This window comes from Typha angustifolia, chromosome 11, assembly GCF_048772165.1.
Source record: "Typha angustifolia cultivar Huaian chromosome 11, ASM4877216v1, whole genome shotgun sequence".
Lineage (NCBI taxonomy): Eukaryota > Viridiplantae > Streptophyta > Magnoliopsida > Poales > Typhaceae > Typha > Typha angustifolia.
The window spans coordinates 14,089,104-14,365,673 of NC_133249.1; the positions used below are offsets into that span (position 1 = coordinate 14,089,104).

Here is a 276,570-nt window from a genome sequence, read left to right on the forward strand (position 1 = left end):
ATATTCTAATACACCTAGCTTAAGAATTAGTTGCAGATTTATCCCCTAACTCTATTCACTCATCAATTCTAGCTAACTAACTCTCAACTCTCACCTACTCAAAAAGAAGAGTCTCTCACCTACCAATCTTCTTCACATAAGAAATTTCTTGTCTAGATCTTAAGTTTGATAGGTTGGTTGAGGGTTAGATCGATCGAGTGGAAAAAGTATCCAAGGAAATCCCAACGAACCCAAAGTATAATCTTGTACCAATTTATTTGCTTTAATTTGTTGGTGTTATCAATGGGAAGCTCAAATCTTAGCTATTTCGATTTAATTAAGGTGCCATTAAGCTTCAACACTTAGCAAGCCCAAGCCCAAAGTTTAGTCGAGTTATCTTTGGGCTTTTGATGATTAAAATATAGCCCAAAAGTATACCATTAAGTTCCACCTTCTTCTTCAACTTGAATTTGAATAGGAATAATGATTTATAAACTGGATTATTGGATATAATAATAAAATTCCCATCGACATAATGGTGATTAATTAGGGTTTAAAGAATAAATTTGGTCTAACTAACTACAACCATCCTCTAACTTATATCAAATTATATCTACCCGCCAATAAAAATAAATAACGTTTATATATTATATGTATATAAGAAATGATATTAGTTTGAACGAATCATGTCTTTCAATTCCTAATATTTTCATTTATACAAGAACAATAGAAATGTAGTAGTAGTTTAAACTTTAAACAGCAGAAGAAATTATATGATATATAATATTATTCTCACCAAACTTAGTACTCTTATCTATAGAGGAACGAGTGATTAGTGTACACATTTTATGCATGATGATTAGGGATGATGGTCCCATAATTAAGACAATTCAGGATTAGATTAGCAAGAAGTCTACGTCGATTTCATGGCGGTGATGAGTAATGCATTGACAAAGGCATTTTTTTAAAAAAATATTTTTTATTCCACTGTTGTCTCAGCTACTTTTCCAAAGTCAAAATATAGCTTCAATCTACAACAAGAATGCATGATTAAAATAAACATATTCATCAATAATTAGCTTAATTTAGTTGGGCTGTTAACAATCCTTTGACATCTATATATCTTTAGTATCTCAATCCCTTTCATACTCATACAATTACGTCGAAGGGTTGTATTAAGAAAGATCGATTAAACTTCTAGAGATTAGGGTTTTGATACGAGTAGATCGATTTAGATTCATCTAACAACTATATCGAATGTGCACCAATGCGTTGGTCATGCGCATCCAAATAATTATGATTCTGTCGATAAACTCTAACGATGTCCACGCTTACTTTTGCATGACATTTTAACTTCTTCTCTAAAATAAAGATGTTGACTCCTAAGAAATCTTACATTATTGTTGTATAGCTAAACTTTCTCATGGCCTACTATAACTGTTCATTAGCATGCTTAGTTGACTTGAAGAATAGCCCTCCCCGATGTAAACATTGGATCACTAAGTCAACCAATTTGATAGAGCCATTAGGAGTCAGCGTTCATACAGTACTAATTTGAACAACATGTGGAAGTCTCTTAGACTTTCTATCATAATGGTATGATACTTCCAAGTCCACATAATCCATCAAACAGAAGAAATGAAGAAAAGAATGCTAGCTTTTGCTAGATCTTAATATACATAAAATATATCATTCTTAATCCATGGTAGATGCCGTGAAGACTATAGTGTATGCATGCGTTATAGTCACTGTCTGATGACACCTTCATTTCACCTAAGTCATTGACTTGATAAGCGATTCAGTATGCATTGCTTGAGACTTATAAACATAATGAAGTGTTGACTTAATTTGCAGTTTATTTTATTGATGTTTTTTTAATGCATTTATCAAATTATAAATATTTTATCTAACATAGTACCCACATAAGTTAAAACTTACCTAATTAAAAATAATAATATTCAACCTCAACTACTTGGATATATATATATATATATATATATATATATATATATATAAATTAAAACTTATGAGTACATTATGTTTCTATGACATTATATGAAAGGTATGTGAAGCATATGTAATTATATTTAGAACTCTTTCCGTATGAGATTTAAATATAAATTTAGCACAAACCAATACAATAGATATATATATCTTTTACCCTTCAAAAAATACAAAAAGAAGAAGAAAAAATAAAAGTAAAAATAAAAATACAAATTAGTGGTCCGTGGCATTTAATTGCAAATGAACATGCGAATCTTTAATCCAACCCCCTCCTATCTACTTCAATCTACCCCCCTTTCCAACTTGTATGATTGCTCGCATCAATCTCTTTCTAACGTTAGATTGCGTTCCGGACAATCATTTCTCTACACGTGTCGGGGGCAATATAAGAAGATACTCTAAATTTTGGTCGTATTTTGGACTACTTGATCAAGTACTGGGTCAACTTCCTGGTGTCGAGGAAGTTCTTGTGCTTGGTCTCGTTCGAGGCCAAGTAGTCGAGGAATGCGGCGAAATCCGTGTCTTTGTAGAGCGGCGGCTGGTCGCCGGTGATGAGCTCCGGGGATGGGCTGACCACCTTCTCCGCGGGCAGGCTGTGGAACGACGCCACCGAGACTCGCGGCCGCGACGAGTTGACCACCACGCGGTGGAGCACACTCTTGTACCTACCGTTGCTAAATATCTGGGATTTAAAAAAAAAGAAAGAAAAATAATCTGAGTTCAAAAATGATCAAAATACCCGTATCTCATTTTATCTATAGGATGATTAGAAAAAAATTATTCTACATGGACGTACCTCAAAATGATCGCCGATATTCACGACGAGCGACTGGGGGAGGGGGTCGACGGTGATCCACTCGTCGCCGTGCTGCACTTGGAGTCCGGCGACCTCATCCTGGAGGAGAAGGGTAATAAATCCGTAGTCGGAGTGGGGCGGCATCCCAAGAGTCAGGTCGGGTTCGGGGCAGGCCGGGTAGCAATTCAGGACCATAAGATGCGTGCCATTGTTGAACTCCTCGAGGATGCCATTATCCACTCCCAGTGTCTCCAAAATGGCCCCCATGATCTCTAAGAACAAGTGCTTGGTCTCCTTGGCATATGATATAGCTCGTTCCCTGGATCATCACATAAAGATACATAACAAATAAAAAAAAAAGAGAGCATCTTAGTGCTTGTGGCCCTATATATATATATATATATATATACTTGTGATCCATATCATACATTGTTTTTTAAAGCTATCTTTCCGCATGTTATTTAGTCGATCACAAAGGACTACAAAAGGACAGAAAGTTTCAGGTTAAAAAAAGAAAAGAAAAGATTTGTAGCTTAGGTTAAAAATTAAAAAAGTTTGGAGCTTGTCCATAGTCTTGCAATAACTACATGGTCCCTTATGTCTCCACTGCTGCAGAGCTTATTGATAACATCTACACATTTATTAGTGGAAGGTATAAAATAATTAATTATTTATTTGGTTTGGGCTTTAAAATAAAAAAATAGGAATTATAGTCAATGGATGGTTAGGCATGCAGCATGACAAGAAGATATTATATGATTCCTTTTATGTGGTGATGGCATGACATGAAACTATTGGATCCATGATCTGTCATATAGCATATGTATGCGTATAATTAAAAAGAGATTAATTAACATTTCTGGTCGTAGTTAATTTAGGTAGTATTAATTTACCTCAAGTCCACTGGAGAAGAGGGCCAATAGGGAAGCACACCGGGTAAAGGCTGGCAGTTTAGCTTTAAGAAGTCTCTCCAGCAGAACACCCCATCATTCATCTGGTTGAAGCTCGTCCCGTACCTCACCGGAGATCGGATGTCGGCCGACATGTACTTCGCCCTCTCCTCGAACGGCATCGCGAAGAACCGTCTCCCGACATCCGTCATTCCCCGTAGGACATCTCTCGCGATGCCATGATTGACCACCTTAATATAATACCAAGCTGTTAGAGAACGATAGTTTATATATATCTATAATATATATATATATATATATTTTTTATATATATTTATACATATTGAGGGCGATGCGCACGCACCTGAAAGAAGCCGTAATCTTTGCAAGCCATGGCCAAGGATTCGAGCACTTGCGGCCGGTCGGAAGTACGCAGTCGGGAGAGGTCGACGACGGGGAGCTTGAGATTGCGGCGAGCGGCGGCGAGCCCCCGCGGGCGATCCGAGACGGGGAGGATGTACTTGGTCGGTACTCTCGTGACACCACTCTCGCATAAGTGCTTCACCCCTTTCATGTACTTCTTCTCGTCTCTCTCTCGTTCCACAATCAACTCCATTCCTTCCTTTTCCCCCCCTTTTTCCTCCCTTTTGTGAGGTCACAAACTAGACAGAGGAGAGAAGAAACAAAGAGAGTATAGACAAAGATAAAACTTTGGCCTTTGTGTGTATTAATGAGTTAGAGATAAGAGAGCGATATATATATATATATATATATATATAGTTATATAGTTATATAGTTATATAGTTATATGTATAAATATATATATATATATATGGGTGGGGGTGGGGGTGGGGGTAGGGGGAGGAGGATACTGTTTGAAAACCGCTACGGCTAATTTAATCCTAAACACGGGATTGGGGTATCCGGTGTTCGGTGTTTGGCTCGTTGTATCCGTTGACTTGTCACTTGGTCAGACCTTTTGGAATTAAGTGCTCGGTGACCGTGGAAATTGGTTAAGAATTGAGAAATTTGCATGCTAATCCCTCTCCGTCAAAGTAATCCGCAATTAGGACTTCACTTTTTATACAAATAGTGATGAATAATGAGAACACAGGGTTTGAAACGTAAAATTTGGCTTCTTCTTCTTCTTCTTCTTCGTCGTCGTCGTCGTCCCGCCATCTCCTTTGAATCCTGGATCTACGGCTCATGCGTATAATGGACGGAGCTGACTTTGATGTTAGTTAGAATTTTAAAATCCCAAGTCAAACATGCACGTTGGATTGGGATTTAAAAGAATTTAAAAAATAATTTTGGGTCTGGTCATAGCTGTGCGTCCAATTGGATGCAAGCAAAACCCTCGAAGAAATTAATATTTTCCCACAAGCCCTTGTGTCTCCAATTGTACCACGTAGCATTCGACTACCTTTTGGGAGTTAATTCGTCTTCCTAGGCAATTCATGGACAAAGCCAACTTGTCTTAATTTTTTTATTCCATTTCCAAACTAATCATCACTCCATCTTCTTGTACTACGATATTGGAATATATATATATATATATAGTTTGACATTAATTGTGATTCATCATATATTAAGAGTAACTGGCTCTTTGACATTTACGATGCAACTTAGAGATGACATTGGTAAAGAAAATTAGACTCAAAGATGCATGAGTTTGGACGAGTAGATTAGTACTAATTTAGACTTTGGAATAGTTTTCGAGACTGCAATTATAATTATTAATCACTAAACTGACGTAGCAACTTCTCCACTTTACAAAAGGGATGGATTGCTCACAATGCCTGAGAGCTATCAAACCCTAAAGTGGAATCCTAATTGGAATGATCCTCATGAGCTTGCTCATATTTTTGAAAGAAAAAAGAACCCAAAAAGGCCTCTTTTTTATGGTGCCTTCAGGTGTGAATGTGTGATGATTTCCCACCAACTTAAAAAGAGAAGAGAGGTGGTGTCAGAAAGCATTGGTATCTATCAAACTTTGATGTTAAGATTTGGTAGCATCTTCCACCTAAGAATCCAATTAGTGCCTCAAAGATTTTGGGCATCAAGGATCTGTTTCATATCACTGATCTTTTTAGTGGAACAAAGTTAGTAGATTTCCCATCATTAACCACTTCCTTTTAACAATATTCCTTTTGTCTTTTTTTCTCTTAAATATTATCTAATCTAAACAAAATTAAAGTGTTAATTAATAAACTCGTAAACGTATATTATGTCTTTTAAACTTTTCGGTAGATAAAGAAGTCATTTCTTCGATTCGTCTTCTGTCGACCGCTTGTGCATCGATGCTATCCCTATTGAAATAAATAAGGATGCTGTCCGGAAAAAAAAAGATTAGGTTAGATTAGATTAGATTAGATTCATTGGTATGCGATTAAAAGAGATTGGATTCGGCTGTCTGTGACGTGGATGGATTTGGTGTAGGGTTAATTATGTCCGGGCCCAACCCAATAGACAAATGATTGTGCCTCTCTCTGTCCACTGCCGGCAAACTACATAGTTGATGAGTTGGAACAAAAATATAATAATAATTGAAAAGAAGAAGATGAAGTAGTAGTAGAAGTAGTAGTACAAACACAAGATGGTTGGATCTCTTCCATGCTCAAAACTGCCAACCATGTTCCTTATCCCAAGGCAAACCTAGAGCTGGAGCATATCTGTCCATCTCTCCTATGTCTCTTGTCTCCTCTCCTTCTCTGTACATCAACTCTGATTCATAAATAGGCTCAATTATTACTTTGAAATCTTTTGGCAAAGGATTCAGAGTGGGGCAGTTCGAGCATGCTATCAAGTTGACTCTAATCGTATTCGCTCTAGTTTTATATGAGCCCTCTCCATTCACTCTTCCAACTTAATCGATGCGCTGACCCATATTTTCTAAGATTAAAGATTCTTAAATAATCATCTTTGATAATTTCTTTATCCAAAAAAGAAAAGAAAATAATGATTTGTCGGACAAAACTCTGAATGTTCAATTCTACTCTTTTTACTTTTCTTTTTCTCAAAAATAAAAAATAGAGAAGAACAATAATTATAGCAACTACATATAAAAATTGTCACCGTAGATCTATGCGTTATTCTAAAAGTCTAATTTAAGGCACTTAATACACTTCATTCGCTAACCAAATGCGCTCATAGATATCACGATACATCATCTCTTTAAAACCTAAAAAAATACCACTAATTACAAGTTCATTTTTCTCTAATTAATCACTCCTATTATATGCGTGACTCATTATTAATTATTATAATAAATTATTTTAGGAAAACTATGACTACTGGGTAGAAATCACCTAAGCACGTCTGAACTAGAAAATATTGTGGTTCATACTAGGTGAGGAAACCTACAAATAAATGCACATAGATTTAGACTTTCTAATTCTCCTTTCAACTCTAATTAATCAGCCAACTAAATTGGTATATATATATATATGTGTGTGTTTGTTCTTCAGCTTATATATTAGACTATTAGAATAAGGTTTTGACAGCTAATTATCTTGGCATATAAAATGTCCAGCAATATGTGTACATATATCCTCTAATCCACAGCCTTAGTTGATCTGGCAGTGATCTTGTTAGTTTGGTCTAATATTCTTGGTCAGCTTGGCATGATCTAATATTATTAGTTTGGTCTAATATTAACAAGCACACACAAAAATTAAAAAAAAGAAAACTGTATTTTAAACTTAAAACCTTTAGCCTCCTGTGGACATGGTATTTTTTTATCATTTAACTCTATTAATTGCTGCTCCGATCCTCCTCATAAGTTGGGCCACTGCCCACTGATGATAAAAAGTATTTGGTGTACTAGTTCTCAACCCACATCCCTAGATCTCTCCGGCCAAAAGTCGTCAACTCCGGGGAGTTTATAAGAAAAGTTACGTACAGAGAGAGAGAGAGAGAGAGAGCTTTGGTCCTCACTCCTCAGGGTAGGGCTGTCTAATTAAGCGGCTCGGGCTCGGCTCGGTTAGAGATGGGCCGAGCCCGAGCCGTCGAAACCGGCTCTAAATTTATATCGAGCCGAGCCTGAGCTGGAGCCGGCTCGCGCAGGCTCGGCTCGATAGGCTCGGTACAAAAGGGGTGAGAAAACCCTAATCCCTAAAGCCCACATCCGCATCCCCGCCTCCTCCTTCTCCTTCGGCAACGGCAAGCCGCCGCCGCCTCGTCCTCCTCTAAGCTGCCGCGTCGCCCTTCTCCATCGGCCAGCAAGAGGTATCCTCCATTGTCCACCTCCTCCATCGGTCCATGGAGAAGAAAGCATGAACTTTAATTTGTCATGTTTGTTAGAATAGTTATCTTTCTTATGATTTTGGTTTCTTTTTCCATCGAGATTCTCTATTATTTCGCATAAGCTAACATAAAAAGTATTCCATAGCCTCACGCCTTTGTCATTGCCTCCGTCGCCGCCTCCCTCTTGCTCAAGCCCTTCTTTTAGGAGATTGTGGTTTCCGCTTACAAGGCGGGAGGCCCAGTCCGTCGATTTCCGGAGAAAGGCGAGATTTTTCTGCAATTTTGCGTCTTGGTTTGCTAATTCCAGAGTAGGATCTTTCCGTTTAGTTCTAATTGGCGAAAACGACATTTAGCTTGTAGTATATGTGATTAGAAAGCACAGTTTCTTACTATTCTTAATAAGAAAACTGAAACTTTGCAAATTGGTGCTGATGCAATGACAAATTACTTGTTCTATTCTGTTTCTGCATCTGGTTCCTATGCATTCCTGGTTCCTAAATCAGATAACCATGTAATGCAGGGTTTCAAGCTAGAACCTGATAATTGCATCTTTTAATTTAAAGAATGTTGTTGTTGTAGTTTAGAATGAGTCTCCATTACATGGTAGAAAGTTACTATTTGTTGTGGATTGACTGATTTAATATCAATATCTTTTTAGAGTATATCATGTTTCTTTTATTTTGATGAATAACTAATTAATATCCAAATTCATTTAAGATTTGGTTCATATCTGATCTATATCCGTATCCATTTAAAATCCGGTTCATATTCAATCTGTATCCATATATGTTTAAATTGAATCCATATCCGATTTTAGATCTGTATCCGATTAGTATGATATGGTTTCAAAATTTTCTATCCATCTAATATCCGTATCCGGAGCAAATATATAGATCCGGATGTGGGTTGACCATTACCCGATCCATTTTCACCCTTAATTCCATATCTTATGTTTTCAGATATGGGACTGGTTAGATTGGGTATTATCCAACCGGTTTTCATGCCTAGTCTTACTAACTCCACTTAGGGTGTCACTATAGGGTCTCTTTGGCTATCCTCTGTAGTTCCCATGGTGCGCCGACCTCGCCGGAACCCTAATCCAGTCTGACACTATCTCACCGGGTGTGCCTTTGACGTTCTGCCTTCTCCAAATAACAATTACCCTTCTCCTTCTCCTGCCTCCTCACTTTTGTATGATTTTAGAATGTTTTTTTTCCTGATATTTATTTGTTCTAATTATGATATCTCATTGGTATATGATGTTTCCAGGGATTCTAAACTAAGGAAATGGCATCACGCAATGCCAACGGTGTGTTTCCCTTCATAATTGTATTTAATAACTGTGAGAAGTTTTCTTTATACCTAAAGGTGGCAACATATTTGCTTTTATGCAATTTTATCAGCAAAAAAAAAGGAAGTCAAGAAAGAAACTGGGCTTGGTTTGACCTACAAAAAAGATGAGAATTTTGGAGAATGGTATTCTGAGGTATGTAGGATAGGAAGTATGATACTTGATGAGAACTTTCACATATATTGTTATATCCTGCATTATGCAGGTGTTTCATTCTCAGTTTGTGCTTGTTGACCAACTATCTATAAAATATCACTGTGTGTCTTCAGGTTGTTGTTAGCGGTGAAATGATAGAGTATTATGACATTTCTGGCTGTTATATCCTGAGACCATGGACAATGACAATCTGGGAAACATTACAGGTAAATTTGTCATTTGATCTAAAGGGATGCACAGTTAACCTACTGGTTTAATCATGTCTTTGGTTTAATCATGTCTTTGTATTAGTAAATTTGCGCTCATTATTGCAAAGAGGTTTACGTTGTTAATTTTTTTCCTTGTCTTTTTTTAAGGATTGTTATTCTTTATCCTGATTTATTCCTCTTTTGTTTGATCTATCACATTATAAGTTGCAAAGATTTTACATATTGAATTCCTCCATGCCTTCTCAGATAGAGAGAGCTTTAACTAAAATGTTCCATTGACCATTGCAAACGACTATATGGAATAGCTTTCCAGCATAATTAGTATTGAAGAAGCAACTTCAGAAATGAAAGCAAGTACCTGCTTAACTTAGGTCCTTAGGCTATTGCTTGCTATGTTTTTAGTATGTATTGCTAATGTTTTTTACCTTTTCCATTTGTCCTTGTTGCCTTCTTGCTTAAGAGTGCAAAGTGATAAAATTACAAAACAATCATAGAAATTACCCAATCTGACGAAAGCCATATACTCATCTGAATCTTGTTGTGGCTTGGCAAACTTGGTCCTGATTTATGTGTAGGAGGATTATGGTGTTATGTCTACCAAGGAGGTTGTATCTGTATTGATAAAATAATAAGGAACTTTATGTACTACATTCACCAAAATTCTGTAGAATGAAAGATTTACAGAGACAATTATAGGAGGAAAAATGCAACACACACTTAATGATGTTTGAAAGTAATAAATAAAGTTTTGTTGTATAAAACTATAAAAGTACAAACAATTCATCATCACATTTCTGTGAATGATTTTTTTTTTTTTTGGCTTATTGATTTTTCCCTTTCACATGTATGGCATACTGCATACGTTCATGTATTAGGTTAATTTACTAAATGTTATCTGGTGCACCCCTTTAGGCAATTAGGTGCTCTATTTGCTGATGAGTGTTGTACAAGTACAGGCATTTTTTGATGCGGAAATAAAAAAGATGAATATCAAGAATGCCTATTTCCCCCTTTTCGTGACTGAGAATGTTCTACAAAAGGAGAAAGATCACATAGAGGGTTTTGCCCCTGAGGTAATTTGCTAATGCTTTCTTGGTTAATTTAATTTATGGAGACTATTGTTTTTAGAGATTTTCTATTGAATCTGCTGAACTCATTATTATCTTTTTACCCCTTCTTTTTCAATTGATCCATCAAATAATTATTACTACTAGTAACATGTGGTAATATTGTTTCTATCACTATCCAGATGTTGTGGATGATGTATTTCTGTACAAAGAGAAGATTATTGTTTATGTGTGCAAGAAGATACTTTTGTGGAGATTCGACATAGCTTTAGGAAGAAGACATAGAAACTCTGAGAGCAGAACCATATAAGTTTGAACATTAGCTAGGGTTGTTTTGAGCCACCCTAAAATTGGATGCTATGAAACAATGATACTTCAGTATGTTAGCTGTATGCTTCTATCCTTGAGAGAATATATACTGGACGTTGAACTCATTGGAGATGGCAGAAGTGCCTGTCAGTTCTTTATCCAAATTTTAAGTGGATAGTAATAGACATTAATATGCTTAGACACTTCTAGGAAACTTTCACATAAGAAGCTATAATGTTCAATAATGAATCCTAATCATCTTTGTTAACTAAAGAAGCTAATGCCAGGTATTGCTTTTAAAAAGTTACAACCATTTAATATTCACTATGATATTATCAGTTCCTTTTAGATTGAGTGGTTCATGCATCAAAATAATAGAAGTTCGTGAATTGATATACAATTATTTCATCATTTAATGAGGTCAACAATTCTTTCGGTAATATTTAACTCGGTAGTTTGATGTTGCATCATTCGGACTCTTTATGCTAAAGTTTCTTGTAGGAGTTACTTTTCTTAATGGCATTGCCCGTTGCCACATGAAGGATCTCTTTTGAATTTTTCCTTTCATTGGTGAGTAGTGACACTGCCATTTAACTTGGCGATTTCACTGATGGCCCAGGACCCTCCTTCTCTCTCTGGATTTTTTTCCATTTTAATTTCCTACATATTTTCCCCTAAGAAGTATGCTATAGCTTACATTGTGCCTGGTTATTATTTGCAGGTTGCTTGGGTTACAAAATCTGGACAGTCTGATTTGGAAGTTCCTATTGCTATTCGTCCCACAAGTGAAACAGTTATGTATCCTTATTTTTCTAAGTGGATAAGGGGCCACAGGGACTTGCCTTTGAGGCTTAATCAGTGGTGCAATGTCGTGAGATGGGAGTTCAGCCATCCTACTCCATTTATTAGGTAGTTTTTTCATTCATGTCAGACTACTTATATTTTAAATGTTTTTCTGCATGTCAGTATGCCAGTTCTGTATTTAATTTTGTAGATGATGCAGTGCATGATTTACATTCATTTGTTATGTGGGTGGTACATCCAAACAGGATCCTTTTATCAGTTGAATGTTAATCTTGAATTTTCCTTTTTTCAGGCATTTTGCAAAAAGTTGGACAAAGCTTATAGTTAATATTTCATATTCATGATTATTATTTGATTTCTTCAATTGCATATTATTTCTGAAAACACTGTCATGCTAAGTTATTAATGGTCAGCAACTGAGCATGACTTTGAAGTGTAGCTAGGGAGTAGTGACAAGGTAGAAGGTATTATATTGAACTACTTAGTTTATTGCTGATTTATCTCGTTCGATTATGGCATGGAATGTTATTGAGCCTATCCGTAACCTGTGTTGCCGATATTGTATTATTAATAATTTAATATCTTCTTGAGATATAGATTGTGCCTGTTTTTATTTTTCCTTACTGTTTTCAGGAGTCGGGAGTTTCTTTGGCAAGAGGGACATACAGCTTTTGCTACAAAAGCAGAAGCAGACCAAGAGGTATTTATCAATTTTTATTCTAATTTTTTTACCAACGACTTGCTTCTCTGTTGGTTTAAGGTTAAGTGCAATGGATGTAAACAAGTACGGGTGCTTCATTTATCTTGGAGCCTTGTATCTAGTTTTAATTTTAATTATATGCCTCGGGGAGGTCAACTACTATTCATTATGTAATTTCATAATTTGCCATGGATCTTAGTTAATTTTCAGTCGAATTGTTTATAACCATAATAAAAGATTGAATCCTTCTTTCTCCTTTTGCATGTACGAGATGCTTATTCTTTAAGTTGAACAATATTCACTAATAATAAAGTCACTGCAGAAATTCTGAAACAAATCAGTTAATATTTAAATCAACAATTTTAGACCATCTTAAATTTGGTAAACCATTAAAGACACAGGGGAATCAGTTTAGCTCATTGGAGTCTTCTTCAAGTTCTCATGGTGCACACCTGTAAGTTGTTGGGTTCATAATGTCAGTATTCTAAGTTGTTAAGACTATCTGCCAGGAAGAGAATCTTTCTGCTGTATTTAATGACTCATTAGCTAAAACATAGATGGAGTCACTACTTTCCCTTTCTCTTAAAAAGTCTAGAAGATATCTCCCCCCCCCCCCCCCCCCCCCCCCCCCCCCAAATTTTCATAGCTGTCATGTATATACTGTTCAAGTATGATCACCTTGTTTCTTTTTTAAACTGTCTTGTTTGTGTCGAATCTTGCCTGTTTTTAGGTTCTTGAGATACTGGAGTTATATCGAAGAATTTATGAAGAATTTCTGGCGATTCCTGTTGTCAAGGGCAGGAAAAGTGAGCTAGAAAAATTTGCTGGTGGGCTTTATACAACAAGTGTTGAGGTACTAAATTAAGTTCAAACAATTACAGTTGCTTCTCTTCTCTTTGTTTAATCGAGTTCTATATATATGATTCTCTCGTTCTCTAAATTTAATGGATAGATGTCTTCTTTTTTTGTGCTTGACTTCACTATTATTTTGGTAGGCTTTTATACCAAATACAGGTCGTGGAATACAAGGTGCCACCTCGCATTGTCTTGGTCAGAATTTTGCCAAGATGTTCCAGATAAATTTTGAGAATGAGAAGGGTGAAAGGGCCATGGTCTGGCAGAATTCTTGGGCTTACACTACTCGCACGGTAATCTTCTATCACTGTTTGAGAATTGTCGTTTGTTAGACATTTGTTCCTCTGCTTAATTGTCATATATTGCATGTTATTGAAATGTAGAAGACTTGTACCCAATTGAAGGAGAGCGACAATTGTATAGTCAAAGAAAGCAAGTTATATTTAGCTGTAGGACCAATATATTCTTGATTAATGAAGTCCTTGTTCTATGTAGTGTATGAAATGCATACAGTTAACAATGTTACTTTATATGAATAGCGAGTATTTGAATTGTTTTTTCAGATGTTGAAGAAGAGATCAAACTCTGTTGGAGAATTGTTACATAGTGTATATTCTTCTCAACTTCTCATCATCTCAACTGAGGGATAATGCCGCGTAACATTCGAACTAACTTAAACATGTATCTTTTTCATCATCAAGTCATTGCCATATTTATCATCCAGTCTTTCTCCATAACAGTATGGGCCAGCCAGAGGGCAACTCAACTATGAGAAGCCTCCGAGTGTCCAACATATTCAGCAAATTTTTATGATCGACTGCCAATCTGACATCAGCGCTCTAGGAATTGGTCCCACAATCCTCTGCAAAGTATAATTAGAAAATAGAAGACTTGATATTGAAGGTATAATTCCATTTAGTTAAGAGTATTCTACCATCTTGGTTGCGGTTTAGGATAATAAGTATACAACCAAGGAGCAACACCACTAGCAAGTTCGCTAGGCATGGGAATAGTGTCAAATTGAGGGACTAAGATGACACCTCTTAACATAGGGATACTTCTTTGTCTCCAAGCCAGCTAAAGTAAGCGTAACCAAGAATCTTGGAATCCCATTTTAACTTATATTGTTTCATTAAAGATAGGGACGAATGAAATGGGTCTTTGGGTTTTGTCTTTATGTGTGAAATGATGAAGTTTGGTGACGCCTTTCTTTTCAATGTTGTTCCTTCTACCTTTCAGCATATTAGTTCTTGTGGTTTGCAGTTGTTAATAGTCGGGCTATATAATGAAAGATTAAAATTTTATACCTCTCATTTAACTTTCCTGCAGATTGGTGTGATGGTGATGGTCCACGGGGATGATAAGGGCTTGGTGTTGCCACCCAGAGTAGCATCACTGCAAGTTATTGTTGTTCCTGTACCATATAAGGATGCCAATACAGATGCAATATTTGAAGCTTGCAGATCAACAGTTCAGAAATTGTCTGACGCAGGCTTCAGGACTGAAGCAGACCTAAGAGATAATTACTCACCTGGTTGGAAGTATTCCCACTGGGAAATGAAAGGTGTCCCTCTGAGAATTGAAATTGGGCCAAAAGATTTGGCCAATAATCAGGTAAAAGAGAGTCTAAACATATAGGGGTGTAATCATGCCGAGCTTGATCGAGCCTATCAAGCTCAAATTGAAAATAATTTCGAGCCTAGATTTGTGATCTAACTTGAATTGAAATTATTTCAATTTGAGCTAATTTCAGGCCAATTTCGAGTTTGAGCCTAAACGAGCTGATCAATAAGCAATTTCAAGCCTAATTTTGAGCTTGATCAAGATTAAATTGAATCAAATTTGATTTAGGCTTAATTAAACTTAAATAAGACCTAATTCAACTATAAAATATAAACATTACAAAAATATAAACCAATAAAAATCTCCATGTATTTGGAAAAGATATGATCAAAATTCATAACTAAACTCTACAATATTATAGTACATAATAATCCATTTAAGCAAATTTTAGAACATAACAAAAGTATAGTATAATATAGAAATTATTACTCACATTATATATACATAAAAATATTTTGAGTCTTGTCAAACCTACTTGATTGATCCAGCTCATGATCAAGCTTGGCTCAAAATTATTTTCAAGCTTATTTTGAAGATCAAGCTTGGCTCAAAATTATTTTCAAGCTTTGGCTTAGCTCATCTTCGAGCTGTTTCTCTTGATGATCTCATTTATTGAGTCATTCACAGAATCAAAGTACCATCAATATTTTAGCCTTTGTCATAAAGGGCACAAGAAAAAGAAGAGAAGAATATGTCGATCACTTGGTCATTTGTCTTCCTGATTTTTGATGTAGCCTTTTGCTATCAATATGACAAACCCTTCCTCATTATCTTATGGGCTTTGAATTTATAAGAATGTTACAATGTAATTTTATTATGAATCTTGTTATTCTCACATCAAGCATTCATTTACAGTTCTTGTACACCTTACAAGTATGAATCCTCGTATTTCTTACTTTTTAGGTTCGTGTTGTCCGTCGTGACAATGGTGTGAAAAAGGACATTCCCATGAGCAGTTTAGTTGAGCAGGTAAAAGAAATATTATCCAGTATTCAGGAGACCTTGTTTAATGCAGCAAAAGAGAAAAGAGATGCCTGTGTCAAAGTTATAAATACATGGGATGAATTCATAGCAGCACTCAATGATAAAAAATTGATATTGGCTCCTTGGTGTGATGAAGAGGTATGCCACAAGCCTACATCAATTTCATGGAAGTTCCTTGATGGCATTTACATGTTTCATGCTTTAGATGGATCGCATATTAGTCATATCAAAGTCTTAATTTTGATTGTATGAAAGGTTGACTAAGATGAAAAATAGGTTTCAACATGGAACTGCATTCACGTGGTAAATTCTTTATTTTGTCTTTTAAACATTATAGTTTTGACTCACCGAACATGCCAATAGGGAAAAATTGGTGGCTTTATATTATGTCATATTCATAACTTCATTTTGTTGACATTGTTTATCTTTATATAGTACAACATAGATAGCAAGAGTATGACTTGTAAAGCTTACAGTCTTCACAACACGTTATCAGATGTATGCGCCAAGTAGACTATCTTGGTATTTACCCATCCGAGTTTTGTTTTGAAGTTCATGAAACATGGGACAGGATATGCTTTTTTTTTTTTTTTTTGCCTAGGCAAAACTTTGAATTCTATTGCCAATCATTCTTACAAATATAGATTTCTAATACAAATTTTTTATATACAATCTTGGAGATAGAACTTGCAATATTATCAATATAACCAGCTAATTTGTTCCTTATTCAATTGTTGAAGTGCACATATGATTGTTCTAAATTTCAATGTGTTTTCTGGCCGTAAAATTCGACAAGCCATATGATTGCATAGGTGCACATTTATTACATATTGATATCGGCTATTTTATGCCATAGGAAGTTGAGAAAGATGTGAAAGCTCGCACAAAAGGTGAACTTGGAGCTGCTAAGACGTTATGCACTCCATTTGATCAGCCAAGACTTCCAGAAGGTATCTGCATATACGTTGTCTTAATTTGAAAATGCTCTCCTGAATACTTGTAATGAAATTTAGGGGGTGTAACAGCATGGCGGAAAGGCTTGCCACCTCTTGCCTTGGCATTTCTTGTTCAAGTTACAGTAAGGTCTATTCAGCAATAGGGTTAATACTGTGTATACCTAGACCTCCCTAGATTCTGCACTGCCTCTGTCCTTGCCTTGCCCTTTTTCACTTGTAATGAGATCTTTTGTTCATAATTGTTTCGTAATTTGGCTTTTCTGAGACTTTTCAAGAATTGAGCTCTGTCAAAACAATAGGATGAACTTATTATTAATAGGTTTTAGTTGTATGAGGTATTCATTTGTTAGAACTCACAACACTTTAAGAACAAGACTGGAGCCCTAAATTTCTTTTGGGTTGTCTATGAATCATCTCTAATTTAGCATTGAGATTTATCTTGGGTCATGTCCTTCGATTATCTAAAAGTTGTCACTCTTATTCTCTGATGTGTCTTTTGGTCTTGTTCCCCTAAGAAGTTGCCGCCATTTATGCCTCACTAATGCACCATGTGCATGTCTAATCATCTGACTGATGCTACTTATTTTATCCTCAACAAACTTATCCCAGATATAGTTGTTCTATTTCTTTTTTTTTCTATTGATTTCTCTTAAATAAATGGTCCAACCAAGGACTAGAATTTGATTTTTGTTCCAATAAGGGTTGCCTTCCTGAGTTGCGATATCTGAATTCCCATATTTAGCTCCAAATTTGATGATTTGAATAGAAAATCCAGAAGAATCTAAAATAACAGAATAAAAATGAACTAATTTAAGAGACCAGGAGAACTTTTGGAACATATTCAGTTGTAATATCTTTAGTTTGTTATTTATCTTAATGCTTTTTGTAGATTAATTGGATTTGTCATTATAATATAGCTACTACAATAGGTTAACTTGCTATATAAGATTATAAGTATATTCCAACATTCTTAAAGAGTAACCATGAAAATGGGCATATGGAAATTGACAAGAATGACATTTATCTATTCCATTTGACATGTTATCAAGTTAAAATCAATAATCACAGATCATAACGAGCAGTGGAAAAGTCATCAACATACCCAAATATAGGTTTCACTATTTAATCATATGGCATATTATGCTTACAAAATATATCTAGTATACCAGAATAAACTAGTGAAGTTAAATGAAAGCTGATGCTTTTCATGAATTTTCACTATTATTTTTTTGATGAATTTTATGTTAACACAACAAAAGCTATTTGAAATCTTTTCTTGACACATGCAACTCCATTTGTTATCTTAGTTTGAGTGATAATGATGGTTTATTACTTATGAATGTAAACATAGGGATTGTCTACAAGAAACTGAAGTTTGGTACTGGCTGAATGAACTAATTAACATCTCTTTTGAGCTATTAGATTATCATCATATATTAACTTAGGTGCTATGGTTAAGAAAGTGCATATTAGGTACAACTGTTCTTTTCTCCCTTCTTCGGACTAGTTTGATATCCAACTTCATCTCTTGTGGATTTTATTTCTTCCCTTCTTCAGACTAGTTTGATATCCAACTTCATCTCTTTTGGATTTTATTGCTTCCCGTACTAGTTGTATTCACATTCAATTTGTTCTTTCTGACTTTATATTCATATGACCTTTTGATAACGCACTTGCTTTGTTTGGGGAGGAACTTGCTTACAATCTTCTCTTCTGTGGACATTTCCACACATCCAGGGACTCTTTGCTTTGCCTCGGGAAAGCCTGCAAAGAAGTGGACGTACTGGGGCCGTAGCTATTAAACCATTTTTCCTGCAGAAAGTTGCTTACTAGAATGACTCATTTTAATTGGAAATTGCCATTTGTGGTTGGATGGGACCTTGCTGAAAGCATCTATATGATGTATTCGGGACAAAATTGTTTTTGTGCCTTTAGTTGCTGTTTGTTGAAGATTGGCTATACTCGCAACCCATTTGTTGTAACAGTTATTTATGCTTCAGTTTTGCTATCCCTACTCAAGTTCTAATATATGACTGGAAAGAAAAATGAGAAAGGAAATGAGTATATGTTTGAATTAGTTTGGATGATGGTAAAGAATTCTCAAATTACAAATTTACTTTTAAAATGATTTGAGTTTGTCTTTTGTGATTTTAATAATAGTATTTTAGTATTAACATTCTTATATTTTAGTCTCTTTACATGACATCCTCAACTAAGGGAAGAATTTCCTTTTAGGTCATTTCAGAGGTAGTAATGAATGATACTCTAATTTTAACTTTCTTTTATACATTTAAAATTTATTCGAAAAGTTATAATTGTTTTTTATTTTTATGTCGCATTAAAGATCATTGCTGCTTTAGAATTGTTTACTAAGACAGCATTGTATTATTAGAATAAAATGACATTTTATATAGATCTTTGTTTATAATCAAATTTAATAACAATATATTTATTGGCTAGGGCTGTTAAAATAAATGAGGGGCTCTAGCTCTTCGCTTTGAGATGAGGTTGAGCCTAAACCAAAATTAGGGTACATTTATTTAACGAGCTGACCTTAAGGTCGAGCTGGCTCTCACAGGCAGTCCCAAAAAAATATACATACATACATACATACATACATATATATGTATGTATCTACTTGGACCTCATGAATCATTACCGTCTTCTACGTATACTGAATTTCTTTTTACCACTCTTTGGAGCAAACTTTTTTCTGATTTAGGGATCCGTATAGTTTTTCTTCTTTTGTAGTTAAGAGGGTATTATTTGGACACTTTCTTTTGTTTAAGGAATGTATGTGGGTAATAAAAAAAATTTAGAAAATATATCTAAAAAACAATGATAGTTTAGGAAGGTATAAAAGAAATTTTCATTGACTCATTTAAGGCCTAGAATCAGTTTAAAGCTTGGGGTCGTTAAAAGGCTTTTTGGCTCATCTAGGGGTTGGATTTTTTTTCTTTTGAAAATAGGCTCAATTAAGGTTTGAGCTTGGTTCGGCTTGAGATGAGCCAAGTCTACGCCTAAAACTATGGCTCATTTATTAAACTAGCCAAGCTCAACCTCAACCTCAACCTCAACCTCGTCCAGTTTACACCTCAAACTTATTACATTTATTTTGTTCTCTAAAACCAACGTGACGCTAAATATTCTTCTCTCTTCTTCTGTTAAAAGCTAAATAGAGAGTAAGATGTAAAAGAGTTAAGATGTCTTTTAGGTTGATAGTTTTGGATTCTGACATGCATATCGAGTCAAGGTGCAATAAATGGATCTCAAGCACTGCATGATATACGAGAGGCTTAAAGATGGCATTCCTTTCACCTGATCATATTTTTATCCTTTTCAAGTATTATAGAATATATCAGAAAATTTCCATCCATTTAAGTACCTTAAGAGTGTAGGACTTCAAGGTAAGTAGGAATACAAATGACCTGCAAATTATCCAACATAAAGTGACAACTGACGAGAAAGATTGAATACGAAGATTCTGAATAGAATGGAAGAACATATATATATATATATATATATATATATATATATCATAATACGACCTTAAAAGGATTATGTCGAGTCGAGTACCAACACATTAAAATAAAATAAAATAAATAGACAACCAAAACTTCTATAGGTTCCTGTATACATATACATATATACATATGAAGAGCGAGAAAATGAATATTGACAAATATACAAACAACTCATGGAAGAAAATGAATATTGACAAATATACAAACAACTCATGGAAGAAAATGAATATTGACAAATATACAAACAACTCATGGAAGAAAATGAATATTGACAAATATACAAACAACTCATGGAACATGCCCTGACTTCACAGGCTCGAGGCAAATATAAAACTTAAAACTTTTCGATGGAAAAAGGTCGAAAACGAGCTATTCCTCAGGCATAGATATATACGAGCAAATTAATCACTCCGATACAGATTTCTCATTAAAAAAAAAGGAAAAAAAAAGAAGGCACTACAATACATTGATGAATGCAATACTAAGGATTTAACTCTCCCAGAAGACAAATAAGAATCATTGATGCTTTCATATAATTAAGTTTAATCGGATGAAGTACCATCCCAAGAAAACATGGCACTTCTTCAACACGTAATAACTCAATATTTCACAAATGGCAAAGAGAAAGAACACCACGTGCATGATGCATTTTGTAACTATGTAACCAATATTTAACTGGTATTATAAACTCCCAAAAGATAAGGGAGAATGAGTTAGATGACATACACCATGGAAGCAACATTCATAACTAGTTAGTTACACCTAAAGAATAAGATAGTTGCATCAAATAATATACATGGAGCGAAAAGCATAATTGCCAGGGCAATTAGATTGTGCACAAAAGTTTGCTGATCTCTTTTCCAATCCAAACATCACTTCCCTTACATGTGATAGTGGAATGGTCATCATGCAGAAGGATGGATAATAAGCACGTCAAATGAAGTGAAATGTAATTAGTCATGCGAGTCTCTGGTCCAGAAGCCTTCTAGAACACATGAATGCTGCTTCTAAAATCTCGTCCGCCAACAATCTAGGAACGATGAGATATTGATCATGAACGATGTTGATATCCATGATAAAAGTGAAATGGATTAGGCGGAGGTTGATATTGCAATCTGTGAACTAACTGAGGAGGTGGTGGAAACTGAGTGCGCTGTATTGAAGAACCTGGGTAAGCAGAAGGAACTATAGGTTGTGGATAGTACATAAATTGATAATTTGATTCGGGGGAGACAAATTGGGGCCTTGGAGGGTACACCACATTTCCAGGTTGGAATGGAAGAAGAGGGAGAGGTAGCACATTCGGAGTGGATAAAGGTTCCGAAGTCTCATAACAAGCATGGCGTTGATTGCTGGCACGCTTAGTATGCCTTGCTTTTTTTGTTGCAGATCGATCAATAGGAGCATTAGAAGGGTGGATGGGATATCTCCTCTTATGCTCCAGGCTTTCATGCTTAAGTTGATTTACCGGAACATCCATATGAAGGGATCCAAACAAATCGACTCTGAGAGTAGATGCTTCAATTTGACCGATCATGAAACATGACAAATGATCAAGAGATACACGGATGCATTTGCAAATCTTCTGCATCTCAATTTTCCCAATAGATCTTGCAAAATTCTGAGATCGGTCCAAGAAATCTTCAACCTGGACAAAAAATGAAGAAAATATGTTGACCAATCTAAAAATTCTACTACCAATAAATTGTCAAAATTTTGATAATAGGAAGATAAATTACGCTCATATTGCCGACCCCTGAATCCCACGTCTTAGAGATCCATGATGCTTCAAAAGTACTTGCACAGAGCCCATGCTGCCATAAACTTTCAACTGATGACAACTGCAGAGAGTGCAGAAGAACTCAGTCATACAATGCTGGTTATGTAATGCTTGCAGTACTTGTCATGCATAGCAATATCTCACAGAGCCTATGACCAAATTGAGAAAATTACCCGTGCTACCCATGTGAATTCATCCCAAAGTGCATAAGAAAGGCACTGAAGCAGCTCTAAGCATGTATTTGACAGGACTCTTGACAAACTTGTAAATCTACATATATATATATATATATATATATATATATATATATATATATATATATATTGAGTGAGAAAGATTTTATTCCCATCCATAGATATTATTCTGAGATGGTAAAGCATCACGTGTGACATTCAAAAAGATGATGTATGCTACAGGACAATAAGAAACAAAATTCTCGTTTTCTTTCTTCAGAACCTCAACCTCTGTTATATACTCTATACATTTAGAGAGAGGTTAGAGAACAAACTTTATGTTAAAGACTTTAAAAGAAGAGGTTCTATCCAGTGAGTTCATCCCAAGATCCAAAAAATCTCATGCAATTTGAAAAAACTTGAGTACGTATCCTTTCTCCAAATAGGGATTTGTTTTTTATGATCGAATAACTAATGGTTAGAGAAGTGTTGATGCTTTTCAAAAAGTTTTAACATGGACTTCTAACGAAATTATAGCCATTGGTTCTTGAAGCATTTTAAAAGGCGCTCAGGCAGTCGCTGTGGTGAGTCGCCACACCGGCCACCCCACAAGGATGGTTTACGGCCTGCTATAGGTGGGTGGGCCACAACTGTGTTCTGCAGCCACCTTGTTGCTTGGCGGTCCAAGCGACCTGCTTTGGTGTTGCAGCTGGTTGGGCTAACGGGCCGAATAATGGATGCCAATGAATAATTAACCACTTGTTTTTGGAAAAAAAAAATCACCCATCTCTCTCATCTCTCTCACGATCGATCCGAGCCCTAAGCCCCTAACCAGATCTCTCCTCTTCCTCTCTTGATCCTCCTCTCTCAAGCGGCAATAGCAAGCCATGATAAGTTTCTCTTTCTTCTCCTCTTTTTCACTCATGGGGGCAAGCGATAGTAAGTCTTCTCTTTCATCTTCTCTTCACTCTCGGCTCTCTTTCTTTTATTTCTTCCATGCTACAGTAGTACATGTTCTCCTCTAATTTCCCTGCTACAATAGACCGACAAGCATGCTTCCCTGCTCTCTCCTTCCCTTCCACTCTTGATGACAAGCATGCTTCCCTGCTTCGAATTAGTTTTCTTTCACTGTCCTAAATTTTTTTCTAATTATTTTGCTAATTACTGTTAATATGTTAAGCAGTATGCTAATGGAATTTAGAATTAGTTTGCAAAATGTAGTTTGTGAATTTACTTAGCTAGTTTGCGAATTGGCCAATAGCCCCAATTTTTTTCTTTTACTGTCTTGAAAAGTTTGCTAATAATTGTTAATCAATTATGCTAGAGAAATTAATTGCTAACCAGTTGTGAGATGTAGATTGTAAATTATTTGCCAATTAGTTTGTGAATTGCCTGGCGACCCCAATTTTGTATTCTTTCATTGTCTTGAATTCTGAAAATTTTGTTTTCTTTCGCTGTCTGAAAAATTTGCTAATTCTATAGAGATTGTCATGAAATGGAGAGTGATTTAAACTTAGATAGTATTATTAATTGTGTTGAGAATTTTGACTCATATCCATCCATTCAAATCTGCATTTCAAATGTGGAGATGAATATAAAGGGTCACTAAAAATTTCGGGAGACCATTAACAAGATTAACAAGAGAAAAGTTAATAATAATGAATTCAACCAAGATAATAATTCAACTCATTCAAATCCACATTCTTTTACTCTTTTGTATGTTACTAAGTTAGTTACTTTCTAATTTTTATAATTATTAGCTCATTAGTGAAGTGTATATAAAATCGGTGTCCACTACTTGAAAGACATGACGATTAAAATTCTTATTTGACATATAGCTCCTATGAATGTGAAAAAAATTGAAGCTCATTTGAATAGGTAATATATCATTGTTAATTCTTATTTATCATTCTCATTGTCATATTTATTTGGTGTCCTTAATTTCTAAATTAATCCAAAAAAGAAAAATAGATTGAAAGTGAAGAAGTTGAATGATCTAATTTATGTACAATTTGATGCGAGAATGAAGGGTTGAAAAATAGAAAAAGCGAAGGATCGTGTAACTTGAAAAGAAAGAAATAATACAAAGGATTGGTTGAATAATGAGCCTCTAGAGCAAGAGACCTTCCGAGGTGAAAAATTGACTTGGGAGTTGGGAGATAGTGATAAAAGCATTAGGAGCTAAAGAACATTTGGCATTAAGGAGGAGGCACCAGATCTATTCAAGTTACTACTAGTAACATCCCCTATTTCTCTAAATGAGCAATTAATCCAATTAGATAAAAAATCAGACAATGACGATGGTGTTGAGCTAGAGCTTGATGAAGATTCCGCTGATATTTTATTATTAAACAAAGTTTTTTTCCAAGACTATGAAGAAGATTAGAAGAGGACATTTAAGTTGTTATCATTGTGAGCTTGATAGTTTTGATCATGTTATTTGTTGTAATTGTGAACTTTTATGGTTGTCATAATTTCGAACCTTTGATCATATTATTTGTTATAGTTGTGAACTTGTTATAATGGTTATAATAATTTTGATCATGCTTACGGTGTGAACTTGTTATTATAGTTATGATAATTTTGATCATGCTATTTGTCATAATGTGAATCCAAAACTCGGTATCAGAATCAAAATCAACTGCTAGGAAAAACGATACATATTGGTCATATCAACTATATCGATTTTATCGGTCACCCACATAGAATCTGACTATTTACTAATGACATAAAATTTTAAATGTTAATTAAAAATGTATGAATTTTTTAAAAATTTAGAAAAACTAATAGAAAAATAAGAAAATAAAAATTACTCACATATGATGACTAAAAACTATAAAAAAAACTCACTCAAAACCAATTTTGAGCTGAATTTGATAAATTTATATGCTCGTAAATTACTGTTACAGAAGTGAGATGAAGAGAGATCTCTCTCTTCACTGGTGTTCTACAGCAATAGAAAATGAGAGTTAAATAGTGAGTGAGAAAGATAAGAGAAATGAGGAAAAATACTCAACCGAGTTCATCAAAGTGCGGAATAACCGAAGGGGCTCACCGGATGAGTTCGGTGAAGTTTGAAGGGTGGAAGGAAAGTGTGTAAGAGATATGATGAAAACTTGAAAAAAATGCAAGAGATATCAATTACTAATATTTCTTAAGTTAAATTCATTTTAGATTTGATCTAAATCTTTAAAAAAAATTAGTTTCGACCAATATGACGAAAACTACTCGATCCCAGACCGAAATTAGTCACTAGATTGGTTTTAGGTCAAGATCGGGTCGGCCAATTTTGAGAACCATGATTATATGGTTGACTTGTAAAGTGTGATCACGATATTTAGTATATTGGTGTAATGTACTATATAATTTTTTACACATATTCTATTAGTCTATATTATATATTATAGTATATATTATGTACTATACATGATTATGTTTTATTTTTAATACATTAATATGCTAGATACCTTGGCACCTGTCTTTCACGTAAGTACTTTGCGGTGGGGTGACTGTCTACCACTTGCAACTGCCTTTTAATACATTGGTGCCTTAGGGAGAGAGAGAGAGAGAGAGAGAGAGAGAGAGAGAGAGAGAGAGAGAGAGGATAACTAGATTTGGACAATGACAAACTTATAGCCAAACGATCAGTTTGGATAGTAAAACTTTTATCTTGTTCAAAGAATTGTTATTGAAATGCCTATTGAACACTTTATGTATAAGCCCTAATTTAGCTAACAAGAGAGCAATCAACCAAAATGTTGTTTCCTTAAGTTCCAACAAATTTCTGAAGTTCAAAGATATTCATCTTCCTCGACTAAATGTATTTGTATATCAGTCAAAAATCAGTGTCAAGACACTTTAAAAACATTCTGTTAACTCAACAATTTCGATTGGACAAATTTCATTAATGATGTCAACATGAAGCTTTGCCTTAACTAAATTCTAAATGGTCAATGTTTTGTCTCAGAAAGTCCTGATGGAAAAAGTTTACAGGAACACAAGAAAGAGAAACTCACTTTGTTCATTAAAGCCACAAATAATCCAGCTACAGACTCTTGATTTCCTCTACCAAAGCCTCTGTATCTTAGGATATTGTTCTGGATACTTGAGGCATCTGATCCATCTACAAAAGAAAGAAAAGAATTTCAACAAATTATCCAAAATAATCTCAGCCAACAAGTCAAGAATATTAACAGAAAATAAAGATGTGGCTAAAGACATAACAAAGAAAAACTCATACAGTGAGCAAAGAAGAATTTATCTTTCCATATTCCACAAATGTAACAATTGTACATAAGCTAGCAATATACTAAAGATGCAAATAGTGGCTCGAAAAAGTAATACTACTGTAGCATACATATGCCATATAAGGTGTAAAAATTGATAAAACTACAAAAGCTCTCGTGAAAGATCATGAATGACATTCTCATAGAACCATAAAACAACCCATAGAATATACATATATATATTTAATAACCACATCATTGTCAACAAATAACAGCATTCCTTTGTTACTCATTAATCATGATATTAGACAAAAATCACAAAAAATGTAATATGTTCCTCAATTAACTGGTGCTCAAAAGAAGCGCAATGACCAATTACTCAAATGTATAATCAATCATTATTCTATCTGTACAACAAATACCTTTACAAGTTACAGTTAATAGATTGCTTCTGTCAAGGGTTATCTGCCTATGGGATAAGTCTTTGTATGTCCTTGCCAAAATATTGGAGTTTCTGACCTCTTAACTCTCAAAGAAAAATGAAAGATACTAATTTTTATGGAAAAGTTCCTATTAACTAATATTCTATTTTTACCATTTGAGAACTTACAAAGTTCTCAAGGTAATCTTATCCTAATGCTTCAATTCTTTTAAAATCTATCTCTCTAACCTGACAGAGATCTAGTTGTCGTTAGATATAACAATGCAACATAAAACTGTCTCCAATTTGCTGACCACTTACAGAAAAATCAAACTATTTTTCAACCAAATGCATATGCCTAGTTTTTAACTATAACAATCACACTATTCCATACCATCCCAAACCCAACTGTTAGATTGCCCTGCATCTTGAGTTCATTATTTAAGGGATCAAAGAAAATTGCTAGCATTGTTCTCCCTGTACAACATGCTCAAACTGCTCTGTAAAGTGAACCAACTGCTAATATTTGGTTAAGATTTCTGGCTCATTAAAAATGGTCTTGGCTTGGGTCTAATTTATGGTCGAACATCATGATTCATGAATTGCAATATTAAAGAACTTATCTATTTCAATAGAAACATCACATATGAAATAGTTCTGGTCCTTCCAAGCAAATCTAGAAGAAGAGATTAACCAGAATCTTTATGGAAGAATGTTGCTTCAAACAAGAGGATTAACATAAGGTATGAAACTGATTATCCCAATTCTTAAGTATGATCTGAAAAAAAGAAAGAAAAGAACAGATGATAACTGCATTACAAGTTACCTACGATGAAACATTCACAATAAACTTATGAAGCACAGTGATAATTCAGAAGCAGAATCAGCAGAAATGGGCAAATTTTCCAAAACCAACAAATGACTCCTATATTTTCAAGACTGAATGTTTGTATAATGAACAACGTTCTCACAATCCATAAGAAATGCTAGAAAAGAAGCAATTCTAACATGTTTTAATTCAATTAATATTATATCAACCAAACTAGGAACTTTTCAAATTCATTCTTTGACTACACAAAAGAGATGGAGTAAACGGGCCTCTAATGATCGTCTTTAACAACTGAATTATTTCAGTTTATTATGAATTCATTTGCCAAAATAAAAGGTGAAAGTATTTATATGGCAAGTGAGAATTCTTCAAAGGATCTATATCCGAATATTATAATATTGATTGTACAAGAAAAGATCTTTTAAGAATACTAGAAGATCCTTTCTGCCAGCTATCCTTCTTTATCTTCAAGACTAATTACCTTTCAACAAGACAGAAAATGGAGGAAGTATTGGAGGATTCCGGGTCTGTGCTGCATAAAAATATAAGTGGAAATAAATTTATACATCATCAGAAAACTAGGTGAAGTAGATATTATATCAAGCAACTGAGAAGTTACGGCAACACTTAACACCTAGTGACATATAGTGAAGCTACCTGATCAAAACTTTACACTAGATTAAATAATTTTGACACATGAACATCGTCAATTGAACCACTCCTTATATTTGCGCTTTCTTGAGGTTTTAGTTCTTCCAAAGTTAAAAAGGCGAGAGATACAACTCTTATTTTTCTATTTATTTTCCTTTACTTTACATTTATCAATACTATGATAATGTATAAAATAGAATACAACACTTCCAAAGAGTCAAAGAAAGATATTTTAATTGCCACAGTCAGCTTAAAGTATCCCCTTCTAAACATACTACTTGACTACTGTAAATATCCATTCTTAAAAGGACCAAACGAAACCTCCTAGTCACACTAAGTTCAAATTGGTAAAGAAAGCATGCACACCATGAAAATATAAGCACTTGTTTCTAGAATCTATGAAATGTTATTAACTTTTTGTGCAGCTATTAGTCTACTAAAGGAGAACGACCCTAGCTACACTTCATCCTTCTAAAGTATCATAGCAAATCAACTAAGTTTTGGTTTAGAATCTTCTCACAAGATCGACATATCTAATGAAGAAAATGGTTGAGCTATTCATTCAAAAAACAGTAAAAAAGAAATTCTTGTACCTGCAAATGAAAAGCAACTAAGGTTATTATGGACATAGAGCTCATGGTACGATCTTTTGAGCTGTTAATGTTATGTGCCCTCGCCCAGCACTTCATCTGGAAAATAAAAGATGGAATTTACTAGATTAAGTCAACTTATTCTAAATTATCACAATATTCGTCTAATGAGTTCTGATATATGCATAAACAAAATAAGAACAGGAAGCTAATTTGCTAAAAAAGATAAGGAAAGAAAGACAACATGAAGTTCCAGATACAGCATATTGAAAGAAATGAAATTAAGATGAAGTCAAAAGGTATATACAAATATTACCAGATAACTTAGTATCCGAAATCTTTCATCAATTGATGAAACGAGAGTGACAACCATGGATCTTGTGATGCCATCCTTGTTTTCTACTGAGATATCACACTCAATTCCGGTGCCACAATCTATGACTTTCAGAACTGGCACTCTAGCTCTCATGATTGGTAAGACTCCAGATACTTGTCCTCTCCCTGCAACCAGAGAATGAATAAGATGCACACAGGACATGGAAGCAGAATAATAACAATGTTTAATAATAAAACAAATGAGTTTGAACAAAGTGTGATTTATGAAAATTTATCATATAGAAGTGTTGCAGATTGTGTGGAAACCAAACCAGAGAAAATATTGTTTAAGAATAAATAATCAGTAGATTCCTAAGTGGTGTTTAGCCATCTGCATGTTATACGAGAAGTCAAAATGAATTTTTTCTCCAAGTTAGCATCATGCAGTTTTACAAGAATTTCCAATCTTACTACATGCTCTAAAAATTTTACACACTCCAGTGTCATTTATCTGACAAAAGTATTTCTAAACATTCCTCTAGATCAGATCATGAAACTTAGTTGTTAAAAATTATATTCCTAAAGTTTTTATTGCTCCAATTTTATCAGAAGAGAAAAAAAGGAAGAAATTATAGAAAGTAAATTATATACATTGTTTACACTACACATATTAGAGCAAGAGGTGACAAAGAAAAGCTCATAATGATATTTAAGATAATAAGTAGCTATAAAATATAGAACATAAAGCACCACATTCCTTTCTCTAGGCTTACTGTTATCAAACCCATGTTTTTAAAAATGAGTACAGAAATTCATCAAATTAAGACATTACTTTCATGAGTATACAAAACTCTGGCAAACTTCCTAAGAACCGAAATCTTCTTATCACGAGGAAACTCAGTACTAGTGTTGCTGTCAAAGTTAACAGACAGGTCCAAATCACTTCTAGCAGTGAATAAGTCCATTGCAAAAGACCCAAAAGCCTCCACCATGGGGAAACCATCTTTATCACCTGAATGAAAATGCAAAACAAGCAAACTATAAAATTTACATTAACACTCACAAAGTGAAACATAAAGAAGTCATGGAGAATCATATGACTATTATGGGAGAATTAAATATACAGAAAGAAAATTAAAATGTCAAATGATATATCAAGACAACTGTATACAAGGACTTGTATAGATGCTTGGCGAAAAAAGCTGAACAAAAAAGAGCTACTTTTGAAGGATAATAACTGGGAGACCAGGAATTCAATGAGTTCCTTCCCTAGAACAATTGGTCATACTATTAGCAAGAAGTTTCATTATCTACAACAAATGCAAAATGGTGCATCCTAGTAGCTCTTTACAAAGATCAAACTTTCAGAAAAATAAATTGGGAAAGTTCAAAAGGTGAGGCTTGTTGGGTGTGTATGCATGTTCCTTACATGTGTGTTTTACAGTGGTGGACCACCCTGAAATGGAAATTTTTTAAACAATCATCTTATAGTTGAACTGCTGTATAGTCTATTTCTATGAACATTGTTGCGGGTGTCTATGTGTTTTTACATTTGGGCAATAAGCTTAACATCGAATTACTGCAGCCATCTCTATACACCAGTATTTCAGCAACAATTCATACATAATAATCCGATATCATCTGGAAAATGAAACAGCTCAGTATTGCATCAACAACTACCACAACAACAAGGACTGCCCCTTCCCGATATGTTATGACAAGAACAATCTAATGCAGAGCTCTCAACATTCTAATCCTACATCACAAACATGGTAGCTATTTCAATCTATTCTATCCTGGTAGCGGAGGCTAAAAATATTGAAAGGCGGTGTTATAAGATAAGCATATAATACATATTCATTGTTTTAAGTGCAGAGTTTAGATTTAAACATCCATACAAGATAAATCCAGCATGTCCAGATATGACCAAACATACAACTTATATATTGCAGTTGTGGAAATTGTATCTAGTAATTCGTCCATCTAGAAGCACCTTGTGATGGCATGGAATGTGATTATAATAGAAATAGGTCTGTTGTTTGATTTGAAATCTTGTAAGTCGCAAAAAACATTACTTAAAAAAAGTGATCCTAGAAAATTTCTGGAGGTCCCTTGAGGTTAACACAGATTATAGACCTCACTGGAAACCTCTAACATCTTTTATTTATTCCGAATTATACAAATAAACTCTAGAAGAACATGAGGTAAAATTCTATAGGGAAAAATGATACACAGTGAATAGAAATTTAATTGTCCTGAAAAGGTAAACAGATGTTGAATAATGCAGCCAATACTATATTGAGTCATAAAACTCTTTTATTTTTAAATCAAAAGAACGAGACCAAAACATACCCAAGCAAAAAATTCATGTTAGTAAGAAATATGTATATTACCAAAGATGTCAGTGGCCATCATATTAAAAACACGGAGTAGGTTTATCCTCTGCTCATAGTCAAGTGGCCGAGGACGCAGAATGTCATAAACATCAAGAAGTAACCCATTAAGAGTTGAAAGAGATAAAGAATCAAGCAAAATCTTTTTTGATTCCGTGTATTCTAGCTTCGATGCACGTTTGCATAGTGCTACAAGAAAAGAGAAGTTATTAGCAACAGAAAAAGAACAAACGTGTTGCTTTCTAAAGTTTTAAGATTAAAAAAAGAACAAAGAGTTCAAAATTTATTCACCTGACATGCCAAAAACATCAGCATAAATTACTAGATTTTGATAATTCTAATGGAACTTTGAACTCAGTTAAATGTTTCTCAGATATTCAACAAATTCTCATTCTAAGGGAAAGATGTTACATTTATTGGACATCATGAAAATAAAGGCATATAGTATTTCGTTCCAACACAGAGTTAACTTTTAGAACAGGGTAGCAAGGGCATTCTAGGGCACATTTTTGCTACCTACTCAGACCTATAAAAATAAGTGAAATAGTAGGAGCAGTAACAAGTACAAGACTAAATGGATATGAACCGCAGGCAGTGATACAGATCTAACAGCATGAGAATTAACATACCCTACTTCATGTTTCAGAATCCAGTAACAAAGTTCAGACTTGCTTAATGCAAATAAAGTTCCATCTAAAAAGAAAATGAACACAAGATTAGGAGAAATATATACACATCTTTTTAGGGGATAAACAAAGTTTTAGTCACTTCTAATTAAATATCTTCAACATGACCAAACCTTGACATCTGTAGGCTAATTTAAATTTTGTTGGCAAATAAAAAGTGTCTTTCAGATGTAACAAGACGGCACTCTTCTGACAGTATATGCATATCAGAACTTGTAAAGGTGACAGCTGAAAGTCATAAAATTAAGAGTGTCTCTAGTTCCATGTGATATATATGGCACTTCGTTCTCTAGAAAGATAGTTTTCACAATGTTCTTGTGTAGTTTGAATCCACACATAAGCAGAATCACAAAATATACCCTTCCAAAATTTGGGAATTTAGATTTACTTTTTCCAGAAAAAAATCATTGGAAAATGAAATTTCAATTAATCTTTTAGAATGTTTTCTTCTGTTCACAACTTCGCATGGACCCGAAACAGCTTGTAGATATGAAAAAGTACTTTCCAGAAGTTTACAAGGAGTTCAACAAAGAAATGGAAGACCTCTCACTTTCCTTTGTTTAGTTTTACAAAATTTTAAATGTAACCAATCATGACCTGAGTAACTGAAAACTTAAAAAAAAAACCTACTAATCCATCTGGTGGTTTCGTTATAAGGATTAAGGAAAGACAAGAAATAAAAAGTAGCTATAGTGGAGTTAAATTCTAGTTGTATCTGCAAAATTAAGATTGTCAATCGATTCGGTATAAATAATAGCTATCAAGATTCAAGAGAGCAGATTATAGTTCTTAAAGAAAGAATACGAAGGATAATTTGCAGGATCTTCAGTCGATTGTGGACACTCTACCTTTCTGATCTAACACCATCGTAGAGAGCCTGCGGCGAAGTAGAAGTAGCAACAAAGTCACAACCAAGAAAGAAAAATTTCTACGAAAAGTCATTAGCTTCAGAAAATTTCTTTCCATTAATCATAACATACCACCAAGGGAATCACATAACTATTCTCTTTGCAACGATAAAGAACAGGATAAGAAATGATCAACAAATAAATGGAACAAAAAGATCACAGATCCAAGAAACCGATGACATATCAGAATAAGATACAAAGAAACAGAATCCAACAAGAAGAACCAAAGATTAGTTCCACAGAAGGAAACCCTTTCATGAACCCGAAGAAACTACTATGAAGATCCAACAAAGAGGTAAAATTCAAAAAAGAAATGATGTGGAAAATAAACGGAAGACGAATTGGAGATCTACTGACCCGCTTCGCGAGATCCCAAGCAGGGTTAGGGTTCGCGAGGGATTCGATTCTTGGAGGTGAGCCGAAGGGGTTTCGATTCTGGGGGATGGAACAGGGGAAATCAGGAGGGAGAAGGGCAAAAATGGTACTAAAATGCTTGAGAAATTGGTTCTTATGATTATTAGTTCGGTGTCCACGCAGAGACAATATTAAAATATATGGAAAATTACATTTTACTCCCGATATTAATTATAAATCGTGTAGTTTTATTTATACGCCCTTGTAGTTATAGACGTACACCACCTTCTTCTTCTTATCCCTTCGTCTCCATTCCAAGAAATAACCACCGCTTTCCAAATAAAAGACAAACGTCTGAAATGGGACCCACATATTTTGCCTACTAAATAAGGCGGCTACTGCATCACATGCATCTTTTAGGCTTTAGCCTTTAGCTCACTCCCCCTTATGTTCTACTGCTACCACTACTCGAGTCGAGAGTCGAGACCTTCGCATGCACCCTACTAACAATAACCCCAATGAGGCTCCTCCTAAATAGTTCCCCCATAACTCCCCCGCCACGGCCCTACGACCCGGCCGAGTCGGTCCGGTTCAACCCCTCCTCGATGTTCATGACCGCCTTCGTCCTCCTCCTCGCCCTCTTCTTCCTCGCCTTCTTCTCCGTCTACGCCCGCCGCCTCCTCTCCGGCTTCCGCGGCCGCCCACCCCGTCATCCTCCGCCTTCACCCCCTCAACCGCAGGTGCGAATACCGAGGAGGCACGCCTTTGCGCCGGTGTACGGGCTCGACCCCTCGGCCGTCCGATCGCTCCCGGTGCTCTCCTACGTGGGAGGAGGCGGCGGGGGGAATTGCGTGGTGTGCTTGAGCGAGTTCGAGGAGAAGGAGAGGGTGAAGGTGATACCGAGGTGCGGGCACGTGTTCCACCCGCAGTGCATCGACGCGTGGCTGCTGGCGAAGGGGTCGTGCCCCGTCTGCCGCTGCTCCGATATGGTAACGGGTTCGGGTCTGGATGTTCGGAGAGAGCTCAGAGAGGCGGGAGAGGGAAGAGAGAGGAAAGTGGTGAGAGTGGGGAGAAGCGATAGCTGTAGGTGGAGGGTGGTGGAGGAAAGGGAGAGGGAGACGGAGAGGGTGGTGCGCGTGCGGCGGACGTTCAGCTTTTGAGAGGGAGAGAGAGAGAGAGAGGAGGGTTGACACGTGTATAGCCATGCAATGGAATGGAATCTTATCTATCTTTTAATCGTATCAGAATACCGTGGTCAGTTGTCACACCCTTTCACAATGTCAACTAAAAAATAACTATAAAAAATAAACTAGAGCTCGTTATTGTTGATTGGAGCTCAATAGAATTTGTGGTCAAAAGACGAAAAAATCGAAAAGAGGAGTTATAGCAGATGACAAGAAATACAAGTAGAGACAATTTTAATATCTTTTTAGAGTTAATCACACAATTTACCTCTACGATTTGGCTCAATTCCACAATAGGTTAAAATTTTAAGTTACAAGTACATGAACCACATGATCCAATTCCCTCTTTTTTTATAAGGAATTTAGTTGTCTTGATAAGTTTACCACTGTTCGTTTAAAAAAAAAAAAGGGTTTTACTACCGATTTGGCACCCAAATGGATGATATTACTACATTTAAAATATCTTCGCAACTAAATAAGGACACAGTACAAGCAACGGTAGATTTTTTAACATACCATCTGCATATATGTATAACGAAAGAGTTTATAACCGTTTCTTTACTTACAGTGAGGACCATCTAGAAGCAAACAACAAAAATGAGGACCATCAACAAGCAAACAACAAAATATATGACATTTGCCATTCCACTCTGGAATTTAATAATGCTCGAAAAAAATCAATAACATGGGGCAGATAAACATAGACATATATATACAGAAAAGAAATACTAAAAGAAACTAGCAGCCACGGATAAAACTTCACACGCAGCAGCAACTTATACCCTTTTCGATATATAATATCTTCTATTTTATTTTTTTTACTTTTCTTTCCTTTTCTATTCTTTTTTTTCATGTATGTGTGTGTGTGTGTGTGTGATATTTACATCATGGAATAAGCCCGGACCACCTCGACAATTGGTGCACGGCACAGCGGGCACTTCCCTCCACCTCGGACCAATTCATTAGCACATTTTGAACAAGTGCACATGTGCCCACATCTGATTAGGCAAAAATGAACAGCTCAGTTAGTATAAAGCTGTAACTCTCAAAAACTATAACTTCAATAGTATGACAAAAGAAAGTGTTTTTATCCTTACTAGTATGCCTAGTATAAAGCTGTAACTCTCAAAAACTATAACTTCAATAGTATGACAAAAGAAAGTGTTTTTATCCTTACTGTACATATGGAATAGTAGGCATACTACCTGTACAAAAGGGAATCAATTTGAGCATCACAGCATACACAACAGATCCCTTTCCTCACTTGACTCCATTTTGTTCCATCCTCAGATAAACTCTCGTTAATCCCTGGAACGTCAATCTTGTTAGTCTTAGAAGAGGATGAGATGACTAGCAAAGGAGATGCCCAAAAGAGTAGCAACCATACATTATCAACTATTAGCATGATCATAAAGAAAAAAAAATGTTGATGTGCTGCAAAAATCGAATGCCTGCCTTGAACCACAGCAGAAAAATACCCTATTCTACAAGGCTTAGGATTAACTCCTCCTTGGGTGGGGGCTGGGGGGGAGGAGCATCGCTTTGCATCTGACAGCCTTGAATGAATGTCAAAACCAGTGGTACAGTCATGAAACAAGCTGCCACAGCTCTTCTGGGCTTCTAATTCTTCCAGAAAGAGTGCTTATTAAGAAGCAACCCGCCCACAAAAAGGGTAAAAGATAAAAGCAATAGCATATAGAAGAGGAAGAAAACGGATAAAAGAAAATTCCAAACTAAAAACTGATGGCACATGTTACCTGAGCGAGCTACATGATGTTAGTACAACTTTAATTTTGCACTAGGACATATGCAATACAAAGAACATTTTCCATTGGTGGTGACAATGGGACAAGACTGGATGTAGAGGTGGCAATCAGATCGAGTCGAGTTAGGTCAGATCAAATTCAAGCCAACATGAACACGATCCATTTATTAATTAGGTTACACGTTATAAATGGGTTACCGGGTTACACAAATTATTTGTGTTTATATAAATTACTTAGGTTACCAACAGGTTTAATCAGGTTAAAAATAGGTTTATTCGGGTTATTCAAGTGATAAACAAGTTATTCGAGTCATAATCAGATTACCATGTCATAAATAAATTATTGTTTGGATCAGCGGGTCATAAACAAGTTAAACTTAAATGGGTCAAATGAGTTTAGTTAATAAACACATATATGACTCGTTTTTTGATTGAGTTTGATGGGTCAAAACCATTTACAATCTGAACCGAATTATATTAAAAATGTTTAAATCTTTTGGGTGTATCAGGTTATCAAGTCTGGATTACCATGTCATAAATAAATTAATTGTGTGGATCAGCGGATCATAAACAAGTTAAACTTAAATGGGTCAAATGAGTTTAGTCAATAAACACATATATGACTCGTTTTTTAATTGAGTTTGATGGGTCAAAACCATTTACAATCTGAGCCCAATTATATTAAAAATGTTTAAATCTTTTGGGTGTATCAGGTTATCGAGTCTGGTCAAAAATTGCCACCCCTAACTAAATGCAATGGCTCTAAAATTACATAGAATCTGTGAAATACAACTTGTACATAAAGATATAGTCTTAAAAACTACACTTAAAATACATAGGTGCAACTACTACTAATTGGTGTACATGACAAGTAAAGAGAAAAGGAAAATATGCTTATCTTTCCATTTTCTTTCACACTAAGCAAGGCCATTCAACTATGGAATGAAAAATTGTTGATGTTCTCACAAAGAGAAGATTAAGCAATATGGCAAAGGTACACACAATTTTGTTCTTTTCAGTTAACAAGTCTTATGCTTCTAGTAAAAAAGATGTGGATGATCTATGCATGTGTGAAATTATGCTTACCTTGTTCTCCTGCAAATCGATTCAAGGCTGCAGAAACTTCCTGTCTAATTGACCGCTGCAATTCTAGTTGCATATCCATGCAAGCTTCCAATGTTCTCTGTACATGACTCATCCCTTGCTGAAGTTTATTCATATCTGACCTCAGATCATTGATAGCATCCCATTCCTGCAGCAGTACAACATTCTATTAAGTTCGTATACCAATAGTATGGATCAGTGTATACGGCATGTTAGATAGGTTTCAGCAGCTTCAGCTTCACTGGACAAAAAGCTTACAAATCCATAACTTCTACTTTAGATGACAATGGTTACACATAGCAGAACCAGGGATAAGGGCAGATGACGCACAATTTCTGAACGACGCATGCTCCGTCTAGACCAGTTATTATGATGAAATTGTGAGTGCCATAGTGGTTGCCGAGGTGGAAGAGGTGGGGGTGGAATCACAAGACGAGGTCTGACAATGGAATCCTGAAGGTCCTGGTTTTCATCATCTCTTTGCAAGGCTTGATTTTCCTCAGGTAAATTTGGGGTAGGCAAGCTGCTTTCCAGATCCCAATTTATGGGCACATGACCTTGCCGTTGAACATAAGATCGTATTAATTGGTCTAAACTTTGACGAAAACCACTATGAAGAAGATTAGAAACACTTCTCCTGCAAGAAAGAAAAAAATGAACAAAGAAAAGGTTATAAACACAGTAAATAGCAATAAAATTATTAGCAAAATAATTTTCTTGTCAATGGGCAGTATCTACCGGCTTAGGAGTTCCCTAAGTTCCATGCTATACACATTGTCGTCGTCCGGTGGCATAAACGTGTTGATGCTTCTAGGACTGAACTGTTCACCGTTTGGAGGATCTAAATGGTTATCCTGCCAATTTTCATCAGTATTGTGAAACTCATCATCATGCCACTCCTCATGTACTTCTGGGAGATGACCATCTTCTCCTACATCTTCTGCTGTTTCATGGATCCACTCTTGCTCTGCATTCTCCTGCCAGTTCCCATCAGATTCCCCTCCGGTCACTTCATGCCACTGACCCATTCCACCATCAGAAGATTGTTGCCAGTCTCTTCTCTCATGTTCTGCATCTTCTTCCTGCCAACGCTCCACTTGAGTTAGAGGCTCATGCATGTCTACATTTCCTCTCCTAACTGCCATCTCAGCTTCTACAGCATCATTTATCCCTACCTCTTGCATGTCTGCACTTTCACTACGAGATTGGATTATTTCCTGGATCGCAGTGGAGGATGACACTACAGGGCTCGTTTGAGATTGATCATTTCTAGAGAGGTCGATGTTTTGCGCAGCTAAAGCATCAGATTGATTACTGGGTAGACCAGAAACACCATTCTCTAATCTGAAAAAAAATAATTCTCCAGTCACAAGAAATAGTAAGCATGATATCGAACTACTCCTGACTGTAGAATAAAAATGAAGAATATCAAGAAGTCTCATAATTGGAGAAAACCATAAACCTTACTGATAATTTTAACTACTATAACTCAATCTACTTTCTTCTAAAATACACAAACATACTTCAATGAAGCTCATAACAAAGCAAAGGGAGGACAAGGATGCATGAACAAGTGAATCACACATAAATTGGTGTCGGGTGTATAGTTCATTAGTTCATAAAAACATGCTGAGGTGTGAAGATGTGGATAGTTCAAAATATGAAGCTACCATAATTTTGAAGAGGAAAGTTGTAACAGATAGACCAGCAGCCTTTATATGTATGTCTTATCTTCAGCTGATGTATAGTAAATTCTAGACATGCCCTAGTTGTTTGCACAATCTTATTGGACAAATAATTTACATGAAAATAGAGTAAAAATCCAAGCCAACCATGCAACCAGCACAGCTCTGGGCAGTTGGTTCAGGGGTGTATCTTATGGCTAATAGCCCAAAAGCGAATAGGAATTAGTAGGCACAATCAAAGTGTGGTTGCACTGCCTTCTAACAGAGATGATTATTTGCATGGCATTTTAAAATAGATTGCTTTTGCAGTATATAAATTATTGCGAACATGGTTACTTGAGCGAGAGCTATATTTCACTTTGGCAATGCACGTAAGAAGAGAATGGTTAACCAATCACTGGACAATCAAAATTGTTATATACTGAAAGAAAATTATTTAAGCCTAAAGAACTATTGGCAATAGTCTTTAGTGAAGTAGGTAAGGAGTAAAACAAAAACTTACAGAGTGTCACCAAACATATATATAGTGAATGCATACCTCAAACCAGAGACATGGTGTTGTTGCCTTAGCTGACCCAATTCTCTTTCTGCCACTGATGTTGGCCTCTCCTCTTCAGATGAGCTCCCATTTCTCAAGAATCTACCTCTAAGTAGTACCTGAGATATCATTTCTAATGAGGTACAAGTCACACTACACAAGACTCAAACTATTTAAGCATGGTAAGCTAATAAATAGCATCAAAATATCTTGTGTCTCAGAAATTTCACAATCTATACTAATATAAACACAAAGTATACTCAGCAAGATCAGAGTCTCACCTGGATGCGATTCCGATGACCAAATCCAGAAACAGCTCGATGCTCTGACAAGCTCTGAAGCTCCCCCTCCCTCTCCCTCCCCATTCTAGTTATCACATCAAGCCTAGCCTGCCGTCCACGAATCCTCGGCAAATCCATCCTCGTGTGCTCCGGCAAGCCATCTACATGATCCGTGACCACACCATCCCTTGTACGGGCATCTCTTGGCTGGCTCGTCATCTGCACCCACTCTCTCACCAACCTCACTCTCTCCCTCTCAATCTCACCAAGCCACTCGACCCGCGGGCTCTCTTCCCTCGTCAAAACCCTAGATGCTGCGTCCGCCACCGCATTCTCCATCATCCAGCCGCGAACTATGCGCCGCACTCTTTCCCTCTCCCTCTCCCTCTCGCCGCCATCGCCAATCTCCGGAGACTCCTCTCTGCTGACACTGTTATCCCATTGGTTGTATCCACGGTACTGGCTCTCACTGGCCACGGAAGCAGCGACCCGCTCCCTCCATAACTGGAGGATTGACGACGACCTAGCCGCCACCGGCCGCTCCACCGCCGCCGACGGCGATCTCCGCGGTTCGTGAAGAAACGAGGAATCGAGCGTGGAAACAGTGTGGAGCCCCGCAAGCGCCATGAGTTCGGACTCTCGGGTGCGTTGCTCCATGGAAGTGATCATCTCCTCCGCCTGGCGTGCAACCCAGCGGCCAAGGATCCGGGACTGGCGGCGCGCGGCCGCGGAGGACTCGGCAAGGTCGTCGCTCTCGAGGTCCGATCTCCGGCGCCGTCGTGCGAGGAGGTCGGAGGCGTTATCCTCCTCCTCCTCCTCGTCCCCGCTGCATGATGAGGAGAAGGCGGCGCTCATGCAGCCATCGAGGTGGCCGCGGAATAGTTCCTCGAGGCCGCGCCGGAACTCGAGATCGGCGTCCTTGTGCCGGAAATCCTCCATTGCCGGCGGCAATCTCTTGATCTGAAGAAGAAGAAGAAGAAGAAAAAGCCTAGGAATTCATCGGAATATAAAGTTGGAGCTACCGAGCACGATTCCTTGGTCGCTCTCAAGAAAGGGGGAAGAAGAAACCCTAAAAAGTGGGATTAAAGAAAGGAACGGAATAAACGGATAAAGAATACAGAAGAGAATTTCATTATTATTCACATCCTACATTTCATTTTTATTATTATTTACATCCTTTTAAATGATATTTATCATTTAACCCTACTATTTTACCCTTTTAATGTTTCTAAAATCTAAATCACTCTGAGATAACTAACGGCAGGTGAGTAGGTGACATAATAGAGAATAATCTATTACTTTTATAAATAAAATATCTAAATACCTATAATATCTCTCATTTTATATTAATTTTAAAAAAAATTGCTGAAGAATATTAAGATTATTTTACATGGTAACTAATTGTTAAGAAAACTAAAACGCGGTTAGAGATATTAAAAATAAAATGAATAAATTATCATAAAATTAAAATATAAGAAATGAAAAGATCTTTAAATCAGTTTCATTAAGGATGATATTAAAACTCTAACACAAAATTATTAAAACTATAAAGTTAATCACACTTATAATAAAGTTGGGATAGGAGATATGATTGTACTTAGTGTCTTTTTAGCATCCAACTTTAAGCGTAACATCTTGTAAACATACTAAATTTCATTAATAATAATAATAAATAAATAAATAAAGAGTTCCAAGTTTATAAGATACTAGAATAGTAGGATTTGAACCATAATTTTTTTTTTCAAAATTAAAAAAAAAAAAAACTCTTCATAGTCATATATCGTAGGGTCGTTATATAACTGTCACTCAAAATTTTAAGATTGACAGCCACATACCCATTAAATTATTTAAAATCCCATACTTTAATCTTCTCGGTTTGGTGTTTGGTTTTAGTAACTTAACACCGAACAACTAGACAGAACTCTTTACGCCAAAGAGTTTGGGGGTTGGTTGAGATAGGTGTGTTTCAAAATATGGTGCAGGAGAAGCCGGAGGTGAAAAGATATTTTTTAATAATATTTTATAAATCACGTTTTATATTTTTTTTTATTTTTATGTTGTGATTCATATTTTGTTTACTATTATTTTTTTGACTAAAAATATTTTTACTATTATTTTTTTTTCCTCTCTACTCCTCCTCTAAAGAAGTCATAAATAATTTAAGTATTTATAAATTATTTTATATATTATAACAAAATATTTATTTGCTGATACTATTTAAATTAGCGGAGGATGTTAAATAAAAATTATAAGAAAAAACTAAGAGTCGAATTATAAGAACCTCAAAATGAGGTGTGGATTATAAAATAAATAAAATATTGGGTGTAATTTATAAATTATTTTAATTTTAATGATATGGATACTGTGAGGGAATAATTTTTAGGTGAGAATTAAGTGAGACAAATATGGTTTGGTTGTGAAGATCAACATCAAGTCAATGTGATTGATGTTTGATAGTGGAGGGATAGGTTGCATAATTGCATTGCAAGCACTCTAAGAAAACTCACAATTAATTGTTTAAAATCAAATAACTCTTTTAAAAATTAGGCATAACTATATTGAGTTGATTTGTAATTTAGATCTAGAGGATAATTATTTTAATTTTATTTCAGAATATTATATTAAAGTTGTTCTCCAATTTCAAAAAGGTATGAAAAGCACTTGGTCGGCAAGAAAGGAGAGTATAGATTAAATTATGATCATGTTTATCCTATCTTTTGGCTTAAACTTTTTTAATATATATCACTTACACACTTACACAAAGGCAAGACTTATCTCTATCTTAATAGACTAAAATTACAAATTAATTTTCACTATCCCTGGAGAATAAAATAAAATCATAATCACTTTTTAAACTAGCAATATATAGGGTTGATATAGTTTGATAGTAAATATTACTGATTTTCTTATAAATAATATATAGATTTTATTGAGTACACCAACTCTGTTTAGAATCACAACGAAGACAAATTATGCACGTATAACGTTCTGATGAAATATTTATCAAATATTAGCATACGGCTATTAGATTACTATATAGAGTGGTATTTTTTAAAGGGTTAATTATACTTAGTTTTCATAAATTTTTATTATTTTATATATATATATATATATATTCCGAACTTTTTTTATATCTAGTAAAGAATTTCTTAGTCTAAAAATTTTATGTGAAGAACAATGATAGTTTACGACGACTAACGGTAATTGATTATTAATTTTTAAAAAAATTGAATGCTTAACAGAGGAAAGAGTAGAATGTTTTCAGAAGCAGACAACCAACCACCTTCACCTCAGGTACTCAACTGACCTTAATAGGGCATTAGTTGTTAGCATACAAAGATGGAGATAAAAGGCCAAGGAGAACAAAAGAAGCAAGCCATAGAAGAAGCTACTGAGAGAACTTTATTAACAAAGTTGCATTTCTCAATCTACAAGCTTTGATGAAGAAGCATAGCACTGGAATACATAAAACTTAGTTGGGGGGAAATCCAAAAGACCACACATACAAAGATGGATAATAGCAAATGACAACATAATTAAGACTAAGATTTGGATCAAGGCCTGCTCTTGAATGGGATAGCCCTGATGACTATCTGGTGGTACATGGCAGCAAGAGCAGCTCCAATGAATGGTCCCACCCAGAAGATCCACTGGCAATAGGAAGGGAATTAAAACAAGTTTTAATATATTGTTTAATGAAAATTAAAAAAAAAAAGATTTTTATATAATCGTCTCTAAAAACTTTTAAAAATATCATAATTGTCATTATATTATTTAAAATATCATGAGTACCACTGAAATTATTACTACCAAAACTAAGCTCTGATTTCGGTGGTAATTATTATTTTTTAAAATTTTATAATGTTAATTATGAAAAAAATTCTCCAAAAAGGAAAAGATGAAGATTTCTTTTTAATATGTATAGTCTTATAAACTCCTTTATTTGCATGTATACTAGTGGAAATAGGGAAATTTTCAAAAGAGAAATATAGGTAAGCCACTGGATACTTACATGGTCATGCCAAGCATGGTCTTTGTTGTAGATTATGGCAGCACCCAGGCTTCTGGCAGGGTTGATGCCAGTGCCTGTGATGGGGATTGTGGCCAAGTGAACAAGGAAGACAGCAAAGCCAATAGGCAATGGTGCAAGGATCTGCAGGTTTTTCACAACCATTATTAGATTAAACCAATCAAAGATTTAAATAAAAGAAGTTTCAAAAATAAATTCTACATTAGTTAGTCCTCTGTGTCTACTAACAAGTAAAAGTCTCAAACAACCTCAACAACACTAGCACAAGTGATCTAGTATCTTTTTACCTAACAATTTAAGCTTTTATGTCAAATGATTATATTTAATAGGGTCAATCTAACTATCTATCTACCCTAAATGTGAATCTAAATGGAGAGGCTAGCCATACTGTCCAGCCTCTGAAATTTAAAAAAGAAGAAGGACTAGAGGCACTTACAGGGACATGAGAGTCCCTAGCATTCCTCTTGGCATCAGTAGCAGAGAAGACAGTGTAGACGAGGACAAAGGTGCCCACAATCTCAGCACCCAATCCAGAACCCTTGGTGTAGCCTTGGGCCACAGCATTGGCACCTCCACCTTTGCTCTCATAAAGGCCCTTCTGGAATCCCTTCACAACTCCAGCTCCACAGATTGCTCCCAGGCACTGCATCGCTATGTAGAACACTCCCCTGGTCAGGGACAATTTTCTTGCCAAGAATAGCCCAAAGGTCACTGCAGGGTTGATATGCCCACCTGAACCAATTTTTGTTGTTGTCAAGAAGGAAAAACAAAGATTAATTGTACTAAACGATTAAAGAAAAATGTAAGTTGTAATTGTACCTGAGATGCCAGCAGTGCAGTAGACCAAGGCAAAGATCATGCCACCAAAGGCCCAGGCAATCCCTTGGATGCCCACAGTGGAGCACTTGGTGGTAGATTTGCTAACCCCCATGACAGTGAGGATGGTGATGTAAAGGAAGAGGAAGGTGGCCATGAACTCTGCAATTCCTGCCCTATAGAAGGACCAGGAGCTTAGCTCCCCTGGCTCAAACAGGGGAGCTGGGGGGTCCTCATGGTAGTCCTTCTCCTCCTCGCTCTGGGCTGCTGTCCCAATTGGCTGCCTCTCTGAGAACCTATTTGCTCCAACCCTCACATCCTCCTCTTTCCATTCCATCTCTCTCTGTTTTAGAAAACCAAAGAGGTTTTGATGAGCGGAGTGGAAGGAAAGAAGTGGGAGGGGGGCTTTTTATAGCTGTGGGTATCAAATAAGAAAATGGGCGGTGTATTTGTAAATTACCCCCTGTTCTTTTTTAAAATTATCATTTTGTATAGATTTAAGTTTTAGAATTATTTAATATGATATTAGAGCAAGAGATTCTGTATCTTGCAATATTTTAGTATCATAGTGAAGAGTAAATTTACATACCAACCTAAAAGAAATTCTAATTTTCAAAAATACCACAATTAAAAGCTATTTTTTTCCCAACAAAAAAGGCCAAGATGTAGTACTAGTGTGCTGTAAAATCCCCAAAAATAAAATAAAATAATTGTTGGGTTAATTTTATATAATCTCTCACTTCCTCTCTATAAATATATCAAACCAAGGTCTTCTCTGCAATTTTGAAGAAAGAATTATAAAGAATTACAGCTTTCTTCTTCTTCTTCGACAGAAAACTATATAATATCATAATAATTTATTATTACACTAACCAAAATTTAGACATCTTTTCTCCTCTCTTTTTTTTTACACATAATAATTTTTTTAATTAAATAACTATACAAGATAATAATTTCAGAAGTAATCTAGATGATTATAGATATTAGCCTCCTAATTAAACTATCCGGCTCTAGCTCTGACGCAAGAATGAAAACAGCGTGCATCCATGTCGGTCTAACTTTGTCATTATTTTTCTTATTAATGGCCGAATTAATTCGATAAAGATATGATAGAAAAATGAGGCCATTAGTATATAGAGTTGGGGGGGGGGGGGGGGGCAAAGAAACTAACAGAGTATTCGTTTCTAATAGCCGACCGCCGCTACTTTATTGAAGACAAAACTTGAGCTAATAAGACGAGTACGTAAGAGAGGATCTAAGAAGGCCCCAAAAAAAAGAAAAAAGAAAAAGAAAAAAGAAATTGGACACGTCACTCGACCGCCAAAGATGCCGAATCCATCTACTCGTGTGACGTGGTGGAATGCTACGTCAGCAGACCGTCTAGCCAATGATGGGTTTACACGTTGCCTGAGCAACCTCCAAACTTAATATAGGAATTAATATATTTTTAGACGGTGGTTATATATATATATTTAAGTTAATGAAATAAAATGTTAATCTTATCAGCATTTTATATATATATATATAACACGGATCAAATTAATATTTTACATATAAGAAGAAGAAAGATATGTTAGTGTTTTCTCATCTTAAATAAAATGATGATAAGTTCGGCCATCAAACACTTTATTGATTGAAACATAGCTTTTTTAACATTAAAATTGAAGAATAATCTACTCGTACAAAAATGGCTATCAAAACCTCCATGATTTGGGATCAGATGCCAACTTAAACCTCTTTATGTTTTCGGTTTACTACTTGGCAAAATTAGCATGGCCTACTATAGTTTTCAAACTATCTATTTACTGTCACACAAACACCAGTTGCACCACAGCAGGCGATTCTATTGAATCCTAATAATTAATAGTAAGCCAGCTGATGAATCTTTTCCAAAAAAAAAATTAAAAAAATATTAAGTTGCTGCAAAAGAGAACAGCTGCTTGAAAGCAATCCACTTGGAATATATGTATATATACAATAAACGTAGTAATTTGGTAAACAAGTTTGAAAACTGCAACAAAACGACTATTAATTCATCGCAGGGCAAACAGATTCGTCAAAACCACATATTAACATATAGAATGCTAGTGAGTGTTCAATAGGACAAAAGTGTACTACTACATGAAAAGATAATGATAGGCTCTTAGATTATATTATCAATTACAACCTCTGTCATGCGAGAAATTCTACACATCAACAATATTCTAAAGTAAATTCTCGAGTACCTCAAGCATGTCTTTTTCCCTTTTCTCAATTTGATGAATGATGATCAAATCGACCTTCTTGAGGGCTTGAGCATAGTCACTTGTCTCCACCTAAGGAGGAACTGTTACATACTGGTACATTACAGTTATACATGTTACAATCTCTTAAGCCGCCGTTGATTATATACTGTCAGAATGTACATAGATAGACATAGTGTTCTATTCCGCAGCTTGCATATGTAAACATACTCTCTGTGGATCTCCTTTGGTCCAGAGATTTCTTAGCTCACCCCTTTTCCATCCGAGTGTCAAGAATGTGCCTGCAACAAGTAGGCAAGGAAATTAGCAGCCAGTGCTATTCACAATAATTTCAAGGGAATAGAGAGTATTTGAGAGTTTAATGAACAAATTTGGCTGTCTCCAGGATACTGCAAAAGTCAAAAGCAGTAGTAAAGAGATGGAATGGAACACCACCAGAGTCATTTGGCCTAACAGAATGAATCTCAGAAAAGACAGAACAAAGAAAGGGCCCTGAATGAAACCTAGGTACTTTCTCCGGGCCAAGAAAGATTCTTGTTTTATGACGGAATGGGGCAACTGCCGCCTCACCCTCAACTGTTGCTTAGGGGTGGCCATTGGCTGGGACAAGCCAGGTTCAGGCCAAAAATATCGAGCCAACTTAGGGCCCATATCAGGCCTGCTCAACTCAATAGCCCTTCGGGACAGATCAGGTTTAGGCCAGATTTTATTTCAGAGGTCTGGACATGACCCATCAGGCTAAGAGATTTCTAGTCTATGGGCCAGACCAGGTTTGAGCCCAAACTCAACTGGATACTAAATATGCTTCTAAGGCTTATAGAAACAGAAAGCCGTCATGATTCATGAGAGCTGTTAGTATATCTTGAAATAGTGATTGAAAGACACCAATTACTTGAGGATGGAAGGTAAAACAAAAAAGGTAAGGAAAATAATATATATGGACAGTCATTCTGTCTTGGAAAGGAATCATGATAGAGACATAAAAAGAAGCTTTTGGATAGGGCTACTAGTTCAGGTTACAGACCGGGCCTTAGGTTTCAGGTTTCAGGTTGAGCCGGAGAGGCTAAGCCTGATCCCCACTGAATTAGCCTCAAGTTGAGCCCAATTCAGGCTCGGGTAAGGTTAAGGCCTGAAAATTTTGAGCAGGACTCAGGTCAAGCTATTGGGCCAGATTAACAGTCTTAGTGTTGCTAGATCGATTCACTAAAATATTCCCTAGTAATCAGCGGTGAGGTGAAGCACCATATAGACAAGAGAGGATACTTAGGACTTGCTTGTATATGAATCTTCTTTTGCTAGATATGACTATGAGATTGCTTACATTTCTTGTTCACCAAACCACTATGTTTGGGGAGAGGTGCACGAGACACCCATTTCATGTCAAGATGATCAGGGCAATTTTGCCAGCCCAACCCTATTTACATGTGAGCAGCCAGAAAAAAAAGAAAAGGAAAACAACTGAGCAGTTGTAAAAGCACAGAATGCAAAAGGAGATCCAATCTGTCCATTACCATTTTGCTTTAAAAAATCTTCCTTTTTCTCAGCTTACCAAAGTATTACTTACCCAATGTGAAAGGCACTATGTAAAGAAGAGCTGGTTGACCGTGCCCATCCATAAGATTCAACGCGACATATGTAATGAGCAGACCTGCAAAAGAAGAAATAAAAGTATATTGATTAGCAAGGATGATCACAATAACAGGAAAAAGTTTTCGATGTATTACTATGTTCAGACTTCTAACTTGCATAGTCCATAATCCACCACCCCCACATCCGCAAGAGAAAGAAACACAAGAATACTGGTTGAACACATTTTCATAACAGTGTAAATATTATTTTGTTTCACACTCTTCAGTACTATCTTCTTATTGACCACCTCCTCAAACCTTGAGGGATTCAGTAAACCACAACATTATTGGTGGAATATATTCTGTATGATATGGCAGATCTTGGTGAAATTTATACAAATCAAAAAGACTATGTACTGTCCTGTTATTAAATCTTCCTCTTAACATGTATTCTATTAGTAGGGCTCCTACAGCATTATAAAAAGAAAAGTAAGGAAAATGATCTCTTACCAGAACCATAAGCCACCATTGACCACAGGAAATAACCAGCTCGCAAGTTTTTCTTTGCAGCCCAATCATATCTGAGAAAGGCATATGTAGAAGTTGGCTCATGAAACTAAAATAACAAGAAGAATGATAAAAGAATTCTAATAAATCAACCTTAATGCAAAGGCAATTAGCAGTCCTGGTAAAAGGATGTCTCCAAAACCTATGATGCTGTATCCACCCCATGGATCAAACATTCGGGGTATTTTAAGTAGCATTGGGACACCATCCTCATCAGTCTTGTCACCACGTGCAACCTATAAGGAGAGCATAACAAGAAAGGTAATATTTTCAGACTGTTGGGTTTGACCAAAAACATAGTCATGACAATACGTACCACAATCATCACACTTTCATGGAACCACCTCTTTGAAACGAAAACCCAAAAGATGTCATACAAGAAGGCACAACTGAGAAGCACAGTTCCCACCTGATCATGTCCGGTATGTTAAAGGCACCCAATTTCATGATATGATTGCAAGTAAACAACAAAAGATGATCTGCTCAAATATGGACACAGATATAGTTTGTCAAATATGCACTTATATGAATAACAAAAATCTTACCTTGAGATTAGGTACTCGGACAATTTGGAGAACCGTAATAATTAGTGCAATACCCTGGTCCAAAAGGAAGGGAAATAATTATGGTTAATAAACCATATGAAACCAACAGTAACAATCTAGAAAAATGTTTTTCAATTAAAGAAGACTGCAAAAAATTATTAAGAATGTGATTTGAGATAAAATTATCGTCAGGATAATAAGGAGTATGTTAATTACGTGAGAATAACGGTCACAATCAGTCAGCAAAATGTTACAAAATTGAATTGAAACAGAATAAACTCCAGCTATCTCTCATTTTGCTAAAGCAAGGGCAAAAGTTGCAAGACAAAGCAGCTTGAACTCTATTCATTAGATGCACAGAATCCATAACATGTCAACTAGACAGAATGTTGAAGATATCAACATTGACAGTATCACCCTGAAGGCAGAAAGCTTATCAAATTCCATAAATTAATAAGAAGCTTAGTTGGAATTTATCTTCTCACACAGAAGACACGCATCTGGATAATTTATAATCCCAGTACACATGGTTATCTCTAGTTGTTTATGTAATATACTGCAAAAGAAAGGTCGGCTACACAAAATCCCAATAGAGTTCAAGGGTCTATAATCATTGGAATGTTTCATGCGATGTGAACAAAAAAGAGAGAAGGTGAAAATTGGTATCATCATGCTAAATTAATCAGAACAGAGAAGTCAAAGAAGGACATATGCAAATTCTTGTCAAAATAAATGTTGGATATACCAATTGATGGAGGTCATTGATTATTATTTTTAATTAAAAAAAAGAAGAAGAGGCTATTTCGATGATTTAAATCCATGATCTTTTGGATGCAAAAGGCAAGCTTACTGTCACACCAAGTGGCATCTCCCATGTTACTGATTACTTTATGCTACTTATAACATAATAAAGAATGTACTTACCAGTATATCTTGCCCAATCCAAGCAAAGGATACACGGCGATAAACAGCCCATATGACAGCAAATGCGATGCAGAATGGAGAGACAGCCAATGTAAGATATGAAACAGCTCCAAAGAAGGGTACTTTCACAAAAGATTCTCCAGCATGCCGAAACCATCTGCAGAATTCATCCTAGTAATAATCAGTATTTAGAATCAAAACTTTAACGAGAACAGCAATGAACTATATCCCCCAAACTTGGGAAGTCACAAGCAAGAAGCACCAAGATATGAAATATTATTTCAAATGAATGAACCATGGGAAACATGGCAAAGTTTAATAACTTTAATTATTATGAGTCCAACAATACAATGCTACAAATTTAAGTATTAATACAAATAAGTCTTTATGCAAGTGGGATGCAGATGAAACAGAATATCAAAAGCTCAGCTGTCCCAACTTAAAAGCTACAGCAATCAAGAGAAGCTTTACTAAGTCAGTTTATTGATTTTTGAATAGAAATGTAAGTCAAGTCCTGTTAAGTGTGTTGGTTGATTAGAAGAATGTATGGTCCTAGGATAAAGGATGAAAATATGAAATGGCTGATGCTGATTTTCGCAGGTAAAAGTACTTCCTTGCAGTTACATAAGCCAGAAAGCCACCACCATTGCATTCAGCATTAAAAAGCAAGAGCAAACTGAGAAGCCAAGATCAAATTTCAAGATCCAAATATAAGTTCGAAGACATGTAACTTATAAAAAATGCAAAACATCTCAACAAAGAAACTTCTACTGCATGATCAATTCATCATACTTTTCAAACTTATATATCTTTCACTCTGACTTTCACTATTCATCTTAATTACTAAAACAAAATATTCCGAAGGAAGCATATGACATAACCAACATACCGTGATAATAAAGCCACCAAGCATGTTTGCAGACCCTGAAGGAACAGAGAAAGAAAGATAATCAATTAGACAAGTAACCAAAAAAAATGAAAGTTGTAAGGTGTGTTCGGGAGGGGGGAGGGGGTTATTGTCTATCATTGGCCTCTATGGTAGAATCATGGCCAGCTCAACTGGCTAGTAATAGTGCTTAAGATTAAATACTATGTGCACAGTGCATGTCTAACATATCATCCATCCAATCGAGAAATTTGTATAAGAGACAATAAGTTCATCCAATGATGATGTAGTTATATCAGAATATAAATCACCCAAGTGTGAGGAAGCAAAAGACTATGTGCAAGGTACACGTCTAACATATCATCCATCCAATAGAGAAATTTGTATAAGAGACAATAAGTTCATCCAATTATGATGTAGTTATATCAGAATATATATCATCAAAGTGCGAGGAAACAAAAGGAGCAGTTTACAACTACAAATTAACTAAATATCAGCCTTTAACTCAATTGAGTAGTTTACAACTATTTTTTTTTATCCATACTGCAGCACCCATCATAATCATCAACTAACAGAAAAATGAAACTATAAAGGAGCAGAAATGCACCTCTACTCCACCAATGCAAAACAGAACCACCAAAATCTCCACAAACCAGAAAGACATGAGCTTGTAAAGTAGGATCAAGAAGCATGAGGCAATCACAACAAATAATATTGCTGATGTTGTGTTGATGTCCACAATACCGCTGGTGCCCGTAGCCTCTATGGTCAATACATCATCAGGTCCGTCCTAAAACCATTAGTCCAATTGTCATAAATAAGGAAATTTATTGGATTCCATACTGCATAAGATGACGAAATACCCTCAAAGAAAAGTTGTAAAACCTTCAATAACTTTTCCTGCTCAATATATGCTTCTCTAGCAGTCCATGCGGACCAATATGATGCACAAAGGATGGTACCAACTGCCATAAGCCACAGAAACACCTCTGCTGTATCAACAACAGGACGATCTGGAGAATATAACTGCACAGCAACTGAATAAATTCAATGTTAATATAGTTGGACTACAATCCTTTGGACTCACAAGTATGTATCATCAAATTATAAAATTAAAAGTTGATGATAACTGACTGACAAAGCTTCTCCTGTTGATACATTATGATAGATGTTTTGAAGTTAAAATAGTTGGACTACAATCCTTTGGACTCACAAGCATGTATCATCAAATTATAAAATTAAAAGTTGATGATAACTGACTGACAAAGCTTCTCTTGTTGATACATTATGGTAGATGTTTTGATTTTGTACCGATGACAAATTGTCCCTAAAAAAGAATGAAAGTCTTAGCCTCTTAGGTCAACATGGATAAAGAAAAGTTCAACAGATTGAAAAAAGACAGCAGATACCCTTCATGAAAGAAAATGTGAAATATAAAGAAAGAAGCACGCATCCTGGGTTAACTCTTAAACTGTGATTCAAGAAATATCTTATGCATCCAAGTAAAACAGCACAATTTTTTGCAAAGACAACCAGCACTAAAGAAGTCGTGCTGAGTTGTTCGTGAACCTTGGGTTCCACAAGAACAAAATGAACAGGAGTGATCAATTGTTTCCAATGCTTCCCTAGGTAAGGATTAGCAACAAGTATAGAAACTGCAAATGACTTGGATAAATCAAAGACCCACCTGAGTCACCATGTGTAATAATTTTCTCTAAGCTGACACCTGCATCCTGAGGCAGCATAACTGCATGTATCTTTATATTTAAGTCTGTTTCGTTCTGATCACATACCATCTTGTATAGTTCTGTAGGATAAATGAAGGATAACATAAAAAAATGTGAGCATGATACACAAACAAATTAGTAAAAGAACTATAATGTGGAAAGATTATATCAAAGTCCTCCTGAATGGACATGCGTACACAAAAACAATATTTCTTAGATTAACTCGCCATGAGAGATTAGTCACATGTGACAAGGGAATGGCAATAAAAAAGAAGATGACAAGATAAAAGATGATCTGGAGTTTTCAACACTTCAATAAGTAATTCAAATTGCAAAACCTGTTAATCACAACGTTTAACCTGATTACTATTGCAAAGAACCTTTTTTTAAACCATATAGATTATATCAGAAATGCATGAAGTTATCCAACCTAGTGGGTTATGTAATAAAATAAAATTGCTTATTATGTTCAACTTAATAAATCCACTAGATTATTAGGCAACTTGTATAGTACTCAACTTCGACGGTGATGGAATCCAGCTAACAAATGGTTTTTTTTTCTTATGGAACTACATTTACAGCAGAAAGTGAGAAGGATGGCATACCTTTACGGTTGTTTATAATCAGTATGGCAGAAGCACCTGCAGCTTCTGCAACTCTTGCCTTTGTAGTAAACCTGCATTTCCCCCTGTGCACTAATAGAACATCCCCAGCAACCTAACAAAATGGATGTAACTTAAGTTTCACAAAGATATGAACTAACAGCAAAGTGGTTCTGAGAGACCACTTGCTAGACCTAGAAGAATAGAACCTTTTTCTTAGGCACAGTACAGCAATCAGGAGGGTCTGCTAAAGAAATTCTCGTTCGATTGGCGTACTTTTCTTTCGACACTATCATATGACCAAACCTAGCACCAACACCAACAAACTCATCATCCTCACTGTTATTTACCCAAGTTTGCACTTTTACCTGCTCAAAACAGAGATGAAAGGAAGAATAATGAAACAGCCGATAATAAGGAAGGGAAAAAAAGAGAAAGAAAATCATTACTACTCCAGGCAGAGCTGCGGTAAAGGACTCTTCGTCTAAGTTCATAGTGCACAAATAAAAACCAAGCTACATGTTGGCTGTTCAAATGGTTGTTACAGTTGTAGATATATTTAAGAAAAATGAATACATTAATAGGCAGAGGTAGTGGATCTAACCAACGTGAGTGCTAACTACTTATTATTTAACCAAGATTAGAGATGGAAAGCAAAACACACTTATAAACAATTTCATATCTTCTCCCAAACGGCATAATTGAATTTTTCTTTTTTCGGTTTAGTTCCGTTATTCTCCAACAGAAAAAATTCCTTAGGAATTAAAATCGACAAAATGATGTACCTATTTGGTCCCAAATTTGACACTGCTTTCGAGTCAAGCACCAGTAAATCACAACAGGCGTCGATAATTGAGACAAAAAAAAAAACACACTAGGAAATCATGCACAAGATATTTTTTTTAATTCCTCCCTCTCGAATCCAGGCACACCACAGCTCAAAGTCCCGAAATATCCCAAAACCACATCAGATTACCGAAGGACATGCCCAAAGATTCCCCAGCACAATCACCAAGTTCGGATAATAGGAACTTTAGCAATTCAAAGTTCCGGAAGTTGGAAATTAACTCACAAGGACGAAATTATTAGAGCAACCAGGTTGCTTCGGCGCCTCGTCGTCCTCGTGGACTATATCACCTCCGAGGACTACTCCTAGAAGAGCCAAAACTACCACGAACAGCAGCGTAGCCGACGATGAAGCTCGAAACCTCCCCAGACCCATCATTCCCAACTATAGAAGAAGCGCAAGTGGAAGTTAGGGTTTCCACTGAGAGGAAAGGGGAGAGTGGAGCCGAGAAATGGGTAGATCTGGGTATTGATTCTGGAGTCCTTTATCTACTTCTTCCCACCAAAGCCGCGTTTGTCCCGTTCCCCGTTATCCCCTCTCCGTTCTCCGTTCAGTTATACTGCGTTTTTTTATTGATTTAGGAAAGCCACTTTTTAAAAGGTTCCCCCATGTCTGAATTATGATATCATGATAGATTTTTACATAATTGCCACGTAGATAAAACTTTCAAAATATTATAATTATCACTATATAATGTTTAATATCATAATTACAGCTGAAATCATTTTCCTAAGAAACTAATTACATCAGTCAAACAAACAAGGATTTTATACAGACTATATTTACTTTGTATGAACAAAAATGCAACCCAAAAAAAAAAAAAAAAAAAAAAAGGAATGTTTAGAGGGACCGGTTACATCTGCTACACGGACAACGACAAACAATTTATGCATCCGTACATTAAAAATAACCAGTCACGTAAACTCTCTCTTCTGTGACCATTCTTTAATTGCAGAACGAAGGGCTTGATTTGGAATAAGATTACAAGTACTAAGCTTCAGGTTGGTCATGGGAGATGTGTCGTGGCCACTATGAATCCACTCTTTTATAGCCTTGGCTTCATATGTGAATCCATCTGCTGCTATGTGTGGGTCCGTCATGATCTCCTGCAAGCTCCATTCATAAACTTGTATGGAAAAAAAACTACAAGCTTAGATGATATAAAAGCTCAGTTAATAAGTAATACTAACCTGGAGAATCGGGCACAAGAAATATGAAGGTATGCATCTACTCTGATCTGAATCAGATCTGAATGACCAAGATGGCCCAACGGTTATGGCAGCAGCTCTCATGGATTCCAGCACTGTCCAAGCCTCTTTTCTAAGCTCTGGCCTACTCTTCCTTCTAATATCACAGCATCTCAAGCCTAAGTTTGCCAACTCTTTAGCTTGCTCAAATGGCCACTCTCCTGCAGAAGCATCTAATAACTCATGCAAGCATCTTTTGTCCATCGCCTCCTGCACCACCTTGTTAATTCTGAACGCAGGCTTTCCTGTGAGCAGGCGCAGTAGGGTGATACCAAAGGAGTAGACATCATACTGTGGTGTGAGCTCTCCAGTAGCAAGGTACTCAGGATCCATATAGGCAAATGTGCCCTTTGGACTATGAGTGCGGTGGACCAGAGTATTCATCGTGTTAGATTGGCTAAGATGGCGGCAAATGCCAAAGTCGCCAAGTTTGCTCACGCAGTTTGCGTCAAGAAGAATGTTTGCGGGCTTTAGATCGCCATGGACTATGCATTGTGGCTTAGAGGAATGTAGGAAGATTAATGCCGAGCAGACCTCAGCTGCAATGCGTATCCGCTCCCTCCATGTGAGAGGCTGTGATTGGTGCTTACATGTGAGGCGATCCTCCAAGCTTCCATTTGGAAGGAACTCGTAGACGAGAGCGCCGATCTCGGTGCATGCTCCAATAAGAGTCACAAGGTTTGGATGCCTCACCTTGCTGAGGATCTCCACCTACAAGTTTTAAAAATCAGGAGAGCATTCTATTGTTCTCCAAAGTAGTATAATTATGATGGTTGAAGACTTTCAGTTGTTGCAGGAATTACCTCTTGATTGAACTCCAAGTCTCCTTGGATTCCATCAGGATTCAGCACCTTTATGGCCACCACAGTGTGGCGGAGAAACCCCTTGTATACACTGCCATACCCACCTTCTCCAATCTTTAGTGATTCATCAAAGTCGTTAGTCGCTTGCTTCAGCTCTGAGTAGCTAAACTCTGAGAAGGTTACTTTATCATGAGAACTTGAACTTGGTTCCTCTTTGTTTCGACGAAGATTTTCTGCTTCTTTGACAGCGTCATCTCGTTCTCGCAGTAGCTCTTTTTGATCTTGTTGATATTTTTCTAGGAGAAGGTAGGCATCTGATATTTTGCCTTCCAAATCCTTGATGATAAGTTCAGAATCTCTTATTTGGAGTTCATATGTCGATGTCTGCTCCTGTGTCTTATTTAGTTCATCAAGTATCTGATTGAGCTGCTGCTTGTGCTGTTCTATTCTAGCATTTTCTCGTGCTAGTCTTTCCTCTATTTCCTTCCTTTGTTTTACCTCTTTAGTGTATAAAGCATCCGCTGCTTTTACCTACGTAAGATAATTTTCTTGAATCTTCCTTTTATCTTGATGTCCATATATTGGGTATAGTAATTACTCACTGGAATTGTTGATTAGAGGATAATGCAATATAAAAAATTAATAAAGAACTTACTTTTTGCGATGCTTGAACCAAATCTCTCTCAGCTTTTTGACGCCGGCGAGACTCTTCATATGCTTCACGCTTTAAGTTCTCAGCCTCCATGAAGGCATCCCTCAGTTTCTCATATAAAGCAATGTCCATCGACATATCCTCCTGCAGAACGTCATGAATTGCTTTATACCAACAGAAGTTTCTTCTTCTTTTCAGCAAAGGCTATATGACATATAAAACAATAATTTGGAGTTCTCTAATATAGAGAAAAGTGATAAAATTTACTAACCATTTCATCAGGTGGAGAAGAAATTTCGCAATCCTGTTCAGTCTCAGGCAGTGATGGTAAAACAATTGATCCCTCTCCAATCTCCTCATCCTTGTGCATTGATGAGGATGCAATATTGTTAAGCATTTCATGTCCTGAACTTTGTTGACGGTTTGAGCAAACAAAGTGCCCCGACACCTCATCCCAGTGTTCCGCAACATTGCGCTCACTGGACAATGTCGCTATTGCTGCTTCTGTGTTCGAAGTGAAACTTACTGATTTAGACTTCTGCTCGAGGAGTTCTTCCACATTGAATGATTCACTTGAGCATTGTGGTAAGGATATGGATTTGAAATTTTCAGACATACTGGATCTCGTACTCGGGCTCGTTGCAGATGACTCTGCTCTAACAGATGCTTCACCAACTTCCCTATAAGAGATGACACAACATCTAAAATGATACATGCTTCGTAAACAGATGATTAATAAATATCATGTGCAATTCTTATGGTTAAAGATTCCCGCAATTCGACTTGCATATTTTCAAATAGAAAAGAATTTCAGAATCATCAGCGAATAGAAACAAATTCAAAAGCATCTTCAGGTGACTACCAAGATAGGAATCCAAACACTAAAGTTCAAATGGAACTTAGAGATTCACAGAGATCATATGGTTCCTCATCTAATTTATTTACTCTAACTTCTTAAAAATTTGTACATAAGCTATAAATTGCGTATAATAGTTTATATTTTGACAATTGTTCCCTATCTAGATTAGCAAAAATAAACATAAGCAAGACAAGATAAAGGAGAGCTCCCCTCAGAGATATTGAGCATACCTGGTGCAAATCAGTTTTCCTTTGCAAACAAAGGATATCTTGCAGGACTGATCGGCTTGTTGCTGGACTGTTAGTGCCTTCTTGGACCTTGGTGCCTTCATTCTCCTGTAAAATAAAGCTTTGGAATTTTAATATGGAAGTTAACTGTGAGGGGAAAAAAAAAACTTGAAGTAAATGCACAGAATGTCTGAAAGTTTGAAGAAGGTCCTAACTATTGGATCTTTGCCTTGTCTTCTTTTCGTTATTTGACTAATAAAAAGTCCAACATCCATATTAGTCTACAAAATATCAAAATCTCTCTGATTTCATGTGTACAAGATGCATATATACCTTGAATAATGCTTGTCAGCTGCTGCTCCCATGACAAGATTGGTGATCCCATGTTGAGCAATGACCTCCACAAGGCCTTGAGCAATATCACTCTTCTCAATCACCACCTTATCAGCTCTCACCTGCAAAATCTCTAGAACTTGTTAAAATAGCCCAAAAGAGTATAACCTCATTCTCATACATACAGCCATACAGGGCTCAATCTTGAAAGGTTTTGGCCTCGTTCATAATATTTAATATATATATTAAAATTAGAGATTCATGCTAATGGAGGCCATGAAGGTCCAATAATCACAAAAACTAATAGGAATATTTGACTTTCAATGAGCAGCAAAAATCCACCTTTTGACTTGCGCAAATTTCCAAATATTCTTTCAATAACTTGCTCATCTTCTCTCTTTCTACACGCCTGTATGCCATCACCTCCTGCTCTTGCAGCTGGTTTACAGCAAAGTGTGCTCCCACTTCAACCAAGATAAAAAAAAGAAAAGAAAAAGGAAAAAAAATCCATAAATTATATAGATAAAAAGTTGTTCTCAAAGTAACAAGAACAAGAATCGCTTATTACTTATCGGGATCTTCGTCGCCGCGCGATGAACATGAACGACGACGATCTTCCTACCGCGCCCCGCGTTCTCCAACGCCCAGAGGAGATTACCTCTTCCTTCCTTCACCTCCTTGCCTAAAGCAACGTAAACTTTCTCCTCTGGTTCTTCTTGATCGATTTTAAGACGTGGGCGCTCTTCCTCTACCTCTCTAGGGCTCACGCTACTACTACGCATGCTCGTGGCCGCCGACCGAGCGCTCATCGTTCGCGAAAAGCCTCTACCCGTCTCTGGCTGCGGCAGTGGAACAACAGACGCAGAGCAACTCAGTAGAGCCATCCCTCGAATAAGAAGAGTTAATTATTCCTACGACTTATCGCCCCTTTCAGTACTCTCTATCTCATTCATGGAGGAGAAATACGTTGGTTGTCGTACACCTTTTAAAGCAAGATCTCTCCTTTTCGCCTTCTCCCTTTTTGGAGATTCCGAAAGGTCGAAGAAGAGGAAGGGTGGGGTTGGGACCTGGGAGACGTCCCTCATCAATCATCATATGCTAAATTAAGAATAAGTCGGGCGGATAGTTGGAACTTATTCAGCTTTGGAATATCCTTTATTCCGTTTGCGGATTCGCGGGCTCCGTGGGAAGTTGACTCGCAAAAGTTAGTTTTTTTTTCCCATTTCACACCCCATCTTATATATACGACGCTAAAACGTAATGCGAAACTTCTCGGTGATGGGAAGACTGGCATAACATTTAAAATTTCAGCTTTAAGATACAATTTATAGGTTAGAAATAGACCAAATAGTAATAAAAGTATAGTATGGAAGAAATGACAATAATTATAAACACTCTTCGATACGGTGAGGACCCTGTAAACACGCCTCCAACTTAATCATCATCGGCAGCATCACAGAAAGAGCATAGTAAGAGGCTAGGCTAACCTAAAAAATCTTCGACAGAGTAGGTCATGATAAAACAAAAGTGTAAACAGATTGAAAATATGTGTTTCTTTTTTTTCGGACCATGTGAAGGTCACCACAAATCCTATAGAAGATAATGAAGAAAAAAAATATATAAGGGAAAAATCCCAAATGAGTGAAAAGATTGCTTTCGACAGCACATCAACGGAGGAAAAAAAGGAGAAGCTATAAAAATCTTAATCTTCTACCCATTAAATTAGTCAACAACTTATCTAAACCATATAGAACGCTATGAACAGAGGAGCTTGTTCTCCTATCCAGCTCATAATCATCACACTCGTCGTTAGTGAAAGACAAGCTAAACGAGGGAATTGGGGTAAAAAAACAAACTCCATTGTTTCACACCTCAGAGTCTTATTGATTTAGTCTCTTCGAGAAATTAGACAAAGAATATCAAATAAAATGAAAGGGGCTCAGAAGACCATCACCGGAGAATGAGGAGAATACACTCGATCCCTCTCTAGCTAGGGTTGCAAAAATTGTACATAGGCATCCTTAGTCGGAGTTGCACTTGGAAAAAAAGAAGAAAAACAGAACCCTTTGAGTGAACAATCTAGGTTTGGAAACAAATTTCATTGACATGACTACATACTACAATATGATGACTTTTCATGCCCTATTACAGTGAATGATATCATCTATTGAAGGGAGTTTTTCTTCATCTACCTACTAATAGATTAATTATTGATGATTAATGATCTAGGGTTAGCATCCGACAAGTTATGACGCAACCACCGAGGAAGAGCGGAGCTAATTAATTGACGATGGATTATCTCTCGATAGAGGAGATTAACACAACCAAATCTTTTGATTAAAATTTAATTAGGAAAGGTGTCTACTGGATTTTAAAAAAAGAGTAAATTCTAGTGGGTTATAAATGGAGAGGAGATTTACTGACTCAAATATAAAACCATAAACTAGTAAGTAGCTCATTAATTAAAATATATATTAAATTGACTTCTTTTGTACTGGCTGTCAAGATGGTCTCTTTCCAAATAAAAAATGTATACTTTGTTTTATCCAACATGGAGAATGTGGGTCTATTACCACTATTATATAAGCAAGTTTGATTAACTCCAGTTTAGTTTAGTTTAGCTTGAGATTTTTACCAAAGTCAACTCAGCAGTTTAGTTTCTCTTTACTTCACATGATTTATATTTATCCTTTAATTAGATTAAAGAGAGATTTATCGTGTTAAAATTGAATAAACTAGAGCAAAAATATTATTAGATTCATATATGGTTAACCTCAGAACTTTTTAATGACATTACGGCTAATATTAGCTTTGGTGGGTGAATCAGAACAGTAAATAAATTTGTAGGGAGACCTATTTTGCCTAAAAGCTCCGGCTTGTCGTTTGGGGTCCGACGTCCGGCTCACCGTAACGACAAACACGTCGTCTTCCGGCCTTTGGTGTCAAATGAACACGTCACCATTCTAGAGATGATAATGACTGAATGATAAGAACCCTTTAGATGTGATTGGCCCGTTCACAGATTCTTTTTTGGTAACCGTGTAGTCGGTGAAATTATTTCATGTTGAAAGAGTATAAAAGAATAAGTGAAAAATGTTCATAGATCGCCGGCAACCGTAGTACTCTTTCAAAAGTCAATGCAATTTAAATTTAAACGGTTAACTGTTTTATTAGCTAATAATAAGAAATTCCTACGGCGGCACCAATTTTATACTATGCGTTTAAAATATTCTAATAGAAAATTCACTAAATAGCATCTCGAACACTCAAATCTTCTTTATTAAATTGGGAGAACCTGATCAATAAGCTATTGCAGAGACAACACCACATCATTTGCTTTCTTTAGAGCTCTACATTGAGGGAAAGACATGCTAAAGATAAAATAATTGCTACCTCACTCTATTGGCCAACAATTTGACTTTGAAGAGAATATCCACATCTGTTTGTGGATATGCTCTGACTTGCTAATAAAGAAACCTCTTGGTTTTTTTCTCCTTGCTTCTCAAGTTGTTGTTATTATTATTCTAATCAATCAAATACTTAGCAATTTTCCTGAAATCTGGACTCAAAGTAGTGAGCATTTTACCAATTCAATTGCTTTTAGTCCTCTCTCTTCCTGTGTCAGCATTGATCTGTTCAATATTGTTCCAGGCCAAAGTTGGCATCAAGATGCCACCTTATGAATCAACATCATTGGTGTGCAGCATGGAAATAACATTGGCAAATGAACATGTCTGTTTGTTTTTATTCTCCTCCCTTGGGGACCAACATCTGCATGAATCACAAAAAACATTAGTAAACACCTTTTTGTTTTCAGATAGTCTAGAATGTATCGCCTTAACTCGGTTGTCGTCGGATAACTTTTGATAGATGATGTCTTGGATTCTTTGTTCAGAGACAGACATGCCTACATGAATGGAGTTATCTGGCGTCTATTTTATATTGTGAGTCTGTTAGTTTGAACACCTAGTTATTTTTTCTGCCTGAAGGTTTAACACAAATCCGCGGTTGCTTCAAATGTGTGTAGCATGTAAAGTGTAATGCTCATCAGAGATGTTATGCTAAACTTTAAATTCTTAATTAGTTCTCAAGTTGTTGATAAGATTTTGAATGCTATAGTTAGAGAATGATGGAAATATGTCATAGAACAACTGCCCAAAGCTCCGTTTTCCTTTGACTTCTTCGTAAGGAATAAATAAACCAAGGATTTCTCCAGCAGAAGAAGGTGTTTCCTGGTTGAAATTGCTATTATTCACTTTGGCTGAAAGAACTATTAAGAAAGCCAAATAACCCAAACTGAAGTTATAGTTGTTATTATCCTATGTACTATTATTTGTTATTTCTTGCTTTGGTTGTAAGCAGAATAGAAGAGAGGACATTGACTTCTTTCCATCAAAAAGAATTTACGTCTTTGACTGTCTATGATCACATTTTCTCACGAAAAGAAAAGAGAAAGAAACTTCTCCAAACTTGGGAACCAGGTTTAATAGTTTTATTCATGAGAAGGCTTCCAAGTACTTTCTCTGCCATTACTGCAGGAAAACTACTGCATGTTTTGCTGCATCTTACCTTCAATGCTTTGAGATGGTCTGATTGCTGAGAATAGAAGAATCAGTGATTTCTTCTTTTCTTTTTATCCTTGCACAATACACCATAGGATTGAAGGGTGTTTGATCTATGGGGTCAACTTCACTGTGGCCAAAGTTGAAAAGAAATACTAGTTGTTCGTTTGAAGTAGTCATTTGTGGGCAAGACTATTGAGCGTTTGTGATTGTCAGATTAAAAAGCCTAGAGATAGGGCTGTCCATGGGTTGGGCCTAAAATTCAAAATAAATTTCCTGGAATGATTAAAATGGTTGTCATTTTTGACATTCTCTCTCTCAAACAGCCAAAGCAGGCTTCTTAGGAGATCAAAAGAATAGTTTTAAGAGTCCTTTATAATGGTTTTGTAATGATATAATGCTATAGATCAAGCTAGCTTAATATTCACATTAAACATAGACATAATAGCAGAATCAAAATGAGTCTCACTGATACAATTGTAAGCCAGCTTTAACATCCTTCTCTTTTCAAGTTTGAGGCAACGAACAGTGTACAGTGAATTTCAACAAATACAACGATAGATATATAGAAGATGTGGACAGAAGCTATAAATTTCTGGCAGAATACAATCACTTGTCTAGTGCAATTGAACTAATCTAGACAGTGATGTTAGTCCCCCCAGTTGATCAATCAGGCAATCTTCATCAAAGGTTCAAGTACATGCCATGCTTCGCTAGCAAGATCTGGCCGGTTTTTCCTTTTGATCTCGCAACATTTCAGACCCAGCTCTGCCAACTTCTTGGCCTGCTCATAAGGCCACCGTCCGGCAGAAGCATCCAGTATCACCTCTATGTGTCCTTCATCCAATGCATCATGCACTTCGTTAATAAGTCCCAGTGCTGGTTTTCCTGTCAGAAGGCGTAGGATTATGATGCCAAATGAGTAAACATCAGAGCACGGTCTTAGCTCCCCAGAGGCAAGGAATTCAGGGTCCATGTAGACAAATGTACCCATAGGATGCGTGCAGCGGAAGAGGATTGTGTTGGCATTTGATTCCAGGAGTCTACATATACCAAAATCACCTACTCTACTTACAAAGTTTGCATCAAGGAGAATGTTAGCGGGCTTGAGATCTCCATGAATCACTGTCAAGGGCTTGTTTGAATGCAGGAAGATCAATGCAGAGCAGATCTCAGCAGCAATACGGAATCGAGCCTGCCAGGTCAATGGTGGCGTATTATCTTTGCAAGCCAGGCGGTCTTCCAAGCTTCCATTGGGAAGAAACTCGTAAACAAGAGCCCAAGCTTCTGGGCATGCTCCGATGAGTGTCACAAGGTTTGGATGCCTCACCTTACTCAGCACATCCATCTGCAAAAGAGAACTATGTATAACTGTATAGCTTTCTAATATTGGAATTTCAGCTTCTGTTTAATTACCTCTTTGTGAAACTCAGTCTTTCCTTGCATTCCTTGAGGATTCAGTAGCTTTATAGCAACTGTTCTGTGACCAAGAAGTCCCTTGTATACGCTTCCATAACCACCTTCTCCTATTTTTAGTGACTCATTGAAGTTGTTAGTTGCTTCCTCCAACTCTGAGTAGGAGAACTCTGAAAAGTTGTCAGCTCCACAATGACTAATTTCTAACGCCTTTAGCTTCTGGCGTAGTTGGTTGGCTTTTTTGACTGCATTATCTCGCTCACTTCGCAACTCCTCTTGTTCCCGTTCAAGCGAGAAGAGTAGACAATGGGCTTCTGAGAGTTTCTCCTGAAGATCTTTTATAGTGCGATTCAAATTGATGACTTGGAGTTCCAAATGCACCCTCTGCTCATGTTCCTTTTGGAGTTCTTTGTATGTTTCATCTCTCTCTCGTCTAATATCTTCCATCTCCAAGGTTTCTCTCACCCACATTTCTCCAGCTTGTTTTCTCTGCATCATCTCTTTTCCATTGGAAGTATCAGTCACCTTGACCTGTAAAATGTAAGCGACAAGTATGAGGATTAAAAAATGTACACTTAAATAACAATTCACCATTTAGGATAGCCTATAACAGTGTCCTCCATATCAAATTCATGTTCATTAGTTCAATGAAATCTTATAGTGAATGGCCAAAGTCCTACTATGGTAGTATTCATAATAACTCTTACACTTTGAGAAGACTCGTATAAATCGTTTTCAGATTTTTGGTGACTATGAGGCTCCTGAAGAGCTTCATGTCTCAACTTTTCTGCCTCTGTAAGAATAGTCTGGAAGTCTTTGTACATCGCGTTATTTGCTCCAACATCTTTCTGCAAAAGATAGTGAAGTTGTTGAGGCTCCAAAATTTTATTTTCTGAAACCTCGAAAGGAAGGCACTGACTTATTTCTGAGTGGTAACTCAATAAAGCTATAGTCAGCAATAAACATTAAGATACATACTTGGTGGAACCTATGGACTGAAAATACCTGGTAAGTGCTATCTATCATAATATTTGGGGAGAGATATATAAGTATATAGGGCGACTGAACTGATAAGTGTGTACCCACCAAGTAATGATGCAGAGATGAAAATTGCTGGTCTGCATTAGAATCATGCATCAATGCTGCATTCGAAAAATTCCCTTTGTTTTCCACACATTTAAGTTCTGGTTCTATATCCATGCTGCTATCATCTTTCACACCCACTGAATGAAAGGAATGGTTTGAACCCTGATAAGTCTTCCTTGGAACCCTATCCAAGAGATCTATGACAAACTTTCCTGGAACTGTTGTTTTACCAAGCGCCTCGTCAGGTAAAGGTACAGCTGTTGGCTCTTCATGTGAATCAAAACTGGTCAATCTTGAACCGTGCATAAAAGCCTCATGTGGAGGTAAGGATCTGGAATTCAAGTTTTCATAGTGGTTGGATAAAGAATTCGAGCTGGCTGTGTGTGACCGCACTGTATCATATCCATTAGGAACAGCCTCCCTGTTGACAATATTAACATGGAAGGCTTCCATACTTAGCAAGTGATAAATTGTCTAATACTTCTTAAAGATCCCAAACTAAGAAAAAGGGAGAATGACCAACAAACTGCTATCTAGCTTAGCTCAGTTTTGAATGACTTGGGTGGTGTCCTTGGAATCAGTACCCATAGCTCAAGCATGATAAGTTTGGAGTAAATTGATCTACTAATCTATTTCTCTGAAAATGACGAAAAATTGAATATCCTACATTATTCAAAAAATCATTCCCTATGAAACTTTCTATTTATCAGTTAGTGTAAATAACGACTTTGAAAGAAAATACTTGTCAGTTCACATGGCAAGGAATAACCACCCAGTGATTGTTTGAGTTTTATCATTTATTTTGGAAAATTTGCACTACTTTAGTAGCTTTAAACATATATTTAATTTACATCTTGACTGTTACATAAAATCTGCCATCAAATAATGTTATTTGGTTCATAATTGATGATTGAATTTGACATCTCCATGTACAGACAGCCGTCATACAAGAAGAGATGTCAATATATGCTTCTGACATACCACTGACATCCTGTTATTTGCATATTCATAATCACATTAAAATTTGTTGTAATTTTTAGAATGCAAATAATAGTTCAGAGAAAAGCTTCCGGCATACAAGAGAAGAAATTAGGGGTGAAAACGGATCGGATACGGATCGGATAGTGCTCAACCCATATCCGGATCTGTATTTTTAGTTCGGATACGGATATTAGACGGATAGCAAAATTTAAAACCATATCCTGATTAAACGGATACGGATAATTTTCGAATAAAAGATCGGACCTTAAACAGATATTAATTAAATTTAAAATAATTATAATATTTTATTTAAATATAAATAATATATAACGCATTATTAGTAATAATATTAATACTTACTATTTAAATAAGCAAACTAAAAACTGTAAATCATTTAAAAAAATATGCGGATAAACGGATATCCGATATCCGTATCCGAATCCGAAAAATTTATCCGACCCGTATCCGAATCCGTATCCGAATTTTTTTCAAAAATTTTATCCGTATCCGAATCCGAATCCGAGTCGGATAGAATTTTTTTATCCGAATCCGATCTGAGTCGGGTCGGATAGCGGGTCGGGTCGGAGTTAATCCAACCCGTTTTCACCCCTAGAAGGAATGCATGGTCAAAAATCAAGAAACGCATAAGGCAAGGAAAGAAGACAAGTCCTTTTTGGGTCTTATCCACTAATTCATCTCTAATGTTTATTGTGAAGAACCAGAAAAATGAATCTCCACTGAAAGTATCTAACAGAAATCAACAGAGATGGAAAAGAGTAGTACATATTAAAAAAATAAACAAATCTGAATATGTTTTTTTTTTTTGGAATGTAGACCTTGAGCATACCTTGTGCAGATCAAATGGCCTTTGCAGACAAACTGTATCTTGCATGATGGATCAGCCTGCTCCTGCACAGCAAGTGCTGTCTTGGAGGTTGGTGCCTTCATTTTCCTTTGCACCAAAAATTAAATTATGAGGTATGGAGATTAGTTGGAGCTTATGTGTATCATGTCAATGTAGGAATTGGAGAATAGTTTCTTGCTTTTGCATAATTTGATTTGGTCATTACAATACATGACTTAAGTGTTAAGCACATTTTGCTGCCAAAATGGCAGCTTTATATCTACAATTTTCTGCGGCAATTTGCAAGATATTGAACATTAGCTTGATCCAAGTCCATTCTTCCTCAAAAGCAACTTCGGTAAGATATTTGATATAGGATGTGTGCTAGGTTGGGGGGAAAATGTAGTTTGCAATATGTAGTACAAAAGTAGGAAATGAATTGGCAAATATGTAGGGAGTTCTGTTGCTCATTGGTCATGAAGACATTAAGAATCTCTTTAACAACAGAAGGGAAATAATTGATCTTAAAAACATGTACATTCATAGTTTTTTTATTGTTAAGACTAGATCATGAAATATAGCCACAAATATTTGATTTTAAGAATACTACATATTTCCTTAGAAGTTCAAATCTCTTGAGGAAACTTAGAGAAAATCATTGGGATTAACCATGACTCTACTCATTCCAAGGTTATAATCATGACGTTATGAGATATCTGCTCCCTTGTTTCATTGAAAACAGTGATTAGTTAGTTACACGCAAGGCAAACAGTAACAGATATAGAAGAAGTAAATACAATGCAATAATATAAACAATTATAATTTATAAGGAACTTATATAGTGCTTACTTAGAATAATTTTTGTCTGCTGCTGCTCCTACAACAAGCTCGGTGATCCCATGCTGGGCAATGAGCATAACTATTCCTTCAGCAACATCACCCATCTCAGTTATCAATTTATCTGCTCGTACCTATGATTAGATTGTCAAAACATTGTCTAGCAAAAGTAGGATCCTTTCTGTTTCCTACATTAATCATGAAGTTTAAAAGTGTAGTCTCTGAAATATTTCTTCATGCAAATTTATAAGATTGATACACTTTCTTAGTGCTGAATATAGTAAAATAGTCAATCAGAAGCCTAAACGACTTGTTGGATATAGAATTTTGAAAAGGAAACATGGAAAGAGCTGAAGATGATACAAGGATGTAGATATACCTTTACATGTGAGCAAATTGTTAGATACTTTAGTATGGTTTTATTCATTGTCCGAAACTCAATCTGTCTGAAGGTTGCAACTTCATGCTCATCTAGTTGGTCGGCAGGAAAATAACCGCCCACTGAAATCCAAATCAAAAATCTTTAGTGAGATAAAATTTTAATTCTGGATGTGAATAGATTGCTAAATATAGAATAATTCAAATCAAAAGGATGCAGATATATTCTTTCTGCACTACAAACACAAAAAAGGAAAAGAAAAGTTCCCTTGAATTCACAATTTGTTGTGCTTGAAGATGAAAGAAGTCACCTTGACATGGATAGAAACTTAATCGAACCATGATATATCAAGATAATCTTGAGGAATATTTCAAACCCAAGATTCTGTCCCTCTTTCTTTCGTCTATCAGCAGAACTCAACTAAATTCGAGGATGGCAACATGAACTTTCTCCAGATGAACCAAAAACATCAAAAACCCAAAGAAAAATCCAACCTTTCCTCTAAATAGTCAACTAAAAGAGTAGAGACGTACTTAATGGAATAGTTTTCGCGGGGCGATGGATGTGAAGGATAACAATCTTCTTGTCCCGTGGGACATTCTGCAACACCCAGAGGAGATTCGCCTTCGAATCCTTCGCATTCTTCCCCACTGCCACGTACACCTTCTCCTCCTTCATCGCGACCTTCTCCTCCTCCTCGATCTGCGACTCCGCCTCCTCGTAGCCGCCGCTCATGTTCGACGTCCGGCTGCTCGTGCTGCGAGTCGAAGCCGACGTCGTGCTCCGCTCCATCGATGGCTGCGTCTGAGTCGCGGAAACCGTAGTGCGGAAAAAGTTCATGGATGCATCCACATCACAGAGCTAGAGAGAGAAGAAGAAGAAGAGAGAGAGAGAGAGAGAGGAATCGAAATGGACTTTTTTTTTTGCGTTCTTCCTCCACGGTCTTATAGGCTTTTGGTTTTTGGATTTGTTTTTTTCCAACTGTAAACGGTCTGAAGACTATGAGCGGAAACGGGTCGGATCGAGTATGCTCCGCATCCGATATTCCATTTTCAAATCCTTCGAATAGGTTAATTTACAACATTTTTTAGGGTGAAATGCAATTTTTTAAAAGGGAAATTCTCAAATAACACCCTATATTTTACTGATTTCCTGAGTAATACCTCGTTTGCGACCTATTTGTATTTTGTAACCGGACTTTTTCCTATCTATAATTATAAATAGCTCAAAGATGAGGTATTAGATCACAAAATCAGCAAAACGCGGAGTGTTGTTTGAAATTTCCCTTAAAAAAAAAAGATTTATCCATGTGGTGGTTCGCACGTGTGGTTGACCCGAGCACAACTAAGGTAGTTTGCCTATAAGGTGTTTGATAAATTATTCAAGATAACCAAACGTGGTGACCATGAAACTTGGTATATGATCTCAGTATATGCTGCTCTGTACTGGCGAATCCAACCCAAGAAATCACATAGATTAGAAAAAAGATAAGAAAAATTATTTGGTAGTTAGAATATAGTTGCCATTGTTCTAACAATTGACTTTGATTCTAAGAATAGAATATAGTTACCCTTTTTCTTAGAGCAAACAAGAGTATGGAGCAACTCTATAAGCTATTATGAATCAGAAAAGGTAGTCAGTTCTCTTTTGCTTCTTGAGGCCATTTTAGAGCTTGCACATATCCACAAGCATTGGAGGAAAGCTGTCAATATTATGAAGAATGGATCAGAGCTGAAGGTTTCAGCAAGCAACTTCTCTTTCATCTCAATGCCAACAATTCCAAGGTCTTAAAATAAGTGGCAGAAGAATGAGTTTCTCATCCTCTGGGGCTCATAATCACATACGGCCAGATGATAATAAAATGTAGATTAATCTGTTTGACTTTTCCGTTTTGGTTCATAGATCTTACTCACGTCTTAACGCTCAGACTGCGTAAAAATTCTTTAAGTTGCATTGGAATATGCCAATTATAATCGAAGAGAACATTGCACTCCACCCATTATTCTATCAAAGTTCTGCTCTTCCATTACTTTAACATCACGTTATTTTCTTGGTGAACTTCTTGATTGTTATCAAGACTTCAGGATGCATATATGATTGCACAACTGAAGAAATCATAAGAATTTTGTAGATTTATAATTGCAGCTAATGGTTGTTAGAGTTATCGACAACAGTGCAATAGAAACAAATACTGGCCTTCCAGAATCCAGAAAGAAATTGATGGCATGAAACCAAAGAACCAGGCAAGTTGAGGCCTTGTAGTTGGCATTCCACCAATTTTTTATCCTCTCTCAAGTGTTTGATGTTGCTTGCTATGCTCTATTGTTTTTTGTATATATTTTGACTTGAAAGAGTGTCAAGATGCTCTGCAATTCTTTTGTAATGATCCGAGAAAAGTAGTTTGTGAACAGAAAAGAATGCTGATGTAAACTCTTCCAATATTAGTCTTTACAAAGTTGTGAACTATGTTCTAGTTGCAATTTGTATATTATCTTTTTCTCCAGTCATAGGAAACATTGAAGATATCTCTAATTTTCCATTCTAAACCACTTGGTACTTCATAGAACTATTTAAGATCACCAACTAGTGAACAAATATCTTCTGTTATTCAAGCACCTTATTTATTGATGAATGGTATAGCAATGTCCAAAAGAGCTGAATCAAGACTGTGCTAAATTTGATTCAGTTTGGAGCTAAAGGTTTTTGAAGCTTATGACAATATCTCCAGTATTGTAATCCATAGAGAGACTATTATTTATTTCAGTGAATTTATAGTTTTCATCTGTTGAATGATGCATCATTACAAAAGTATAGGCAAAGGTTCATCAATAAATTGTTAGCAGCGTTACATATATCACCCAGTTCTCACAAATCTAGAAGATCTTTATATTACTGAGATCTTTTTTTTAATTGCCCTTTGCATCAACTCTAAAGAGCAGCATATAAGCTAAGTTGATTTTGGTCTCCACAACTGCAACAAGAACAGCATTAGATTAAAAGAACACATACCACATACAGGACATAGAGAGAGTGAGAGAGTTCAGTGCATAACCTGGCATTATACTCCTAGAATACTGAACCTTGCGACGGCGAGTTCAAATTTTTTGCTTCCTTATTCTTCTATAAACTAGCAAACTGTGCTTTCTTTTTCTCATAGAACAAGTAATTGTCATGAAAGGCTCATGAAGCCTTTATTTCATCTGTAGATATCCAACCAACTTTATCTTTTCTGATGAAGATTCAGTGTCTATCTGGTAACCTGCATTAGTATTATGACGTAAGCGCAGAATACGGCAGTCTACAAGACCAATGTTTATTAAGATAGAAAATAAAATGAAATTAGAGATGGGCAACAAAACAAAGAAATAATTTGTTTGCAGGAGGAAATTCATTATTGTCTATTCCTGCTTACTGCCAGGGAAATTCATTATTGTCTATTCCTGCTTGCCGCAATTCGTGCACATAATGCAGTGCTTCTCTGCATTCCAATCTGTCATCAAAGAATCTTTTGGTGTCACCTTCAATTTGATATGTTTCATGGCCCTTGCCTGCAATAATCTGTTGCATAATTCAGGTCACAGAGAGAGAATTATCAGCAAGTTGGAGAAAGACAATTGATCTCAAATTTTCCCAAGTAAATAATGCAGAGTTAAAGATGAATTCACTTAAGAAGTGGAAACTTTTTTGGAGATAGTCCATGGCATTGATAGCATATTATCAATAAGAATACTCATATTTACTCTCTTATGTTAACAATATGAAGTAAATAAGTATCGAAGAAAAACATTGGACTACATAGAGTTTATTTGTGAAATCAAATCAAGTGTCAGAAAAGTCTCATTGCCATAACTTTATATGAAAAATGAGAGTGATTAAGATAATGTAGCAAATTAATTAAATTACTATGATATCTCCTTCCTCTCCCATTGCAATGGCAGCTTGCAGAGCAACTCTTCTGATCTGTTCAACAAAAAGTTGATGACCATTTGGAAGCCGCACAAAGTTATTATAACCACCTTGTCGTAGATAGTCTCGCATATTCCATCCGACGCCAGCCAACATATCATCTAGGATGTCCACTGGAAAAGAAAATAAATTACAAAGAAACTATTAGAAATGCAATAGTCCTCTTCCCAGCAACCAAATCAGATATCAATTCTGAAATTCCAAACACTCCAATAAATTTATGTATATAGGGTGTCCTTGTATACATACATGGATCTTCTTTTCTTGGATTGTCGGATGTCAAAATAACAACGTCGCTTTTCTCACCGGCGATTTTTGTCATTAGAGGTCTTTTTCCACTATCTCGTTGGCCGCCACATCCAACCACTGAAAATAACAGATAAAATCTGATTAAGAACATTCATAAATAGAGTTATATGAAAAGGCTAATCAGTAGATGACTCACTCTAGGGGGAAAAACAAGAACAGAAAGAAACATACCAGTTATAATTCTCCTGGGCCCAAGTTCTCTCATGGCATCCAGGAGTCTTGACAATGCATCAGGAGTATGTGCATAGTCCACAACCACTGCAAAAGGCTGCCCTTCATCTATCAACTCACATCTCCCTGGTACCCCGGCCACCCCCTCAATTCCTCTCACAATGCTCTCCATTGGTGCACCCACTGCAATGCCAACTGCAACAGCTGCAAGAATGTTATATATGTTATACCTCCCAAGCATCCCAGAAGTGATCTCCATTGTTCCCTCTGGTGTACTGATCAAAACCTCAGTCTTAAACAGTGAAAGCTCAAACTTTAACGGGCGCACGTCGGCGTTCTCGTTCTCCATTCCAAAAGTAACAACAGGGACATCTGCATTCCCTTGTTCGAGAAAGTATGACGCATTTTTGTCGTCGATGTTTACAACTTTTCGATGCCTTTTAGGATCAACCATCTTTGCAAACAACTTGCTTTTGCTCTTTCTGTACTCCTCTTCGCTCCCGTGGAAGTCGAGGTGATCCCTTGTGAGGTTTGTGAACACTGCGACGTCGAAATCGATCTCATCACACCGCCCTAACTCCAAGCCATGAGAAGAAGCCTCCATGACCACAGCATTATTCCCATTCTGCACCATTGAAGCCATTAGCCTCTGTGTCATCAATGCGTCTGGAGTTGTGTTGACTGCTTCTATCTTCTTGTCTCCATCGATGTAGTACCCAAGTGTGCCTATCATTCCAGTGCTCAATTCCATTGACTCAAAGATAGAATACACTAAGTTGGTCGTCGTAGTTTTGCCATTAGTACCAGTGATTCCAATCACAGTGAGCCTTTTTGATGGGTGATTGAAGAAAACAGAGGCAAGAACAGGGAGAACAGAATTGGTATCCTCAACAACGACAAGGGGCAGACCAATGTCGACTTCCTTATCCGCCATTACTGCGACAGCTCCTCGGCTTATTGCATTAGATATATACAGATGGCCATCGGTTTCTGACCCAACACAGCAAACGAAGAGATCTCCAGGATTGACCTCTCTGGAATCGTTCTTGATTCCAGTGACCAGGACACCCATATCTCCAAGAACATCGACTGGAGCTACTCTGCCTAATTCCAAGAGATGGCCAAGAGTCATCTGGGTCTTGCGCTCAAAAGAGAGCTTTCTAGAGAGCAATTTGGTGGAATTGGCTTTGCGAATTTTGCTCTCCGAGGTGATGGTGAACTTTTGAGAGAGGAAAGATTGTCTTTTTGAAGAAGAAATGGGGTTAAAGTTGGAGTTTATCTTGGTGCGAAGTGGAGTTGGAACGAACTGGGATTTGGAGAAGGGGAAAAGGAGGAGAGGAGGAGAAGGAGAGAAGCATGGGAAGGAGAATGGAGAGGATAAAGCCATTAGAAAATATTAAGAGGTCTAAGAATCAAGAAGCTTGGTGTGTGATACGTAGCTTTGCAAATATATATATATATATATATATATATATATATATATATATGGAATGAACAAACGAGAACATTAATTGCATGATTGAGGAATTATTCATGATGATAATGAAGTACATGATTGAGATAAAGATGAGCTTGATGTGAATAATTATGTTAGCTTTATTGGGTTATAAACTTAAATTGTTGTACTCTCCTTGAATTAGGCAAGCCAAATTAGTTAATATTATTTTAACTTCTAGTTTTCTATCATTTTCATATATGAGCACAAAATGCAAACTTAATTCATATCTCTTTATCATTAGACATAACGTATTCTTTGGAATTAAATCAAACCAATATGAATTCCAAAGGCATAAAAATTATTTTCCCTTCAACTTGGATGGATGGGCCTTGCACAGTAGAATAATAGGATAATTGGTCAAGAGTCTTAAATCTTCTCGTAATTTTGATCTATATAAAACCATTAGTTTCTCTATTCAAAGATAAAGATAATAATTTTAGTCAAGTTCTTAATATTAACTCTGGTTGTTGTCACCTCCTCCTTGCTATGTCTTGGTTCCAATAAGAGACAGAGTCCCCTATCAATGGCATAATCTATTATTGACATTAATTAAAACCCTTTTATAAGAAATAATAGAAGGATAGGGAAAAGGTATTCTACTGATTGTGATATAATATTTAAAAGGCAAAGGTTATCATGTGCAGGATAATTACCATAAGGCTTAGTTTGATATGATTTATTTGAAAATATTAAGATAACAACTACTAATCTAACAAATTTCCAGACTAAAAAAGAAACCTTTGATTCAGGGCAAATACACTGTAGTTGTAGCAAGTTCCTACAACTATAATTGCAGTGCATCTTTTATCATCTATTGCTGTTTTGTTGGAGTCTGCACCATAAAACAACAGAATAAGAGACCGTTTGTATGTTACGATTACAACCAATGAGGACTAACGTTGGTCCTAACCGAAAAAACCAACCTAAGACCACAAAAGTTCTCTATAAAATTTCTCCTCTCCTCAATCTCACTAATTTCAGTAAGCATTTAATTCTCAGCCTCTTCTCCTCGGCCAAATGGCATGGCGCCTTCCGAGCGTTGCCCTTGTACTTATCGTAATTGCCCTCCCGGATGTAACCAAAGTTAGTCACAGCGCTACAATTGAAAACATCGATGCCGATATCAATATAAACAACAATAATGAGATTAATCCGACGAAAGAACTTACGACGATTCTAGGAGTTGTAAGGCCGTTCGGACAAACCGAAGAGGCTAAAGGTATTATGAGTGCGATGGAGACATTGATTACAAATGCTTCAAAGACTGCTTTGGCACCTGCAGCTACGACGGCCCAAGGTCTATTCACGAAGACCTTCAACAAAAATATCTCAATTGATGGCCCGACGGCAGCCCATGCGGCAATGATGGCAATAGATGGCCTCAAGCAAGCGTCCGCCAAAGAAAAAAGCGAAGCAAGCGACGGAGTCAACATTAGGGTTAGCTCCACCATGGTAGCAAGCTTCGTCCTCCTCCTCTTCTCCTAAGTTTAAGATTGTTAGATGAACTCTCTTCTCCTTTTATTTTATTAAATGTGGAATGGCTAAGAAACTTTTGAAGCTGAGATGAGGTATTGAGCATCCTTCTTTGTATCAAATTGAGAAGAAGCAAATCTTGTGTTATATAATATATATATATACTAACCCTCTATTTTTCTACCTCTATCTCAAAAATTTACTAGAGAAATTAATCATATATTTTCATGTAACCATGACTTCATTGCTCCATATATCTCGGTCACTTTTTAGACGAGTATGACCGATATACGCTGCCAAGTACCCCTGATGCAGCAGATTCGTGCAGCATTGGCTACACAGGATCAGATTTAGGAAAGATGGACGGCCACGATCATCTCGTCATCTCCTCCATAAACCCCTAAATCCCAAAAGACTAACCATAACTCCAACCGGAAAATGGCGCGGTCCTCCCCCTCTGCTGCCGCCGCCGGTGCCGGGAACCTAGTCCTTATCCTCGACTATGGCTCCCAGTACACCCACCTCATCACCCGCCGGATACGTCAACTCTCCGTACTCTCCCTCTGCCTCTCCGGCACGTGTCCCCTCTCGGCCATCGCGGACCTACGCCCACGCGTGGTCATCCTCTCCGGCGGGCCTCACTCCGTCCACGCCAGCAGCGCCCCCTCCTTCCCGGACGGCTTCCTCCGCTTCGCTGAGGAGAGCGGCGCGCACGTGCTCGGCATCTGCTATGGGATGCAGCTTCTCGTGCAGAAGCTTGGCGGCTCCGTCGCCATCGGCGAGAGGCAGGAGTACGGGAAGATGGAGATCGTGGTGGAGAAGAGTGAGTCGGGGCTCTTCGTGCCAGAGATGGCGGGAGGACATCAGACGGTATGGATGAGCCATGGGGACGAGGTGATGAAGCTGCCCGAGGGGTTTAGTGTGGTCGCAAGGAGCGTGCAAGGGTCCGTGGCGGCGATCGAGAACAAATTGAGAAGGATCTATGGGCTTCAGTACCATCCAGAGGTAAATTATTAGGTCTTTCTATTCGTGGGTAAATTAAAATTACCGCAATTTGGGGTTCTAATATTACTTAGGAAAACAAAAAGGTGTATTTTTTCCATGAGTAGAAAAAATCGATATTACTTGTTGCTGTCCGGTGAAGGATACAATCAAGTTATTTCTTTGATTTCTTAAATCATTACTAGTTTATTTGTGATGTCTCTCTCCACCTTGCGATTGCAGAGATGTTTACTTCCTTAGAAGAATAAGTTTTGATCTAGTTTAGCAATTCGAATAGAATGAAAATGTTTTTTTTTTTTTTTTTGTATGTCATGTTTGAAAAGTTTGAAGAATTATTAACTGTTCTCTTCCAGTGATTTTCATGGACAATTTTATTTAAAATCAAAAATATTTTTAGTTAATGCCTATTGATTATCCTATGATTTCCTTATGTCTTTTGACGAAGAAATCAAGAGTTGCACAACTATTTCCTTACCTTTCTTGGAGAGAGATTTGCTGGTAATATTCTTAGGTGTTTAAATGGTATCTGGAATTATAACTAGCGTCTTTCATTTCTTGGCTAGTTGAGTATTGCACCATCTCCAAAAAAATTTCCAATTTATGTGCTTCTTTTAAAATCCTGATAGGTCACACATTCACCAAAAGGAATGGAGACATTGCAGCACTTTCTTTTTAAAGTTTGTGGGATAAATCCTGATTGGAAGATGCAAGATTTACTTGAGGAAGAAATTAAAGACATCAAAGGCATGGTAGGACCTGATGAGCATGTCATTTGTGCTTTATCAGGAGGAGTTGATTCGACAGTAGCAGCAACTCTCGTTCACAAGGCGATTGGAGATAAGCTTCACTGTGTTTTTGTTGACAATGGTTTATTAAGGTCGCATTTTTATTTTAACTTGTTAACTATCATATTGACTTGTATCGATGCATATTGAACCAGTTGGCTAGATCATCTAATGAGGTTTCTCTTCCACAGGTATAAGGAGAGAGAACGAGTGATGTCAACCTTTGAAAGGGACATGCATCTACCTGTGACTTGTATTGATGCATCTGAACAATTTCTTAGTAAGCTTAAAGGTGTCAAGGACCCGGAGGTCAAAAGAAAGATTATTGGGAGAGAATTCATTGCAATTTTTGATGATTTTGCTCAGGAGTTAGAGGAGAAGCTAGGGAAACGACCCACATATTTGGAGGTCTTCCGAAAGACATGAAGTTAAAGCTCATTGAACCACTTAAGCTCCTTTTTAAGGATGAGGTTTGAATCTCAGTCCCCTTCTGCAAGATTTCTAGAGTGTCTCTTTATAAGCACAAATGCATGTAATATCTTATATATATATATATAGCACCAAAATCTGATTTCTTCATTGTATTCTTTTGAAAGTCCCACCTATTCTAAGCTGATATGTACTGTCTTTATTTCCAAGCCCCACCTATTCTAAGCTGATATTTATTCTGTGTCTTTATTTTTCTTTAAGGTACGCCAATTGGGAAGCATTTTAAATGTTCCTGAATCATTTTTGAAGAGACACCCATTCCCTGGACCTGGCCTTGCTGTTCGTGTCTTAGGCGATGCTACAGAAGGAAACGCATTGGAGATTCTCCGTCAGGTTTGCTGCTCTATATTACTTCTTCAAATATCAGAATAGTGATTGTTTGTGGTTGCAATATGATGTTAGCCTTTTTATGTTTTCTAGGTGGATGAGATATTTATTCAGTCAATCAGGGATGCTGGGCTTTATGATTCTATTTGGCAAGCTTTTGCCGTGTTCTTACCAGTACAATCTGTTGGAGTTCAGGGTGACCAAAGAACTCATTCTCATGTGGTAGTTCTTAGAGCAATTACTAGCGAGGATGGCATGACTGCAGACTGGTAACAATTTACTCCCTCCAAGATAATGTGCGGTACTCTTTGTTTATTTTCAAGTTGAGAAGCAGAATTTCATTTTGGATACTTGTAGAGATCTGTGTTTATAATTTTATATTATTAACTTTTTAATGATGCTTGGTAAAAAAGAATGACAATACACTTTACTTATATATTGCCATATGATAATAACATTCCAGGTTTAAATCATGCTAATTGCTTTTGTAAATTACCAGAAGCAAAAAGTATAGCATGTACACTCCTTGTTTATGGCAAGAGTTTCCTTGTCTTCTTGACAAATAATGTGGCATATAGCATGGTATGGATACAGGTATAGTTAGGGGCCCCTTATTTTCTTTCTTGTGATCTGCAGGTCTGAGTATTTTTCTTTTCTTGTTTTATCTTTTTACCGTTCTCCAAATTTGGAGATTATCCTCTTTCAATTATGAAGAGCTTAAGAACTCAGGATAGGTTCAATAGTGCTGAAACATATCTAGATAGTATCATCAGATATTCTCTAGCTTTCATTTTCTTTCCTTTATATGTTCTATTCTTAGAACTCTTGTATCCGAACTAGTATCTTTGACATTTAGATGTGATTCAGGATTTCTGTTTCTTTAAAAAAACCACAAGTTCTTATCCTCTGAAACTATCTATAGTACTCATCTTACTTAACATCTGAATCTCATTTAGGTACTATTTCAACCACAAGTTCCTTGTAGATGTGGTTCGCAAGATCTGCAATAACGTACGAGGTGTTAATCGTGTCTGCCAGGATATCACATCAAAACCACCAGCAACTGTTGAATGGGAATGAAGTATCTGCTGTCATTTGATTGAAGAGGTTGATACCAAGTTGCATCTGTACATTCAAACTGCTTGATTATTGAACCAATCTAATTATTTGTACAAGCCAATGTAATCTTTTGGCATCTGCTGAAGTGTGGGCCCAGCAATATGAAAGAAGAAATAATTTGGTTAAAGATGAATTCAGAAAATTAATAGTATGGAGTTCTTTTTTCTTTTGTAATGCTCTTGTGATGCAGATTATGTATATAAAATGCTAAAATCTTGAATTCTTTCAACTATTTTGCAATTTAATCAGCATTCATCAGCTTCTTTATGTTGCATCTGGTGCCTGGTGGCAGGAAGAACTCTAGTTTTGATCAGGATCCCCACCACATTTTTCTCGTTTTCTGGTCAATTGCACTCACTGCCTGATTTAAAGTTACAGCTCCAAGATTAACGTCAATATAAAGTTTATTCTCACTTCAATAACTAAACATCAGAATTAACTGCAACTTATTCCCTCTCTATCAATATCCAACAACTCCTCCACTTGTCTACAAGATTACTCTTAAACTTACCATCCAAATGCTTTAAATAAATTCTCGTAAAAGTAATCACATTATTCACCAAAGAAGAATCTGGGCAAAAGTTGAAGGATCTTGCCACCCTCAACTGCTTCTTTGAAAATACTTTCATCAAATATGTAGATGTTACTGTTGTTAAGATCTTATGCTTCACAACACTCGAGGATTTCTGTGATCTAGACTCTCTATCTGAGAGTTTGAAGGTAACCATGATTGACTAGGTTTTAATCTAGTTTGAATTGAATGGTATGACCAATATCACAAAGGGTGGAAGAGTATCAATTCATCTTGTGGAAGATGAACCAAACCTCTTCTGGGAAAAATCTTTTCAGCTTGCCATTTGATCGAACAGGTGTGTGCAATAACCGTGCGAACACCTCAAGAATCCAGAGTTTTGACCATATTGGATCTCCTTAGAAATTTTTATATTATCTCGGTCAATTCATCAAAGTTATTCAAAAGGAAACCTATTTTGACTGGCTAAACTATTAGGTCATAAGTCTAAAAAAGAATTATTAAATAATTTAGCAATATATACAGAAGATAAATTACTAAATAGTTCAGTTGTTTTATTATCACATAGTTGGACAGTTTTATGAGTGACATCTGACCTAGCAAAGTTAAGCCCCCTTTATGCCATTCCATAAAATAATCCCATTTTAGTTAAAAACTCAAAAGAATCCCACAAAAAGCTACATGAGAGTATTAATTAGGAGTGTAAACGACTAGAACTTGATTAAACCCGGCTTTGATCAAGTTTGAATTAAAATTATTTTTATTTGAGCATATTTCGAATTCAAGCTGAGCTCGAGCTATTCAATAAGTAATTTCAAGTCTTATCAATTCAAGTTATCTTTTAGTCTAAGCAAATTTGGATTGATTTATGCTTGAATCAAGCTTAAAATAAAATCTAATTCAACTATAAATAAGACTAATTCAAAGAAATTTAAAGTGCATCTATAAATTCAAAAATGAAACCTACAACTTATAACTACCACAAAATTTGGCAGACTAGCAAGCATTAGGAATTTCAAAATCTCAAAATAAGCATTAGTTCCTTCTCCCAACTACTAAAGAAAGAGGATAAACCAAAACTACCAAAATATCTATTAGGAAAGAGTCAACGAGGGCTCGAGGTTGAGTGATGTGCGGAGGTTGAGCGACGTGTCAATGTGCAAAGGTCGAGAGCGTGCCAAGATGCGGAGGTCTAGGGGCATGCGGAGGTGGAGCTGTGTGTTGATAAGGGGTATAAACGACTCGAGCTTGAGTAAGCTGGGCTAGCTCGGCCTGAAAATGAACAAAATCTAGCTCGACTCGAGTTCGAGACAAGCCTAATATAGGCTTTGCTCAGCTCGATAACATTATCGAGATGGCTTGACTTAGCTCGAGCTGGCTCGATTTCTTCTTTTTTTTATTGTATATTTAATTTTTAGTTATAATAATATAATTTTTTGAGGATTGTGTACTCATAAAGATGATTTCTCAACGTGGGACTAAATGTCATCCAACCAATTATAAAAAAAATTAGACTTTCACATGTAAAATCTAGTATTCAAACTCATCATCTTATTTGAGATTGAAGTACATTATCAACTTGCTATAAATTTTAAACAAACAATATATATTATAATATATTACACGGCTTATTCAAAGCTCGAGCTAAGCTTTAAATGAGTCAACCTCACGAGCCTCACGAGCTGGCTAGCTTTTTGATAACCCTAGCGTCAATGTGCGACTGGAGGTGGAGCGGCCCAAGATGGTTACTTGTGGGAAGTTGGTCTTGGAGAACAATGGCAGTGGAGGTCACTCTCACTCTAATAGTTGCATGGTAGATTTGAGGCTTTAACCCAGAGAGAGTGAAGCTAAGCCATTAGATCAAAAGATCTAATGGTTCATATTACTCATATTATACATACATATATATATATATATATCGAACCTTATCAAACAAGCTCGAGATAAAGCTCGACACGAATTTAATTTCAAGCTTAGTTTTAAGAGCAAGCTCAGTTCACTTCAACTTATTTTCAAGCCGAGCTTGATAAAAGCTTACCCTCGACCAGACTATTTTGACAGCCCTAGCATTAATTATTCTAAAATTGGTTGTCCTTTTCTTGTAACGTCTAAAGAAAGTTCCTGGTTTTCTTTATTTATAGTAAAATGTCGTTTCTCACGACCAAAATATTTGGGTCATTTATTATTTCCATTTAACTTCAAATTTGGGAAAAGAGACGGAGTCGTATGTTATTAGATTAAGCTTAAATTCCAATAAACCTACGTATCATTTCTCAAAAAGCATTTTTGCCTCAAACTTTGATCTAAAATTCCTTCTATATTCTCTTATTCTCCAAATAAATATATAACTACACCATGCAATGCAATAGGAAATGCATAATACATCTTTGATTACATTACTTTAAAATATAATACTTTTTATTAGAAAATCATAAATAACACCCCAATAGAGCCTCCATTTGCTATTAAAAAAAATACTTGCATCTTGCACAATAAATTTCTAGGATTAGGTGCAAGGTTTTTTACTTGCCGGTTATATACAAATGAGTGTATTTTTTCAGGTTGATTTTATTAGAAAATTTTAGAGTCTGTATACTATGTATCTTGTATAGTATATTTGTTATTGGCATATTGACTTTTTCACGTCAATTTTTGTGTTTTACTTTATTATTATTATTATTATATATCTTTTTTTTTATTTTGTAAGAACAAATCACAGATAAAGTATAAGAACACTTTCAAGAATTAGTGTTAGACTATGCACAACACTGATTTCTAACAAAATAGGATCAAATCAAGCATCTAAAATACTAAAACTATGAGATCAACGAAATAAAGTAATTATCGTGTAATTTGAAGGGTCGTACTATATGAGTAAAGTAAGGATAGTTTTAAAAATACAAAAAAATAGGTAAAATATTCTACTTTTTAATTAAAAATAGGATGTAGCTCAATATTTCTTTTAACAAACAAGAGGGGAGAAATCTTTATTTATAAGATAATGAAAATTAGGATGTTTGCTCAATATTTCTCGTCAATCCAACTACATGCAAAATTGTCAAATATGAGCATGATAACAAAAGACAAACACATTGATAAGTACTGGGTGAATGATGCATACAGTTATTAAAAGAATTCAACTCAGCACAATGCTAGATTCAGTTGATAATAAAGCAATATTTTGAATGCAAGAAGGAATAAGATGCCATTTGTTATTCCAATTTTCTTTCCTTTCTTTCTTTCTTTCTTTCTTTCTTTCTTTCTTTCTTTCTTTCTTTCCAGATTGTCCTTGTCTTGGTTAATCTTAATTTGAATTCATGTCATTATGATTATCTTGTGTGGTATAATTTTTCAGCATTTTTCCCTTCAGAAGTCAACCTTTAGGACTTTAAGAGTACTATCACCTCAGAAGATGCAAACAAATTTTGACTTTTGATGGTAAATTTTAGAGAAATCTTCAAATCGTACTCTATATATTACTAAGTTTGTAATTAGCATTTAATCTTGAGCTATATAAATCCTTTTATCTCTGAAGATTTTTCATAGATATGATGTTTTTACTTTGACTAATTAGCGAGGGTAACACTCATCCCACATAACATCGAATCCCATATTTATAATTTGCGAGCCAGTCCGCAAATTTGTTAGCCTTGCAATAGATATAGTAAACAAATAAAAAATGTTAAGCAATAACAACGGTCTACAATCATCGATGATGGAAGATATAGAACACGGTGCATCATGCACACTATTAATAATATTTACCAGGAGCTGAGAGTCCATCTTGATCCGTAAGTGAGTGATCCGGCGATTCTGAATACAAACCAAAGCCTCTCTAAAGCCGCAGCTTCAAGAACGAACGATTAAGAATAATCTCTATAACGACTCAATGACTGCGAGTTATAATTAGGGAGCCTAGTGGAGAAAGCAAGATGAAGCTCGCCTCATCAGACACGTTGGGGCCTGAATATGAACCAACACTGTTTAGTTTGAGGAAGCCCGGCAAGGGGGGCTCCCAACGAATAAAGCGGAGGCTATAGGGGTTTGTTTGCTTCGATGGTGCCAATTACTCAAAATACTCGTAGGCCAATGACATGTTTTTTTCCCATATGATCTCCGACTATTCTTTTATAGAGTTAAGGAGAATGTTATTTTTATAGTTCCATATTTTCAAAGTAAAACAATAATTGTCGTAAGAATAAGATGTCGATTTGGAGCGACAGCAAAGCTTTCTCGATGAGCTAGGACCTCTTAGCCCAATTGGGATCCGATAGTGCAATAGGCCAAAGGTCACCAAGACCACTCCAAAGGGTCTGAGCGAATGAGCACATGAAAAACAAGTGGTAGCTAGACTCAATCTCTCTCCTATAGATGGGGCTATCATTATAGAAACCCTATTCCAGCCGACTCAGAGTGAGTCTAGTTAGGAATCTATTCCAAAAGAATTTTCATAGGGACTCTTAGCTTCTAAAAAACTTTCTAACCCTTCCAAGGTGGTAGAGAGCGTTGCTATGCGCGTGAGTAATGGTCGTCACAATTTAGATCTAGAACAATGTTTTAGTCAAACTAAGTGACAATAAAATACTTCATTTTAATCTCCATCTCCTCTCTCTCTCTCTCTCTATATATATATATATATAAAAACTCTCTCTCTCTCTATATATATATATAAACTGAAGGGAGGGAGGGCAATCATTTGGTTGTCACGACATAAATATATATAATATATATATATATATAAACTGAAGGGAGGGAGGGCAATCATTTGGTTGTCATGACATAAATGAACTAATTTCCGTACGGCTACAATCTATTGGAATGGCGGCTGTCCTTCTCTGATTCCCCAATAAAAGATCCAAATAAATCCTATCACTAAAAAAAAAAAAAAGAGAGAGAAGGAAAAAAAAAAAAGAAGAAGAAGAGAAGAAACGAAAGAGAAAAATTAAAGCCGACCATAAGTGTGATGCACGAGTTGGGCGCATTAAATGGCCATGCCGTCCATATACACGTGTGCTCCAACTTCAGCAGTAGATGGGTGTTTAGTGCCCAATTTCCACTTTGCGAGCACTAAATGTGCTGTTGTTCTTTCTTGCCTAATCTTTTTGCTCTCATTTGATTTGATGTAACACATTAGATTTTCTTCAAAGCTATAACATGATTAGAGAGAAAATATTATAACTTTGTAGGTTTATTAGTGACAAAAGTTACACTTTATCCTCTATAATCTTCTTCCTCTTTATTTTCTTTCTTCTTTTTCGATCATGAGTTTGAGATTGATTTACTGTCTTATAACGAGTTCATATAATCTTTTTATTTTTTTCTCTTCTTCTTCGCTCGTAAGATTGAGATTGAGATTGATCCGCCGTTCTATAACTGAGTCCAAATTATACGAACGACAGTGATATACCATAACGGCGTGCTAACAATTTTACTTTCGCTACCGAACTCGAGAGCTATCATTGACATTAATGCCAGGGGCGGCACCAAGTTTGATATATCGTTATTTGGCAATGAAGACGACTTGCATTAATGAATAGTATTAAAGACAAGAATGTCTCTTTTATTTTAACAAGAATCACATCAGGTGCATTTGAATCTTATCTTGGGTGATGATTGCGAAGACCACTGGAAAGAGTATTGTAGACCTTTTGTGTAGGATATATATTTGTATAGGACTAACAACTTTTAATATTAAGTAAATGACTGATTTAAGATGGTAAACGTATTGATCCACAGATATTTGTTGAGTAAAGTCTTGAGAGAATTGACTCGAGATCCACAAATTTTATTTTTTATTTTTGTGCCTTTTTGTGTTTATTTAAAGGTGGAAAAGCATGGAAGATGTGAAAGGCTTAAGAGAGTGGAGGCTTAGATTCCCCATTACTTTTAGTGCTTTCGTCCTAAAGAATGCCTTTTGACTTTTATATTTTTTTTCTTAGAAAAAAAAGAGCCTATTGGCTGATCATTTATTTCATTCTAAATGAGAGATATTTAAAATAAATGTTCATTACTACATAAACAAATCATCTTACTCCAAATAGACTTGTTCAAATAGAGCCGAAGCAAAAGGAAATACAATAAAGGTGACGAGATTAATCATAACAAGGAGGGCGACGACGACCACGAGAGCAGCGTGGCGGGAACAATGTATATAATTCTCTAATAGACAAGAAAAAAGAAAATTTGTCGGTTCGTTAGTAGGAATGAAACTCTCTAAGATGGGGAGGGAAAAAGAAACGTCCATATTAGAAACATAGATCAATCGTGTATATAATTAGAGTTGCATAAAGAAATTCACCTAAAGTTAAGCTACCGATAACACTAATAACTTAATTGTCACAGTCCTAATCCTGTTAGATACTATTTAACATGCATACGTTATAATTTTAAGTCGTTAGCCTGATTCTATGGGAAGAGGTTGACTTAAATACAATAATAATAATAATAATAATAATAACAATAAACAGAATAAGGATAGGGTATATAATAAATGCGTGGGTGCAAACGTGGAGTCAAGTGAAATTTGAGAACAGACCCTAGATTTCCCATCTGCCGACACATAATTCTCTATAATAACTCGGGAAAAGTAGTACATTGGAAATGTTGAAATTCTTCCTATTTTTTGACGGAATATTATTCCTACTTGAAACATCTTGTTGTAGTTTCATATTAATAAGTTCTTTTCTTATTTTTTTTTTTTCAAGGCATGATAACGTAATAATATCATAATTAAAATCAATGCCGCTGAAATTTGAACTCGAAAACACACATAAAATAAACGTTCTTTAGCCCTATCCTGGCATGTTATAAGATTTCTAATTATGGTCAATATTGTATCAATATATAAGTTGACATGGAATATAAGGGTGACAACTTTTTTTACTTTCTGGGTATACAAATTTAAAGATTTTTAATTAAAGTTAATGTTCTTGTAAATCTGAGAGTACTTATTATAACTCATTTAATCCCTTTTATCCTGTTCATTCGACGAGTTAATTAAATGGTTAACTTGACTCAAATATTATTACTATTGATACAAAGATCGTTAAACCAATTAAACCGTTGACTTCCTGTGAGATAATATGGTGCCATAAGGTTGGATAAGGTCAACCTATTCCCACCTGATATCTCTTAGAAAGGAAAAGTAGTAGGTGTGCAACGGAAGAGTTCAAAAGGATTACTAGAACAATCAACACAAGCCTTATTTTTCCCCAGCTAAATTTAATTCAAGAGGCCAAATGGATCCGCGTAACTACGTACGTACAAGAATCAAATATATTGATCGAGCCATTTCAATTTTCAAGCCTTAAAATAATTTATCCTCTATGAACTAAATTCTACCGAAGGGCAAAATGGTAATTTTTGGCATGAGTATATCTATCTATCTATGTACGTATAATATATATTGCATGCCACGTACTTCTATTGGGGGTGGGATAAAACAGTAGGGCCACTAAGTTGGACCCACCTATGACTTTGGTCCTCGTCTCTTGACGTCATGGCTTTTGCCATAATAACAATATGTGACTATATTACTAATTAATGGTCGGAGACCATTCAAAGATGAATTATATGGCTAAGAGCCCAATACCAATTCCGGCTGGCTTCCATCTATCCCCATCTCCAATATTCCGGCTTCGAATATTATTTTTATTTTTCCACTACTTTCTTTGGTCAAATTGCGAATGGCCTATATCTTTGAACAAGACCAAACCACTGCTACATCACCTCCCTCTCTCTATATATAGACTAGCAATCCCTCACCCATTATATAATTAATCAAACCTCCCTCCTCCTCTTCCTTCATACCTTTCATCGTCTTCTCTCTCTCTCTCTCTCTCTCTCTCTCTCTCTTTCTCTCCATGCAAGGTTTGAGTTGGCTCATGGGGATCCTCCTCGCTCTCATCCCCCTCTTCCTCTACTTCTCCATCTCTATCCTTTGGCAATCTCCCGTTAGTTTGCGGCGGCGCCTTCGGGCGAATGGCTTCTATGGCCCCCCTCCTTCTTTTCCTTTAGGTAACCTGATTGAGATGAGCAGCTGTTACAAGCAAGATCAAGGAGCTGCTTCTTGTTCATCGGGCATTAGCCATGATATCCACTCCTCGGTGTTCCCCTACTTCGCTCGATGGCGGAAAAGTTTCGGTAAGTATCGTATGTTACGTTCGTCGACATGGCCAGATGTAAAGGAAGTAGTGTTGCATAACTTGTGCAATATATCTATGTCTATATATATGCAGGAAAGATCTTTGTCTACTGGCTGGGAACCGAGCCATTCTTGTACGTCGCCGACCCCGAGTTTCTGAAAATGATAAGTTCGTCGGTTACCGCCAAGAGATGGGGGAAGCCCGACGTGTTCAAGCGCGACCGCAAGCCGATGTTCGGTAAAGGGCTTGTGATGGTTGAAGGTGATGACTGGCATCACCATAGACACATCATTGCACCTGCATTCTCTATGACCAATTTGAACGTACGTAAGCCCCTCATTAATTAATTACCTAGTGATCAATGGGAAGACTAAGTTTAGATGCGTAACATGCATGCATGCAGGCCATGATATCCCTAATGGAGGAATCCACCACCAAGATGCTGGATGAGTGGAGCAAGAATGCAGCATTAGGGCAAAATGAAGTAGATGTGGAGAGGGACATCATCAAGAATGCAGCTGAGATCATCGCCAAGACTAGCTTTGGCATCAACGAGGAGAAGGGGAAGAAGGTGTATGAGAAGCTACAGGACATGCAAGCCATGCTCTTCAAGACCAATCGCTTGGTTGGAGTTCCTTTCAGCAAGTTTCTGTACGCTAAGCAAACCTACAGAGCGTGGAAGCTCGGCGAAGAGATCGACGGGCTTCTCCTCGCGATCATCGAGTCCAGGAAACAAGGAGATGGCAGCAGCATACAGCAGCAAGACCTCCTCGGCCTCCTCCTCGCCGGAAATCAAGAGAAGCTGACGACTCGCGAGCTCGTCGACGAGTGCAAGACCTTCTTCTTCGGCGGCCACGAGACCACCGGTCTCGCCCTGTCGTGGACGCTTCTCATGTTAGCCCTTCACCCAGAATGGCAAAGAGCTCTCAGGGAGGAGATCATTGAGATAACAAAAGATGAAGGAGCTCTCAACACCACCACCATGCTATCGAAACTTACTAAGGTAACGTAAGACACATATGATGTCAATTTAATTCAGTTACCAATCACTCTCACTCTCTCTCTCTCTCTCTCTCTCTCTCTCTCTCTCTCTCTCTCTCTCTCTCTCTCTCTCTCTCTCTCTCTCTCTCTCTCTATATATATATAATATCATTAATTTATGATAAAATTAATCAATCATCCAGATGGGGTGGGTGCTGAACGAAATGCTGCGATTGTACTCCCCTGCACCAAACGCACAACGGCAGGCAAGAGAAGAGATCAAGATCGGAGAAGACATAGTGATACCCAAGGGGACGAACATATGGGTCGACGTGGTCGGCATGCACCATGACCCGGAGTTATGGGGTGAGGACGCGAACGAGTTCAAGCCTGAGAGGTGGTTCAAAGAAGGGCTCTACGGAGGGTGCAAGCATAGGATGGGATTCTTGCCGTTTGGATTTGGAGGAAGGATGTGCGTGGGGAAAAACCTAACCTTGATCGAGTACAAGGTCGTGCTTAGCTTAATCCTTCGCCGCTTCTCCTTGTCGGTGTCGCCGCACTACAAGCATTCGCCCAGGATCATGTTGTCCCTTAGGCCTTCTAATGGAATTCGGCTTGTCCTTCATCCTATTGAAGGCTAGGGTTTAGGCTTTAAATGGTCCTCACATATATCTATCTATCTATCTATCTATCTATCTATCTATCTATCTATCTATATACTGATGGTCTATATATATATATAGAGAGAGAGAGAGAGAGAGAGAGAGAGAGAGAGGCTTGGTAAGATAATTAATGTGGCTGATATGGCTGACCCTGTATATATATAGATGGGTGTCTTGTGTATACGATCGACAGAGAGCAAATAATAATACATGCATGAGTTAGATAAATTAAACAAAAAGTTTGTATATTATTCGCTTAAAAGAATCGTCTATAACTTGTGATTATTTTGCCAATTCTACCTATCAACTTTACAATGGGATGGTTCAGTGAACAGAACGTGTCAAAATTCCAATTAAAGCAGTGACCCAGACCCGGGTGGCTAATCTAACATCATCTCAGACGTGATGATCCATTCGTTAAGCTAATATTACAATGCTCCGATCTTGTCAGATGTAAATCTATACCAACCTATTCTTGGCACATAATTATCACCCTCTTAAAATTATCAGATTGCAAATTAATATTAGGGTATATACAAATTGACGATTTTATAATCTGATCTATTATTTTTTTATAATTTTTATTTAACACACTGACATTATTTTAACTAATAAATATCGATCAAATAATTAAAATACTCTTATTATTAAAATATATACCAGCCTTTGTTCCTCGCTTGAAGAAGGCACGAATAATTTAGGTATTTATAAGTTATTTTATATTATTATAACGAAATATATTTTGTTGGTACACATTTAAATTAAAGGAAAGTATTAAATAAGAATTATAAAAAAAAAAAGAGTAGATATCTAGTTACAAAATCTCAAAGACGGAATATGAATTACAAAATAAATAAAATATATTGTGTTGTTATTGGTAAAATATTCAGTTGCCAAATATCAACCCTACTATTGTGACGTACTGTAGGCCAATAAAATAATGTGATGATACAATATATATTAATATACCCTAACGTAGATATATGGACGGCTGATCACGCCAACTTATTTCAAATTCTCTTAGCCTTAGTCTCATAGACTTCGTGGTCATACATATCTGGCGCGCGCGCGTGTGGGGGTGGGTAGTGGGCTGTGAAGCGTTTCGTCCTAATCTCTTTCTCGTGGTCAACGATTCATATCCGAGGGAATAAATTGGACCTGATTGTCATCTGGGGAAAGTCGAGAGGAAGAAGGAACGTTTCAGGACGCGTGCATCTTATGCTCATTAGTAGCGTTGATTATATACGCTCTATGGTTGTTCCCCAAGTTAAGTAGGATTGACGAGCAAAATTAAGTGAGGTAATCCAAGAAGATTGTTATATTATATTTATCCATTCACATTATTTCGTTGCCACTTTCCAATGGACCATGCCAATTTCCAAACTGTTGTTTCCTTCTCGCTTCCTTTGTTTGTCGGCTCTTCAATGCTTATCGCAAATATCCCCTATTCCAGCATCATCCTTCTTACATATATATATATATGACTTCAGTAGTACCTCCATTTTAAACTGTTTTTTTTTCCTTGTTTAGTTCAAAAGCAAGAAGATTAATCTTACCGGGCAAACAAATATATATATATATATATATCCGAGAAAAGGTATATATATATATAGTAAACTAGGAAATCCTCTAAAAATAGTAAACGACTAAACTCAGATAAAACCGGTTCGAGCCAATGAACTCCTGTGAGGCAATATGATCAGTAGCTTCCCTCCACCCGAACCGCTAATGATTGGTTTTTTGGGGTAATGGCACTGGCACACTATTCATCTAAATAAGTTCTCTTTCGTGTTACGATAGTGTACATAATTAGAGATTAATCTCCAACTCCTTCACCTTGAAAACTTCATCTTTTATAAGAGGATTTGATTCTGAGTCGAAGTTAAAGAGTCTCCTGAATCGTCTTTGCTGGATCTCAGAGTTTAGTGGCTTTCTCATCGTCCTCAGTCGCCTCCACTTCGATCGAGTTCATGCACAATGAGACTCACAGCTCCGAGCTCGATAAGCTCATGCACAACCTTAAGACCGTCGACCCCCTAACCTTCACTGAACTCATCTAAACCCCTAACCTTCACCGAACTCATCTGCAGTTAGGCCGCGATCGACGGCACTGTGTCATGCGTCAGATCTTGCTCCCTCGAGCCATCAACATTGCGACCAACATGGGCATCCCTTATCAGGTAACATGTACTCAAAAAAGGAGAGGAATGAAGAAATTTTATTTAGAAAAAGGGTTAGAGCATAGAGCAATAAAAACTTTATTAAAAAATAATAAAATATTTAATATTAGTTAAGCCACTTAATTGTCTATATTAATTGTCCCATCATTATAAGTGGAGATGATTCATTCAATTCATCAATTCCTCAACAGCGCCAGGAGGTGAAATATTTATAATTTAGAGGGTCAATGTGTACTAAAAAAAAATTTCATGGAGACATTGTAAAAATGGGTAATAATTCAAGAGGGTGAAAAAAAAATTATCCCTATTAAATAACCATATTTTAAGAAAAACAAGTATTAGTTGTCAAAACCAAGTTAGTATGCATTGTTTTATTAGAAAACTCAAACACAAGTCAAAGGTAAATTAAATAATATTATGTAGGTATACTTCATCTACTAAAATGTATTTTGGTTCATTGATATATTTTCTCGTAAGTTCCCAAAGCAATTTGTACTTTAAGAACCACTTCAATTTAAAATTCAACCTATCTAATCATAATATCACTAAACCGATTTACAACCAAACAACAGGTTTTTAACTCTATTCAAGTTTAAGAAATGAACATAGCTAACCAGATTTAAGAGTTATACCACATCCAAATGTCACCTAAAGAAAAATAAATGGAATACAAACACCAACACCTTTCAACTCAATGGCTTCACAAATCATTCATCAGACAGATACAGCTAGTCCATCTATACGTCCACAAGTCACGATCTTTAAGAATGAATGCTACAACCGTCAATTAAGAAAAATTCCAATAAAGATTAACAGATGAAACAGAAAACCACACCCATAAATTGAATCATTCAAATGCTGTACAAGCTTATGTCTATCAGCAAAGATGATGTATACCTCAGATGCCTGTGTAAAGGAAAACATCTTACAGGACAGAGGAAGAAGCTTTTTTCCAATTCTCTTGCCAGATAGACTTATTACGGTTGCTGCAACCGCCTCTTCAATATATACATCCATATGAAAGCTGTGATGGAGATTACAAAGCTGAGACATCCAACGCTTGAAGATTTAATGTCAGGTAATAAGGTAAACAAGAAAGATGAATTTCAAAAGATGACAAAAATAACTTATATGATGATTTTCAAACTTTCTGTTTTTTATCAGAGCAATCAATCACCTTGGTTTTACCCCAACCCGTAAGATGATTTCTCTGTTTTTATCGTCCCCCACTCTTTTTTGTTTCTAGGGCTGAACCATCTTTAAGTGCTTCTCGAGCTTCATTTTCTATTCCTTGGGCAAAAAGGGCAGCAGCCTGGAGATAAAATGCAGTAGGCCAAGTTGGAGAAATGACTAGTGCCTCCATGGCATCAGTAAGTGCTTGCTGTGGCATATCATTCATCAAGTAAGACAAGCAGCGGCGAGCTAAAATAGTTGGAGATACCATAGTTCCGACTTCAATGAACTGCCAGTCACAAAAACCATCAAACCACCAAATTAGAAAAATGTTTAAGATAACATGTCAAAGTGCAGATAATGCATAAGCACACAGATAAATAGCAAAAAGAACTAAACAGTCCATTGAGTCCAGTCAAGAACTATTAGTTCAGTGTCACAATTAATAATAAACCCAACAACTTGTTTGAAACAATATATGCATGAAAAAGTAAGAACATGATAATGTAGAGGCAAAAGCTTAAAATTGTTAGAAGTTAAAATTATCAAGTATAATAATTCACCAGGATGCCACAAAATAAGGTACTTCATGGCACTTCCCAAGTTGACAAGTCTGCAACATTACATAATGCAGGTACCATTTCCCATTTCAATAGTTGTTTCAAGTTTCTAGCAGCAACTCATCTCCAAGGAGAAAAAGAAGTTGTAATACAAGAGTCAAAATGCACCTCCTGTCTAATTTCAAACTAGGCGGGAAAATGGATTAACATACATGGACAAGTGGAAGGCACAAGATATAAATCTAACACTAGGTTCAACATATAACTTATAGTCAAAAGACTCAAAACTAGCTTCATTTTGACAATGACAACCTCAAGTCAACTGTTGAAAAACTACTTGTATGGTAAAGTTGACGACTTCCTAGTAGGGTATGTAATAGTTATTTATTAAAGGTATGATCCACGTAACAATCAATATAAGCAAAAATCACTGAACATAAGGTGACCTGGGAGTAGCACTCAATTGCAGTACTAAAATCTTTCTGCCTAAATGAAGTATCACCCTTCTTCTTTGAGTTCAATGTTTCTTGCATTTGACTGGTCCACATCTGAAAAGACAGCTGCAAAATGACAAAGGAAGTATCAATATATGAAGACAGGTGACCACTACTTAAATGCATTCGTTACATCCTAGCAGATGGTCAGAAAATCAATTGTACAAGTACAAAATGGCAATATGATTATGCTCCTTGAATGATTTGAAAAAGGTACTTAAATTTCCTGCATGAGTAGAACTTTGAAATGCGTCCCAATATTCTTAATTTTGTCTAATAACTCGGGAACCTTCTCATGTCACCTTGAAGCTTACAGTAGACCAAGCATCATTGTAGGCCATGTCAAATCACAATTTAAAGTGCAACATAATCCAAGTCAAGAAATAGAAAAGGAGGGGAATTTTTGGTTCCTTTTCTTGAAAGTCAGTAGAAACAGGGGGCGATAACACAGCTCAAAGAGAACATGAGAGGATAATGTATGTAGGATCTAAGAAGGGGCAGGTACAGATGCAACATGAATAAGAGAAACAACTGAAGCGAATTCTGGTCTTTATCACCAAATGATTCATAAAGGTTAAGTTCCTAATTCCTTGGAGATAAGTTCATAAGAAAATTCATGCATATACATGCAGAATTTTCAGCTTATATAGAAAGATATTGCATCTACAGAGGCCTCAAGATGGAAGATTATTCACAAACCTCATTTGCTGTCCCTTCATCATCTTTATAACCAACCTTCTCTAGAATCTCATGTATAGCTGTTAAATCCATTCTAGAACAAGCTTCACCAAGTGGAGAAAGAGAGAGCGACTCCAATGAGAGCGCATTGCCATGTGGCATATCCATCAAAACATAAGAAGGAACCTACAATCACACCAATTGCTTTTGAAGTTAACAAGCAGAAAGATGCAATTGTAAATAATTCATTGTCTCACTATTTCATTAAAAAAGGAAAGAGTCAAGTAGTGCTGGTAGCTTTATTATCATATAGAAATCTGATATAATGTGGAATTTAAAAAGAAATGTCATTAAAAAAAATCACTGGTGATGAATAATCCAATAACAGTGGGCTTTTCTGAAGGATACACTGTTGCCATGTTACAAGCTAAGGACATAGTGGTCATCTCACCACATAGGATAGGTAAATGAGGTAACTCCTGTTTAGAAGAGGGGTTCGAAAAGCAATACCAACAGTGATTTGCAAAGGGAACCCTCTAAACAAACAAGAATTGTATGGAAGCAGATGCGGAACCACATGGAACTTACATCAAAGTAATGGAGAAACCAGCTTGTAGTAGCTTTCTTCTCTTATTTAAAGCACAGACTAAATTTCCACTATTCTAAGGTTTCTATTTCCATCTACCCTTTTTTACTTTGTGACTTCTGAGCAATTTCTTCAAAATCTCCCAATATTCATATGATGAGAGAGACTCAGAGGTGATCTACAACGAGAGTTCTTGAAGATCATAACTTAATATGTCTCATATTTCTAGCCTCAGATTATCGACCACGAGAACAGCAAGTTAGTTGAAGATGAGAAGCTCAGTTCGATTTGTGGTTTTGATGTTGTCAGTTATAATAAATCTCATTCTATTTTTTGGTTCTAGATTTTTATCAACAGAGTGGATTCTCAAGTTATAGTTCAGATAGATTTCTGGATCCAATTTCCAACTATACTGATAGGATCTCTCTTTAGTTTGTTTCTGGATTTCTGCCTTCACAACTGTGTAGCATGATGACAGCATGCAATTCGCGTTTTAATATCAAAATGAGGTAAATGCACTGCAAAATTTTGTAATCAGATTATCCTTGATACAGGGGTGAGGACCACTATAATCTATGGATACTATATGGAGTCCAGAATCTGGTCATTTACTGCTAACTCTGGTGAGTGTGGAATATAAATAAAGCCGTTGGTGGCAAGAATCACATATTACATGGATCAGTGATAACTATTACATTGAAGTAAGACTGTCAACTACACAAGCCAGAACGACCAATCCTGATTCCAGTTTGGCGCATATTATGAGCCATATCTGCCTGAATCATCAATAGTTCTCCGTTATCAGTTCTTTGAGCTTCTGATCCTTGACTAACTGCCTCTATAAGTAATGTTCTATACACATGAAATTCTGATAATTAAATATTAGAATGGTTATATCATAGCTAAGGAGTAGGCAATTAATTAACAAGTTATCCACTCCAAAGAATGAATAGAACAAGTAAAAGAAGGTACAAGTGCATATAGCTACACATTTGAGGACTGTGTAGGCTGCCTACACTGTCAAGCTGAAAAGGGGAGGATAAACTCACCTCAAGCTCCTTCTGCAGGGAAGTCAAAGCAAGCACCAAAGACCTTACATTAGGCCGTTCTCTCTGCTCATACTGCAGGCACCTTGAAGCTAAGCGTACTAGTTCTGTTCCATCCTCATTTGAAAACTGCCCTTCCAAGCAGGAGTCTGTCAGCATATTGAAATTGCGATTTCTTATCAAGTCAAGGGCCTGCAAAGAAATAGTAAGTGCATTAGGTGCATGCATAATGCAGGCAGACAAAATATATTCCTGCCGGAAGTCCAAAACGAGAAAGTTCACAGTGGTAATTACCACAATGAATGCATTATTTCTCTTGGGAAGAGAGAGAATGTCTCAACAATAACCTGGACAATGACAGCATTTATATACTCCTAATTCAAATTGCAACCCTCGCCTGAATAGAATGATATGAAGCACTCCAAAGCACCCACCACCACAACTATGCACACTCACTAGTCACTCCATCCGTTATTGATTAACAAGACACAGACATCCTATACTTGGTTTGATCGAATCATGAGTAAAGAAAACCAAACAAACTTACATGACTAGGAGGAATATGCTTTCCACTAAGAACGTCAAGCAACAATGTACCAAAGCTGTATATGACGCTTTCAGGTGTAACCCTTCCTATAAGAGAATAAAAGAGCCAAAGACACCACAGTAGAAAGTAAGTAGTGTCCACCAATTTAAAGCAAATGCATATGCTTCCTCAATGCACAAGATCTTTCTTTTCAAAAGATACTTACCAGTCCTCATATATTCAGGTGGTGTAAATGCCAAGTTTGTGCTATAACTTTTTCCATCGCGACTGTTCTTCATTAAGCCAAAACACGAAAGCCTAGGATTACATTCCTGCAGAACATAACTCCCACTAAGACAAGGTAAAATGCAACAACAACAACAACAACAACAAAAAGATAAGATGATACTGATAACTGGCATCCAACTCACATCATCGAATAAAACTCTATAAGCATTAAGGTCGTGATAGAGGGCCCGCCCCTTGCTAGTGCAATATTCCAACGCCTCTGCCAGATAGAGCACCACCCTTAGTCTCATAGGCCATTTCATTGGTTGAGTTTCCCCTGCAAAATGAAGAATATCAATGCATAAAACAATGAAGTCATGCCTTAAGTGCATGTGTATGGTGAGGACTGAGGAACAAAAGGGATGCTACACATCAGATAGTCACACCAATATCTGAGAATAAGAAACATTGGCCAAAGAACAAAGCAGACATAGTGGTTTCAGGAGATGTGCATGTAAACAAACATACATACATACATACACGCATCCATAAGAGACTTGCTGTGCTTTTCCAAAGTCAAAAAACTTCACAATTATACAGTACCACATGGCTTCAAACCTTGAATATCAGTAAGTTTGAAGAACTCAACTATAATCATGTACTAAATAAGAAGAACAAAGGTATTCTTTTACGGACATTGGGTTTGACGTTATTAACTTATATTGATGGATTTGAGCAAACAATTAGGCTCTGAAAATAGTATTCATTCAAGTCTTGAAGCATGGCTTTATTTCCAGAAAAGCATGCCATTTCCAGATTAAAGGATGAAAAAGCACACTGGAATAGTTCATTTTTTTCAGAGCCAGTGCTCAGCTTGGTTTGAGTACAGCAGAGACCAACACTTGAGTTGGATTTTAAGACTCAGCTCCTAAATGAGCGAAACTTGAACAGGTGGTCTAGACCGTTTGCATAGGCTAGTTAAATTGGCTCGCTTTAACAAGACAAGCTAGTACTCTGATGTCCCAACCCAAGCTAGGGTGTTGAGCAAAGTTGAGTGAACTTCTATGTGCCAAGCAGATCTTGAGCAGCATAGTTTTTCAGTCGACTTTGCTCATTTGCATCCACATGAAAGATCTAACTTTTTTGAAGAAAGGATGGCATATTATTCGGCTTTTGGAATTTAGGATGATTGAAGTAGCATAAGAAGTATATCAGTTATATCAGCCTTTAACAGTTTAACTTACAGTGGAAAAGGTGCTTCGCAAGTGTGTCATTGGGCATATATTCTGCCACAAGCAACCTCTCTTCACCTTCACAGCAACAGCCAAGTAAGTTTGCCAATCTATAATTCCGAAGCTGACCCACAGATTTTGCTTCTTCCTACATTAAGAAAGCAAGCCAGTAGTGTTAGTTTTAACACATGTGAAAAACCAGTTTATGATCAAAACGATCCTCCATCTCCAATAAATTATGCAATGATTTTCAATAGGGAGCAAATATACCATTAATATGTGCACCCTTTGGTTTCAGAAGAAAGCCCTTTGCCATTTTGTGGCATGTCAGTAATTACACAAATCTCTTCTCACCCCAACAAGAAGAACATGTTAATTAAGTGAATGAGACCGACAAGGAAAAAAAATCAACACCAACTCAGGATAACTCAAATCCCCACTCAATCACAGCATCTTTCATATTCAGGCCAATTATTAAGAACTTACTGATAGTCAATATAGAAACTTACGTGGAAGTTGATCTTCTTTAATTCGAACTTCTAGTAGCAACATGAACACCAATTAATATTTTCTATTCTTTTCCTAATTTGTCTAAATTTGATTCCTACTTCCGTGCTGCACTGACATATACTAACATAGTTACACATACTACCCAAGCCAAAGGATTAAGAACTTACTGATAGTCAATAAAGAAACTTACGTGGAAGTTGATCTTTAATTCAAACTTCTAGTAGCAATATGACACCAATTAATATTTTCTATTCTTTTCCTAATTTGTCTAAATCTGAATCCTACTTCCATGCTGCACTGACATATACTAACATAAATACACATACTACCCAAGCCAAAGGATTAAGAACTTATTGATAGTCAATAAAGAAACTTATGTGGAAGTTGATCTTCTTTAATTCGAACTTCTAGTAGCAATTTGACACCAATTAATATTTTCTAATCTTTTCCTAATTTATCTAAATCTGATTCCTACTTCTATGCTACACATAATACCCAAGCCAAAGGTGTAGCAGTTTGGCATTTGATATGATGCCATCTCAAATTTAGCATTATTAACCTTTATTTCCAAATTAGAACGAAAGAACCTTTTGCCTACTCACTGCTAGAAAGCATGATTCACAATTAAAAATGACAAAATTTACCACAAAAAGCAGTTGTTATCTTTTCTCCGTACAGACTCATAGACAATAAGTGACAATACTAACTTCAAGCATTCATTGTTAGAACAAACCAATGCTACTTTCCAGTAAAGGGATTTCCAAAAATAATTTAACAAGTGATAAGCAAACATTATACCAAGAACTGGCGCGAATCAGGCCACGCCATCCTATTAAACCGCTTCACGGCTATCCTCCTCTGTGCGTCCAATTTCCCTTTGTAAACGACATTTGGGGCCTTCTCCCCGTGCTCCGACACTATATTCTCGACAGCAAAACCCGAAGTAGCCAATTTGAGTTGCTCAAGAGAGAATTCCTGGAAGGATGGCAAGTCGTACGTCTCACCCTTCTCCTCTATCTCTACAAAAAGATACCACCATCAACTCCCACGGATTTTTTTTTTTTTTACCTATTAATTCCCCATCAATAGTAACTCCCAAGTCCCAATTACTCACCAACATCAGGAGCTTCAAGAACTGACCCTTTGAACTGTGATCCCCAACAGCAAGAAGTAATTTTTGACACCCGAGAACCCATCCCGTCCAGATCCAAGCTCCGCTAGATCTCCAGCTCGGTAGATTGCTACCAAGGAAGGAAGCCAACGAGATTTACCTCGTCACGCTGCTCGATCGAATCGAAGAAGACGTTGTTTCAGGATCCGAAGGAACCCTAGAGTGACAGATCGGATCTGGCCTTGGGCATTCATCAGCGTTATTCTGGAAAAAGAGGGAAAAAGAAAAGAATTACTCGGTAGAGTTATTTTATACCGACATGCCGTCCTTTCGAGCCCTAGAATTATCATTAATCCATTATTCTACCCCGCCATTGGTTGTCATCTTTAGTTTAATCGATTTCGTATTCGCACCGCTGTAGGATAGTGGAGATCTTATTCAGGAACAGTGGAATGAGAGAGGTTTAAGAAATGCTTTGGACTGGAGCCTGGAGGACTCGGAGTCGTCCTCGCGCCGCCGTTGCGGTGACTCGGTGGAGTAGTTGGGGGATTTGGTGGTGTTCGACTCCGAGTCGTCGCAGCGAGTTTTACGGGGTTTATTCTGGTATAATTTATTGTTCTCGTTATTTATCCGTGGGGTTTATTCCCATTTTACCGACCCTATGCAATTAATAGTAGTTAATGATCGACGGGCCCATGCAAACAGCTGGCTGGATTTTTTTTTTTCCCTTATTCCACCGCTATATTTTGAGTTTAATCATAATAAACACTTCAGTTAAATTTAAAGCAGATATAATAGAGAATATTTCTTTATTCAAATAAAAATAAAAATAAAAAATCTAAATTATCTCTCCTTTCTCTTTCTCTGAGGATACTTGTCTACTCTCTCTTTGCTTGTCATTCTCCTCTTTATCTTACAAATGCCTCTCCTTCTCTTTGCAAGCATGCCATCCTCACCTTTTCCTTCTATTTCCTTTCATCATTTTTTTTTAACTTCCTTCTTCTTTCCTCTAATAGAGGAGGAAATATCTCTCTTATTTTGAGTGGTAATACAACACCACCGCGCTACTGCAATGATGCCATGCTTGTGGAGTACAAAGTTGGAGTGGGAGGGGAGGTCGATAAGAGGTTAGACAGCTCTATCGACTATGATTGATTTCTAAGTGTTTTAATCAGAGAATGATCGGAGAATGAGAGAGGCAGTAGGGGGCTGGCGACAATGGTGAGGTTCGCACCTATGGTTAGGGCACATGGTGCCCCATGACACCTAATTAAACCATGCCAGCTCTAATTTTTCTTTTGTTTGATAGTAAAGGCATTTTGATTTTTATATCTACAATTAACTTAGCTAAGGTCTATAATTAACTTCTGTTATAAGTACATATAAGGTAAAGTGTGAATGATGATAAAAGTAAAATACATAATGTTTTGATTAATTTTTTTAGATAATAAGTTGGTATGCTAAACATAACCTAAATAAAAAGCCCTAGTATTTTTAATAAAAAAATTGAATAACTCAATAATTATATAAGAATTCAAATCCACGAACTCAGTGATGAGCTAATCAAATCACCAGGTAATTCTCTACATTTTATTCAATAGAGTGTTACTGTCATGGAATAATTTTATTCAATAGAGAGTGTTAAATATAATAAGAGGACAACTCATACTTTTTCTTTTAATTCTTGCTGCATAGGAATCAGTTTAATATTTCTCACTCTCTCTCTCTCTCTCTCTCTCTCTCTTTATAAGTGAATAGACCAAATATAATTATATCATATTCTTTTCTGTATATCTATTTTATTAGATTAATGTGGATCTAAACATACCAACACTGATATGGCTATAATATTTTTCAGTCTATAAACTGAACAATCTTCTCACCTATTCTTAACTTTTCACGAGGCGTCCATTCTTCAATGAATTAATTATTATTTCAATAGATATATGGTTATTTGCAATAAATTTGTTAGTTAGTGATTAAAAAAATCTAAAAAGTCTAGAAAAAATAATATATATAGCTTAATTACTCTTTGTCTTGCCCTATATACTATAAAAGCGTAAAATATCTTTCTAGACTTTTAACAAGCTATAATCCTTTAGATATCATTAGCAGATGTTCTAAAATGATATTTATATTCCTCTATTATTAGAGAAAATATTATGATATATTAGTTGATAATATAAAATTACCTATCTACTCTTATTTTCTTCTTCGTATTTTCTTCCTTATCGTCCAACCTCCTACTTCCAATCTCATCTCATCTTCCTTTCTTACCCTACTTCCTCCCCTCTTTTTTTTTTATTTAATCCGCCACTCTATCATCTGAATAGAACTTTCCTCTTAATTTGAAGGATGTCAATGTATAACTCATGCATCAGAGAAGATAGAATGCTAGACATGTGGGATATTTGATATTACTGCTATATATGCTAGAAGTCATGGAGACGAAGGAAAAATTATCTTAAAAATATCTATTAATCTTTATAAGGATAAATTCATCTATCTAAAATAATATAATGTTCATGAGAGTATTTTCTATCATTTTATAGTACATAGGGTAAAATGTAATTAAACATTTATTTTTTTTATAAAAAAGGAATAGAATAATGTTTAGATAAACCAGACTAAAGCAGCACCAAGAAGTATTAAAAATGAACAAAGTCAACTTAGTTTGCCCATATTCTTAGCCGAGCTAGCAGCTACATTGTATACTTCACAAAAAGCATCTACATTCATATATGAATAAAGGAATGCTAGTAGAAAGTAAGGTTAATTAAAATAACCATGTCTATTGAATCAAGCTCTAGAATGACCTTTTGTCTTGTTGCCATCCTAAGCGGCTCCAAAGCTCGAACTGCACAAAGAGGGACTCCATCAGAAGATATCTCGCTCCACTTTGTTGGGCCAGTGGGTCAAAGGATCTATCAGCATTTGCCATTAGAAGATAAGTCAACGAAGTCTCGAATAAGTCGCCGAAAGGTCACCGACTTCACTAGCACGTGCGCTCATCACATTCACGTGCTCTTTCTATTAGCAGAGGTAAGAAAATATCCTTCGGTGATAAGTATTTTTCTCTCTACTTCTTCTTCCTCTTCTCCTTCTTCTTCTTCTTCTTCTTCTTCTTCTTCTTCTTCTTCTTCCCGGTTCCAAACCCTAATCAAGAACTCCTCTTTCAATGGGGAAATCCCTTCCTCGCGCCGTCGAGAAGGGCATCACGCCAAACCCCTCCTCCTCCTCGTCCTCCGTCGTCCCCCAAGCGCCAGTCTTCCACCCCACGGAAGCTGAATTCAGGGACCCCCTCCTCTACATCTCCCAGATCCGCCCTATAGCGGAGCCGTTCGGCCTCTGCCTCATCGTCCCCCCGGAATCTTGGTCCCCTCCCTTCTCCCTCGATCTCTCCTCCTTCTCCTTCCCCACGAAGTCCCAACCCATCCACCGCCTCCAGTCCCGGCCCCCCTCCTGCGACCCAGACACCTTCCGCCTCGACTATGCTCGCTTCCTTGGCCGGCGCGGAGACCTCAAGCGCCGCGGCAACGTCGTCTTCGACGGCGCCCCCCTCGATCTGTGCCGCCTCTTCCATGCTGTCAAGCGCTTCGGTGGTTATGATTCCGTCTCCAATGCCAAGCGGTGGGGCGACGTTGCCCTCCTCGTGCGCCCGGGGAAGAATAGAAAGATCTCCGAGTGCTCGAAACACGTTTTGTCCCAGCTCTATTGGGAGCATCTCTATGACTACGAGGCATATATCAAGAATATGCCTGCTAGGAAGAGGAGAAAGAAGAGATCTCATAGGCCGCATAAGGGAGTAGATGTAGTTAATGAAGAAGAATTGGATCAGATTTGTGAGCAGTGCAAGAGTGGATTGCATGGGGATGTCATGCTTCTTTGCGATAGGTGCGACAGGGGGTGGCATTTGTACTGTTTGTCACCGCCGTTGGACAGCGTGCCAGCAGGGAATTGGTACTGCTTAGAGTGTGTGAATTCTGACAAGGATAGCTTTGGCTTCGTGCCACGGAAGAGCTGCTCATTGGAGTTATTTAGGCGAATGGATGAGAGGGCAAGGAGGAAGTGGTTCGGGCAGAAGAGGGCGACACGGGTTCAGATTGAGAAGCAGTTTTGGGAGATTGTGGAAGGGAGGGCTGGCGAAGTGGAGGTTATGTATGGGAGCGATTTGGATACTTCGGTGTTTGGAAGTGGGTTTCCTCATTTGGATAAGTCAGTGCCATCCCCAGTTGATTCCAAGGTGTGGAGAGAGTATTGTGATAGCCCGTGGAATCTCAATAACCTGCCAAAATTACCAGGGTCAATGCTTAGGGCTGTTAAAGAGAATATTGCTGGTGTCATGGTTCCTTGGCTTTATGTTGGAATGCTGTTTTCATCCTTTTGTTGGCATGTCGAGGATCATTGTTTTTATTCAATGAATTATTTGCACTGGTACGCTGTCTACACTCATATGCTGTTTATTGTTCTATTTGCTCTTAACAATTGGCTACATTATAAACATTACCTTGCGATGACTAATTCCTTGAGGTCGTGAGAAACTGTTGTTTACAGAAGATAGTTCTATGCACTAAGAACTTTAAACCTTAATTTCTTTCTAGCACAATATTTGGTGAGGCCTTTGTATTATGCATTATTAATCGCCTACAAATTATATGGGTGGATGAAGACGTTTTGTTGGACAATTTTGCTACCATTGCTAACCACAAAATATTTCGGTCTTTGGAGCAATACCTGGGTTAGAAATTTCTTTTAGATTTTTTGCATACTCTATATGAACGAGTTTCCAATAACATCAATAGATTGCCGCAAGGATTGTGGATCAGAAGTTCTTGAGTCAGTAATTTTTCTTTGATGTTCAGTCATTGACCTCCACATATTTAAAAAAAAGGGAGGGAGGGAGGGAGGGAGGGACATACAATCTAAATAATATACTAATGCATTCTTGTTAAGAACTATAGTAAGCTATTGGAATCTACTAATTAATCAACATGTATAATATTTTTGAATTTCAGAGTCAATCTATACACTAAATTATAATACGAGATGCTAAGACAGTCACCTAAGCATTAAGGTGGTAGTTTTTAAAAATTAAGACAACGTGTTATAGATGATAATACTTATATTTCATCTTAGATATCTCAAGATGGTTGAAGAACTTACCTTTCCATTTCATATTTAATGTGTCATTTTTTGTTTCACTAAGATATTTCCTTAGGGATAGCTGATTCTAGGGTTGTATTTTGAAGTGATATGAAATATAGTGACAACAAGAAATTCTTTTTCTCTTTGAATTAAAAAAGTTCAGCCCTACTAGATAACTTAGCTAATAAATTCATTGAAATAAGCTAACTTGTGATTAAGACTGCTTCAAGTGTCAGGGATCCTCTTCTGGTGGCTTCTTGTGTACTTTTTTTTCCCCGAATATGAGAAGTAAGAGTACCTTTCTTGACACATTTAAGATTTTGATTGATATTTTGAAAGATGGTCGCGCATTGCGGGCGGTTACCTCACCGCATAGCGCCTAGGTGGAAGGTATCTTTAATTATAAATATTAAAATTAATCATAAATAGAATATATATTTAATTATTAATATAGTATATTTACAAGTTTTAATAGTGCACTACACGAATATAGTATACCAATATAGTATATAAAAATTACTAATATAATATATAATTTTTTAATATATACTAATATAGTATACAAAAAGTAAAAAATAATACCTTCACTACTTGCTCTTTCCTCCCCTCTACGTCTCAGCACTCTTTTCTTTCTACTAGTGATGAGACAAACCTATTTAGTCCATGGGACACTTTATCTCACATCCCCATTTTCCTTTCACTTATATGTCATACTCTTTCTCCCAACTCTTCCTCATGGCAAAAAATCACTATGAAAACTTTCATATATTTCCCCTCTTCCTTCTTTTCCACTTCACTTCCTCTCTTAAAACCAAAAATGCCTCCACCTCTACTGGTGAGAAATAGGCTCTTGACCTCACTGAAGGAGGTATAAAGAAAGACAAAGAAGAATGAGAGTGAAATATGAGAGAGAGAGAGAGAGAGAGAGAGAGAGAGAGAGAGAGAGAGAGAGAGAGAGAGAGAGTCAGAGGTGGTGATTGTCAGTTGGGGTGTAAAAAGAGAGTGAGATTATGTGTGTGAGAGAAATTGTACCTTCTTTATATTGTTGCTGCTTCGCTGCCGCTTGCCACCGATTGGGAGAGGAGGTTGGGTTAGGGTTCAAATCATAGGAAGAGGAACAGATGGGGGATTAGGATTTTTTTTCAAAGGTTAGTTATCTAACCTGCCACCCGTACTCGACTCGCTAGCCTGGTTAGATCCAAGTATCTAACTTGTTTATTCCATCAAAGCGAGCTGCTTAGCCTGCCAAGGATGCCAAGTCAACCCAAATGTCGTTACATCGCCTCATTGCCACTATGCAGTGCTATCGGTGCTCTCCGCCCCGCCAAGGCAGCTGCGATGGCCGCCTTTTAATATACTGATTTGATTATGCTTAATGTACTATGATATGGATATATCATTGATACAAAGTATTAAGTGTTATATGCTTCTTTCATTTTTCACTTATTTATATTAAAAAGTAAAATAATGCAGAGCTATTCCTTTTGTGGACAATTGGTGTAATATATATTGGCTATAGTTCCTAGTTCTTACTTACCTTGTATCCTCAAACCAATTTTAAAGTATGAATTGTTCTGAGAAAATTCATTTGTATTCAATGGATCACAAAAGCAGTGTTTTGAAAGGCGTCTAAGACGGGCAGCCGTCTCGGTGGGCGGTGCGCCGATCGCTCACAAACCTGGAATATGACTGGGAAATGGCGGATGGGCTTCCCACTAAAGATTCTGAGAGAGATTGAGGTGGGTGAGAGAGGAATAGGGAAGTAAAGGAGAAGAAGTGAGAGATTTGATGTAGTTGAAGAGAGAAAGGCACGAGAGGACGGGAGATGGAGTAAAGCACCAAAGTGAAAGAAATGGAGATTAGAGAGAGGGGTGGCAGGTGTGGAGAAAAGGAGTAGTATGGAGAAGAGGGTAGGTGGGGAGAAGATGTGTCATCTATCTTTATCACTAGTGAAAAGAAAAGAGTTTTGAGATATGATGGGACATAAGAGAGTAAGTGGGCAAGTTATCTTCTAAAAGGACATTTTTATTTTACACTCTTGTACTAATGTTCGATTTCACCTCACAACCTATCGTCTTTTTTATTTTTTTGATAATCATCTAGACATCTACTATTGTTCTAATATCCTTGATGAGCATATTAGTATATTATCATACTGTTACACATTATGGTTGTGAGTTTTATATAGTTGTAAATTGATCATATTATTTAGTATTTTGGTATAGTGTATTATTAAAAAAATTAAATATATTCTATATTAATATATATTATATATAATTATTTTTAACTTTTATATATTAAAAATATTAGACTATCTTGTATTATATTATATATTATATATAATTATTTTTAATTTTTTATTATTTAATATATTAGACCGTCTGCTCGTTTTTTGTGTGGTGGGGTGATTGCTTGCAATCCGCGGCCGCTTTTCAAAACATAGAACAAAAATATAACAATTAAGTTTTTTTTCTCCCATGGAAATCTAAAAAGATATCTTAGTAAACTTGAAGGTATGTAAACTCAAAATTTTCAAGTTAAAGCAATTACCCATATTGTAGGAATTTTCCTATTTCCATGTAAATTGGGACTGTGAATTAAGTGTTAGACCATAACGTGAACTTTTGTCATTATACAAGATGTAACTACTAACTTGTAACTGAATATGACTCAACCATCTTAGTTTCGAGTTTTCTTTAACCTAGATCCTATTGATTATCCTAATCTTTACCCCTATATTATTGATAGCAAGAAATAAGGAGAACAAGAAAACCCTAGTTTCATCATTTGATTCCGCTTTAATTATAAAAAAGTAGAGAATCTATCATTTTTGCATCATTTTTCCTGCTGAATTCGAAGTGTTCCAATTTTATTGCGTAGACTTTGTACTGGTAATTTCAGCATCAATCCAAAGATTTATTTCATTTTCCATGACTTTGCCTTCTTCTAATCTCGTTATTGCTATTGTATAGTTTTCAGACTACTTTGGTGCATTATTATTAGTTTTAATCATATTCCAGTTTTTTTAACAAGATGTCCGAATCTGTTATGAAAAGGTGTAACATGCTGGTGAATTTTAACTTTATCTGTGTGCCAGTGGTACTGTTATTTTTAAGATTCACTTAATTGGTTGACATCTACAAGAAAAGATATATTTGTTAGATTATTGTATACTATGTTTCTTGAAATATTTTATGAATTGGTTGGAACTTGTAGTAATGTACTAATCTTCTGAAAAAGCATCTTATAAATTTGTAAAAAATAGCATGATATTTCTTTCATTTCAATTTCCTGGGCATCTATTCATCTAGTAGTAAGAGTTCACATTGAAGGATGAATTCCGACCTTCCATTATTGTGATACAACTTGTAAAGGAATTGAAACCCTAGGGGTGTTTTTTCTTTGCAAGAACTGTAGTCTCTCTGATAATATTTTTTCTGCAGTATAACCTTTTGTTTTAATATTTGCAGCTAATATAGCATTCCTTTTGTTAACCTTGGTGTTCGTAGATTTGCTCTGGGTATTTGTGATAAGCTTGAATTATGTCTGTAGTGCTAGCTAGTAGTTTATGGTGGCATAGAGTGGATACCACATAATTTGTTGATCCACATGCATCGATCACTTGGCTCGTGAAGGTTCTCTTGTTATAAAAAGGAATAGACACACCAAATGATTTTTCCAAATGCTGAATCAATCACTGCTTTTCAAGCAACCTAATTGCCTTTGTCTTCTGTTCTCTAAGTAAACAAAAGCTATTTCTAGCTGTTAGTAACTGCTTTACGTAGTTACCACTCATGATGGCCGTACTGCTGAAGAAGCAAGGATATAGGTGGTGCTGATGCACCTTGCATTGGTGGTTTGTCGTGGCATCACATGAAGAATACTAGGCCATGCTGGTCTTCTTATTTCATGCCGATACCTTGCTGACGCAGTTTGTGCAAGGCGGAACATTTATCCATGGAGTACAGTACTCTAATATCTATAATAGTACAGCTTACCTGAGATGTGTCCATCTACAAGTGGCAGATCATCATATGTACTTAGAAAGGAAGCTGTTGTGCTCCCACAAATTGGTTTGATTTTGCTTTAATTTTTTATTTTTGGAAATGTTCAGAAATCGTAATTGAAGTTGATCATAATTATTTATGTCTTCTCCTCTTGATTCACGCCCTCTATTGTTGGTATTCTGGCTTGTAACTTTGTATTGCCTGATTGTTCTTGGAGTGGTTGATGTGATAGCTGCAACTTTTGTCAGTATCTTCTGGCCATGTTATGTGATTGTTCAGGGCTTGCAGATATGTATGTTGGAGGTTTTTTATGTAATGTGAATAGCCGAATGTTCATCTTCATTGTTCATTATGTAATTTCAGGGGTGAGCCAAAGTGTTGGTACGGGGTACCTGGTAGTGAAGCGAATGCTTTTGAGCAGGTATTTTGTTTATATATATTATTTTAATACTTTAATATCGATACTCTCCTTCATACATACATATATACACACATACATACATATATACACACACACACACACACATACATACATACATATATATATATATATATATATATATATACAGGCATTGAAGCCAATGCTTTTGGATGTGAGTGTAGAAAGTTATTAGATGATCAGTAGGTAGTATAGTTGCAGATCATCCGAATTTATGATTGAGGACTAATTCTGGCTTTGCTTTACTGTTGGCACTTTTGCTTGCTAGAACATGACTGAGAACTTCATTTGAATTTTTGTTTCATCTTTCTAGGTGATGCGAAATGCCCTTCCGGATCTATTTGATGCTCAACCGGATTTACTCTTTCAGCTTGTCACAATGCTTAATCCATCTGTTTTTCAAGAACATGGCGTTCCAGTTTATAACCTTCTGCAGGTTAATAGCAAGTTTGTAGTATTTTAAAGCATTTATGTTATATATATATGTATATATTTTTCAGTTGTGAGCTGTTTGTGAAATGATGAGTTCAATTGAAATTCTTTTGATCCCCCACTAAAAGAATTTAGTGGATATTGTTATGCAGTCTCTTACAGACTAATACAGAATCATTATCAAATCAGATGCAGTTATTCTATGCTTTACTTTTTGTGGGAGTATCTGAGTGGTTGATCCAGACTTAAAGTTTCAGATGTTGAGATACATTATCTGTTATGATTAATTAAGTGTCTTTCTTTCTCAGGAGGCTGGCAACTTTGTGATTACTTTTCCTAGATCCTTTCATTGCGGTTTCAATTTTGGTAGTTATTTTCTTTGAGCATACTTCCTTTAATATATACCTTCTACTTCATGCTGAGAAGGCTTAAGATCTCTTGCTGATTTTCAGGTTTAAATTGTGCTGAGGCTGTCAATTTTGCTCCTGCCGATTGGCTTCCTCATGGTGGAGTTGGAGCTGAATTATACCGTCAGTATCACAAGGCGCCTGTTTTGTCCCATGAAGAGCTTCTTCTTGTGGTTGCAAAGGTTCATAACTTACTATTATTGTTTGAATATCATTCTCCTTTTTGCCAGTATTGGTGAGTACTAAGACTTATTCTCTTGGGGGTATTTGGCGGCCCAAAAATTTACTAGAGTAACGGGTTAAAACTCTAGTAATTAGGTTTTCAGAGTTTGCAATTTTCAAGACCTGTTTGGGTGACAAAATAGAGTAACAGAAAACTCTGTTTTTACCCAAAAAAATGCTGAAATTTTAGGGTTAAAAAAATAATCTGTTATGATCTGTGCAATTCTTTGCAAAACTCATTGAGAAGAACTCTTCGCCGAATACTCCTTTCTGGCTCTCCCTGATACTCCACCGCGCTCCACCATAACTCCCACCCATCATCTACTTTGTCGGGCGTAGGTTGTGGTAAACTTCAGCTTTGAGATGATTGCTTTTATTATTTGCTTCATCGTCCTTGTTATCCCCTCTCCTCTCTCAATTTTCTCACAGGCATTGGGCCTTTGCTCTCGTCCTTTGCCACCCATAACTCTGCCTTCGATTCACTTGGGAAACCCACCACTTACCTCTTCTCTCACATTCCCAAATCCGATTAGCTCATCCACAACTTTGCTTTTCCATTGACATCCCCATCTCCGCAAGTCAGCAATCCTTATGGCCTCTAACTATGAGGGTAACTGAAAGCCCTCTCTTTTCCGTCCAATATTTTTTTTAACTGCTATGAGTTCTGAGAGATAGTCAATGCCAAGATCTAGGATGCCCCAACCATGAAGGTTGTTGCCTGGTGGAAAGCAATACAAAGGCACTAAAAGTTTCCGGTGCTCTAGAGCTGCTGGTTTAGATGGCAAATGGATGTGAAATTATCCAATAATTTATGAAAAACAGGTCCTCCGAATTGACCTTCTTCTTCCAACAATTTGAACTAAAGCAAAACTCCTTTTGATTTTTTTACAAGGCAGCCTCCAAGATTTGTAATATATTATTTAGTGGGCAATAAGGTGACATTAATTGCTGAGCTCTACCATGAGCTCGTCTGATAGAATTATTGGCCTACCTATCTTTTAAGAATCTTTAAAGATTTTAAAGAGTGCAAGTGGCCAAGTCTTAATGTCAGTTGTGATGGAGAACAAGGGCTTAGAAAGAATGGGGTGGGGTTGGGATGTGAGGCAAAGGTGAAGTGTTGAGGGGTGGAGACTCATTGGGTTCTCTGAAATTGCCAAACATCTATTAAAGTGATTACTTTATGAAATATTCCTAGTGTACTCACCTAGATGGACATTCAAATTCTGTAGTTTTTGGATACTCTGGACTCTAAATGCAGAGCATCCAAATAGGCCCTTGTTTGCTTTTGAGAGTAATTTCTTTGGTACTTCTATTAGTCAGATCTAAGTCACTTTAGTCCATCAGGCTAAAGTGCAGAAATATGTAGACTTAAGAGCACTCATGTCCTGTATAATTTTTATGCCTAAGATTGATAGAACAAGAAGAAAGAACATATAAATGAATATGTAAAAGAAATGTTTATGTATAATTACTGATTAGAAGTTATTAACCCTATATCGGCTCATGAGTTCTGAGATAGGCGACATATTGCCTAACTCTCTTGTCTGAGAATGTTGAAAAGAAGAAAATGATAGAGGTAGCTGTTCCTCCCAGATTCCTCTTTCCTAAAACAGTAGTTTACAAATATATTTTCCTAATACTAAAAGTGTTGCTCAATATTCTAGTCCCGAATCTTCATTGTTTGACTTATATATATAAAAGAACAAGTTTCCTTGTGTTGTCTGCCTCAAGTTATTAGTTGGATACTCAAATGTTCTTTTGTTGACTAGAACAACCTTAATATGATCATTGCATGCATTTAATAAAATGTACTATATAAGTGACATGATCACACACTATTACACTAAACCAAATAATCAAATAAGTAAATCCCATAACTTGACGCATGTTTTACACTAATTCACAAATAACTCCTATTCGTATTGATTCATACTAATTCCAATAATCAACTCAGTAAATTACAGTAACATAATCCAATTTCACACTAAATTCACACTAACCAAATTAATGTGCAAAGGAGGGTGCGGTAGACGAGAATGGTTGCACTGTGGCAGTGGTGTGGAGCAAGAGAGGCAGAGAAGAAGGTGGAGGTGGCGGTGAGTGAGGAGGGTGTGCAGAGAAAGAGAAAGTGAGTTGGTTTGATAGAGAAATAGGGGGAGAAAACGAGAAGATGAAGGTGGAGGTGGAAATGGCTGGGAGGGTGTGTAGACTGCAGAAAAAAAGAGGGTGAGGGTGAGGGGTTCTGGAAGATAAAGATAGGGAGAGAAGGTGGAGGTGACAGTGGGTAAGGTGGAGAGAGAGAGAGAGGCCAGTAACCATAGCTGTTGGGTCGATGACCGCACATCGGTGAGAGCAAGAGAGTCACCAAGTGGACGATGAGGTATTGGCATTAGGGATGCTGCTATTTGTGTGGGATCGGTGTGAGTTGGTTGTCCTTTTCCCCCTCTTAACTAATAGCTTATCCGACTGCCTCCGCTTTGGCGGACTGCCAAAACCTGATAATGCAGCCCAGCAGTCTTGTTGGGCTTCAGAAGGTCACTGCAGGGTCACCGCCTATGCGGCCGCAAAAAATGCTTTTTAATACACTGCTCAGCAACAACTTTACTACTAGCTACTGCTGGAACAGAGGATAACATGTTATCATTTCTTGATCTTCCCCACTGGTGTGAAATAGATATTACAGATTTCTAGCATAATCTGCTTAAATCATGTTCGGCAACCTTCATTGCCTCACAATATCTAGATACCATCGATATTACATATTTATGTACATTTGCAACCATTAACCTAAGCCTGGTTTTTGTTGCCGTAGTCTGTTGCTATGAGGATTTCTGCACCTTCAATTCTTCAATAAGGTCATTGGGTCAGTTCTTTAATTTTTTGTTAACATTTTCTCTTAACCAATGAAATGTTGCAACCTATTACTAAGAAGTATATATTTCAAATTCTGGTGCTTTTACTTATTTGAGTAATTTGGTTTCAAATTTAAGCGCTTGCATCAGAAAGTAAGGCTGTGATTCTTAGGTTTGTAATCCTTTTAGCTCTTCTTCCACTTTCTCTTCATAGAGAGTGTATTACTATGACATACATCCATTTTCCTTGCTACCAACAGTTGATTGCTGACTAATTAATAGATTACTTCAGCTCAAAAACCTTAGGTTATTTATGCTCCCGAATTGTATTAGGTCTGAAGATTTTCAATATGAAGATGCATAGACATTTACACGGAGGACACATCAACCATTTCCTGTATTCAGTTCAATTCAATTAGGTTTCATCCTGCTCTTCTGGAAATCCTTATCTGCTAACTGATCCTTGCTTTATTATTGTCTTATGATCTGCCCCTTGAAGTGAGAGAGGTGCATGGTTTCTCAAAAGCATTTGCCTACTTTCTGGATCTCAAGCTGCATAATGTTCTTTTGAGGATCTAAGTATTCTTGGATGGTGCTGCAATTTTTTTTAATATTATTCTTCTCCATATAAATAGCTCTTTGAATTTGCTCGGATATTATAGTTCCACCAGTATTATGTTTCTCTTTTGAAAGCAAATGTCTGTGTTTTTTATTATTATAAATCATACATGCTTGGCCATGGGTCATGCTGTCTTTTTGAAGATATATTAAGCCACTTCTTTCAAGTTTTGTAGGTTCTACATGATATCTATTTTATGAATTTCCGACACTGTTGTGTTGCTTTGTTTCTCAAAGCACTAAATCTTCTGATCAATTTGTCATTTTATCTGGGCAGAATGGTTGTGATGCTAAAGCATTGCCTTACCTTAAGGGAGAAATGCACAGAATATTTACAAGGGAGGAAAGGTGTAGAGAGGAACTATGGCTTAATGGCATTGTTAGATCAAGCTTGATGTCTCCAAAGAAACATCCAGATGATGTTGGCAGTGAAGAGGTAGCCTTTTCGTTTTCTCGTCCTTTGATCTTAATTCGTGGTTGATTACTGATGTGGTTCAAAACGATATTTTGTAGGATCCAACGTGTATTATTTGCCTGCAATATTTGTATCTTTCAGCTATTACGTGTTGCTGTAGACCATCTGCTTACGTTTGTCTTGAGGTTTGTTTTGTGGAACTTTGCTCATTATGTGCATAATAATTAATAAGTGCTTCCTTTTGTTCTTTTGTTTTGTTTAATTAGTGCCCCTCATTTTATTGCAATCTTTACTCATATTAATCTACCATTCATTTTACAAGCATCTAGAATGCAACTCAAAATTTTGAACAAATGCTGGAGAACATATGATTAAATGTAGGTTAAATGAATTCATCAATACATATAACTAAAGCAGTATTTGATCATAAAGGTCTTCTATTAAGATATAAGCAAGATTAAATCCTGTTCAACTTAAATTTAACAAACCAGCAAGTCTAAAAATTTATAACAAAAGATGACCAAAGGGAACAATTGGTCGATTATTGGACTTAGGTTAATCAAGAGCGGTCTAATGATAGGTTGGATCTCACCCAATGTCAAGGATAGTGTGTAGCATGGAACCCAATTTTTGCTAATCTCGATCTAGGGCTGAAACTAGTCTATTGACGAGCTTTGGCCGGTCCTGCTCGATATCGGAACTGATGGTCAAATACGGGTCGAATTCGACCCATATTCGACTCGGGGACATCAATAATTGATGTCCCTGGCCCACCTGTTCCCCCCCCTCTCTCTCTCTCTCTCTCTCTCTCTCTCATCTCTCTCTTTTTTCTCTCATTCTCTACTCTCCTATTGAATCCATCGGCACCCAAATAGATCCTCCACAACTTCGACGTCCAACGATGTCCTCCAACCAAGATTTGACGATCTTGACCTCCGACGACTTTGGGTGAGTATTATTTTGTTTTTGTTTCTTTTTTCTTTTTTCTCTCTTTCTTCCGGCGACCGCCTCCTTACTCTCTATTCCTCTCTCTCTCTCACTGTTATTGCAGCAGAAAAATCTTCTGTCACTGTTGCTGCAGTAGAAAAATCTGCAGCAGTAACAGTTAGGGAGGGAAAAAGATAAGAGAAAGAGAGGATGAGAGAGCATGTAGATTTGTGAGTTGCGACAATAAGAGGGGGAGGTAAGGAGAGAGAAAGAGAGTGGAAGAGAATGGGGAGAGAAGAAATGGAGAAAAAGAAATATGCTTAGGGTTGTGGCAGTAAGAGGGAAAGGGAAGGAGAAAGAGGGAAAGAGAAGGAAGAGAGAAAAAATGGATAAAGTAAGAGAGAAGTAAGAGGGAGAGGGAAGAAGAGAGAGAGAGAGGAGGGGGGGAAGAGAATGGAGTAAGAGAGAAGTAAGAAAAAAATTAGATTAGAAAGCAAATAAAATTTGCCTTGGGGTAGTAAGAGAGTGGGAGGAAGAGATAGGGTTTCAATTTTTTAAATTTAGAACTATTTTATCTTTCATTTTGATTTTTGTTTAGGTTTATTTACACTGAAAATTAAAATGCCTCTAAAAAAAGTTACTAGGAAGAATGGAATCTGAAAAAACCCCTAGATACACGTGTGTATCTAACCTTTAGCCAATGATATTGTTTGTTCGCTTAAGTAAAAGTCGGAAGAAATATTAAAAACGAAAGTAGAGATGAACACCAAGATTTTAACGTGGAAAACCCAAACGGAAAAAAAACCACGGATCCAAACTCGGATTAAGATCAATCACTAGAATATTAGCAGTTACAAGACTGACTCACAAAACAACCCGTCGATCCAAACGACTTTGTTCTTCTCAGTCTTGCTTGCTAGAACCCACGATTCACTGCTTCTCGTGATTGAAATCTAACCTCAGTAGCCCTCGAGATTGATCTTTCGTCTAGATAGCCCTTAAGACGAAAGATTTAGATTTGTAGATGAGAATGACCTTGTTAGTTGAAGAACCGATGTAGCCTCAAGAAGTCTCCTTCAATAATCTTCTTCAACCCCTTAGAGATAGGGCATCACAATCCTTATATATGATCTCCAAGATAGAGCCAAATCCAAGTCTTATCCGTACTCATGAAAGTCCAAGATTTTCAAACTTCGTTAGTACGTTCGAACGCGGCCCGGATACGTTCGAACGGTATGACTTGATCTCATAAACTTTACTCCAATAATTTTGCAATTCTTCAAACTAGAGATTTTCTAGACTTGTGTAAAGCTCATATACATGTAAAAAATACACTTAGAATATTTTGTACACAATTGCCAACAATTAAAAACCTAACAGAATCTTTGTTTTTATTCTGATCACCTATAAGACAACGTAAAATATTTCCCAGGTTACGGTTGACAAGTTCTGTCTGACTATTAGTTTAAGGATGATAGGCTGTTGAAAATATCAGTTTTGTGCTTATCATATGCCACAGTTTGATGATTTTCAAACAAGACATTCTCCTTTTTTTCTTATCTACAATGAAAAGAGAGGTTGATTTATTGAATAACATAGCAACTCTCTTTTGATGATTTTCGAGTCCCATGTGGAGATTCCACGGTGATGATGGATTCTTCTTGTCCCTCACTAAAGGTGTTATCTTTGTGCGATTCAGATTCAGAACTTGTTGTGCTCCTTGTGCATCGGACGTCATAGCTCTCCGGTGTTTGTGGGACGATCAGGCAAAAAATAAATGCGGTGCGGCATAGAATTTTTAGCTTTAATACCAAAAATAATGTAGAACAAGAGTTTCAATGGAGAAAAAAAGAAATGCCGACAGAATCCACTAATGGGTTGTTGGAATCCACCAACAAAGGAAAAGTTGATAATCTCAAAATGTCAAAAGTATTCATTAAACTCCAAGTGATAATGTAACATGCCTTTATACAAGCAAGCCCTTAAAAAAGGACAAAAAGACTAAAAAGACCTCTTAAACAAAAGACTAAAATACTCATGTGAAATCTCTCCCTCACGACTCGTCGCCCGACCAAAACGTCACTGGATGGGCTGCCCTCTAGCATCTGCGTAAGTACACGTGCCTAAATGTGGTGTCCACGCCATTGCTCCTTCGGTATATGAGCCTAGATTGCAACCAAGAAGGTAGATGCCTTATCCAACTGGGGTGTTTAGGGCAAGTTGATTGATTTTTTTATGGTGAAGAATTTGGTACCAATATCTAGACGATTGATTTTTGATTGAAAACCAGTTATTGAAGTTTGACAATTCTTTGGAGCCTTTTCGTTCGAGCCGTCCTTAAGCCAGTGCCATATCATAGGCAAATGCCTCAATTGTGCTGACCATGATGATGATGATGATGATGATATTTTGATTTAGCAGACCAAGCACTTGAAAAGTATTTAATACATTCATAACAAAGGTTTTTGAGAAGATAAATGTGTGAAGTGCCTCATGCTCTTCTTCAACTATTTCCTTGTTAGCGCACAAAGCATGTCGGATAGTCTCTGTTCCAATTTTATGCATACGAATGCCATTAGTTAAACTAATATTTTCCTAAAACTGGTGAATGATCTCATAAATTTTTAACTAACCATACAAACATGTTCTTATGAAACTTAATATGGAAATAGATTGTTTCCATTCAAAATGTCAGATATTTGACATTTGAACATTTTGGACATTTAACACAATTTATCTGCATGAATCCAAGAAGTGCCATGGTTAGGTTCCTTTGCTGACATAAGCATCACAACTCCAAATCAGAATGTCGAGGAGTGCCTTCTTGGATATTGCCAACGTCCAACAAAGAGAGCATTATATTCCGTAGCCTTCCAAATTCTGTACTTTCCTAAATAGGCCAATCTTTACTTGATAATAAGATTGTTTAACTCATGGTCTCTGGTTCTAGATAGTTACTAAGATTAGGTAGTTGAAAACATGCATTTACTTCCTTTCATTTTTTGTTTTCAGCACTGGAAGCGTCTTTGTGAATGTAGTCCCAACAACCTTCATCTTCTTTACCGTCACAATCTTGCAGAGCTGGGTGATTTGGCCTGTATTAGCTCTCTCGCCACAGAGGCTAAATTTTCTGAGGTGGCTACAAAGATTGAATTTTCTCAATGGCACCATGTACTTCCTAATAAACCAGGTGCAAAGGTAAGAAAGTTGAACATTTTCTCCTTATGTCTGCTTCTACTTGGCTGATGGCTCATAATGTTGTGACTAGTAAGAGTTGCTATGCAGTTCTTGACTGTAAAGTGATATTGTTCATGCAGTTGCGCATAACTTTTATTAGTTCTTAGTGAAGTTCTTATTATTTAATGACCTAATTTTCAAGAGGATTGGAAGATATAATGGTTCAGTTGTGGTTGAAGGCTTGCAGCGGGAGCAGAACTCCAAAATGGTGGATGAGTGGATCTGGCAATCCCTAACTTTGTTTGAGATCATTTACAATCTATATAATAAACTTCAGGATACAAGACTTCATTTTTTAAGAATTTTAGGTAAAAATTCTGACCATAACGATTTCAAAATTCACTATCGTGATGCTATATAGGAGTATTTCAATAAAAGTTGGTGCTAAGTAAGATCGAGTGTACTGGATGAAGTTCTGCTCTAGCATCTATGAGCGGTAAGGTATTAGGAAATATGGAATGCAATATCATGATCTGTATGAAATGTGATATCATTATCATGATTCACATATGGATTGTGAACTCCTTGAACCAGAGAACTAGGCTGAAAGATTTGGCCTTTGATAGTTGCTATTGGTGAACTAGTAGTATCTTTCATTGTCTGGTTAAGTTCATGTGTACACATTGGTTTAAAATCTTTATCTCTTGGATATCAATAACTTGCGAAGTAGCAGATTCTCCATAGAAGCACTTTCTTTAATTGTTTTTTTTTTGGGGTGTTCTTCCAATTTGTTTATCAGCTCTTCTTGCCTTTGGATAATATGATCTTACTCAAATTCAGGTTAAAGGTGGTCGCATATCTTATGCACAACTAGCGGAAGATTGGCTTTCAAAATCTTACCAAATTCTTGAGATGCCGTTCTCGGATGCTGCTTATAATACTGCCCTAAAGGAAGCTGAGCAATTTCTTTGGGCCAATCATGAGATGGACCCTGTATTTTTCTTTAATCATTATTATGTATTCCATTTAGAAAAGTTTTGACCAATTGATTTCATGCCATGACATATTCTCTTTGGTGCTGCATGTGACAGGTACGTGATATGGCATACAGGTTGATCAAAACTCAGAAGTGGGCATCTAATGTAAAAAATTGCCTGTCCAAAATAGATGATTGCCTTCATTCTAAGAACAAGCATACTGCGAAAGTATCATGTTATGACGTTGAGGAATTGCTGAGTGTTAATCCTATTCCCTGCTGTGAGCCTGGACTTATGAAATTGAAAGTCAGTACATGTAGATTCCTGTAGCTCAGTTCTGTGCATGCAGCAAAACTAATTTTTAACTTTTTAAGCTTTTTATTTACCTTGCAGGCCCATGTGGAGGAGGCAAGTAAGCTTGTTAGCGAAATAAAGTCTGCTCTTTCATCTTGCTTATGTGTAAGTGACCTATTGCAAAATGTTCTCAAGGAAAATTTACTGCTGGAAATCTTTGAGAGGGTAGATCAAAACTGACATAGGAGGATATAGAAAGTGAAAATATGATAACATTTTGATTTAATGGAGAACCTTACTAAATAAAGTTCACTGCAGGAAGATAATTCATATAGTTGATTCCAAATTGTTGAGACTAACTCAATAAAGATTTTATTGCTGTTGTATGCAATATTATTTAAATATTACATAAAAATACTCCGACAGCATTATGCTAATGTCCTATTCTATATAAATGTGATGTAAAGTTAATACAGTTAAATTTTGTGTTAAAGTTCCATTATGTGCTATTAGTCTTTGTATTGTTCTGTGAACTAGTTCAATCTACATTCCTCTTTTCTGATCATATATAGCGTAATGTCACAGATTTATGCTCTTCGTTTTGGAGTCAGTTATAGAATCGCTGATTCTAGTTTCTTTTTGACATCTCTACTCCAGATTGACAAATTGGAAGAATTGTACTCCAGAGCTGCTGAATTTCCCATTAATCTAAGAGAAACGGAAATATTGGCAAATGAGCTTTCTTCTGCAAAGGTACACTTTCCTAATAAAAATATTTAAATTGGGAATAATCTGTCTCTTTTCCTGGATGCTGCTGGTGTATTTCTAGTAGAGTTTGAAGTTGGTCGTTTGTTGGAAGTACTTGTATGACCATTTGCTGATTATAGCATAATTAAATAAGCATAAATGGTTTTGAAAGAGTGATTTAAGTGAATGCTAAGTTCAAGACAGTTCAGTCACCGCCGTGTTATATTTCTAGGAATATCATCAGAGAAGATTGGATTTGGTTGATTTGTAGAATTGAAATAAGAGGGCAATAAATTAGAAGAAAAATAATGGCCGACTCAGATTCTTTGACAATACGTTTCTTTATGCACTATTTTTCATTCTTTCGTTGTGTCCAATGTTTTGGGATCTTAAATTATTCACGGTACCGCAGATTTGGTTGAAAAATGCTTCTGCATGCCTGTCAGAGAAAAAGCCAGATGTCCTTGAAATCAGTGTCCTGAGCACGCTGACATCAGAGGTGCACAGTTATTGTAGCAAGCTCCTACTCTTCTATTTTCTGAAGTGCATTATTTCCATGTTTTTGAAGTATCTGGCAGTTGTCATCTTTTCTGTAATTGACATAATCATGAAATTTAACAGATGCTACAGCTTCATGTTCATCTTCCGGAGATGCAATTGCTTTCAAACTTATGTAGAGAAGCTGACTCATGGAAAATACGGTGTGAAGAGTACCTAAAATGCCCCCATAGATTAAAGGTTGTGATCTTTACTTGTTTGCTACCACCTTTTAGCTTTTTGCAAGAAGTACCTGTATTAAGCTTCAAAATGGTATTTTTTGGTCCTCCAAATCTGCAGGAACTTGAAGATTTTCTGCGGGATGCTGCTATTTTGACATTTAGAATTCCAGAGCTGAATCTCCTGAGGCAATACCACCGAGATGCATGTTCCTGGATTTGCCATGCTAATGATCTTGTGCAAACCATTGAGGGACGGGAAGACTACACAAACATTGTTAAAGAACTATATGGTGTCCTGAATGATGGGGAATCGCTAAGATTACAAGGCATAAGTTGTTGAAATTTTACCATCTCGCTCTTTCCTTTCTTCGGTGCTACCTTTTTGGTAGAAAAGATTAAAATTCTTCTCTAGATTATTATTGTCTAAGAAATATTCTTCCTCTTAACATCTGTTTCTTGTTGATATAGTTGATGAGGTGACTTTGGTCAAGGAAGAACTAAAGAAGTCAATTTGCAGAAAGAAAGCATTGGAGGTATTACTATTCTTTTTTATGCAAAATTTTTATTTATTTCCCTTTACCTTGTTTAATATGTTTTGCTTTTCGGTGTTCTGTTCTGTTCTCTTTCTGTTGCTTGAAGATGCTCTTGATATTTAATGTTTTTAAGCTCCAATATGCGGCATGCTTATCCTCTAAGAATCTCTTTAGGAAACATGTGTACATAAAGTTGCTCATCTCTGGATCTATTTAAATTAACTCTTCAATTATATGGTTTTTGATTCTTAATTTCTTACTGACTTTGTGATGACTCTTTGGTCTTTCGTCTTTGCTAATTTAACAATTTGATTATGCAATTTCTAACAGGCACGCTCTACTCGCATGCCATTGGAGACAATCCAGCAAGTGGTGATGGAGGCTTCATTGTAAGTTTTCGATATTGTGGATTGGTGGTCAATCTTGAGATCTGTTTAATGATGAATTATGAGCTTTGATACCTCACCCTGATTCCCATGCCAGATTAAAAATTAATGAGGAGCTATTGTTCATCGAGATGTCTAGAGTGCTTAAGGCAGCCATTTCTTGGGAAGAAAAGGCTAGGGTTATTCTTGGTCATGCATCTTACATGTCTGAATTTGAGACCCTCATACGGTATACTACTGACTGTTGAACGCTTTATTCTGTTTATGCTGTACTGTAGTATCTTTTTGTCCATTAATGCAATAATTTCAGGTCTTCAGAAGAGATATTTGCTACCCTCCCTTCTCTCGTGAATATAGTGGATGCAGTATCAGTAACTCAGTTATGGATGCATAAATCTCAGCCATACTTGGAGCACAATTTATGTGGTAGGAGAAGAACTGGGCTTTTCCTGAAAGTAGATGACTTAAAGGTTTATATTGCCTCACCAAATCATCTCATCACTTTTCCAATTATTTCTTTCTGATGTACAATATTTTATCTTATTATGCAGGAATTGATTGCTCAATCTAAATGTCTGAAGGTTATTTTAGACATTCCACAAAGACTTGAAATCATTTTAAAGGAACTCCATGGATGGGAGCATGATGCACTTAGTTTATTAGAAGATTCAAAATGTTTGTTGCATTTGCATGATGCTGGTGTCTTAACTGACACTTGTCTTCCAAATAAAATTGAGGAACTACTTGGTAAAGTTAATGTGGCAATAGAAGTTGCACTGTCTCTTGGTTTCGAATTTGAGGAGTTACCTAAACTACGAGATACATCTTTGATGTTGAAATGGATCTTGAGATCCTTGTCTTTCTGGTTCAGGATTCCGTTGCTCATGGTATGTAATTTATTCATAATTTCACATAGCAGCTGCCAGATGTATTTCTTCTTACCTTAAATTATGTCATGTGCTCTTTTGTTCACTATTGTTCTTGCTATTCTGATCATCTGATGTTGATCTAAGGTGTACCCTGATTGATCATATACTACATTTATGGATATTCTTTAGATGACACATCTTCTGCTATTGAATTCAACCATGAATGGTAAAACTGCTAGTTCATTGGAACTTTGAGCATGTACTACACTATATATATTTCTGCGTAAGAGTTTGCAGTCATTTAAATCATCCATTGTCACAGTGGAATTTTTAAAGCATCTGCTGAAAAGATGTAGAGTGTTTGCTATACCAAAAATAATGTAAAAGAATGTTATACAAGATTAGAGTAGTTGGCATGATCTTTCTATCAATAAGTTGTTTTACTGACAATTTCACGTCCTTGTTCCAGACATTGACAGATTTCCTCTTCTTTGAAGGATGGAAAATAATTGGCCATCAATAATTTTGTATTGTTCAAACATATTTTGAAATGCATGTCATTGACTGTATAAATGAGATTTGACTTGGTATGGATGTTCCAACTTCCAAGCATAACTTCATGTACTCATTTTTTCAGTCATGTGCCATGATGCCATCTTCCAGTTATTTCACTCCATTTAGCTGTCAAATGTAGAATTAATTGTATTATTCCTAGGTGAGGCTTTTGTAAATGTAGTTTATGTATGTCAAATTGCTTACACACAGGGAGGTATCTATTTTGAGTAATCATTTGGACATTACAACGCATTACTCACATGCTTCTTTTTGCATGATTGCAACATTGAATTGTACTGGCCATCAAATATTGAGATTGTCAACTTGCTTTTACAGTGCAGTTCTGTGTTTTGATTGCATTGTAGTGGAACAGTCATGTAATCTTTCTCTATCAATGTGTTATTGTTCTTCAATTGTGCCCTCTCTATTCTTTATCTTGATTTCAAATTTCCCTTATTAGTTTACAGATAATAACTTCCTTCTGAATGACTTGAACTACAGGAGTAGCTGGGATTTAGTTATCTGTACTTCTTTTGTTTTTAGTTATATCACTGCATTTTGACCAAGATTATTTCAATATTACTGTACGTCATATTTATTTCGATGTTTTTGATATATTGTGATGATGGATCATTGATTTCTTTGCTACCTTATTTCTCTCTGTAAGTAGAATTTTCCGTTCTATCATCTCGTTTCTTCTTGATTGCTTAGGTGATATGGTATGCAATCTTTGGATTCTAATTCTACCCATCTTTTTTTCATTATTTTATAATTTATATTAATGTCTACAACTTATTATCCCCTTTTTCTTGGCCATGTGAATCACTAACAGTATCATGATTATTCTTTGTTTACATTACCAGTGAAAACATAGATTCATATGCATAGTATCCTTATTGGATTGCAAGATAAATGTGCCAATCATAGTTTTTACTCAGAAGATCCATGGCTGCTTATATTAAATAATTTTTTACCTTTGGTGAACTTGGTCAATTTATGGTATGCAGGAGGTTGATAGCTTGCTTGAAGAAGTTGATCATCTTCCAGCTGAACTTACTGCTAGTAATTTAGCTAGGAAGTTGATTGGAGGAACAAGTTGGCTTAAAAATGCACTCATCCTAATTCCAGATCCTCAAATCCGTAAAAGATGCAAATTGGAGGATCTAGACAATGCCTTAGGAGAAAATCAGGTTTGTTCATTTTGAATTTCCCTCTGAATTTTCAGGGGTGCGGAAAACTTACTTATTACTTCACAACATATGAATTAATGTTGCAGGAGATTGTTATCGTGTATCCTATGGTGGTTTCCATTCTTCTGAATGCCATTGAGAAACACAAGTTAGTTTCTAGTTCCCTATGCATATTCTCTATTTAGTAAGAATTTTTTTGCAAATTTCAAGTCTTGACTTATTTATCTGCCTCAAATTGGCTTTATATATGTCTGCTTGTTTGGAAACTAACTATATTATAGATAGCTGATTTCTAATTCTTGATGAATACTTCTTTGGATTTACTTCTAGTAGTTTTTCGCAAGGTTCAATGAATAGTAAGAATTTTTTTGCAAATTTCAAGTCTCGACTTATTTATCTGCCTCAAATTGGTTTTATATATGTAGCTATACTAAGTGCTTGTTTGGAAACTAACTATATTATAGATAGCTGATTTCTAATTCTTGATGAACACTTCTTTGGATTTACTTCTAGTAGGTTTTCGCAAGGTTCGATGAATTGGGATCAGGATCGTCCTTTCAAAAAAACAATACGTATCGGCTGGATTGGCCATATTGGTCGCCTAAATCGGATTAGACTTTTTAATTATTTAAAATTCTAAATATTATTTAAAATGTAGAAAACTTCTAAAAATTTAGAAAGAATTATAAAAAATAAGAAAAATAAAGAAAAAAAAACTATGGTATAGTGAAAACTGAAAAGAAGAAGAGATTAAAAAGAGAGTGAGTGGAAGAAAACCAAACAAAAGAAAGAAAAACTATGGTGCAGTGAAGAAAGAAGAAAAGCGAAAAAAAAAGAGTGGAAGAGATGAGAAAAACTGAGAGAAAAATAAAGAAATAAAAAAAAAATAGATACTGGAGTTTGTAGGAGTTCGTTGGAGCTAGATTTTTCCTTAAGAGAAACAATGACTATATAGAAAGGAGAGAAAAAGAGATAAAAAAATGAGAGAGAAAGAAAAAGAGAAAGTGAGAAGAAAGAGGGAAAGAGAGAAAGAGTGAGAGAATTCGGATCGGGTCTGGTCTGGATCGTGATCAAGTTCAGCAGAACCCCATTCGCGATTTGGCAAACCAAGGTTTTTCGTAATTCATAAATTTTTGTGTGAGGCTTTAGATGAGTGGGTTTTATTTGGGGTTGTGACTGGATGAGACCTGAGCTGGACTCTCTAAACTCCAATTTGGAGTTATTCATGTAAGTTTTGGGCAGGTACAGACATGATTTGGATCTCATTGGAGTCTATTAAACTATAAAATATAAAAATCACTGTTCTCCAAAAGCTTAAGTTTTTAGAGTAATTAGTGAGTTCATATGCTATTAGAGCCAGAGATTATGGGTTCAAATCCTATCATGCTTATTTTTGTTTGAAAATATAAAACTCTATTCATTTAGGTTAAATCCACTTTTTGGGCCCATTAAAATAGTTTAGCTCAGAAGTGAGGGGGAGTATTAGAATGTAAAATATAAAAGTCACCGATTTCTAATAGCTTAAGCTTTTAGAGTAATTAGTAAGTTAATAGAGTTAATTAAGAAATGTGTTGTCTGAATGTAAAAACCTTCTAATGATGGCATTGGTGTCATGTTGATCTCAAACCACATATTTCTTGGTTCTTAATTTCTAGATTTATTTGTTCATTCTCTTAGTAAATTGGAAATCTCCTTTTAGGTTTGTTTTTAGAGATTTGGCTTTTTGTTTCATGATACCTATTTCTCAGCATAACTCCTGGTTTGACTATATGAATAAGATATTGACTGTACTTGAAATTAATATAGAATAAGTAAAAAAAGAAATGAAAAACCATTGAGGTGGATTGGTGGTGTTCCTAGAGGGGATGGACCTAGAACTTGTAATAGCAAACAAAAGTTAGGTTTAGTTATAGAGGATCTTTTATGTGAGAATCAGTTATGATGGTTTCAATGTGTCACATTGCACCAGTATGATGGAGTGTTTTTAGTCAAATAGAAGATTCCTTGGTTGGACAAGAACCAAAACTAGCATGATCAGTAACAGAGGATGTAATAATGCTTGATTTGAGGCAGGCTCTTGCACATAGAAATGAATGGAGAAAGATTATCCATGTGACCTACTCCAAATTGTTGGGATAAAGGCTTTGGTTGTTATCATTTTTGGAAGGTTAAATCTAGTTGATTATCTTTTAGAAGAGTTTGTAAAACATTACTCTGGATAATTTTCTCTCACAAATGATGAAACTTAATTAGGTATTCAAGAAACAAACTTCCGTGAGTACATGTTTGATGTATCATAGGCAGATTGAGAAGTTGTTCTATAGGGTTTAGTTGAACTGCATAAAATAACACCTTAAGACGGATCAATCGCTTGACATGGTTCTAAATAGAAGTTGACTGCTGCTGTACAGTCGAATGGAAGCTATCATGACCAGCTTATTTTATATTAGCTTCAGGCATTTTCTTTTCACTTTAGCCTTTTGCATTCTCCTTATATGTAACACCATATTTCATTTTCCAGATCCTGGATAGAGCAGTGCCACTCTTTCTTTGAGTTGCCTGGCCAACAGTCTTGGGCTTTTCTAGCAAAACTCAAGGTACGTTTATTTCCACTACTTTTGACATTAAAGGTCATCTTGTTTATTTTCTATATTTGTAGTATTCCAGTCACCAATTCCATAGAGTTTGGAAGCTATGTCAGTCCTTCATTGTGTGCTTTGAGAGTTCTGACATTAAAGGTTGTTTTTGACTTTAGACCTCTCATAGCTAAATATCATCACATACTCAATTTCTATTTGCAAATAAAGCTCTTCCAGTTTATGTCTACACCACATTTCAAGTTAAAAAGGGAGGTTTACATTTTGACTGCATAACTACAAGCCCATATCACTTAACATCCCTCAAGAATTTTTTATAACAATTTGACCCCTCCACTGTCATATTTCAGCAAATTAGTCCTTCCTTTAATCTTCGGTTAAGATTTAATTTTATGGAAATAACTAGTGTGACGAGCACATGACTTCTAATTATGTTTTATTCACCGAAGTGCCCTTACCTTCTTTCTTCTCTCAGTCGCATTCTTCTATCGTTAACCCCAAATCCCTATCTTTTATCATCTCTTCATCATCTTCTTCCTCTGACCTAATTTTAATACTGTATCTCTTTCTTCACCATATCCATCATTTATTACCGTTTTACTTATTTTATTCTCTAACCTAATCCCAAAATCAGCATCTTCTTCTTCCTCCATCCTTTTTCCTCCATTTCTATATCATCTCTTTCTTCTCTCCTACAAAACTTGGTTCTTTTTCTTTGCTCCATCTTTCCATCATCTTTGTTCTCAAATCTAATCCTAAATCCCATTTCATATTTTTCCTCCATCTCTTTCACATCTTCATTCTCTAAATTGTTCCTAAAACCAATCTTGTCTTCCTCTTCTCAGTTAAGCTCGTTAAGTTTAAAAAAGAAATTCAGTTTGTTTTATTAATAGTGTTAAGGGCTTCATGATATTTGATAGTTGATGTGGTTCAAATTGTACGGAGAAAGTTCTGAAGGGTTGCTAACTGATAATATCATATGTTGAGGAGGTCAAATCGTAACTCTCCCTTAAAGAAATTATTTATCATCTACTGTTCCCATGATTGTCAATCTTAATGTAGGGTACATGCTCAAAATGGTATAGCATAGATCCTGGGAACATTTTGAGCAGAAACACATATGCTATACTTGATCTCTTCACATGGCTTCTATAACTTAAAAGTTGGGCCCATGAAGTGTTATATCTTATATTCATGGCTCTTGTAGCTTACTCCATAGTCCATACTGAGGTAAAAGCTTCACTACTATATGTTATGGTGCTCGTGTGAGAATCAATCTCTGCTTATATGTGAGAAATTTTGTTTCATGGTTCTGCTGTGGATGTTTTTTTTAAAATAGTTGGCGTTGTTGGCCTCTGATTCTGTTGTTTTGAGACTTAATGTACTGGAATCCTCCTTTCTCATTTCCAAGCAGTAGATCCTCATATAAAGTTTCATTTATTAATTGAAGGTGGGTCTATCAAAAGCGAGCCGAATCTGTAGAGATCCTTTTTTATTTTTTGCTTTCTTTTTCTTTTGCGTGATTTTTGATCTTTCTTTTCTTCTTATGCATTCTTCATTAGGTACATGAAGTCTAACTTGTAACTCTCTTGTCATTCCTTATTAAGCTACCTGCCGGAAGCTAACTCTTATGCATAATAATCGCTTAAGATTCATTTGAGATTATGGAGTGAAATAAATATTTTCATTGTTGATAGCACTTTGATTTCAAGTCAGAATCTTTGCTCCGGAACTAGGTAAAATCATCTTTTTATTTACAATACTGTTGATAATGGTTTTGTGTATTGTTTTATTGCCGATGTTTCTCATTTGTATGCTAACCTTTTCAACCTTGGAACGTAGTCAAATTACTGAATGATGGTGAGCTTACATGATTTCTGTATGTGAAAAAGTTATCTATCATATGGAAATCTAATTACAGAGGGCATAATACTCCACGCACTGCAATAACCTCAAGTACTAACTAATCTTTGCATGGAAATTGGTTGATGCCTATGGTATCATGCCTTTAAAGCTAGTAAAAGATAGTTTTTTCCCCAAGTTTGATCTTTGGTTAATTTGACAATTTATAATGCATGACAGCTATGATTGGTATAAGTAAGTATCTGAATGTTTTTCAATCCCTTTTAACTGGTGTTATCCTCATGTACCTGAAAAATGGATGCCAGTATGCCACCAATAAAGTGTCCTGTTTATTCTTTTTTATGCTTTAATTGTTATACATTTGATTCCTTTTCAGTTTTCTTCATTTCCACAAGAATATATTTGTTATGAATCCCCTCTATAACCACCAGTATGAATTGATTACTGTTCGAAGTATACTAGGTGGTGAAAATGCATTATTGAGTTTGATTGAAAATGCCAACTCTATGTTCCTCATAATATTTGCCTCTGAAAGATTACATTGACCTTTGCAAATATTTTCTTGTGAAATATGCTCATCCTTCATTTCATGGCAGGAAAGTGGCCAAGCTGATGCTCTTGATTGTCTTGAGATGGAGAAGGTAATCTTAGAGGTTGAAAAGATTGAGAAATGGAAGTTGCGGTGTCATGACCTTATGCAGTCATCTGTTGGTGATATTGGTGCTCTGTCCATTGAGCTTGTAAAAGTGGGTTATCTTAATTTCTATCCTAATCCTGGTAAGGAATTCTTTCTGGAACTTAGATTTCTTAATTATGCATTGTCAGATCAAAATATCTCTGGATAAGGCTCTGTGCATATATGCTGGATCAAGGGCTTGTATGACAAGAACCTTTGGTGTATGCTGTCCAAATGATTTAGACGATGAAAAAGTATATACATGCCTGACATGTGAGGATCGGTAAGATACTTAACTTCGTCAGCCTGGCAATTCTGTTATCTGCAAATTGATTTTTCTTTCAAGCTGCAATTTTGTGCAGTGACTGTAACAGACATATTCTACACGTTTCGAATCACAGAATATCTTGTTCTGGTACATATGTATCTTGTGTTTCTGGAAATGTATCGTAATGCTAACCTTGATTTGCTGATCAATTTGGAGAAGTTTAACTAGAATATAAACTAGTAGTCCGTTTTAATTATGTCCTGGTGATTAACTATGATAACTGCACTGTGGCTACTGATTAGTAATTTATTTAGATATATTTGGATTATTTTGGACTTTGAATGCTTTTGATTGATTTAAGTGTGACATCGGCAGGTATCATTTCTCATGTGGAGAGCCACCACTTGCTATTGCAGGAGAGGCAAATGAATACGTGTGTTCCTTTTGCCTCTATGTAGAAAGTGGAGATGCATCACTTAATGGAATACAAACATCGGTAAGTTCTTTGAAATCCTAAACTAGTTGCGAAGAGGTGTTTCTAATATCTGTATCTCTGAATTGCTGCAGATATGCAGTGGGAATCGTCCTGAATTTAACTCATTCATTGAGCTCCTATCTGTTGCAGATGGTTTCTGTACTAGGTAATGAAAATATTGATGTATTTGATGTCTATAGTGCATCAATAACTGCCACTTTTCTGCTATGTATTAATGTTTTAAGCAATAATGGTCGTGCCACAGGCACAAACTGTGCTGCTGCACTTGCTTACCGTGCCATAAGAGAGAAAAAAATGTAAGGGACTACTCACCTTCGCCGTCGCCGCTCGCCATTTGCTTGAGTTTACAACCCACCCTCGTCGGGTGTCCTAGCCCGAGAGAGAGAGAGAGAGAGAGAGAGAGAGAGAGAGAGAGAGAGAGAGAGAGAGAGAGAGAGAGAGAGAGAGAGTTATTAATTAAAAACTTAAGTTGCGGATTCGTATCCTCTCTTGACCTTCTTCCCTCCCTCAAGCTAGGGTATTTGATGGGGGTGTGAGCTCGAGAGAGCGACTTGGCGAGCGGCAATCGGCGATGATAAGTTTGTCGACGAGGTTAATGACGAGCGGCAAAGCTATCAAGAGGGGTGTCGTGTCGTGCCACATGCTGGTATGCCGTCGGCATAGTATGTGGCGTGCGGCATCCCTCGTGCTACGTGCTAGTACTACGCCGGCATGGCCATCCATGGTTTCAACTTTCAAGTGCATGACATATAGACAACCACTCTCTAAATATGGGTTTTTCTTTTTCTAAGAGCCATTTTGAACCTTCTAAGCTAATCGAATAATCGAGTGTTTAGTTTACATCAAATATAAAAATGTTATTTGTATGTGACATGCGTGCTATGACACATATATGTTTAGTACACATACACAAGGATATATTTATAGGGTTTTTTACACACTTTAATAACCGATATTTAGAAAGTAGAAACTTTTGGTACTTTTATAAATGTGACAAGAAAGATATGAAGTATCAGATTTAATCTACATTATTTAAAATATCTGTTTTACCATCAAAATAGTAGGTGGCCATTCAAAGATGCCACTCAAAGAAGACAAAATAATATTACTTTTAGCCTCACAGAATGTCATAATGTTCTTTGGACATTGGGACCTATATTTTAAATATACTTTGAAAAACATCATTTTATTTAGCATATTTGCAATTTGACTTCATTTGTTTTTCAGATATGCTTCTAAATGTCATATCAAGTTGTCATTAATAATATTGGTAAATAGTAATGTAACTTCTTTTGACTAAAATACCCTTCTTCCTCTTCTTCAGCTTTTGTTAAAAGAAAAAAATATAAAGGGCATTATTGTCAATTAATTGAATATATAAAGATTATTCCAATGGACTATGCATTAAGTTTTTCTTAAAAAAACTTGGAAAAGGAGTTGAAACGAAATTATGTGAATAAAGGGGGGTTTTCATAATAAGGGTAAAATGCAGGTGTAGTTTTAAAAGCAACAACATAGGTGGTGTGGTGGTGGGTAAACCTACTGTGGTTGGACAACATATTGGCTGCATAAGTAGACCACGTATCCATATCTGCTTGCATATAGACCTCTTATGCACTGCATATTCACATGTCTGCATATGCATTACTGTTAATATACTTGATTGATCAGAGGATTATATGATGATCATGTTCTTGGATAGTTTTGGATGAAAATAATTCTCCATATGCTGTATAGCTAATTTTTTAACATATTTATTAGTATATTATTGAAAGAATGGGTAAAATATTATGTATTTAGACTAGTATGAATAATTTTTTAATATCTATTGCTAGATCACATAGGTACCCACCTATGTGACCAGCATACCATGTATGTGGCCTATGCGCTATGTGGTCACATCCTGTGGGTGCCTTGTACAATAAATGTATGTAGTAAAGGTAAAGTCTTATGATATTCTAGGAGGATTTGTAGTGGCATTTTTGATAGACCATCTAAAAATGATATTCCGGTGAATGCAGAGTATGATATTTCACAACTTTTGACATTTGTGGAATATTGCCAATATTTTTTTGATTAATTATGATATTTTGAAGAATGCTTAGTTAATTTTTGATATGTTGGGGGTAGTGATATGTAGAAAACACTATATGTATATGATTGTGTATATATTCTTGTTCGGGTCATGGGAACAAACTCTCCAGTGAAGGTTTTTTGGGCTACATCATGCCTTCTCTAAACCATGCGTTGGTAGGAACCTCATGCCTTGGGATACCCTTTGAATTGCAATATGTAACATAATGTGCCTACTTTCCATCGAAAAGTTATTTTGTTAGATAGCAGGACTATTTAGATTTGTATCTCTTTCTTTTTTTCCTTATCTTTCTTTTTCTTTTTTGCAGGATTGAGGAATTGGATTTGGTAGAAGAAATTGTTAAACAAGCTCAGAAATGCAAGTCATACTTGACGCAAATAGTGGATCGTGCTATTTCTTACCATGGTAAAGATCTGGGTATTATCTCAGAAAGCCTTTTTCTTGCTTTGAAGGTGATTTTTTTTTCTCATGCTCCCTCACATGTTCTACTTCTCTGTTTTTATACTGTCTGCTTTGTGATAGACCTACAAATAGTTGAATGCTTTCTTAGCTCGTATGTGCTTCTGGTTTGTGAATGTCATTCTATAGGCAATGGCGGTTGCTGGAGTATATGATAAGCAAGACAGTTGCAACCTTGAGTCAGCATTGACTAGAAACTCATGGAAAATCAGAATCAAGAAATTGCTGAAGGGTTCTAGAAAACCAAACATCCAACAAATTCAGCATCTTGAGAAGGAGGTAGTATAAAGTCTACTTGTTAGTTTATAGTCTAGTTCCTAGTGCACGCTGTATTTAGTGTCTTAATTGTCTTTTGCAAACATATGAGATCACAATTTTTAGAAATAGATATTTAGAAGACAGATTCTCATGAAATAATTGATAGTATTGGGATCATGCTATTCTGCTTGTCTTAGTTGGAGCTTTACAATATGACCAGACATTTGTTTGACCTTTCTTTTGCCTTTCATGAAATCTTTGAAGTTTTATATTTCTCATTGTTTCTTTTTATTACAATAATGCAACTACCCATCCCGGCGATTTGATCTGTCCTAAGCAGCTACTTGTAGTCATATCTTCATCTTCTGTTTAGTATTGAGGGGGTTTGCATGGTCCTTGATGGTTGATGCTGTAAAATCGTTAACTGAATAAGATAACTTTCTGGATTCCATTGAAATTCTTCGAAAAAACTTTAGTATATGTCAATCCAGTGCTTGTTTGGTTGTAATAATGTATTTGTTGATTGTTCATAAACTTTTGAAGCTTATCCATGCTGATGTTGCAGGGTTCAGCTTTAGGTATACCATCTGAAGACCATTTCATGGTGGAAATTACTAAAGTAAGGCAGATTTGTCTGCGGTGGTTAGAGAATGTTAAAAAGGTAAAAATAAAAGAGTTAAATCTTTATGCCAGAAAAACTTCATCAGATAAACATCTAGTCATCTAGATTTGACTAATACATGCCGTTATTCAGGTTATATCCGATTCAGGGGAACTTGCTCTAAGTAAAGTGTATGAACTTATTAGTGAAGGTGAAGATTTGCCTTGCCTTTTCGAAAAGGAATTGAAGGTATACATATTGATGCTAGAACTGTCTTTAGAATTGCCTAGTCATCTGGTCTGATCTTTTTCCCTTCTGTGCAGCTATTAAGAGCTCGTAGCATTCTTTATTGCATTTGCCGGAAGCCTTATGATCAGAAGGCCATGATTGCTTGTGACCAGTGTGACGAGTGGTACCACTTTGATTGCATTAATTTGTATGAGTCTGCTCCAAAGACGTTCTTTTGTCCTGCATGCCACCCTGTTAATGGAGAGCTCATATCATTTCCAAGTTCAGCATCCCTAGAAGAAAGGTAGAGCTTTTTCTGGTTTCATGTAAGTTTGTCATTATAATTTTTTTTTAGTTTAGTTCAGTAAAATAAGTTTTGGCATCTAGTGGAGTACTGGTTGTTAGAGGTGTAAAGAAGTCAAGTTCAAGCAAGCTGTACTCAGCCTACAAGTAACTCAGCTTGAGCTTGGCTTGGTCTAATATAGAGCCTGCTCAAGTTTGAGTCACTAACTTCCTCTTCACCAAGATGCAAAGATGATGATGCTTGGAGGGAGATGGTACAACCAAATAAAGTTTTAAGGAGAGAGCGAGGCAGGTTTGGCAGTTGTCTCTGAATGACTCTAAGACAAGAAAAGGCAGTGACAATAGGCAACGATGGCCACCATGGCAAATCTTGCAGCACCCAAGGGTCTCCATTGCATAGCAGCGCACAGAGACGGTAGAAAAACGAGTAGTTGAAGAGATAGGGAGAGATGATGTTGTTAAACATGGAAAGGTGGGTAAGGGAGATATATAGTGTTTTGTGGGTTCCCAGGAGGACAGATTTTGAGCAGTAATGATTTCTTATCTCTTTTCTGTTGATTAGAGTAGTTGCTCATGCACCTAGTAAAAGGTTTTCGAGCAAGGTGGCAAGTTTTACTGTATGAGCTAGTAGCTACCTAAGTTATATGAGGTAAAGATTTTATGTATGACCTAGGCTTACTGACAACATACTGGCGAGGGACCCAGAGAGGCAGAGACTAATGATTGCTTCCACATGGTTGCATTTAATTCTGTGCTTCTCTGTATTGACACATGTTCTTATATATTAATATATTATACCTTCTGAATAGTTAAGACATACCAAGACTTTTTTTAGCTGAGTTTGAGCAAGCTGAGCTCAACTTGATTAGCAGAAGAGCTAAAAAAATTGGCTCTAGTTGGATCCTAGCTGAGCTCCAGAGGCTTGTTCCCATTGACATCCTCAAAACTCTGTAATCTATATTTCTGGATGCAAACCACCACATTGAACATAATGCAAAAGGCATGGCCAACTAACTTGAGCATGATCTATTCATCTAATTGATAGTGAGCTACTCCATGTTTAATCATTTACTTCTATGCTGATATGGTGTTGAATAGATAAAGCCTAGAAGAACTTGAGAACTTGTGCAGAAAGTTTAAGAGGCCCAAGAAACAAGGATAATATTGTAGGTTACCTGCATTTCCATCTTGCAAAAGAGTTAATCAGGAACACAACATTTTCTTATGATTATTAAAGTAGGTATTGATGCTTTAGTTTGTTTACAGGAGTACCAGTTGGTTTAAATGCTTGACATGGAATTGTAGATAATTAACTAATTTTTTATCTACAGTTTGAATATTGTGTTGTATGGCCCTCACATTGGGACGCCTGATTCATAGATTGAAAATTGTAGTTCTTCTGCTATTTCTGTTGGATGCCCAAGATGATCTTTCTTGCTTCAATAAATGCATTTTGCAGATTAAGGACTGATGAAGAACCTCATACACCTCCAGCCTGCTATAATGAATCAAGTAGTAATGAATCAAAAAGAAAACAACTCAAGGACATTATTCCTACCTCACAGAAAAAGGTGCAAGTAAGAATTGATTTGGTTGAGCTTTTGAGATGTTATGGTGAAATTGATATTTTGTGGAGAGAGAACAAAAGGCCTCTCCAAAGAACAGCTAGAAGGCGTAAATTTGAGAGCATTTCTTGAACTTTTTTTCAACATGTAATGATGTAAATGCATAAACCTCCTTTCTTTTGTTAGTTCCATTATTTATTCTTTTTGCCATTGATATGTCAGTGGTTTGATCAACAATAAGATATTAAGTTGTAAATTCACCTTGTCTTCACTTACTTTAGACTAGGCATTTATTTACATGGGTACGCCTACATGAAGGACTTTATTTAACTGTATATATTTGACTACTATGCCGCTTTATTTGTTGAAGAATTATCTCTATCTTTGCCGTCCATGTAACTAGTAGTATGAAGGGGGGAAAGAAAAGTCTTTCCTTTTATTTCTGTCTTGGTGCTCTTAGTACCCCATCCATTCCTGTTCTTCATTGCTTACAATCCTTGACCTTCTGCATATTCTGTGGTATTCCTTTATTGATGGGTGATGCCGTCTTGTTGGTAGCTTAGCTTCTTATTTTTCACTAGCATTTGAGCATTATTATGAGTTGCTTCAGTTGATATTCTGGCCTCCCCTGCACATGCATTAATAGAGGGTGCTCATGTGTTGTAGCCAAATTAGTTGATATTCTTCACAAGAAGAATTCTTAAGGTTATTAATCAAGTTATCTATGTGGCAGCTCTGAAGATGGCCATGATTATCAGGTACTTATGCACTATATGCTTTAGTTATTATTTAATCTTATTTTCTGTAATCATGTCAGCTATGTTGCAGGCCGATTTGACTCCATTTAAAATACAAGGTGGATGATTCGGGCATTGAAAATGAATATAGATTGCTTTCTGCTATATTGTTCACTGTTCCTTATTTTGTGTCTCACTTATGCTGCTTCTTCCCTTTCTTTTGTTAATTTTGTATGCATAGGTTTCTGGACCTATCAACTAGTTGTGTTTTTTGTGATATTTCTTACCCTGTTATCACTGAATTTTCCATTCAACTTCAAGTCTATATGTAGTCTCTTCAGCTGGAACAAGGTGCTCTTAAGATAGATCTTTTGTCTGGCTAGCACTAGTGCCTACGGCTTGAAAATAAATGTGGTATGGAAGAAAAAGAAGATGCGGATTCCACTTTAATTTCAGTTGGACTCTAGCTAAATGTCAATATATGTTTTGTTTTATAGAGCTCATTTCTTACTCTGTTGAAAACTACTTGGCATCTTGAATATTCTCACCATGATCTCTTTGTTTCCCAAGCATTTAATTTTGATTCCTGATTGTTATTTTCAAAGTGGGACACGTTGTTTCTGACTTTCTTGTTCCACGTTACATTCTTAACTTGGAGAAAGCAACTTGTTTAACACTAATGTGCGACCGGGAGAAGAGAAGCTGCGTCACAAGAATTGAATGTATCATCCCTTTGCTATGTTCTTCAATGCATCTTCTATTTTGTCAAACCACTTGATAGACATAAGAAAGAGAAAGCAAGATCTGTGCCGGTTGTGAAGTGCATCTTTTATTGCAAATTATTCATTACGTCTTACCAGTTTTTGTGCACATCTCTTTCAAACTTCTCTTGGAACTCTTGATGCTCTTTTATTTTGTATTTATGTTATATTTTATAGTCTGTCTTCTTTTTTCCATTGTCTATTGTCCAGAAGCTAAGTGGCTTGGAAATTATGGGGCAGCTTTACACACGTCACGGCTGCAGTCTAAGCATTTTGCACCATCTTAAATTTTTATGCCTTCATAGTATCAATTGCTTTGCCAACGAGGAAAGGCTACATCCTTAGTGGTTAACAGCAGAATCTTTTTATTATTATTATTTTTCTTGTTTGCTTCTCTTTGACAGGCCTTAGAAAAAGAAAATTATAGGATTCTTTGGGGAAAAATACATTCATCAAATTAGCCCTCCGAAACTTTTTTTTTTTAATATTACGCATCTAGTGCATTTCAAAACTTAAATACATACTTAAATGTGTATTTAAACAAATTTGGTCTTTTAAAATTATTAAGAAAATTATTAAGTTCTGGGGAGAGATATTTCTATATGATTTGCTTTTCTGCTTAGTGATTTGTATTTGGAACCTATCAGAATCGAAAAAAAAACCATTTATACACAAAAAAAAAATTTAAGACTTAATAATATTTTTAGAAATTTTTAATTTTTTATATAGCCGGTCATTTATATATGGAAATCGCCGTCTTAGTTTGGTTTCGTATTTAATACTTCGATGTGAGTTAGACACGTGATTAAATATTTTTGGCAGACTTAAAATAGTGTTAAAAAAAATCTAATACTTATTGTGACACAGTGGTGTAGGCGTGAAGGTGGGGCCAGGGCTTTTGGTTGGGGGAGTTGGAGTAGATGAAGGAGACCCACATGAAGGTGCAGGAGGGTGCACAAGGACTTTCGCACAGTGGTTTGGCATAGGGACGGATGCCCCATATCAAGACTGGGTAGTTGTAATGCCTTGACCTTCTTCTTTTGATTCAAACATTTCACATGGCCGTGCCTTGGGTTTATTATAGTGTGTGTTGGAAGTTAAAAAGATTAAAAAAAAAAAAAAGGCTTCCACTCCCCTTTTTTAATGTGATATTTGAAAGAAAGTAAGTTAGTCTTGTTTCAGTCTGTTTGTTTCTTCTCTTCTTTTACCCCGAGTTCCCTCTTTTACGTTTTAGGACTTAATAATAAAGTCGACATGCCGATAGTTTATTTTGCAAAGCGAATATGTTGTTCGGAAAAGAAGAACACGTCTATAATGAAGTGCCTGTCGTTCTCCTTTGAGTTCTACTTTATGGTTTAGATATTTTTTTTTCTTTTTCTTTTTCCCTTGGAACAAAGGATCTTTTAGTTACGTGGTGCTCCAATCTACCCTTGCAGGTAGTGTGAACAAAACATCTTATTTATTTTCCAAGTTTCATTTGCTTTTTTTCTGTTTTTTTTTTCCTACCTCCCCTCCCTAATTAGTTAACTGGAAGAAATGAAAAATAACCTTTCTGTTAAGAACATCGAAGGGCATTATATGAGATGCAATGTCAATTCCATTGATGTGTTGTGTTCGCATTCTTCCTATCAATGCTGTTCTCTGATTGCAACTCCTGCTGACCTTGGTTGGGTGTATATCTCTTCTTCTTCTTCTTATGTCATATCAATGATATTAAAACGCGTCTTACATCAGTTCACCATCTACAGAAATTGTATGTTATATTAACTGGTCTAGTTTCATTCCTTGCACATGCACGTCTATTTCTTCTGCTAGCTACTGACCTAATTATTTATTCTGGTAGTACTGCACTTACCTTAACCTACATTTTAGAATAACAGTTTGGTTCCAAAACTTGTGAATTTTTATTTGTTCTACTGATTGGAACTAGTAAATCTCATCGTTTTTGTTGTAGACTGACGAAAGGCGAAGAAGAAAATGAGATGACATGCATAATACGTAAAGATTATATATATATATATATATAAATAGTAATATGCTCATATAATTTGTTTACTGCTGCTCAAAAGTTATTTCTTTGCTTCCTTGTTGCTTTGTTCTTCTGTTCTTGGGATATAGTGACAAGAAGAATATGCTTAGATGAAGGTCGAGCTAATTTTTGGTAGCTTGCTTGGAAGGAATACAACTGGGAAAAAAGAAAAGTTTACACCCTCCATTATGTCCATGGTTTCTAGAATCAGGACTTAGGACCACCTTTGACAAATGACAAATGAGTGAGGGCCATTATTGGTTAACGAATGACCGGAATGCCCCCAGAGATAGAAACAAATTCAAAGGTTTAGAATTCATATAAGCTTATATATATATATATTATTCAGAATAATTCAGCAGTTCTTGTTTTATATTTCCAATCATCTACCACTTTATCATCTATTAGATGGCGTGAATCCTCGTACAGGATATAAATGTCCCATTTCATTGACCGAAGTGAATGAGATGTACTCCATCTTGGCCATTTTGATTGGCTGCAACTGAGACATGATGCATGGCATGACTCCAATGCATGCCAATCGTGTCAGATCACTCAAGACAGAGATACCAAGCAATCCATGTGGAAAAAACCTTTGTTTATGTGTCGGTCCACGAAGATTAGTGCATCATAGGGTAGAATAGATGAGCTATTCCCATTCCCCTTCTTCTATTATTATATAAATTATTAGCATACATTGGTTCAATCTGTGGGTCACCAAGTTAAATTGTAGGTTTATATAACCATATTCTATTAAAGCAATATAATTGTAGTTCTTCTTTTATTTAGCCATTATTTGCTAATATTTTGATAACTGTGGTTATTAGAGTATTATTTTTTTGAGAGAGAAATGATAATTTATTAGTTTCCCAATTAAATAGGTGGTGTTGGGATTCGGATTGAAATACTTATAAAATATGAACTCATTTAACCATCTAAACATTGTCCCATACTATCAACACAATTTTCTATTAGTTCTAGAATACCTACTTCAGATTTATTACACCTAAATCTCAATTGGGTTTAGATTTTAAAAACCAAGAAATTTGATTAGATTGTCATATATAGTTCACTAAGGCTTTGTTTACTTTGAATTTAGAAAACCCTCCCGAACTGATTCAGGAATCCCTAACCTGGTTTAATGATCAAATATCCTTTTATCTTTTGTATCTAATCAAGTTTACTTTTTAAAAAATTAAGATTAAAAAATAAGATTAACTTATCAAGTTTGGGATTTAGCCTCAAACTAAATAAGACCTAAACTAAAAGAGAATATGCTGGCATTCCGCAGCTCTAATAGGGTTTCAAAAAAACAAAAAAAAAAAGAGCTCATTGTCGACAATGGTCTTCTTCCTCTCCGCTTTCTAAGCCACCCTGGCTGATAAAGGGGAAAATCTTTTCCTCTTTCGGTATGAGTATTTTTTGCCTTTCCTCCTCTTGTCCTCTCCTTTCTTTCTCTTTTCTATTTTTCCTATCGTTCTAGCTTGCTCTACGAGGAAGATCACTCTCTTCTCCTCCATTCTCCCTTGACTTTCTCTCTCTTCCTCGATAATCGCCATAACTATTGCCGGCATGGATATTGTCATAGTCATTGTCTTCTCTTCTCCTTTTGTTTTTTGTTTTTAAATTCTTTTATTACCTCATGTAGGATTTATGGTGGTCCTTTATAGGGTCACGCATGTTGAGTATTCTTGTGGTCTCAATGGAGTTATATGATCGTAACCCTTTTGCACTTGTGTTCTTACCAACTGATTCTTAAGCATGTCAAATCTCTTGTTATGATCCTTTTGTGGTGCTGTCACTACTGGCCAAGTAGAAACTTACTTTTTAAAGTTGTCACTCTATCTTCTTCGCTCCTAATTATGCATTAAAATTTATAATTATCATTATATGCTTATGTTTGATATGTTTCTAGCTAAGTGTGAGATTTATCTCTCCCTTCTATCTATTTGTGTACCAAGTAATAACTCAGATTAAAAAAGAAAAAAAAAAAACTAAATTCTTAGTGGACCAAAATAAAAAGGAGGACACTTAATTAAGAGGGGGGGTTTTCTGGTAATTTTACTAGCAGTAGCATCTTGTAGTCGGCTCCAAATTCCCGGCACCTCCCAAGAAGAGCAACATCAACTCCATGTATAATGTATTGCGACTCTTCACCATCCCAAACCTCTTTCCCTCCTCTTCTTCCTGCCTTATAAATTTGGCTTCATGGCTTCCCACAGCCTCTGCATCCTTTCAGACTAAACTGCAGTTAATTAACTTTATACATATATATATATATATATAGTGAGAGAGAGAGAGAGAGAGAGAGAGAGAGAGAGAGAGAGAGAGAGAGAGAGAGAGAGAGAGAGGAGAGAAGAGTAAGAGGAGAGAGCATGGCTTCCATGGGCAGCTGATGGATAATTCCAAAGGGATCGCATTGATCTTTCGATAATCATAATCACGAATGATCAATGCGATTCCGTTGGAATTTTCCATTAGTTGCCATTTCTTCCTCCAGTTCTTGGCGGTATGTGTTTCCTATACTTTGAAACGATACAATATGAATCATGATATGCTCGTTTTTTCTTTATTTATTACTCTTCTTCTGGTAATTATAATAATATATTCCTGCGTCATGTTTGTAAGTCTTCAAATAAAAGGAAAGCTTTCCTTATGTTGAGGTCTTTCAAATAAAAGGGTAGTTTTTGTAGCTAGAACTTTTACATGATTGATATTTTATTTTCATTATTTTTTTTAATAATTGGTTTTATGCTTTTGGTGGATTTTTTGTGCACAAAATAAAAAAAATTCGACAACATTAGAGGCTAAATGATATACAAGAGGATCTGAGAATATTTCGACCCACATACAAATATACGATCATAGCGCAGCGGATGCTTAATTAGAATTCATGAGAAAATTTAATTCGTAGCTCGGTTGGCTTCACTGATATTTCGCTTTTGGTGGAAGATAGAAAATTTTTTAAAAGAAAACAACCTTCTAGTTATATATTTTGATATAAAAAAATATATATTCTTGTGGTTGTCACCAATATCATTGTCACTTTGTTGCAACATGATCTGAATCGCACCCAAAATACAAAGAGAAATTTTTTGTTTATCCCGAGTGGAATCCAATTCTGTCTAATCCTGAGTTCCTGATCCAGGGTGAGGACTTTTTGGGCATTTCGGCTTGGATTTCGTTGCAAAAAAGAGAAAAAAAAGAAAAAGAAAAAGAAAAAAGAGTGAATAGAAAGTCTCTTCAGAATAAAGACAAAACAGGAGTGGTTATCTGCAAGATATAATTTTGGCAACGGAGGGGGGGGATCTAGGGTTTTGCCGAGGAAGAGAAAGATGATGAAGAAGAACCTTGCGAAGAGGAAGAAGCAACATGAATTCGACCTCCAAAGTAAGAAACAATGACCGAGTTGATTTGATACGTTTGAAAAAAATAAAAAATTCTTACCTTCTTGGTTGATCTTATTGTGATATGTGCTCTTTGGATGGGATGTCTGGAGAGGGAGGGAGGAGAGGGAAAAGAAGGGAAAGAAGTTGTAAGCGGGAAAAATCTAAGATGAAGGTGGTCTATTGCTCATCTAACTTTTAGATTTGATTTGGCTTTTTATTTGTTTCTTTAAATGTCTAGTTATAGATTCTTTTGAATTAAACTATAAGTTGACTACTTTATGGGGACCTTTTGTTTTGTTTTTTTTCTTTGCTTCCTGTTGTTAATTTAATGCGCTAAAGTAGGCATTTTGTTCTATTAGGCAGCATTGAAGTAATAGCACGTATACTTAATTGAGGGGCACTTTCTAGCTCCTGCCTAGATTGCTATTTTCCTTATTGAAATGGTCTTATGTTACTTGGTTTAGTGGATCTAGTTAAAGCTATTTAAGTTATAGGGAGGAAAAAAAGAGTGGAAATAGTCTTGGCATATTATTGCAATACTTCAATTCTTCTAATCTGTGATGGTGCCACAGAAATGATGGGGAACTTGTGATACAGAAGTTCATTTGCTGTTGTCATATGATAGGCTTCTCGCGCTGTAAATTTTCCATGATTACTTCTATCCTTAGGTGTCTTTCTTGTGCTTTAGAAGTACTGGTATAGCTTTCATTCTTTTGCCACCATTCGGCATCTTTGGTTAAATTCTCATTTTGTAGTTCAGAAGCTATCCTGTAAATATCTAAATGGCAAATACAGGATGAAAAATTTTCTTCAGGTACTTATTCACATACATTCAGCTGTCATGGATTGCAAAGCTACATTTTCACTTTCTTGCCAATGAAACACGGCACTTTTTCATATGTTCCAGATGGATTACAAAACTAAATCTGTCATCTTATTGAAGTCTGTGGATCTTCATGATGCTGCACATGCTTCTGCATTAATTTTGCAGTCACCAGACCAGGCATGTGCTTGCATTCTAAGAAGTCTTAGTATGTTTCATCAGACCTTTAATTTTATCCACCAGTGTTGATTTGTCAAGTGGGTAATTATCTGCTAACTATGGTTATTTATGTGCGATTTAGAGCTGATAACTGGTATCACATAATAATGGTTAAGGGGATTGAATGAAAGACATTTTTTAGTGCAAGCAAGCCTCTATTTTAACAGGTGAGATTCCCATGATCAGCTAAATTTGTCTTCTAATTAAGCGAGAACTGCTTTTAACTAGATAAATGTGCATACTTTATGAAGCTAAAAAATTGGCTCCTATATTAATTGTGAGAAATTTTTGGCATAGTTATCTCAGCTTATTCTGTGACCCTCCGAGATCAATGGTTGAGTGTGGGTTTCCTATCAACAGTATTCAGTTTCTTGATATGGTTATCCTGAAACCTGAATATCTTTGATGCCCATTGTATTATTAATTTAGAAGTATAAAAGAAGTTATTATATATGCTTTGACAAGGAAGATGTTACTTGAAAATCCAGCATGGAACTAGCAGTAGCAACCATAGAGGAGCCTTTTGTAACATTTTCACCTTTATTTTAAACAAAGAACAAGGGGCCTGTCTTTCACTTTGACACTCTGCTTTAAGTCTCCCCTTTTTGTTCACACTTGTATACATCGTGAGAATAATGAAATTTTCTTTGATTTTAATGTCTTTTTATTAAGCTGAGGTAATTTTTTAGATTTGTGATAGTCGTATCAATGCTCATGGAGCATGTAGCACTGAAAGACATTTTGGATTGATTTTTCTTTTCTTTTTTTGTCTTCATCCAGATAGACATTTTGGATTGATTTAAGGTTGGGAAGAAGAAGCTGAAGACCAAGTTATCAGCCTTAGCAAAGGCCAAAGAGCACAAGCAATGTAGATCGACAAATAATTCTTGAGAAGAGTACTTGAAACAGGTTAAAGATGAATGCATCCTGTTTACCTCTAGTGGCTTGAATTCAACTGGTTTTCATCTTTTTGTACTGAGAAAGGTGCATCAGTTGTGAATTATCTTCTTGTTCTTTTGTTTTTTGACCGGTCACTCTGATGCTGTTTGAACTTGAACTTATTTTATGACTTAACCATGTATGATTCTTCCTTGTTATTCATTAACAATTTATCGAAGAAGTTCAAAAGAAACTAAAAGATCATATAAGCATAATCATCTTTCACAATTAATGAGTTAACCATTACTAATAGCTAATCATATTGCAGTCAAGGCTAGTTCAAGGCAGAGGTCATGGAATAACAACCACATCTTTTCCTTATGCAGCTTTGCTCACCAGGACTAAGAAATTGGCCCATGGTATCTTTCTTGCTTATCCTGTTGGTAGAATATTGTCCATCTATTATCAACAGGTAGAGCTGAATTCAGCTCACTAAAGTTTGAACCTGGAAGCTTATGATGATGGCTGACATGCACTACTGTTGAGATATTTTCTTGAAGAGGGATTGTGATGGATCACAAATCCAGGAATTGTGGGGCTGTTTAATAATATTCAGGATAAGATTGGGTTGCCTCAGCAACCATGATGCATTTATATATTCAATTGCCAAAGTAGCAGGGACATGATAGAGATATCCATTTGATCTATATTGATATTGACATCCATAAATGTTCTATTTAGGAAGAAGTATGCAATTTGCTCAAATATATTAGATGAAATATTGATCATGCTGCTACTCCTTGCATACCAGAATTATGATTTGTTGTTTTACAGGGTGCATATTCTCTACGGTTATCTTGGGAAAATAGAATTATCCTTTAATTGGTTTTATAAATCTTGAACCAATATTATAGCATAAAATGTAATATTCATGATAAACACCAAAAATTGTGTCTTGGAAATGTATTCTCATTTTTGTGGACCTTATACTTATTATAGTCTAACTGCAACTTTCCTACTATTATAGAATATAAGAGAATGGAAACACTAATAAAACCTAAAAGAAAGTTCAACTCTTTGGGCATGAAAAATGAGGAAAAAAATATATTAATTGATTTAATTGTATATATATATATATTCGTTTAGCGTATAATAAGAGTTTTTGATCAAACTTGCCGACATATTCATTTATCTATTTTATTATTGTTGTCTGCGAAGTGCTAATAAGATTAAAGTTTTATTTTTAGATAGAAATATCAACAAGTTCAACGTTTATACCACATCATTATTTACAAGTTTTTTCTCTCTGTCATGGCATATAGCATATAAAAGGTTGATCGATTAGCTTCTTATATATTAGAAGAAAATGTTGACCTTGTTAGCATTTTTTATTCTTATATAGAACGCTGATAACTTTAATATTTTAATGATAGCTATAGTAAAAGAATACAATTTTAATATCAAGTTTGAGATAAAAGAGTAAGTTTGGAAGCGGGGTAGTTTTGTCAAAAACCCTCAGAGTAGCACCTGGAATAGAATGAAGAGTTTTCTATTACTCCTCCTACATGGTGGGACTCCTAAACTATCAACATTTGTTTCAATATATTATCCTCAAATTGTATGAGAGCTATATTCAAGAGATTATTATATAAGCACAACTCACGATCCTAATCACTAAATCTGTCAAATATAGGGTGTCATTTATAAAATTTTATTAATTATCCATTTTAATAGCTATATTTAATTAATTTAAATATATAACAAATTACACTCTTAAGAATAAATCAGAGCACAGAGTTCCAACATAACAGAACTAAATCAAGCTTCCAGATATATTAAAATCGCATTTAAATGCTAAATTTAAAAACAATAAATCTAAAAATATTCTTAAATTTTACCCAAAATATAATAACTTAAAAACATCATATTAGGAAAAAGAGATAAAAATAATTTAGAAAATATAAAGGAGTTATTGTAAATATAAGAAATATTTTTATTTTTCGCCCTATCTTGACAAGTGCTGTTTAAGTTAAAGTTAAACAAAGTGAAGATGGGGAGAGAGGAACTCATTTGTAATATAGTCACAATATAGGGTGTTTTCGTGTAAATTTTTCTAAATTTTATCCACTATTTGTTATTTATTATCCTCTACTGCTGTCTCTCGTATCTCACGCCTCACTCGTTCTGCTTCACCTACTAGTGCTTCTCTCTCTTCCGCCCCCCCCCCCCCCCCCCCCCTCTCTCTCTCTCTCTCTCTCGAGTCGATCGCATCTATCGAGAAGGTTTAGCCGTGCCTCCCGTTTGCCATCCTCCTCCGTTCTCTTCTTGAGCTCCGAGAGATTCAAGGGCATTGCGTAAAGGCGAAAGCTTTTTTTACAACCCTCTGCGTCACGGCACCGTTCCATCTCTGCGACTTATTGTTCTCCTTCCATTCGAAATCCAGGGTTTTTTTTTTTTTTTGGCGAAACCCTAAGCTTATTTCCTTGATTTCTTGCGGAAGGCTCTTTTTTTACGGTTCTCATTTTTGTTTTGTGCGAGTATTCTTGCTAGTGTGTCTATTTAGGGTTTATTTGGGGGCGAAGATAGGAGATTCGGTGTCGGCACGTGAAAATATCTGTTTTTTAGTCCTTGAACTCCGTGTTCTTTGGGGTTCACATTGCTAAAGATCATAGATTTGACGTAAAAAGACCGTCTGTTTTGAAATTTTCCATTTTAAGCTCTTGATTCTACTCCATTTCCTTGTATTTGTTATTTTTATAACGCTAGAGCTTAAATTGTGACGAAAGGGACCATATTTTTTCAAATTTTCCACATTAGAGCTTCAGTTTTCTTTCTAGTCCTTTTAGTAGCTGTAAACTCTTTACCCCATGAATGGATGGGAGGGAAGGGATAGTAACCTCGGGGTCCGATCTTTCTTCGTATTATATCCAGCACAGAGGAGCAGGTGGGTCTGTTGCTGGATTACAGGCCGGGATACATGGAGTTCATTCAGGTATTCATCATGTGCCTAATCCAAGCTCAAGCTTTACCATTCAAACTCCACATTTTGGAGGAGGGTCGATAGGATCCGTGTTTCAAATGGAGTCCCAGCATAACATCAATGCTGGAGGGCTGGTTGGAATTAATCAGGAAGAGCCTGTTAAGAGAAAGAGGGGGAGGCCTCGCAAGTATCGGCCGGATGGAACCATGCTTTCACCATTGTCATTGACTCCTCCAGTGTCAGGTTCGGGCTTGGTTTCTGGAGCTGCATCATTATCTCCAACGCAAAAACGGGGTAGAGGGCGGCCTCCTGGAACAGGGAGAAAACAGCAATTGGCTTCACTTGGTGAGCTACCACACTCTTATGTTTTGAATTGCTTGGAGACAGAATTCTCTTTTTATCAACTTCAGGTGTTATGTCTAGTTGAAATCTTATAATTTGCCTCTCTCCAGAATAATGATGCTATACAATGTTTCTAAATGTCTAGCTTGATCTGGCTCCTGACCTATTGATAGATGAAGAATCCAATTCGTGCCAATTTAGGAATTTTAACAGGCATAATATCTCCATGTACAGAACAAGTGCCTAAAAGTGTGAAGGACTTACTTATTTGGGAGCACTTCAGTTTCAGCTCTCTGGCATGATGAAATGGCAAAGTTGATACGCCCTGTGTATGTTTATTCTTAGCATTAGGGACTTCATGGAGCTTTGTCCTTAGGTCTACTGAAGGTACTGGACCAAGACAGGCTATTAGGTTATTTATCCCCCTGACAATTGACATGCTATATCAGGTCAGTGAAACTGATATTTCTTTTGTCCGTCTCCGAAGGAGCTGTCAATGACATAATTTAGATTCTTTTTATCGGCACCATATACCCTGTCTAGGGCATGTCAGAGCTGAAAATTTTATATCCTCTGTGTTCTACCTCAGCTTGTCTTCTTTTACAATAATGAGGACATTGACAAACTGATAACGACGAATAAATAGTTTACTTAAGCTTGTTCAGCTATATCTGATAATACTACCTAGGCTTTGAACCTCTTTTCCTCTTGATCCATATATTTGATGGCATCATCAATTGGCATGATGATTTGAGATTTTTTTACACATCAATAATAGTTTGAATATTATGTACATGTTTTAATGTTGATCAATTGCTTGCTCTGCCATTTGTGAAATATTTGTCACTACATATGTCATTGTTATGCATACTTGCTTCTAAATATAGATGCATACGATGGTAACTTCCTTTCAATCCTAATGGCTTACTTATGAGAATATATAAACATGTAACACCATATGGCTGATTTTTTTTATTAGGGGAATGGGTTGCTGGCTCAGCTGGAATGGGATTTACTCCACATATTATCACTGTTCCACCGAGAGAGGTAAGACATGCCTAATAATTTATATGAGATCAAAAGGTGATGGCTTATATTTAGTTGTACTGCATTATGCTGGCACTTTTTTGCTCCGATATTCCAATGGGAGCTCATAATTGTTTTCATGTATCTCATAGGGTCTTTTGGACCTAAAAGGATATGTCTAGGTACAGATAAGAAAATGAGGAACATTATTGGTATATGTAGCGCAGGAGGTGGTATAAAAATGAAGTAGTCCTCTCACTTTCAGTTTCCATGAGCTTTTTTGGCTTCTCCATATTGTCTCTATTACTCTTCTACTCCTCTTTCTGTCTTCCCCTAATACTATTCTTCCATGATTGTGTTTGTTATTCTGCCTATCTTTTCCAAAAAGTTTGAGAAAATGGTGATAGATATTATTATAGGAGCTAAGGTAGAGGAGGTTATGTGTAACCTAGAAGTGCGTCTCACTGAGTTTGGATTGTACAGTATATGTGCTTACCTAGTGTTCACATTGCATGGTAACCTGCTCGTCTCAAGGTGCCTTAAGAAAAAGACCCTCACACAGCTGACTCATTGCTCTTGCATATTTACATTCTTATATGTCAGCTTAGCCCATCAGAATCTTATCTCTGACCTGAATTATCCACTGTCGGATGCTATAAAAGTAAGATTTTGCTTAAAGTATGGACCTGCTTGTATGCTCCTTATTTACTAACATTGTCAACTTTGAAATCTAACCGGTCTTGATCCATTTCTATTATTTGTGTAGTGGTCCATTATTTTCTGCTTGAAGTTGAATAGTGCAATAGTTTATAGCGGGAAGAAAGATTATATTACTGCACAGCCCTTTACTGCACTCGGGCTGCTTTGAGTAATGTATCATTGTGAGCCGGAATATTCAATGATAACAGTTTCTTAGACCTGCCTTTGCAAGAAGTGTAGAAGTTACATGGCCTAACTAATTTTAAACATGTTAGCTACTATAAGTCTTGGTTGTTTTGGAGATGTAAGGAGGGGATTTGCAAGCTCTGTTGGTTGGATTCTTTTCTTTTCTTGGAAGATGGAAGATGGGTTCGTTCATTTATTGTTCTTCTTTTCTTTTCCCCTGCAGGCAACTTCATTCAATATTATGACACTTTGTTTTATTCTTACAAAAGAATATTCTGAATATTTTGGATTTTAGGTATTCAGATATTCACAATTAGTTATTGTATTGCCCTGTACCCTTACACTTGATGGATCTTTTCAGTCGGTTAGCCACAGTGGTAATATACTAATATTTGTGTTTCCTTATTCTTGTGCAGGATATTGCAGCCAGGATAATGTCCTTTTCACAACAGGGCCCAAGGGCTGTCTGTATCCTGTCAGCAAATGGGGCTGTCTCCACAGTGTCTCTCCATCAATCTTCAACATCTGGTGGCATAGTTACTTATGAGGTAGTATCAAATAGGTCCTTAATTTCTTGGTGGCATAGCTGAGGATCATCTGGTGGATTGTTACTTGCTTTTATCTTTCTTATCTCATATAATCCATGTGAAATGTTGTTAAAATTCTTGACAACTTGAAGAGTATATATTATCTCATTATAGGTTAATATGTTAATTAACTTACTCCTAACATTTATATATAACCATGGAGATTGACCTCCTGTTTGAACAATGCCATCATCCTCAATAGGAACAAAACAGATATGATACTTGCTTCAATTTCCTCATCGAATTTGGTTTCAAGAGAGTATCTTCTTACCATGTTTGTTACATGATATATTGTTCATAATGTTGTACATATTATCTGTAGGCTCTTTATTTTAAACATTTGATTCTGTAACTTTTTTCTTCTCTGCTTCAGTATTAAATACTCTGTAGTAGGACTACTGTTCTTCCTTTTAGCCTGTAGGGCCTAGATCTGGGAGTTCTGGAGCTGCATGGTCAGCTTTAATGCTCTGGCGAACCCAATTGATTGCCACTGTGATGAAGGCCTATTTGTTAGATGTGTACAGTGCACGTAAAGGATTTAACTTTTGTGCAGGATTCAGAAATGTTAATTAGTTCAATAAACCTAGCTGATGGCTGTGAAGGTTGAACAAGCGTTGACATTAGAAAGAGGAGTAACACATCACTAATGCTCTTCTGTCATTGGTGCTGCAGGGTCATTTTGAAATCCTATGCTTGTCTGGATCTTATCTGTTGACTGAAAGTGGCAGCTCACGTACCCGAAGCGGAGGTCTAAGTATATCCCTCTCTGGTCCTGATGGTCGTGTTATTGGAGGTGGCGTTGGTGGGGTACTAATTGCTGCCAGCACTGTCCAGGTAATTGGTTTTCAACTTTGCTAAGCTCTGAATACTGAGTGTGCTGACCTGTAGCCTTTGTTATCAACTAGAATTTTCTATATTTGGTTCTGCATGAACATTATCTAGTAGCATCTCCTAACACATTCCTTTCTTGCATATATTTATTTGATGCAAATTTCAATCTAGTGTTTAGGGCACTGCATCTAGTATAATGTTTGAGCGGTAGTTGTGCTATGAGCACATCACTCTTATAGTGTCTTGTACCGTTGTACATCAATGTCGAAGTATCAATGGGAGGGACCATGTTATAGCGTTTCATTGGTTCCTTTATATGATTTTCTTCTCTAAAGGAACTTTCGGTTTTATTTGTTTTCTCAACAATTATGGTGGATAATTTTAACCATTGGTAATTCTTGTAGATGTCATGCCAGGGACCTCTCTTCCTAATTTGCTTTAGCCAGGATTTTAGTATGTTGTATGTTACATTATGAATTGGTCATGAAGTTTTCTGTCCTATGAGCCTTTGACATTTAGGATGCGCTAGCCTGCTTCATATTGATGGGGCAAAAGCTTGCTGATGGTTGTGTTCGAGCCCCTTTAATTTGTGTTACTTCCACATCTTGTGTTGAGCCTGTGGGTAGGTTATTGAAAAGAACCACCGTCAGCTATCATCTATTCTTTTCCTAGTTAAGGTTTTGATCCTCCTCGCCCTTGGATGTAAAGCGCCTTTTAAAACCTCCTACTATATGCTGTTCAATTGACTCATAAAGTCATCTCTCTTTCTCTGGAACACCTTTTAAAATCCTTCTATTTCTGCAAACATGCATCAGCTGTTCAAGTGCACCCTGAAACTGTGCCTAATAGTGATGACTAAGTTAACTGGCAGTTCTGTAGCTCTGTAGCTGTTGCAACTCAAGAGGTTGTTGCCCTTTGAATACCTCATGTGATTTTCCTTTCCTTGTACAGCTCTTTAATGGTTCAAGCTTATGGTTATTGTGCCCAGGTGATAGTGGGTAGCTTTATTTACGGAGGAACAAAAATGAAGAACAAGCCTAAGAATGGCGAAGAATCAGGTGATCGTTCTGACCTTTTCGGAAAGCAAGACACTCAGATCAATCCTGCACCAGATCAAGATCTAGCCCCTTCTTCAGTCAGTGGAGGATGGCCTGGTTCGACACAAATTGACTCAAGATCTTCCAACATCGATATAAACTTGACTCGAGGTTAAATGTTGCCATGATAGAGTTGGCATTGTGAATATGCTCTTAGAGAGAAGGGTGACTTTGGTTAGCTTACAACCATTACTGTCATTAATTTGCACGAAATTTTTGTACCAGCACATGTGACTGAAAGAAGATGGTCATCAGATCCCTTTGCTTTCTTTTTCTTTCTTTATTTTTCATTCTATTATCACTGTCCCTGAAGTCAGCAGGAGTATTAGTAAAGGATAATGGTGGTTACTCGCCTTATGGAACATTTCTTTGTTTTCTTGACAACTCTTCTAGATCTTATAAATTTGAAACAATACTACCCTTGTGATTTATCCTCTTGGTAGTATGGTGCCTCCTGATGTGCACCATTTTCTAGTTATTGTATAGTTTAGTTGTGTTGTTAACTTGTTATGGGTTTTTGAAGTAGGAAATAGCTGCATCTTTATTTGCAAGTAGCTCATTCTTACTTGTTATGGGTTTGCCATGGCTGTCTTTTCCCATCACCAGGGTCAAAGCTGCAAGACCAATGCCTGAGATGACAATGAGGGAAGCAACGACCTAATACTGTTTTGAGATTTGTTCTAAATCTCTGATTTGAGTGCTCAGATCGAATAATACTCTGGTTGCTGTTTTGAATTACTTAACTACTGAAGCTAGTATTTGGAAACAATGAGAAGGAACAAAGCGATTAAAAAGATGAAAGCTTACATTTCAAAGATTTATATGCTGAAGACCTATTGAATAGAAGAAGAAATTATCAAGGTCAGAGTGAACTAATGAAGAACATCATACTATGCATTGACATGCCCAATAAATGAGTTTTCGTCCATTTTCTCGCTGCTGACATTAAATTCAATTCCAACATATAGAAATATCAATACAGAAGCTAGAAAGATGGATATATTCCAGACTGACTGATGCCAATGCTGATTGTTTACTCGTAGTCTTATACCTATTAGAAGACCAACTCCTATCACCAACAAATCGACACAAGTTTCACGAGAACAACAAATTACGAAGTTTATTACAAACAACGAACTACTAAATAAAGGGAACAGTTACCACAATCAAACCACCGTTCTTTAGAGCATACTATCTGTTTTTGCTGGCAGCCGCCGGAAGTAGTTTATCAGAACTGAAGGCATCCTGTACCGGAATCTTGGGTGCCTCATGGTGTAAAACCCGGCGAGTGCCGCCAGAACCTGGAACGGCGTCACATACAGCACGATTGCTGCTATCAGACAGAACAACACAAATATCGTCGTGGCCCGTGGATCCCTCCAGCTCACCAGAGCTTGGATCCTCTCTCCTTGTGTTGCTATATCACCCACCACTGTTTGCATCCTGCCTGCAACACTCCTCAATCTATCATACCTCGCCCTAATCAGCTCTGCACTCCTACTCGAAGGGAATGTGTCAAACTCCTCATCAAGCTCATCTGGATTCACAGCTTCTGCATGGGAGATCTTTATATTCATGTGCGGAGGATAGTGAGGGCGAAACCGATAGTTCCAAATACCTATAAGGGACATATACAGGAATACTGTTGGAAGTATCAGCTCAGGGAAGCACACAAGCATGGTGAATAGAATGTGCACCAGGACAGTTGTGATAGGATTCCTCCATGCGCAGACATTTCCGAACCACTTGCCGGCTGCAAATAAGCCCGAGAAGACGGACATTAGTCTGAAAAAGTTTGCTTTGCTGCGGCGCATGCTCCACAGGTGAAAATCTACATCAGACAAGTATTCGACGACTTCCTTGCGCAGCGGTGGCTCCATTCGGCTCAAACGAGCAGCGACAATCTGCACGGCTTGAACACGGAGCATATCAAACTGTATCATGGTTAACGGGCGTATGTAATGCATCTTGGGCAGCAGAGGCCTTGTGTATGTGTACATCATGTTGACCAGTGATGTTGATGAGAACCTTATAGCGAGGTGAAGTTCACCCGTCTTCTTGACACCTGAATTCTGTAGAACTATGAGTGGGTAAGAGTGTGTGTACACTCTTCCAGTTTCAAGCGTGGAGAGACGAATGCGAACTTTGCCTATCTTGGCATCTTTCTTGCCATTTGCATCCTTTTCAATCTGGCAATTGTCAAAAACTCCGATGGTCAGGACAGTAGCTGGATCGTAGACTTCCCATGTGTACTGCTCATTGTATCTTGGGCATAGGCTGTTGATGATTGTACGAGTACGTACCCACTTCTTACCATACTTGGCAACACAGTAGGTATCAGATGTACCCTTTCCATCTCTTGTTTTCATAGGATGAAGCCCGGCAGCATTAAGGATACCAAGCTCAAGCAAACCAATTGATGGCTTCCATAACTGCTTTGCCGCTGGTCTAAGGTCACTGCTGTAGTGCGTAGATTCGTCGAGCACATGATATCCTCCATCCAGGCAGATGCGTACATGAATACGGCTCGAGAATTTGTCTTTCTTTAGCTGATCCACATCAACTGCGACTGGCTTTTCGAGATTATACCATCGGCTGTGGATAATATGGTCGTCAGCTCGCTTTTCAATACTTCCAAGTGGAATAGTAACACGACCGATCACCTCGTCTTTATTAGGCCCTACACGGTCTTCGGCAGAAAGAACGAGGTGATCGTCGAATGGCTCAGCAGCCACGAACATGAGATCTTCGTTCCAGACAGGGTTGAGTGTTCGAGCCTGAACTGTTTTTGTTCTCAGGCATTGGTTTCCTATGTGCACTTTGACATGCACATCTGGGAAGCGAGTCTTGTCAGATGCTATGATATCTTGTGCTTCGATGATGTTGACACGTACATACCAGAGTCTTGGTGCATGGTAGACTTTAGACCGGATATGCATGCTCATTGCAGAGGCATCAACACTCATCGCACTATCTGAATGCACTGCATCTGGGAAAGCTTCATCAGCCTGGGTGCCAATCCAGATTGCAAGCATTAACTCACCCTTTGCTTTCTCGCCTTTCTTGTCCTCAAGACGGTACCACTCTGGAGCCAATGGACTATCAGGTGGTACACGCATTGGCACATCGTTCAAATCAAAGCGTATGAGCCCAACGAGATCATCCTTTGCCAGACTTTTGTCTCTGATCACAACTTCAAGGACTGATGCCTGCATCCGTTCTCTGGAGAAAGCAAAAACTTCATGCCATTCTGGGTTCTGCTTCTTCTCAAAGTGCTTTGTGGTTCCCTTATAATTACCAACTTTCACTTCAACAAATGGATTTACGCTTCCAGTGATATCCATGGCTGGTAAATCTCGAGCCTTAGCCACTCGGACATAAAGGTACTGCATTTGCTCCACAAGATCATATGTACTAGTACGTTTCTCTGCACCAATTACCCTACCATTAACAATCTGACCGCCACCAAGGAATGGCCTTGTTTCTTTGAGTGCATAATCTAGTGGTTGCTGCGAGGATGCTGATGAGTACATCCTTACCATCTTAGGCGGCTCAGATTTCATCTCATCAGTCGAATATTTCACTGGTTGCTCACTAACTCCAGATGCAGGATGGTGCTGATGATGGACATCTTTTGGTATACTGTGGAAGGTATGTCTTGATTCAATATTAGACTTTAAGATTTCGGATGGCATTTGATGCACTTGACTTGGAGGAGGATTATTCGGAGAAGGATCAATAGCTGGAAGAGGATTGGAAGGTTTAACTGAAGGGTCATCAGTAAGAAATACCTTCAGGCCAAGTTCTCCTTTCGCATGTGAAAGAATTGCACGCCTTTCTAGTGGATAATGCATGGCAGCAGCATCAGAAAAGGGGACGAAAGAGGTTCCTGCAAGGCGGACCTTGCCAAGAAAGGACTTGGAGTGTGTGGTTTTGTTCATGTTGTACACATGGGCTTCAACAGCAAGGTTGGGAAGATGGGCAGGATCAGATACATTGAAGTAGAAGCGCTCATTCCAGACTGGGTTAAGGTCTTTTTCCTTGGCAGTGGTGCGGAACTTTTGCCCATCAAAATGAACCTCAACAAAAATACTAGCAGAATCCTGCCCATCCTTGGGCAGGAGGTCATGCGCACTGATAACTTCGACACCTACCTTATAACTGCTCATCTCTGCTAAACACAAGTGCTCCTTGGATAAGGAGTTCTACCTATAGGAAAGAGTTAGATTTGGCATTAGCTGAATCATTTAATTTATGAACAAAGATCGCAGTTTTTAAAAAGTGCCAACATAGACCATCATCTACAAATGCGAAAACTTGCATCAGAACATGATAAGAAGGTCAATAAAGCTCATTATAAAGCTTGAGATAGAACTACAAGTTTATATAGAAATATTCAACTCAAAACAAATCTTAAACAATGTAAAATAGTAAAGTAGAAGAAACTTACAGTCTGATAATTTAGAACAGAACAACCATCGTAATTGAAAAAAACATAGATAAGTAATAAAAAAAATATATCCAATGCAAATTAGAGTGAGAATATTCTCATGAGTCTTTGAATAGAATCGAACGAACATGATATGAACAATGAAAGTCCTAAGTTCTTAGGGGACCAAGTTGTTATCTGGTATATGCGAATGGACTAAGATAAGTTTATTTTGTAAGAAGTTTCAATAGGACTTTTATTAATATTTTTTTCCTATTTTGCCAGGTTTGCAATGTGATGTATCTTACATACACATCCTCCTGTCTAATCTTGATCAGTGCAACAGAGAAAGGCATCCCTTGACCAAGAAAGGGGTATTAGATTTCTTAATCTGTACAAGGATATACATCTCTGAGGAAGTTATTTCTTCAAAATGAAAACATGATGTAAATTAGAATGACTATATAAGTCAGAAGAGTTTGCACCAAAGATCGCAATAAATACCAGAATGAGTACCCTCAACAATGACCTCTGATACCTACACTTTGATAAATACCTCTATCTTGTGAGACAAGGAATTCTCACAAATGAATACTAACATAGATATTTCAAAAGTAGAGCAGTACAAATGGAAAGCCTACTGAGGTAAATCCATGGAAGGGCAGGGAAAAAGTGACTATTTGGCTAATATGTAATTGTTATACGACATCACTCTAGCCTACAAAAAAGAAAGATCTATAGCACTATAACAATTATTTTTGAAATTAGACGTGTTTAATATTTGTTCCACCAAATAAGCTTTAGTTTTTTTGTCTTCAAAGTGTTGGATGCTTGAAATTCACAAACTTAGAAGGGTTTTACAATCTATCAATAGGCATCTAACTACTATCAACCAACTTGATATTGCGAGACAAGGTCATTTTTCTTTGTGATCTACATCAAGGCAAAGCCCGTAGCCGGAGGATATAATATGTTTCACATATTAAGTTAAGAGTATAAAACATGTTTGCCAGAAAATTTTCATATAATCAAGCGTTGAGGGTAACGCATACCTGAAGGAGTTAAGTATAAGATTTATAACTTTTACATCTCCGGTAACTTTATGCAGAGGGATAGGAAGTATCAAACTGTCAAATATATGAAAGAGATTTAAGTTTGTATGTCTTCCTAACCGGTGTAGCACAATTGATCTTCTCCTACTATAATGATGTTTATATACCAAGAGAACAAGGTCAGGGTACGAGAAACCACTCCAAATTCAACCAAATAAACAACAATTCCTACAAATAAATCAAACAACAGAAAGAAAGCACCAAGATCCATCCACTAGAAGCTCCAGGTAAAGAGGGGAAAAAAAGAAATTCTGTACTAGATCACGAGCTCATCCATCTACATAAGCAATATAAATCCACCGGATCCAAGCCTCATTGCACAAGAACAGCTCAAATCCATCCGCAACCCCAATAAACCAAGGAAACGCCAAATAAATCGGATCATTCAAGAAGTAGAATCTAAAACGACAACCGAATCAAAATTGCGAGTTTCCTCACCTCAGGATCGTAAAACCTCCTTCACAGCTTCCAATCGGAGCGCGGATCTCAATCCTCGGTCAACCTATCGATCTTTACCTTCAAATGAAAGCGCTCGAGAAGTGAAGCGGGAGACGAACCATCATAAACCTTTGAAAATGAGAGCTTGCAGTGGAAATCTTAATGACCATTGAGCTTCTTCTTCTATTCTACTCTTCTCTTTTACTTCGTCTCCGCCTTCCTCGTCTTCTTGTTTCTTGTACTAACAGCAACTATATATATACGTATATATTTCATATATACACCTAAACGATGTCATATTTACAATTAGGGTATTATTAAATTTTTTTATATAAAACTTATAGAAATAATTATTCTATTTATATTTTTATATAATATACGACGTAAATTAAAACAAAGTCAACTAACGCATTTTGAATAAAAAAGAGGAGGGAATGAGCACATTAACGACGTGGATTGGGTACGACGAAATGGAATTAAAGTAATAAATTAAGAAGAGGAGTAAGGGTAATTTGGTAAATAAAACAGAAGAGTCTCGGTTGACTGCCGCACTCGTCGCCGAATCGAACGGGGAGGAAGCAACTCTGAGGCCGACTTCTTGGTCCAGCGTGCCGAGAAGTACAACGAATAAAGAAGTCTGAGGGTCCTTGGATCAATGGCCAGTCAATACTCCATTGCCTTGGAAAAATATTTTTAAAAGTAATTTGGATCTGGTGGATAAGGAGAGTCTTCAAAGATACAATAGAATTAGTGGGGTGGTTTAGTGATTCAGATCTATGATCTCGTGATTAGATGTGTCATAAGTTAAGATTTTCTTGCGTAAATATTAGAACTGATATTTATTTAGTGTTTTTATTAGATGTTATATACGTATGATTTAAATTTATTGTGGTTCAACTTAGATATTGGGGGTATTAATTTCTTTGTCTAAGTTATGATTAGTCTATGAAATCACTATCTATGAAAGAAGAAAAAAAAGGGGAGATTTTGAAAATAAAAAAAAATCGATAAATGCTTAGTCTTTGATAAATATTATAAGCACAACACCTCCTTTTTGGCGTTTTGGTTGTACAATTAGTGGAGAGATTTATAAATAATTAGTAATAATAATGTGATATTAAAAGAGCAAAATATGCAAATAACATGGCAGCTTGTACCAATCGACATTATTAATCCATCAAGAGGTGTCACAGTATAAAGGCTTAATTATAATTTTGACTCTCGGAACTGTGAGTTACATTATTTGAACACTTTTAATAAAAAGACTAACAAAATTAGTAGGCAAAAGTATCCATTCTCATCCCTCTCCATATAATATTTTTTTATGGTTGAAGGCATTTTTGCTAACAAAAATGACTATCTTTCTAAAACTTTGTCTTGTATTAATATTGAAATATTGATAAAAGAAATATTTATGAAGAAAAAGTAATTTTTGTTCAAACTTTCTAAGATAAAAATATATGGATATCATTAACTTGGTTGAAAGTTTAAGAAAAGCCTGTGTGCTCAAAACCCATCTATGTTTAACCTAATAAAATCGAGCTAAAACCCACTATCTAACCTATCTATTAGTGCCCGTAGATAATGATCTGTTCATTAAGGCCTTTAAAATTGGCCATAACTATATTTATTAGTTTTAAATTTTATTCAACCCTTTAAATTACTTATATTCATTTCTTTAAAAGTTATGTTATTGTATTGATTATGGACCCTCGAGCAGTAGTCAAAATATTTGATTGTGGTTGATTGGTTGAGATAATGTAGTTGCCAAAAATATTTACTTTACTATTACAAAGACCAAAAAGAGTCAATGAAGTCTAGCAGAGAAATAATTCAATCAATAATAGTGGCCAAAGATATTTATTTTACTATTACAAAGACAAACAATCTAACTCATCTATTTGCTCATATATCATAATTGGTCCGCCCAATAATATGGGTATGGACTAGACAGGGTTGGAAGTCAGTCCAGTACTAGGCTGATAATAGACTGGGCCAAACCTAAGTCCGAGTACAATTACATTTTGGCCGGACCAAGCCCCACTGGTCCATGAGTACCCCTAGTTCAGGGGTCAGTGATAAAAAAAGTTCAGAGGGTACAATATTTTGTCCAAATATAAGAGTTAAAAAGTATTTACCCAAGTTTTCTTTCTTCTCTGTTTGATCTTCTTTCCCTCTCTTCCTTTATCTCTGTAAAAGAAAAACAAGACAAACAAAATTAGGAGACCCTAAAACAGTGAGAGATCACACGCTTCACTCCACTGGCAAAGAATTCAACAATACATTCATACTCCAAAACCCACCTCTCAGAATTAGTGATACACTGTACTATCAAAGAAAAACTTGATCCTGGTGGAGAATAAGCAAACCATTGTGGACAATATTTTCGTGGTAGGAAAGTTCAAAAGCATCCATTCTGCAAACAGTACATGAGTAAGGATAGATGATACATCATCATCATCCAATATCAGCATTGAATACTTTCAAATTATCCTCCACAAGTAGCACCAAAAATAATGAAGAGTGATTGAAGCTATCAAGCCTCACAAAGGTAAACATTACATACCAGCACCAAATTCAAATGTTTACATAACAGAACTGCAGTTCATTGTCAAGATAAACTACGGCACAAACTAAAAAGAAATGCAACTGGATATTGCTTGTGCAGGTACAAAGGACTGCTATTGCTAAGCTAGTCAGACTTCAGAAATTCAAAATATAAAACTAAACATGATCCTTCAATAGAAAGTTCTTCAAGCCTCCTCATAGTCACCTTCCTCTTCATCCTCATACTCACCTTCCTCATCAGCTGTTGCATCCTGATACTGCTGGTACTCTGAAACAAGATCGTTCATGTTGCTCTCTGCCTCTGTAAACTCCATTTCATCCATCCCTTCTCCAGTGTACCAATGCAAGAAAGCTTTCCTCCTGAACATGGCTGTGAACTGTTCACTGACACGGCGGAACATCTCCTGGATTGAGGTCGAGTTGCCAATGAACGTCGATGCCATCTTCAGCCCTGTCGGAGGGATGTCACAGACAGTGGACTTGACGTTGTTGGGGATCCACTCGACAAAGTAGGATGAATTCTTGTTCTGCACATTGATCATTTGCTCATCAACCTCCTTGGTGCTCATCTTACCACGGAACATTGCAGATGCAGTGAGGTAGCGGCCATGACGAGGATCTGCGGCACACATCATGTTTTTGGCATCCCACATTTGTTGGGTGAGTTCAGGTACAGTGAGGGCTCGATACTGCTGTGACCCACGGGATGTGAGAGGGGCAAATCCGACCATGAAAAAGTGGAGACGAGGGAAAGGGATAAGGTTCACTGCAAGCTTCCTGAGGTCAGAATTCAGCTGACCAGGGAACCGCAAGCAGCAAGTAACTCCACTCATGGTGGCTGATATAAGGTGGTTGAGATCACCAACTGCCATTCAGCAAAATAAGCATTAGTAGCTGCTCAGAGACAATGCTGATTGAAAATTAAGTAAACTAAAGAAGAATTAAGGGGAGAAACTTACAGCTTGGAGTGGTGAGCTTAAGCGTACGGAAGCATATATCATACAAAGCTTCATTATCCAGCACCATGCACTCATCAGCATTTTCGACCAGCTGGTGAACTGAGAGTGTAGCATTGTAAGGTTCAACAACTGTGTCTGACACCTTTGGTGATGGAAAGACAGAAAATGTGAGCATCATGCGATCTGGGTATTCTTCCCGTATCTTTGATATGAGCAATGTGCCCATGCCTGAACCAGTTCCACCTCCAAGTGAATGGCACACCTGAAAACCTGGAAGACGCAAAATAGAAAGAAACATCAGTAACAAATTAATACAACTAAAGTTCTAGAATTTATGCTCAGTATGTTCATCAGAAAAGCTTATACCAACAAAAGTGCAACTAATATATGGCAGCAGGGAAGTCAAAATAATCAAGCAGCTAAAACTCCGGCTCAAATTTTTTTCGTTCTGAGCTTGATCAGATGTCATCTTGACCAACCTTGGCGCAATAAGGCTCGAACATTAGTATAGATGTACTAACTGTCAGGATATTCAGCTAAAGTTTAATCAACTATAACTCTGACAAAAAATACAAGGACTCCTTCCTTCCCGGCAACCTTTTCCCGTTTCAGCAGAGACCTACGATATCTTGCGCGGAACATTCTTCTTACCTTTGTTTTTAGCGCTTCCGACACCGTCGCCGGCATCAAGTTTACTCTCAATAACAGCACTCCCCCCTTAACCAATCTCCCTCTACCTCAGTTGCTCCCTTCATCACAGTTTTTCTCTAATATTAAACCCCATTGCCACTATCTCAGGGTTGCCTCTGTCTCCTTCCTCCCTCTCTGTGCCGAAGAAGAAGCCAATTGTGGAGGAAAAGGAGCTCGAGCTCTGCTCGACTCGAATTAAGCTTGCCTTGAAAAACGAGCCAAGCTAGATCGATTAAAATTGTTTACAACCCTAATGTCAGACATGAAAACGATCAAACGACAGGAAGGAAACTAAACAATACATTAGTAACCTGTAAGTACTCTGATATCATATTAAAAGGCCCTAGATAGAACTAAGTCATGTCAGAAGCAACACATAAGTACCATGGAGAGTGGATAAAGACTCATCATAATGGACTTAAATAAGTGTAGATGAAGTACAAATTTGTTGAACTTTCTGCAGTCACATTTGTAAGCTCACAAACATCAAAATTAGAAGATGATCCATTCGCTATTATATTTTTGCAGAAGTGAAAGAATCTATAAGAATAATGTCTGATTACTGGATTTCAAATTGGAAAAAATTATATGCACACAGAAAGAACACAATTTTCCCAGTTTTAAACGAAGTTTGAAACTTTACCATAAATAAAAGGCAAACGTCAAAATTATCAGTAGGCACCCAAAAAAAAACGAAACAGAAAAAGAAACTAACACTTCCAACCCAAAATGAATAGAAGTCTCACCCTGCAAGCAATCACAGTTCTCGGCCTCCTTCCTGACGACATCAAGGACGGCATCGATGAGCTCGGCGCCCTCGGTGTAGTGCCCCTTGGCCCAGTTATTACCGGCGCCGGATTGGCCGAAGACGAAGTTGTCAGGGCGAAAGATCTGGCCATAGGGGCCAGATCGGACGCTGTCCATCGTCCCGGGCTCCAGATCCATCAGCACGGCGCGGGGAACGAACCGGCCGCAACTCGCCTCGGTATAGTAGACGTTGATTCGCTCGAGCTGGAGCTCCGAGTCGCCGCCATAGCGGCCGGTCGCATCGATCCCGTGCTCGGCGCAGACCACCTCCCAGAACTTCGCGCCGATCTGGTTGCCGCATTGGCCGCCCTGGATGTGGAGGATTTCTCGCATCTCGAAGCTAGCCGGACGGCAACGACACTAGGGCTGGGGGAGCGAGTCTAGATCTGGGAGAGAAGAACAAGAGTGTTATAGCGGAAGAAGTGAAGTGAAGAGGATATATTGTTATTATATAAAAGGCGGGGCAGAAGGAGCTAACAGTCGTCCCACGCCGTTTGCTGAGTGATTGAGATTTCTGGACGGCGCCGAGGGGTTAGAGTAACGGGCGTTTGGTATTTTGGGGGGAGTTTTGAATTTTGAAATCATTTTAATTGAGGTGGGTCCACTGGAAGCTGTTAAATTCTCTCGAACTCATGCTAGGCACGTGGAGAGTGCGGTGTTTCGGTGGACCATGCTTTGGCTCAGGGATGCGGCACGTGATCGACTCCATTTCTCGTTACTTGGTACATGGAAAATTGACAGATTGGACAAGGTTGGCCATGTTTGATTGCCAGACATAAATATATATAATCTCATTATTTTTAAATTTTTTTGCATATAACACACTATATTCTAATAAAATTGTAATTTTTATATTATATATATATATATTGATTAAAAGCGATGAAAAACTTAGCTAATGGTTAGATCACGGGGCCAATCATTCCCCTGCCTATCCGACTCTATAATTTTTACTAATACAAAGGGTGGGCTATTTGACCCATCCCACTGGTTTCCCACAGTCAACCTTCTACTTACATTGGTTAGCTAATCAGCGCTGCCATGTTACCCTCCCGGTAAGTATGCTTAAATAAAACCTTGTGAAAACCAGACAACATTGACACACACCTATGGGTTATCCCCCTCAGTCTCCAAGGACAGCTGCCATCCCCTCCAATAACTTTATTCAGGGTTAGGGCGTCTGATTCCACTATCACCTGCTCCCATCTTCCATGGGTTGCTTCCAACCCTAGCAACAAAGCCCACATCTCACAATAGCTCACAGAGTCCCCCCTTGTTGGGTCCACTATCGCATGGAGGAGTCTGCCCTCGCAATCTCTGACGATGGCTCCGACACCTCCCGGCATTCACCTACCTTGAATGATCCGTCTATATTGACCTTGACCCAGCCTCTCAAAGGCCGTTCCCACCACACATGTAATTGGAGATTCACTGATCTTCTTACAATCTCTGCCTCCTGCATGTATTCTTCTGCCAAAGCAGCAACCTTGCGAGCAATTGCCTGAGCTCCTGAACGATTGTCTTGGAATACCCTCGCATTCCTCTCCTTCCAGATCTCCGAGCTAATAGCCGCAATTCTCGTCTTTATCCTTGTATCCCTTGTCTGGTCTACACTCCACCTTTGAGTAAGCCACTGCGATCCCACCATGAAGTCTTGCCACTGATCATCCTCAAGTTCCCTCGTCAAACTAACCCACATCTCCAATGCGAAGCGGCATGGGTAAAATAGGTGGGTTCCTGTCTCCGGGAATAAGCCACACATCTCACGGTTCATCTTTGGGCCACATCTCAGCCCGTATAGATATGTATAAAAATCACTCGCTATTAAATCTATTTGTAAATTTAACTAAACCTCTGAATTAAATTAACCATACTAATAAAATTATAAAAATATTCTTAATCAAATCATACTAAGAGTATTTTAATTATTTTAAAAACAAATTATTTTTATTTAATAAAACTCACAATATTAGTTCAAATCTAACACAGAATATTTTTTGCACATATTTTACTAAATTATAGTGCTCAACTTATAAATAATAAATATATAAAGTATAGACTATAATTTCATAAAAAGCAAGATATAAAAATTCTTTTATTTTAAAATATATGTCAACTATGTAATGTCTATCATAATGACACATAAACTGGGACTCAAATCCAGAGGATAATCTGAATCCAATTACCAATTCGCATTATGAATACAAGAAACTCTACTAAATACTTTGAAACACCAATTCGTTCAAACAACCTGCGTAAGCTATTTGAGTGTCCAAAGCCCAATTATATTGGAACGCAGAAGAAATGACATTAATATGAACATGCCACACAATCCCTTAGTTATGCGATGTCTGCACCTCCACAAGTTCTGTGCAAGCAACTTTTGTACAGCCAACAAGATGATTAAAAGGGAAGGGAAACCAAAAAAAAAAGAGTTCAAGAAAGTCAAACTAGTTATTTGTAGGTATATCTGGTGAATTTACAGTGTCGGAAACAATTACGACGAAAGGGCTAGCTCTTCTGCCCAGGCCAACGGCGACCCCTTAAGAAGGGCAGCTGTTGACAAATCGATTCCATCCTCTAGAACAGCGGCAATGATTTGCATCGATGGCCTCTTGGAATGGTCAGGCTCGAGGCAGAGGCTCGCGGCGTGGCATATAACAGCTAGGTCGTCCTCTTTGACATTTTCGAGTTCAGGGTCCACTAGCTTGCTCATCCCATCCGGATGCTGAAGATATTCCATAGCCTGCAACAGGTAGAAGGAAGATGGTCCAAGAAATAGATCATTCACCAATGCATTTTAAAGAAAATTTGAAGTCAATACAGTGTCCCAGAATCTCCAAGAATTTTAGTTACAGAATTAAATTAATGAGAGTACCATTTCTGCACTGTTAAGTAGAGATCTTGTTACAGAAAGATTGATGTTCGCAATACTAACAAAAGCTACTGGGTTAATTAAAATCCTACAATATTACGATGTGCAGAAATAAGTCGTTCTGGCATGGATCTACTTTTGTCCATTATGTTAGTTTCAGCCAATTAGTTAACCAGATGCATCCTTTCTTTCCTGAGAGATGTATGATTCAAATGCAGAAGGAGATGATTGCTTACCCATTCGACCAGATTCCCTCTATCTTTGCAATATGGAGGCCTTCCGCTGATTATTTCCAGTAAAATCACTCCAAACGAAAACGTGTTCCTGTGGATATCTGAATGATTATGCTGTAAAGAATCCATGTAACTATGGAAAGAACCTCCATTTGCAATGTAACCAGAGGTCTTTGCAGGTTTTGATAATATCATCTTCCAGCTTTCGAAATCAACCAACTGCAAAGGAAGAATTAATTAGTTTCTCTCAAATAGAAAAACTGTGAGTACGCAAGAAAGATCAAACCTCATAAGGACAAGAATTAAAAACTCGCTTGGGGCAAGAACAGCACATGGCTTGTATACAGTGTGCTCAGACACTAGATGACAATGTAAAGAAGAGAATCAAGTACGATGTACATGCATCTCTTCTGAAATTAAGATTTCAACATAGAACCAAAGATATTTGTAATATGGGTGGGGAGAATAAGGATAAATGTGGTGCTAGTGGAAAAAGAGAAACTTTAGGAGATATAGGACAACACCATGTACAACTATAATTATAACTTGTCATAATAAATTTCAATATTTGGTTTTGCTTTAGTGGGACTATAAATAGATATGATAAAACCTTTTGATTGCTTGCCAGAATATACAATGTGTTTAGAAGATTCAAGAGGAGTACATATATTAATAGTTAATTATCTACAAAGAATAAGAGACATTTTAAATTTTAACATACATATAGTTGCACAAGTAGAAATGAATTAAACAATTAACAGTCATGCCTCCACCATAGGATTACAGACTATACTGTGGACTTTGAAGAATTTTGACATCACTAAGTAGCTTAAGAAGTTGTTCCCATTGTTGTTGTTGTTGTTCAACAACATATGTAGAAACAGAGGGCAGCATTGCCAACACAAGATGTTAGGCAGAAAAGTCAGCACTTTCCAGCGGAAGGCAATCAGCAAGTCAATCTATTGACGGGGTATGTAGTCATCCATACTTATGAAGCTATAATTAGGACCAATAGGAACATATATTCGCACCACAGTGAGAATGCTGATTCAGGAAACTAGCACTCCTACTGTTATAGCAATCATTGGTGAAACTTACTTGAAGAATGAAAATGGCAGATTCTAAATTTTATAAGATAATACCTTTGGAGTGAAATCTTCAGCAATATATACTGCATTTGAATTCAGTTCAGCTATTGTGAATGGGGGTTGCAACTCTGTATGTAAGTACCTCAGCCCTCGAGCAATACCTATAGCTATTTTCATGCGTCTGAGCCAGGATAACTGGGATCCCTCACCATCTAAAAATAAAAAATTAATAGTATCTGAGATTCAAACCTGTGTGACAGTATCCAATCATAATAAGGAAATATCAGACTGAAAACTTTGACTTACAATGAAGGTGCTCATACAAAGTTCCATTAGATGCATATTCAAAGATCAACATCCTTGTGAATGTCTCCTTTTCTTTGCAATAACCAAGCAACTTGGCTACATTTTCATGATTTAACCTCGCCATATCAGCCACCTGCAAGCACACAGTCTCATATACTTTCTATAGAATGCCTTTCGACTAAAATCATCATGATAAACAAATTACTTTGGTCTGAAAGAAGAACTCGAGGTAGCTCGTCCACAGGTCCCGTGGAATGCATAGTGATATGACAGCAATTTCAGGGCCATCTTTCATAGTTCCTTTATAGACTATACTATCAGGAGATGACCCAATTATGTTGCTAAAATCTTCACAAGCTACTTCAAGTTCTTTCCTACTTAGCCGTACCATATTTTTAAGCTTGTCACCATCTGTTGGCAGCACAAATTTACAGGGTTCGTTATTATTAATGCCATGAGGCCATTAAATTTGATAAATAAATATAGCAAAAAAGATAATCTTAGAACTACCAGTAGATATTTCTCTCTGATCGTGCCCATTCATATTTCTCTTCCAAGGGATTTTAGCAATGGGCTCCATTTTGCAACTTTTGGCAGTGGTAGCAGCAGCAGTGATTATAAAAACAAGAACAACAACTCCTGTAGTGATTTCTAGAATTAGAAGCCATTCTGGTTGATGTAGATTTTGGTTTTTATGCCATTCATTAGGTGGTGTATCTGTCCCCTTGCCTACTTGCCGGGTCCCTGCAGAACCACCTAAATCACAATGCAATAAGAGATGTCATTAGAGATTGTTTCACACCACACTAAAGGAAATGAAAGTAACAGATAAAATCAGTTACAATGCAATATCTAGATGCAAAATTAAAGATGAATAAGGTAATAACTAATAAAACTCAAAAGGATCTCTTTCAAGGATGACTAGTAGTGATGCAAGGGGTGCAGTGTTCATGTAATGTGATAAAAGTTTTGAAGGTACCATTACAAAGTTCAGAAGAACGCTGCAAGACAGAATATTCATCTTTAAAGCAGTTCCCTTGGAAGCTTGACCTGTAAATAGAATGAAGGAAGCTAATGAACTTTATGATATATATAAGATGCACCTGTTATGCAAGTCATTTACCTTGGAAGATATTTTAGGCAAGCTGGTATTTTCCCAACTAAAAAATTATAGGAGAAATCTCCTACTCTCAACGGAGGCAACTGGCAAAAGCCCACGCCACTATTTTGTGATGCAGACCTATGTCAATGTCAAACAAAGATCAAATTCACTGACCAAAATTAAAGATCAAATTCACTTTAATGCAACAAAACAACAGCAAAAATGATATCCAAGAGTTGATACTTGAGACAGTTACCCCTGCTATTCTTTTAAAAAAAACATCATCGTTGTAAGAAGAAAAGGAGACACATGTATAATCACAATTTCAGGTTGAGCTCTTGGAACCACTAAATGTCACGAGGAAGAGTACCTCAGGCCTCTCACATCTACTATTGCCTCTCAGTGTTAAGAAAAACAGCTATACCTGCTCTTTTGGAGGCAGGAAATTAGATCAATGTTTTTACGATTAAGAATATCATGGCTCTAGCAAGAGCTAAACAAGATATCTTTTATCTCAAAAAGATATATAGATAAAATCACTTACGTGCCACTTGTGATAGGAGCAAAACTTGCATTGCTGCTGCCTGGGATTGGCCCATTAAGTTTGTTCCTGTCCAACCGTAGCTCGATGAGGTTCCCAAGCTTACCCACCTCAGATGGTATATTACCAGTCAACCCATTGAAGCGAAGATTTCTATTGGAAAAAAGAAAAGTGGAATGAGATGAACTTAGAAAACCAAATAAGCACCCAACCCAAAGAAAGCAGCAAGTAAGTAACTCTAGAAACATCCACTTCCTACATTTTGGTTATGCTGCTTAATTCGCCAAGCTCAGAAGGAATAGGACCTGTAAGCCGATTCACGCTCAAATCCAAAATAGTAAGATTCTTCAGCAGACCAATTTGTTTAGGGATCGTCCCAAGAAGCAAATTTTTATCCAAATAACTGCGGCACAACCATGTGTCAGCCATACTCACAAATCTCAAGCATTCATTAGAACATAGCATCAAATATACATACAGCTCTCGCAAGGAACTCAGCTGTCCAATTTCTGGCGCAAGAAATCCTTTCAACGAAGAGCTAGAAAGATTTCTACACAATCCAAATCCGACTTCCAAATTTTAGATTACAATCATACTCTATATGCGTGTGAGCATAACATATAAAAATAAAAAATAAAAACGCGCAGCTAAAAGTAGCAATCAAATCTATCAAAATTATCCAGGCGGCTGGGACTAAGGAGCATTTCTTACAAAGATATCACCCGATCCCGAGAAGCAGAGCAGATCACACCATACCAGCTGCAAGGATGATTCGCATTTCGGGTACTCCAATCAGACAGAATTGAGAGAGGGTCTTCAAAAATAGCTAGCTTGACTGCGACGAGCGCCGAAACTGCTAAAATCCAAGCAACCCAAATCACAAACCGACTTCAAGAACCCGAAAAAAAGAAGCAAGCAAACAATTGACCCACATACAAAAGCTTCAACAAGAGTTGAGCATCCACAAGAGGAACAACGTACCCTCATCAGTTAAAAAGGAATGAGAAGGCACGGCAAGGAGAAGAAGCAGTGGAAACCCAAGTAATCTCTTTATATCCATAACCAAAGGAAGAAAGAAAAAAAAAACTAAGAAGAGATCAAGGAAGTGGATGAGACGGGGAGACCCAAGAGAGGAAAGCTTGACGGGGAGACGAGGAACCACATGGGTGATGGAGTTTGAGTTGGAGTTGGTGGGCAAGGAGTGTGGAGTGGTAGAGAGAGGAAGACCAAAGCGAGAGGTCTGGCTTTAAATTTATATAAATGCTGGAACGAGAGTGAGGAATGCTTTAATATTTATTCTCACACTCTCATAGTCTCTCCGAGTCTCATATATAAGATATAGTAAATGGAAGAGGACGGAAGGAACGGTGGAGCACCGTCTTCTCCTTCTATTTTCCTTTTTCTTTTGAATTAAATATATTTAAATCCTATGTACTTTGTACTACGACGGTTCTTTTCCAAAATTGGTACCCACCGTCCTCCGAGTTCTTCTTTTCTTTTTTCTTTGACCAAACTTAGTAGTTACCATCTTTTATATTTTATTTATCTAAACAAATTAACTCCCTACTTAATACTACAATGTGTCTCTAGCACTGTAACTCCCAAATAAAATACTAATAAATTAATATTTTTTAAAATACTCTCGCATTTTATGTTCATATCTCTCGTTTAGTATTTTTAATAATAAAATATTTAACTTTTCAGTATTTTATGTGTGTCATTTTTTCGAGTAAATTATTGAATATATTCAGCATTTTTTTTCAATAAAAATGTTAATCAGACGAGCGTTTTACTTTGTGCCGAATAAAACGCTTAATAGTGTGGTATTTTATTTAGAGCTACAGTGAAATATAAACTATTTTGATAAATAAAATTAAAATAGAGTCTAGTTTGGTCAAAAACTCCTCCCCTATTTTCAAAACTATTTATTAATTATTATAGTTTTTGCCCAGTAAATAATTATGTGAATTTTTCTAAGTAAATTGCTTTCATTGAAAACTATTTATAAAGTCTGCTCAACTAGAATACAACTTCTAGTATAATAAAATAATTTTGTAAAAATTGAAGACATATTATATATATATATATATATATATATATATATATGGTTGGCTAGAAAGGGATATACTAAATTGATGCAGTGTTTATGTACTATAACGAATAGGGTATTTTTAAATTAATAATAGTAGATTGAAAAATTTAACATTCCCAGCTTAATCAAATGTTCAAGAGGATTATTTATTAAGAAAAGGGTTCATTTTAAAGTAATTTCTTCCCAAGCATAGGAGTAAAATGTTATATTTATAGCTTATATGAATATTAACATTTGTTAAGTCTAAGATATTTAAAGAATTTTACCATAATAAAGAATGTATTCTTGAGAAAAATCCAGATTTTTTTAAAAAAAATATGAACTTAAAACCAATTATTGCACGTAAACCCTATTATACCTTATTTTAGTTACATGAAAGCATTAGCTAGTGAACAAATAGGAAGAGTTCGGAATTAGTTATGCAAATGTGTTTTTAGTTTTAAAATTGGCATATAAAGAACAAATTTTAATCGATTGGGTAATTAGACAACACAGAGAAAAGAGCCAAATTTAACAAACAATAGATAGTTAAACTTAACTCAGTCATATAGGCCTTGTTTGATTTGAGACTATGTCCTGAACTTGATTAGTTAGTCTTAATTTTTTTAAAAATAAACTTAATTAGATATAAAAAAGATTTAATAATGTTTGATTATTGAACCAGTTGAGTGGTCTCTGAATTAGTTCATGGGAGAATTCTAAACTCGAAGCAAACGAGGCTCTAAGATGCACCTCGTATGCATATTAAAATATCGATCACAAGCATTAGATAGTCTAGATCGTGCTCAATCTAATTTATATTTATTTTCAACCACGATTGAGAATATTTGATGCATGTGATTGATATGCTGACATGCGCTCATTGAAATAAATCTCTAGCTTCTTAGTCATATATATATATATAGTATCTTCTTTTGTTTATGGATGATATTCAAATGATGAATAACTAATAATTTTGTGTGTATTTGGGATAGGTTTTTAATTTTTTTTATCTTTGATAGTAACGAAGCATTTTGTAACCCCATTAATCTATAACATCATGTCCTTCTTACAAAATTAATTAAATTTGTTTATCAATAATTTAATTTTTTTTAGGAGACCAGCCATCCTGGATAAATGGGTTAGATAATAGATCCAAATCTCCTACAAAAAAGAAGCAGAGTAATTGACCCTCTCTTAGTTGAAAAGATGAACTCCAATTACTTACTTACACTAGTGGTTGGGCTATTTCAATCAATCAAATAACTCAAAGTGGATTTGAAGTCCTTAATGAAAGATGTCCTGCGAGACCATGTCTTAGGTACACATAAATTGAAATGAATTGGTGGGTGATTGCATTAAAATTTCTTAATTTGCAAGACTACCAACCTAACACCACCGAATGGGGTCTCATTGCCATTTACCAGTAAAGCATTACAAGCTAACTATTTTTCCTCTCCCAAGTACTAGTATTTGTGGCATTGCCTTGTAGTGGGGAATTCCTCCTCCTTTTTGGAATGCTTAATAATGGTGAGAGTGGGTGCATGTGAGATGTGAGCATACTCCCCAGAGCTCTTATGTTGCTTTTGTACTCCAATATTGATTGCTATACGAATAAAAATCCTTTTAAATCTGAGTGTATAATAATATATTAATAAAGATACCTCACAGGTACCATCCAAACTTTTTTAAATAGTTAGTACCTCTCTTACTCTTATACGGTTAAGAAGATTACAGGATCAACTTCAATTTTAAATAACTATTTAAAAATTCAATGTGTTGATTCGGCTCGGCTATACAATAATGTATATGTATTTGTTGGTCTATAATCTTACATTTATTGATGAAAAAAAAGAGAGTTATTTACATTGTTTTTCACCCAATTAAGAGGAAAAATCCTTTTTTTTGGGGGGCTAAATGTTTGTTCTAAAATAAAAAGAATGTGACATAATTGTCCTTGACAAAAGGTGATAGTACACCAGCAATATCTCACTTTCCAGCTTCTATGATGAAAGGCATGCATAAAAAAGCCAAGGGCCCTCCTCCCCTTTATCTATTGAAATTACTTCACACTTCCATGTGCTTCCTTCTTGTTCTTGATGCTGCCCCCCTGAAGGGGCTATCTTCCTAAGCTTCTTTGTAAGGGATGGTCCCCCATTATACCATCATCACCTTCTACTTTGTATTGAGAAAAAGAAAGAAAGAAAGGAAGTTAGATAGCTTGTTCCTTTCACTGATGAATTAATTAATTAATTAATTAATTACAATTAGCACTAATGGAACAACCTCTAAGAAAGAAATGGGGACAGAGACAAGAGACAGAGACAAGAGACAGAGATGGATCAAAAATCTCTCATCACCTTCTTATCTCACTTGAAGTAATGAAGTAATCAAGTGACCTAACTTTGGCAGTAACCTAACTTCTAAATCATAAGACCAACCCAAAATGCCAGTTTTAGAGATAGAGACGCATCAAAATCCTTGGTCTTAATCTAATTAAAATATAAAATATAAAAATCATCGTTATCTAATAAGATGCCTTGGTTTCGAGTCTCATATATATGTATGTCTACTATATTTTGAAGAGCACTAGAATATGAAATATAAAAACCTACCATTATTTAGCGGTTTAATCTAAAAGAGAATGGTGAGTTAACTAATCTCACATCATCCCCCTATCTCACTTGAAGGAATCAATTAACTTACTTTTGGCAGTAATCTAAGTTCTGAAAAACACCACCCCTTTCTGATGTGTGTTTCATTCTTAGCTTGTATAGCAAGTCAATCAGGTCAGAGTAGATTCCAAGTTCAGAAACAGTCTTACTTCATTTTACCATTTACTTCACTTCCAAGCCAATGCTTATAATAACTCTTTATACTGCAAGTGAGTCATTGACTCCACCTGCAATGATCTCTCACTTTCTGAGGTGAATCCATCTAATTGAAGTTTGTCAAAATATATAAATTTATGAGGTTGTTAAAATATTACTTTGCTTTGGCACATCCAATCTCTATTTTCATTCAAAGTGAATTTTTAATCCTTGTTCTACATGGAAAGAAGAGTTTCAAAATGATAAAGAAAAGTAACAATGCGATCCTTTCCAAATGGCACTTCAATTATATTCTTCAAATTGCCTTTGTGAAGCTATTACAAAACAACAAAACTAATTCTAATAGCTTCTATATTCTTATTGCAACAAAATGCCACCTAAAAACTTATATCATCTAATAGCTAGAATCAAATACAGAAATGTTCCAACTCTTTTCGGTATTAAGTGTAAAGTTTTGAAACTTTTCTTTCTTTCTTTTCGAGACAAAGTTTTAACAATTTTTTCTCGTCAGTCTTAATCTCTTTGCCCATGCTCCCACATCTCCACTTGCTTCACGAACTTATCTTTTTCGCGAGCAATCTGTTCGAGCTCTTTACGATCAAAGGGAGGAGGCATCGTGCATGGTTCAGAATCTGCGACAAATCTCACCATTGAATCTAACATGAATGCCTTCTCGTTCCTGCCGGCCTGACAAGCCATGGACTCCGAGCACAGCTCAGTTGCGTTCTTTGGTATGACAGGTTTGTATCTCAAGAGCTTGGCATACTCTGTGAGTAGTTGCAGCATGTACTGATACACATAGTCCATGCTCACTTCTTCTTGAATGAAGCTGCTGCCCTTCCTCCCAATTTCTTGTGCCTGTTTAGCATCCAAAGATTTAATAGAAGATGTCAAGATTTTGCTACATAAAGGGTCACCTATTGGCTAGAATTCAAGGATTTGGATTTATCTATCAGTTCGAGAACCAGGAAGATTTTGTAAATCACATCTTATATTTTACAAAACATTTAAAGAACTCACTATGAGTCAGGTTAATTCTCAGATCATCTATCCATAATATAATAAATGTTCAATCAAACTCAATCTATTGTATATGAAAGTACCTAATGTCTCATTTTCTTCTTCTTATAGAACACCATTACGTGAGGTATTTATTAATATTAAAATGGTAGGGTGTTAAATGCAAATTTTGTATAAAATTATTCGATCCGGTGACATATATGATACATGGGATAAGTTTTGGTGTTCATCAACAAATACTTATGATGCAACTTTAAGTATACTAAGGTTGCGCAAATCCTACTAACATATAACATGATAAATATCATGTGTTTAATTCTCTCATAACCGTTATAATTGCTATTTAATAGATTTTCTATTGGAGCGCTACATATGGTTTAGACCTATGATGGCTTACTTTCGAGAAGGACTAGCTTTTTTGTCAAGTCTATGATTAGTTTACAAATTCAAAACCTATTAAAAATAGAAAATAGTGTGAGTTAATATTAACTTATTGTGCCGAATTCCTAAGGCGGATTAGCCTTTTTTTCTTTTGTCTATGATTAGTTTATGGCCTAATAATCTATCAAAAAGAAAAAAAAGAAAAAAAAAAGTAATTTGAGTGACTAAACTTACCTCTTTAGGATGTGAGTTACCCCAGTCTACAGCAAACTTGATTGGGTCGCACATGTCTTGGCGTGGAATTGGCCAGTAATGCTGTCCCGGCATCAATCCTCTGGACCAGAACTCCAAGAATGGAGTCGTTATTAGAAGCACGGGCGAGTCACATGCCAGGATGTATTTCTGGCTCACCGACCACGAACACCCCTCCACGTATATCTTGTATCTGCCATCAAAAACATACTTACACATTAAGTCACAAATAAATGCACGAGAATTTAGTTAGTAAGAGAAATCCCAAGACAAAAAAAAAAATCAAAATATAGTCAAATTAACGTAACTTAATTCACTAATACATTGACTAAAAATATATCGTTAAATTAGTGTTCTTTTAATAAATTCCTAAAATTCCCAAAGAGAATTTACCTATGCACACATTGGTCTGCCAGGTTTGTTCCCTTGAAGCCGCTAATGACTGCATGTAGCCAATTCTGCAATGCAAAGGATGGGTACTAAATTAATTATAAACTTGCACGATAATAGAATTAATAAGATTAAGCTATGAGAAAATGTAATTAATAACATACTTGGTCATATAGGCGAGCATTCCAATCCGAAGTATTGGTGGCATTGCACTTGAGGAGTTCCTCACGAATTCGGGCAACTTTTGGGTTTCCTTTCCAATAAGCATAAGGCTCCCTATCCTTCCAGTTTACTCTCTCACTCCCCTTCTTTATCTCCTCTGTTACATTTTCCCATGACCTTATGTTGACCTCCACCCTAATGGCAAAAATTTTAGTGTATAATAAGAAGAACAAGAAAGAACACCATGTCCTACAATACCTAGGACAATTAATGCATGATATATAGAAGTAATAGTAGCGGTAGATAGTGTGAGGAATCTAATTACCAACCCCAGAAGGACCAGTCCGGAAACAAGATGTCAAGGGTGACATGATCCTTGTTGTAGTGGAAGATCGGCGGCGGAGGCGAGTCTTGGTAGTCCCGGGGGTAGACGATGGGGAAGTCGCCGCAGCTGAACATGAGGTCGACGTCCGGCACCCGGCCGGGGTATCGGTTGAGCAGCTGCGCGATCCCCCAGAGGCTGAACACGTCCCTCGTCTGGAAAGCCCCGGTGTACTTCTCCACATAGGCGCGGCCGTCGACGACCACCAGCCGGAAGGTGGCGAACCGGCGCGCGCTCTCCACCATCGCCTCCGTGATCCCGGTGGCGTTCCACGGCCGGAGATCCTCGTAGATGTACCGGAAGTACTCCGGGCAGGAAGAGGAGGAGGGAGAAGGGGGTGAGGTTGGTGTTATTCTTTTGCTGCAGGTTGGTTTGATGGATGTGTTTGATGGGCAGGTGAAGTTGATAGGAGTTGGAGGAGGTCTGGGAGGGGAGTGTTTGATGTGAGATTGAGATTGAGATTGGTCTCTGGTGGAGACGTCAATGGCGCTATCTGAGAGGAAGAGCTGCATGCATTGCAGAGTGGAGGATGAATCAAAATTATGATTGCAAAAGATTAAAAAAAAACTTTGTAACACGGCTAGATTGCATATATATATCCTTCATTATGGTCGTCATTGTAGTCCAATGATCAAATTCTATCAGTCCATAATAAAGATCATGGATTTAATTTATGATCTATAAATAAAAAAGAAAGATCCCTGCATTATGCTTTTATCTCCAAATTAAGCATATACTGTTCATTTATTTTGCAAAGTAAGCTCATGGTGATATCTGCAATGCAAACGGTAGTCGTAATATACATTAGGGAGCATATTTGCAAGAATTATACTATTCCAGCGCTTGCAAAATTGGGCCAATCAAGTTTTCTAGAGTAGATCCCAAAACCCGATCTTATCGAATTAGAGTACCGCATCGACAATTCTGAATAATTCTATTAATTAGCAAACATTAATCCCACTACGTACCGGCAATTTTGCAAATACAACCATATTTCACAGAGATATACTTGCAAAATAAAGCTTAAAAAGATCAAGAAACCAACCACAAGACCACTAGATTCAGAGAGAGAGAGAGAGAGAGAGAGAGAGAGAGAGAGAGAAAGCTCTCACCTCGCCATCGATCCATTGGGTGGAGATGACGGCGACGAGGAGTACGAGGGCGACGAAGACGACGCCGACTCCTCTAGGAGATGACCTGACCGCCGCGACCGTACTCTTTATCTTCGCTTTAATAGTCGCGCCTATTCCCTCCTCCGACCCGAATAGCGCACTTATTCCAGACCAATTGCTCATCTTTATCGGCTGATTAGAAGAAGAAGCTCCTCTCTCCGGTGTAGCCTTGCTTCATCTCCTTCAGATTATCTCATCTAATTAAGAAAGTCTCTCTTTTGTTCCCCCAAAACTAAGTCCAACTATAGGAAATATTATTAGTTGACAGTACTTCTTTTTCGCCTTGTCTTGGGTTCCGTTTTCTATCAGCAGTCTCTCTCAACCTGCCCTCTTTGCAAATTGACTATCTATTTTGCTTTCTCCATGCATGATCGTCAAGGACTACCTACCATTTGTAAGAACTATTCAAGTATCCCATCTGTTAAATTGTTAATATTTTGATCTTGTATATCAATGGACTAATGGTAACATGGCAGCAAGTCATTGCACATAAGAAATTTGATGTCTTAATTAATTAACTTAATAAATTAGCCGGTGAATCTTCCACTGTCCTGACTCTTAATTGGGGTTTCAACTACCAGTAAGTATTGGAGTTGTTGCTAAACTCGCTAAATTAAATACCATTAATGCAATCCCTCATTTGCTTCTGAGAATTCTTTATACGTATTTATAAATAAGATTTGTTAATATCCTCCTATTAATTAGAAGGCAAAGTTGGAGCAATGTTACACGTTATATATGAACTTAAGAACTTTCCTGGAAAATATAGAAGTATACTACTTCCACGGTTTAATTCTTATTTAATATCAAAGACCACGTCACGTCGTCGAGAAGGTAATTTTTATTTTATTTTATTTAAGTTAGCGCAGACAAAACCATGTGAGAGAGGACAGGTGGATTAGAAATAGATGTGCTCGTTGACTTTGTCAACAATAAGGGGCGATCTTTAGAAGGAATCATTATTTTTTAATTTGAGCAATAAGTGACGACATGATATATATATATATTCTAATGAATGATACAACCATAGGCCATAGCACATGCCCGTGAGAGGGATTAATTAATAAAAAAGATTAAGAGTAAATATATTCTCTTAATTTTTAATGAGAAGAGGAGAAAAAAAAAACACTAGACTTTTATTTGAATGAGTTTCTCATTAAAACACTATAAATGCTGCATGATGAAGCATTGGAAATCAAACGGCCCTATCACAAAATTAATAATACAGCAACAGTCCATCATCTGTTTCCCTGATAGCACTTCTTAATCAATAATCACTCCTCTCACATCTATGATCTACTATCAGAAGATATAATTATGCAAGGGATGATATAAGTGTTGGAAAGGAGTTACTGATCCTTCTTAGAGCTATCACAAGCACAGGCCACAATATCAACCAAATGGATTTCACAGTCAAATCAATGGACAGAAGAACAAGCTAAAAGCAAGAGAAAGAACAAGAAATCAAAACAATAACCATAGTTTCGAACTTTCTTTGATCAAGAGAACACCCTAAAGGATCTACTGTTCCTCTGCAGAAGAATCTTCCTCTAGCTCCGTTTTCTTTTTTGGATCTCCAGCTCCTATTCAAAATCATGAAATGACAGCTATTGGATGAAACATTTAAAAAAGAAGAAGAAGAAGATAGAATTCTAAGCAGCGACTAAGTGTTGGAAAGGAACTCGTACCCGTCTTCGGCTTCGATGCTCTGCTGGAGAAATGCTCGCTAAATCCTCCTTACTGTAACATCCTATTTTCACCTTAGGAATGTGCTGAATCTTGGGCCACTCCAGACCTGATTCTCGTAGACAACTCTCCTCCAACTCTAGAGGACAGATCGCCACCCAGAAGCTTTTTAGGGACGATGGAAGTTCTGGCAGCGAGCGGAGGTTATTGCACCATGTTATATGTAGAAATTCGAGAGAAGAGAGGCTTTGCAGGTGTACACTAAGCGGGAACTGTGGAGAGGATAGTTTCATTATGATCAGCTTTTGCAGCGAGGTGTGATTCCTCCACACCCATTCTTCTAGTGATGAGGATCGGGCTTCATCACAAAAGTCAACTTGAACTTCTCGGGCGGATATGCTTTTCAAGGGCATAGTGCGTAGCAGGGCGGGATCGTCGATGTGAAGGAAGTCCAATATTAAGGAAGATGATGATGAGGAGGAGGAGGAGGAGAAGGAAGTAGATGCTAGTTCCATTTGCCCCTCAGAAACTAACTTGGAGCATCCGCTGATCGCCAACGACTTGAGGGATGAAAGGGCTTGTAAACCTCCCAGTGATTCTATCTCCGAGCAGTCATTAATCGACAATCCTTTCACAGATTTCCATCCTGCGAGCACTTCTTCCGAGGGGAGTGATTTGATTGCGCAGCATCGTAACACCACGTTATGAAGAAAGTTGAGGTCTTCCGGAGCATTGGGCAACGGATCCAGGACATCGCAATTGTAAACAGAGAGGAATTGCAGTGACGGCGGGAGGAACTTTCCTGCCGTTGACCCCCTCCACAGCTTCGGACAGCCCATTAGCCGTAGGTCCTTGAGAGAGGTGAATCTCTCGAATCCTCCGATGGGTAAATGCGTCAGCTTCTCACAGTAAGAGATGGACAACTTCTTCAGAGATGGAAAAAGCTGCGGATGCAGTAATAGGCCCTCAGCTAGGGACACGAGTTCTTCGCAACGCATGATTTTTAGTGAAGAAAGAGACGATGTTGATGACATTCTTAGGCTGTTGTTGTCGCCCTGCCACAGCAATTCCGGTAGAGCAGCCCAACCGACACTGTCTATATGCACGTCTTTTAAGCCGCAAGGCAGATTGGAGAACACTCTCGGCCTGGGGCAATAAGAAATCTGAAGTCTTTCCAGACATGGAAGCCATTGGGTCGTGCCGGCTCCTCCGGCGAACTCTTCCAGTGCCGGCATGACTTCTATATGTAGGACTTGCAGTGACGGGAAAACGCCAACTTCGGGTGAGCTACTGCCGACCCGCTTCACCGAATCCATGGAAATTAGCTGCAGGGACTTGAGGTAGGGTAGCTGCTCAAGGGGTGACAGGTCTTCCCATCCTTTGCACCTGCAAAGACTGATAAATTCTAACTTCGACAGAGACAGAGGAGTCATCCAACGTGGACTCCGGCGGCCCATATAGTTTTCTAATGTCAACTCCTTGAGATTGGAATGTGGTTGAAGGGCGTCAAGTACCTGCTCGTCAACCTCGGGGCTTCCATTGCTGCGGTGTTTATCTGACCAGCGCAGCGTCCATATTTGGAGGTGCTCTTTGTCATTCAACTTGGCTTCAGAGACCACTTGACCCTCTCTTGCTTTTTGGAGATCATCAATGCCTAGTTCACGAAGCTCTCTCAAGTTTTTCAACTCAAAAAGATTATCCCCATTCTCCTCGACATTGAACTTCTCCAACATCTGAAGTGAGGACAGTCTCCCTATGCCAGTAGAAAAGATGCCTCTCCGAGATTTGGGTGTACTTAGGCACCTAAGGTTGATGAGGTTGTTGATGCAATCTGGTGGGCCTAATTCATTGGCAGGATCAAAATATTGGGTACAGTATAAGAATTGGAGGTGGTAAAGCTTATTAACTGATTCAGGAACAGGACAAATACTTAGGTAGCGAAGGAGTTTTAGGCTACTAATACAGTCCTCAGTGATTTCAACACTAGATGATTCCAATATCCGCAGGCTTGTAAGGCCTTTGAGCATCTCAGGAGCATCACAATCAGTTAGTTTTAGGAGGAGAAGGGTGCGCAAGTTCTTGAGTTTGGTGATCTCAGGTATAGGTGGTATAGCAAAAGAGGTATTGATGGATAAGTGACGAACACTTGTAGGTATAGGTATGGGCTCAGATCTCTCTTCAATTCTAAGACATTCACCACGGGAAACAAATACTGCAAGCTCATGGAGTAGATCGTGCATGACATAGTATCCGCCAAAGGATTTATAATCAAAAAATGATCTCCTCACTAGATCCTTTAAGTACTCATCCCCTATATCCTCTGGTCGTCTATTTCCATTTATAGGTTCCTGAAGCAGACCTAGAGCCATCCACATGTAGACAAGTTTCTCCTTATCAAACTCATAATCTTGAGGAAATATACCAGAAAATCTAAAGCAGGGCTTCAGGTGTGAAGGCAAATACTGATAACTTAATCTCAGAGCTGGCATGATGTCATTCTCACCTTGTTTGAGTTCCCATATTTCACTATGTAAGATATTTTCCCAGTGCCCATCATCTAAATTGGTGCTTAATATCCCTCCCACAGTCTTTGCAGCTAAAGGGGACCTTTTTAGCTTTCCTGAAAGTTTCCTTCCAATGTCTTGCAGCTTGTTGTGATGCTTGGGATCCTCATCACGAAATGCACAATCCTTGAAGAACTCCCAGTAATCTTCTTCACTCAAACCCTTTAAAAATATAGGTTCTGTGGCACCCCTCAACATCTTTGCAACCTTTTCCATCCGAGTTGTTAATAAGATCATGCTTCCACTCTTTACTGAACTGAAAGGTGTTAGTAATTTAACCCAACTTTCTCTGTCATCATCATTCCATACATCATCCAGCACAAGAAGAATATTTTTTGACTCCAAAAATTTTGAGAGCTCTCGTTGAAGATAATCAAAATTATAAGTGGGTTGATTAACATCAAACACCCGAGCATAAATCTTCTTGGTAAGTGAGAGCACATCAAAATTATTAGAGACATAGACCCACACCTTCTTATCAAAGTGGTCATCTATTATCTTATCGTTGTATACAAATTGAGCAAGAGTAGTCTTCCCAATCCCTCCAACCCCAACTATAGGTAGGATAGAGTAGTTCTGCTTTGATGCAGGATTGAAATTTAGCAGCTTGTTTATAACCTCCTCTTTCTCCTTATCTCGCCCAAACACTCGAGTTTCAACAGTTAAGAGTGAACTTGTCTCACGGCTACTCGTTACATCAGGCGACTGCTTTAAGATTTTGATCAGCTGGAAGAAAACCCCGACCTCAGCTGCAACATCATCTAATCTCTTAACTATATTCTTTAGCCTTTCTAAAGTGGGATCCTGATGCACGTCACGCTTAAACACCGTCTTGGCAATCTTAATCTTAATTTTGAATCGTTCGAAGCGAGAGGCAGCAGGACTCACCGTGCTTTGCTCGCCATGGATTTCTTCTTCCACTCGGTGGTAGTCCATCTCGTCCATGAAGTCCTCTGCCTCATCAACCGCATCTCTGAACTGCCACAGCCATTTCTCCAGTGCTCGCTTCTCATCCTTGATTTGACCTCTATCGACAGCATCCAGCAAAGCTTGGATCTTGGGAAGTGTCTTCTTCAGCCTACTCAGCTCCGCCTCAAGGCCAAGCTGCTTCTTTTGATCTTTAACGTAGGATACGAGGGAATCGACCACGTTACTAACGATGGTCGACCCGATCCATCCACCGACCGTCGATACCACCTCCATTGTTGAAGTCCTCCTCAGCTGCTAGATCTCCTTCTTCCTCACAACTCAAGAGTAGAACAAAAGATGAGAGCGTAGACGGCAAAGTTGGCAGGTGGTCAACAACTTCGAATCCGATTATCGAACCACTCCGGCGGTCAGCGCAACTCAATGATGGGCAAGTGGACACACGAAGAAAATTATAATATCCTACTTAATTGTGACGCCAAGGCCAGGGGAAGACGCGGTGCTCCGATCATTGTTTGTCGCACGTCCGATCAACCACATGCATACGTAATTTTTTGGCGTACGTGCATGCTTAAGTATTGCCATATTGGTGCATCTCCACGTCAGATCGTTCACCAGCAAACATTGGTGCGAATAATTAAGTGGGCATCTACGAAGGATTTCTGGCAAACCACACACATCAACCTGGATCACTCTGTGCAATTGGGTATATATACATCTTTATAATTAACGTATTGATAGTTGCCCAATAATTGTAGCTGCAAGTCGTCGATCGGCGTCTTTTCTGCAAATAATAGTTTGTGGGTAGTCGAATCATTGGCTCATTGCTGCAAGTTAGAAAAAAGAAAAAGGAAAAATATAACTTCGGTCTCCTAGAAGGTTAAGTCCTTGAAATTTTCTCCAACACTATGTTTTGATAGTGAGAATAGGAAAGAGAGGAAGAGAAAACTAAGTTTTCCATCTCTGTTTTTGGTTATATGAGAGAAAGAAGGTTAGTTTTCTCTTCTCTTCCTCCCTATTCTCTTACTGAAAATTCTATCCAAATAAGAAAGAAATATTTCTCTCGCTAATTTTTTCTTCTCCTATCCCATTCTCTTTGGTTAGCAGAAACAGTCAAATGGGTTTCGTTTTTTCAGCCATGAAATGCACATTCCTTGTAAATTGGTCTAAACCATTCAAGAAGATCGAAACCTTCATAGGCATATTCAAGAATCAACTCATTTTGAAGATCCCAAACACAAATCTATTTTCATAATGCCATCTAAATGTGATGGTTTTGCCATTCTTGGCCATCTAAAGGAATTAATTATCTGAAAAGAAGAAAGAAAAACAAAGAAAGTTCCTACCAACAAGAACATGTGACAAGGTAGCACAATTTCAGACACAAGGTAAGGATAAGGAAATCATTATTATATAGCTTTCTTTTGAGAGAGAGAGAGAGAGGTGAATTTTCGAATCCTTTGATGAGTAAATGTGTGTTAGATTTGCACAGTTATATATGAACAACATTTTGAGAGATGTTAAACAGAATTCAAGGTGGGCCTTTGTTCATCCTACTGTCCATAAGACTGTCTGGTTGAAATTTTTGAGCCCGTTACCGTCCACTAGCCCATGAGCATTCGGGTGGATTATCTCGGCAAGCAAATATTCATGAGCTTCAAATTGAATTCGAACATAGCTGAGCTGAAGTTAGGCATGATGAACTGGGCAGCCAAATGCAGCAGTTTCAGGTCGAGCTTATGAAAATTGGGTTTTTTTGATCTAGCTTCAATGTAAAAGAATTCGAACACACATCTTATTATCTATCATTTATCTATTTGTCATACATAAGGGACTGCACAAGAGAGATTGTATAAAAAATACAAGATATATTATTACATAATAACTTAAGCTCTTATATCAATTCATTATCAGACAAATTTAAAGTAATTTCTTCAAACCAAAGAGTAGTTGTAAAACGATAAGCCAAAATAGCCTTTCAAATTATAAAAAATGTATGGCATCTTTTGTGATGTTAATGTTGGACTCCTTATTGCATTCCATGTTCGTACTTCACCTCACAATTGCCCCCTCGATGTCTTTGTCTAGATTCAAATAGTTACATGATTGAACAACTAATTTCTGTATGAACCTGTTAAAAAACAATAAAAAATCACCCACATTTTAACCTCCTTGCTCCCATAACTCCACTTGCTTCATGAACTTATCTTTTTGTTGAGAAATCTCTTCGAGCTCTTTCCGATCGAATGGCGGAGGCATCGCGCATGGCTCTGAATCCGATACAAACCTCACCATGGAATCCACCATGAATGACTTCCTCAAGCTATTGGCTTGGCAAGCCATGGATTCCAAGCATAGCTCAGTTGCTTTTTCTGGTATGGTAGGCTTGTATTTCAAGAGCTTGGCATACTCTTTAAGCAGATGCAGCATGTAATCATACACATAGTTCATGCTCACTTCTTTTTGAAGGAAGCTGCTTCCCTTCCTCCCAATTTCTTGTGCCTGTGTAATTAAAATGGCACTAAATAGTGAAGCCCTTTATGCAACTATAATCTTGTCAATCCTATCATATGATTCAATTTACTTTTGTAGCTCACTTAATGAACAGTTAATATATATATATGAGTTACCTTTGCGTAAGTAAACTTGCCTAGCTGCTAACCTTATCTTTGAAACAACATTATTTTAGTATATTAATTTTTTTCAAAGATAACAAATAAATAAAAAGGTCTTAGTGATAATAAAATCAAAACACAAGTTATGTTTTTAATAAAACTTCCTAGAAATAATCACCAAGTTTGTGATCCATTTACTATCCATAACTATGTCATTTTATGCTACTTTCAAACAAGTACATAATCCCATTTCGATTATGAAATCTAAAGTACGTAGGATTACTAATCCATTTACCTCTTCCTGGTGAGCATTCCCCCAATCTACAGCAAAGTTGATGGACTTGCAGATATGATCTCGATTTATCGGCCAGTAATGGCGTCCAGGCATCAACCCTCTGGCCCAGAATTCTTGGAATGGAGTCGTCACCAGCAACGTAGGTGAGTTGCATGCAAGGATATACTTTTGGCTCACAGACCAAGATATCCCTTCGACGTATATCTTATATCTACCATCAAAAGATTATATCATTACTATCAAACAATATTACTATCGAAATATTATCATTATCAATTACCTATACACACATTGGTCAGCCAGGTTTGATTCCCTGAACCCATTCCGAGTCTCAGCTTCCCAATCCTGCATAACAATATAAGATCGAGAGTATTCTATCAAGATATATAGGAAATATTATGTTAAAATTAATAAGAAAGACGTATGTATATATATTTATATACTTGCTTAAATAGGCGAGCATTCCAATCCGAGCCATTGTTGTTGAGGTTGCACTTGAAGAGTGCCTTCCGAATTCGGGCAACGAGAGGGTTTCCTTTCCAGTAGGCATAAGGCTCTCTATCCCTCCATTTTATTCTCTCATTCCCCTCCTTCAACTCCTTCAGTGAAAGCTCCCATGGCTTTACATTGACCTCCACCCTAATAAGCAGCCATTAATGTAGACTTATCTCCTTTAATGTAATAAACATTATGGCGTCCATTTTATCATTTGGTTATAAAATAAGATTTTCAAGGAGATTTATCATTAGGTATCTTTGTAACTTGATTCATGTTTTATCATTTGGTTATAAAATGTGGGTAAAACTATAGTAATTATATTAAACAAATTTACATAAAAAGTTGTATTTAATTACTAAAGTGTGTTTTAAGATGAAAATATTAAAATGTCCTAATAATAAATAGTGTAAAGCTAAATAGGAGAAGATAAATAATTACAACTTATAATGCAAAGAGAGCTATTCTTATGGGTCAATTCTCATAGACTTGATCATTTTTCACTAATAGAAATCGAGATTGGATTTTTGCAGAGAAGAAAGTAGAAAGGTCAAGTATATATAGATGAGGATATTTTGGTTATTTTTAGGGGAATAAAAATGAATAATTTTATCTCACTTCTCTACATGTCACAAAATTATACATATAATTAGTCAAGTAATTTAACTAAAATATATATAAATAAATAATTTATTATAGGATATATTTAAGAGAGATCTAATTTATGAATAAATATTTCCATTACAGGGACAATTTTTTTATGAATCTTTATTAAGCATGTTGAGATGTACCTAGGAATGCACGGTAATCAACAAAGTTAGCCATGAGAGAGATCTAATTACGTACCAACCCCAGAAGGACCAGTCCGGAAACAAGATGTCAAGCGTCGTCTCATCCTTGCAGTAGTGGAATACCGGCGGCGGCGACGACGAGGGATAGTCCGCCGACTTAACGACCGTCTTGTCATCGCACGAAAACATCATCTCGACGTCCGGCAGTCGGCCCGGGTATCGGTTTAGCAGCTGCACGATCCCCCAAAGGGTGAACATCTTCCTTGTTTGGAAGCAGCTTTTGTACCTCTCCACATACGCCCGGCCGTCGACAACCACCACCCGAAAGCTGGCGAGCTTTTGCGCCTTCTTCGCCGTCGCTCTCGTTATTCCGGTGGCGATCCACGGGCGGAGGTCCTCGTAAATATGCCGGAAGTATTCCGGGCAGGAAGGAGACGGGTATAAACGTGAGGATGGTGGTGAGAACAATGGTGTTGCAGAGCATATCGATTTGACCATTTTGTTTGATGGGCATGTTAAGTTGATCGGTTGCAGTGGAGGTGGTTTGATGCCATTTTTGAGGAAGAACTGCAATTTATAAGATGTAAATAAAAATGAGAGAATCTTTTTTTTAATTTCTAATTAACCACAAGATTTGTTTTACTTGCCGAGCCGTCGATCGACTGCATGGAGATTCCGACCACCAGAAGCAGGAGGAAGACGGAGACGAAGACGACGCCGACTTCCCTGTGGAAGGACTGGACTGCTATCCTGCATTTTGCTTTGAAATTCGCGACTATCCTTCCCGGCCCGGATAGCGTCGTTTCAATCGAAGCCATGTTATGCCAACCAAGAGCAGCCTTCGTACTTTCCTCTCCTATATTTGTAGATTCCATGCATTGAAATTTAGGTCAATATATATCAAATATAGATGTGCCTCTTTATATAGTTACCATGTACACCTTTAGGATAAACTTTTATACACTTTTAAGGCCATTATTTCCTTTCAAGCAAACCCTTTAAACTTGAAAGAGAAATGGTATATGCAGTTGGCTCCCGTGGGTGTATTAAATAGGTAGAAGATTGTTCAGGAAGCCTCAGTCTTTTGACTGAGATTTATCTATTGGAAACTTAACGTCGTAATCCAACTTAGTTTCTATTATGGGCTTTATACATACTCAAACTTGAGTAAGTAAGCACTAATGGGGTTATTTGTTTATCTATGTCTAAAGTCAAATATAAGGATAGTTATACACTTTTTTTCTCCCAATCTCGTGAACTTTGTTTTTCTTTTATGCCTATCTTTTTACCTCCAAAATATAAAGATTTATAAGTAATAATTTATGAATGAATAAAGATTCATAGGGTTTTTATATGTTAAAAAAAATGATAGAAAAGTTTAGAGAGATTATTATAAAAAGATGATAGTTTAGAGAGTTTAAATATAATTATCTCTAAGATATATTAGCAATGTTAATTGTCATGGTGTTATTCTTGTTAATACCTTGGAGAATTTTTGTTTTAATATTGGTTGGATTAGAAAAAAGAAGAACTATGAATCATAAATAGGTAGATCAAACATCCTTCTCCTGAAAACCATAGAGCTTTTAAAAAATAATTCTCTGTCTGTAATTATAACACAGAATTATCTTATAAATTATTAGCTAAATTATATTTCCGGGTCAACTCTGGATTACATGCACTGTGCACCCCAAACAATAAAAGCATTTAACGTATATATACTTCAAATTTTTTATTTATTTGTCTGCTCTTTTAAAGTTGTTATCTATATGTACATCTCTTAAAATATATAGTAATAATATAGATATTTACATAATTATTTCTCAGATTAAATCTCAATAATTTAATAGAAAAACGATAAAAAATCTTCAACTAGATAAATTTAAGAAAATTAAAAAATTTATATCTAAATTATTCAAATTTTAATAATTAATTAAATCAAAGAGGAATTCATAAAAAAATTAATAGTTGTAAATGGAATATAGGCTATATATATAAAAAAATTTAGAAAGTCATATAAAATGTATGAAAAGTAAGAAAAAAACAATATGTATTTTTATTTTATATTTTTATATTTTTTTAAAAAAATTTAAACAATATTTTTAATAACATCAGCAGCTCCTTAGTTCTCTGTTAGCTAGCAAATCTAGGAAAGAGATTCTCGTGCATGGAGTACACGTGTTCTACTTTTAAAGGTGCTTGTTGTCAAAGGATATGGATCACAAAGATGCAAGAATTAATCCAAGCTATAAAAAGATCCCATGAGCGGCGATATCGCTAACACCTCTCCTTTTGAACATCGCTAAAATGTTGGGGAAAAAGGAGTCAAAGAATGGAGCGGTAAATTAGGTTTCTTCCTTTTGTGATGATGGGAGAAGAGGAGGCGAAGGTGGAAATGGAGCCGGTCGGGGAGGAGAAGGTGGTGAAGCCGCCGCTTCTGGAAGATATGCTCGATGATACCAAAGATGTTGCCGTGGTGGAGAGTAAGACCTCTCTCCGTCTTCTCTCTTTTTCTCCAATTCTTTTCTTTAGTTCTATACCTTTGTTCTTGATCGTTTGTTTGTTTGGTTTGTTTTATTTAATTTTTTAGAGTGAATAATTTTATGGTGGAGTTTATGTTTGTGGTAATATAAATTAAAGTACATATTTGTTGTGTACCTATTAAGAATATCTTTAGCTGTAATGTTTTGATAAGTAGTTAAGGCTTTATACACATTTAATTTATTAGGTATTAGGAATTCGATCAGAATATAAGCTGGTCTAATTAATCTCAGCTCGATTTTAACTTTGAGCGGTAAAATTTTATTCAAGCTTCAGTCGATGGAATTCAAGTGCAAACCAATTCGAGCGTGAGCTTTAAACAAGTTCAATTCAAATTGAGATAAATTCAAACTTAATTTGAGTTCAAGCTTTAAATAAGTATAATTCAAGCATTAATCAAACTAATTTGTTCAAATTTGATTTAATTTAAACTTGAATTAATAAAGCTTGATCGGGATTGGAAGAACCAATTAGATCAACCCTAAGGATAACAGATAGAGGATAAGAGAATAACGATCAAAATCTAATAGTCCTAAGCTTTACATCATATATATCATATCAGTATAATATATAAATAATTCAAATCTTATTCTGTGAGCCTGAGCGAGCCGACTAACAAAGGTTTGAGTCCAAAGTAAAATTTAAGCTCATTTTACTGTATACGCTCGACTCAATTAATTTATACTCGAGTTTGAATTATTGCGAGCCAAGATCTGGCTGCTCAATTATTTTGATCACCAGTCGACTTATCCCATTGTTAATTTCAACATAATTCTTTAATCGGCGTCCAAAAGTTAACTTTTTCTTGTACCTTTTGATGGGTTTGGAGAAAAATAGTGTACTCTATCTGGTCACCGCTGTATGCAGTTTCTGCCGAACCAACGAACTTGTTTTTGAACGAACTATTTTGTTGACAGACGTCGCAGGTGCTCCTTCACCGGAGAAATCGTCGAGGGGTTCTGCTGATAGAGGTGTGAGAAATAAACATATGATATGTGCCTAAAATTCTATTGTTCAAATATAACTTTTTATGCCATCTCGAGAAGGAAATTTACCGGCTTATAACTCGGCAGATGCTGGCCTCGCGCGGGTAGAAACGGAGAAAAAAATGTCCTTCGTGAAGGCATGGGAGGAGAATGAAAAGTCCAAAGTTGAGAACAAGTAAGACACAAGGCTTCTACTACTTCCATAAATGCTAACGGTTAGATAGAAGGTCCTCGTACTTTCTCTCGTCAAGCGCATGTTTCCTTACCTAATTATGAGGGTTAGAATATAAAAGATAGAATTATTGTTATCTAATAGTTTTTTTAGAGTAATTAATGAGTTATTACGGTATTAAATCAAATGTTATGAATTAAAATATTATTATGCAAATCTTTGCCTGAAAGCAGAGAATTTCACATATTTAAATTAAATTTACTTTATGGCCTCATTAAAATATCTCAGCCCAGTAAAAAAAAAAAAAAGTTAAAATATAACATATGAAAATCGCTAAGCAGAAGAAGAGAGGTTGTAAGAAAGGACTCCTCTTCCAGCTAATTCTTTGTTGGCATTTCCTGTTTCTAGGTTTTAGCTAACTCACACAGCAGTCCACAAGTTTTACGGTTGATCAAGTTGGAAGTATCAGTATTTCCTTGACATGCGGTACGGATTAAAACAATTGTGTTGATAATGTCAAACAGGGCTCAGAAGAAGATGTCATCCATTCTCTCATGGGAGAACTCAAAAAGGGCGGCCGTGGAAGCCAAGCTGAGAAAGATCGAGGTGAGAGTCAGTTTCATACTAGTTCGAGCTTCGAGATGCTCAATCCTTTGGATACTCTAGTGGTACTTATCCCATGTAGAACAGTATTCATTTGCAACATATGGATCAAACCTGTCAGTAGATTTAGTAACCAACCATGGGAAGAAACACTTCACTTCCGTAATGATGCATGGCAGGAATCATTAGAAAAGAAGAAGGCACAACATGCAGAGAAGATGAAGAACAAGGTTGCGATGATCCACAGGGAAGCAGAAGAGAAGAGAGCACTTGCGGAAGCTAAGCGAGGAGAAGAGATCTTGGAGGCAGAAGAGATGGCTGCAAAATATCGCGCCAGAGGGATAACCCCGAAGAAGTTCTTAGGATGCTTCAGTCCCTGAAACTAGAGAGAATGGCAGTGGCTTTGGAGAACTTGTCAAGAGTAATTTGTTGCGTTATCTTCGATAGTACATTGTGGCGGAAGTTTTGATTAAGATTTCCTGTTTGTCTATATTCTTTAGTTCTTCTAAACTGATGAACTTTCTTAGCTGATGATAATAAGTTTGAAGGACCTTTATAATGATTATGATACTTACAATCCTCTTTAACAGATTGGATTCTGTGGAAATCTTAAACTTTTTGAGGAACTGCAAGCATCCTGGTGAACTTGTTCTGTGATTCGAGGCGACCTTTGTAGGATAAGCAATGGAGATGGTATAAACGAGTAGATATAAGAACAGCGAAATGTTATACTCGATCAGTGTCAATTTCTTTTTTCTCTCTCTAGACAAGTACTTCTTGATGTCGGAAAGTAAAGAAAGAAAGTGTAAACTAAAAGGAGAGAGAGAGTAGAGAGGTGGAAGTTTGGTAACGTTAAGAGTGGTAGATAGAGATGAATCGTATCATCCATCTCTCTATGTTGGTGGCAAACCGTTCAAAGCGGCTCCGTCGCCGATCCAGATCGCCGATACCAACAACACGTTCAAAACCGCTACCAAAACGATCAAGAAACCGACGATCCAGATACGCACCTTGGCCCAGAAAACCGGATTGGATGATCCACCTCTCCTCCCCGAGTAGCCCATCCGCTCGCAGACCGCGATCTCGACCAATGCTTCAAGAAGCTTCTCCGATCCGCCGATCACCTCCTTCGTAGTCCCAATCTCGATCAGAGCTTCACGTACGCGATCAACCGTCACCAGATTCGCGATTCCCCCATGAATCTCACTGGATTCTTCGATCCCACTCTCATGAGGCGATATCGTGGACTTTCCCTAATCGGAAATAGAGAGAGAAGAGAATCAGAGGAGAAAGGAGCATACAGATCTTATAACTTCTACTGTTTCGAGCTCACCCCCGTTGGATCTATAACGCTGCCGTTCGTATCTGGAGAGGAATCGATCAGATCCAGCGGGGAGGGCTCCTCCGATACGGCGGCGAAATCCGAGCTCAAGCACTTGGCGACGTTCTGAGAGAGGAAGCGAAGAGAGATCAAAATTTTGCGAAATTGGAGGAGAAGAGGCTTCAAGGGAGTAACCTTTGGGGGCTTCAATTCGCCGCCGGAATTCGCATCGGATCGCTTCAAGAGAGGAGTTGTGGTTTCCTTCGATCTCCCGCGGAGAGAAGGCCTCGGAGTTTGAATTATGGAAGGCTTCATCGTTTGAGCGGGAACAGGAATGGACAGATGTGGTGGTAATTTATAGGCGTGGAAGACAATTCATTCATTATTTAGATTTTGCTCATGAAGAATATCTCATGCAAAGTGCGTGCAATCAAAATGCGGAAGACCTACATATAACTGTGTCAATTGGACAATAGACACTATTCAGAATAATTAGTATACTAGGATATATAAAAATAAAATTAGTTTTATTTCATAGCAACTGTAATAATTTAATAGTAAAAACTAGAGCACAATACTTTAATCATGTCATCTAAAATGATAAAAGCTTAACATATTAAGTATATATGATAGTAGTATAAACATTATTTTTCAAGAGACTCAAGATTATTTATATTATATAGGAATTAGAGTGATTCAATACTTCTATATACAAATTTAAGTATTGGCCTATATATAAGTTGACTACTTAAAACACACATACCATAGATATATATCGATAGATATTCACTGTCGGTTCATATATAAATCTGAATTTGATTGGATTCGAAATCTGACCCATTTATTATATGGATTGAATAATTAAAATCTATATTCCAATTAGTCAGATCCGGTGTAAATACAATGTCGGATAATTTGGATTTAGTTATACACCTAATTTTTAGTTGATAACTACCTACTGTCTTGCCATCTTAGAGACTCCATCCGAGGACCATTCATATGATCTAGTAATTTATTAAAATACTTGATCTAATAAATTGACCAAATTGCCCCTTCATTTATAATAAAAAAATAATTAAGTGGTTTAGCTAATATTAAATATACTTTTTTAAATTCTTTCATTGGCCTCGTGTCCCTCCACTTTTCTTCCTTTCCTTTTATCTTCTTGATTACCTAACACTAATACACCATCCTTATCTTTCGTAGTCCTGATGCTACCTTACTCAACAAGGCACTTGATGCTCTCGATCCCGAGCTCGAGATTAATGAGCATGGCATAGGACAAGCCCTTCCTCGTTGTTGCTAAGCACGCTCCGCATTTCTCCCAAAGGTTAGGCCTAGAAGGCTATGTCTTTCAACAACTAGCTAGAGAAGTAGGAGAGGGTGAGTTGATGGCCTAGGCAGTCAATTTGTCAACAATGTTGTCTTCGTCGACTACCATGAGTGTGGCGACACGAAGGTCAGTGCTAGTTCGATAGGTGAGGAGACTCAAGGTCTTAACTTTATCTTCCTCCTTCATCAATAGGGTTCATAAGCACTCGTATGTGATGCGGGTATGAAGGACAATAAATCTGGTCACGAGGGTTTAGAGAGGAGACGAGAACCATCTTGGAAGAGCAGACCTTGCGCTTCCTAGAGACAACGATGGCACCGACTCTGAAAACTTCGCAGTAATGGACGCCATGTACGTGAGGAGGTTGATGGAGTTGAGCTTCTCAAACTCAAAGGCAAAGGAGGAGAAGGAGGTGTATTTTTGCCGACCTAAAAGTTTCTCAAATCACATGCATACACGGGATAAATTTATCACTTTATTTTGTGACATCTTTTGGATAAAAATAAAATCATACCATAAAGAGTCGAGTGATGTATTTCTAACTATTTAGAGAGTTATTGTGAAAAAAATAATACTTTAGGAGGGTAAAAAGGGAATTATAGTTTTGAAATAGAGAAATGTTTTAACTTCATATACAGAAAATGTCAAAGAGATTTAATTGTCTGTATGCATGAAGTTTTAAAGTTAGGGTTTGAATGCATGATGAAACCTTTTTTTTATTAATTTTTTTTTTAACAAAAATGCTTTTAAGAAAGGTTTGAAAAGTGAGAAAATTGGAGAGCATATATTTTTTTGTAATAACGGTGGTTATTTGCAAAAGATCCAAAACGGTGGAATATACCGACCACGCACCCTCCTTCCCTTGCAAGAAACCACCTCCCGCCATCTCTTCGTCTCCTCTCCGGCCCCTCTCCAAATTATAAATCTCCTACACATCTCTTCCTGGTAGAGAAGAAGAGAAGCAAACGAAGCAAGGATGCTGGAGCTACGTCTCGTTCAAGGTGGTCTCCTGAAGAAGGTTCTGGAAGCGATGCGCGAGCTGGTGACGAACGCCAACTTCGACTGCTCGTCGACGGGCTTCTCCCTCCAGGCGATGGACTCCAGCCACGTGGCGCTTGTCGCCCTCCTCCTCCGCTCCGACGCCTTCGACCACTTCCGCTGCGACAGAAACGTCTCCATGGGCATGAACCTCAACCACCTTTCCAAGCTCCTCCGCTGCGCCGGCAACGACGACATCATCACCATTAGGGCTGACGATGACGGCTCCGCCGACACCGTCACCTTCATGTTCGAGAGCCCCAGTGAGATCCCCCCTGTTCCTCTTAATTTAGGGTTCTTGATTTTTCTTTTTTGGTCAAGCTGGTTAATTTTAACTTATTCTAGGGTTTACTGGCTCCTTAATTCTCGGAACCTCTTGAGATTTGGGTAGTTTCTTGAACTGCAAAGATTCACATAGGGTTTATAATTGGTTATCAGCTTATTGACAGTAAGAATAGATTTAGATGGTTAACATGTAGTTTGCAGAATTGTTCTAATATTTGCTGATTGGAACTACTAATTTCTGATAGTTCTTTAAGTTCGGTATCTTCTATGTTTTCTATCTTATGGGGTGCCATTAAAGATATGGATGAAGATTAGATCTTTTTAGGCACACTTCATCTTTGGGTGTGGATCCGATGTAAAAGATCATTCTGTATTTTCTCACTGGAAAATGGAATTGGATGGGGGGAGGGAGAGGTGGGAAAGGGATTTAGGTCAAATAAACTGAGGAGAGGAGCAGACTGCAAGCTTTTCAAATTATTTGATCAGTTCGGTTATCTCTACTTAAGGCTTGAATCTGTTTTTGACTCTTTCAGAATATCTAACTGGTAAGAAGTAAAATTTTGCATTTGAGTATATGTCTGGAGTATATTGTGATTTTATAACTGTTATATCAAGTTATGCTTTTCTGTGTTTGCTAATGTCTAGTCTCTGTTTTTCTCTGATTTCAGAGCAAGATAAGATTGCAGACTTTGAAATGAAATTGATGGACATCGAAAGTGAACATTTGGGTATTCCTGAGGCAGAATATCAAGCCATTGTCAAGATGCCCTCACAAGAGTTTTCACGAATATGTAAGGATCTGAGCAGCATTGGAGACACTGGTATGTTCTGGCTGTATTTATCTCTTGCTTCTTTTAAATGCTTTTCTGGAAGTGTGCAATGTAATTTCTGATCAAGATTAATGGATTGAGTTACAACAACAATCAAGCCTTTGGTCAGCAATTCATCCACAAGTTTTATTTTGTTTCATTGTTATGCATATATTTTCAGAGAGGTACTTATCTATTTACAGCATCAGCTTTGCAGAACTGTCACTAGTCCATTATGCATGTTTTTCGTTCAGAATTGCAGAAAAATCATCTGCTGGTATCATGCTTATCTGGTTAAATTGACTCTCTTAAGCTTTGAAACTGATCAGTTTTCAATGGAACTTTACTGTGCCAGAGTTATTATGGTTAATATGACTAATTTCAATTTGTGGGTGTAGTGAGCTGCAACTACAAATGACAGCAATGAGAGTATCATAATGTTTGTGTGATGTGGCAGGATGTTAGTTTGTGATAGCCTTTCGACATCTCACAGCTCCCTAGTATCTGTAGATAACTTCTACTCAAAATGGTCATGGTTTGAATTTTAACATTGTGAACAAGTTGAGAATTTAGATGTTTGTTTCAACTCTATGTTTCTGTACTATAATCAGGATTCCTCTGTCTTCTACAACTGAATAGAATTTTCTTTATGTAGTTGTAATATCCGTAACTAAGGAAGGAGTGAAATTCTCAACAAGAGGTGACATTGGCAGCGCAAATATCGTCTGCCGACAGAATGTCACTGTTGACAAGGTAGTCTAAAGTTTCTTTTCTTTTTTCCTTTTTGTTCTAATTCTTCTAGATTGTAACCCAACTACCCTATTAATACGTTCTAAATGCTTGCTGCCAAATTCTCTGTTTTCTATCTTTGTAGCCTGAGGAATCAACCATCATAGAGATGAAGGACCCAGTTTCTCTAACATTTGCTCTTCGATATATGAACTCATTTGTGAAAGCTACTCCTCTGTCGAACACTGTAACTATCAGCTTGTCCTCGGAGCTGCCTGTAGTCGTGGAGTACCAGATTGCTGAGATGGGCTACATCAGGTTCTACTTGGCACCCAAAGTTGAGGAGGAGGAAGAGTCTTAAGGCTCTTCTTCTGTTTCTTTGTTACTCAGAAGAAGAATAAACTGGCTTTCTAATGCATGTCTTGGACTAGAAAGAGAAGGTTTGTTGTATCTTTGGCCTGTAATAGTTCAATCGAGCGACGAGCTCGGACTGTTTTCTGTATACCAACATGTGTATAGCTGTTTGTTTTTTTTCTAAATTTTCTCGCCAGATTTTTGGTAAATATTTGGAATTTCACATGGGGTTCTAGAAAGGTAAGCTCTAACTTAAAAACCTTTTTATTTTTGATCGGATTTCTTATTGAATGTCGTTATTGCTCTGATTAATTACATGATGTGAGAAAGAAAAGGATAAAATTCTTCTAAGTTAAAAAACAGGGGCGTTGCGAGAATCGAACTCGCGACCTCTTGCACCCAAAGCAAGAATCATACCACTAGACCAAACGCCCGGCTTATTAGCTATCTGTTTTATTCCGATATGGCCGATATAGACTCAAATTAAAATAATGAAAAAGGAACGGTGAGAACCATAATAAACACATAGTACGGGGTGTCAAATGAAAAGATAATCCTTTTTCCTATTAGTAAGGGTGTGAAATGAAAGAAATAAGTTGGAAAAGAGAAGATAATCCTCTCCTTTTGGCTTACCGTAACACTACAAATAATTCTTCCCCTCCTCTCTTCCGCTGTTCTCCGCCCATGAGTAGTAGCTTCTCTCCGCCCATCGGCGCCGCCCTCGGAATGGAAGGTATCGCCGGCGGCAGCGTCAGTGGCCGGTCCCTCCTCGTCCTCCTCCCTTCTCCTCGTAGCAAGCGCCGCTCCCACTTAGTCCCCATTCGCGCTTCCCGAGACGGGCCGGAGCTCGACAAGTGGGAACAGATGGAGCTCAAGTTCGGCAGGCTTCTTGGCGAGGACCCCAAACTAACCCTAGCCAAGGTCTCACCTTTCCAAGACTCCTTGTTTCCTTTATACAGATAACTCAATTGTTCTTCTTTTCTTGTTCTAACGTGTTTAATGTCCTGGAATTGAGTTGTTGCCTTCCTTAACCTCTGCCTCTAATAGAATGTTCTAGAGTAATTTCAAGATTGCCCGTTTAGTGGATATTGATCCTTTTCTTGCGAATAACTTATCCAGATGTGTTTAGGAGTGTTTCTAATTTCCTTTCTTAGTGCTGAATAATTGTTAGTTATGTCAGTTATTAGTCTCTGATGTATGAGTACATACATATTTGCAGATAAGGGCGAGAAAGTCGAACCCAGATGCCACCTTCCTTGATATTGAGAAATCTCTCAACAAGAAGAAAAATAAAGTAGATGATGTCTTGATTAATATTCAGTCAGATGTTAGTGAAGGACAATCTTCTGAGTCACCAAATAGTGTAAACATCTTGAGCCAAAAAGAGGTAGCCAAGACGCCAAGCGGAAGGAAGTTGAGTTTATCACGCCCAGTTATGAGCAAAGCAGCACAGGCTACTAGTTCAGATGAAAAGCCTATGTTAATCGAGAAGAAGCCAAAATTTTATCAGGAGAACAGTGCTGACAAGAGCAGTAATTCTGAGATCGACTTAAGGAAGCCCTCTGTTTTTCAAGGTGATGACAGCGAAATAGAATTGAAGTTGAAACTCAAGCCAAACATATACTTGAAAATGAGAAAAGATACTAGTGAAAATTTGAGTAATGTGACACTGCTTAAGAAACCAGGGATAATGAAAGCACCTTTAGATTCAGAACAAGAGAGTGTGTCTTCAGTTGACTCTACGCAGGCTAGTTCTAGTGAGATAAAGGATCAAAATGTGATGGCGAATGAGATAGAAAGTTCAAGTGTGTTTCAGCACAGTGATACAGACCTACCCAAGAGTAACAACTCTGTGGTTGTGGAAAATGATGACTCTGAAGGATCTCTAGATCTCAACAGTGATAGTGTTTCCGTATCACCTGAACTAGGTGATGATTTGGATATTGGTGAGGCACCTCATGGCTTACTACTGAGTACTTCATATTTTGAGTAGCAAATGTTGATCTTTTTCTTGTTTTTTCAAGGATCACAGCCAAATAACCAAAGTGGTGCTGGAGATTTTGACGTGTCTACTACTTCTCTGGATGAAAATTCGATGTACTCTGACAGCACCATTTCCAGCCAAGCTGCCATATTAGGAAAACCACAGAGGTAGTCTCAAATTTCTACATCAGTTATGCTACATTCTCTATATGATAAGTGGTAAACATAAAATATGAAAATTATCGTTATCTAACTGTTTAAACTTTTAGAGTAGCCGGTGAGTTAATATAGTATTGAATCCATTTGAATCCTGCCAACCATCTTTCATTTAAAATATAAAAAATTTCATCAATTTAAATCAAATCCACTTCTTTGGTTCATTAAAATATCTCAGCACCAAAGTGAGGGGGAGCATTAACTATAAAAAATATAAATTATTATTTTTTAACAGCTTAAATTTTTTAAAGTAGTTGATGAGATAACAATAAGAATATCATTAATTTATTCTCATTTTCACGTTCCTCTTTGAGGATAAGCTTTAAGCAATTGAGGATTCGTAGTTCCATCTAGGTAGGTTAGACTATGTGTGTGTGTGTGTGTTTAGGCTTTAAGTGACACATCCTATTTTTTTTTCTTTGAACTGTCTTTTACTGTACCATATTTCATGGGTCATTTTCATTTTGCCCATACAATTTCAGATGCATAATTTCATCCATAACATGGAACTTCCTTGGTCATTTACTTTGTTGTTTCTTGTGATATCAAAATGTAGGATGGAGCCATCTGTTAAAAAGGTATCACATGCAACCATTTCAGAGAAAGATGCTTCAACTGATGACCACCATATTTATACCGCTGATACCAGGGGTGCCATTTCATCAGAACAAGAGGTAACATGCATGGCTAGATATTCTCAATCTTTTATGAGTCATTATTTCATTGATGATCTAAAATAGAAGAATACCTAATACTGTATAATTCCTTTAGAATTTTGATTATCTAATGAGAGTTTGTGGCTTCACTGAACTGATTGAGATGCTCTTTTTTCTTTTTTCTTCTGCAATATTAATTATATTGAATGAGCATGTTGATTCAGTTATGGAGTTGCAGGAAATTGAAGAGAGTGACTGGAAAAAGCTGGAAAGCCTTGTTAATACTGGTGAAAAGGTTGAAGTGGAACTGATAAGTTGCAGTGGCAGAGGTTTTGTTGTGAGTTCAATAGTATTCTTTAGTCTGTCTATTTTTACATTGATCAGATCTAATTTATACAGACAGAAGTATAATGTAAATTGTCCACATCTCCAGGTGTCTTTTGGTTCCCTTATAGGCTTCTTACCATACCGAAACGTTGGTGCCAAATGGAAATTCTTAGCTTTTGAATCATGGTTAAGGAAAAAAGGTCTGGATCCCTCGTTATATAGACAGAATCTGGGAATTGTGAGAAACTATGATGTTAATAACCCTGAAATGGAGTCAAGTAAATCACTAGATATAGGTTCAACAGCTGAAACTTTGCAACCAAATATGAAGTTTGAAGATCTTCTTCAGGCATATGATCAAGAAAAGACCAAGTTCTTATCATCCTTTATTGGTCAGGTATGAAAGATAGCACTTATATTTATAACTTTCTTGTTTTGTCCTCATGTGATACAAATCTTGACTTATTTCTGCTTTCCAGAGAATCAGAGTTACAGTAGTACTGGCGGATAGAAGTTCTCGAAGGATAATGTTCTCAGGAAGGCCGAAAGAAAAGGAAGAGTTGGTTGAGAAGAAGAGAAGTCTCATGGTATTCTACATTCTACAGCTTAACTTGCCACAACTCCTTTTCCTGATCACTAATTTGCATATAATTTTATGAGTTGGTTGAGTAGAAGTTGAATAATCCTTGCTTTGGCTCATAGGTTTTCTAATAGGTTGATTTCCTACTCCCTGCTGATATGTCCAATATCAACATATTTTCAGCTGGATCTGTTGGTCTTTTGTGCAGGCTAGGCTTAGTATTGGGGATGTTGTAAAATGTTGCATCAAGAAGTTTACATATTTTGGCATATTTGTTGAGGTAATCTGGCTGTTTTTTTAGATGCTGATACTTTGAAGATATTGTTTTGATTGACAACTGATTGTTTTGTTTGAAGGTTGAAGGAGTACCTGCACTAATTCACCAGTCAGAAGTGTCGTGGGATACAACTTTAGATCCTTCATCTTCTTTTAAAATGGGTCAGGTATGAGTTTGCTATTCTCCTATTAAATGTTTTATTTTTATTTTTTGTTTGTTCTCCTTAAATAAGTTCTGTTTATGCTGCATTATGCACTTTCCATTCTTTGCTGCTGGCTAAACTAGAAAGTATTATCATATCATGTAGTTCTGCATTGCTCTACTGATGACTAATAGAAGACTTGAAAGTCACAGATGCCTAAATATTGGTAGACAAGTTGTCTTGGTCTGGTCTGTTCAATTTGAATATTTAAAGGCAAGAAACAATTAGTAAGAAATCAGATGGCTATATTTGGGTCAGGTATCTCTGTCATTTGGTGGTAAGATAAGTAAGACTCCAAGAATAATGAGAAACTTAATTGATCATCTTTTTGAAAGAGCAAGATACAAGTATTTAATTATACAAGATCAAAGAAGCTGTCAGTCTTTGTTCAAACTCATGCATAATTATAGGACAAGTTGCTGTATTTTGAAGGTATTTCATGTTGACGTCATGGTTTAGATTCTCAGTGGGTATAACTGTAGAAGAATACTTCACTCATTGACAAAAGCATATACTTCTGAGCCCTAATTCTGAATTTGAGTTCATTCATTCACTATCCTTATCGGCATATGTTTTGGATTCACTATATTTTACTCATCTGATGGAAACTAAACAGGCATTACGCTGCTGAAGCAGATTACCTTCAATTTGCTTCTATATAGTAGTTCAATCTCATTGCATCAATCATTCTGTGCTACTCTTGGAATTTTGGAAATTGACTTCTCTTTTCCCCAGATTGTGGAGGCCAAAGTTCATCAACTGGACTATACTACTGATCGCATCACCTTATCACTGAAAGAAATAACGGTACCTAAAGTATTTCAGGTGTAACTTATCTGAAGTCTTCAGTAGCATATAATAGTGAAAATGAACCTTGTTTCTGCATTACAGCCAGATCCATTGACGGAAGCCTTGGAATCTGTTGTCGGTGACCGTACATCTTTGGGTGGAAGTCTTGAAGCAGCTCAAGCAGACGTTGAGGTTTTGATAATGTTAATATCTTTTAAATTCTCGTTGTGCTAATTGTGTTTAGTAGTAGTATGAACAGTTTTCATCCCCAAAGGTCATGCTTTCTTGCACTTCAAGAACTCACAATTTAATTTGTCAAATATAACCTTAGTGACTAATGCCTGCTTCTACCTCATTTAAATATTGCAATTCAACATGCCTTTGGTTATGCCTGCTTCACACTTAACTCTTTTTGTGAATGTATTGCATTTTTTTTTGACTTTCTTTGACGAATTATCTTTAACTTCCTAATATGATGCTTCAAGATGTCATTGTATTGTTTCTATTCAATTCATGACATTGTACTAGACTTGCAGTGTATTACATTAGATTAGACATACATCTCGTGTAAGCATCTTCTTGGAGTTACTGATTCAGTACAATAGGAGTGTAAATAAACATATAATATGTCCGGAGTTGCTTTTAGACTTTTATAACTTTTTCTTATAGCACTATTGTTCATAAATTTAGTTACCAACTCTTCTGTTGTCAATGAATCTTGTCAGCATCCATAGTGGACAGTTCTTTATTGTTTTACCATTAGAACTCTTATTCAATATCTTCTGCTTCACCTTTGACCTTACTAATTTTTCCTGTATGCCCTTTGGATTTGTCATACCATCACTTGCTACAACTGTTTGAATTTACCATCAGTGGGCTGATGTAGAGTTACTTATCAAAGAACTGCAAAAGATTGAGGAAGTTAGTAATGTCTCAAAAGGACGCTTCTTCTTAAGTCCGGGATTAGCTCCAACCTTTCAGGTAAGGAGGCATAAAGATCTCTCTCTAATAAGATGCGATGATGCTGATTATTCTATTATATATCATATCTGTATTTGCTAGTAATGATACTGCTTTTTTTCTGATCAAATTCTGGTATCATACCTGTAAGCTGTGTATCATTCTGCTTTTTTCTTTGTTATTCAATAACCTTCAGTTATGCTGTTCAGTGATTATTATGGCTGAGTTGTTTTCTTCTTTGCTCTCAGGTATATATGGCACCAATGTTTGACAATAAGTACAAATTACTTGCACGTTATGAAAACATGGTCCAAGAGGTATCAAAATTTGAGATTCTGGATTTTGATTACATGGGAATAAGTAGGACATAAATGTAAATTACGTATGGTCTTCTGATGAGTAACAGCTAAAATATTTCACCTGTTTTTCTCTTGGAACTGTGTAGATAGTCTTCTTTTAAAACTGAAGTTTGACATCTTCTATCCACTCCGAAATGTCCTTTTAACTAACTTGAAACATCAACAGAAGTAAATCTTTACTAGACAATATTGGAGTCAGACATGTTCACTTCGTAATCAACAATAGCAATCATAAATTGCTTGTTGATCTGCTTTGCATCTTGCAGGAAATCAATAGGTCCCAGGCACCTATAGTTATGTTGTATAATATGTCTGCCAATGATAAAAAGTTGCCTGACAGGAGACTTTTATCATTTGTAGAAAAGACCAAAATTTCTATCCTTTCTCATAGGATGTTGAACAGATCTCTATTATCAAAATATTACTCACTTGTTACTTCTATATGCTGAAGATGTTATTATTTTTTATTATCCACCATAAGTCCATAGCATAGACCATTTAAACAATTTCCACAGCCTTAGAGATTTCCCCATTCCTCGTGAATCCAGTCTGCAGCAAATTATGATTAAATCTAGACTACTGATTTCTGGTATAGTTTTAGCTGTTAGGAGCTTGAAGAAACAAAGTTAAATGCAGGTTATGGTGCAAGCATCCTTGGACAAAGAACAAATGAAGGTCGCAATTTTGGAATGCACAAAGAGGGTGGCCTGATCAAATTTTGGCACTTTTACCGTTTCGGTTAGTGTGTATTCTTGCTTCTCAGGTCTCAATTTGTTTAATGTCAAAGATGACATTCACCAACATTAACATACATAGTTCATTCATTAACATATATAGTTGTACATACAGCTTGGTCTTTTCCACTACCTTTCGGCTGTGAGGCGATCTGCAGTCGTGCCAATTTTACAGAGGCAAAATCGTAAAGCATGGGAGGGCGGCGCTTTTCTGTTCTTTGATACGAAACCTTCCACAAGTTATCCAGAATTCTTAACTTGTAAGGCGATGCTACTAATAAAACAAACAGATACAGAAGTGCGGTGATGTGATCATCCACATAGATATTGAAGAATTTCACCATCATGAAGTGGTTTACAAACTTGAGTGCTCTGCCATGACACTGAGGTCGTGCACTTAGATATCAAATGGAACCTCTGAGATCTGTGGCTGTACTGCAGTTAAATTATTCAAAGCTAATTGCTGTATATCTGTGTATCCCAGATATTGGGTGCCGTTTTTATTGCACATATGATGACTACAAGTGCTCATGTGGTCTTTAAGTTCATTTGTTTATTTAGAAGATATGGGGATGAAACCCCAGTTAAATTTTGTTTTCAGAGAAATAGGGGTAAGCCCTTATTAATTAAAAAGAACAGAACAATTCAGAGTACACGAAATAGCAAACTAGCATTTCAATCTTACATCCATATTATGTTAATTCTTTAAATAGCGAGGTATTAATACACTGAGTGGTAACTGGTAAATAGTTTTTTCAATACTCTTTTCACGTAGTGAAATAAAAATGCCATCCTTATTCTCCAAACAAAATTATTAGAATAGCTGTTTTAATTTCTTATACTATAAGACTATTTTTATCAGTATAAGTTTTTTTGAGTTTTTTTTATGAGCAATGTCTAGCATTAGACCGCATTTAATTATATACTGGTATAATAATATATAATAATTATATTGGATGTAATATAAAGTTAATAGTAGAGAAAAGAGGAATATTAAAATTATATTGCTGACGAGGTTTTTTTAATCAAAATTGAGTGGTCATTAAAAAAATATTAATATTAGAATATAACTGAGTGAAATTTCTCAAGGACAAATTAGTTTGATTTTTTTTTTAAAAAAATCGAAATTTAGGGGTACAAAATGAGAAGAGAGAAATAAGTGTTCTTATTCTAGTACTAAGATAACTGATAACAGAAAACCTGATTGTTTAATTACTGTAGTATATAACCTTAATAAGCTTTATTTCTATTTCATTCTTATTCCACAAAGTGATCTGGGGGCTTAGGATTTCATTCCATTGGCTGGTGGTTCCAAAAGCTCCATAAGTAAGTAAAATTGAAACATGAAACATCACAACAAGTGTACAATATTGTCGTTATGTAAATGGCTTCTCCCATATTGCAATATACGTTCACAAATGACATATCCATCCCATCTTATTAATGTGTCTGCAAGTTTCAGTCGGCAATCAGCTACATCTCATGAAATATTGAAAGACAAGGATCTTAATATATTATTCAATTAACTTCAATTCAAGTGATTGATGGGTGGAGACAGGCATTTAAAAACCAAATTGCAAGCAACTAATCCAATCTTTAATAGTAAAAATGACTTGTATCCTCTTCAGGGTTGAATCATCTTGAATTTACTTTGTCAGGAAGATAGATTTGCACTGTTCCTCTGTATCTTCTGGACTGGTAACTGCAAGAATAATGGGACGTAATTACAACACTTGAGAAAACGAAATAGAACTAGTAGTCACTGGTATTGCAGCATCAGCTTAGTGAAGGCTTGTAAAGAAACACCCATTTCAACTAATATTCATCGAGGTTAGAACTCTTACAGAATTCGTGCAAGAATTAGTGATGATAGAGACAAAATTTCCATGAACTGAAATGCCTTGTTAGAAGGCAAAGAATATACATACTAAATGATATCTGTACTTCTCTGAAAGAATTTCTAGGAATGTAACTATATACTGGACAAGGTAAGGAACTTATTCAGTCTATTTGAACTTCTTAGCTTAGTTATTCCAGCAACACGAGCGCATGTTAATTAAGATCAAGAGATTTAACATACCTGTGTGACCAAGAGTTCTCTCAGATTCATAAATTTCATAGTCATTACCTCCCTGTATGAAAAAGGAACCAACGTTTACAAGTGAATGCGAACGTGCAATTCAGCCAAAAAAAAATCAATAGTTAGAATACCTCTCAAATAATAAAAATAAAAAGATATAAGAGGAGTAATTTGAATTTATAAGGAGGCAGCCGAAAATATTTGTAACTAGCATGCCCCATTTTCGCCAATATGGTTCTACACTATAAAGTAGATGGTCGATGAAATGGCAAGAAAAATTTATCAATTCAAACACAAGAATTTACCCACTGCTCACTGCTATCTAAAAATTGGCATCAGAAGTTAACACACCTAGACCATTGAGTGATTAAACTAGCCTGGAACTTCCACTGGTGACTTACAAAGAAGGTCATAGAAGAAAGATGGAAACCGATCTTTCACCATTTGACAATGAGAAATTTGTAATACTGGTTTAGATTAAGCATGATAAAAAAAAATTTGCAGACAAATCACAAAGTATGACCCTTTCGTGCAAAAATAATAATAGAGAATTAGTCGCTTCAAAAGTAATGGCAATGATGGCAAATGTTTCCAACCACTATTTCTATCAGAACCTATTGTTGCAATGTGGTATTATTGCCGTGAATTGCAATGTATGAAACTTCTTGTCCTCCTGTGGTTTTATTCAGATTACACAATTTAAAGCAAAGTTATATCTCAAGAAATCACCTTGTATGTTTTATCCCCGAAAAAATGGATTTCTTGAAATTCATCAAGATATCTCAGACAGTAGGTCTTGTCCCAACCTTGTGGAAAAACCTGAAATTAGAATTAAACAGCAGATGGAATCAACCATGATTATTTCCAAAGCTTATTATCATCCATTGGACTTACATCAAAACTTATCTGCCCACCAATGGAAAATGTCAGGTTCAAGTGTGCAAACTTTTCTCTAAGCACAGAGACCATCTTTGGCCTTATATTCTGTACCTGAAAGATTATCTATTTCAGTTCCCAAGCATTCAAAAGAGTATTGTTAGATCAAATTTTGCCACTTCTGGAAGAAGCTGTAGACCTTATCATACTTCTCAAACTCATCTCGTTCTTCTTGGCTACAGTTCCTCCCAATTGGTGAGACATTAAGCATTCCACTTCGGAACTCTATAAATGTCCCTCTGGACAAATAGCAATATACAAGATAAAACCGATACCAAAAATTGATCTTTTCGAAGAAATTCTTACTAACCGTTTTATCGGGATATCCAAGTCAGCAATATAATGAAGGGTGAAATTAATAAATTCCTGCATGAATTTCATGGTCTAATACCATCTTGCCAAAATGCTTCAGTAGTAACAGATTTACAAAATTTATCATCTTACCTTTAATTTCTCTTCTCCAAGGAATGTTCTCAAACTCTGTACAGTGTGGAAAGAAAAATTAGTTTGATTCATTGAGGCTAGAAAATATGGATTGACGAGTATAAAAATAGATATTTTAATGAAGTCTGAATGAGTAAAAGTAATGACAGTAGCAGGATGAGTAGGATTCATTTTTTTCATGTGATTTTCATATTGACAGAAGCACCTGAAGTTTCTACTTAGAGAAGAATTGGAATTCACTTCCTTGCAATATACAAGTTATTCAGAGACGAGTCATTAAACTTCCATGAGAAGTATGCAACAGAAATATGAAGGATTCATTGTCAATTAATCAAGGTCCAAATTCTATGGCAAAAAACTAAGAGTATAGATGTATCACCTTTTGAGATTGCATCTAATAATCGTTCTTATAAGGCAGACTTTGTAGATATTTTCAGTTATGCTGGATTGACAAGAGATGAAAGTTGAAAATGTGATGGAAATTGTACAAAATTAAGGAAGTACCAAACAATAAGCAGAGTCATTCTTTAATCGATTTCTGAAACTCATTCTAGAAAATTATATTTCACTACGGGAAATGGCATCTACCTGGCTACCAATGAGTTTCCCATTCTTGTGTGCTACAAGACCATTTTCCGAGAACACATAATCATAGTCATTAATAACTGCAAAGGAAGATGAATTTACCTTGTTATTGAGGGTTCATAAATAAGGAACATAAAATACGAATAAAAAGAAGTATTACTAAGAAATTTAGTGAATAAATCAGATACAAATGCATAGGAAAGTAGCATGTACTAGTAGAGATAAATTTTGTAGCTTAATCTATACACCAAATATAAACTAAAAAAGGCTGTTTTATTTATCTCTCATTCCAATTATCGATCAATGAGTAGACACCACAATCCATAGTAGAAAAAACAAAATGCTACTTGAATTGCAAGAACATATAAGCAAGAAATGAAAGAAGATTGAAGGGATTCAAATAGATGGATGCCAATACTCCTAATACAAGAGCAAAAGAACCTTTAAAAATATATATATCTTTACACATTCTTCCACTATATATATGAATTTAGAGATAAACTCAGACCTGATTTGCCAAGTTGCTCAGAAATCTTAACAAGATCAGATCCCCCAACCACACCAACTGTAACCACCTGCCATTTACCAAAAGAATAGCCAACCTAAGCTCGATCACTTCTTATTCCATCCCAGAATAACGCACGGAATAAAAAGCCTCTTACCTCCCGGAGCTCTCTCATAAACTCGAGCATCTTAGGCGTCACCACCTACAAGAAAAGAAAAGAAAAATTTTTAAAAAAGAGTTGAAAAAAGAAACACGAGAGTAACTACAGAGTTATTCTGGCGGATAAAGTTTGTTATCGAGTGACTTATTCTGCCTTTCTTGGAGCGGTGAGAGTGCCGTCGACGTCGAACAAAGCGATAACGCCCGGTAATCTCCCCGCCATCTCTCTATCCGCCGGATATTAATTTAACACACCCGGATAAGTAGAGATTGTGCTAAATTGCTAATAGAGTATCTATTTATAGTGGGATGTTCGGGAACAACGGTCCTGATGTGTCCACGTTAAATGACCAGCCTAGCGTTTGAAACGTGGCGCGTCCGGAGGTACACGTGAAATGGCCTCGGTGTTGTGTGGAACTGGAAGGTAACGAACAGCATACAGCGGACCGAACCAGTAGGATATGCCCATTTGTCTCAGAGCTAATTAAGTCCTTCCTCGTGGCTCGTCTAATTACCTAAGGATATTAATTCGTACCTCTTAAATATGAATTAAATATATCTATAATTAATTATTTTAAATAAATCTATATAAAAAATTATATTTAATTATTAAACTATGAATAAATATGTTCATTGTGATATAAATCTTATTTGGAAAACGCACCTTTGTATGTGATCAAATTTTATATATTATTAGTCTAAGATAAAATTTTGATTAAAATATACATAATAAGTATTTAGTTATAAAATACATTTAAGAAAGACTTAATTAATAAATATATCTCCCTTATGCACTAGTATAACTGTAATTTTATCACAGCCAATTTCAAAAAAATCTTAAGCTCACTTCTTCTGCTCCAATACCAAACTGACTCACTAAAGACTTAGTTGTTAAATAAGTTTATATATTTCATATTTTATATTTTAACACAAATACCTAACCTTCAGAAGTAATTAAGCACAAAACGAAACACATATAACATCAACTATACATAGTGTCCACAGGGGTATCATTTCTTAATTCTTTGAGGAACATCCACAAGACCACAAGTAGCAAATTGTACAACAATGCTGAAATTTATTACAACACTTCAAAGTTCTTGGGTAACAAAATAGTACTGATATTGATGTACAAAGAATTTGTTCTGTATGCACGAGGGAAGAGGAGGAGAGGCGGATGGCGACGACTTCATAGAAGCAGACTGAAACAAGCTTCTGAGCCACATTAATTGAGGTAGAAGCTGATGACCTGCATCACAATGAGTATGAGATTCACACAAACTTTAGTGGACATTGCAACTAAAGAAAAGGAAAAGAAAAAGAATTGAACCAGGCGTATGATATATGTATATGCAAAAGGAGACAATATAAAAAGGAATAGGACTTGTGATAAAAGGAATGAAAAGATACAAAGAAAACATTTATTTGTGTGAATAGTGAACCTTAGGTTAGTAAAGATTTTACCCTGTTGCTTGCTGTCGCTCCACCAGCACAGAGTAGAAGATATATTGAATTACTGAACCTTCACATTCAGCTTCCATTCAGGATGCTGATGCTGATGTCCTACACTTTTAATTGAGAATAACAGGACACAAAAACAAAGTAATTGTACTGTAGAGAGTTATGTTGTTTCCAGTACAAAGTAGCCTTTCCACAGTCGAGGATGATTTTCTTGTCCCATCCCGTGCTAAGAAATTACCCAAATGAAATCTTTTATGAATCATCGGGCACAATATCAAGTTTAAGGAATGATAGAGCAGCTGGCGAACTTCTTCTGTGCCTTGAGACGTGGTAAGTTCTCTTGAAGTAGAGGGTCAAAGTCTTCATCTCTGTACCTAATCGCCGTATCTTCTTGTCTCTCCTTGTATCGAGCCCAAGTGACCAGGTACAAGCCAGCAATTATAAGAATCCCTCCAATAACACTACAAGCAGACAAGAGTAGCAATACAATGAAATTTAAGTATTTGATATTTTCCAAAGATAATAAAAGAAAAGTCATGGTGCAGAAGATTCTGGCAGTATTTTCACTGTCCCATTAGATTTAGGAAAAAACCATGGAAAAGCAAAAAAATGATAAGCAAAAAAACAGAAATCTTATAAGCTCTACAATGAGAACAGATTTCCACCCTAGAGGAAAGCATTAAAGTAATAAAAGAAAACAGAGTTACCATGATGGATGAAATGGTAGTGGTTCTCAAAATGCACAAGCATATAGCAAATTAGGGGAAAAAAAAGATGACAGACAGAGAGATTAATAAATCAATACACATTTTGGTCAAACCTTCCAAGATATATGGGTGTTCCAAGGAAGATCGTTGACAAGAAGGTAGACATTGCAGGTTGAAGAGGATTGTACAATGCCACCAGGGAAGGCCCTATAATTTTGTTGGACCACGTCATTATCGCATAGTTAAGAGAAGAGGCAACAATCCCCTGAAAGTGCAAGTCACTTCAATTGTATTAGATATTTGTAGCATGTTACTCATCATGGTGTATTACTTGCACTGTATCTACTCATGGTACGTTTAGAAGTAAAAAGTTGTGCGCCATCATATAACAAATAGTTCCGTTGGAATCTAAGATGAAAAATTCTGAATGATAATGGAGATAGGAACAAAAGATCTTTTATATCAAATGCTTTCAGACAAGAAATAGGGATATGGGATTTGAGAACATTTATCTGACAAGGTAAGATTGAGTTACTGTCTTATACAATTAGAATTACCCGTACAAACTAGATGCAGAAACTTACAGCATATAGAACAGCAATGAGTTCGGATGGTGTCAATATCCAGTCCTTATACCCATTAGTTGCAAATAAACCTGTCACTATCATCAAAAGAGTCCCAAAAGAATACGAGTACGCAGTCAACGATAGGCTCGCAGGATACTTCGTCAACACTGGAGCCTGAAATTATAGCAAACTTAATGTAACTACATGAACACTAGAGAAGCAATATCAAAGACTTAATCGTCCATAAGAAAAATAAGGCTTAAAATGCAAAGACAATTTTCACAAATGTTATCTTATGCTCTTTCAACATGTTTCCTTTACCACAATATTGCATTTTTATATGGTTTGGAAATCTAAAAATTCACTTTATCATAAGGATTAAAACATTCAGTTCCACAAGCAGTACCTGTAAAACTAGATAAGTAGCCATCAGGAAACAATTACCAATTAAACACAAAATACCAATGTGCCACCTCTCAAGCCCAAATCCTACTAATTCAGATGAGAACCATCCAATCATCTGTGGGTCAGTCTTCAAGCCCATCTCATTCTGACCAACTAGATCCAAACCAGCTGGTCCAATTAAAGTCGGGCCTCTATAGAAGACCATTAAGATGGCACCGCAAACACAGACAAATGTTGCTGCGACTTTCACACGTCCAACATTTGTGAAAAGATTCACCATTTCAACACTGCAACAATAAATGGTTCAATCAAACATTCCGGAAGGAGCAAACTTAGTTCAAGGCAGAGCAAGGGACCATCGAGAGATACCCTAATATTGCAGCCAAGATAAATGTAAAAACTGGTATTGCAGGCTGAAAAGCTGCTGCATATGTTGGATTTGTGTAGTTCAGACCTATGAGAAACAAAAGCTGGTTCCCATATATCCTAGTAGAAAAGTACCAGAGAATTTATAAGTCATTTAACTGGGACAAATAATTCAAGTTACCTCTAATCACATAAAGGGATTAAATTGAACAGCTGAAAAAAATTGAAACATACCCAGTTAACCCAAGAAGGAAAAATGATGCTAGGAGGCCACCATTTAACGGACGGCGGATCCTTCTGCAACAATCAAGGTTTTTATGAAGTCCAAACAGTACAGAAGTGAAGTTGAAAGAATAACCAAGATAGGTAATTTCCATACAGAAACATTGTAATAAGGTAAAAACGAACAATCAAAATTCTTGCCGCTTCAATGATCTATAAGGAACGCAAAGTAATGGTGGGCCTATTCAGCCCAAAAGACGGGCATCAAAGTCGATATGTTCTTGTCTTTCGTAATTCAGGCAGATTCAAGCACACAGAGTCTGTAAGCAGCTCATCAGAGACCACTAATGATCGGATTATGGCTGGTAGAAACAAGAACAATCTACCCAAACTTTAACATGTTTGTTTCTTATCCAATTTCAATTCAATTCCAATCTGCATCGTTGACCCTATATTAAAAAGAAGAAATTTTAAACGAAAATTGTCCGTGGTACCGATCATAGAGGAAGGCGGCGGGGGCGAGGATGGAAAGGGCGACGATGTCGCGATAGAGGCAGAAGACGATCTGGTTCATCCCCACGTTGAGCACCGACTTCGTCAGCACGTGGTAGCCGCCATACGCCACCTGCACCACCGCCATCCCCACGTGCGCCCGCCACACCTCCCCTCTCCACCACCCACCGCCCAAAGACACCATCTCTCCTCTCCTGTCTCTTTGCTGCTGTCTTGCTCTGCTCCTCCGAATGCTTTGATCTTATCCATTTTGGTGGCTTCCATTTAAATATTAGTTTTGCTTGTCTCTCTCAAAGTGGTCGGGAGAAAGGACGGTACTACTTCGGAAAGCCCAACTGCCCAAATTTCTTAACTCATTTTAGACTTCGCTCCTTGGGGTAAAGCCGCCGAGAATGAATCTTAGTAAATTAATTCATAAAAAATAAAAATAAAGGACTTTTTTTTTTAAAATTCAAAAAAAATTCAACACTCGCTTTATTTAAAAAGAGGAAATAATAACATTTGATAATGAGTTTTTGAAAACAAATAATAAGACTATACTAAATTAGATCTCATTTAGTAATAAATTTAAATAACAATTTATTTTAATAAAAAATATATAAAATTAGTCTAGTTAGGCCAAAAAGTCGCTTATCTTAAATACTTGGTAGTTGGACTGTCCACGTTGGATTATATGTGCCGTTCAGATTTTTTATTATTATTATTTTCGTTTAGATCCTCATTTTTAATTTTAATACAAATAGGTAACTTAGTAGGACGGCAGGGGGACTAAAAACGAAGGCTTTTATTTTTAGGGTTAATTATACCTGTCCTCCCTCTGAAAATTATCACTATTATCTCTGAAGTGAGAAATTTTTTACAACATGAACCCCTGAATTAAGGGATTTATTGAAGATCTATGTAGATATTAAAAAAAAAAATTAGGGTATGTATGTAAATATAATTATCTCTATTTTTCAATTTGAAAAGATTCACTTCGAGATTACGTTTAATCTTTTGCTTGTTTGACTGCATTACTCAGAAGCTAAGTCAAAATTTCTATCATGACTTGTTGGAAGGGAATTGAGTAAAGAAACAAGAGATGACTTCTGGAATATATTAATTTTTTTTTATAAGTAGTTGTTAGCTAATTTAACTGACAGTTATAACTACTACAGGTTATATACTTTTGTAAACTCCTCCTAGAGGTACAATTTTTGAGTAAGATATTAACACCAATAGAGGAATTAGAAAGAGAGACCTAAAATCTTATTCTTATGTCCAAAAACATGCAATTAATAGAGCTGTTCACTGCAAGAGAAGTCCATCTTTTTTATATATTTTTTCAATATTGCTAGATCATAGCGGGCGCAACTCGATAGAGAATTACATCCTTTCCCGTGATAAATTTTACAGGTTATACTATAAAACATTCTAGATACAAAAATTTTAAGAAAATGAGAGAAAGAACAAGAAGAAAGGGGGCATTAACTAGCTGAATTGAGCCCTCATGAGATCAGATACTGCCGCAAGTTCTTGGTTCTCTTCTTGTTCTTTAGTTTCCGAAAAGCACATGATTCGATTTGCCGAATCCTCTCCCTGCTCACACCCATCAATTCCCCAATCTCTTGTAAGGTTTTCATCCTTCCATCCTCCAGTCCAAACCTCCACCTCACCACTTGCTTTTCCCGTGGATTCAAAGTATCCAGCACCTTGTTCAGATCTTGCTTCATGAATTGCTTAGTGAGTATCTCTTCTGCTGTCTCAGCATCGGGATCTGCGATCACTTCCTGTAAAAAGATCATGAGTTCGTTTATCAAAACCAGGAAATTTGAACATAAAAGCAAAGATTAATGTTCTCTCAGAAAAAGGAGACTAATAGATCATGGAAATCATGGACGAACTGAAGACTACTTACTGAAGGCTTTAGGGTCTGATTGATGCCAATCTTTTGGTCTAAAGATCTCGGAGCTTTAGGGGCCAGCATTACTGCTTCAAGCCTCTTCATTGACAGCCCTGCTGCCTCTGCGACTTCTTCATAATTAGGATGCTTTCCATTCTCACTGTAGAATTGCTTTTTAGCCTCCCGGACACGGTAAGTTGCCTCCACCATGTGAAACTGTTCACAGACACATTGAAATTTAAAAATTATAACCTGGGAGGACAACAGATTATGTGGAAATACTGGGCACAATACTAAGTCGATATTCAATTGATATGATCAATTTAGATGTTTCACTATACACTAGATTCTTATCTCTGATATATACCCTGTAGAGATTGGCAATGATGAAAAAGAATTGGATGTGTACAAACTTGAAATCTGGAAAACAAATTGGTGGGTAGTGTTACCTAACCTCCTAATTGCAGTTGAAGCACAACTTCTCAATAACCTTCCAAAAATTTCATTAGAAATTTCTATAGACTACAAATGGAGATAATTTTATTTTCGGATTTATCTTCATCTCTTGAAGCACAGCAAAGCAAAAGTCCAAATCAAGCCCATCTGACCCACCAAAATGTAATGCAAAGACTAATAAGTCTATTTGTTGCCAACAAAATGTAATGCAATCACTTATGAGTCTATTTGTTTCCAGCAAAAAGGCATGTGCTACAAGTAATAATCAATTTGAATAAAGGTGAGTAGCAAAAAAACATACTGGTAAGCGGATTGTCCTAGATTGCTCTGAAAGAGATTTGCGAACAGCTTGCTTTATCCACCAATGAGCATAAGTGGAAAACTTAAATCCCTTTGAAGCATCAAACTTTTCAGCACCCTTAACCAATCCCCGGCACCCTTCCTGCATGGAAAAAAAAATCCAAAATCAAAATTTGAAACTGGTGATCAGCTTAACAATAAGCTATATTCCTTCTACATGAATATGCAAACACCTGAACAAGATCTTGAAGGTTCATTCCTGCACCCTGATAGTTTTTTGCAATTGAAATAACAAGTCGTATGTTACTCTTTATCATTTTATCCTTGCAGAAGGTACCATAATTCAAACGCTTTCGCAAGGTCTTCTGGTCAACTCCAGAAGCTGCTGCCCATTGGGCAAAGGTCGGCTGGCCACCATTCCTTTCTGCAAGCTCCTGTTGGAGCTTTTCCAGCTTTAACATGTCCTGCAGATATTTATTAACTAGCATAAGTTGGACAGTACAGCTAAGCAGCTTAACTCTGTAAAAGATAATTTAGTGATACTTAATCTGGCATTAAATAACTTGACGAACATAATGTAACACAATTGCTAGTAAAACATTAAAAACTGTTGGATAATGTGACATCAATATCTCCCATACAAATGGTATCAAAAAAAAAAGATCATGGAAAAAATTCACAATTCTAACCAGATACCAGCTGACAAACCAAGAGATTTAACGGCATAAATGTAAGCAATAACTAAGTATTTGAGTTTCTTTTTAATCGGCTTTCACAAATCAGAGAGAATGAGGCTGCTAGATTGCTGAAGACCCTTCAACTATCTAATATATATATAAGTAATTATTTCTATCAGAGAATATTTGGGCATGCTTCTGAATTGATAGCTAGTACAGTCACACGTTTGATTTAAGTATTTAACAAACCTAAAATGCACATTAAAAGGACTAGCAATTTGTATGTTGTAAAGACTTAATAAGACAACCTTATTTGCATGAACATCATTATGTGTTTAGAAGCTAACATCTTTAGATATATAAATCTGAAGAGATCTTGTACATAAAATGCAGCAGCTCTTACCTGAATTCCTTCTGACAACTCTAACTCTTCAGATGCAGTGAGAAGCTTAGATGTGCTTGTTGTCCCCCTTAAGTATCGTAAAGGGTCAGTATAATCAATCTCCTGAAAGTTGGAACGCTTTTTCTTTCCTGATGATCCTGACTTCAAAGGAACAATATTTACAGCAGCCTTCTCAGCTGCTCTTGCTCTTCTAGCTTTCCTCTCAATTTGTCGTCCAGATTTCACAGCTATGCTTTGAGTATGTTGCATCTTTTGCAGCTCAACTTCATCATGCATCATACCAGGGAAGTCAGTCTCTTTATAAGGATCATGGATATTCTGTGCATCAGGGGATACAGATTCAGTTGTGAAATGACTTGCTTGGAATGATTCCATTTCAGTGAGCATGACACTCTCGAGCCGGAAGATGTCCTCAGATGAAATATCATCCTTCTTCTTCAGCTTGACAGATGTATCATTTCCAACCATCTGAGCTGCATCTTTGGCAACTTCAACAGCTGCTTTAGCAAGAGCAACTGCCTCAGCTGCAGCGGCAGCTATTACTGCCTCCTCACTTGTGAGAAGGGACTCTGTTGCCAATCTTGCCTCAATATTGTTCTGGAGAAATCAAATAAGAAAATAAATAGAATTAAAATTTTGTTTTTCTTAAATTAGAATATAAGAAACCAGATTTGTTAGTACAGAATTTAATCTACTTGTTTTACAATCACAAATAGGTCAATCTTATGAAATTGGCATGACAGAAAAATACATAATTTTCTGGCCCTCATTTGGGTCATACCCTCATTAAGCTACTCCAGCAGGAATTCAGAGAATATGACTGCCGCAAATTGTTTACAGTGGTTTCTGTATATAACAATACATTCTGAAACGTACATGGAATTATATAAGCAAAAGCTTGTATGCTTCTTTATACATTTAAGATTCAGATTTTACTATCTCTAGAACAAGATAGTTTTGCAGATCCTGAATTTACTAAGAAAATGGGATCCAATATAAGCAAAAACATCAAATTTGCACTTTAACAATTATTGATAAAAACATAAAAAAGACTTTGACCAACTCATCTAACATGAAATGAAGCTGTTCAATCTGATGGAATTTGCGATGCTTCATTTTCCTCCAAACTTTTGGGGATCTAGTCATGACGAAATATTCCCTTACCATGAGCTTGTAAGTTACACTTTACAAATTTCCACAAAACTTTATTTTCATGCTTTCATTTGAAATTCCCCTCATTCAATTAGTCATACAATGAAATTCTATTACAGATTAATCTTCACAAGAATACTTCGCAGCATCTATCTGACCTTGGTAGGTGGACCAAGAGCTCCCATATACGTGAATGGTCTAGTAGCAGCCAAGGAGGTTGAATAAGCTTCCGAAGAAGGTAGTCGCTCAACATCAATTACAGCTGCCACTGGATTTAAAGCACATTGGCTCCGAAAACAAACAGAATCCCTGGATTTAGCTGCAAGAGCAAGAACGAAATGCGTGTGACATTTATCAGTATCCCTTCTGATCAAATTGAGGTGAATCGCTAACAAATAAAGGTAGAACAAATGATACATAAGAACAAAAGAATGCTTTTTAAGTAATGGGTGCTCAATATGATGAGGGGTGGAAAAGTAAAATTAATCACAGTAATAGAATCCTTTCCTCTCGCGTATCAATTCAAATAGGTAGCACCAATACACCATGCCACAACAATCATAAAAGTTTACGGTTTTTTAGGTTTAATCCTCTTTCCCAACTATTTTTCTTTCTTCCTTTCTTTCATGTGCCCATTTTTAGCAGGAAAGAAGTAAATTTTGCAGCGACTCCGAGTTCGGATTACAGATGCAATCTAAACACAAGCGGAACCAGAAGCAATACGAAGAAGAAGACCATACAGTGAAGGGATTGAAGAGAAGGTCTGGAATGGGCATCGGAGGAGGAGGACGACGACGGGAACTTAAACTGCGGGGCCAAGCACGCCATTCAAATAAACTTCTCCTTCCTCTCGTCTTCGTCGCCGTCCTCGTCTTCGTCGTCGTCGGTTTCCTACTTGCTTTCTTCGGTCATCGAGGGGAGGAGAGGCAGCGGCCGGGTGAGTAAAGAGTGTGAGGAAGAGACGAGGAGGCCAGGAGGAGGATGAGGAAATGGATAAGAAGATCGAAGCACCGCATGGAAATTGGCACGAGTGAGAACTCGAGGCCTGGCTCGGACCACGCACGCCGACTTCGCCCACGTCAACTGATATTTTTTAGAGAGATTATCAAATAACACCCTATATTTTCTTCATTTTCTGATCAATAGTTTGAAAATTTTGCATCCCCACCTGAACCCAAAAAAAAGAAAAAAAGAAAAATTCTTAGAATTTTTATATAACATTCCAAGTTAATTTAACACAATCATTTTCAAACATAAAAGTATCAATAACAATATATTATGTTAAAATACCAAAGATAATTTAAATGATCTAAATAACTTTGTCTTATAACTAATATTTTTATGGTGGGATGGGTTAGATGGTGACAGACGATATGGCTACAAAAAGTGTTTAATTAGTATAGGTATAAGTCAAAAGAAAAAATCTTAAGGTATTTTCGTAATTTAATTTGTAAAGTTATATAACTGCATCGCAGAGTTGATGATAATTAGTTAAAATAATAATACTTTTGAAAATTATTAAAATAATAAAATTATCAAAAAATTAAAAAAAAATGTCAAAGTAACAGTAGGGTGTTTTATGAAAATTAATGGAAAAAAAATGAAGTGCTGGCTCACAAAATCTTTAAATACTGGGTGTAAATAGAAAAATAATAAAATATAGGGAGTTACTTGAACATTTTCCTATTTTTTATTCTCCGCAATTCTTATCGGGTGCTGGAACCACCAAGTCCGACCCGGTAACTTATCAGTTTCGGGCTTTCAACGTTGTCCCGAACTGGATAATTTGAGTGAGGTTGAGGGATCAAAATGGAATTTTATGTCAAACCTGGTTGGATCCTAAAGACGACTCGTAACCCAAATCTCGCGAATCGGAGAAAGGGAGAAGGAGAGGATGGAGGAGGAGGTGACGGGCGGTGAGGCGAAGCTTGGAAAGAAGAGCGTTTCCGGTGAGGTGGACTACAAGACGACGTCGGGGACGGCGTGGAGCCACTCGTACCTGAACCAGAAGCCATGGCACCCTCTCTCCTACCCCAACCAGCGCCGCAAGTGGATCGCCGAGCAAACCCACGCCAATCGCGAGCGCCGCCAAGAGGAGGTTGCCCGCGAGGTAAGTTTCCCCCTTTTTTTTCTTCGCCTTCTCAATTCTAAAAGGATTGGGGCTTTCCGATTGATGCTTCGATCCCGTCTTGCGATGGCAGTTCGCTCAGGAACAGGAGTTCTTTCGCCAGACCGCTCTCTTCTCCAAGAAAGAGAAGGAGAAGGTAATTTTACACCATCACTCTTTATCTATTCGAAATTGCGAATGTTAGACAGCTTTATCATTGCTCGACCATGCGTATCAGATTAAACACGTCCATTGGGTGTCAAATTTTTAAGTATTTTGCAAGTTTCTCTCCAGAAAAACAAGAAAGATATATTTCATGCAGTGTTACAGTATTAAACCACTATATACATCGCATAGGAATGCTCCTCTAGAGAAACTTTATGCAGTTATGTTGTTTTCAATGTTGTAAAATTCAGGTGGAGTTGATGAAAGCTGTGAGTTTTATGTATGTGCGGCCACCTGGTTACAATGCAGAGAGTGCCAAAGCAGCAGAAGTCGAAGATGAGAAGAGGAGGTCGGATGAAAGTAATGCAACCCAAGATCCTGCGTCAACGAGTGCTTCTACAATGTACTTTTACTCTCATCTCCGTTTATGACCTTTTGGAAAAGTTCAACTATTTTGAGGTTACTTTTCTGATATCATCTTGCAAGTGCTTCAGCCTTTAGAGATGTTTTCTGAAAATAATTGTTGATTCTGCAGACCTGAAAAGAGCCGTTCGGATGTTGGTAAGAAGGCTAGACCAAAAGATGTTTTTGGTCGGACATTGCCAACAGAACAAGAATTTGAGGTTCTGAAAAATGCTCCGAGGTATATTACTAGCTTCCACTTTTAATGGGTTTGTAATTTACAGTTTTATTGTAATCCTATTGTAGTAGTATTGCACTGAAAATGTAGTGCATACAGCAACCAATTACATGGGTTTCTCCAAGAAATTTAAGATATATACTTAATTTGCACATTTCTTCACACTGTTTTGTGAGATATATACTTAATTTGCACATTCCGGCTTATATAATGATTTGCTAGTGCTTTGACATATAGCATTCACTAATAAAAAGTTCCATACTATTACTATATCGCTCTCATATTCTCAGTAATGTTGTCAAATTGACTATACATTGAGACAAGATTGAGTACTGTTCTTTTGTCCACAAATTTTTGGTTTGTAAATGAATAAGGTGCAAATGTTTATTGCTATAGGTAACACATTTATATTGTTATTATGCATTTTCCAGTTTTTGTGCTTAAGCTGGTGAGAAGGTTAATAGTTTGTTCAGTTGTCACGAAAAGAGTAGGTAAACCATGGATGATTAAAAATGGAAAACCATAATCATTACTCTTTTCTCCTTGTTAGTTGAACTTTTCCTGTCTGCTAATATGTCAAACTTGAAGGTCATAAGCATACTTAGTTAGAATCAGAAACAGTTGGTCCGCTACCTTCGGTCAAGATTATTGCCTCTTTGTGTAACAACAACTATTCTTTATGGTTTTAAATGGAGAACTTGTTTTCTTGGTCGTACTTTCAGGCTAGAGACAGGTGTACCTGTGAGGAGTAAACCTTTTGGAGTTGAAATTCGCAATGTAAGATGTGTAAGGTGTGGAACCTATGGCCACCAAAGTGGTGACCGTGAATGCCCCTTAAAGGATGCCATCATGCCTAATGATGAGAGTCGGTTGAAAAGGGATGATCCTCTTACTGCTATAATGGCACAGGCAGATTCAACGGAGGTTAATATTTCATATTTTTCTAATTATTCTTGCTATAAAGGATGCTAAGTGACCGTTTGGAGTAAAAAGTAATTCTCCAATTTGTTCTCTTAGATAATATCTTTGATTTTCTTATTAGTTAAGAATTATTACTGACCATATGGTTGGGATAAATTTTACTGTTATTCCATGCAAACACGTTGAATTGCTTCTGTTTTGTTTTACAAAATTAAGGATTTCTGGATCAAATGTATGTATTATTTTCTGTTGATTAATTTATGTTTGATCAACCTTGACTTTTTGATGTATGCATATGCACCCACCCAGCATCTAGACGTTGGATGCTAATTACCATACATGATTTCAAGCTACTTTTAAACCTTGTTTATAAAACAGGCAGTACATCAGAACAATACATGTTTGTACTATGTTAAACTTTGTTCTTTTGCAACTATACTTTTACCATCTTGCATTTACCTTCTTTTTTTGTGATTTGTGTTTTCATATTATGAGCTATTTTGCAGCCCTTGAAGTGGGAGCTAAAGCAAAAACCCGGCATTAGCCCTCCTCGTGGTGGATTCACACCGGATGATCCTAATCAGCAGATTGTAGCAGATGATATCTTTGATGAATACGGAGGTATGACTTGTTCTACGTATCCTTTGTGCTCACATCTGAATGAATGCTCACCTTTCTGCATGCCTCCACGTGTTATAGGATTTCTGAGTGGAGGTGATATCCCTGTTCTGCTATCCAATTTCTCTGAAGGAAAACCTAAGAAGCATTCCAAGCGTAAAAGCCGGCATAAGCACCAATCACCAGTAGGTCATATAGAATCTATGGGACGGCATAGCGGTCATCAGTCTATGTCATCCTCTGACCTTGAAGCCAAGGGGAACAGGAGGTCAAAAGGCAAGCATAGGAGGCATCAAGCATCAGAATCTTCTTCATTTTCTGATGCCGAAGCTAATGGAAAAAGCAGGAGGAGGTCTAAAAGCATGCATAAGAAGCGACACATGTCAGAGTCTTCCTCGTTTTCTGATCCTGAAGTTGATGAAAGGAGCAGGAGCTATTCAAAGAGAAAGCATAAGCAAGGCAGGAGCCATCCAAAGAGAAATCAGAAGGATAAAGAACACGATTCAAGTGCTTCTGATAGTCTTGACTCAGACCACCACCACCACCGAAGTCGACATCGCAGCCAGCCAAAGAGAAAGCAGAAGGATAAGGAAGATAATTCAAATGCTTCTGATGGTTTTGACTCAGACCACCGTCACCACCACCACCACCACCACCACCGGAGACAACACCTAGGCCAACCAAGGAGAACGCAGATGGATAAGGAACAAGATTCAACTGCTTCTGATGGTTTTGACTCGGACCACCGCCACCGAAGAGAGCACAGAAGCATGCATCAGCACAGGCACCGTCGGAAGCACCATCTACTGGATTGACAGTACAATCAAATTAGATGCATGTACCTTAACACAAAGTAGAAGGTTCAGATAATCAATCTGTCTTCAGAAAGACAGTGAAATAGCTCTTATGTTTTAAATTCATCCTGGTGGAGTTTATACAAAGAGTAATGATCACCAGAGGCACGGTTTGATCTATTACTTTGTATGTAATGATCCCATTTATCTTATGCAGTAGCTAATTAAGCTTTTGAGAGTTGGATAATGTCTAGTTTTAGGATGGCATTTTGCCTTTACCTCAAAACTTATCTCCAAGAATGTGGCTAGATACCATAAGTATACTATACAGCTTAGTTTTAGGTGAAGTTTCTGCTAGCTTGTTAGGTGCCGTTTAAGCTAATTTATCCAATAATGCTTCATGGTTTTGGTAGGCAATTTTATTCCAGGTTTTTGTCACACGAAGTCCTTTATATAAGCTTATTTTTATACCACCAACTTCCATGCATATTGTTGGATTGTTTAGGCTAACTCTTTCGTACTGTGAAAGTTATTCTCACAAACCGATAGAAATTAAGAGAAAATGAAAGGAAAAGAAAATAAAATTAATGAAAAAGAAATAATATATATATATATATATATATATATATATATATATATATATAGTCCGTTCTAGTAACTGGAATAATATCCCAAATCTACCCTAAATCCTGACTAATTTTTACATGGATCATGCTTTTGGATCGGATTTTGAGAATATATAGTCTTTTTTTTTAATCCATAGACAATGTATACGTAAACCAATACTTACAATATGTAAATAAAAGCCTTAGATTACTCTAATCTTTATACAGTATGAATAATTTTAAGTCTCTTGAATAATAATGTTTGTACTACAACTATATTTGTTCAATAGGTTAACTCTATATTATTTTGGGCAAAATGATTAAAATATTATGCTCTAATTTTCCACTATTAAATTATTATAATTAAGTGCTAAATTTGTGACTTATTACTTTGAAATAAGATTATTATATATTTGTTTATTTTTTAGGAACCTGAATTCCACCTATTTTCCGATTAAATTTAGATCTAATTCGACTTCAGTATGATTACTTATGCATTTAAAATTGATGATAAAATTAAATAGAGATAGATTTAATCTTTGTGGGTATACGTTGATGACGCCCTTTCCGAAAGGTAATCTTTTAGCAATATTCTGACGCATCTGATAGTGCCGTTCTAAACGCACCGGAAATAGCACCCATTTTGGGGCCCCACCGAGACCCAATGTAATATTTCTCGTCTCATCGTCCTCCCCCTTCCCTTCGTAACTATGGCGGATCACGTCGGTGACGAAGGCGAGGACGACGAAGTCCTTGCCCACTTCCTCGAGTCCCAGATCCTCTCCGGGCCCCCCGAACCTGACCAGGTTTGCTCTTCTCATCGCCTTGCGGATCTTAGGGTTAGGGTTTGCTCCCGTTTTTTATACGCTCCCAATCTTACGGTTAAGGTTAGGGTTTTGTAGGAGGCGGCGAAGAGGCAACGGTTGGACGGGGAGGGCTCGCATCAGAGAAGTAGAGCGCAGATCGACACCAGCCTCTTCAGCAAGATACCCCCCGAGCTCTTCCACCACATCCTCAAATTCCTCTCTTCCGAGGTTCTTCTTGCTGGCGGAGTTGTTTCTCTGTATTTGGAATCTGAATTTCGAACTTTTATCGATGATTTTGAGGTTTGTTGTTTATAATGGCAGGACCTTATCTCCTGCTCGCTTGTATGCCGGTTCATGAACCTCGCGGCCTCCGACGAGAGCCTATGGCGACGCTTGTGAGAAAAGAATATTAATGCTATTTTTTTTTTTGGTTATAATGTGAATTATATTGTCGAGTAATTCCCTTTTGTGTTGCAATTTGTGGGTTTCATGTATGGGTATCAGATATTGCATGAGGTGGGGTCTGACCTCTTCCACTGGGAAGCTACGGGCATGCGCTTGGAAGAAGCTATATATCCAGGTAGGGAGTTTCCCTTGTTGTATATGCAAGTATATATATTCTTATGCCTTTTAGATTATGATTTGTTCAATTAACTACGCAAAGGAAAGAGAAGGTGAAAGCAACAAAAAAAAAGTGAAGGCATGATTTTGCGACTTCCTTTTTATTGTTTTACTAAGATTATTATTTGTTACTTTAACCTGTTTCTATTTTTTAATTCTTCTTCTTTTGTGAGAGGATCCTGCTGTGGCCTCAAAATATGAGAGTAAATGTATATACGAAGTTGTGTATAGGATTCTTGTTGGTACGAACTGGGAAGGCACAATATATGAAAATTGTAATCCTCCTGGAAGTTGCATTAACTGACAAATATTCTGCAAGATTTTGAAAAACAATAATTGGTTTTTTTTTTTTTTCTCTTCTGATCTGTGGGGAACATGTACTTGACAAACCCAGTCTTTGGAATTGCATAAGGAGCTTACTGGTGAATGTAAGTGAAAATATCAAAAATCAAAATGTTTCTTATGGACGAATATGTTATATCTTATTCAAATTAATATTATCTACATCACCTTTGTCATCTTTCTCATTCCTTCCTTCTGAAAATGTCATCAGCAGTTGTATTTTATCTTCATCGTTTGATAGCATGCTGAGTTGCTTCTTGCTTGCCCATATTCTTTTTTCTTTCTATCACTAGATGTAATACTCTTGTATTGTTTTCCTTACTTTCTTGGTTCTAGAAGTACTTTTTAAAAAGAGGCATCTCTTCCTGGTCTGTTTCATAGTTTTGTGTTTCTGATGTTTCTTTTTAAGTTCCTAAGATTGTCTATTTATTGTTTGGGTATTTGGTAATTACTTAGCCGGTGAGCACAGAGTTCCTTACCCTTTTAGTACCTCACAACCATAATGAACAAGTTTTGTGGTGGTATCTTCTATTTTTTTCATTTCAAAGTTTGGACACTTGCAAGAAATCCACGCTGTTTCCAACAAATGTTAGCAAGACAAGTTCTCTAATTAAAAAAGACAATAGATTGAGTATCCATATTTTGCAGATGTCTCATCTTACATATTCTTTTTCTTTTGTGTTCTCAAAATAGCTTATGTAATCTCGTTGTAGAAACAATATTTCCTGGACCTGGATACAACTGTATGGACAAAAGTTAGCTTTGTTATTATTTTTTCCTCTCATATTATTCATTCATCAGACATGCTTTCTCAATATTGTGAGGATCATTTGTGCTTTAATGATTGTTATTTTCATTAACCTGTCCATTTATTTAAAATTGTGGCTTGTAATGTATGTATGAGTGCCATGCTCCATCTTTTGAATGGGAAGCATGAACTCAAGTAGCATATTGTCTATTTTCCTTCTGCACTATTTTCTTCTGCAGTTTTCTTGCAGTAATATCAAATATGTTCGAAGATTGTCTATCACTTTTTCTTGGAACTTTAATATACTCATTATGAGATATTCAGATGGATCATTGTAACATAGTGCCTTATCCCAGTTTCCCTTTTCCAGCGCGATCAAGAGGACATGGTAGAATTTGTGAGGAACACTCCATCTGAGTTTAAGGAGTACTACATACAGATGCAAGCAGCAAAAAGAAGCCAAGCACCACTTCCAACACAAGTATATTTAACCTTTTACTTTTTCAGATATCTTGCAGTCTTGATGCTTTTCAGTTACAAAAATTCATGGTCTAATTTCTTCGCAGCTGATTGAGCTGATAGTAGATTATCGTCTCCGGTTATGGAGATCTACCTTTTGAAACCCTATTTGGAGAAGCTAACAGTCTTCTGACATTTTGAAGGTCAATGATGATGGAGTTATTCTTGATAGAACAGTAGCTGATCAAGTATCTATATGGAAAAGCAGCAGAGGTCTTACTGATGAGGCAATTATAGGCCATGTTTGCTCTGGAAATTCATGCTCCTACTGTCAGATTGGAGATGTTTTTATCTGTGAGAAGACTGGTCGTGTTCATGGTATAATTACTAGCTTCCCGTTAGCCACTTCAAGCTAGTAAAAAGGAAAAAAAATAGTGCACCTAATTATACAGCTAACCCATCTACTGTCCACAGTGTGTGATGATACTTGCCGTGAAGTTATCTTGGACCAGTCTAGTGGACTTCTGGTTTGCACTATATCTGGCCACTGTTTTGACAGTTGGCTCTCCCCCGAAGAGGAATCAGATAATTCTGATGCTGTAAGTTCAAAGAGAAATATCATTGACTTTTGGTGTTTGTCTTTCTTGCTGCTTTTCAATAATTAATTCCTTGACTATAAGACGAGACAAGAAAATAAGAAAGTAAAATCATGCTGAAATTTAGAACCTTCATTCTCATGAAGCTGCATAATTGTAAAGCATGTGATTTGTGTGTTGGAAAATCCCATTACTCATTCTGATTCTACAGACCAACAACAATGGACTTTGACTCAGAATTTTGTTATAGTAGTTTGGAAAGAGCCAACTTAGTAGTCTATTGAAATGTTGCGGCCATCAGTGAGGTTTGGTGAGTTATTATTGACCTGGCTATTTTTGGCCTGGCATTGCCACTATTGTTGTTTATATTTAACCTCTATAAAAGATGCTATAGTCTAGTCACCTTGTGTTTAGTGACAATGATGGTTCCCTTTTGAGGAAAGCCTCTTTCTATATGCATCATGATCACTGAATTTAATTGTTATAGAAAATAAATTACAAATTACACAAACTTCTATGCTTTAGAGTTTCATCGTTTGCTTGATATGACGGAACCAAACAAAAGAAAGAAATTCACCAGCATGCAGGTCTACCATATCTGATCAGAAAATTGAACCCTGTTTGTTGGTAACTTTACCTACTCTTTTCTTTTGATCATAGAGATTTTGTCATCTAACTATATTCTTCTATGTTCCCCTGTACATTTCAGGATCAACAACAAGGTGGTGTAACAGATGAAGCAGAGCCCTTTATGGGATCTGGACGATTTGGTATTGGCTAACTTCCCATTTATTTTGTTTGTATCTTATCTATTTCAACATCTAAATATCAAATCTGTCTAGAGGTCACTTACCTAGATGTAGATTTGGCATTGTACAAATAGTCTCGCCAGACTCCAGCAAGAATTGCATACATCTTGCCTCCTACTTCTCAAAAAGAAAATTAAAGGAAAACTGTAAAGCATGAAAAGTTAACCTCTCCCCTTAGGACAGGGCAGATGAAATAGTGAAAGGAAGTGTTGTGTGGAATGTGAAGTGCAGATTCAATTGATGATGTCTAGCTATGTCATTTCTAACTGTTAATGGTTTTTATATTGTTTTAAACAGCACGTGCCTACTTGTTGGGTTACAATTGCGCGGACGAGAAGGAACTAAAAGCAGCTTTACGGTTCTGCTGATCTATCAATGGGACTTTGGTGCTTCACCTGATAATGCAGCAGTTCACCTTTTCGGTAAAGTTGGGAAATCAGGTAGCTGCATTGAATCGTCATGTTTTTATCAAGGTAAAGCTTTGAAATTCCTCGGTAAGACAAGTCTCCGTAGTCCAATTACGAATCAGCTCAATCTTTGCCCTATGATTTTGTAGAATCTCAATTGTAATCAGGATATTGATGATACAAGTGAGGATGAAAATTAGTTTTTATGTTAAGCAAGGGAACAATTGTCATACAATGACTGGATAACTGCAGCATAATGTATTATTCGTGAAAGATGTACATTCTGCCCCGAATCGGGATATCAATCCTTCTTGGGTTGCTGTGTAATTTATATGAACTACCATTTGTATCTAATATCTCTTGTTCATTAGATGCAATATAGTGCCAAGGTGAACTTGTAGCAATTCAGATAAGCTATTTGAACATCTTTCTTCTTGCCAAAAATTTTCTTTTCTGCCAAAGAGGTATGATCGACAATGAGAATATGATATAGGTAATATTATTCATTACAGAGATTATATTCCTCATCATAATTCATCTGACTTTTGGTAAGCATTGCTGATGACTTCGCATCAAAGTATCTAATGTCCATATTAAATTGTCCCAGATCCTTTACAGTTAAAAAATCTGAATCACCTATTGAATTCAAATTATTCAAGCACGTTATTTTGTGTATGAGAATAATTAAATATTACATATTGTTCATCAAAGCAGGCATGTTCATGAACATGAAAAGGTGCAGTTCAAGCAAGTCCATCATAATGCCTCTCTTTGGATTTGATGCCTACTTTGGTGCTGCATGATAGTTGTAATTATTTTGAAATATTTGAAAGTTAATCAGTAGTGACTTTTCTCAGGTGAGGACAAACAAAACACGTATATATTTAATTGTTCAAGCATTTTGCAGCTTTCTGGACCAACAAAATTGGATCAGATAAAGTACAGCTTGAGAAAAAGAAAGAAGAGTACAACTTGGAACTTAAGAAGGCTGAAACCTAATCATTGAGAAACATAGTATAAAGAAGACTATGAACTTGAAACAGATGGCCAGGTCGTCTTCGGATGTTGGAAGCATTGTTCTCTCCATATATCTTTAATACATCATTCATCTGGTCCCCATGTTATGCATCTGATCAACAACTGCAACCAGCAAAATACAAGAGTGTCAATGTAATAGTTTTCCGAAACACGATACAAAAATGTAAGAGAAAATGAAGATGGATGTTAAATCATCCCAGCGTCAGGTTATTCATAGTAAAAGTTCCAGGCAACGAATGGATAACTTTCAAAAATTTATCTATACAAGACTTCATTCTTTAATCTGTAGTTCACATTGTACGAAGTTCAGAACCAATGGTTGCTTTACTAAGACTAGAATACCTACATTATTATCAGATTTTGCAATATATCTCCCACTAGAAAATAAACTAAGAAATAAATTAGCAGATATGAGCATCAACTTAAGTAGATACTTCTGTTCATGATTTCATGACAAATTATTTCACTGAGAGATCTGAAAGGACATCCGAGAATCTTTTGTACAAATGTACAACTAAGTAACTAACAGAATGTAAAGGATAAGAGGTAAAAGGGCGACAGGAATAGAAAGCTCAAGGAAAATAAGTAGCTGGCTAGTATAGCATCCTCATATCATGATTAGTGAATAAAGTACAGCACCTTTCATCTTCCTCTGGATTTTTCTTTTCTGCTAACCATGCTCCTGCCATAGAAATGGAAATAAGAGGAAATACAAAACTGAAGAAAAATCAGGTCTAAATCAGAGAAATTGCCGAATAATAACGTAATAAACAAATTCTGTGCTCTTCTACCTCACTCCAACATGTAATTCCTATTCCACACCTGAGAAGATTTGGCCACTTCAATATCCCATGCCCTCCCTCCTTATGAGAACAAAACAATACCTGACACTTTAGAGTCCTCCTCATGTATAAAAGGCACACACTCATGGGAGCCTATCTTTCTATATAGTAAAAGCTTGCTGATCAAATTACACAATAACAAAAAAGTATATCTTTGTACAAGGCAAACATAGTAAATACTCCACCAAGTCACCGAAAGTGGCAGTCGGAAAAGGTGATAACACCATCACATTTTGGCAGTAACCAATGTGTGCCCATCAAATAGAGAAATACTCCTCAGAAACAGACCAGAAGTATCATAGAGAAAATCATTTCTCACAAAATTTTGCCTAATAATATAAGTGGCAAGAATGTCCGCTGACTGCTAGAGCATGCCAGCCAACTGATAAAGGTTTGGCCATCATATTCTGTTTCTCCCAAATGAAACCTGCCAGAAAGTTAAAAGTGCAAATACACTATAATAAGATTTACTTAACGTAAAATCAAGGAAATGAATCTTGATAATGAAAAGTAATATTAACTTCTTGAACTGATACATAAATAATAAATTTAACTGATTGTTTCTCAAAAGTCAGCCAGCTCAGAAAAATGATCAATTGTTGGATGCTGCCAACTGCCAACAGGATCTGTTTATATATCCATCAGTCAGCTTGTAATGATTGGAATCTGGCTTCCCATATGTTCCTCTAGAAACAAAGTCCATGTACTTGAAGATGCTTAAAGTTGGAGTCCACTTCATGGTAAAAATCATTAAGATAATGATGCCTTCTAATCTTTTAGCTTCCTTCTTACAGGTTAAATAATCAGCAATTTGTCTACGTTCTGAACATCAATGAAATTATTACTAACTTATTTGATCGAGCAACATGCTTGCTACATGATTTATTAGTTATCATCAAGAAATATGGCCTATAGAGGAGAAAAAGAAAAGAAAAGAAAAGAAATCCTTTCTCATTTCAACTGTAGGAATATACAGTACATACTTGGTCTATAATATTTACTCATACTTGCACATATCATATCCTACTCTTCAAGATGTTGCTTCAAGTACCCTTCAAATTCATACCTTGTATTGATTTCCATGCTTCAGAATGAGAATTAATAAAGATACTCAATGGCTAGAATATCTAGTTAAATAGATTATTAAGATTAGTGAAGTTCTTATAAGGGTCTGTTCCATATCTTACTCATTCATGGCCACAAAAAGGACATACTCATACAAGACCACCAGTTGTCTTGTAAACAATAGCCATGGAAGATGTAAGGAGACCTGTTTTAGATGCAAATTTTATTAAAGTGTACGTACAGAAGGAGTCTTCCATACCTTGAACAAATCCTAGAATAGCACCTTCAGCTGTGTGTACCAAAGAGTATTTCCAATAACAAGAAAATGAATCTCTCAGTTAAGTGAATTGCCATTGTCTCTGGAAAAGTTTTAGCATGCAGGGAAAAGGAAACAAAAAGTTAGTGATATATCCATGTAACATGAGTTATCAGAGAAAAGTACAATGGTGCTCCTTACAAAGAATCATCTTTGACACTTCTTTTATTTCTAGCAACATCATCTTGTTGAGCTACTCTTGCTGGCGTCTTCTTTGGTTGCAACTTTGGCAAAGGCATTTTATATTGCATCTTTTGTAGCCTTGCAAATCTCTGCATATTTTGCTGTCCCTTCCTCTGCATGCTTTTGGCAGCAACAACCTCAGTTAATGCTTTCTGAAGTGCAACCTTTGCAACCTTGTATATGTCTGAAGATGTTGCACCCTCCATTCCATATTTCACAGCATCAAGACAAAGATCATTGTACCAACCAACTAGACATTCTGGGAAACTAAGCCCTGACTCAATCACTTTCTCATCTAGACCAATACTGCTAGTGGCGTTCCTAGTCCAGCGTTTCATGATGTACTTCTCTGGGATAGTCCTTACCCCAACTATCAAAAATACTGTCAAAACATGCCTACACAAAATACCAAAATACTCAAACTTGCAACATGTACAGCTTGCATTTCTGTCAGATGCAGTGAAACTGACAATACAGCTCTGACAGTTGGCTGCTATATTGCCCTCATCCTTCACAACACTATACTTGCTGGTCAGCCCATCCTCGATTTTATCAACAAAATAACCTAGAGACTCAACAAACTCCTTCTGAAATATGTCAAATACAGCTTTTGTGTAAATACCAGCTGCTTGTTTTTCAATAGGAGAGGGAGTTCTCAGAATAGGTCTTGTATATGCTGTAACAAAATCTGCCTGGGCTTCCTTTTCATACTGATAAGCCATGGCCTGATCAAACCGAGCAATAAAGACAAGTAGCGATGTTTTCATATTGAAATTTTTCTTGAAAAATTTGTTCAAATTTTCAGATCTCAGAGAAGAACATAATTCGGGAAAGAATGTGTTCTTTTGGTACGCTGGAGCCCACTGTTCTCGGATTTTATAAAGTGATTGCAGCCATGGATTATCCCACAGGTTATATTTACCAACAAGGTACTCCCAACGAGTATCAAAGTCTTCAATTGTTTCTGAACCATTAACGCATTCCTTCAGATCACTTTTCAACGTAACGTGTTTCAGATAAACATCAGCAAGTTTCTGCTTGCACCTACTTAATATGTGCCACTTGCAAAACCGGTGGCGTGTATTACGAAATACTCTCATAATAGCTCCTTCCATAGCTTTATCTCTGTCAGTAACTAATAAGTCGGGATGGCGCCCACCCATGGCTGTGAGCCATGTTTCAAACAGCCAAATATATGAACCCTTAGTTTCATCCATTAGCAAGCAACATCCAAAAGGTACACTCTGCAAATGATGGTTCACTCCTCTAAACATCGCAAATGGCATCATGTACTTGGTTTTCTTATATGTCGTATCAAACGTGACAGCATCACCAAAATGTTGGTAAGCCATCCTAGCCTTAGCATCAGCCCAAAAGACATTTGTCATACAATTGTTATTGTCAACTTGAATTGCATAAAAGAATGCAGGGTTCTCAGCTTGCATTTTCTTAAGATATTCTAACAAGCCCTGGGCTTCTCCGCCTTCCCCAAATGGGTTTACTCTGATCCCCCTATTGAAGTTCTTCAAATTGTCAAAACCACTACTTGACTCACAAAGTAGCAATCCAGTATTTTCCGAAGTAATAGCCCTATCATTGCATTGCTGGACTTTACTAGGCAAGGCAACCATATGGGTGTGTTCAGTGACAAGCTTTGTGACAACCCATTTCCCATGATCCTTACGAATTACCTCTATCATCGCCATACAGCCTTCCCTCGTGGTCCCTCGCTTCCTCTTCTTCTTACCATCATCATAAATGACCCTCTTAGAATGAAACCCCTCCCTCGTGCACACAAACCGTCGCATGATCACAGTGTCATCCTTCCTGGAGCGGCGAGACTTGTTCATACGAACACCAAAGCCCACATGGTTGGCATAGGCTATGTAGTACTCCTTTGCGGCCTCGTCAGAATCAAACTCCATGCCAATGGATGGTTCTGCCATGTCAGAACCACCCAAGTGAAGAAGCTGAGATGGGATTGTTGCGTTTAGCTCAACCCCAAGAGCACCGAGAGCTAATGCCATGTCTGGGTCAGTGGTGCTGTCGTTGAGATCCATGTTACCATCTCTTGCCAACCCATCATCTTCACATAAAGATCCCTCCATGAGAACACAAACAACTTCTGTGCCAATTAAGCGCAGAAATAGAGATACATCAAGCAAGGATGGAAAAAAGCAACGCAAAATCCGAGCTTTTCAAAGGATACGAGAGTAACGAACAAAAACATTAAGAGATGTAACATTAAAAGAGCTTGCTAATGCAAAAATTCGAACTTTCCAAAGGACAAAAACACATCAAGAGAGATAGTTGACAAAAAAACAAAACATATTAAAATAAGAAATTAAACACATATTCTCTCCGAACAAAGAGAGGGAGACTTACCCAAGGAAATCGCTATTATTGTGAGTTAGAATTCGTCGTCCTGGGAATAGAGAACCGACTATCGCGCCAGAAGCCAGAGGATTCGAATCGATCAAGGACGATTGTTTCTCGCACCTCCTCCTCGTTCAATCTAGGGTTTTCCGAATCGCCGAGAGGAGAGATCGTGAAAGTGATGAAACCCAAATACGGCCTCGACGAGTTCGATCGGCTTTGGGCTCGGAACTCGGATAAACCAACTCAACGAATTAAACTCGCGTAAATTATTGCATAACAAAAATGACGAAATATATATATATATTAAAAAATCCTTATAGTTTGCAACTCTTTGTTATAATTACTCTTTTACCAAAAATAAGTAAAATTTTAGAATTACTCTAATATTTTTATTGTGAATATTATTCTTGTAAAAATTGGTCGAAATAAATACAATTTTTCAACTCTCGTTATTCAAATCTGTTTCCATGCAAATAAAGATATACAAATAGATAATGGTTGAAGAATAACATTCAAATTAATATTCCATATGTTATTGATTTTAAAATATTATAAATATATTAATATAAATTTTTATTTTATTATATATATATATATATATATATATCCAAATTTTGTGTGTATCATTTGAAATTTATGAGAATGTATCATTTGAAAGAATATCTATTGACTATTATGTTTTTAAGCATAACTTGTCACAGTAAAGTAAGCTTATTGAGAATAATGACAAAATATTTCGTATATAAACTTTAGGTCTTGCAGTTGACTATGATTGTTGAAGTTAAAAAAAGAACAAATATAAAGAAAATATTGTTAATATTAGTCCAGTTGGTAATGCTGAATCCTTCATTAAGCTAGCTAGCCAGGCATGCTTAATGAGAATTATATTAAATTATGATCTCTAAATCAAATAAATCATAGGAGGAGGAAACTTAGACAATCAATGCAAGCCACCCACTGTAGCTCATTTTTGATGTTATGGAGAAGAATGCTAAAAGCCTTATATTTGGGACATTAATGATCATTAACCTCTCTTTGTACATATTGACTTGATGGTCATCAACAACCTTTGACTGCTATGAGTTAATTATGTAGGTTACAACACACTAATTGCACCTGGCTCTTTTAAACAACATTAATTCCAAGAATTAATGAAGAAAAGTGCCCAACTTAATCATCGCCTCCTCCTTTCTAGTACAAACTTCACAAGCGAATACACCATGATAGGGTAAAGATTAAAAAAAAAGTGTTGGAATATATGGAGATAACAAACATAAGAACAGATCGATAATCTTGCAGAAGAGAGGTGAAGCAACATCGCAACAGGCAACAGTTGTAGTCAAAAACACAAACAAGAAGCAAACAATAATTAACAAAAGGATCTCTTCAGTGTTTTTTCCCCCTCTCAAGCACTTTCAATCTCATATTTCACTACATGAGAAAGAATAAACGGACTCATGGATCTGCAACCTGATGAGGGTCGGCTTCGACGGCACCGGCGACGTTGTTATGCCGGCTCGACGGACTCGACGGCGGAATTGGAGCGCCCTTAATGAGGACGTTGCAGCTCTCCATCTCAACGACATGATCACTGGTATGTTCTTGAGCAGCAGTAGCAGTAGCAGTACCCTTCAGTATCTCTTGGCTTGATTTTGGCAATGCACCAGTATTGCAGGTGGAAGTGAGGAAGGAAAGTGAGAGGAAGAAGAAGAAGAAGAAGAAGTACTTAGAAGCCATGAGACAGAATAGTTGTGTATCTATTCTATAGTGGTCTGTAGTTGCTTATGTTTGCAAAATAGATGCATGTCTAATATTTGAAGCACAGTGAGTTAATATGCTTAGTTAGGTCAAAAAGAGAAAGTTCCTGTTTTTCCCTTTTGGTTTAAGTAGTCATTAATTAAGAAGCAGAAGGAGAAGGAAACCTGAACCGTAGGATGATATCTTTTAATTAATAGTCAACCTGCCAAAGAAGAAACGGAAGAAGATTTGTATATATATATATAGAGAGAGAGAGAGAGAGATTAATGAAGCAGAAGCAGGTTTAAAAGCTTGCAGACAGAATGGAATATTAAGATGCAGCCCATGAATAGAATGCTATTTATAGAGGGAAATTCTGCAATAAAGTTGTAAAATAGTTGATATGAAACGAGGAGTTTGACTAATTACATTGTAATTTGTTTTATTTAGATCATAAGTAAATTATTTGGATTATAAATGGGTTAATATGATCTGAAACATTTAGCTTAAATGGGTTATTTTTGAGTTAAATAAGTCAGTCAAGTTAATCAGTTTATGACTCAAATTTGACGTCCATCTAATGATATCAATGTAATCCCATGGTTACTCACAATTATTGAATACATATAATATGAATAAGATAGTGGTAAAATTATACTTCATATCTATATTTATTTTTCGGATGCAAAGATATAAATTGGATTCTGAATATATTCATATTTATATTTCGAAATATATAAGAGCTTGTAATATAATTACTTAAACCTATAAACAATCAGTAAACATATGCATTCATATACAAGTATATAAAAAATATTTTATATGTAACTACGTTTATTATATTTTAAACTAAATGATACGTGGATATTCTATATAGAAAAATCTCGATCCGATAGAACTCAAGACACGGAATCGGATTTGGGACGGATTAAATCAGACCCGTTTTCACCCGTACCAGAAGCTAACCGAGTATCCGATTCGCTAGAAGTCCGCATTTAAACAAACCATTTCCCTCTCCCTCTCTCTCTCTCTCTCTCTCTCTCTCTCTCTCTCTCTCTCTCTCTCTCTCTCTCTCTCTCTCTCTCTTTGCTTCAATGCTTCTCTTGCTACTTTTGTTAGAATGGGAGGTTCTTGAACATTTCTGTGGGGATTCCTCATGTGGGTCTTGAATGTTTCTTGCATTCGTCGTTTAATTCTTGGAATTGGCTTATCACCCTCTGCTTCAGATGAACAACTACAAGAAGCTCTGCAGGATGGAGAAGAAGAGATAACAGAGGATGTCCAGGGCCCATCGCCTCCTGCTTCTGATGAACAAGCAGGAGAAGGTCTGCAGGATGGACAAGATCCACCCGGGGATCCCATTTTTAACATCGCTGCATCTTAACGCATTGGTCACCCCTTCGCCTTCTTTATATTTAAGAAGGGTGGTGGTTGTCGGTTCCTTCTGCAGTCTGAATACGATGAACTGTATGAAAGAGATGATGTATCACTTCCACATCAAAGAACAGAAGTCGAAGGTTTGGCCAGTTCACCGCCGCCATTGTCGAAAGAAGAGACGACAGAGGATATGCAGGATTCCTCCCGGCAGATGATGCCGCGATGAGAATCGTCAGAAGAAAATTCCGATGTTTCATCACCAGTTGTTTCAGATGAACCAACACTAGGAGTTGTGGCAGCTTCACCGCCATCTTTATCGCCGGGAATAGGACCATCATAAAAGAATTCCAACGGCTCATCACCAGTTGCTTCGGATGAACCAGCACTAGAAGTTGTGGCTGCTTCACTTCCATCTTTGTCGATAGAACAAGATCATTCAGAAGAAGAGGAAATAGATGATAGGCAGGGTTCATTCCCGCATATGACGCTGCAAAAAGGACCATCAGAAGAAAACTCCAGTGGCTCATCACCAATTGCTTCAGAAGAACCAGCACTAGGAGTTGTGGAAGCTTCACCGCCATCTTTGTTGAAAGAACTAGATGATTCAGAAGAGGAAATAAAAGATATGGAGGGTTCATCACCGCAGAAAACGCTGACGAGAACCATCACAAGAGAATTCCAGTGGCTCATCACCAGCTGCTTCAGCTCCATCTCGCCGAAAGAAGAAGATGATTCAGATGAATAATAGGCAACAGAGGATATGGAAGGTTCATCACGACCGGCCCTGTTTGATAATGATGATGCCTTACCATCTCTTGCAACTGCTTCTTCACAGTCTCAGAGTGCTCGATTATGGTCTCTGAGACAGGTAAATTGTACTTCTTTGTCTCTACTTGTTGTTCTTCCTACTTGTGAAGTTTATGTATAAGAAGATATTGGAATTCTTGTCGACTACCTAAGACGAGCTATTGTAAATCTGTTCTCGATTCGAGCACAATAAATGTTCCTCAATACATTCAAGAAGAACCTCACTTCAGTTTTACCAATATTACTTAGAAAGAGATCATCATGTTACCTTTCTTATATTTATGTATCTCAATACTTTATTCCATAAATCATTGTTAGTTTCCATCAAATGGAGCTAGCTGACCCTTGGTGTTTCACAGTCTGATCAGCAAATATCTCAGCAGACAGAAGAGGTATATTGATGTTTTAATTGGGGTAAATTATACCCAAACTCCATGATATTGAGGACATTTTTAAGTAGGGAATAAGCTATTTGGAGTTCCAAGTGGCTTCAGTCTTGTCCATTGTGTTTACTTTTACTTTTCATCTGGCTTGCGAAAAAGATGCAGATGTTTCATGCATGCTATTGGCTGCAATTTGTGTGGCACCAAGAGTGGTGGTCTATGTTTATTTATTTTTTATCTCTGTTTTAATATTTTCTCTACTAATCTACTGAACTGAGAAGTATGAATATACCAGTTGGTTGTAATCAGCGAGTTTTGTGACTCTAATATTTCTGAGTGCTGTTTGATTGAACAATTATCAAAACTATCTTTAGTATCATTTTGTTACTATGTGATAGATTAAGTGTTAATATTTTCAACTTTATGATCAAGGTTTTAAGCATTGGAATTGGGATCTGAATCGGCCGTCTGAAAAAACAATACGTATCGGTCGTATCGACAGTATCGGTCGTCCGTATTGATCTGTATTTTAAAATAATATTATTTTAAAATATAGAAAAATTCTTAATTTTTTAGAAAAATAATAATAATAATATATAAATATAAATTATTTATATATAAAATCTAAAAACTAAAAAAAAAAAATATTATTTTCTCAATTTCTATTTCTCCCTCTTTCTATTGCTCACTCTCTCTCCTACTAATAATTTTGCTGTCAACCCTGCATGTACCAATTGAAAACATTCCAAAATATGGAATTAAAGATCATGATTTAAACTTTCGTCCAAAGCCAAGACGTTTCACCGAAATATTTCGTGTCTCAGTCCTACCCGACCTCAAACTGGCCCCCAAAACTAACATCCAACCAAAACAATCATAATAGCAATTTTGATACGTATATTTTAAATTCAAAGTTGGATTTGTCTTGAATCCAACTTGTACCTAACACAGTATCAACCTCGTTGCTTAAATGCTATTAGATTTTGCATGAAATATAAGATAAAAAAAAAGACTATTAATCAAAAGAAGTCCAAAATCAATACTGTGAAACTAAAACCGAAACCAACTGAAATGTTTCATTTTTTAACCAAACCAAAACTTTAAACTACAGTAAAGATTGCAAATCCGAAGGAAAAAGAAAGAAGGAGAATATCAACGGGAGCACAAGTATATAAGTAAATAATCACAAGTGAATGACCTGTCTCAGATTGGAAAGATCTTTGTTAGGCAAAGAGATGCAGGTCAAAATTTAGAAAGAAAGGTAGCACTCCACAACAATGGCATGCACTAACATAACCTGGGACTAATTGGGCGACTTTATTATATAACAAAGATGTATATGTGCAGAGGTAGAAAAGAAAAAGTAATAGTATGTTGATCATATCCAAATAACCTTCATCACCATTAGATCATTGATGTACCCACAAACTAATTCTATGAGGAGAATATAAACAACTTTTGAGTTATAGGCATTCCTTGGTATCATGTGTACACGATCTATTCTCGTTTCAGAGTTAAGGCAGTGTCCATAACATTCAGAGATTGGGTAGGTAAGAAGTCCAACTCATTTGTTCCACACTTGTAGGACAGACTCTGCAATTAGATATCCTTATCTAGGCCTGTTTAAGATCATAATTCAAACATAACATTTTAAAGATCCATTGACTTGGAAAGCAATAGTACAGCGAGAAAAATAGTACTTTTTACATAGGAGACAAACTACATGAGAGAGGGTTGCAAACCACTCATTCCTTCTCAAGCACACATAGAATAACTTCATACAAGAGCCCTACTATTCGACCTTTGATTATCTAAAAGCCATCCTCAACTCGAAGGAAACAATAAGCAAGCGATACAATAATGGAAATCATAGATTGAGGAATTAATACTTATTAATAGGAAAATCATCAGGTCCTCGTGCTTGGAGGTACGTTGTGGCCATTACTGGGGCTATGTCCATTTGACGTCGGTGGAAAACCTTCCTTTACGTACACACCATGGAGCACCGAAGCGTGTTCTCGGGTGCAAGGATGATTCAGGTCAGTGGTAGGGCACTTGGAGGCAATAGATGCCTGCCTTTCTAGCTTTCTTGCTTGAGCCAAGCATAAGAGTTGCATGAGCAGAATAGCTACGAATATAGATGCACTTAGAGAAAATTTCTTGGAAGAAAATGCCATGACAAGTAACTTGGAAATGAGGTTGACAAGGGGAATGACAGTATAGGAAGAGTTGCTTAGGAAGTCACAGGTAGAAAAAACTCCAAGTCCTCTGCCTTATATACAAGAAGTTGAGTCAGTGTTTGATATTACAGATGGCTTTTCAGGAATAACTACTAAGTGATTGCAAGAGCGGGTCCAATTCCCAACCATTGGTTTATCTATCATGACAAGAAAGCAAGATCCTTCAAGGCTTTGGATATCTCCCCTTTGTTATAATTTAATGAGAGATCTGGTATCTTTTCCACTCATAGCTATCTATTTGGAAACATCTGAGGTTGCATTACCAGAAGTAGCTCCAATATTTTTGCTAAGACTAATGAGATGTGCAAGAGAATATATATGGCTTTTGATAGGATTACAATGTGATCACAATGAGGCCATGCCAAGTAATGGATTTCCTTTGTTTTTTTTTCCTTTGTGCTCGTCTTCTTGCTGTTCTTGTTCCCAAAGGCGGTAAGGAGTCACTGATAAGCTGGCACAACACATATCTAGTGGCAAAGATTCGCTTAAGTTAATGGAAGGAATCATTCAACGAAGATAACTAATGGAAATAAGTACAACTAGTAATTGCCAATATCGGTAGTTTAAGGGATGCTTATATTCTTCGAGTAATAAGAACCAAAGAAAAGCTAACATGCAAGTTTGTTGTTCTCCTCTCTGTAAAACATATGGATTATGAAGTCTCTACAAAACAAAATAGTGAAAGCATAGTTAAGTTTCTAAACAGTCCAGGAATGTATCAATATGCTTACTGATAAGAAAAATAATAATAAAGGTACTGATCATTGCAATTGTTTCATCAAGTTGACAAGCCTTGATCATTCAAAAACAATGAAGAATGCTTAGTACTCAGTTTTTAATAGCTTTGTCACCTCATTTTTCCATAGACAAAATTTCAGTTATTTGTTCTCATCCACTCAAAAGATATGTTCAAGTTTTCGTGTTGATCAAACTCTCTGCCACTGCAAGTTCTCACTCCATTTTTTAAGCTTTCACAATACTTTCAGCAGTTCTTAGATCTTTTGGATTTCATTTCTTCGATTCTTATCCTATCTGCTTTCATAATTCATTTAACTAACAAATCTGGAAGGTCTCTTTGTGCATTATTACTCTCATTAACGCTACACCACTTGTTATTTTTCTGCTTGTAAAACTTAAATAGCAATCACTAAGTGTGAGTGAAATATGCAAGTTGACAATATTTAGGAGTTCTACCTTCATGCACTTGCTTGTTTCTTGGTTTCGACAAGAAGAATTGTTTGATCATATGTTCTGCGGCTCATGCTCAAGCACAGAGGATCAAAAGGAGCAATAAGGGAGACAAAAGGTGCAATAAGGGAGACAAAAGGAGCAATAAGGGAGACAAGAAACTTACTCCAAATGGTTACTATGAACCCAAGTAGAAAAGTCTCCTGCGATGCAGATTCAAAGGGGCCATATTCCAATTTTTTTTTTCCATCATATGGCAATATTCCAATTGGGAGATACTTAATAAATTAAAGCAAGAAACGTCGTATAAGACCCATAAGAGGCTTTGAACTCTTTTTAGTTTTGGAATCCAACCTCTGGTTGGTTTGGAACTCTCGTTCAATTATGATTAACATGTGCTGCTGCAGAATAAACCAATTTTAAAATGGGATAAGATGCTCAATAAGGCAATAGTTCCAATATCATAAGTGTTTTCTCGTAGGTACGTCCGCGAATCTGATCAATAACTCTTCGCGATATATATTGAGCTAAAACTTTTACTTCTCTACTCGAACTTGATCTCTTACTTTTGTGTGATTCACATCTTCTTCTCTTTTTTTTTTTGTTAATAATTTTTTTTCAATTCTTAATTAGTGTTAATCGATAAGATCATCAGATGGAACAGTTGGAAGTTTAGATAAGATTAACTGATCTTTGTAGCAAATTTCTACAGAGATGGCTGTAGATAAGCTCCTGATTGGTTTAATCTCTTCCACAAGGTTCTCTTAAGGTTAATAATTTAATGGGAAATTTGTGAGTTTAATTAAAAAGATGACAAGATGCTGGATGTTTATCAACAACTCTAATAAAGGTAATAAGCAAAGCAATGATTGAGGTTGTTTAGAACATTGTATCTAAAGATGAACATGTACTAAGAGATATTGGTGGATTGTACATTATGAGTTCTCTATTAAGCACTATCTTTATAGTTTTAGATAGAGCAAAGAGGATTAATTAAAGAAACTGGAGAATAATGTTTATAGTGCTCATTTGCACACTTGAAACCATCTTTAGACAAAAGAAAATAAACAAGAAAGCAAAAGAACAATCTAAAGGAACTACATAAAAAAGAAGTGACAACAATATAAAGGTCACTTTATGAAGCTTATAAAAAATTGCAAGCCTGTTTAAAAGTTAGTGCAGAAGTACACAAAAAATGAGGAGAAACGATACCCAAAACAAAGCTTAGCTTATTTCTTTTGTACAGGTATGTGATAAGGCAGAAGTATGGTAGAAATAGCATGCCAGAAGCACCCAAGTTTCAAGAACAACTTATCTATATCATTTTAAAAGCAAGAGCAATACTATCCTTTCCTACCTCTAACTGCAAACCAAGAGTGATATAATACCAACATTTTCAAATCTGAAAAGACAATCAAATAGCTTAATGAACTCAGATCAGTTGATTTCATGCTGTAACTATTAATTTACATATAGCTTGCCTGCTAATATGGTTCTTTATTTATTCACATAGATTAGTAGCTATTCTCAGGTATGTTTTCCTCCTTTGGATGTGTGAAGCCTCGACAAAAGATAAAGGCAACCTGAAGAGAGGAGAATAGAAGCTGCAAAGTACAACAGGTCACTGGCTGAACTTATTGTGGCCTTCTTGCTCTTCTCAAACAAGCCAACCAATAGAACCATCACAATGACATGGCCCAGCTTTGTCTTCAATTCGTTGACGGACTGTATCTTTAACCACTTTGGCCGTTCCTATCAAAGCAGCCAAGAAAAGATTTAAATCAAGTAAGAGAATGATTCTCATAAATGACAGCATATTATAAAGAAGCACAAGCGAACCTGAAGTTGGAACAAGCCAAACAGGTTCGATCCATAGGATGATGTCTTTACTATGTCGAGATTACTGATGAAAAGCTCGTAGAGACCCATTCCAAAGACGAGCATTACAGTTCCTATAAGATAAATATCTGGAAGAAATATACAGTCAATGGTCAATCTAGGGTTTTGATACGCAAATTGCAGATCATCTTCGGCAGATGTAGCCATTTTTCTGACTACTAGTACATATATGCAGGCAGTGCATATGGTCTAAATCACACACACGTTTATCTATGAGGAATAATATGTAAGAATCAAGACATCAATTCATAAATGTTAAGCATTCTCTTGTAGCTGAATGTTCACGAGAAACATTCTCTTGAAGATGTATGCTAACTCTAGTAGATAGCACTTGTTGTCATGAAATACATTAACCATGGGAACATCTACTAAGAAACATGACAGCATGTATATATCTAATTCATGGAGATTTACCTATCTATCTAGGGATATACAAATACATTAACACTTATGTTAATATGACTTGGGAGTGCACATTATTTGTTCAAAGTATCACACAAGAAAATTGATTCAAAATCACTAGTATGACATGCAATTAGAGACTCAGTCCCTTCTCATAATCCAAATTTAAAACTCATTATTATATTGACACAAACACATATAAATAAATTATAATATTCTGAGAGAGAGAGAGAGAGAGAGAGCACAAACAAGCACACTTGTGCGCACACGCGCATGCGCACACACACAAATTTTATGGAGGCCAAAACTAACTGCTCCACTTGAAATTGTTCAGGATAATTATGTAAATCCCAGTGTACTAATAAAACAGTGTACTACGAAGCCACTCAGAGAAAACAGAGACATAACCACAAAAAATCTGCACGATTTTCATGGTGGTTACAATTATCAAGAACAATTTCTTCTACTTGCACATGATTTTAACTAGTTTTGCAATGAAAAAAAAAATTATCTTACCAATGGCTTCAATCAACATTGGAATTACTCTTCCACTACTCAGGAAGTATTCAGTGAAGGAATCCACTACGTATACACAACCCTGCACCAATTAGTAGGTATAAGTTATAGTATGATGCTACTGAGTGAGTTGTAAAATTCATCTACTTGGAAACATTATTGCTGCTTTTACATATATTAACAAATAATTTCAAAAGCACAGAACAACGAAGTTAGTACTAAAATTTACATATGTTAACATTCAGATTCTAGAACCCTAAAATATAATGAAATTGATAACAAGCATTAAAATAAAGAAGGTATTTAACTAAAAATATTATCATACATACAAAACAGAGAAAGTAACTATTATATAGACGAAAAGTAATCTACCTTTCTCAGGGATGGATCCATTATTCCATTAGAGACGAGATTATTTTGCAAATTAGTACATCTGGCTCTAGACAAGTTAATGGGTCAATAAGTAGTATTGATATGTCTGGATTGGACATAAATATAGAGAGTTCACATGTGTAGTGCTTTCTCGCTATGAATTTGACTGGTGATTCTCCCAATCTAGTAAATCACTTGCCTTTCTTTTTGTTGTATCTCATGATTTTTGTCACGAATTTCAATACTAATATTGCAGAAATCTATATCATATGGTTGGAATACCTTCATTAAGTGTATCAACAACTTGACCCTGAGAAGATATAAAGCTATAAACAACTGAAAATAGTTCTATTCATTAGTCTTTCCAAAATTTGAACATATTGATGGTCATCTTTTATGTCTTCATCAATCTTCCTAATTATAGTAATGATCCACTTCAGCATCTGAGTATAGAACCCTGAACTCATTGCAAGTGAACCTGCAATAAGATTATAACAAATAGGTGCATTGGCAGATTTTTGAGAATGTCTCTAGCCATGATAATCGGCCATTATATGGAAAGAAAGCAAATTTCAGCCTCTGAGCTTGAACACGCAAACTATATTAGCTTTTGTAGAAGTTGATCAATAATCAGCAAGTCCACTAATTCAATAATCATTAGAATATGTTAGCAAATAAAAAAGCATCTTTAGATTAGAAAAACAAAATGTGAAGCAAGAGCTAGAGCTTCCAAACAATTCGTTCAAAAAAAGGAAAAGGAAAAAAAGAATGTTATTATATCAGCAGGTTAAACTCATAAATGCGGGAGTAACCTCCAACATTTGAACCTTTGTGCATTAGAAGGAAGTAGGTAACATTTGTAGAGAACTGCATCCACAATAAGTACAATTATCAAGCAAAGCTAGGCAAACTTTAAATTCTCCAACTATTCAGTCTTTCTTCTGTATAAGCATTAGCTCTCAGTGCGACCAAAAGACAAACAACAGTACTGCATAAAGGTCATAAACCCCAGAAGAACCGACTCTAACATCAATGACTTGAAGTCAAAGAAAGTACCTTTAGGAAGCAGAGAATGGATCCCATCAGAGACCCAATAATACCAAGAAACGTGAAGAACCGGCATCCATAGATCACCTGCACGCCACGCCAACTGATTGAAAGATACTAAAAGAACAATAAAATGAACAAAGAAAGAGAGAAAGGTCCCACCTTTTCGATTCTCTCCTCCAAGATAGCCGTTCCCAGAGAAGACCCCTCAAGCGAATCCACTCGGAAGTCCGAACTCGCTACGGCAGTAGAAAGAGCACGGGTGGAAGAAGCGACGTGCACAGTCTCCGGGCCAGACATGGAGCAAATAGGTACCAAGGACGCTCGCCGCGGCTTCCCAGGAACAAATCCAAGCTTCCCATGGATTTGGGCCAGAGTCGGGACCGGAGACCTCATCAATCCTCTGTTCTCCGGAAGGCGAAGGCAAAGGGACTGCATGGCTTCCAAAGAGTACCAGTGGAAGTGTACTCGGAAAGAGTTAATAATAGAGGAGCGTAGGATTCACTGTAACTGGACTATGGGCAGGAGAAAGGAGATGGAGATGGGTTTGTCAAAACTCGTGCCATTTGGATTGCGTCAGTATCTGTCTGGAGAAACGATCGCCACAAACAAGATACTACCGCTTCCTGCAAAGCAAATTTCGACACGAACCATTAAAAGATACGCGAAGTTAGTGGATATGAATGGAGATGATTTAAGATTTAATTCGGATCTTCTAGGTTGGGCTTACTGGATTGCATACCCATTAACCGAGCTGGTTTTGGGCACTCGGCGGGCTCTCGAGCTTCCTGAGAAGCCCGATAAGAAATATTCTTCATTTGACTTTGAAATTTTATTTTGACCTTCAAAAAAGTAAACTCATTCATAAGATCCTATCCTTTTACCTCTATAGTTAATGGGCGTTTTTGATTAAATTTTCTTATCATTTCTTTGTTCTGGTAGAACAATAATAAGATACAAAATTAGGGTGTAAAATCCAGCATAGATTAAGGATAAAAGAAAGCACAGCTGCTATTCGTTGTCAGATGCACGGTTCACGTCGTGGTCGTGTTTGTTGAGTTTAAAACGCGGGTCCTCTTAATTTCTCTCCTCTTTTCCTCTTTTCCTCTCTCTCTCTCTCTCGGCCCCTCTCGTTGGTCCTTACTCTCTCGTCTCTTCCTCCTTTGCCAGCCCAATCCCTAATCCTCCTTAGGCCCCCCCTCCTCCCTTCCGTTTCCAATAATTTGAACCCTTCTATCTCTTTTTCCTCTTTAAATCTCTTCTCCGTCTTGCGATCGATCGCAAATCGCAGTAGAGAGATCGAAAGGGGGCGGCAAGAAGGATGAGCTTCCAGGATCTGGAATCGGGGCGAGCCCCGCCGCTGCGACAGGGGCGGCAGGACGCGTCGCAGGGGGTGGCGTCTGGTGTCTTCCAGATCACCACCACCGTCGCCACCTTCCACCGCCTCGTCAACACCCTCGGCACCCCCAAGGACACGCCAGAACTCCGGGAGAGGCTGTATGATTTCTTAGTTATTCTTTCAATTCTGCATATTCTGAACCTATTCATGTTATTAGATCTCAAAATTGACCACGCTGTCACATTTTGGTCAATTTCCGATGTTATTTTTGTCAATCAATTAGTCTATTACGTGGGCTTGAATGCTATGTTTTTGTATGTCCTGGATGTTGGTCTAGCTTTTGCATCCGTTCTGATATTTTGATCTGCAATGAGCCGTCTTCTGTTGAAACTTCGTCGTTGCTTCTAACATTTAGCGTATTCTCCAACTATTTTGTCGAGAAAAGATTTAGGTGGCATTTGATCCGTACATAAAGAATACTTATTCACGAATTAGATTTCCGTCAAATATATTTTGCAACCAAACACTCTTATAAGCTTATATGTTTATATATACTTGGGTCAAACATTATACAAAGTAAGTCGTGACAAGATATGCAAAAAAATTTATCACAGGTAGAAGGGTGCGATGTTATGCACATTTTGTAAGCAAGATTTATATAATAATTAACATAATTATTTACAGTTTATTTACCAAACATAAATTTATCTAAGGTAATCAACAAAACAATAAATTGTGAGTATAGTTACATATGTTTCTAATTTATATTTAGGATATGTATATAAAATTATCTTTTAAAAAAATTTATGCATGAATCAAACAAGGCCTAGTACTCAATAAGTTCTATAGGTGGTTTAAAGTTTAAACTAAGTTGAACTGTTTTTTTATATGATACATTCTGGAGAAGAGCCAGGCTTTTTCTATAATGAACTGTAGCAACTAATATCATCAATTGACATGATGATCTAATTACATGTTGAAACCAAAATTTATCTTAACTTGTCTGACTTTACATATGCTCTTTGGTTTTCTTAATGTGACTCAAAATGTAAATTTTATAGCACGCTGTGTCTACTCATTTATGAGTGAAACTTATTTACATAAATTACAGTCTTTCATTCTCAAATTAACTTTTTTGGTCGATTTATCTTCTTTAAAAGTTTTTTTTTTTTTTTGTGTTCTTGATGGCCCTAGGAAGTTCGTTTTAATTCTTCTTATAAGTTCTTTTGTCATTTTTTAACTAATTAAGCAGTGCAGTTCTGTACATTTCTAAAATACTCAAATATTAGATTTTTGGATGTAGTTTCATGTTAAAACTCTTTGACTACTCCATTGAACACCTCTGTGAAAAAATTTCATAGATTTTTCCATGTTACAGTAATTTCAGACCACTTGATTCCTAATTTCAAGTCCTTTGCTTTCAGGCATAAGACAAGGGCACACATTGCACAACTAGTAAAAGATACTTCTGATAAACTTAGGCAAGCTAGTGAAGCAGATCATCAGTCTGAAGTCAGTGTAAGTTCGAAATTCATTTTTGTTCTCTTCTTTTTGTTGTTTGTATGGTGAATCTTCAGGCATAACCACTGTAAGCTGTTCTACCGTTCTTCAGGTCTCTGCCTTCCCAATTTCTGATATCTTTATGGTTCACAACTGTTGTGAGTTGGATTTTTTTTAAATGAATTTAAAAGGTTCTAGAATTGGGAGAAAGCATTAGTCTGATTTGTTAGCTCCATATGCGTCAAAAGAAGGCTATCCAGAGTTGATGGCAACTGGAAGCAAAGAAATGGCTTTAAGCTCTTTAACATATGATGAATCCAAGAAGAATATTTGTCATTGAAGATTGAGGATAAGGGATCCAATGTATAAAGGGTCTAAAAAGTGTCCAATTAGATTGAAGTAGCGTCGTTGAAGTTTTCAAATTTTCCATAAGGAATAAACATGGGTCTTTATTAGTTAAGCTGGGAGACAATTCCCAAATGCTGGCCAGCCATGGAAAATCTTTACGATAATCAAATAATGTAGAAAAGGTGTCACTACTATTTGGCACATCTAGTTCTGTCGATTGGGTTCAGAATTTGTAGTTTTCAGTCTGCCTTTTACTATGATGTTATATAAACTAAGCACTCTATCTTGTTGGGTAATCGTGAATTGTGATTTCTTCGTTGTGCTTAGAAATGAGTTTATAACTGCAGACAAGTAAAAAGATAGCTGATGCAAAGCTAGCGAAGGATTTCCAGTCAATTCTGAAAGAGTTCCAGAAAGTTCAGCGGCTTGCGATGGAGAGAGAAACTGCGTACGCCCCTTTTGTCTCTCAAGCAGTTCTTCCATCAAGGTATTTTACTAATTGGCATGGTCAACTACAAGCTATGTGGTAATTCTTGCTTGTCTTACTTTTCTGCTTACAATTAGCTTTTCATATGTTTCTTTTGATATCTGGTTGCATTTGGGTAGCCACTATTTTCCTTCTTCTTTTTGAATTTTTTTTTAATTTCCATATGTATTTGTATTTTGTAGAACTAAAACTTTTATCTGTAATATTTTTCTTTTCAAATCAAGCAGGTAGAGTTGAAACAAAAGCAAGATTCAGGTCTTGCAGTTTGAGTCTTCTTTGAACTTATGGTTTTTCTTGGTTTGCTTGCAAAATGAAATTTGTCTCCGTGTTGGTTTCTTTATGTTTTTCATTTCTTGGTTACCTTCTCATAGGATGATCAATCTATATGAAGTAAAAAGCCGAAAATAAAAAAACTCTGAATTTTTCTTGCTTTTTATACACCTACAGCACTAAATTTTATCTGTGATGGTTTTTTTTTCTTTTTTGGATAAAATCTGATGATTTATTTAAATACCATTCTTTTATGATTTTGTAGAGCTCTATTCAAGAAGAAGTGAATACTTAAGATCATTTTTCGAAATTATGTTTTTCCAGAAAACTGATTAACCTCTTTCAATATCTTCTTTAAGTGTTTTCTTTATTGACTCTTTGCTGAATCATTTGATCATCCAAAGAGGAAACTTTTGAGTTAGATCTTTTTGATCAATTCTGAGTCTTATGTTTTTCCTGAGATGAGTATTTTGCAGTAAGCTCTCTTAACCTTCTCAATTCTGCTTTCTGTGATACAACACTACATCTATAGACTTCCTGATGAACAATGGCATCAAAATCTCTTCCCTTGTTAGTCTGGTAGATGTTGTTAACATGCATAGATAGAACTGCCATTCATCTCTTATGACTTCTAGTAGTAGTCGTTGCATTTACCTGTATATTTTGTTTGCTGATATGAACATTATACTACAACCTGATCTTGTTCATGCAGTTATAATGCAAGTGAGGTAGGAAATAATTCCGATAAGTCTACTGAACAACAGTCACTTCTTCAAGAATCTAGAAGGTGAGCCTGAGGTCGATAACCCTTTTATTATTACTTACGCAGATTTCCAGGAAACATACTTCAAAGATTTAATTGTTTATCTGAGAATTATTATGCTTTTATTATCTGATTATTGTTTGAAAGTCATGCAACTTAATGTAATAGTTAACCTGCATATTGGCTGGTATTGAATTGCTGACTTCCATTGATAGGGAAACATATCTGATTTGAAATGATCTCCCTCATTGGATGAGATAATGTCTATCGTGTTATGAATCTATCATGGTTCAGAGGTTCTTTGTTTGTATTAGATTTCAAATAATGATGGCCTATAATATTTTTTGAGGGTTGACTACTGTGAATTATTTCCATTTTCTTCTTGGTCAACTCACAACTGTCGTTCAGTTTCCACACTCCACACAAGTATTCATCTTCTCCATATGGACTACTTTTTTATTTATTTTTTGCTCCTTTGTGTGGTAGACAAGAGGTAGTCTCGCTGGATAATGAGATCGTCTTTAACGAGGCTATCATTGAGGAGAGAGAACAAGGCATACAAGATATTCAGCACCAGATCAGTGAGGTTAATGAAATTTTTAAAGACCTTGCTGTGCTAGTCCACGATCAAGGAGCTATGATTGGTAAGTCGTAACAAAGTGTTTTGAATATGGTCCGTCTGGGTGTGTACATATGAATACTCACACGTTCATACACGAATTTTATGTATTATGTACATAATATATACATGTGATATAGATGTTTGCAATTCTTGTGTTTATTTGTTCTTCAAGTTAATATCCAGTTTGATTTTTTTTCCCCAGATGACATTGATTCGCATATTGAGAGTTCTATCGCAGCAACTGCACAGGCAAAAGCTCAACTTGCAAGGGCATCCAAAACTCAAAAGTCAAAGTCATCTTTGGTATGTTTTGGTCAGGCATTTGATACTCTTGTCATTTGGTTTGGGTATTTGTTCTTTGCTCAATTGATGTCACTTCTTATACAGATATGCTTGCTGCTGGTGATTTTTGGTGTTGTACTACTCATTGTCATTATAGTCCTTGCTGCATAGTAATTGAGGAAAGTCATCGCTCCAACTGGTCCCTGATCTCAACTCGGTAATGGTTTAAGATAGTGGATGCATATCTCAGGCTGTCAAGGCGTCATATCTCTACGAGCAGTAGAAGGCATGGTTTGGTGTTGACGTGGTGTTGGTTACAAGAGTATATTTGTATAGAATGTCTCGCGTGCTTTATTACATGGGTGTCTGCTCCTAATTTTTTATGTATCATGGTTTACCCTCTGTTATGTATGGGTGGCATGTACTCAATATGGATGTCATGATCTGCCATGAGATTAAGTCTTTGTCTCTGGGGTTTGTAGATATTAATCCAATACCTGATTATCGCATCTGTATGTGTTGAGCTTTTTGCAAGTGAAGATGAGTAATAGTTTGAAACTACTTGTTCTAAAAACATATTGGAAGCAACTGTGTTTACTCCTTTCTTCCATGCTTGCTCTTGTGAAAGCAATGAAAGAACATTAATAGTTGTTGATCTGTTCCCCTATGAAAGCTACAGACTTCCTTTCTATGTTTCATAGAACTAGTAAAGCTTTAGCTTGCTTGAGAAATCTCAAATAACACCCTATGTTTACAGTGATTTCTGTGATTAGCACCTATCTTTTTTGTCTATAATTTTCATATCACATTCTTCAATGACTAACAGGGCATTATCATTTTTGTAAGTGTGAATTTTGCCTTTACTGCCTTTCTTCTCTTTGATTTGTTAGTCTTTGATATGTCTTTATACTTTGCATTTGATCGATTGATTCCTTGCCTTTGCTTTTGTCATCTGGCTTTCAAAAGCTACACTTACAAAGTGGGACGACTGGCTTGTCTTTTTGTAATCCAAAAAGGTTAGGCGCCTACTGGACTTTATCTATTATATGCATATTTCTGTGGGTTTGTATAATAAGTGGGGAATTGATCAAAGATTTCCCTTCCTTGTATCGTTCTCATCAAGGAAACAGCACAACTAGCACTATCTATTTTATAATTGTCAGGTCTTCCAGTTTATGCTATATTAGGCTACTCTTTTCGATTGTTTACTGACATTATTGTTCCATGCAGCACCATGGGCAGATTTGGTGCTCATCTTAATACTATTCAAAGAATAAAGCAAGCATTGGAATTCCCAACCTCTGACGAGATGTTCGCATGAAAGTAGCAAGACGACAACACTTTGGGCGATTTCCAGGTGCGAGAAATCTTTCGTTAGTGTGAGCTTTAAGATTGCTTTGCTAGAATTTCTTTTTTATTTTTATTTTTATCCCCCCATGGAGTCGTGCTTTATTATATATGTTGGAATCGCATGGTGTCATAGTAGTGCTCTCCATCATGGAGGTGAGAGCCCACCTCATTAAATGTATAGTCTTTTTCTAGTCCTCCCTCTCCCTTTGAGTTGCCCACCAAGATAATTTACATATAATATTTTTAAATTTTGATTTAAATTAGTATTCGCACCTTTAGAATCATTTCAAAGTAAAATGAGGTGTATTTATTCTTTATTTCCTCGGCTGCTGTTAGATGACTCCTAACATATATATTTATAAATTGCATTCTATGTTTTATAAAATATTCTTGACCCTACCTGTCTTCTCCTCCACCTTATGCTTTAAAAGAGCAAACAAGAATGTGCGAAAGCACTCAATGAACTATGCTGGACCTAAAGCGTATTTAAATTAGACTTTCAGTTTTATTCTGATTCCTATCTTTTAAGGGATGCACATCCTATTCGGGTTCCTTGTCAAGTCCTTTTCTTTTCTCTATAATAGATCACCATCGATTAGATGATATCAATAGTATATTATGTATTAATCTGACCACCCAAAGTGGGCTGGGGAGGAGCAGAGCACTTGGAAAGGCCAAAACAGAGCTCATGAGTACTAGACTGACTCCTTTCTCGTATCACATGCCTAACATAACATAGGAAAGATGACACCTTTGAGGAAGTAGTCAAGGTGATGGGAAGCAGCTTTAGTGCAAGAGACAATCCTCATGTGTACTACTACTACTCCAGGATGTGCATAAGATATTAAGATGGATGGATGGATGGATGGATGGGTTCAAGAATTGTCTTGTTTCAACGTTTGTTGCCGTATGCTGGTAGATAGCAAGCAAGTTTATCGGTATCCCAAAGACAAAAGAATAGTGGGCATTTTTTATTTTTATTTTCTTTCAATTTTTCTAATGAGAATATTATTTGAATGAAATGTCTTAAAGATGTTACTATTAAGAATTAAGATTCAATTGATGTGTTTTGAATTTCTTGTATCCCATGAGTAATGGGTTCATTAAATCTTTTAGCTTAGGATGCATGCTCGTGTATGCATAATTAATACGTTGGCGTGTATTCGAATACTTATCATTGTTTTAATGGTGATTCGAAAAATATTAATAAAGAGTTAGTTTACTAAGCATTAAATTAGTTTAGTATCTAAACAGTATCCTATCTCAAAACTATTTTAGGGCAACCTACTTATATAGATTCCATTCAATATTGTTAACAAAATCTAATTACTATTTTACTCTTAAAAAATATTATTTTAATCAAATACTATGTCAATTACTCTCTCTTTTCTCCTCATCTATATACCATAAAGTAATTTTGGTCATTGTATAAAATATCTCCTCAGTTTATTACTTATTTATATTAAATTAAATATAATCATGACACTTCATAACTTAATGTTATATTTTTCTGAACTAGTACTAGCTAATTATATTTAGGAGTTAAACCAAATGTCACTTTATTTCTTATTTCATCTCAAAAGTATGATAAAGGTTATTATGGGATTATAATTTTAAACATGACCTAATTAACATAATTAATTTAGAAAATAATACTTTTAAAAGATGGGAGAGATATATACCATAATACCAACATAACCCTTTGGTAGATATTTCCCTTCTTTTTTTCCTTTCCTTTTTAACCTTCGAAGGATAAGAAAAAGTAAATAGTGGCCGTCTGATCTGATCCTATCCTCAAAGAGGACAACCCCCTCCCTCTCTTTCATTTGGTCCTTTCTAGATTCTCTTGCCACGTGTCATGATCTCCTCCTCCTTTTCATCACATAAATAGCCAACCCATATCCAACCCCAATTGAGCTGTCTGTCTCCGTCTCCGTCTGTCTATTCTTCTTTTCTTCTCTCTCTCTCTCTCTCTCTCTCTCTCTCTCCTGGTTCTTCTCCTAAGACGGCGTCGGAGATCGGTTTCGGGTTTGGTCGCCGCCGCCTCCGATTCGCTTGGTGCAGGTCGGGAACGCTTCGGTTCGGTCTTCGATCGGGTCGGATCCCGCCTTGCACCAACTGAATCGGAGCCGGTAACGCGAATTTGTTCGTCAGAAAGATCGCTCCGTTTTTTTTTTTTCTGGTCTCATCATTGGTTGTGCTGCAGGATTTCATCTAGTTGGTATCCGATTCGTGGATCCTATTGAGAAAGGTTATTGAAGTAGTGGAATTCTTTAACTTGATGATGAAAAGGTTGGGATTTGGGCAGGGATTTTGGTATTCTAGTATTCTAGTGCTGATTAATAGTTCGTCTTTCCGATATTATTTGCTATAATATGCATGGTCTGACATACTAATTCTAGATTGCAGTTCTTGTTTCAAGCTTTATCTCTGCTTAACTATGTTAGGCGAGCTTTTATTTGTTAGTCACATGTTCTTCCTATTTCTCAGGCTTCTTTTGGGGAAAAGAGGTAGATTTGTGCATGCAAAATGATTCTGTCTTTTTGCTAAATTGATTTGGATTTTTGATTGGTTATAATTTTAATTTGCTTATAATTTTATTCTATATGTAGAACCACTACACTCTCACTTGATTAATTCAGCACATCTCAGCTATCTTGCTTTCGTGTTTATGTCTTAATCTTGGAATTACATTCTAATTCGCAGGTAAAAGATAAGGTTTTTACATTGTTAAACACAGTGGTTTTCTTGTATGTATTGCTTGTTGGTCATCTAATCTGATACCCCTTGTACCTCTTGGCCCTTTTAGGATTGGATGCAACGACGCATCTATGTATCGGTTTTAAAAGGTTTCCTCTTCTGTGATAACTCTTTTCTGCAGAGGATAAATCAATGGCTGCTTAACTGGGATTGTTTTTCATGTATGTACTGAAATGGGGCCTGGTACTGCCTTCTAGTGGAACAATACTAGCTTAAGTCGAAATATCTTTTGTTGTTGGTTTGGATATAATACTTTGTTAGCAGAAATGATGTTCATCAAGCCACTGGACTGCTAGTGATTTGATTAGAGAGAGTAGATTGTATTGCCGTTGTCAAAGTTAAATCTAGTGTGTTAACTGTAGAAGTTCTGGTATAACTTTTCATGATTTGGCAACATATTTCACAAGGTTGATATCTCATGTGTGTTTGAGATAAGAGTAGGAAGATGTTTCTTAGGGCATTAATAAGTTGACTTTAAGTTTTTTTTTTTTCCTTTGCTCTCAATCTGATTCCAAGCTTTGTGGTCCTTCTCTTATATTCTATGTTGTGTGCATTCTGGATTTTGACATTGCCTTTGGTATGCTTCATCTGGACTTGCATCATCATCAAAATAGTGGACGACTCCCTTTTCGAAGTCTGATTTGTTCTCATTATGCGATTCCATTGTTGGATGTCCTTTTCATTACCTCACATAAGTGATAGCATGTTCAAGTCAGAATATGTCTTTTTTTCTTTTCCTTTTTTTCTTTGTTTGTAAGATGACATGCATTTTAAGCTTTTTATGTGTGAAGACAGAAGCTTTCAGGTGCCCATACAAATATTAGAAAAATTATGGAGAAGTTCTTTTCAAAGCATGGCATGCTTGGGGTTTAACTGCAATCCAATAATTTCTACTGCAAAACAGAAGACTCATCATTGTGAATGCTTGCCATCAGCCTTTCAGGTTATAGGCCCTGTTCTAATTGCAATATTTGATGTACTTTCGGTTCTGAATATAATCTTATATACCAAAATGTTTGTCATTTTTGTATCTATATAGAATGTGGTATAAACACATATTACATATAGTATTGAAAGTAACACAAATCATGATGCTCTTAAGGGAGTATGAGAGAGTCTTGAATGCGAACATTATGAAGTCTTATGTGTACATTATTTCCCTCTCTCTGAATCGTTCTATAGTACTATATCTTATAAAGTACGTTATTTTTATTCATAGATTATTTTTCTCTTTCCTTTAAATCTTGCTATGGTTCTGGACATTATCAAGTACCTTTGTGTATTGATAAGGCCATTCACTATTTCTTGAAGCTTGATTTCCCCAAGATAAACCATATAGCCAAGACAAACCATGAACTAAAATAGAAGAGTTTGCCCCACCCATGAGTAAATATTTCATAGTAGTTTCATTAGACTGTAGATCTCTCTTGGTATATTCAGATAATAGGTAGGAACATAAACTGAAACATTCTAGAGCTACAAAGATAGTTATTAAATCGTTAGCACCACATAAAAACATTCCTCCTAGAGTTGTTGTTAATATGAATAACAGAAACAAACTCTGTTATAGCCATTTCTGTACATTCAATGTACTCTACGGATAGAGAAATACATAAAGTTGATTATAGTAAATAAGAAATTGAATGATTTCGTTGAAATTGTTCGTTTGGAAATTTCCCAAAAAGCTAATTATAAGTTCTTCTCTCCATTGGAACAATAGTATGCTTATTACTAAACTTGTTGAAGAGATGAAATAGAACTAAGGTCTATCTTTTTTATTAGAAGTTGAATCGATCATTAGAAGAAGAACTAGGCCAAAAATTAGGATTCATTATGGTAAAATGAAACTCTCATGGAAGAGAAGCAAATGAAACACTTTCATAAAAATTCTCGTAGAATCGAGAATGAAGTTTTCATTCTGTACATGCTTGATCATGAATTAGTAACTTCATCCAATCTTCAAAAAAGTCCCAATTGTTTCGGACTTCCGATTTTTGGAATGGGATATTTATGGAATCCCTATGAATAGGATCAAGCCTTATTCCATGATATTTTCATAAGAATCCTCTTTCTTATTCTTAAGCAAGCCCCCAAGAGGGCTTAGTTGATTATTTGATAAAGACATCGTTAGATTCTTTTCCGATCGAGATGTTTGGATCCATGGATTTATGTGTACATAGGTCCTGTTCATGGATTAATGAAAATGTGCAAAAGCTCTATTTGACTCTTCCATTCTATGAGTCTCTTCCTTTTTGCGTATGGCATCGCCACTTCCTTTGACAGCATCTACTAATTAGGAACTTAATTTTAAGCCATATTTATACCCGGGCGCTTTCATCTCTTAATAACCAACTAATTTTCTTGTGTAGATCCTATTTCAATAGGAACTTGATGAGTCGATCCGCCTACATGTCTTGATTTTACTGTTATATCAGGTGTATAACAGGCGTTACTTTACGTATTGCTTAACGTAAAACAGATAATGGATTTGTTTTTGTCTTTTGTTGAATCTTTTTCATGGTTCGATAGATAATTTGATAAGCCAATGATTTTATTTTTTGGCGTTTCATAATATGGTTAACTAACATTGTAACTAATTGATTACAATAAATTGGATCGAATTTTGCAGTTTTTTCTTTTGGAGTACCTCAACGTGACATAAGGGTGAAAGAGGTCAAGAATCAGTTTTCTTTTTATAAAGGCTAAAAACGAATCACTTATTTTGTCTTTTTGACCCCAGATTGTAGGGTGGACTTGAAAGATATGAATCCCTCCCACACGACTTTCATCGAGTACAGATTTCCATAGAATTCTATATGTATCTATGAGATCGAGTATGGACTTCTGTTTACTCACTTTAAAATTAAGTATTTATTTCTCTCCTTTACCGGCTAGGATTGGAAATCCAGTATTTTACATATCCATTAGATAGAGTCAAAGAAGTGCTTTGAATTATTGCTATTTGACTCAGACCTGTTCTGAAATAGTCAAGGTATTTCGAATTGTTTGTTGACATGGACAAAATAAGGGAAAACCTCTGAAATGATTTCAATATTAGACCTTGGACATATAATAGTTCCGAATCAGATCTCTTTAGAAAGAAGATCTTTTGTCTCATGGTAGCCTGCTCCAGTCCCTTTACAATACTTTAGATATTGGGTTAGCCATACACTTCACATGTTTGGGTTAGCCATACACTTCATTCACATCTTTGTATGGGCAAAGATTAGAAAGATTATGAAGAGGTTCTTTTCAGAGCATGGCATGCTTCGGGTATGCACAAAGTTCTTCTGCAAAGCGGAAGACTCATCATTGTGAATGTTTGCCATCGGCCTTTCAGGTTCTAGGCCCTGTTCTAATTGCAATATTTGATGTACTTTTGGTTCTGAATAAAAAATCTTATATACCGAAATGTTTGTCATTTTTGTATCTATGTAGAATGTGGTATAAACACATATTACATATAGTATTGAAAGCAACACAGATCATGATGCTCTTAAGGGAGTATGAGATACTTTATGAAGTTTTATATGTACATTGTTTCCCTCTCTCTGAATCATTCTATAGTACTGTATTTTATCAAGTACCTTGTATTTATTCATAGATTATTTTTCCCTTTCTTTTAAATCTTGCTATGGTTCTGGATATTATCAGGTACCTCCATTGTGATCCCCTTTTCTGACTATTTGGTTTCACATCTAGTAGGATTATGTGAATATAATGAGTGTTTTGGCTAGAAGCCTACAAGAACATAACCTTACTGCAGTAAGGAGGGGAGAATGGCTGCATGAGTTGCATCCAGATTGCAACTGCGAGAACTACACCACTTGGAAATGTTCATAATTAGAACTAGATTTTCAGTATCCTGTCGCGTGATAAACAAAAGCTTGTGATTCTTCTTCCTCTGTTAACTAATGGAACGTTGAGGAATATAGTGTGTACATTTATTCCTCTCCTTGGTTTATTTTGTTTATTTCCTTCTTTTCGTTGTAAGAAGTTCAATTTGATGGTGTCCCAATTGTTGGAATTTGATCATCTGAGCACTATTCTTCTTGGATGTGTGTGATCAGTGAGAAGTAGAAAACAAAGAGAGGTTTTTATAAAAACCTATCACTTTATAGTATATTTGAATAATAAAAAATAGGGTAGAAATTGAATCTCTATTTTCCTGAAATTATACAACCCTTATAATTTGGTTCATCATAATTCCTCCTCTAAAAGGAGAGGTTACCAGATTATGGTAATACACTACTAAGCATACCAATAAGTTATGACTAATTACTAGATGGTTTTACTAAAATTTTATCCAAACACGCCTTAAGACCTCAAGTATATCCCAATGGTGCATAAGGGTGGTACATTATGGCCCAGATCGAATAATCCGGCACAAAGTAGATAGGTTTTAAACGAGTTTAACTTGGTCACAAATGAGTTGGTGTGTATGTTTTTTAATTAATAAGTTATGTTTGTATTTATTATTTCAATCTACTTTAACATGTTTACGGCCTAATAAATAACAAGATTAATTTAAATATAACTTAAATAATTTATATATACATGAATAACATATGTAACCTAAATAATCTATTTAACAAAAGTTTATATTTATATTTAATATTTCAAAATAATTATACAATTATAAATTTAATCTGAATCCAATCCGACTTGAATCCAACAGTGCTGGAGGATTAATCGAAACTTAGCCGAGAAACTCAAAATTAGGTTAGAGAGGCTCTCATCAACTTGTCTCTTTCATGCAAAAGTTATTTGTTACAAATCCAATAATAAAGTGATCACCAAGTCAAAAGGAAGGGAAGAAAATGTCCTGCAAGGGTTGGTAAAATCTTCATAAAAAAATTGAGGTTCTCATTTGAAGCAACTTATATAACACTCAAACGGACCAAATTCCATCCATTATAATCATTTGTTCAACTAATCCTTTCTTTTTCTATTTAGTCGTTCACATTGGCAGAATGGCAGGCGATCTGGCAACTAACTTTCTCTGTATGTTCTTGCCAACTTTGGTCCCACACGGCCACTATTTTGTCATTAACCAATCAAATTAACAATTGCCCACAACTCAAGTAGTTTAAATCTGTATCTTCTTATTATTCATAGGAAACTTTATTGCTCACTGCTATATAGAAATATAGAATATTAGACATAATTCAAGCAACTAATATGTCTTCACTCTGGTTGCCCTAAACCTATTTCACATCTCCATATTAGGAGAGAGAAAAAAAGAAAAGAAAGAAAGATAGGAGAGAAATATACAATTAATGCTGTAACTTTTCATCAGAATTTTTTACTCGGAGTTGGTGTCATAGGGATCAAAGGTAGGCGGCTCCTTGGTCAGCTTCTCGACCTCCGAACGGAACGTCGGCATGGCGTCGGCCGGCAGGCAAATGGGCACCACTGTCCCTATCTCGCCCTTGTCGTTCTTTATCCGGGAATAGTAACTGGCCACCCCTTGAATAGGTCCCTCGCCGCCCTTCGCCGGCCCACCGTAGACTGCCTCGCCCCACCCGAAGTCGACGTCCTTGAACCCTGCGTGGCTGATGTCGGACACGATGTACGTCCGCAGTATATTAAACAGCGGCCGGCTGCGAAGAACCATTAAATCCGCCAAGGATTGCAAGTATTCGTACGTTATCCCCGCCTTCGCCTTTTTAACCAGCTCTAGTGCGTATCTGGAAGAATACTTAGATAATATTAGAACGAGTTTTAAATTATTTAAAATATATATATGTATATATATAGTGAGTTTTTTGCAATACCCGATGGGTTTGTTGCGGATCTCCTGCACGGTGGTCGCTGCCACCGAGAAGGCGAAGGCGTTCCCGTAGAACCCCTCAGGCAGCCATGCGCTGCTCCTCCCACGCGCGTTGACGATGAAGGAGACGCGGACCTCGTCGTCGGGGGGGTAGCCGAGGGCGATGGTGCGGCTCCGCCAGATGCAGGCGGTGATGAGCTCGAACCTCGAGCTCGCCCGGAGGTGCGGCGGCGCGTGCTTCTTCAGGGCGGCGATCTCCTTCGGCCCGAAGAAGAAGGGGTGGCGGACCTTGTCGGCCTGTGGGGTCGTGATTATTCCGTCAGCGGCGCCGCCCGCAGGCTCCTCGAAGTCGAGATGCTTGTGGGTGACACGCGGCGGGCAGCGGGCGGATAGGATGTCCCTGGCCCACACCGGTGTGACGGAAGGCGCGGCGGCTCCGCGCGCCAGCTCGCCGATGGCGATCTCGAACTGCATCCCGCCGGGGGCGTCGACGACGTTGTGGCAGAAGCGTTGGCCGAAGATGAAACCTCCACACTTAAGCCTCGTAACCTGCATGGATATATAGATTATACAACTTATGAGCTAAATTATCCATAACATATAATTAAATTTCCACATATAATTTTGGCTATTGAATTTAATTTCTCTTTAATCAAGTTTAATTATCTCCTTAATTTTTTTTTAATATCGCTGTTGATCCAACTTAATCGCTCCGTGTGCACCCTATAGAACACAACCTAGCTAGTAGAGTCCTTTTCTCCCGTTCTCCTCTTTTTGACTTCCATTAGAGCACTTGTTATAGCTTTAGTGAAGAAGTCCAACATGAACTCTATCATCCAACTACCTTAAAGTTGCATTTTACTATTCTTCCAAGAAAAGTACGAGAAGAAAATTAGAAAGAGAGTCTCATCTTCTCTTCTCTTTTTATAATATTGGAGGGAAGATTATTTACTACTCAATTGTACAACTACTAGTACCCACCTGGATATAAAGAATTGGCCGGTCGATGATGCACTCCGATCCATTATCGGGATCATAGATGAACTCCTCAAAGCACGGGAACGGGGGGCTCTGCACGTCCCCCAAGTCCTCCACCGTGATATCGGCGTCGGCCTCCACGAACGCCACCCCCTCGCCGCTGCACTCCACCACGAGCTTCCTCCCCGCCGCCTCCCGCAGCCTTCCGGCGAGCGGATAGTAGTAAACCAACGCCTTCGCCAGAGCCTCCTTGATCACCGTCGCAGGGTCCACCCCCTTCTTGGACGGGTCGTTCTTGTAGAGATGGATCCCGGAGCTGTAGTACCGTAGCCCTTCCTGGTCGTCGATGTCCGACAGCGGCTTCACCTCTTTCGGGGTCGGCTCCGCCGGACCGACGAGCTCGGGCTCGCCGCGCCGCACCGTGAAGGTTGGTGGGGATGACATAGTTGGAATTGCTTTGCGAGGATCGAGTTGCTTGATATAAGATAATTTGTAAGCTATGCTTCCAACACATCTATATAGACACACAACAAGTAGGGAGATTGGAGTAGGTGGAGATTTGGTGGGTCGTCGTCAAAGTGTTTGACAAATTATTTCCAAAACTGAGTGTGAACATTATTCCCATTTTTAAGTCAGTATTAATTGTTAACATCGGAAATAGATGGGACAAAGCGAGAGAGAGAGAGAGAGAGAGAGACGCTCTGCCAACCAATTGCCATGCATCTGTCTCCAATCGACTAGCCGTGGCTAAGTGGGATTAAAAGTAAGTTTGAATTTCTAACAGTCTTGGAGGTATGATATCTTTGAATCACGGGTGGAGAGGTCTTTAATCTGTCCTTTGTCCTTAGTCTATTTATTTCTTTTATGCTTAACGTAATATGAGTTTTAATCTGAGGATTACAATAAGCTATATAAATAAGCACTTTTCGCCTTTCCATCTCATTTATAGTTTTGACCTCCAAATTACCATAGTCATCACGTAACAAATTTTAAGTGCTAAAGAGACAGTTTTCCCTATGTTTTAAGAACCCCAAATTATAAATAAAGAAAAAGAAAATTGAAGTCAAAGGATAAAAGGGTTAATTGATGACACTCAAAGCCTTTCGGCAAGATCATTTTGGAAAATGGTTCAATATATATATGTATATAATATAATTTAAGCTTTCAACTTCAAAGAATATTAGAATATAAGATCATATCCTTCAACTTGATTATTCTTTATTAGTAACCCCACTTTGGTTTTGAATTCTTTTAGTGGCCTCATGCAACCTTGTCTTCAACCTTTAACCTAAGACTGGACCAGCAACTAAGCAAAAGTAAGATGATCATTCCTTATCTTCAGGTATGTGGAAGTGCTGAGGATGTACTTCCGATTGCACCCTTCTTCGGAGAAAGAATAACAACAAGAATAAAAATAAGAATAAGGATAAGAATAAAAATAAAAATAAGAATAAGAATAAGAAGAGCACCCACCCCCACTACCAAAAAGGTGAAAATCATTCGGTCGGTCAATCAGTCTTCCACTAAGTTATTCCAAATATGTAGCTTCTCTTCGGTTTATCTTATTTATATCCTATCTTATATCATCTATTATCCAAAAGTAAAATACTACTTAAAATCACCATATACATTATTAATTCGCCTGCTAACTATCCCAAACAACTATCAATTTCTCAACAAAAATATGATATAAACCTTTCTACAATAATATAACTACTTAGTCGTAATAATATATTTTTCTCATCTATTGGTTAATAATTTATATCTCGCAATAAGCTCTCTTATATCACTAAACAAAAAATTAGAATAACTATATCAGCACTACAAAATCTCAAAACTCGCCTCTCACCCTCCATGTCATTGCTTGACAATTGACAATAAGTCACTCAAACTAGAGAATTTTAGCCGAGGTGCTAGGTGTACGGCCGGAAGTGGCTCGTTCTTGCAAGGCTTATCTTCTTAATTTCTTTTTGCAAAATAAGCGCAAGTGGAATGTGACAAGTCACAGGCCCATATATACACAATATGTATGATGAAAGGTATGTATAGTTGACTGGAATTTGGTGATCAACTCCTCCTCAAATTCCACGTATTTTAAATATGTGAAAAGGACGTGAGATTGGTGCACCAAATCTTTTCTTTTCTTTATTATATTTTATATTTTTTTAAAAGAAAAAAGGTAATTTTAATTGGTGGTCGACATGGTCGTATCTTATCCACTCACTCCCAGTTGGTAGGTGGAGACGACGAATGGGAGAGGTGGGATGACGTGGTGGAGCCGGGCAATAAATGGCAGCACTTGCCAACCCCATAATATAATACCATTCTACTCCAAATTAATCACTGGCGTGTGACAAAAATGTCATTCACATAGATAATAAAGATTGATGTCGTTGGTGTGGATCAAGTTAAAGTCCACAACGTGGCTCGCAGTGTTCCATATTTTGTCCGATTTGGTGACCCACGTCTTGCGTCATTGATAGCGTATGTCTGACGACTTATAAGCACTCTCTGTCTGTAGTGATGGTTAGAGCCCCCAGTTAAGCGCACAGCCCAGTACTTGGGTCCTTTGGAATTTTGGGAGCCTCTTTGAGGCCCAGGTATGTTGGTATATATCGGTTTAGTGGTGCTGTGATATATATTTTTGGAAAAAAGAATACAATATAGGGGAAGAGGATGGAGAAGACTATGTATTGGTACAGTGGTTTTGAGATAAATTGTTGCTTCAGTATTAAACTAATATAGCCCTCATTGTACTAGTTTAAGTTTATGGTTATTCTCGAATGTTATGTAATAGCTCTCATGACACCAAAATAGGTGAGAAGTTTTTGTTTTGTGGGCCGATTTGTATAAGATGATTTAGTTGTATGTCAACGTATTAATCGTGTACGTGTAATAATTTTAATTGCACTCAAAATTAAATATATGAACCCTATGATTAGAGTGGACATAATCAGATTCATCTAATATATACAGATGTGCATTTGAGGTTGTATCAAAACTAATATAGATGAATTGGCCTGCAACAAAATTTTAATTCAACCAACACTACCATTTCGATCTACTAACATATTAATAAGTACCTTAACTTTAAGGGTTAATTATATTTGGACCATCTTAACTATCACAATTTTTCACATATCTTTGGAATCCATAAATTGTCACTTGTAAACCACTGTGCAGTTATATAACATATTTATTTTTCATTTATACTACCGGAAGGTAAGATATTATCGATTGTCCAAACTATCTATGTTTTTTTTTTAAAATATATATATATATATATATATATGAAAAATGGTGATAATTTATGAAAGAATAATTATCCCCAACATATATTGGATACTACACATTTATATCTCCTCTTATTATCGTTTATACTCTACTCTAAAGCCTTGAACTTATACCCACTTGAAGAGCCGGCTCATTCTTAATTCTCTCCATCTCCACCACAAACCTCTCCATGGCCCATGGAGGCAACCCAATGGGCACCATAATCCCCTCCTCCCCTCTCCTACTCTTCACCGGCATGTGGAACGTCGCCAACGTCGTCGTCGCCGCCGCCCCGTACACAGCCTTCCCCCACCCGACGTCCACCGTCTCAAGCCCGGCCTTCGTCTGGTCCGTCACTAGGTACGTCCGCGCCACCTGAATCCTCGGCCTCCCCCTCGACACCAAGAAGTCCGCCGTCGATTGCAAGTACCCGTCCGACATCACCCTGGCCTTCGCGTCCATCACCAGCGCCAACGCGTACCCCAGTGGCTCGCCGACCAGCTTCCCCGCCGCCGCCGACGCAAACCCGTACGAAAGTGCGTTGCCGTAGTACCCCTCCGGGATCGGCGGGTTGCTCTTCCCCCGTGCGTTGACTACGAACTGGAACCGCACCTCGTCGTCGGGGTCGTATCCGAGCGCCGCCGTGCGGCACCGCCACACGTGCGCCGCGATCAGCTCGAAGCGGGAGCATCGGGCCGTCAGATGCTGCGGCGCGCTCCGCCGCAGGACAGCGATATCGTCGGCCCAGAAAAAGAAGGGACGGTGGAGTAGTTCCTGGCCGGGGCGTATCTTGTCCTTGTCGGGTTTCGCCACCGGCTCGTACTCCAGGTGCTGGTGGGTGATCCGCGGCGGGCGGCGAGCGTTGAGGAGCTCCCTGGCCCACACCGGCTGCACGGAAGGCGCAGCCGCCCCCCGGGCAAACTCGGCGAGCGCCGTCAGGAACTGCGTCAGCCCCGGCGCGTCGACCATGTTATGGCAAACCTGGAAGCCGAAGATGAACCCTCCGCACTTGAGCCTCGTTACCTAACAATAGAAATGTACGCATTTGTCGTTAGATGTTGGATAATGTAAGCGGGAAATGGTCTAATAACACTATATATTTTCATCATTTTCTAATTAACACCCGTCTCTTTCCTTATTTTGTATTCCGATATTTTATTTTCTTCTATAATTTTTATATAATATTCTGATTTAATTAAATCTAACTATTTTTCAAAAGGTGTTAATTTAACGAAACTGTGTTATATTAAAATTATAAGAGAAAAGTATAGAGATCCTTTAGTTGAGAGATTTTTTTCTAGATGTTGCATTAATAGATGCAATATATAATTTAAAAACTATTGTTTGGTTTAGTATATCAAATCTGAAGAATAGTATTCCAAAACGGTAGTTAGACTTAGATCCAGTCCTTTGATATCTACTTAATTGCAAAACACTGTATCTAACTATCTTAATTTGACCCATCTTTGTCATGTCTTTTGGTTTCAACTCCATCAATCATTTTGATCACAACCCAACACTAACTAATCTCTTTCCACTCCTCTCCTCTTATTTCTATCATCAATCTAACTCGTTTTTCCTCTCATATTTTCTATTCTCCTCTAATTAAATATTTTTATTAAATACATTATTATCTAACTAAATATGTGTTTAATAAATACATCGTTATAAAAGATATTCAACCAAATAAGTTATTTATTTCTCTAGATACAATGGCTAGAGATTCATATATATCATGATTATGGTGTATTTCTAAATAAAATAAATCAAACTACCCATTCTTTAAAAATTCATTAATGTTAACAATAGTGCCATTTCAATATGGACAGATGCCTAATTAAAGTATTTTTTTTTTTTAAAGTTACAAAGGAAAAAAGAGTTTAATAACATTAGTCATTAGGAGTTACCTGAATATATAACAGTGGACGATCAAGTACGACCGCCTTGTTACTCTCCGGCAAGCAAAGAAGCTCTCCAATGCAAGGAATGGGGGGGTAAAGCGTGTCGCCGAAGTCCTCCAACCGGACATCGGCATCAGCCTCCACGAACTCAACCCCCTCGCCGGTGCACTCCACGACGAGCTTCCTCCCGGGCCGCTCGCGAATGCGACCAGCAAAGGGGTAGTAGGGGACTAAGACCTTGGAGACCGCATCCTTCACGACCGCCGCGGGGTCCTGGCCCTCCTTGGACGGATCATTCTCGTAGAAGTAGACCACCGATCTGTAGAACCGGAGACTCTCCTGGTCGTCGATGTCCGACAAAGCCTTGAACTCGTGGGGCGTCGGCCTGGCCGGCGCCACGAGGGTCGGCTTACTCCGGCGAGCAGCGAAGGTTAGAGAAGAAGCCATGGCAATTAAGCAGTAGCTAGAAAGAAGTAGAGGTAGATCGCAGATGGTGGAGTATTGAGAGCTTAGAGGGGACTTATAAGGAAGGACGACTCTGTCTTCTTTCATCATCATGGGCACGTTGTAATTTTTGCCCATTTTTTTTCTCCTCGTATGGAAGATTTGACTGTTGAAAAGTTTAGTAGTTGTTAAGACCCGCCTCCTTATTCAATAAACTATAAGAATTAATATTCGGAACTAATCTCTATGGCCGTCAAAATAATCAAGCCTGCTAGATAAGACTCGTTCAAGTTCAGGTTCCAAGCCTAGCAATAATATTTAATCAATATTCATTCATATATATTATACATAATGAATACATTTTGATTTAGTTATATGTTAAATTTAAGTTTATTAAGTAGTAGCCCATTTAAGAGTTAACTCAAACTCAATTAATTCTTTTGTTACTAAAACATCTTGAGCTCAAGTTACTTGATGAGCAAATTCAAACTTATTTCAAAGCAAACATAATTTAAACCTAAATTCTCCGTATCAATTGCATTATATATTTTAGTAACAAAAGAATTGTAATATAATAAATTTAGAAGGAAAAATATTTCTCATTGTTTCTTTAGGTATCGTAACTATTCTATTACTTATAATAATGTAGCACTTTTTTTATATCTTACACAATCTTTAAAGCAAATGCTTGACTGAGAACAAATATATTGATGATTGCGGAATAAAATTCAAAGTAGGAATAATAATATTATTATTTTTAATTCTTGTCAAAGATTGAGGGAAAAAGTAACAAAATTTTCAAAATTTACCTTTGACTTTTGATAGAAAGATAGATTGCAAAGAAGTGCTAAGAGGAGAAAGTATTAATGGATTGTTTAGGGGTTGCCACTTTTACCCGCAATGATATAAGTTTCTATTATTTTATAGCCTTCGAGTTGGAAAAGAAGAACGGTTAACAAACATGTAGAGAACATTATATTTGAATATTTGAACTTGTGTGCCAATGTAGACTATGTAGTAACTATCCAAAGGTTTTTTTTTTTTTTTTTTTCAGAGAGAGTCTTAGAGACAAAATATTTTATTCGTGCAATCAGATTAGTCTGATAAAAAAAAGGGGGAGGTAAATTGAACAAAGCTTCGCTAATTAGACGAAAAACAATAATACCATATAAAAAAATATAGTATCAAGCCCGAAAAACATACAGAATATAGTAAAAATACTGTCTAAGTCGTGTTTCATCATGATCATTGTGGATCCAGGCTAAGGAGCAAATCTACGCAAAACAGAGAGATAAAATATAGATAATGAGGAAGATGCTCTTTCGGATCTGATGAGCTTGGACCACAATCGGTTCGGCGATGGCTCCTAGGACTCAGCGATAGAAAAGAGAGGTGTGGCGGCGATGAAAACTAAGGGAGTGGCGGCAGTAGAGTGGCCGAGCGGAGAAAGGAGCTGGTGGCGGCGGTAAAGAGAAATGATGATAGAGTAAAAAAGGAGGGGGCGCAATAAAGGGAAAGCAGAGATGACGAGCAAATGAGAGGCGTTGTCATAAAGGAGACATTAATGGAGGGAAGGGGAACATCGATAGTGTAGGGGAGCTAGCTACGAAGGGAAAGGAGCAGCGCCAGCGGAGATCGAGGAAAGAGAGAGGAAGAAAAGGGGAAAATGAGAAAGAAAAGAAAAGAGGGAGAAAGATTAAAAAAATTGTCATAAGGGATAAGGAGATACTATCCCTCCTTAGCACGCTAGGGCATCAACATGAGGTTGTTGGCCGGCCAATTGCTCAATGAGGTCGAAACAAAAAAGGAAAAGGGAAAGCATACCAAACAAGCAATGAACACTAACATATCCATGTAATATGATCATATCTATAGCTCACGTGTATTAAAAATATGATACATAATATGCATTAGCTCAAAGCATTGATTTCTTTATCTCAAGCTCATGTAAAGCTACAATCATATGCAACATCAAATGCTCATATTAACGAGGAGGGCATTCATCTAGCGATAGTATTGTCATATCTATTATCCAACAAATAATATAATTGAATGTCTACCACAGCAGACTAAGAATCTTAATTATTGCTCATCATCATTATAAGGGTTAACATTGTATATTAATGCTACCCACTTGAGTATTCAGCTCCAAATCATCACACCACGCATATGAAACATATGAGCCACCACTCACTAACATAAATATAAATAAATCCAAAACTCTAACAAATAATGGTGACCGACAATACACTATATTGTGGTCCTAACATGTAGTAGGACATTTAACAACTTTGGCTTAATATTTAGATTTCAAAATTATTTTATATATACAAATTTTATCAATTTATCATGCTATATTAAACGAAATTTTGTTTCAATTAAAAACCCATAACTTATGTTTTATTTTGGATGTGATGTGATCCAACCTATAAATATAATTAGCCCATATAATCATAATTTATTTATGGGTTGATTGCATGTTATTTATTTGTCTCAATATTATAAAACCTCGCATACATACAGTGTACTTCAACTTAAGCACTTAATTCTATACAATCTTAACTAAAGTACAATAATTATTTTTTTATCATATTTGATTAACTTAAGCAATTAATGTCATTGTGTTCTTAACTAAAGTATAAGTATTATTTTTATTATATTTGATTTGGTTTTGTTATTTAAAATCTGATATTATTTTAGATGTAGGGGGGCAATAAAGGGAAAGCAGAGATGGCGAGCAAATGAGCGGCATTGTCATAGAGGAGACGTCAATGGAGGAAAGGGGAACATCGATAATGTAGGGGAGCTAGGTACGGAGTGAAAGGAGCAGCGCTAGTGAAGATCGAGGAAAGAGAGAGGAAGAAAAGGAGAAAATGAGAAAATGAGAAAGAAAAGAAAAGAGGAAGAAAGATAAAAAAAAATTGTCATAAGGGATAAGGAGATACTATCCCCTCCTTATCATGCTAGGGCATCGACATAAGGTCTTTGGCCGGTCGATTGCTCAATGAGGCCGAAACAAGAAAGGAAATGGGAAAACATACCAAACAAGCAATGAACACTAACATATCCATGTAATATGATCATATCTATAGCTCACATGTACTAATAATATGATACATAATATACATTTGCTTAAAGCATTGATTCTTTATCTCAAGCTCATATAAAGCTACAATCATATGCGACATCAAATGCTCATATTAACAAGGAGGGCATTCATCTAGCGATAGTATTGTCGTGTCTATTATCCAACGAATTATATAATTAAATGTCCGCAGCAGACTGAGAATCTAAATCATTGCTCATCACCATTATAAGGGTCAACATCGTATACCAACTCTACAGACTTGAGCCTTCAGCTCCAAATTATTGCACCACGCATATGAAACATATGAGCCACTACTCAAGAATGACTCAATGATGAATTTATTATTATACTAGCATAAATATAAATAAATTCAAAACCCTAGCAAAGAAGGGCGACCGACGATACCCTTCATTGTGGTCCTAACATGTAGTAGGACATTTAACAATTTTGGCTTAATATTTAGATTTCAAAATTATTTTATATATACAAATTTTATCAATTTATCATGCTATATTAAACTGAATTTTGTTTCAATTAAAAACCCATAACTTATGTTTTATTTTGGCCGTCATGTGATCCAACCTGTAAAAATAATTAGCCGATATAATCATAATTTATTTATGAGTTGATTATATATTATTTCTTTAGTACATAATCATAATTTTTAGATGTTTTAGTACATCTAAAAATAATATCAGATTCGAAATAACAAAACCAAATCAAATATAATAAAAATAATACTTATACTTTAGTTAAGAACACAATGAGATTAATTGCTTAAGTTAAAAAGTAATTGGATATATTTTTATTTTGTCCGTTCCTTTCGATGCAACTGCAATCACTATTCCAATCCGCAAGTATTCCGCGCACAAATATCTGAGCTCGTTCCTTCTCGGTCTCTCTGTGTGTTCTTAAACGCTGTCCCAAAGAATTCTCAGTCGAGCTGCGAGTTCCATCTCTGGAGACGAAGAAATCGGAACTATGTAGAGCTAAGATGATAAAAAAAATGGGCACGCGATTAATCGCCTTCGCGCCTAATCCGTTTCCTTTCCTCACGAATTCTTGTCCTTCCACCCCCTTTCCTCGTCGACTCTCTGTTTATTCATCACCAAAACACCATTTCTGTACAATTGCTGCATGCCAACAAGCGTTTCTGCCTTCAAAAGACCATCTTGATGATAAATTTGTGGGAGAAGACGAAAAGGAGGAGCTTTCATGGCAATCATACAACAGTTTGATCCATTCCTATTGCTTAACCGGCCACCTTGATAAGTCTTTGGAGTTATTAGCCCGGATGGAGGCACTTGGCATGCGTCCAAATGCAGCATCCTATGCCCGCCTCCTCGACGCGCTCGGCGGCGTCGGCCGCACCCTCGAGGCGGACGCAATTTTCCGGGAGATGAAGTGGTTGGGCCTCCGGCTGAGGTCGAAAGATTACAACTTATTACTGAGAGGGTTCTTGCGGAAAGGGCAGCTGCATCTTGCTGATTGCTTGTTGGTGGAGATGGGCGAGGAAGGCGTCGAGAGGAACCGAGAGACTTACTTGCTCCTTTTGGATTCCTACGTCCATGCTGGGCGGTTGGAGGATAGCTGGTGGGTTCTTGGAGAGATGAAGAAGAGGGGAATTCGATTGACTACTTATGTCTATAGCAAATTGATTAGAATTTATAGAGATAATGGTATGTGGAAGAAAGCGATGGAGCTTATGATGGAGATGCAGGAGCTCGGGATTGCGCCAGATAGAAGGATTTACAATGAAATTATTGATGCTTATGGGAAATATGGTCAATTGGATGATGCAGTCAAGGTGTTTGAGAAAATGCAGATAGAGGGTCCGAAACCAGATATTGTGACTTGGAATTCTTTAATTAGGTGGCATTGTAAGGCGGGAGATCTCAAACAGGCTCTAGGGTTCTTTACTAAGATGAATGAAGAGGGGTTGTACCCTGATCCGAAGATCTTCATTACTATCATTAGTAGGCTAGGAGAGTGTGGGAAGTGGGATGAGATCAAGAACCTATTTGAAAGTATGAAAGATAGAGGGTTCCGGAAAAGTGGGGTTATATATGCAATCTTGGTTGATATATATGGGCAGTACGGTCAGTTTCAAGATGCTGCAGAGTGTGTTGCCGCTCTAAAAGCAGAAGGTTTACAGCTTTCACCAAGTATCTTCTGCGTCCTGGCAAATGCTTATGCTCAACAGGTAAACCCAATGGTGTTGTATGTTTTAAGAATTACAACCCTAATGACGATGTTTCCTTTGAAAAGGAGTATTAGATCTTTCTGATGCTTAAAAACATAAAATGTTTGCTTGAGGCTAGAGAAGTTGTACTATCCTACATTATTTGCTAATAACTTCACTATTTCTAAACGTTGTTCTCTTGGTGGTATATTTCCACTTTCGAAGCAATGATATCCTATGAGCAAAGAAAGAAGTGAAGGATAAAGTTAAGGTAAACAAACACAAAGTTCATTTAGTATTTAGATATTGACAACAGAAACACAGAGTTCATTAAGAAATTAAATACTAGGGTTTTACAGATTCAGATCTCCATAAAGCCATGAATATAGGTTGCTTCAACGACCTTAAAATCAGTTGTACCCTAAGGATCTCTTTGACAGTTGTCGCATTCTAATGGCCCTTCCAGGTCCAGTTCAAAGAAGTTCAATAGTAGATAATAGAACAAGAGTTTGTGAAAGTAAAA

General features: G+C 36.7%; 35 protein-coding genes, 2 long non-coding RNA genes, 1 other non-coding gene and 1 pseudogene across 52 annotated transcripts in view; 15 read left to right on the forward strand and 24 right to left on the reverse strand.

Annotated features, from left to right (window-relative positions):
• Positions 1 to 2,178: 2,178 nt before the first annotated feature.
• On the reverse strand, positions 2,179 to 4,385 carry LOC140770756 (probable 2-oxoglutarate-dependent dioxygenase SLC1). The gene is made up of 4 exons (XM_073112018.1): positions 4,034 to 4,385; positions 3,673 to 3,920; positions 2,780 to 3,098; positions 2,179 to 2,665 (listed from the first exon to the last, which is right to left on the reverse strand). Exons 1-4 carry the CDS (start codon positions 4,283 to 4,285, stop codon positions 2,405 to 2,407), a joined length of 1,080 nt encoding a protein of 359 aa, XP_072968119.1. The 5' UTR covers positions 4,286 to 4,385; the 3' UTR covers positions 2,179 to 2,404.
• Positions 4,386 to 7,616: 3,231 nt separating this feature from the next.
• LOC140770209 (proline--tRNA ligase, cytoplasmic) lies at positions 7,617 to 19,005 on the forward strand. Of its 2 annotated transcripts, XM_073111270.1 has the most exons (14): positions 7,617 to 7,896; positions 8,955 to 9,036; positions 9,184 to 9,223; positions 9,318 to 9,400; positions 9,535 to 9,627; positions 10,587 to 10,703; positions 11,728 to 11,915; positions 12,444 to 12,510; positions 13,241 to 13,363; positions 13,506 to 13,658; positions 14,695 to 14,979; positions 15,892 to 16,110; positions 16,829 to 16,922; positions 18,666 to 19,005. In XM_073111270.1, exons 3-14 carry the CDS (start codon positions 9,202 to 9,204, stop codon positions 18,728 to 18,730), a joined length of 1,509 nt encoding a protein of 502 aa, XP_072967371.1. In that variant the 5' UTR covers positions 7,617 to 7,896; positions 8,955 to 9,036; positions 9,184 to 9,201; the 3' UTR covers positions 18,731 to 19,005. The 2 variants fall into 2 exon arrangements, with proteins under 2 accessions (XP_072967371.1, XP_072967370.1); XM_073111269.1 differs by lacking the exon at positions 8,955 to 9,036 and having other exon boundaries at positions 7,619 to 7,896.
• Positions 19,006 to 21,100: 2,095 nt separating this feature from the next.
• LOC140770638 (uncharacterized) lies at positions 21,101 to 41,422 on the reverse strand. Its single transcript, XM_073111890.1, has 17 exons — positions 40,336 to 41,422; positions 40,055 to 40,173; positions 38,570 to 39,175; positions 38,162 to 38,468; positions 37,814 to 37,979; positions 36,168 to 36,270; positions 35,846 to 35,960; positions 33,782 to 33,963; positions 33,365 to 33,393; positions 31,831 to 32,019; positions 30,270 to 30,449; positions 29,439 to 29,623; positions 29,126 to 29,221; positions 28,363 to 28,408; positions 26,422 to 26,528; positions 22,192 to 22,293; positions 21,101 to 22,100 (listed from the first exon to the last, which is right to left on the reverse strand). The coding sequence occupies exons 1-17, from the start codon at positions 41,272 to 41,274 to the stop codon at positions 21,504 to 21,506; spliced, it is 4,068 nt and encodes a 1,355-aa protein (XP_072967991.1). The 5' UTR covers positions 41,275 to 41,422; the 3' UTR covers positions 21,101 to 21,503.
• Positions 34,062 to 34,964, forward strand: LOC140770144 (RING-H2 finger protein ATL57-like). Its single transcript, XM_073111167.1, has one exon. The coding sequence runs from the start codon at positions 34,297 to 34,299 to the stop codon at positions 34,936 to 34,938; it is 642 nt and encodes a 213-aa protein (XP_072967268.1). The 5' UTR covers positions 34,062 to 34,296; the 3' UTR covers positions 34,939 to 34,964.
• A 2,292-nt stretch (positions 41,423 to 43,714) lies between the features above and the next one.
• Positions 43,715 to 45,560, reverse strand: LOC140770143 (aquaporin PIP1-1-like). Its single transcript, XM_073111166.1, has 4 exons — positions 45,185 to 45,560; positions 44,802 to 45,097; positions 44,348 to 44,488; positions 43,715 to 43,985 (listed from the first exon to the last, which is right to left on the reverse strand). The coding sequence occupies exons 1-4, from the start codon at positions 45,516 to 45,518 to the stop codon at positions 43,890 to 43,892; spliced, it is 867 nt and encodes a 288-aa protein (XP_072967267.1). The 5' UTR covers positions 45,519 to 45,560; the 3' UTR covers positions 43,715 to 43,889.
• Positions 45,561 to 47,233: 1,673 nt separating this feature from the next.
• Positions 47,234 to 55,647, reverse strand: LOC140770307 (signal peptide peptidase-like 4). Its single transcript, XM_073111439.1, has 14 exons — positions 55,316 to 55,647; positions 54,453 to 54,611; positions 54,247 to 54,358; positions 53,602 to 53,721; positions 52,800 to 52,951; positions 52,522 to 52,704; positions 51,918 to 51,952; positions 51,029 to 51,185; positions 50,105 to 50,158; positions 49,876 to 49,968; positions 49,653 to 49,795; positions 49,503 to 49,573; positions 48,989 to 49,072; positions 47,234 to 47,705 (listed from the first exon to the last, which is right to left on the reverse strand). The coding sequence occupies exons 1-14, from the start codon at positions 55,466 to 55,468 to the stop codon at positions 47,605 to 47,607; spliced, it is 1,617 nt and encodes a 538-aa protein (XP_072967540.1). The 5' UTR covers positions 55,469 to 55,647; the 3' UTR covers positions 47,234 to 47,604.
• Positions 55,648 to 55,910: 263 nt separating this feature from the next.
• On the reverse strand, positions 55,911 to 60,176 carry LOC140770306 (U-box domain-containing protein 33-like). The gene is made up of 9 exons (XM_073111438.1): positions 59,780 to 60,176; positions 59,554 to 59,675; positions 59,212 to 59,333; positions 58,882 to 58,986; positions 58,064 to 58,472; positions 57,796 to 57,936; positions 57,141 to 57,671; positions 56,281 to 57,048; positions 55,911 to 56,196 (listed from the first exon to the last, which is right to left on the reverse strand). Exons 1-9 carry the CDS (start codon positions 60,093 to 60,095, stop codon positions 56,005 to 56,007), a joined length of 2,706 nt encoding a protein of 901 aa, XP_072967539.1. The 5' UTR covers positions 60,096 to 60,176; the 3' UTR covers positions 55,911 to 56,004.
• A 4,267-nt stretch (positions 60,177 to 64,443) lies between these two features.
• LOC140770639 (U-box domain-containing protein 33-like) lies at positions 64,444 to 70,156 on the reverse strand. Its single transcript, XM_073111891.1, has 8 exons — positions 69,850 to 70,156; positions 69,317 to 69,438; positions 68,950 to 69,071; positions 68,104 to 68,208; positions 66,276 to 66,696; positions 65,897 to 66,037; positions 65,190 to 65,720; positions 64,444 to 65,121 (listed from the first exon to the last, which is right to left on the reverse strand). The coding sequence occupies exons 1-8, from the start codon at positions 70,154 to 70,156 to the stop codon at positions 64,444 to 64,446; spliced, it is 2,427 nt and encodes an 808-aa protein (XP_072967992.1).
• A 1,914-nt stretch (positions 70,157 to 72,070) lies between these two features.
• LOC140770945 (UDP-N-acetylmuramoyl-L-alanyl-D-glutamate--2,6-diaminopimelate ligase MurE homolog, chloroplastic-like) lies at positions 72,071 to 75,173 on the reverse strand. The gene is made up of 6 exons (XM_073112279.1): positions 73,763 to 75,173; positions 73,532 to 73,648; positions 73,220 to 73,395; positions 72,729 to 72,874; positions 72,369 to 72,575; positions 72,071 to 72,287 (listed from the first exon to the last, which is right to left on the reverse strand). Exons 1-5 carry the CDS (start codon positions 75,147 to 75,149, stop codon positions 72,557 to 72,559), a joined length of 1,845 nt encoding a protein of 614 aa, XP_072968380.1. The 5' UTR covers positions 75,150 to 75,173; the 3' UTR covers positions 72,071 to 72,287; positions 72,369 to 72,556.
• A 1,991-nt stretch (positions 75,174 to 77,164) lies between these two features.
• On the forward strand, positions 77,165 to 80,661 carry LOC140770416 (uncharacterized; annotated as a pseudogene).
• Positions 80,662 to 88,814: 8,153 nt separating this feature from the next.
• Positions 88,815 to 90,982, forward strand: LOC140770091 (cytokinin hydroxylase). The gene is made up of 4 exons (XM_073111081.1): positions 88,815 to 89,129; positions 89,225 to 89,454; positions 89,535 to 90,134; positions 90,316 to 90,982. Exons 1-4 carry the CDS (start codon positions 88,850 to 88,852, stop codon positions 90,751 to 90,753), a joined length of 1,548 nt encoding a protein of 515 aa, XP_072967182.1. The 5' UTR covers positions 88,815 to 88,849; the 3' UTR covers positions 90,754 to 90,982.
• Positions 90,983 to 93,508: 2,526 nt separating this feature from the next.
• Positions 93,509 to 101,657, reverse strand: LOC140770092 (probable serine/threonine-protein kinase BSK3). 4 transcript variants are annotated; one of them, XM_073111082.1, is made up of 11 exons: positions 101,465 to 101,655; positions 101,102 to 101,362; positions 100,786 to 101,006; positions 99,490 to 99,625; positions 98,449 to 98,582; positions 98,244 to 98,349; positions 98,039 to 98,124; positions 97,495 to 97,683; positions 95,881 to 96,045; positions 95,134 to 95,247; positions 93,509 to 94,416 (listed from the first exon to the last, which is right to left on the reverse strand). In XM_073111082.1, exons 2-11 carry the CDS (start codon positions 101,181 to 101,183, stop codon positions 94,171 to 94,173), a joined length of 1,479 nt encoding a protein of 492 aa, XP_072967183.1. In that variant the 5' UTR covers positions 101,184 to 101,362; positions 101,465 to 101,655; the 3' UTR covers positions 93,509 to 94,170. The 4 variants fall into 4 exon arrangements, with proteins under 4 accessions (XP_072967183.1, XP_072967185.1, XP_072967184.1 ...); XM_073111084.1 differs by having other exon boundaries at positions 93,509 to 93,978; positions 94,132 to 94,416; positions 101,102 to 101,655; XM_073111083.1 differs by having other exon boundaries at positions 93,509 to 93,998; positions 94,132 to 94,416; positions 101,102 to 101,655.
• A 2,539-nt stretch (positions 101,658 to 104,196) lies between these two features.
• Positions 104,197 to 137,678, forward strand: LOC140771471 (lysine-specific demethylase JMJ17). Its single transcript, XM_073113046.1, has 33 exons — positions 104,197 to 105,532; positions 110,614 to 110,671; positions 111,003 to 111,125; positions 111,430 to 111,487; positions 111,574 to 111,710; positions 115,498 to 115,656; positions 115,734 to 115,820; positions 119,575 to 119,760; positions 120,580 to 120,732; positions 120,831 to 121,022; positions 121,110 to 121,175; positions 121,668 to 121,763; positions 122,170 to 122,256; positions 122,379 to 122,495; positions 122,595 to 122,802; positions 122,945 to 123,009; positions 123,340 to 123,398; positions 123,493 to 123,624; positions 123,706 to 123,865; positions 123,947 to 124,282; positions 125,827 to 126,009; positions 126,096 to 126,157; positions 128,531 to 128,606; positions 131,066 to 131,215; positions 131,295 to 131,428; positions 131,789 to 131,909; positions 131,981 to 132,054; positions 134,312 to 134,456; positions 134,593 to 134,742; positions 135,287 to 135,382; positions 135,476 to 135,571; positions 135,646 to 135,854; positions 137,313 to 137,678. Exons 1-33 carry the CDS (start codon positions 104,277 to 104,279, stop codon positions 137,548 to 137,550), a joined length of 5,469 nt encoding a protein of 1,822 aa, XP_072969147.1. The 5' UTR covers positions 104,197 to 104,276; the 3' UTR covers positions 137,551 to 137,678.
• Positions 137,679 to 143,095: 5,417 nt separating this feature from the next.
• On the forward strand, positions 143,096 to 146,463 carry LOC140770535 (uncharacterized). Its single transcript, XR_012106036.1, has 3 exons — positions 143,096 to 143,454; positions 144,094 to 144,506; positions 146,157 to 146,463. It is a non-coding gene; the product is annotated as an uncharacterized lncRNA (long non-coding RNA).
• Positions 146,464 to 148,478: 2,015 nt separating this feature from the next.
• LOC140770534 (AT-hook motif nuclear-localized protein 11-like) lies at positions 148,479 to 154,432 on the forward strand. The gene is made up of 5 exons (XM_073111760.1): positions 148,479 to 149,580; positions 150,557 to 150,624; positions 151,905 to 152,036; positions 152,748 to 152,909; positions 153,895 to 154,432. The coding sequence occupies exons 1-5, from the start codon at positions 149,127 to 149,129 to the stop codon at positions 154,117 to 154,119; spliced, it is 1,041 nt and encodes a 346-aa protein (XP_072967861.1). The 5' UTR covers positions 148,479 to 149,126; the 3' UTR covers positions 154,120 to 154,432.
• Positions 154,433 to 154,877: 445 nt separating this feature from the next.
• Positions 154,878 to 160,191, reverse strand: LOC140769503 (FT-interacting protein 3-like). 2 transcript variants are annotated; one of them, XM_073110208.1, is made up of 3 exons: positions 159,983 to 160,191; positions 159,485 to 159,559; positions 154,878 to 158,212 (listed from the first exon to the last, which is right to left on the reverse strand). In XM_073110208.1, exon 3 carries the CDS (start codon positions 158,170 to 158,172, stop codon positions 155,185 to 155,187), a length of 2,988 nt encoding a protein of 995 aa, XP_072966309.1. In that variant the 5' UTR covers positions 158,173 to 158,212; positions 159,485 to 159,559; positions 159,983 to 160,191; the 3' UTR covers positions 154,878 to 155,184. The 2 variants fall into 2 exon arrangements, with proteins under 2 accessions (XP_072966309.1, XP_072966308.1); XM_073110207.1 differs by lacking the exon at positions 159,485 to 159,559.
• A 2,425-nt stretch (positions 160,192 to 162,616) lies between these two features.
• Positions 162,617 to 165,435, reverse strand: LOC140769537 (tubulin beta-2 chain). Its single transcript, XM_073110261.1, has 3 exons — positions 164,946 to 165,435; positions 163,510 to 163,779; positions 162,617 to 163,415 (listed from the first exon to the last, which is right to left on the reverse strand). The coding sequence occupies exons 1-3, from the start codon at positions 165,337 to 165,339 to the stop codon at positions 162,736 to 162,738; spliced, it is 1,344 nt and encodes a 447-aa protein (XP_072966362.1). The 5' UTR covers positions 165,340 to 165,435; the 3' UTR covers positions 162,617 to 162,735.
• Positions 165,436 to 167,219: 1,784 nt separating this feature from the next.
• Positions 167,220 to 172,462, reverse strand: LOC140771444 (probable LRR receptor-like serine/threonine-protein kinase At1g63430). The gene is made up of 13 exons (XM_073113007.1): positions 172,133 to 172,462; positions 171,863 to 172,004; positions 171,630 to 171,701; positions 171,411 to 171,554; positions 171,155 to 171,304; positions 170,632 to 170,748; positions 170,488 to 170,558; positions 170,019 to 170,264; positions 169,714 to 169,919; positions 169,509 to 169,641; positions 169,257 to 169,414; positions 168,118 to 168,333; positions 167,220 to 167,752 (listed from the first exon to the last, which is right to left on the reverse strand). Exons 1-13 carry the CDS (start codon positions 172,209 to 172,211, stop codon positions 167,504 to 167,506), a joined length of 1,983 nt encoding a protein of 660 aa, XP_072969108.1. The 5' UTR covers positions 172,212 to 172,462; the 3' UTR covers positions 167,220 to 167,503.
• A 3,858-nt stretch (positions 172,463 to 176,320) lies between these two features.
• Positions 176,321 to 180,150, reverse strand: LOC140771370 (uncharacterized). The gene is made up of 6 exons (XM_073112883.1): positions 179,753 to 180,150; positions 178,584 to 179,146; positions 178,261 to 178,453; positions 178,100 to 178,164; positions 177,689 to 177,899; positions 176,321 to 176,911 (listed from the first exon to the last, which is right to left on the reverse strand). Exons 1-6 carry the CDS (start codon positions 179,933 to 179,935, stop codon positions 176,567 to 176,569), a joined length of 1,560 nt encoding a protein of 519 aa, XP_072968984.1. The 5' UTR covers positions 179,936 to 180,150; the 3' UTR covers positions 176,321 to 176,566.
• Positions 180,151 to 180,929: 779 nt separating this feature from the next.
• Positions 180,930 to 182,878, reverse strand: LOC140770989 (putative disease resistance RPP13-like protein 1). The gene is made up of 2 exons (XM_073112335.1): positions 181,501 to 182,878; positions 180,930 to 181,395 (listed from the first exon to the last, which is right to left on the reverse strand). The coding sequence occupies exons 1-2, from the start codon at positions 182,812 to 182,814 to the stop codon at positions 181,363 to 181,365; spliced, it is 1,347 nt and encodes a 448-aa protein (XP_072968436.1). The 5' UTR covers positions 182,815 to 182,878; the 3' UTR covers positions 180,930 to 181,362.
• On the reverse strand, positions 182,852 to 185,265 carry LOC140770640 (putative disease resistance protein RGA3). The gene is made up of 2 exons (XM_073111892.1): positions 183,013 to 185,265; positions 182,852 to 182,884 (listed from the first exon to the last, which is right to left on the reverse strand). The coding sequence occupies exons 1-2, from the start codon at positions 185,263 to 185,265 to the stop codon at positions 182,852 to 182,854; spliced, it is 2,286 nt and encodes a 761-aa protein (XP_072967993.1).
• A 1,887-nt stretch (positions 185,266 to 187,152) lies between these two features.
• LOC140770641 (uncharacterized) lies at positions 187,153 to 190,060 on the reverse strand. The gene is made up of 6 exons (XM_073111894.1): positions 189,833 to 190,060; positions 189,241 to 189,752; positions 188,343 to 188,538; positions 188,180 to 188,244; positions 187,900 to 188,110; positions 187,153 to 187,491 (listed from the first exon to the last, which is right to left on the reverse strand). Exons 1-6 carry the CDS (start codon positions 190,058 to 190,060, stop codon positions 187,153 to 187,155), a joined length of 1,551 nt encoding a protein of 516 aa, XP_072967995.1.
• A 1,384-nt stretch (positions 190,061 to 191,444) lies between these two features.
• LOC140770685 (remorin-like) lies at positions 191,445 to 193,945 on the forward strand. The gene is made up of 5 exons (XM_073111935.1): positions 191,445 to 191,668; positions 192,644 to 192,697; positions 192,800 to 192,887; positions 193,409 to 193,490; positions 193,667 to 193,945. The coding sequence occupies exons 1-5, from the start codon at positions 191,551 to 191,553 to the stop codon at positions 193,865 to 193,867; spliced, it is 543 nt and encodes a 180-aa protein (XP_072968036.1). The 5' UTR covers positions 191,445 to 191,550; the 3' UTR covers positions 193,868 to 193,945.
• A 249-nt stretch (positions 193,946 to 194,194) lies between these two features.
• LOC140770684 (uncharacterized) lies at positions 194,195 to 195,215 on the reverse strand. Of its 3 annotated transcripts, XM_073111933.1 has the most exons (3): positions 195,004 to 195,215; positions 194,821 to 194,934; positions 194,195 to 194,740 (listed from the first exon to the last, which is right to left on the reverse strand). In XM_073111933.1, exons 1-3 carry the CDS (start codon positions 195,121 to 195,123, stop codon positions 194,381 to 194,383), a joined length of 594 nt encoding a protein of 197 aa, XP_072968034.1. In that variant the 5' UTR covers positions 195,124 to 195,215; the 3' UTR covers positions 194,195 to 194,380. The 3 variants fall into 3 exon arrangements, with proteins under 3 accessions (XP_072968034.1, XP_072968035.1, XP_072968033.1); XM_073111934.1 differs by lacking the exon at positions 194,821 to 194,934; XM_073111932.1 differs by having other exon boundaries at positions 194,821 to 195,215.
• Positions 195,216 to 196,972: 1,757 nt separating this feature from the next.
• On the forward strand, positions 196,973 to 199,589 carry LOC140770408 (proliferating cell nuclear antigen-like). The gene is made up of 4 exons (XM_073111597.1): positions 196,973 to 197,442; positions 198,133 to 198,285; positions 198,929 to 199,026; positions 199,148 to 199,589. The coding sequence occupies exons 1-4, from the start codon at positions 197,118 to 197,120 to the stop codon at positions 199,361 to 199,363; spliced, it is 792 nt and encodes a 263-aa protein (XP_072967698.1). The 5' UTR covers positions 196,973 to 197,117; the 3' UTR covers positions 199,364 to 199,589.
• A 129-nt stretch (positions 199,590 to 199,718) lies between these two features.
• TRNAP-UGG (transfer RNA proline (anticodon UGG)) lies at positions 199,719 to 199,790 on the reverse strand. The gene has a single exon. It is a non-coding gene; the product is annotated as a tRNA-Pro (tRNA).
• Positions 199,791 to 199,961: 171 nt separating this feature from the next.
• On the forward strand, positions 199,962 to 206,985 carry LOC140770014 (uncharacterized). Its single transcript, XM_073110964.1, has 15 exons — positions 199,962 to 200,277; positions 200,576 to 201,302; positions 201,381 to 201,507; positions 202,112 to 202,229; positions 202,450 to 202,548; positions 202,645 to 202,935; positions 203,018 to 203,125; positions 203,327 to 203,398; positions 203,475 to 203,561; positions 204,333 to 204,404; positions 204,489 to 204,578; positions 205,260 to 205,367; positions 205,595 to 205,663; positions 206,342 to 206,443; positions 206,555 to 206,985. The coding sequence occupies exons 1-14, from the start codon at positions 200,041 to 200,043 to the stop codon at positions 206,414 to 206,416; spliced, it is 2,280 nt and encodes a 759-aa protein (XP_072967065.1). The 5' UTR covers positions 199,962 to 200,040; the 3' UTR covers positions 206,417 to 206,443; positions 206,555 to 206,985.
• Positions 206,986 to 207,850: 865 nt separating this feature from the next.
• Positions 207,851 to 211,419, reverse strand: LOC140771475 (phosphomannomutase). Of its 2 annotated transcripts, none has more exons than XM_073113052.1 (11): positions 211,303 to 211,419; positions 211,147 to 211,191; positions 210,993 to 211,059; positions 210,488 to 210,564; positions 209,900 to 209,935; positions 209,766 to 209,821; positions 209,595 to 209,694; positions 209,414 to 209,503; positions 209,249 to 209,338; positions 208,520 to 208,571; positions 207,851 to 208,141 (listed from the first exon to the last, which is right to left on the reverse strand). In XM_073113052.1, exons 1-11 carry the CDS (start codon positions 211,369 to 211,371, stop codon positions 208,086 to 208,088), a joined length of 738 nt encoding a protein of 245 aa, XP_072969153.1. In that variant the 5' UTR covers positions 211,372 to 211,419; the 3' UTR covers positions 207,851 to 208,085. The 2 variants fall into 2 exon arrangements, with proteins under 2 accessions (XP_072969153.1, XP_072969151.1); XM_073113050.1 differs by having other exon boundaries at positions 209,414 to 209,509.
• Positions 211,420 to 212,125: 706 nt separating this feature from the next.
• LOC140770761 (WAT1-related protein At4g19185-like) lies at positions 212,126 to 215,623 on the reverse strand. 2 transcript variants are annotated; one of them, XM_073112023.1, is made up of 8 exons: positions 215,370 to 215,623; positions 214,888 to 214,950; positions 214,657 to 214,773; positions 214,289 to 214,574; positions 213,901 to 214,056; positions 213,430 to 213,581; positions 212,613 to 213,070; positions 212,126 to 212,389 (listed from the first exon to the last, which is right to left on the reverse strand). In XM_073112023.1, the coding sequence occupies exons 1-7, from the start codon at positions 215,570 to 215,572 to the stop codon at positions 212,890 to 212,892; spliced, it is 1,158 nt and encodes a 385-aa protein (XP_072968124.1). In that variant the 5' UTR covers positions 215,573 to 215,623; the 3' UTR covers positions 212,126 to 212,389; positions 212,613 to 212,889. The 2 variants fall into 2 exon arrangements, with proteins under 2 accessions (XP_072968124.1, XP_072968123.1); XM_073112022.1 differs by having other exon boundaries at positions 212,126 to 212,397.
• Positions 215,624 to 216,614: 991 nt separating this feature from the next.
• On the reverse strand, positions 216,615 to 221,284 carry LOC140771043 (RNA polymerase sigma factor sigB-like). Its single transcript, XM_073112401.1, has 7 exons — positions 220,999 to 221,284; positions 220,417 to 220,577; positions 219,107 to 219,703; positions 218,260 to 218,490; positions 218,028 to 218,168; positions 217,286 to 217,486; positions 216,615 to 217,157 (listed from the first exon to the last, which is right to left on the reverse strand). Exons 1-7 carry the CDS (start codon positions 221,084 to 221,086, stop codon positions 216,876 to 216,878), a joined length of 1,701 nt encoding a protein of 566 aa, XP_072968502.1. The 5' UTR covers positions 221,087 to 221,284; the 3' UTR covers positions 216,615 to 216,875.
• Positions 221,285 to 222,095: 811 nt separating this feature from the next.
• Positions 222,096 to 225,741, forward strand: LOC140771436 (uncharacterized zinc finger CCHC domain-containing protein At4g19190). Its single transcript, XM_073112998.1, has 7 exons — positions 222,096 to 222,368; positions 222,460 to 222,522; positions 222,782 to 222,933; positions 223,066 to 223,173; positions 223,893 to 224,094; positions 224,598 to 224,712; positions 224,791 to 225,741. The coding sequence occupies exons 1-7, from the start codon at positions 222,153 to 222,155 to the stop codon at positions 225,522 to 225,524; spliced, it is 1,590 nt and encodes a 529-aa protein (XP_072969099.1). The 5' UTR covers positions 222,096 to 222,152; the 3' UTR covers positions 225,525 to 225,741.
• Positions 225,742 to 226,735: 994 nt separating this feature from the next.
• LOC140769502 (F-box protein SKIP31) lies at positions 226,736 to 231,300 on the forward strand. The gene is made up of 9 exons (XM_073110206.1): positions 226,736 to 226,914; positions 227,011 to 227,142; positions 227,236 to 227,309; positions 227,419 to 227,494; positions 228,996 to 229,106; positions 229,288 to 229,462; positions 229,559 to 229,683; positions 230,390 to 230,450; positions 230,787 to 231,300. The coding sequence occupies exons 1-9, from the start codon at positions 226,819 to 226,821 to the stop codon at positions 230,855 to 230,857; spliced, it is 921 nt and encodes a 306-aa protein (XP_072966307.1). The 5' UTR covers positions 226,736 to 226,818; the 3' UTR covers positions 230,858 to 231,300.
• Positions 231,301 to 231,779: 479 nt separating this feature from the next.
• LOC140769501 (protein FAR1-RELATED SEQUENCE 5-like) lies at positions 231,780 to 236,938 on the reverse strand. Of its 5 annotated transcripts, none has more exons than XM_073110202.1 (6): positions 236,726 to 236,938; positions 234,299 to 236,465; positions 234,101 to 234,200; positions 232,726 to 233,203; positions 232,574 to 232,616; positions 231,780 to 232,036 (listed from the first exon to the last, which is right to left on the reverse strand). In XM_073110202.1, exons 2-3 carry the CDS (start codon positions 236,446 to 236,448, stop codon positions 234,176 to 234,178), a joined length of 2,175 nt encoding a protein of 724 aa, XP_072966303.1. In that variant the 5' UTR covers positions 236,449 to 236,465; positions 236,726 to 236,938; the 3' UTR covers positions 231,780 to 232,036; positions 232,574 to 232,616; positions 232,726 to 233,203; positions 234,101 to 234,175. The 5 variants fall into 5 exon arrangements, with proteins under 5 accessions (XP_072966303.1, XP_072966305.1, XP_072966306.1 ...); XM_073110204.1 differs by having other exon boundaries at positions 232,574 to 232,651; XM_073110205.1 differs by having other exon boundaries at positions 232,574 to 233,203; positions 234,299 to 236,426.
• Positions 236,939 to 245,749: 8,811 nt separating this feature from the next.
• On the reverse strand, positions 245,750 to 249,394 carry LOC140770090 (uncharacterized). Its single transcript, XM_073111080.1, has 5 exons — positions 248,850 to 249,394; positions 248,697 to 248,774; positions 247,269 to 247,350; positions 246,291 to 246,418; positions 245,750 to 246,203 (listed from the first exon to the last, which is right to left on the reverse strand). Exons 1-5 carry the CDS (start codon positions 249,123 to 249,125, stop codon positions 245,979 to 245,981), a joined length of 789 nt encoding a protein of 262 aa, XP_072967181.1. The 5' UTR covers positions 249,126 to 249,394; the 3' UTR covers positions 245,750 to 245,978.
• Positions 249,395 to 249,723: 329 nt separating this feature from the next.
• Positions 249,724 to 254,895, forward strand: LOC140770089 (syntaxin-22-like). Its single transcript, XM_073111079.1, has 7 exons — positions 249,724 to 250,184; positions 251,451 to 251,544; positions 252,222 to 252,361; positions 253,344 to 253,418; positions 253,881 to 254,038; positions 254,219 to 254,319; positions 254,404 to 254,895. The coding sequence occupies exons 1-7, from the start codon at positions 250,009 to 250,011 to the stop codon at positions 254,467 to 254,469; spliced, it is 810 nt and encodes a 269-aa protein (XP_072967180.1). The 5' UTR covers positions 249,724 to 250,008; the 3' UTR covers positions 254,470 to 254,895.
• A 2,639-nt stretch (positions 254,896 to 257,534) lies between these two features.
• Positions 257,535 to 262,379, forward strand: LOC140770050 (uncharacterized). Its single transcript, XR_012105991.1, has 2 exons — positions 257,535 to 259,351; positions 262,063 to 262,379. It is a non-coding gene; the product is annotated as an uncharacterized lncRNA (long non-coding RNA).
• A 1,114-nt stretch (positions 262,380 to 263,493) lies between these two features.
• LOC140770574 (benzyl alcohol O-benzoyltransferase-like) lies at positions 263,494 to 265,652 on the reverse strand. Its single transcript, XM_073111825.1, has 3 exons — positions 265,163 to 265,652; positions 264,186 to 264,730; positions 263,494 to 264,098 (listed from the first exon to the last, which is right to left on the reverse strand). Exons 1-3 carry the CDS (start codon positions 265,601 to 265,603, stop codon positions 263,714 to 263,716), a joined length of 1,371 nt encoding a protein of 456 aa, XP_072967926.1. The 5' UTR covers positions 265,604 to 265,652; the 3' UTR covers positions 263,494 to 263,713.
• A 2,706-nt stretch (positions 265,653 to 268,358) lies between these two features.
• Positions 268,359 to 270,892, reverse strand: LOC140770519 (benzyl alcohol O-benzoyltransferase-like). Its single transcript, XM_073111740.1, has 2 exons — positions 270,340 to 270,892; positions 268,359 to 269,455 (listed from the first exon to the last, which is right to left on the reverse strand). Exons 1-2 carry the CDS (start codon positions 270,889 to 270,891, stop codon positions 268,547 to 268,549), a joined length of 1,461 nt encoding a protein of 486 aa, XP_072967841.1. The 5' UTR covers position 270,892; the 3' UTR covers positions 268,359 to 268,546.
• A 3,819-nt stretch (positions 270,893 to 274,711) lies between these two features.
• LOC140770323 (uncharacterized) overlaps positions 274,712 to 276,570 on the forward strand; it is a 4,285-nt gene continuing 2,426 nt past the window's right edge. For both annotated transcript variants that reach the window (XM_073111470.1, XM_073111469.1), the window contains exon 1: positions 274,712 to 276,068. In XM_073111470.1, the coding sequence (XP_072967571.1) occupies positions 274,860 to 276,068 (1,209 nt within the window). In that variant the 5' untranslated portion in view covers positions 274,712 to 274,859. The remainder of the gene's footprint in view (positions 276,069 to 276,570) is intronic.

Excerpts from the sequence above, each read along its gene's own strand:
- LOC140770756 (XM_073112018.1), bottom strand. The coding sequence starts at position 4,285 with ATGGAGTTGATTGTGGAACGAGAGAGAGACGAGAAGAAGTACATGAAA. Across the intron at positions 3,921-4,033 it reads AAGATTACGGCTTCTTTCAG|GTGGTCAATCATGGCATCGC; the intron begins GTGCGTGCGCAT and ends TATTATATTAAG. Across the intron at positions 3,099-3,672 it reads TCTTCTCCAGTGGACTTGAG|GGAACGAGCTATATCATATG; the intron begins GTAAATTAATAC and ends GTGATGATCCAG.
- LOC140770209 (XM_073111270.1), top strand. The coding sequence starts at position 9,202 with ATGGCATCACGCAATGCCAACG. Across the intron at positions 9,628-10,586 it reads CAATCTGGGAAACATTACAG|GCATTTTTTGATGCGGAAAT; the intron begins GTAAATTTGTCA and ends GTACAAGTACAG. Across the intron at positions 13,364-13,505 it reads TTTATACAACAAGTGTTGAG|GCTTTTATACCAAATACAGG; the intron begins GTACTAAATTAA and ends TTATTTTGGTAG.
- LOC140770144 (XM_073111167.1), top strand. The coding sequence starts at position 34,297 with ATGAGGCTCCTCCTAAATAGTTCCCCCATAACTCCCCCGCCACGGCCC.
- LOC140770638 (XM_073111890.1), bottom strand. The coding sequence starts at position 41,274 with ATGGAGGATTTCCGGCACAAGGACGCCGATCTCGAGTTCCGGCGCGGC. Across the intron at positions 33,964-35,845 it reads TCCGGGCTTATTCCATGATG|CTCTGCGTGGACACCGAACT; the intron begins TAAATATCACAC and ends TTTTAATATTGT. Across the intron at positions 32,020-33,364 it reads GATGGTGTTAGATCAGAAAG|CACTATGCAAACGTGCATCG; the intron begins GTAGAGTGTCCA and ends CTTTTCTTGTAG.
- LOC140770143 (XM_073111166.1), bottom strand. The coding sequence starts at position 45,518 with ATGGAATGGAAAGAGGAGGATGTGAGGGTTGGAGCAAATAGGTTCTCA. Across the intron at positions 45,098-45,184 it reads CTGCACTGCTGGCATCTCAG|GTGGGCATATCAACCCTGCA; the intron begins GTACAATTACAA and ends AAATTGGTTCAG. Across the intron at positions 43,986-44,347 it reads ACCATGCTTGGCATGACCAT|TGGATCTTCTGGGTGGGACC; the intron begins GTAAGTATCCAG and ends TCCTATTGCCAG.
- LOC140770307 (XM_073111439.1), bottom strand. The coding sequence starts at position 55,468 with ATGATGGGTCTGGGGAGGTTTCGAGCTTCATCGTCGGCTACGCTGCTG. Across the intron at positions 51,953-52,521 it reads TTTGCATTGGTGGAGTAGAG|GGTCTGCAAACATGCTTGGT; the intron begins GTGCATTTCTGC and ends CTGTTCCTTCAG. Across the intron at positions 47,706-48,988 it reads CATAGTGCCTTTCACATTGG|GCACATTCTTGACACTCGGA; the intron begins GTAAGTAATACT and ends TACTTGTTGCAG.
- LOC140770306 (XM_073111438.1), bottom strand. The coding sequence starts at position 60,095 with ATGGCTCTACTGAGTTGCTCTGCGTCTGTTGTTCCACTGCCGCAGCCA. Across the intron at positions 58,473-58,881 it reads GGAAAACTGATTTGCACCAG|GGAAGTTGGTGAAGCATCTG; the intron begins GTATGCTCAATA and ends CATCTCTTATAG. Across the intron at positions 57,937-58,063 it reads CTTCTCCACCTGATGAAATG|GAGGATATGTCGATGGACAT; the intron begins GTTAGTAAATTT and ends GACGTTCTGCAG.
- LOC140770639 (XM_073111891.1), bottom strand. The coding sequence starts at position 70,156 with ATGAACTTTTTCCGCACTACGGTTTCCGCGACTCAGACGCAGCCATCG. Across the intron at positions 69,439-69,849 it reads CGCGAAAACTATTCCATTAA|TGGGCGGTTATTTTCCTGCC; the intron begins GTACGTCTCTAC and ends TTTGGATTTCAG. Across the intron at positions 65,122-65,189 it reads AGACTGAGTTTCACAAAGAG|ATGGATGTGCTGAGTAAGGT; the intron begins GTAATTAAACAG and ends TCTCTTTTGCAG.
- LOC140770945 (XM_073112279.1), bottom strand. The coding sequence starts at position 75,149 with ATGGCTTTATCCTCTCCATTCTCCTTCCCATGCTTCTCTCCTTCTCCT. Across the intron at positions 73,649-73,762 it reads GCCCAGGAGAATTATAACTG|TGGTTGGATGTGGCGGCCAA; the intron begins GTATGTTTCTTT and ends TGTTATTTTCAG. Across the intron at positions 72,875-73,219 it reads GAGAGGAAGGAGATATCATA|ATTATTGCAGGCAAGGGCCA; the intron begins GTAATTTAATTA and ends ATTATGCAACAG.
- LOC140770091 (XM_073111081.1), top strand. The coding sequence starts at position 88,850 with ATGCAAGGTTTGAGTTGGCTCATGGGGATCCTCCTCGCTCTCATCCCC. Across the intron at positions 89,455-89,534 it reads TCTCTATGACCAATTTGAAC|GCCATGATATCCCTAATGGA; the intron begins GTACGTAAGCCC and ends GCATGCATGCAG. Across the intron at positions 90,135-90,315 it reads TGCTATCGAAACTTACTAAG|ATGGGGTGGGTGCTGAACGA; the intron begins GTAACGTAAGAC and ends TCAATCATCCAG.
- LOC140770092 (XM_073111082.1), bottom strand. The coding sequence starts at position 101,183 with ATGGGTTCTCGGGTGTCAAAAATTACTTCTTGCTGTTGGGGATCACAG. Across the intron at positions 98,350-98,448 it reads ATAGAGTTTTATTCGATGAT|GAATGTAATCCTAGGCTTTC; the intron begins GTGAGTTGGATG and ends TATGTTCTGCAG. Across the intron at positions 95,248-95,880 it reads ATGAAGGGACAGCAAATGAG|CTGTCTTTTCAGATGTGGAC; the intron begins GTTTGTGAATAA and ends GTCATTTTGCAG.
- LOC140771471 (XM_073113046.1), top strand. The coding sequence starts at position 104,277 with ATGGGGAAATCCCTTCCTCGCGCCGTCGAGAAGGGCATCACGCCAAAC. Across the intron at positions 121,764-122,169 it reads ATGAGCTTTCTTCTGCAAAG|ATTTGGTTGAAAAATGCTTC; the intron begins GTACACTTTCCT and ends ACGGTACCGCAG. Across the intron at positions 131,910-131,980 it reads TTAATGGAATACAAACATCG|ATATGCAGTGGGAATCGTCC; the intron begins GTAAGTTCTTTG and ends GAATTGCTGCAG.
- LOC140770534 (XM_073111760.1), top strand. The coding sequence starts at position 149,127 with ATGGATGGGAGGGAAGGGATAGTAACCTCGGGGTCCGATCTTTCTTCG. Across the intron at positions 149,581-150,556 it reads ACAGCAATTGGCTTCACTTG|GGGAATGGGTTGCTGGCTCA; the intron begins GTGAGCTACCAC and ends TTTTTTTATTAG. Across the intron at positions 152,037-152,747 it reads GTGGCATAGTTACTTATGAG|GGTCATTTTGAAATCCTATG; the intron begins GTAGTATCAAAT and ends TTGGTGCTGCAG.
- LOC140769503 (XM_073110207.1), bottom strand. The coding sequence starts at position 158,172 with ATGAGCAGTTATAAGGTAGGTGTCGAAGTTATCAGTGCGCATGACCTC.
- LOC140769537 (XM_073110261.1), bottom strand. The coding sequence starts at position 165,339 with ATGCGAGAAATCCTCCACATCCAGGGCGGCCAATGCGGCAACCAGATC. Across the intron at positions 163,780-164,945 it reads GAACTGTGATTGCTTGCAGG|GTTTTCAGGTGTGCCATTCA; the intron begins GTGAGACTTCTA and ends TGCGTCTTCCAG. Across the intron at positions 163,416-163,509 it reads TAAGCTCACCACTCCAAGCT|TTGGTGATCTCAACCACCTT; the intron begins GTAAGTTTCTCC and ends GCTGAATGGCAG.
- LOC140771444 (XM_073113007.1), bottom strand. The coding sequence starts at position 172,211 with ATGGATATAAAGAGATTACTTGGGTTTCCACTGCTTCTTCTCCTTGCC. Across the intron at positions 171,702-171,862 it reads CGGGATCGGGTGATATCTTT|AAATCTTTCTAGCTCTTCGT; the intron begins GTAAGAAATGCT and ends TGGATTGTGTAG. Across the intron at positions 169,642-169,713 it reads AGTTCTTCTTTCAGACCAAA|GTGGCTGATATGGCGAGGTT; the intron begins GTAATTTGTTTA and ends GTGTGCTTGCAG.
- LOC140771370 (XM_073112883.1), bottom strand. The coding sequence starts at position 179,935 with ATGAGCAATTGGTCTGGAATAAGTGCGCTATTCGGGTCGGAGGAGGGA. Across the intron at positions 178,454-178,583 it reads GACTGGTCCTTCTGGGGTTG|GGTGGAGGTCAACATAAGGT; the intron begins GTAATTAGATTC and ends TTTTGCCATTAG. Across the intron at positions 176,912-177,688 it reads GTAACTCACATCCTAAAGAG|GCACAAGAAATTGGGAGGAA; the intron begins GTAAGTTTAGTC and ends GATGCTAAACAG.
- LOC140770989 (XM_073112335.1), bottom strand. The coding sequence starts at position 182,814 with ATGGATTCGGTGAAGCGGGTCGGCAGTAGCTCACCCGAAGTTGGCGTT. Across the intron at positions 181,396-181,500 it reads AGCATCGAAGCCGAAGACGG|GAGCTGGAGATCCAAAAAAG; the intron begins GTACGAGTTCCT and ends GATTTTGAATAG.
- LOC140770640 (XM_073111892.1), bottom strand. The coding sequence starts at position 185,265 with ATGGAGGTGGTATCGACGGTCGGTGGATGGATCGGGTCGACCATCGTT. Across the intron at positions 182,885-183,012 it reads GCCCCGAGGTTGACGAGCAG|GTGCAAAGGATGGGAAGACC; the intron begins GTACTTGACGCC and ends CAGTCTTTGCAG.
- LOC140770641 (XM_073111894.1), bottom strand. The coding sequence starts at position 190,060 with ATGGAATCTACAAATATAGGAGAGGAAAGTACGAAGGCTGCTCTTGGT. Across the intron at positions 189,753-189,832 it reads TGCAGTCGATCGACGGCTCG|TTCTTCCTCAAAAATGGCAT; the intron begins GCAAGTAAAACA and ends TATAAATTGCAG. Across the intron at positions 188,245-188,342 it reads ATGCTCGCCTATTTAAGCAA|GATTGGGAAGCTGAGACTCG; the intron begins GTATATAAATAT and ends ATTGTTATGCAG.
- LOC140770685 (XM_073111935.1), top strand. The coding sequence starts at position 191,551 with ATGATGGGAGAAGAGGAGGCGAAGGTGGAAATGGAGCCGGTCGGGGAG. Across the intron at positions 192,698-192,799 it reads GAGGGGTTCTGCTGATAGAG|ATGCTGGCCTCGCGCGGGTA; the intron begins GTGTGAGAAATA and ends ATAACTCGGCAG. Across the intron at positions 193,491-193,666 it reads CCAAGCTGAGAAAGATCGAG|GAATCATTAGAAAAGAAGAA; the intron begins GTGAGAGTCAGT and ends GATGCATGGCAG.
- LOC140770684 (XM_073111932.1), bottom strand. The coding sequence starts at position 195,123 with ATGAAGCCTTCCATAATTCAAACTCCGAGGCCTTCTCTCCGCGGGAGA. Across the intron at positions 194,741-194,820 it reads GCGTTATAGATCCAACGGGG|GGAAAGTCCACGATATCGCC; the intron begins GTGAGCTCGAAA and ends ATTTCCGATTAG.
- LOC140770408 (XM_073111597.1), top strand. The coding sequence starts at position 197,118 with ATGCTGGAGCTACGTCTCGTTCAAGGTGGTCTCCTGAAGAAGGTTCTG. Across the intron at positions 197,443-198,132 it reads CTTCATGTTCGAGAGCCCCA|AGCAAGATAAGATTGCAGAC; the intron begins GTGAGATCCCCC and ends CTCTGATTTCAG. Across the intron at positions 198,286-198,928 it reads GAGCAGCATTGGAGACACTG|TTGTAATATCCGTAACTAAG; the intron begins GTATGTTCTGGC and ends TTCTTTATGTAG.
- LOC140770014 (XM_073110964.1), top strand. The coding sequence starts at position 200,041 with ATGAGTAGTAGCTTCTCTCCGCCCATCGGCGCCGCCCTCGGAATGGAA. Across the intron at positions 201,303-201,380 it reads AGGTGATGATTTGGATATTG|GATCACAGCCAAATAACCAA; the intron begins GTGAGGCACCTC and ends TGTTTTTTCAAG. Across the intron at positions 201,508-202,111 it reads ATATTAGGAAAACCACAGAG|GATGGAGCCATCTGTTAAAA; the intron begins GTAGTCTCAAAT and ends ATCAAAATGTAG.
- LOC140771475 (XM_073113050.1), bottom strand. The coding sequence starts at position 211,371 with ATGGCGGGGAGATTACCGGGCGTTATCGCTTTGTTCGACGTCGACGGC. Across the intron at positions 209,339-209,413 it reads GTGGGCAGATAAGTTTTGAT|GTTTTTCCACAAGGTTGGGA; the intron begins GTAAGTCCAATG and ends TTCTAATTTCAG. Across the intron at positions 208,572-209,248 it reads TCGGGGATAAAACATACAAG|GGAGGTAATGACTATGAAAT; the intron begins GTGATTTCTTGA and ends TTTTTCATACAG.
- LOC140770761 (XM_073112023.1), bottom strand. The coding sequence starts at position 215,572 with ATGGTGTCTTTGGGCGGTGGGTGGTGGAGAGGGGAGGTGTGGCGGGCG. Across the intron at positions 214,774-214,887 it reads TTCCTTCTTGGGTTAACTGG|GATATATGGGAACCAGCTTT; the intron begins GTATGTTTCAAT and ends CTTTTCTACTAG. Across the intron at positions 213,071-213,429 it reads ACACCCATATATCTTGGAAG|TGTTATTGGAGGGATTCTTA; the intron begins GTTTGACCAAAA and ends GTCTGCTTGTAG.
- LOC140771043 (XM_073112401.1), bottom strand. The coding sequence starts at position 221,086 with ATGGCGTGCTTGGCCCCGCAGTTTAAGTTCCCGTCGTCGTCCTCCTCC. Across the intron at positions 219,704-220,416 it reads CTCTTGGTCCACCTACCAAG|AACAATATTGAGGCAAGATT; the intron begins GTCAGATAGATG and ends TGATTTCTCCAG. Across the intron at positions 218,491-219,106 it reads AGTTGTCAGAAGGAATTCAG|GACATGTTAAAGCTGGAAAA; the intron begins GTAAGAGCTGCT and ends AAATATCTGCAG.
- LOC140771436 (XM_073112998.1), top strand. The coding sequence starts at position 222,153 with ATGGAGGAGGAGGTGACGGGCGGTGAGGCGAAGCTTGGAAAGAAGAGC. Across the intron at positions 223,174-223,892 it reads GTTCTGAAAAATGCTCCGAG|GCTAGAGACAGGTGTACCTG; the intron begins GTATATTACTAG and ends TCGTACTTTCAG. Across the intron at positions 224,095-224,597 it reads CACAGGCAGATTCAACGGAG|CCCTTGAAGTGGGAGCTAAA; the intron begins GTTAATATTTCA and ends GCTATTTTGCAG.
- LOC140769502 (XM_073110206.1), top strand. The coding sequence starts at position 226,819 with ATGGCGGATCACGTCGGTGACGAAGGCGAGGACGACGAAGTCCTTGCC. Across the intron at positions 227,495-228,995 it reads GGAAGAAGCTATATATCCAG|CGCGATCAAGAGGACATGGT; the intron begins GTAGGGAGTTTC and ends TCCCTTTTCCAG. Across the intron at positions 229,463-229,558 it reads GAAGACTGGTCGTGTTCATG|TGTGTGATGATACTTGCCGT; the intron begins GTATAATTACTA and ends TACTGTCCACAG.
- LOC140769501 (XM_073110203.1), bottom strand. The coding sequence starts at position 236,448 with ATGGAGGGATCTTTATGTGAAGATGATGGGTTGGCAAGAGATGGTAAC. Across the intron at positions 234,201-234,298 it reads AGTGTCAAAGATGATTCTTT|AGACAATGGCAATTCACTTA; the intron begins GTAAGGAGCACC and ends AAACTTTTCCAG.
- LOC140770090 (XM_073111080.1), bottom strand. The coding sequence starts at position 249,125 with ATGCAGTCCCTTTGCCTTCGCCTTCCGGAGAACAGAGGATTGATGAGG. Across the intron at positions 248,775-248,849 it reads TGGAGGAGAGAATCGAAAAG|GTGATCTATGGATGCCGGTT; the intron begins GTGGGACCTTTC and ends CGTGGCGTGCAG. Across the intron at positions 247,351-248,696 it reads CCATTCTCTGCTTCCTAAAG|GGTTGTGTATACGTAGTGGA; the intron begins GTACTTTCTTTG and ends TAATTGGTGCAG.
- LOC140770089 (XM_073111079.1), top strand. The coding sequence starts at position 250,009 with ATGAGCTTCCAGGATCTGGAATCGGGGCGAGCCCCGCCGCTGCGACAG. Across the intron at positions 254,039-254,218 it reads CGATCAAGGAGCTATGATTG|ATGACATTGATTCGCATATT; the intron begins GTAAGTCGTAAC and ends TTTTTTCCCCAG. Across the intron at positions 254,320-254,403 it reads AAAAGTCAAAGTCATCTTTG|ATATGCTTGCTGCTGGTGAT; the intron begins GTATGTTTTGGT and ends CTTCTTATACAG.
- LOC140770574 (XM_073111825.1), bottom strand. The coding sequence starts at position 265,603 with ATGTCATCCCCACCAACCTTCACGGTGCGGCGCGGCGAGCCCGAGCTC. Across the intron at positions 264,731-265,162 it reads GGCCAATTCTTTATATCCAG|GTTACGAGGCTTAAGTGTGG; the intron begins GTGGGTACTAGT and ends ATATCCATGCAG. Across the intron at positions 264,099-264,185 it reads ATCCGCAACAAACCCATCGG|ATACGCACTAGAGCTGGTTA; the intron begins GTATTGCAAAAA and ends GTATTCTTCCAG.
- LOC140770519 (XM_073111740.1), bottom strand. The coding sequence starts at position 270,891 with ATGATGATGAAAGAAGACAGAGTCGTCCTTCCTTATAAGTCCCCTCTA. Across the intron at positions 269,456-270,339 it reads GTCCACTGTTATATATTCAG|GTAACGAGGCTCAAGTGCGG; the intron begins GTAACTCCTAAT and ends TTCTATTGTTAG.